At 41.9% G+C, this 224725-nt stretch overlaps 1 protein-coding gene across 4 annotated transcripts; it reads left to right on the forward strand.

The window, feature by feature from the left end:
• The first annotated feature begins 40906 nt into the window (after positions 1 to 40906).
• On the forward strand, positions 40907 to 202379 carry tlk2 (tousled-like kinase 2). Of its 4 annotated transcripts, none has more exons than XM_048560672.2 (21): positions 40907 to 41209; positions 84592 to 84677; positions 113018 to 113086; positions 114066 to 114138; positions 115954 to 115997; positions 117415 to 117513; positions 118556 to 118651; positions 125105 to 125197; positions 134420 to 134530; positions 136531 to 136667; positions 139629 to 139781; positions 141624 to 141690; positions 142738 to 142835; positions 150359 to 150440; positions 152397 to 152488; positions 158786 to 158875; positions 161052 to 161221; positions 166027 to 166165; positions 180484 to 180595; positions 184641 to 184748; positions 196654 to 202379. In XM_048560672.2, exons 2-21 carry the CDS (start codon positions 84597 to 84599, stop codon positions 196819 to 196821), a joined length of 2082 nt encoding a protein of 693 aa, XP_048416629.1. In that variant the 5' UTR covers positions 40907 to 41209; positions 84592 to 84596; the 3' UTR covers positions 196822 to 202379. The 4 variants fall into 4 exon arrangements, with proteins under 4 accessions (XP_048416629.1, XP_048416630.1, XP_048416631.1 ...); XM_048560673.2 differs by having other exon boundaries at positions 84595 to 84677; XM_048560671.2 differs by lacking the exon at positions 40907 to 41209 and adding an exon at positions 41814 to 41877 and having other exon boundaries at positions 84595 to 84677.
• Positions 202380 to 224725: the final 22346 nt, after the last annotated feature.

Raw genomic sequence — 224725 nt, forward strand, 5'->3', positions numbered from 1 at the left:
ACTTAACAACCAAACCCCAACAACTGTCTGCGGCAAAGAATTACATAGGTTCACTACCCTTTCTGAGGTTTAAAAAAAAATTTCGTATCTCTGTCTTAAATGGTTGACCCTTTCTTCTGAGATTGCACCCTCTGGTCCTAGACACTCCCACAGGGAAGAACAACCTCTCATTATTTACTTTGTCACAGCTACTGAGAAGCTGATGGAATTTACTTTAATAAATCTGAAAGAATTAATGTAGACTGTGTTTATTGACACCTCGGAAGGTGTAACAGTGGCAAAATCTCTGAAATGAATTGAAATAACAATACAAACCCTTAAAAATAAAAATGATATAAATGGAGAAAAAAACCTCAATAAATTGAAGTACTTTTAAATTCTTAAAAATTGGCTTCATATTGTGCATGTGCATTTTTTTTTAAATTTAGAGTTAGAGTTCACCCTTGGATAGTTAATGTCAGCAGAATGTGATGTTGACCAACATCATTGTAAAAACTTATTGGGTTCATTAATGCCACTTAGGGAAGAAGTATCTGCCATTCTTACCATCGACATATGACTCCAAACCCAGGTCAATGTGGTTGACTGTAAACTGCCTTTTGACACTGTCTCGTAAGCCATTCAGTTTAGGGACAATCAGGATGAATAACATAAACTGCCCTCCCAGTAACACCCACACCCCATTTGAAAAGTTTATTAAATAGCATTTTGTGGGCACATGAAATGTTCAAATTAAAAAGGGTAAGCTAATTGATCCCTCAAGCCTGCTCCAGCTTTCAGTGGTGCTTCAATTAGAAATATGCTAAATTGACCACTCTTTAACATGATGTTGATTGAGGAGTAATAAATGTTAGAACACAGCAAAGAACTACCCTGGTCTTTTTCAAATCGTTCTGTGGGATCTGTCGCATTCACCTCAGATGGCAGACTGATTGAGCACTTTACCTGGAGGCTGCTCCTGCTACTTGGTCTTCTGCACCATGAAAAATTAGCAGTAATGGGACTGAAGGTGGGAATCCTGAAATTTGATTCTGCCCACCATCATTTTTTTTGCCAACTCACCCCACTTCCAATTTGACATATGAAAATCAGATGTATTATGTCTGCCAAATATGCTGATTATATAAACATAGATAGGAAAAAAGTTGTAAAGAGTACATAAGGCAGCACAGGGATATACAGACATTAAATGATGGTACAAAGATCTGAGAAATGGAACATAATATAACAAAATGTAAAACTGAAATGGAACAAAATATAGCAAAATGTAAAACAGGAATGAAGAAAAAAACGAAGGCATATTTTCTAAATAAAGTGAGATTGAGAGCTCTGAGATGTGGACAGTGGGCTCATGCATGAATAACAAAAGATTACTATGCAGGTAGAACAAAATAGGAATGTTACGGAATGTTATCATCTATCAGAAGGGGGATTGAATGCAAAATATTGAGATTATGCTTTGGTCATACAAAACACTGGTCAGACCACAATTGTAATACATTGCAAATTATGGATTCCTTTCTTAAGTTAGCGTATTAATTGCATTGGAAACAGTTTAGAGACGATTTACCAGACTGATAGTTGGAATGAGTGATCAGACATAATGGGAACTGCAGATGCTGCAGAATCCAAGATAACAAAGTGTGGGGCTGGATGAACACAGCAGGCCAAGCAGCATCTTAAGAGCACAAAAGCTGACATTTTGGGCCTAGACCCGTCATCAGAAAAGGGGGATGGGGAGAGGATTCTGAAATAAATAGGGAGAGACAGGGAGGCATACTGGAGATGGATAGAGGAGAAGGTAGGTGGCGAGGAGAGTATCGGTGGGGAGGTAGGGAGGGGATAGGTCAGTCTGGGGAGGACGGACAGGTCTAGGGTGCAGGATGAGGTTAGTAGGCAGGAAATGGAGGTGTGGCTTGAGGTGGGAGGAGGGGATAGATGAGAGGAAGAACAGGTTAGGGAGGCGGGGACGAGCTAGGCTGGTTTTGGGATGCAGTGGGGGGAGGGGAGACTTTGAAGCTGGTGAAATGCACATTGATACCATTGGGCTGCAGGGTTCCCAAGCAGGATATGAGGTGCTGTTCCTGCAACCTACGGGTGGCATCATTATGGCACTGCAGGAGGCCCAGGATGGACATGTTGTCGGAGGAATGGGAGGGGAAGTTGAAATGGTTCACGACTGGGAGGTGCAGTTGTTCACTGCGAACTGAGCATAGGTGTTCTGCAAAGAGGTCCCCAAGCCTCCGCTTGGTTTCCCCAATGTAGAGGGAGCCACACCGTGTACAGCGGATGCAGTAGACCACATTGGCGGATGTGCAGGTGAACATCTGCTTGATGTGGAAAGTCATCTTGGGGCCTTGGATGGGGTGAGGGAGGAGGTGTGGGGGCAGGTGTAGCAGTGGTTGAGAACGCCCTCGACCGTGTCTCCTGCATTTCCCGCACCTCACCCCTCACACCCCGGCCTCACAATAACCGCCAAAAGAGAATCCCCCTAGTCCTCACACACCACCCCACCAACCTCCGGATACAACGCATCATCGTCCGACACTTGCGCTATCTACAATCCGACACCACCACTAAAGACATTTTTTCAATCCCACCCTTGTCTGCCTTCCAGAGAGACCACTCTCTCCGCGACTCCCTTGTCTGCTCCACACTCCCCTCCAACCCCACCACACCCAGCACTTACCCCTGCAACTGCAGGAAGTGCTACACCTGCCCCTACACCACCTCCCTCATCCCCATCCCAGGCCCCAAGATGACTTTCTATATCAAGCAGATGTTCACCCGCACATCAGCTAATGTGGTATACTGCATCCGCTTTACACGGTGTGGCTTCCTCTACATTGGGGAAACCAAGCGAGGGCTTGGGGACCGCTTTGCAGAACACCTCTGCTCGGTTCACAGTAAACAACTGCACCTCCTAGTCGTGAACCATTTCAACTCCCCCTCCTATTCCTCAGACAACATGTCCATCCTGGGCCTCCTGCAGTGCCATAATGATGCCATGCCTCTTTCTCCCCAGAGGAGCTCGAGCAGTTCATCCACTTCACCAACACCTTCCACCCAAACCTTCAGTTCACCTGGGCTATCTCCAGCACATCCCTCACCTTCCTGGGCCTCTCAGTCTCCATCTCAGGCAACCAGCCTGTCCATTTCAAGCCTACCAACTCCCACAGCTACCTAGAATACACCTCCTCCCACCCATCCTCCTGCAAAAATTCCATCCCCTATTCCCAATTCCTCTGCCTCCGCCGCATCTGCTCCCATGAAGAAGCAATTCCACTCCCGCATATCCCAGATGTCCAAGTTCTTCAAGGACCGCAACTTTCCCCCCACAGTGATCGAGAACGCCTTTGACCGTGTCTCCCGCATTTCCCGCTACACATCCCTCACACCCCGCCCCCACCAGAACCGCCCAAAGAGGATCCCCCTCGTTCTCACACACCACCCCAACAACCTCCGGATACAACGCATCATCCTCCGACACTTCCGCCATCTACAATCCGACCCCACTACCCAAGACATTTTTCCATCCCCACCCTTGTCTGCTTTCCGGAGAGACCACTCTCTCCATGACTCCCTTGTTCGCTCCACACTGCCCTCCAACCCCAACAGACCCAGCACCTTCCCCTGCAACCGCAGGAAGTGCTACACCTGCCCCCACACCTCCTCCCTCACCCCTATCCCAGGCCCCAAGATGACTTTCCATATTAAGCAGAGGTTCACCTGCACATCTGCCAATGTGGTATACTGTATCCATTGTACCCGGTGTGGCTTCCTCTACGTTGGGGAAACCAAGCGGAGGCTTGGGGACTGCTTTGCAGAACACCTCCGCTCGGTTCGCAATAAACAACTGCACCTCCCAGTCGCAAACCATTTCCACTCCCCCTCCCATTCTTTAGATGACATGTCCATCATGGGCCTCCTGCAGTGCCACAATGATGCTACCTGAAGGTTGCAGGAACAGCAACTCATATTCCGCTTGGGAACCCTGCAGCCCAATGGTATCAATGTGGACTTCACCAGGTTCAAAATCTCCCCTTCCCCCACCGCATCCCAAAACCAGCCGAGTTCGCCCCCTCCCCCAACTGCACCACACAACCAGCCCAGCTCTTCCACTCCCCCCACTGCATCCCAAAACCAGCCCAGCCTGTCCCCGCCTCCCTAACCTGTTCTTCCTCTCACCCATCGCTTCCTCCCACCTCAAGCCGCACCTCCATTTCCTACCTACTAACCTCATCCCACCTCCTTGACCTGTCCGTCTTCCCTGGACTGACCTATCCCCTCCCTACCTCCCCACCTATACTCTACTCTCCACCTATCTTCTTTTCTCTCCATCTTCGGTCCGCCTCCCCCTCTCTCCCTATTTATTCCAGAACCCTCACCCCATCCCCCTCTCTGATGAAGGGTCTAGGCCTGAAACGTCAGCTTTTGTGCTCCTGAGATGCTGCTTGGCCTGCTGTGTTCATCCAGCTCCACACTTTATCATCTTAGCCTATTTTCCAAAGATCTTTATCCCTCTGCTCCCTGCCCATTCATGTAGCTGTCCAGATACATCTTAAATGATGCAATCGTGCCCACCTCTACCAACTCTGCTGGCAACGCGTTCCAGGCAACCACCATTCTCTGCATAAAGAACTTTCCACACATATCTCCCTTAAACTTTTCCCCTCTCGCCTTGAAACTGTGACCCCTCGTAATTGAGTCCCCCACTCTGGGAAAAAGCTTCTTGCTATCCACCCTGTCTATACCCCTCATGATTTTGTAGACCTCAATCAAGTCCCCCCTCAAACTCTGTCTTTCTAATGTAAATAATCCTAATCTACTCAACCTCTCTTCATAGCTAGTGGCCTCCATAACAGGAAACATCCTGGTGAACCTCCGCTGCACCCTCTCCAAAGCATCCACATCGTTTTGGTAATATGGCGACCAGAACTGTACACAGTACTCCAAATGTGGCCGAACCAAAGTCCTATACAATTGCAACATGACCTGCTAACTCTTGTACTCAATACCCCATCCGATGAATGAAAGCATGCCATATGCCTTCTTGACCTCTCTATCGACCTGCGTTGCCACCTTCAGGGTACAATGGACCTGAACACCCAGATCTCTCTGTGCATCAGTTTTCCCCAGTGCACTTCCATTTACCGTATAGGTTGCTCTTGCATTGGATCTTCCAAAATGCATCACCTTGCATTTTCCTGGATTGAACTCCATCTACCATTTCTCTGCCCAACTCTCCAATCAATCTATATTCTGCTGCATTCTCCAACAGTCGCCTTTACTATCTGCTACTCCACCAATCTTAGTGTCACTTGCAAACTTGCTAATCAGGCCAGCTATACCTTCCTCCAGATCATTTATGTGTATCACAAACAACAGTGGTCCCAACATGGATCTGTGTGGAACTCCATTTTTAGAAACTCCCTTGCAATACAATGCTTTGTCTCCTGTTACCCAGCCAGTTTTCTATCCATCTCGCTAGTACACGCTGGACACCATGCAACTTCACTTTCTCCATCAGCCTACCATGGGGAACCTTATCAAATGCCTTACTGAAGTCCATGTATATGACATCTACAGCCCTTCCCTCGTATATCAACTTTGTCACTTCTTCAAAGAATTCTATCAGGTTGGTAAGACATGACCTTCCCTGCACAAAACCATGCTGCCTATCACTAATAAGTCCATTTTCTTCCAAATGCAAACAGATCCTATTGCTCAGTGTCTTCTCCAGCAGCTTCCCCACCACTTAGCATCAGGCTCACAGGTCTATAATTACCTGGATTATCCTTGCTACCCTTCTTAAACAAGAGGACAACATTAGCAATTCTCCAGTCCTCCGGGACCTCATCCGTGCTCAAGGATGCTGCACAGATATCTGTTAAGGCCCCAGCTATTACCTCTCTCGTCATAACCTGGGATGGATCCCATCTGGACCTGGGGACTTGTCCACACTAATGCCTTTTAGAATACCCAACACTCCCCCCCTCCTTAAGCTGACTTGACCTAGAGTAATCAAACATCTATCCCTCTCCTTGGTGAATATTGACACAAAGTACTCACTACGAATCTCACTCATTTTCTCTGACTCCTTGCATAACTTCCCTCTTTTGTCCTTGAGTGGGCCAACCCTTTCTCTAGTTACCCTCTCGCTCCTAATGTACGAATAAAATGCTTTGGGATGTTCCTTAACCCTGTTTGCTAAAGACATTTCATGACCCTTTTTAGCTCTCCTAATTCCTCATTTCTGATTGGCCCTACTTTCCTGATATTCTTCCAAAGTTTTGTCTGTTTTCAGTCACCTAGACATTATGTACGCTCCCTTTTCCTCTTTGCCAATCTCACAATTTCACCTGTCGTCCATTGTTCCCTAATCTTGCCCTTTCTATCCCTCATTTTACAGGGGCCTGTCTGTCCTGTACTCTCATCAGCCTCTCTTTAAATGACTCCCACATACCAAATGTGATTTACCCTCAAACAGCTGCTCCCAATCCACATTCCCCAGCTCCTGCCGAATTTTGCTATAGTTGGCCTTCCTCCAATTTAGCACTCTTCCTTTAGGACTACTCTCGTCTTTGACTATCAGTCTTGTAAAACTTACGGAATTGTGATCACTATTCCCAAAGTAATCCCCTTCTGAAACTTCAGCCACCTGGCCGGGCTCATTCCCCAACACCAAGTCCAGTATGCTCCCTTCCCAAGTTGGACTATTTACATATTGCTCTAGAAAACCCTCATGGATGCTCCTTACAAATTCTGTTCCATCTAATCCCCTAACACTAAGTGAATCCCAGTCAATGTTGAGAAAATTAAAATCTCCCATCACCACCACCCTGTTGCTCCTACATCTTTCCATAGTCTGTCTTCATATTTGTGCCTCTATCTCTCGCTCGCTGTTGGGAGGCCTGTAGTACAGCCCCAACATTGCTACTGCAGCCTTCCTATTTCTGAGCTCTGCCCATATTGCCTCACTGCTCAAGTCCTCCATAATGCCCTCCTTCAGCACTCTTTGACCAGTAATACAACTCCTCCACCCCTTTTACCTTCCTCTCTATCCCGCCTGAAGCATCTATATCCTGGGATATTTAGTTGCCAATCTTGCCCTTCCCTCAACCAAGTCTCAGTAATAGCAATAACATCATATTCCCAGTTACTAATCCAAGCCCTAAGTTCATCTGCCTTACCTACTACACTTCTCACATTAAAACAAATGCACCTCAGACCACATGGCCCTTTATGCTCATCATCTGTTCTCTGCCTACTCTTCCCCTTAGTCACATTGAATTCATTGCCTCATTCCTTACAGGCTTTAGTTACTACCTCCTTACTGCCCACTAACCTCCTCATTTGGTTCCCAACCCCCATGGGGTTGGCATGGACAAGATGGACCAATGGGTCAGTTTCCATGCTGAGAGGTCCAAGTCTCTCTCACTCAATTCCTGCCCTCACCACTCCACTAAGAAACTGCTCTTCACTTCACTCACACTCCTCTCACTGACCACGCCTTTGCTGCCTGCCTTGCTGCTTCACTCAGAGGGTGAGTCAACAAGGCTTCAAGGGTTGTGAGTGGAGCCCTGTGACAGTCAATAAGAGGGGCATCAAATGAGACGGGGGGGGGGGGGCAGTTGGGAGTGGTGCAGCACCACTGGAACAGACCAGCATTCAAAACATTTAACTGGGGCATCACTGGTATTGATGTCACAGGCACTACAACTGCATGGAGACAGGTGGTGATGTTATAGTCATGTCACTGGATGACTAATCCAGAACCCCACCTTAATATTCTGTGGTGTGGGTTCAAATCCAACCATGATAAATGGTGAAATTTGAATTCAATAAAAATCTGGTGCAATTGCTGGGTAATTACTGTTAATTGTCGTAAAAACCCATCTGGTTCACTAACGTTCTTTAAGGAAGAAAACTGCCATCCTCACCTGGTAACTCCAGACCCACAGCAATGCGGTTGACTCTTAACTGCCCTCTGGGCAACTACAAATGGGCATTAAATGGGCACCCATTCTGGGTAATCTTGTCATCCATGTTACTGTCTTTCACCACAATGTCACCATCTCAAAACCCTGCACACCGAAATTGGCAGGCTTTTGTTGGTGAATGTATTTTTAATTTCAAAAATATATTTTATTCATTAAAAAATCTTTATATAAATACATAGTTACTAAAGCAGGTTTGTTCTGTACAATTATTACATATGGAGAAACAAACAAACTTGGAGTTTAGCAGGTCCAGCAGCATCTGTAGAGAGAAATCAGAGTTGGCATTTCAGGTTGAGTGACCCTTCCACAGAACTGATGGTTGCTAAGAAAATGTCAGATTATATGCAGGATTTAGGGCAGGGTAGGGGGTAAGGAGTAAACAATAGGTGGGTTTAGAGCCCTAAGAGAGAGAAGAACAGTTGGGCAAAGGAGTAGGGCACAAGTCTCCTCAATACTGGGGAAATGAAACGTAGACTGGGTGACCACTTCACAGGACACTTGTGCTCTGTCCGTAAAAAGGACCCTGAGCTTCCAGTTACCTGCCATTTCAGCACACCATCCTATTCCCTGTCCATCATCTCTGACTCAGGCTTGCTGCAGTTCTCCAGTGCAGCTCAACGCAAGCTGGAAGAACAACGCCTCTTTTTCCAATTGGGGACCCTACAGCCTTCTCGACTCAATATTGTGTTCAATAAATTTAGTGCTTGAGCTCTCCCATGTCCATATCCCTACCCTGACACAACAGGCCTTGCTATCACATTCAACAACAACAATAAAAACAGAAGTTGTTGGAAAATCTCAGCAGGTCTGGCAACAATTGTGAAGAGAAATCAGAGTTAACATTTTGGTTCCGGTGACCCTTCCTCGGGCCCTGAAATGTTAACTCTAATTTCTCTTCACAGATACTGCCAGACCTGCTGAGCTTTTCCAGAAACTTCTATTTGTGTTTCTGATTTACAGCATCTGCAGTTCTTTTGCTTGTTATCACATAGTCTGCCATTACACACAGCCCATTGTTAGTCACTAACAATCCCCATTAATAGCTATTCACCTGCCTATCCAGGTCATTATTCACAGCTTTGACTGTCTATCTGTTCTTATCTCTCTATGGACTCTATCCCCACCTATCGTTTAGTCCTTACCCCCTCCCCACATCCTAACTTCTGCACATAAGCTGACATTTTCCTAGTTGCCATCAGTTCTGAGGAAGGTCACTCGACCCAAAACGTAAACTCTGCTTTCTGTTCACAGATGCTGCCAGACCTGCTAAGTTTTTCTGGCAATTTCTGGTATTTTTTTCTGATTTACAGCATCCACAGTTCTTTCGGTTTTTAAACATTGGAGTTTGACTTTCCCAATAGTTCCAGCAAACAAATTCAAGGCATTTCATGATGAATGGACACACACTTGGATCTAGACCACTAAATGGGCTTGGACTAAGCCTCAAACTTTACCTGAATTGTGACCCAAGTTCACACGATTCACTCAGCCTGTCTGTCGTGCTGGACTGCCTATTGTGATTGTTAATTCTACCGCTGGTTAGATTTCAGTGAATAATTAGGGGGGTTAGACACAATGTCTTCACGTTTAGAGACAGAAGAACGATAAGATGTAAAAAGGTTATTCAATGAATTTGAAGCAGCTCGTGAGAACGAGGATTTATACAGATAATCGCAGGGCCCTCAAAACTTTGCCAAACAAACAGACCCACGAGTGCACATGCATAGTTCCTCGAAAATGAAGTAGACAGGATAGTGAAGGCAGCATTTGGTGTGTTTGCCTTTATTGTTAAGTGCATTGGGTACAGGAGTTGGGATGTCATGTTGCGGCTGTACAGGACACTGGTGTGGCCACTTTTCGAATACCACATTCTAGCCTGGTTACCCTGCTATCGGAAAGATGTCGTTAAACTTGAAAGGGTTCAGGAAACATTTACAAAGATGTTGCCAGGGTTAGAGGGTTTGAGCTATAGGGAGAGGCTGAATAGGTTGGGGCTACTTTCCCTGAAGCCTCAGAGGATGAAGGATGACCTTATATGGATTTATTAAAATTGTGAGGGGCATGGATAAAGTGAATAGCCACTTTTTCTTTCCCAGGGTAGGGGAATCCAAAACTAGAGGGCATAGGTTTAAGGTGAGAGGAGAAAGATTTAAAGATTTAAAAGGGACCTGAGGTGCACCTTTCTTACACAAAGGGTGGTGCGTGTATGGAACAAGCTGCCGGAGGAGGTGGTGGAGGCTGGTACAATTACAATATTTCAAAAGCAGCTGGATGAGTACATGAATAGGGAAGGTTTGAAAGGATATGTGGCACATGCTGGCAAATGGCAAAATCAGTTTAAGATATCTGGCTGGCACAGATGAGTTGGACTGAAGGGTCTGTTACTATGCTGTGTAACTCTATGACTGTAATTTGTTGTCAAGGACTTGGAGAAGACCATCCCTCAGCGTGGCCACGCTGCAGGAATTAGTCCATCTCGAACTATATTCATGTAAATGAGTAACAAAGGAGTCGGCTGATTCTTTTGGATTCTGGGATTGCTGGTTGAACTGTACATGCTCAACAACAAGATTCTTCTAGGGGCTAAAATAAGCAGCAAGCCTGCTAGGACTGACTGAAATCTGCTGAGGAATTATATAGGAATATGGAAAATAAGAGCAGGAGTTGGCCAGAGATAATGGGAACTGCAGATGCTGGAGAATTCCAAGATAATAAAATGTGAGGCTGGATGAACACAGCAGGCCAAGCAGCATCTCAGGAGCACAGGAGTTGGCCATTCAGCCCTTCAAGCCTGCTCTGCTTCTGTTCATCTGACTGAGCAACATGTTGCTGCTTTCTCCCCATTCCCTCCAATCCGTTTAGCAGTAAGAACTATTTATCTAACTCCTTCATGAAAATACTCAATGCTTTGCCCTCAATTGCTTTCTGTGGCAGAGAATTTCACAGGCTGACCATTCTCTGAGTGAAGACACTTTTCCTCATCTCAGTCCTAATTGGCACACCCACATCCTTAGACTGTGAACCCCAGTGTTGGATTCATTGTTGACTCATCCAATATAGATGTTTGCTTAGAGAAACTCATTACATATAAGAAAATACAGGTCTCAAGCTCTTGCTGGCTTCAATGAGAACCCAAGACTTCTGTAACTGTGGAAATCTGATCTGTTTTAGTGTGCAACTGTGTGTTCAGGTCACCTCAGGCCAGACCTGAAGGTATTTTCTTTAAATAGCATTTATTAATGCCATATCCTTGATAATTACAAAGTAGAGCTTTCAGCTCTAAGCTGTTCCAGTTCCACCCCTCAAGCACAGTCTCTTTTAATGATTACTCAGGTCACAATTAGAACACTGCATACCTCAGAGGCTTGCCTTAAACCCTATCTCTACACTGAACCCCTCATATCTGATGTTGTGAGGGAGAAGTGGAGGATCATTTTTCCTCTGAGTATTTGTTTTATAACGAATGCAGATTTCCAGAAAGGATTCAAGGAAAAAAAGTTATTGACACAGACAATCCAAACGAAGCTGCGTCCTGGCAAATGAATGACATACAATTTGGTAATCTACTTGCAAAATCTGCATCCACTACGTCCACATCTCCAGTTACATATAATTGAACCCAAATGTTAAACAAATGTAGATTCTGTTTCTGGCAGGGTGTGAAATACATATGGATTGTATTAAAGACACTAACAGTCTACATCAAATGCCATGTTCTGGGGGGGGGGGGACTCTTTCCAGAGTCTACCGTTTCTGCCAGTTGGCAAACTCCTAGTAAAACTAGTTGTCTGGGTGATCACATTTGACTACAATACATTGTCCATTAATTTTATCCATATTATGGACTCTGCACTTGGGATATGCAAAGGTTTGTTAATATACGCTTTTTGTTTACAGCAAAGAGGACGATTGCAATATGATCGGGGTCTCCCCATTCCATTTATCCAATGGTACCTTCACTACAAAGTGTGTTCTTGATTCATTCAGACCAGGGAAGAGAGAAACCCACAGCTGGCGCATGGTATGATAGCATCTTCTTTGGATGCTACCATTAATCCTTCTTTTAATACTAGTCTACAGCATTTAATAGCAATAAATGGTGAAGGATTAACTGCCAATAAATCTTCAACAGAAGAAACACGGATTTAAGTAATAACAGTAACTTATTACATAACAGTAAAGTTACATTATTTTAAGATTAGGCAGAGACGTTGTTGTATCCTTACAGATAGTAACTTGGGTTTACAGTGTATGTTGTATGGGTGTAGATTGTAGAACTGACTAATAACTAAATAACAACTGACCAGCTCTCAATTGACCAGCTTCTCTCAGAAACAGTTATTATATATCAATGGGTGGGGTTGTTGGAAAGCTTCTGTGTTAACACTTTCAAGCCAAATTCCTCATAACGACATGTTCAATCCCAGCTCTGTGTCAAGCTGGCAGAGCTCAGACCAGGCAACTGAATTGAAGGGTAAAGTTATTAAAGGCCATTGCCCCTCATGGTAAGTGCAATCCATCATTCAGTGCAATGATCAAACTAGTGTTTCAGTAGCATGACACAATTCAAAGAAAGGCAGTGATGTTCTCCAAAGGTCCCAAGGAATATTTATTACCAAACACTTCATCTATCTATTGATTTAATTGTACTTGTGGGAGCTTCAGAGCACAAATTGGCTACTTCTTGTTCAAACATTTTCAGCAATATCTTAAAAGTAGATAATTCATGATAAATTATTTTGGAATGTGCTGAGGTTATAAAAGGAACTATATTAATGCAAGTTGTTGATTCTATCTATACAGTTGTATTGCACAATAAAGCAATCCTCAGTTAGGTTTCTAGCCTGGCAACCTTCCAGCATCCAAAAAGAAAGAATCAATAATAATTACTATAAGGAAGTGCTGTCTCTCCCACCACAAACATGCACCATTGTTTACTAATTAGATAAATACAGGCTATATCAGCATGGGCATCTTTTACAGCAGTGTCTTCTTTATACCTTGTCACTACATGCACTTCCCTTCTATTTCAGTGTCCATGTTGATACTCCTTGAATTCTGTGCCTGCCTGAAGCTGTTAGCTCTCAATTGCAGAGAGAATCCTAAAGCAAGACAGGCAGCAAATCAGTTACTTGTCAGCAGTGAGTAAAAGGTGTTATTTTACCTGATGTTCCATTGGCATCTTTGTTTAAATTCTGTCTAATTCATTCACAGATATGAATGTACAAGTTGTTGGCAGCATTTATTGCCTAACCTGAGAAGGAAGTGGTGAGCCGTCTATTTCACATTGAATGGCTAGGCTATTTCAGGAGGTAGGCATAGCTTTTCCCAGTGCTGGATATTACGCTAACTACACTATAATTTCCTGTTTGCCCTTCTCTCTCCCTCCTTTCTAACATAAGATTGTTACATTTGGAGTTTACTATATCTGCTGGCCCCCTTCCAGAATCAATGGAATGTTAGAAGATTACAACCAATACATTTATCATCTGTGCAGCCACTTCCTTTAAGATGCTAAGATGTAGGCTATTGAGACATGTCAACCTTTAGTTATTACATTCTTTCGTGGGATCAGGGCTTCATCAGCAAGGCCAGATTTAGTTGCCCAGCACTAATTGCTTCTAAACTGAGTGACTTTCTAGCGAGAAACCTTTATCTCTCCCATCCTCGATCCTTAGGCAGCTTGTAGTCATCATGGTTATCTGTGAGCTCTGCTTCAGTAGATAGCTCTCTCAACTTTGACTTAGAAGGTTGGGGTCTGAGTTGTACTCGTGAGACTCGAGCATAAAATTCAGCCTAATGGTCACCTACAGAAAAGGTGCAGACCTGCTGAAGGTGCTGTCTTTTTATTTATTCATACATGGACAGACACAGTGGCCCAGTGGTTAGCATTGCTGCTTCACAGTGCCAGAGATCCAGATTTGATTCCAGCCCTGGATGACTGTCTGTGTGGAGTTTGCACATTCTCCCTGTGTCTGCGTGGGTTTCCTCTGGGTGCTATGGTTTCATCCCACAATCCAAAAATGTGCAGGCTGGGTGATTGGCCATGCTAAATTGCCCGTAGTGTCCGTGGATGCGCAGGCTAGGTGAATTAGCCATAGGAAATGCATGGTTATAGAGTAAGGGGGGTGGGTCTGGCTGGGATGCTCTTCTGTGTAGGTGTGATGGGCCGAATGGCCTGCTTCCACATTGTAGAGATTCTATAATGGACTTATGGGGGCCAGTGGTTTGAACAGAAGCATGCAGGTGAGTGATGTTCCCATGGATCCACTGACCTATCTTTCCGGATATCAAAAGTTACAAGTTTGGAAGGCGTGGTCAAAGCAGCTTTTGTGAGTTGCTGCAGGTTATCTTATAGATAGTACACTTAGCTGCAGCTGTGCCTTAGTAGTGAAGGGACTGAATGTTGAAGGTAGTGCACAGGGTGACAAATCAAGTGGGCTGCTTTGTCCTGAATAGTGTCAAGCTTCTTGAATATTGTTGGAGCTGCACTCACCCAGGCAAGTGGGGAGTGTTCTATCACACTCCTGCCTTGTGTTTTGAAGGTACAGGTAGTTCTTCTATAATGCGTGTTTTGTTAACAAGAATTGCTGATGAATAGTGACTGATGAATAGTGGACACTTCTGCTGTAAGGGTACAGTGATTTTCTATAGTGACTTCCCTACAACGCAATTTTCTATAGCATGATTTTCAAAACTGTGAGATCTGACAAGAATGCAACTATTATGTTACAGGAAAATTACCTGTAGAAAGCACGTACTGGAGAGTCAGGAGGTAAATTACTCACTGTAGAATTCTTAACATCTGGCTTGACCTTGTAGCTCCAGTATTTATTTGGCTGGTCCACTTCAGTTTCTGGTCAATGGTAACCCCAGGATTCTGGTAGTGGGGAATCCAGCAAAAATAATGCTCATTGAATGTCAAGGAACATGGTTCGTTTCTGTCCTGCTGGAGACGGTTATTGCTGAGCGCTTGGGTGACATAAATGATACTTTATTGAATAAGATGTTAGTTCAAGAAGTTCTACCCTTTCAGGACTGCAGGACTTCAGGGACACAGCTCATTACCACCTTCTCAAGAGCTACAAGAGTGAGCAATAAATGCTGGCCCACAACTACATCCTATAAATTAACTTTTAAAAAACGGTGAATATAAAACATCATGTGGTGTTGTTAAAAAAATGATGAGGAGGTTCACCAAATATCTTGGCCTAAAATAATCCCTCAACCAACATCAGAAACTAATTATCACACTGTGTTTGTTGGAATTGCTGCATTTCTTTTGTATTTCTGACATTGCACCAGGGACTACACTTTGAAAGAATATTGATCTGTCTGTACATTGATTTGGGATATCCTGAAGTTATTTCTTTGCATAAATGCAAGTTTTTCTTTCAGTCTTTCAATGTCAGCCAGTTGCCATTTCTGCATAATATCAAAGACAAAGGCACGACTAAGACCACCAACTAGGAACTCTGGCTATTTCAGGGACAGTCAGCCGTTCAGCCAACTGTTTGTACTTCGTTAAGATGGAATTGCCTTGCTTTGAGGGAACAGTGTATCACCACACCTGGCATGGTCATCCAATATACCATGGACTGAGAGGAAAGGCAGGCAGGTACAGTCACATTTTGAGAGGTTTGGGGGGAACCTGGGAAAGTGGGAAGACAATGGGGCCCATGGGAAGGGGAATTGGATGTTTGGAGCTCACTGACTCATTAAGGCAGAAACAGCAAGTCGCTTGCCTTCCATCAAGCTTTAAACCAAAAGTACACAATAGGTAGGGTCAGCAATTCACCCTCTGGGGGAGGGAGCTCCAAGATCCACTGATGTTACGGCTTTTAACAGGAAACAAAATATCCACAGACCAAGGGCCTCTATTCCCTGGCCATCCTAATGCATTGTCCCCTGTTTGCTCTACACCTCCCTGCCCCAGATATTGCTGATTAACTCAAACACACCAACACTTTAGGACACTGCATCTGGGAAAAAAATAGGAAAGTTGTAGAAGTACCAAGGTGCCATGTGCACTCATTGCCCAGATGCTCTTGCTTCCAAGTGATGTAGCCAACTCTTACAACAGCCATCAATCCAGGGTACATCTTGGCCTTGAAGCTATGCCTCATGCTGGAACAGGGACACTCATGGCTACACACAGAGATACAAACAACCAGATGTAAAGTGAAAGGAGTGCCATTCATGAAAAATAAAGTGCCAAATAACATACAGTGGATTTACCCCTGAATACCCACCCTCTGACCCGCTCTTGTAGTATCTTTGTGGCTTAACCTTGAGGATGTTTTCAGTAGGGGGTCACAAATGTTCAAACCATGAATGTCAAGGAGAGATAGTGAGATTCTGTCTTGTTGGCGATGGATGGAAGAGAGTGCTGAACCAGTTGAAGAAAGTTGTGACTTAGACACTGTCCTGAAGTACTAAAGGGCTCTTATGGCACAGTAGCAGTATCCCTACATCTGAGCCAAGAAACCCAGGTTCAAGTTTCACCTGCTTCAGAGGTGTGGCATATCATCCCTGCACAGGTTGACTCAAAACTACCTACTCTGAGGAATCCTTCAGTGATGTCCTGGAGCTGAAACAGTTGGCCTCCAAAAATGGCAACCATCTTTCTTTGTCTTAGGTCTGACTTCAATAGTGGAGAACTTTTCTTTGACTGTCATTGACATCAGCTTTACTGGGGCTACTTGGGCCCCACTCAGTCAAATGTTGCCTTAATGCCACATATTCCACAGTAAAATCCTCCTCACTGAATGAGTCCATGGAGCAGAATTATTTCTAATGTTGTCATTAATGTTGAAAGGCTAAAGCCGGGATCGGAAATCAATTAACATCAGGTGAAGAATGGGGTCTTCTGAAAATGCGAGGAGAGTGATTACTGTATCATCAAAGTGTTTCTTCCCATGAATAAAAGTGAATAAAACTTTAAGAATGAAACCTAAAGCTTAATAGAAACTGAAGTAATAGAATACATTCATCCTGATTAACTTGGTAAAGTCTCCAGCAATGAAATGAAGTTCATATTTTAGTTTTGCAAAGCTTTTCAAAACCGATTGGATTTCATTTCACATGACTTTGAACTTTATTCGATTTGGTTCGATTTTTTATTGTCTTGTGTACCAAGATACAGTGAAAAGTATTGTTTTGAGAGCTATTCAGACAAATCATATCTTATATAAGTACATCCGAATAATAGAACAGAATGCAGAATAAAATGTTACAGCTACAGAGTTCGCGCAGGGTAAGATCAACTCTATTATATGAGAGGTCCATTCAAAAGTCTGATAACAGTAGGGAAGGAGCTGTTCTTGAGCCTGCTGGTACGCGTTTTCAAACTTGTGTATTTTCTGCCCGATGAAAGAGGGTAGAAGAGAGTATAACTGGAGTGGGAGGGATCTTTGATTATGCTGGCTGCTTTCCCAAGGCAGCAGGAAGTGAAGAAAGAATCAATGGATGAAAGGCTGGTTTGCATGATAGACTGCACTGCATTCACAATTCTCTGTAATTTTGCGCAGTCTTAGGCAGAGCAGTTGCCATACCACACTGTGATGCATCTACATAGGATGTGCTCTACGGTGCACGTGTAAAAATTGGTAAGAATCATTATGGACATGCCAAATTTCTTTAGCCTTCTGAAGAAATAGAGGCACTGTTGTGCTTTCTTGATCATAGTGTCAACCAGGACAGATTGTTGGTGATATTTACCCCTAGGAATTTGAAGCTCTCAACCATCTCCATCTGAGCACCACTGATACAGACAGGTGGATGTCCTTCACTCTGCTTCCTAAAATCGATATCAGCTCCTTCACTTTGCTGACATTGAGGGAGAGATTGTTGTCTTTACACCATGACACTAAGCTGTCTACCTCTTTCCCATACTCCGTCTCATCATTTTTGAGATCCGACCCACTGTGGTCATGTCATCAGTAAATGAAGTTGGGGCTGACTTTGGCCACACAGTTGTGTGAGTGTATAAGGAGTATGGTATGGAGTGAGTACACAGCCTTGCAGGGCAGCACCAGTGTTGAGGATTATCATAGTGGGGCGGGCAGATGCTGTTGCCCATCCTTACTGATCACGGTCTTTGGGTCAGGAAGTAAGGAGACAGTTGCTGAAGAGGGAACAGAGTCCTAGGGGCTCAAAGTTTGCAGATGAGTGTCATTGGAATTATGGTTTTGAAGGCAGAGCTAAAGTCAATAAATGGGAGTCTGACATAGGTGACCTTGTAATCTAGATGTTCCAGGAATGAATGTAGAGCCAGGGAAATGGCATCTGCCTTGGACCTATTATGACATTAGGCAAATTGCAGTGGATCAAGGCAATCTAACAGGCTGGAGTTGATTTGTGACATTACTAATCTCTCAAAGCACTTCAAAACGATGGATGTCAGAGCCACTGGGCGGTAGTCATTAAAGCATGTTGCCTGTTTTTTCTTTGGCACCGGATGACAGTGGTCTTCCATAAGCAGGTGAGAACCTCATATCAGAGTAAGGAGAGGTTAAAGATATCTGTAAATACTCCCGCCAGCTGGTCCGTGCAGGATCTGACTGCACAGCTGGGGATTCCATCCAGGCCAGTCGCTTTCCGTGGGTTCACTCTCAAAAAGGCCAATTTGACATCCTCGGCAGTGACTGTGGGTACAAAGGCACGCAAGCCTGTTCGGAGCAGGTGATATCATTTCACTTCCGTTCAAAACAGAGAATGCTCAATTCTGAGCCTGCACGGTTAGGAGCTGACAGATTAAATTCTTAGCCTTACAATATGAAAGCATTGATGGATCAATGTGCTAACATTAAAACAAAAACTGCAGATGCTGAAGTTCTGAAACAAAACAGAAATTGCTGGAAAAACTCAGTGGTTTTGGCAGCATCTTGGTAGAGAAAGCAGAAATATTGTTTGAGTCCAGCCACCCTTCTTCTTAAGAAGTTAACTTGTTTAAATTTCACATTAGTTCCTCTAAGCTAATACTCCTGCAAAGCTGTTTGAGACACATGGCTTTTTGGGGAGTGGTTGAATCAAGGCTTTACCTCCCACACGGGTGGACACAACAACCCCCAACGTTAACAAAGTGACTATCTGGTTATGTTTGTGGGATCTTGCTGCCACATTTCCAGCATTGCAGCAACAACTAAATTTTGAAAAGTGCTCTATTGGCTTAAAATGCTTAAAGATGTCCTGATGTAATGAAAGGAGTTCTATATCTGCAAATCTCTCTTACAGTCTATGAGCCATATTTACTTTATTTTCAGACCATCAAATATCTGAGTCTCTACAAATTCAATGGGCCAAATGGTCTCCTTCTATACTGTGATATTCTATTACTCCACTAACTACAGCCTCAGCCAGTGAAGATGCTGCTTGGGGACAGTGTGCTTACACATCTCCTTGGGGTCAATTCGACACTCAACCATTCAGATGGCTATGATGCTTTGAGCTTGTTTTACATTTACTTTTTCACGTATTCCTTAATATGTAGATGTACTTGAATGTTCCTTTCTTTCTTAAACATGAGGTCTAGCTTTTTACATTTAAGCACTACAGCAACAGATTCTTTGAGTACAGTTCCTGGGAGCAGGAAGCCAGGAAGATGTTAGAAATTAGTTGCACAAGAGGCCAAAAACCAGGAACCATCAATTAAGTTTGCAATTTAGTTCTCGAAAATTTAAACCAGATTATGCCTTGTAGTGACAGATTTGGGAATTCCTTTCACATGTATTTGCATGTCATGTCATGTTACTGAAAGGCCAGCTTGGCAAAATTAAGTTCCCCTTCCTGCTCAGCCTACATGTGATCAATATGAGCCTTCTGATTCCCAACTGTGCCACACGTGAGATCACGTCCTTGTTGGACTTGGAAGCGAGTAGCAGCTGCTATGTCCTTTTTTTGGGTGGAGGTGGGTGTGTGTGTCAACGCCAGGCCATGACTGAGATTGGCAACTGTAGCCCAGGTTGCACAGATCACAGAGGATGATTGAGGGAGAGAGGCTGGTGCATAATGGCCACAGAGTCTGCTCAAATGTGTCAATTTGTCCAGGGAAGGAGGGCAGACCGGCCAGGGCAGGATGCAAGTGCGGGAATGTTTAGCTGCAGTCCATCACCCTGACAGTCTGTCAGATGCTACAGACCCAAAGGCAATAAATGTCTGTCCAATTTCCCTGCCACCAGGACTTCTGGCCCTTAGGGAATAAAGTTTGTGCCCAAACCCCATCACAAATTTTGCCATGGTCCTTGACCTTAAATTTTTAAAAAAAGCTTGAGAACTGCATCATCTCACAAGGAAAGCCAAGCCACCTTTGAGGTTAGACTGTAAAACGGAAGACTTTGCTCTCTGAGGTGGAAACAGTTTGCTTTCATCATGCTTTGAATAACTAGATATTGGAGTTAATTGGGTCATATAATTTGTAAATCTAATTTCTCGGGTAATCTGAAGGGGTAGATTTGCAAACTCTGGGGGATTAGTCTTATGGGCTAGCTGTTTTTTTAATGTTACCTTGTCATCTTCTCTCTGGTGGTTTAATATCTCATGCTTATGCTAATTTCTTTCCATCTCTTGCATCACTGCCATTCTGTCACCCAGAGGACAAGCTCATTGTGAAACTCTGTGAAAAATACCCTGTTTGTGCTCTTCCGTGCTGCTGGCCATAATTTGTTTTTAGATTTGTCTTCATTTTGTTTTTGAAAATGATCACTTTAAATAAACTGAAAAAAGGATTAAATATTTTTCAAACATTTTGCCCATGTTCTGTACAGCACAACAACACAAATCTAAGTCAAACATTTCCACTAGCTTCCAGATGGTTCAGGGAGCAAGACCCTGGTGTCACACAGAGATCAGCATGTCTCAGGGTCAATCCATTTTGGGTTTAGTCAGTTTGGAGGCACCCTAGAATTGGCTTCACAGGCCTAGGGAGGAGACAACTATCAATCAGAGCCCCACTTTAGTCCTTAACACCAGGGTTTTCATTCCCCTGCTGGGTAAGGTTGGAGCGAGAGAACAGGAGCAGCTATGATGGCCTCCGTACTTGAATTGTCCACTGATACCAAGTCTTGACTGGGGATATGGCAGAGTTTTGCCAGACGTCTTGATTCTCATCCCAGTCCTGCATCTTTAACTTATACATGGAGATTGATGATGATAGAATTGCACTCCAGATATCTTTTACATGTTGTAACTGTACCAGTCTCCACCACTTCCTCTGGCAGCATGTTCTGTACACGCATCACCCTCTGAGTAAAAACATTCTCACTTAGATCTCTTTTAATTTTTTTCCCTCTCACCTTAAAACTATGCTGTCTAGTTTTGGACTCGCCTACCCTGGGAAAAAGATCTTGAGTGTTCACTCTATTCATGCCCCTCATGATTTTATAAATCTTTTGAAGTCATCCCTCAACCTCCAACATTCCAGGGAACACAGCCCTAGGCTATTCAGCCTCTCCCTATAGCTCAAACCCTCCAACCCTGACAACATCCTTGTAAATCTTTGCTGAACCCTTTCAAGTTTCACAACATCCTTCTTAATGACATCATCAGAGTGGGTGGTGCTTGTGGCACTCTGCAGGATTACCCTTTCGGACCTATATACAACAGCAAGCATTAATCAAATTGCAGCTTAGACTGTTTCATCTCAGCCTGTGAAAGTCTAAAGTGAGTAACTATTTTTAAAATTGATGCATTATGCAATACAAAGAGTATCAAATAGGTGCCAGTGGGTTTATTGGGGGAAAAACATTTTTTGCTGCTGAGATGTTCAGATTGCCTTGATGTCCTTACTGTAGGAGATATATATCTTATGTAAATGAGATAAGATGTCAGAGCTTGTACAATGAACATTAATCTGTTGTTTGAACTGATAATTCTGTGTCCACTTTATTTGTTTCTGTTATCAATACATGATAAAATTGACAAGAAGATGTGACCCTAATGAATCATATTACTAAGAAGACAGGCACGGGACTGAAGATTCCATCTTGCATTTTCCATCGTGTCTTTGTGAAGATATATGTAAGAATGCTAAATTTCAAATAATGACATCAACTTATTTTATAGGAGAAAAGGTACCGATTGGTTGGAATGCCAATTGGCCAAGGCATTGCCATAGAGAAAGAAATGGGGATCTACAGGCTTCAAAGCTCCTGGGTTATTCAAAAGTGAAGAGCCCACTGTCTGCAACACCCTGCTTTATCACCATCTGAACATTCACATACATGCACAATAACATTAGCTTGGACATTATTGCTTTCTCTCTTATCCTGAACCTATCAAGTTATTTACTTTTTCCTATCTAAGTAATGCCTATCACTCATAATACTCTTTACACTGTGTACCTCTCCCGAGTGTCATATCCTTATTCCCACATTGTTGCTAAGTAAGTTCCAACCCGCCGCAACAAGCACTGACAACTCACAACAAGGAAAATGGTCCTGGCCCTGTTTCAGTACAATTTGACCTGTACGTCAGCTTTATTCTCCTATTTCTGGAGAAGTTTGTACATGGTACTGAGGACAAATCAGAGATTACTACCTTTGAGGTCCTGCTTGTGGAGTAGTGTCATTTCTGATTTTGTTCTGTATGGGTTATATGGAGTTGGACATAAACTTCATTCTACCTTTGTTCCTCTGACAATGAGCCTCCCATCGTTATTGTTCTTCCAGTAATCTTCAAGATCACTGCCCTACCCACCCCATACACCTGTTCAAACCACAGGCCAGGGACTTGGCTCTGACTGCACTCCCCAGACGGACCATTATTCTGAATTCATAACCGCAAGTAGCTATTCCAGGATCAAAGTCCCTAAAACAGGCAATGCTAGTATCTAGGATGCAGTCTTGGGCTCTACCTCTCTCACAGCATGACTGTAATATGAAATAACGCAGTCTGAAAAAGAACACTGTCTCTAGTGCACTGTCACATTCGTTGTACATGGGTTCAAATCTAGGCAAAATCTTTATAATACACTCATGGTGGACAAAATTTTCCAATCACAGCAACTGACATGTCCCTGGAACTTTCTTGCTGTTGTAAAGAAGCTGTGAATGGACTTTTAATGGTAGGATGGAATTTGACCAGGTCACAGACAAAGAACTGAAATGGTTCCGCAGCAGTCACAATTGTCATTTAGACAGGGTTGCATTATGTTGAGTCAGACAGCAATGGGACCCAATTCTATGACTGATAGGATCATGGCAGAACTCCACTATAAACACACAGGAACAGTCGGTATGCCATCCATAGCAGAGACTTTGAGTATTGGTCTGCTGTAGACAATGACCTTGAATCACTGGTGAGCAAATATAAAACTGTAGAATAGAAATATACAAATTGTGGGAAAAAAAACACCAAAAAAAACTGTCTGACAACTCCGCTATTTTAATAAAAGCAAATTACTGTGGACACTGCAAATCTGAAATTAAAAACCAAGAGTCCCGGAGAAACTCAGCAGGTCTTAATAAGCAGAATTAACGTTTCTTTAGATTCTGTGGAAGAGTCATTTTGGACTCTAAATGTTAACTCTGTTTGTCTCTGCATAGATGCTGCCAGACCTATTGAGTTTCTTCAGCATTTTTAACTCAGCTTTTTTCTGCAGTTCTTACGAACCTCTTTGAAGAAGGCTATAACAATTACTGGTGCTCACCAATAGTTTCTTGAAGTGGATCAGACTAAATCATATGGGTCAAAACCCCAACACTGAATGAAAAATTACAATCTATTTTACACACTCACAGTCAGGTTTTAGCAAAGATTTGTAGTTTAGGTTGTGGGTGAGATTGTTGACTGGCTTGCCGAGCTAGCTTGTTTTCACACAGACGTTTCGTTACCATGCTAGGTAACATCATGAGTGAGGCCTCCGATAAAGCGATGTTGTCCTACTCTGCTTGGAATTTATACTGTCCAGTCCATTATGGTGAGTAGTGTCATTTCCGGTTTTGTTCTGCATGGATTTGCATATGGGGTCCAATTCTATATGTTTGTTGTTTGCATTGTGGGTTGAGAACCATGCATCTAGAGTGGCAATGAGACTCCTACAACCATTAGGAATCATGGTAGCACACAAGCCACAGCCACGCTACAACAAACATTCACAAGGATTAAAGACCCCAGTCCCACAACATGCAGAGCCAATGTGGTTTACAAAATACCATGCAATGACTGCTACAAACATTACATCGGACAGACAAGAAGGAAACTACCCATTAGAATACATAAATATCAGCTACCAGCAAAATGACACGATGAACTTTCCTTAATATCAGTACACTCGGACAATGAAGGCCATCAGTTTAACTGGGGCAATGCAACCATAGTGGCCCATGCCAAACATAGACACGCATGGGAATTCCTACAGGCATGGTTCTCAACCAATAATACAATCAGCAAACGTACAGAATTGGGCCCCATATAACCCATACAGAACAAAACTGGACATGACGGTACTCACTATAATGGACCATAACAATTGTTTGTTTTCATATTCCATATCCCAGAGTCAAAACAATATTGTTTTTTGAGAGCTGTCCCTGAGATTTGCTCAAGGGCTATTAATTGATTTTTGGGGGCTACTTACTGGGTTTCAGGGGCTTTATTTTCATTTTCACTAGTTCATTCATTAGATGATGCAGTCATGTGGTGACAAAACTTTCTCCCTTTGAGTTCACACTTCAGGTATTTGGACTCACACAGAAGCAGATTTTGGAATAATTCATCATGGTGCACAATCATCATCAACCCTCCATTAAATTAATTCCCACTACACGAGAAACGCATTAATTTTCTGGGCACCACAGTCCATACACTGATACAATACTTCAGATGTATATCAACAACAGGTTTTTTTTTCAGGGAAACTGATGCACATTTCTACACACTCAAAGCCATCACCTTAAACAGACCTTCTACCAACTGGGAAGTCACAGCTAATGCATTTCCACTGAATAAACGCAAAGCTGGAGCATCGTAACCAGGGAAGTGGTACCCTTTTACTGCACCTCAGATCGCAATCTCAGATTTATTTTTAATAACTGACACATTATATTGACTACAATGGCATTTACTATACTCTTTAGTAGATCCTGAACTTTCACAACTAGGAATTAATTCCCTCAGCAATTTCTAGTTTCCTAGCTCCCAGTTAACTGAGTATTTATTTACTGACAGGTTTAAAACCATTCTCTCTTTTTTGCAGCTGAGGTCTCCTTACGCACCACCTCCAACCTCCTTGGAGTCTCTGTTTGCCCCAAACCCCTTGCAGTCTTCTCTTTTTCCCAGTAGCTATCCCTACCCCTCCCAGCAATGCTCACTAATAAATTTACCAACAGCTCATATTGGGAGGGAAACAGCCTGTAATTGGAGAAGTAGCTCCTCATTGATGCACTGCATTGAGAAAACAGGGGTGACTTTTCTCTGATTGGCTGTCCCCGTGGTTGAATTTTTCCAGGGGTTTTGAGAGATTCTGCGAGAGAATTCATCAGTTGCCCCTGCATATTTTTGTGCTCTTTTACACATCTGCTAATTTTTTGATGACGAGGCTGTTATGAATATTGTTCCTAGTCACTCATCTGTAAAAGTTGGATGCAACAGTTCAGCCAAAATGTCAGAATTACGCATGAAACAGTGAACATAACTTCAGTCAAATTGAGTACATTCATGTTCCGTGCCTTCCCTTGTTAACCACGGTGATACATGGGAAATGCAGTGGAACTACTTTGTTGGGATTGATGTTTAAATAAGCATACAATTGGAGTTTAAATATGGCACCGGAAATCCCCAGAAAGGGATTACCAAACAAAGGCATGACCCACTTGGTCACAGGCTCAGGCCATGATTTGAACTCTTTCAGAAGAACCAACTTCTGACAGAGAAGCAGGAACTTCTTTGAATACAGAAGCAATACCAAAGCATCAGTCAACACCAAAATTGCGAGGAAGATCAGAAGGCTTTGTAAAACAAGTTACTGATGGTGATTTGTGGATGTTCAAAATAAAAGGGCAGATTAATTATGGCAAGTAGTCCATAAAATTATGTTTATTTTTCATGTCACTGTTGAAGTTGTATAATTATTGCAAAGGAATTACTTAGAGAAAATGTATATTTAGATGTGTTTTGGCATGTACTGATGTTGATCTATTTGTTTTATTTTAATACATTAATGGAAAGTTGGGCATCTCTAACTGGGCCAGCATTTATTGCCTGTCTTTAGCTGCCCTTTAGAAGGTGGTGGTGAGCTGCCTTCTTGAACTGCTGCAGTCCATCATTGTGAAGTTCATATAGACATATACACTATTCCCAATTGTAAGAAATATCGCAATATGACTGGTAGAAATAAGAATTCAAAATCTCTGAATAATTAGAACTTTAATTCATGTTTTCATGAAATTTATTGGGAATAAAGATCGAAAAACATTCGGGAGGTGTCTTCCCATATTTTGACTACTTCAGAGAGTTTCAGGCAGGATTTGTGAGCCTGAACAACTTTTCTCATGCAATTCACTACTGCTCACCTCATTTACTACACATTCAGCCTCCACAGTTATGCTTTTGTGCAGACTTGAACTCAATAAAAGATGGAAGTGCTCATCAGTTTGCAGTGCCATTTTTAAACCCTCACTATATACTAATTTAAACTCTGTATGCCAGCAACTGCTCTCAGTGTTTTGCTCTACATCTGCAGTCAATGCGACTGAGAGGAACATGTTGCTTCACCAACAGGGACGTGGAGGACGGAGTGATGGAGACAAAGGCCATCTTCAGTCCTCAGGACCATCAGGGGAGACCACAGCTGTTGAAGCTGCCAGCCTGATCTAAAGTAGCTACCGAGTTGGTGCAGTGTCCATTGTCCACAGGAATATGCAACAACTCTGCAAATTGGTTTATGACCTTCTACACTCAGCAAGAGCAAATGCCACCATCGAGGAGCAGGACTAGGCAGTTCAGCCCATTGAGCCTGGCCCACTATTCAATGCAATCATAGTGATGGAATACTTCAATGCCTTTTACTTGCCCCAACCCCATAACTTTGTGCACCATTGGTATTCAGAAAGCTAACAATCTTTACCTTAATAATACACAAAGACTGAGACTCTACAGCCCAGAGCCAGATCTTCTACTACCTGACACTCAATATAACTGTACCCACCTGTCACCAAGGTTCATGGTCCACCACTCTCACTATTGCAGCAAACAGTTTCCTTCCATACCTCTCAATGCGCCACCATCCCCTATTCCTGCAGCTACTAACCTTCCTGCCACTATGCTTCCTGCTTATTAACTCAGGGCACCTTTCCTACACTTGCACCAGCTCTAACTGCGCCAATCACTTGCAGCTCGCTCAATCCCTTTCTTTATTCATGGCAGAAAGTCTCAGACAGGGCTGAAAAGGCCAAAATGGGTGATAGGATGGCCAATATTCATCTCCTCACCTCACAGGAGGAGACAATCCTTAATCTTACAGGAGATGGCTGTGACCATTCATGTGGGGTTTCCATGACATCCCTGCTCCAAAGATTCATTTTGCTGTGCTGAACTGTACTCCCACTGTGAGCATATTCTGAATGTGCTTTTGACTTCCCTCCCTTTGCTCAACTCATTCCCTCTCTTGTTTACTGCTTGAGCTAGCTCCTCTGGGCAGCAACTCCTGCTTGAGGAAAAAAATCTACAGATCCATCAGGCAAAGCACTGGGCAGATTGCATCCTGCACCATCCACCAGCTCAGATACTAACACCTTGGTGAGACACTTCAGCCAGATTCGAATCAAGAGCACAATCTGGTGACTTGGAGACAGTGAGAACTGCAGATGCTGGAAACTAGAGTCAATAAATGTGGAGCTAGAAAAGCACAGCAGGTCAGACAGCATCTGAGGATCAGGGAAGTCAATGTTTCAGGCCAAAACCCTTCATCAGGACTTGGGGGTGGGGAAGGGGATCCCCGAAATAAATCGATCGGGATGAGGCTGCAAGCAGGGTAGACGAGATGGAAATAGGTGGTTGCAGGTATGGGGTTATTGAGGTTGGTCAGTGAGAAGGGTGGAGTGGATAGGTGAGTCAGAAGAGGATAGGTTGGGAGCGGAGAGACTTTGAAGCTGGTGAAGTCATTATTCAGGCCAATGGACTGTAAACTCGCAAGGCGAGAGATCAGGTGTGGTTCTTCAAGTTTACATTTGGCCTCAGTCTGACAGTGCAGGAGGCCAAGGATGGACATGTCACCAGGGGAGTGGGAGGGGGAGTTAAACTGGATGGCAATCAGAAGGTTAGGTTGGTTGATGCATGCAGAGCACAGGTGCTCTGCGAACCAGTCCCCACATCTGATTTGGTTTGCCTGATATACAGGAGACCACATTGGGAGCAACTGGTACAGTAGATGAAGTCAGATCAAGTGCAGGTGAATCTCTGCTGAATTTGGAAGCATTGTTTGGGGCCTTGGGTGGAGGTATGAGGGGAGTTATAGGGGCAGGTGTAGCACCTCCTGCGTGTGGTAGAGAAGTTGATGGGGAGTGTGGAGCTGATGAGGGTGTCATGGTGTGAACGGTCCCTGCAGAAAGCAGACAGGGTGGAGAGGAAAATATCTTTTTGATATTGGGATCTGTTTGTAGATAGCAGCAATATCAGAGGATGATGTGTTGGACTTGAAGGTTGGTGGGGTGGTTTGTGAGGACTAAGGAGATTCTATCCTTAATGTTGTTGTGGGGAGAGGGTTTGAGGGCAGAAAGTGGGGGAGATGTGATTGAGGGCATCCTTATTAACAGAGGCAGGGAAACTATGGTCCCTAAAGCAGGAAGTTATCTGGGAAATCCCAGAGTAGAATACCTCATCCTGGGAACAAATGCAGCAGAGGCAGAAGAATCATGAGTATTGGATAAAATTTTTGCACGAGGATGGTGAGATGAGGTGGGAGTCTGTGGGTTTTAAGTGGATGTCAGTGGTGAGTCGGTTACTAGAGATTAAGATGGAGAGGTCAAGGAAGGGGAGGGAGGAGTCAGAAATGGTCCAGGTGATTTTGAGGGCACAGTGGAAGGTGTTGGCAAAGTTGATGAACTGTTCAAGCTTCTGGTGGGAACAGCAGGCAGCATTGATACTGTCATCAATGTGGCGGAGGAAGTGTTGAGGGATGGTACCAGTGTAGTTGTTGAAGAGAGACTGTTCCATGAATCCTACAAAGAGACAGGCAGAGCTCAGGCTCATCCAGGTGCCCATGGCCACCCCTTTGGCTTGTAGGAAGTGTGAGGAATCAAAGGAAAAATTGTTAAGGGTTAGCACCAGATCCGCCAAGCAAATGAGGGTGTCGATGGAAGGGGACGAGTTGTTGTGCCTATGAGAGAAAAGAAGTGGGGGGCTTTTAAGCTATCCTCATGGAAAATAGAGATGTACAAGGACTGAATATCCATGGTGAAGGTGAAGTGTTGGGGAACGGTGAATTGAAAGTTTTGGAAAAGGTGGAGGGCGTGGGTTGTGTCCCGAATGTAAGTGAGGAGTTCCTGGACCAAAGGGGGAAACATGGTGTTCAGGTAGGAGGAAATGAGCTCCATGGGGCAGGAACAGTCAGAGGCAATGGATCGACCGGGGCAGTAGGCTTTATGAATTTTGGGTAGGAGATGGAAACAGGCGGTGCAGAGTTGGGGAACTATCAGGTTGGAAGCTGTGGACAGGAGATCTCCTGAGGTGATGAGGTTGTTGATGGTCTGGGAGACAATGGCATGGTGATCAGAGGTGGGGTCGTGATCAAAGGGACAGTAGGAGAACGTGTCAGAGTTGGTCTCTGGCCTCAACAATGTCAGTTCACCATACTACCAGTTTATCACCCCCTGTCAGCAGGTTTAATGGTAAGGTTGAAGTTGGAGCAAATGGAGCAGAGGGCTGTGCGCTCTGATGGGGAGAGGCTGAAGTGAGTGAGATGGGTGGAGATTGATGTGGCGGCAGTTGGAGATGAAGGAGTTGAGGGAGGGTAGGAGGCTGGGATGGGGTGTCCAGGAGGATGGAGTTTGCTGGCCATGGGAGAAGGGGTCGTCGAATGGTGGGTTGGATTCCCGTTCAAAGAAATAGGTGTGGAGGAGGAGGCAGTGGAAAAAGAGCTTGACTTCGAGGCATGCATAAAATTCATTCACATGTGGGCGCTGGGGAATGAAGGTGAGTCCTTCGCTGAGTACTGATCATTCAGCCTCAGTGAGGCTGAGGTCTGGGGGAATGGGGCTGAGTGGGCTTGGAGCTGCGGCTTACTGTTGACCTGGAGCAAGGAGTGAGGGTGGAGACTGCAGCTGGGGTGAGTGTGTATGTGTGCAGGAGTGGTGACATGGGCGGTGGCATCAGTGGTTTTTTTTAGATTAGATTCCCTACAGTGTGGTAACAGGCCCTTTGGCCCCAACAAGTCCACACCGCCCCTTGGAGCATCCCACCCAGACCCATCCCCCATAATCCACACACCCCTGAACACTACAGGCAATTTAGCATGGCCGATCCAACTAGCCTGCACATCTTTGGACAGTGGGAGGAAACCAGAGCACGCAGAGGAAACCCACGCAGACACAGGGAGAATGTGCAAACTCCGCACAGACAGTCGCCCAAGGCTGGAATCGAATCTGGGTCCCTGGCACTGTGAGGCTGGAGTACTAACCACTGAGCCACCGTTCCGCCCCTTGTCGCGTGGTTGGCAGCATACTAGCGAGTACATCACAGCCACATTTCTACAGTACTGCCCTAAGTTAGCAGTAGTCAGAGGACTGCTGGAGACCAGGAACCTGCTCAGCTCCACACAGGAAGATCATGATGGTGGCTATTAACCACACGGTGAAAACGCACCAACACAGGAGCAGCAGGCAGGCTTATCCAAGACACTTGGTGAACTGGATCAAATGTTGGAGGTGTCCACCCACATTATCAGTACTAAACTTTTGAAGAACGGTCATTGGACTCAAAACATTAACGAGAGTTTTCTTCCCACAGATGCCACTATACCTGCTGAGCTTCTCCAGAAATTTCTGTTTTTCTTTGTAATTCAGTACAAGAGCATAACTGTAAAGGTTCAATCCATAGTTAATGAAATGACCAGCAGAGAATTCAGTACATACTGCCTCCTGCATACATGAGGCTAGCAGCCTCCATGACAGGCTTGGCAGCACCGAATCCAGCAAAGTGCTCATTGGGTGATGGAGACGCACCCAGACCTATGCTCCATCACAATAACCACTGGTGCTCAGCATCAACAGGAAATGAGGGATGAGGGACGTTGACCTCATTCCAAGTGCCCCTTCTTCATGTTATCCATATTCAACGATAGAGAAAGGGAAGAAAGAACAAATTAAAAGAGCTGCATTTGCTTTCGGAACCAAGCAGGGACAGCTGGCCTTTCAAGCAACAACAAATTTACAATCGACAAATGATGTTTTCATCCAGATCAGATCTACTGGAAATGGGTATTATTGAACTCCTGTCTGAATTGTTGCACACAGCACTACATTGCTCTGTCATAGTGATGTTTACATTCCACCTATTCAATGCCCTCATCTTGCTCCTTGGAAGATTGTTACCATTCTTCCAGTTCTTTAGCATCTATTACATTGTTTTTTTTTGCCTGCCCTTGCTGTGCAGATAACAATGTGGAAGGATTGTTTGGCGCATTCCGTCTAAGGTATACTGCAAGACTTCCCAAATGGATCCAAGGACCGCAACTTCATCTTCAGGATATCTATCATCTGTTCCACAATGGCCCATTTGAAGAATGGCTACATTGTGTCTATGCTCAGCCTCAGTCGTAACAGAGTCATCAGCCTTGGTTATGATGGTGGCCTTTGCCTTTTGTAAAGCATGCAGTTCTTGAAATTGGGCAGAGTCTGAGAGTTCTCAAAAATAAACACATCATGGCCCTTCCCAGGTACCTAACCCAGACTGGAAACAAAAAAGTGCTGGAGGTTATAGTGGGTCAGACAGCACCCATGGAGAAAAAGCCACCGAATCACACTGAAAACTGGAAGAGCAAATCTCATCTTCAAACTATGCACTTTACAACCTGCTGGGCCTCAATATTGAGTTCATCACCTTCAAATTATGGTTCCATTCCTTTCCTTTCTTTTAGCTTTGCTTGTGACATTCTCCGTCGCCATATCCTCTCTCAGCTCCCCACTCCAGTGGAACTGTCTGTCTTTCCAGTCTGGTGGTTAGGCTCATCATTGTCCTGCCATTCTCACATTCTAATCACTTAATCTGCACTATCAACATCCTTTCTCTCGCAGCATTCCAAACGCCCATCCCCAACTAGAGCATAAATGCTGCTCCCCCCACACTTCACTTCAGCTCTGATGAAGAATCATTTAGACTCAAAGTGTTAACTTGCTTTCTCTTCATGGATGCTACCTGACCCGCTGTGATCTCCAGCATTTGCTGTTTTCAGTGTAGATTCCAGTATCTGCAGTAATTTGCACCTACTTAATCCAGACTTTTAAAGTGCGATTCCAATGGCTTTAACATTGACTAAGTGGAATCTTTTGCTATTAATGATGCCAGCTGTAACATGGTATGGCACTCTTAACACAATCTCTGCACAGTCTATAACACCCTGTACTGAGGCAAGCCAGCTATTTTGGCAAAGCCTACAGCTCAGGCTGCACTGATTTTGCCAGAAGGAAAGAAGATGAAACAGTGTGATCTGGCACAAATTGCATCGGTAACAGCCTTGAGTTGAGGATTAAGAAATCCCACATAAATCTAGAATCGGGTGTGGATTCTTAAAAACAGCCAGTTGCATTAAACTTAAATGCAGCTGTCACCTTGATGGCCTCTGGGATAGGATGGCCGTACACCCTTCAGATCATAAGTCCTCCGCCAATAGGTGTCTCAGTTTTGACACAGTGTCCCAGAACATTCTCATTGAACAACACTACTGAGTGTCTGGAGGGACTAGCAGTGAGGTTTGTAAACCTGTCCCCTGGAACTTCCTCCAAAGACTGAGAGGAATCCCTGCTGCAAATCCTTCATGTGGAGGCTGGAGAAATACGTAGTGCATGCGTGACATTAATGTAACATGGTGCGATACAGCAACACGTCTATCCCTTGACAATTCAGGGCATGCAAACTGAACCTGGGTCTAGATGAAGAGTCAGCAGATTTGAAACATTAGCTCTGCTTTCTCCCCATGGGTGCCATCAGACTTGCTGAGTTTTGCAAGCAATTTCTGTTTTTGTTTCAGATCTCCAGCATCTGCAGTTCTTTAGAGACAAAAGGCTGCAGTTGCTGGAATTCAAGGTAGACAAATAGGAAGCTGGAAGAACACAGCAGGCCAGGCAGCATCCGGAGGAAAGGAGCAGTCAACTACCCTTCTTCAGGACTTGGGTAAAACCCAAAACATTGACTGCTCCTTTTATCCAGATGCTGCCTGGGCTGCTGTGTTCTTCCAGCCTACTATTTGTCCATCCACAGTTCTTTGTTTTATAACCATGACAAGCCATCTGGCTTCATATTTGCACTAAAAGGCAAGGCAATATAGAATTACTCTGAGTTTCTAAGTTTTGAAAGAAGTGGCATTGCGTAAAAGGCAAGGCAGCGACACTGTGAGTGAGAGCAAGCTGAGAGCCCTGAGATGCACTCTGTTCTGATACATGGCATGGGGGCCTGTCTCTGTGCAAAAAACAGCCTGGCAGCAACATTACAATATAAGATGTCAGCAAGTTCCAAAGTTTTCCAAAGAGTGAAGTGCTGAACTTTAATATAAATTAGCCTGAGGTGTGCCACAATGATTTGGTGAAACTGGTGACTTGCCAATGCCAACGTCAATGGATGAAAGGTAGAGGCAGTTGCTATCCATCAAATGTTGGCAAAATGGCCGTTAACATAAAGACCCGAAGAAGACACCAGTGAGCAGCAGCCATCAGGTTACCGCTCTGACTTTCACATTGAGAAGTGGTAACAGTCTAGTTTTTCAACTGTAACTGGGAGAATAGCAAGCTGCATAGAAATGAGGCGAGATTAGGTGATAATTGAGACATTAATGCATGCAAATTGGTCTCACTGCTCACTAGTGAGATCTAGCTGTTGAAACCTGACGGAGAGAATTAGACTTTTTTTTCTCAACATCAAGAATTGCAATTTTCTCATCATCACCCATGTTGTTCAGTCCCGAGGAAAATTAAAATCTACATGTGTGAGGTGCAAATGTTCTAAGAAGGAATCTGTTTTGAACACAGCTCACAGCCTTTGGGATATGAATCAAAGAAAACTATTGCATGATATGTTATCCCAGCACTAATCACATAGGGAGACATTCAGAATTCAATTAACCCCTAGAGAATACAATGGGTGCTCCCAAAGATGTAAGAATAGAAAGATTCTGCAAAAACAGAAGACTTGAAAGACACCACCAGGAATTTAAACATAATCAAATTATTTGCCTGGTGGAACAGTATGGCTCAGGTGAAATTAGCATTGCAGTCATTTTGCTTTGGCTCTCATACTTCAGGGTGTAAGCTATCATTTTGACTAGAACTCAGAAATCGCAGAGAAACCATCAGAAAGAGATGGTTTTCAAGAGAGAGGAGGGAAAGAAAACCATATAAAGGAGTTCTTACTGTACTTGCAACTTATAGTGCCATTGAAGTGAAAAAAGATGCCTTCAATCTGTTCCAGAACTTGTTCTGTTGGGTCCATCTGCGGAAGCAACCTCCAATTACCCAACTACATCACAGCCACTGACTTCTGACCCTACATTTTCAATACAGAGATATCTTTATTCAAGTCAGTCCTGTAATGATAGCAGCTGCTGACTTTACAACCATTTTTCGATAGTGTGTTTAATCTGTACTTACGTTTAATCTTTTAAACTTTGTATCTGCAGTTTTGCTTTTCTGACGAAAGATCTAGCCTGAAATGTCAGCTTTTGTGCTCCTAAGATGCTGCTTGGCCTGCTGTGTTCATCCAGCTCCACACTTCGTTATCTTAGCTAATAGCTTTATATTGATTACTCAGTAAGTTTTGGCACAAGCTGCATAATAAACTAATGTTAATTTGTTTAAAACATGAAGCTGTCCTGTTTATTTATTAAAATTGAAACACTAAAAAAGTAACAAGTGTCTTAATGAGCTATACGAGTTTAGAGTTCGCAAATTATGCTGAGGACATGACGGTGTGGTATTGGTGCTATTTAACTTCAAATGGCAATTTTTATATGTTTAGAAATGGTTTTACAGAATATTGACAGCTGTTTTTTGAATCATAGAGAGGAACAAAAAAGTATACATTATTGTGAAATAGAACGATTGTTTGCGTTAACAACAAAGCCAGATGCCTGTAATTTATTTTCTGAAAAAGGGTCTCGACCCAAAACTTCAGCTTTCCTGTTCCTCTGATGCTGCTTGGCCTGCTGTGTTCATCCAGCTCTTCACCTTGTCATCTCAGGATGCCTGTAATTGTTTGTTTTCTCTTTAAAATGAAAGAAGCAGAAGAGGCAAGACCTTTGGAGGTTTAAGGAACAAGGAACTACCCTGCTGGTGAACATCAAATATGGATAACTTGGGCTGAGCGAAATGATTTTTGAAGGACATTGGAACTTTAAATCTAGTGTGGCAGGGGCAAGTAAGCTTAATGGAAAACTGGGATCATTGAAGGACTATTCCTGTAATGCAATATATCTGCCAGAAGTGCAATGTGCAGTGAAAGATATCATAATAAAGTTCTTGATTACATTAATTAGCTAATTCCTTAGTTTGGTATAGCTTCCTGTTAAGTAATGTTTATTATAGATTGATTTTCATTTATTTATTATAGTAAACATCTTAAAAAGTGTGATCTTGTCCTTTCTGCGTTTCATTGAGAAATCCCTTTTTTATAGCTATTGGCCTCTGCAATAGCGCATTTTTCTTTCACTGAACAGTAATCACATACAATGTAACATCAAGTCAAAAAGGAAAGTATTAATATAGTTGATCAAATGCTTGGTTAAAGAGCTAAGCAATGTCTTCAAGTAGAAGAATATGATGTTGAGGTAGAAAGATTTAGATAGGGGGATTCCAGGGTTAGAATTACAATCAACATTGATGTGCAAAGAGGTCAGGAATATAGAACAGTCCAGATTCAGAGGAACACCGAAATTCTAAGTTCTGTACAACTGGGGTAGGCTTCAGAAATGGCGAGAATGAGTTTACAATGCGATCCAAATTGTAAAATTACACAATTGATGGAGGAAGGGAGTGCCATATTCAAAGACAGTGTAAGTTTCCCAACGATTGTTCAGTGTTGCAACTCTCATCCTACCCAAGCATGTTTCCTCACTGGCAGCAAGGGAACTTATCATTAATACTTTATAATTTAGCAGTTTCAGAGTTTAATTGGCATTTACAAACTGCACACAATTCACATTGTGGCTTATTCTCTCATAACTGTAATACCCAGATTCCTTTGTATCCCCTGTATCATGACTGAGTGCTATTTTAACAGGCGCTTACATAACCTAGAGACAAAAGTGCTTTTGCCACTCCAAGACTAACACGTTATAAAAATTGTTGCCAGAACTACATTTCTGCTTCTATTGTAGTGGTACTAGTCTTTATGATTCAAAGCTACTTACAAAATCGCTTCATTCTCATGTACGAACTTCATGTTTTTATAAAAAGAATTTGTATTTATACAATGCCTTTCATGAATCTCAAAGCTCTAATGATGTATTGGTGAATGTAAAACAGGTAAATACAGTAGTTAAATTTGTTCACACCAAACTCCAAAAACAACAAAATAGATTTAGTTGAGGGATAAATGTTTGCCTGCACGCTAAGATGTGCCTTGCTCTTTTTTCAAACATGCTGTTGAACCTTTTCCATCCACTGAAGGGACTCAATGTTCATAATCGATTCAAATATCTGGAATAGGACTTGGACATTCATGATGGCCACTGGACAATGCCATGGGGGCCAGATAGCTCAGTTGGCTAAATGGCTTGGCATTTGGTACCAAATAATACTGATAAATGGGATTTCAAGTTCTGATTTAGCTAAAAAGGATTTGACACCTTCCCCTAAGAGTAGAAGGTAAACTATCACTTTTTAAAAGAAAGTCAAGAAAACAGCTCAGGATAAAGCAGCAACAGATTAGAAGTTAGGGACCTGTCTTTGATTGAGTATTCATGAATAATGATGTATTAGTAACAGAAATGGTACAAAGGCAACATGGAGAGATTATGAAGCAAAGTCAAAAACAAAATTTTCCCCACTGGAATAGAGTGTCATTGTAATCCTTTGGGTGAAATCTACTCTTTCTAACCTGCTAATGCTATCTTCTCAACAAATGAACATAATAGTTCCATGTTCTGATCCCAGCATGAGTGCTATGTTCAATTCTGGGCACCACAAGCCCGAAAGAATACGTTGACCTTGGATACAGTATGATACAACTTCACCAGAATGGTGCTGGTGTTTTATAACTTAAATCAGAGCCGTAACTTGTATTCTTTGGAGGAGAAATCAAACAATTGCATGATTCAGGTGCTTTAAAGAATTTAATAGGGTAGATAAGGAGAAACCAGTAGAAAGGGTGGGATGAATAAATGTGGGAGCCTGAGGACATAATCTTAAATTTAGAATTGCTGATTCAGGGATGAAATCAGAAGGCACTTTTATCCCCCACAAAGGATAGCAGAGGTCCATAATTCTCTCCAACAAAGGGAGATAGGTCAACTGGGTTTTTTTTTGCTGTTCAAGGGTTTCAAGGGAAAGGGAGCTAAGGTACTAAAATGGAATTGAAGTACGTGAACCCATGTTCAAATTGAATTGTTGAGCAGGCTAGGTAGGCTGAATAGCCTTTTTCTTTGTTCACTGGTTGTGACACAACATTTGTTGTCCATGCCTAAGTGGCCTTGAACTAAGAGGCTGGCTGTGCCAATACGGAGAACAGTTAAGAGCCAACCATAAAGTTATTGTTCTAGATTCATGTGTAGACCAGGCCAGGTAAGGATGTCAGAATTCCTTCCACAAAGACCACTTACTTTCCAGAGGGTAGCCTAGTTTATGTAGAATAGAACAGGGCATGTGGACAAAATTCATCTGAAAACGTGTATTGACTATCCTCCCAGATATAAGTAGGTACTCCACCAAATTGTTGACCAGATGCAACGTGTGAATTTAAGCCCTATATACTTCATATACAGCTTCTGGTTTTCTTTGTTTATTGAATGCTTTAAACATGTTGGTCACAAGTACAGTCAGTTCATTTGATTTGTGATAGATTCTCAAGCTTCAAAGTATCTAAATGTTACATATTAAGGTGGAACCAGCCCAAAGCTACAAGAATTTGTTTGACTGCTGAATCTCTAATTGCTAAATGTAGTGTTTAAAATCAGCAGGGTTCCAGGTTTGGAGGATAATTGGATTCAGGAAGGTAGGAGAAAAGAGAATGGGGTAAGTAATTGTATATCTAAGACAGATCCAAAATTTGTAAATCAGTCATTACATCTTCCATGACTATTGTGGTGTACTATCCATTTTTACCTGACATCTCCATGTGCCTCAGGACAGTTGACTTCCATCAGCTCTCAGCAGATAGGACTCTGGATTAACATCACATCTGAAAGACAACACTTCTGTTGTTGCAGTTTTCGGTGCTGCACTGAAGTGTCAGCCCGGACCAAGAGTTCAAGCCTGAAATGGGGAAACATGAGAAGCCATTGCTGAGATAAGTTGGCACACAAAATATGTGATGCTAAACGAAATCAGCACTTTAATTTTCAGGGTGAATTAAACAACCAATTGTCACCTTAGTTAGTCCAGAATTAATTGCTCAGTAACACGTGAGTTCATCTTGCAGTTTAGATGTTAAATGGATTGACGTTTTTCTCAGTTGACTGATTCATGGAAGTGCAGAAGTTCTCCAGATGTCCTGGCCAATAATTACCCCAAACCAACACTGATATAACAAACTATTATCATGTTCATTTATCTCATTGCTGCGAGTGGGACTTTACTTCAATAGCTATGAAGTGCTTTTGAGCCATGAGATCATTATAATAATTATTATAAATGCAAATTATTTATTTCCTTCTGGAGTATGAGGTCATTCTTGGCAACAAATGCTCATTTTGTTACCTTTTACAACTGGGTAATCTTAATATGTCCATTCATGTCATTATTGTACAGAAAGTTCCATAATCAATTATATAGTAATCATTCTATACAAAACATTAATAAATGCAACAATAGACTGCTCCCCTGAATGCAGGATAAATGTCTAATTTCCCCAACCATTAGCCAAGTCCAAAATCAAAGTGCTGATGCGACAGCATGTGGGATTAGAATATGGGTGCAACCAAGGTAGAGCTGTATTTCCTAAATTAATGACAAAAAAATCATTAAAAATTATACTACCCAGTGCCTCCACATCATCAGACACAAAACAAATCAAAGAAACAAGAATCCGTTTGGTGTATATTTTAGGAAGTTCCACTGGAAAACCAGTCTATACAATTAAAAAGTGGACAGGTGCCAGATCAAGTGTTGCACTTTATGGACTGCAGCAGCTCAAAGTGGCTCACCACTATCCTCTCAAAGGTAATTAGCAATGAGCAACAAATGTTGTCTGAGCCAACAATACCTACATGCTGTGAAATAAAAAAAATCATTCAAGGACAATGATTGATTTTGTTGTGAAGTCTCTTTTTTGGTGAAATATCCATTACGTTCGCAGTGTTATGTGCCACTGGGAACAGCTAGAATCACAAACATAATCAAGGAACAGATTAATCGTAAATGTTCTGATTCTGGTTCAGGGTTTTGTCAGTAACAGAGCAGCTACCTTGCAGGATCTACTGAAAGTCATCCCTTGAGCCAAGCTTCGGTTTTTAATAGGTGGCATGGTGGCTCAGTAATTAACACTGCTGCCTCACAATGCGAGGGACCCAGTTCACTTCCAGCCTTGGATGACTGTCTGTGCAGAGTTTTCACATTCTCCATGTCTGTGTGGGCTTACTCTGAGTGCTCTGGTATCCTCCCACAGTTCAAAGAAGTGCAGGTGAGGCGGATTGGCTATGCTACATTGCCCATAGTGTTTAGTTTAGATGGATTAACCTTGGAAAATGCAGCGTCTGGGTAGGATGCTTTTGGAGAGTCAGCGTGGACTTATTGGGCCAAATGGCCTGTTCCACACTGTAGGGAATTCTATAGATAACGAAGCTTGAAAACATATGTTTGCTCATGATAAATATGCATTGAAAATCACCACAACCGACATCCATACACACTAACAGATAGTTAGTGGAGTCTGAGATAACAAGGTATAGAGCTGGACGAACACAGCAGGCCAGGCAGCATCAGAGGAGCAGAAAAGCTGACGTTTCAGGTCTGGTCCCTTCTGAAGGCTCTACACCTTGTTCTCCATAGACACTAAGTTGGGACATTAAATCGAAGACCCATAAAGTGTCTCAACTGGACATAAAAATTACATAGCATTCTTTGAAAGATCATCAGAGTTGTGGCTAGTATCCATGAACCAACATTGGCCAACCGATTGGTTTTTCCCACATTGTTGTTTGTTGTCCTTTACATGCGGATGGTCTGCTTGCTTATCCCACATTCCAATAACTTTACTTCCAAAAAACTAAATCGGCTGTGCATCTGAAGGTACCATTTAAATTCAAGATCTCTCTTTTTCAGACAAAAGAAACAGATGCAGGTCTTGTTTCAGAACGAGCCCAATGGCACTGCAGGGACAACCCTAAGACCGGAAGCTTGGGATTCCCTTCTATTGTGCAGTTGATGGTCATGAACCTCAAACCCTTCAGTGCTAGCAACACAACTGGAGAAGCTCACTTCCCTGGCGGCGATGGAAGTAAATTGCAAGAAGTTTGAATTTGTGCAGACACTGCACCCAGAGGATTAGGGTTTGGGTGTCGAGTCTGGAGGGGTGGGAGGGGTTCTTGTAATCTCGCGAGAGGACACACTCCGCTTTATTGTTGATTAACTTTTAATCGCTCGGCGGGTCCTCTCCCCCCTAAAAGGGACATCCTCGCTTTAAGAGCCATTTACTCCCCGGCCTCTGGGACCGATGTCGTGCTGCTCAGGCCGCCGCCAGGCCCTGTGATACTCTCTGGCTGTCCGCCTGTCTCCGGATTGCAGCCTCAGGGGTTGGGGAGGTACATCACTGACTGACCGCAGGCTCGGCCCCAGTCACAGGCCAAACCGCCCCGCTGTGTGAGGGATCTGCTACCGGGGGGTAAAGACCCGACCGGACAACAGCAGCAGGTAAGGCGAGCCGCTTGGTGCTGTGGAGGGGTGTGTGTTACTGGGGTGGGGGAGGTAGGAGGAGGGACAGGGCCTCGGGACCTCCTCCTCCATCAACCCGGCTTTCCCGCACGGCTCCTGCAGGTGGCTGCCCCTTGGAGGGAGGTGGGGAATGGGGGGGGGGTGCAGGGAACCCCGGCCTGTTTCTGACGGCCGCCGCCTCGTCCGGTGCTCCGGAGGTAAACTTCTAGCCCGAGGCCTGAGGCCTGGCGGCGTTGGGGGTTCAGTGGTGCGGTGGGGGTGGGGGGGAATGAAACACTTCCCCCGTGGTTGGGGGGGGGGGGGTGGGTGTGGGGAAAGGGCTTGTCTCCGAAGGGGTTTTATTCGGGGTACCCAACCCCTCCTGGAGACACGGGCCTGGTTAATTCTCCCCTTCCCTTCTGTGCCCTCTTCTTTGCTCTTTCCCTCCCTCTTCTTCTACCCCCCACCTCAAAAAAGGTGTTGCCAAAAAGTGTCCCTAGCCCGGGCGTCTGCGCATGCGTTGCCGTTGAACGGCGGCGGTTTCCCTCGCAGTGCGCTTGCGCGCACACGGCTTGTCCGTCCGGTCACCGGAGAACGCATGTGCGTTTGGCAGGTAGCGGGCAGTGCGGCTGCGCAGGAGGTCCTAGCGGCAGAGCCCTTGCAAAATAGTGAGTTGAGTGATTTTTAATTTTGGGGGTGGTGTGTGTGGGAAGGGGGATAAACATCCGGAAAATAAAATCATTTTAGGTTATTCGTTATGGTAGCACTCAGAACGGGGATAGGCCCTCTTTTCCCCCTCAAACCATCCTTTTTTTAATAAAAAAAAACTTATCAGTCCATTTCTTCCCCTCTTGGTGGGTAGGCATCTTCTCATCCCTTAGCCCCTTCTCCTAACCCCACCCACTTTGCTCTTGTTCCTCCTTTGTTGCCCACTCAACCAAGGTGAAAAGATTATTTTTCTTTTCTCATCATGTCCTGTCTCTTAAGTGCAGGACCCCCGGCTCTTATAAAAGTTAGAAAATTTTTTTCTGCTTTGCCCAGTATTGATTGGGGATACTTACATACTCCCATCCTTTTTTAAAAAGTACCATATTGAAAGGCCATATGGACTGTATGAGCCGCTTATACCAGATAACTAAATATCAGAAGTTGAATTTTAAACAAAAATGTTTTTAGTTTGAGACATGTTTGGCTGTCCTAATATTTTGCAAGTGTTTTGGATGTCTTCTAGTACTCCTAGAATGTGTTGTAAATTTATTTGTGGAAGATTATCTAATTTTGAATTATTAAATGTAGATGGTGGGCATGTTTTCTTTTTATTTCTATTATGAAATTGAATTTGAAAGTTGGTGTGATTTTTATTTTGATAAATATTGTGCATTTGTGGTTCCTACATTTTTCTGGGGAAAAAAGCTTTTGCTTTGTTTATCATGTTATAGTTTTCCAATGTTGTGCTTTGTGGATTGTGATTGTGTGCCTATTGTTATAGAAAGGGTCTCATTGCCTGGTTATTGGGCTTCCACAATTGAATAATTGGAGAAGAAAACGTTTTTCCCCCTGAAGACCATTTTATATTCATTTGTTGGAAAACCTGATATGTGTGTTTTTTTGGATTAAAGCTGGATGCTGGCTGTATGTAATATGGGAGTAACCTTAGCACTCGTTTGACCAAGCTTTGTGTGTAAGTTGAGGCTGTAAGTTTCATCCCATCACCACGAAAGATGGCATGCCTGTCTTTCTGGACATTGGAGATGACAGCATGTAAGACCTATCAAAATTGAGTTATTATTATACATTATTCTGTTTAGTGTATCGGTATATTTAAGAAACATTAGTTCTGATGGTCTCACTGCTTGTGACAGAGGTACCCCTCTTGCTGTTTGGCAGAACTGTTTCTGATAGCTGGCTGTAGCTGCATGGCTTTATTCAGCATTGACTTAATTTTGTAAGGAGTGAAATGGAAATGCAGAATGTCTTTGTAAACCTGCAAGGTAGTGCCTGATACATGCCCTGGCCTTATAATGTTGGAGTATACTGAGACATGTTTTCATTTGTCTATTAACTTGTGTTCAATCTTGTATCTACGTGAGACACTGCTTTTGTGATGCCTGTCTTTTGCACTGCAGACTGACTTAGGCTAGAATCATTAGTTAGATTTAATTTCAGATGGCGTATGATACACCAGACATCTTCCTTTGTAATTGAAGAATTGTGGCCTTCTTTGCTTTTTTTTTGGTGTTTGTGCATAACTACTTTGCCAGTTTCTAAATTGTTGTTCTTGTCTGTGTTGTTTGCTTTTTAACAAATGAATTAAAATGGCCTTCAGGTGAGTTACTTGAACAGTTAAGGTACCCAAGGAAACAAAGAGAATTAAATGGTCTTGTGATCATGTTTGTTTTTTAGCTGTCAGTAAACTGAAAAATACCTGGAGAACAGAGGTGTTCCCAGGATGTGACTTTATGGAGAAAAATAAACTTGCTAGCTATAATCTCCATTGGCATTGTCAGCTCATGCAAAGACTGATGCACTGCCATTTGATATGTCTGTCAGCTTGATTTGAGGGAAGTGGGTGGCAATGCAATGGAGAAGTGAACTTTCATTTGAGAGGCTTTATTTCACAGTTGATTCCACAGGCTGGTTCGTGAAGAATTGTAGTTATACTGCACTCATTCCAAAGTCGTCATAGCCATTTTGCCCATTCAACCATGTGTATGGGCTGCCCTAGCCTTTAGTGCCCTTTCCCCCATTAGCATGGATTTTATGGTGATGCAGAGTTGTATATGTCAGTTTTGTGCCCCTCAGCAGGGGCAGAGGGTGCCAAATATTTCAAGCTTCCTGACCTTGTTTGCATTCTGAGATTTTGAATATGGAACTGTTGTACCAGGGCTTGTTAATGAGCCTTAATGTTCAAGATCCACAGAGACACATGGTGGAAACAATGCTGTGAGCTGTCAGTTCAGATTGTTCTCATGTATAGAGAAATAAAAAAAGTTTTTTTTTGGATCATTGAGTCATATAGATTCAGAATTCCTTTAGTTTATAATTTCAAATATTTGTGACCGATGGTTGTGTAAAATCACGTCACTGCTGTGATGGCGTGATGCTGCATTTTATTTGCAGTAAAGCTGGCAGTATTAATAGCTGTGTGTTCCTAGTGAACTTACTATTAGACTAAAAGATTATGTAGATATTGGAATAGATGTTAGTGCAGACGTGTAAACATTTTGACAATAAATCATGTGACCTGGCAGGAAGTTCCAGCAACACTCTAATCTAGGGCATCAATTAAAGGCGTGCAGATGAATTACTTTTCATCTTTCCTGCAAAGCTGTAAATGGCATTTTTAGTATATGTCTTAGAACATTGAACAGGTAATGACAATGCACTATGTTCTTTTTCTGGTTGAGGTTTGCTTTTAATAAAAGTTTGGCTAGTGCTGCTGCTGTATCAAGTGGCAAATGCTGTTTTTACAAAAAACTCAAGACTGGAATTTGCTGACAGTGAAGATTAAGTGAAGGGCCAAGGCCCACTGTTCAGAGCACCATCAAGGCTGAAGAGATAGGATACACTAAGTTCCTTTCCCTCAAGTAGGGAAGCAGTGAGAGTGATGCCCATGACTGAATAATTGTGCATAAATTCTGGATGGTGTAGGTTTGATAGCCTGTAGGACTTTTCCTCAATTTAGATTTGTTTTTGTAAGTTAAGGAAACAGAAAGAAACCATAGTTTTCTGATCCTTGCAAATAAAAAGCAAGGTGACTGAACAAAATGAAATCAATTCCAATTTGTACTGTTTTTATTGAGAGTTTACTGTTCTGTTTGAACTACCAGCTGATATTTGGAATTTATATTAAAGAACTGCTAACTTGTTCAAAACAAGAAAAAAAAAACCAAGTAATCATCGACCAGTCTCTTTACACAATTAGACAGCATGATGCAGTGTAAAATTGATTAATTCTCTTTTTTTATTTTTAAACTAAGAACAAAACAACTTGTGCACTTTTTTAGACGTTGTCAAGTAAGCCCTTCTGGGTATATGGAAGTTGTTGGTTCTTACCATTCTGAGTTGTCCTTGGAAGGGTGATAGTGAACTGCTGCAGTCTGTTTTTATTATAGGTAGATCCACGTGAGGAAGAGATTTTGACGGAATACTATTATTTCCAATTCAGGATGGTGAGTGGCTTGGCAGGGAACTTGCAAGTGGTAGTATTTCCATTTATCTGCTGTCTTCGTCCTTCTACAATGAAGTAAGCTTGGAAGGTTTTAAGGAGGCTTGGTGAATTTCTGCAATGCATGCAGTATGTTGTTGCCACGCAAATCTGTGGAATGAGAGTAATGCAGTGTATGTTTTATGATCAAACAAATTCACAAATCCTTTATTGTGCCAGTAGAAGGATTAGTGATAACATTTAAGGAATATCAAAAGCAATCATGGCTTGGAGTTGACAATACTATGGAAACTAGTAGTCAATGAATGCACTTCATCCAAGAGGGGCCAGCACTGGGTATCGCTGTTAGGAGGGTTGCCTACCTCAAATGTCTGAATTATCTACACCTGGGAATAATGGTACAACATCAATTTGCTGATTCCACAAAAAGAACTTGTTAGTTGAAGAGGACTCGCAAGGACTTGTTTGGTAAATTGGGAACCTGTATATCTGGTGGAATTTGGAAATAAGCTTAACATTTTGGAAGGGCTGAGAGGTGACAGTTTAGAATGAGTGAGTGTTGATGTGAGCTAAAGAATTTTAGATAAATGGAAATATCAAGTACAAAAGCCAGGTGATAGCTTTGTGTGCAAATTCTTTATTTGGATAACTGTTGTAATTTGGTGCAAAACAAATTGCTGGAGAAACTCCAGTCTGGCAACACCTGTGGAGAGAAAACAGCATTAACATTGAGTCCAGTGACTTTTCTTCAGAGTTTGTTTTCGTTGGATTTCATCTTCCACAGTTTGTGGGTTTTTTAATTTTAGTTAGTTCAGTTTCTTGTATCATCCCTGATGAGGCACCTGAATACAACACTCCTGAAAGCAATACAGAAGATAATTACTAAAATGACACCAGAAATAAGATATTAAGAACTGCCGATTGTTGGAGTCTCCGATAACTGTATGGAGCTGGAGGAACACAGCAGGCCAGGTGGCATCAGCGGAGCAGGAAAACTGATGTTTTGGGTCGGGATCTTTCTTCATGAGATGCTTTAGTTATGAGAAGTCAAAAGAAACTTTGGTGTTGGTCGAAGTGCACCAAATTGAAGCATTTTCATGTAGTTACTACTTTTTTTAAAAGAAATGGTGTTTTATTCATCGGTACAGAAAGGTTATCAATACCTCTTTTAGAGGTGGACCTTGAGCCCATGGCTTCTGGCCTGGAGGTAGGGATACTGCCATTGCACCACATGAAACCAAAAAGACCTTTTGTCAGTGTTTGCTGGATTGATAATTAGAAGTGACAAATTTAGCATAATTTGAAAGAGCAAGTACGGCTGTGGATATGTTTACACAGGGTTGTGGAAACTGAAGTGCCTGCCTAGAAACTGGTTGATGTTGGATCCACAAATTTTCTGTTTGAAAGAAAGTGGATGAATATTTAATAAAGAAACATTTCATGGTGGAGAAGATCTGAGAAACAGGATTCACTAGACAGTTCTTCGCCAGTGGTCTGCCTGGCTTCATTCTGTGCTGAGGGGTTTAACAATGCAGAATAAGTGGAGTAGGGTGTTCAGATAATGTGATCTCCTTTTTTTAAAAAGTTATTCTTCTTTTTCAAACCACCTCATCAGCCAAGTCAGAGTGACATCAGATGGGCATTTTTGTTTTTTTAATATATATGTGTGTGCACGCACACCTCTTGTGTCCCTGCACGCTCAGAATTTGTAGAGAAGACACCGATTCCAATTTTGTATACCTGCTAGAAGACTTGTATTAGTGACATTAACAATTTGACAGCCCTTCATTGCCCCTCCAGCAAACTCAAAAGCCACCTGCTCTTAAGAATCTCAGTTTGAACAGGATAATGACTCTTGCATGTAAGTGAGTGGATGTAATTGTGCTGTTTAAAAGCAGATGTGCAGCCTCATTTTTTAAAAAAAAAAAATTGCTTTGCGATAGGGAGGCTGAAGGGCCTGCTCCTACCTGCTTAAGGTACCTGGTCTGGGCTGATTGGCTCTTGAAGCTTTGTTTGTCACATCTAAAACCTTCATTTCATTTAAAAATTTATTTATTAGCATCCTGTAGGGGATATGGACAGGACTAGTCACCTGTCAGCAAGCAAACAGAATTCTAATGTTATCATATGTTGAGTGATGAGTGGAATGCATTTCTTGGTCATTGGAAGCTTGTACCTCCTTTTTATTTCCCCAGTTCTGGTTGATAACTGCAGAACCAGGCCATTATTTCCACACTGAGCACAGCATTTATTATTGGTATTGTTTCAAATGACTTTGGTTCAAGTTAAGACTGCTTTTACTGCTGATTGGCTTTGTGAAAATAGTTTGCAACTATTTTCCCGTAGATTGATGTTCGAAGGCAATACTGACCAGGTATAAGCTAGTAAGTACTTAACATCTTGGATTAAATATTTAATAATTAAGACAATATCAAATGTTTGAGATATTTCCTCACTGTAGCCTGTATGAAACTTTAAGGTGTCACAGCACGTCATCCTACCTGTGTTCAATGTAGCTGGCAGTAATCCTGCTAATTGGGCAGTTGTGGATCTGTGGGTGCAGTTTGTATTGTTCTCCTAGGATAGCACGGTTTTTTTTTGAAATGGAAGTCATGGCATTCTGCTACCTTCAACTTTTAACTCCCATCTACAACCCAGTTTTACAAAAAAAACCACGATGCAAGCAATCCTCTTGTTGCTTTCCTTAATCCCTGTTTTTTTAAAAACTGTGTCTCAGGTGCCACGCTTAGACTAGTGCAAATGACCTTAGTCTGTTCCCCTTGATGTAAAAATCCCTGGTGTTACCATTGCACTGAAATTTGTGGTGTTGCTGTTTGTGATCTCCTGAATTTCTTAATTATACCTTTTCAAACTTAACTTTAGAACTGACTTTAGAATTAGAGCTGCATGAGCCCACCCATCTTTAATTTTTAAGTAGAGTTCTGTCCAAAGGTATTTTCCCATTCATAATGAATGTTATTGCAATTTTTTAAAATGTGAAACTGTGCACACAGCTAAACCGCTTTACACTTTTTCTCTTCCTAGAGTTGTTTTGATTTATTTTCATTTCCTTCCCAATTAGTATAATCTGGAAGTCGTATAAACTTCATTTGTGGGTGGGAGCACTGATTACAAACTGCAGTGTGTTAGGGATGGAAGTGTGTGGGCAGAGGTCCCCTGCAGACCCCAGTTTCCAGGTGTGAAGAGTGTTGAACTGACTTCATTGGTTGGATGGTCCAATATTGCATCCTGGAGTAAAATTATTGTTAACGGAAAGGAATGTACTGTCAGAAGATGATATGGTAGCAGTGTCACTAGACTAGTAATCCAGAGGCCCACGTAATGCTCTCAATGTGGAATTAAATTATATTAATAAATCTGGAATTGAAAGCTGATTAACACAAAGACATGAGGGAAGAGTGAGCTAGAGTTGATTGGAAGGGGAGCGTAGTAGGGAAGATCATGGAACGGCAATGGCAGGAGTTTTTGCAGTTAATTTGGGAGGCACAGCAGAAATTCACCCCGAGGAGGAAGAAGAAACTTACTAAAAGGAGGATGAAGTGACCATGGCTGTTGAGGGAATTCAGGAACAGTATAAAAGAAAGTACATGATCTGAAAATTAGTGGGAAGACAGGATTGGGGAAACCTTATTTAAAAACCAGCAGAGGTTAATATTTTTAAAGAAAAAACACCAGTCAGGCTGGGAGAAGATGAAATGAGAGTAAGTTGGATAGTAACAAAAGATTAAGAATTTGTTTAAGTAGCTAAAAAGTAAGAGAGGCAAGAGTGGACTTTGGACTGCTGGAAAATGAAGCTGTAAAAATAACAATGGGGAGCAAAGAAATGACAGGAACTGAACCGTACTTTGAATCAATTTTCATGGTAGAAGACGCCAACAGCATATCAGAACTTCAAGTTATGGGACGGAGGTGAGTGTAGTAGCCATCACTAAGAAGAATCAGCCGTGGAAGTTGTTGAAGGGGGTTCGTAGGAGGTTTCCAGGAATGATGTGAAGGTGAATAAATTCTCCCTGATTAGATTAACTATACCCCAGCGTTCCTTCATGAATCACTAGAGTTGAGGTTTAAGAAGAGAAGGTGGCAGAAGATGGGAAACAATATGTTGATCAGCCTGACCCCTCTTCTTGGTAAGATTTTTAGCATTTAAGGATCAAATTGTGGAGTATTTGGAAATGCATGGTAAAATATTGCTAAGTCAGTACAGCCTCTTCAAGGGACATCATGCCTGACAAATCGTGTTAGAATTCTTTCAGGAAGTAGAGTAGGTTAGACAAAGGACAGCCAGTGGACATGATTTGTTTGGATATCCAGAAGGCTTTTGACAAGCTACTGCCAAATAAGATGAGAATACATGGTGTTAAGGGCAAGGTACTGGTATGCCTAGAGGATTGGTTCACTCTCTCTCAGAAGAAACTGAGGGTAAAGGGGTCTTTTTCAGGCTAGCAGCTAGTGACCAGTTGAACCCCACAGTGGTCCATGTTGGGCCAACTGTTCATTATACATTAATGATCTGGACAAAGGACTGACGATATTGTTGCTAAGTTTGCAGATAGACAAAGATAGGTGAAGTGGGTAATGTTGAGGTAGCAGGAAAGCTGCAGAAGGGCTTGGACAGGCTCAGTGGGCAGATGGAACATTATGTGGAAAAGTGATAGGTTATACACAGTAGGAAGAATAGAGGTGTAGATTATCTCCTAAATGGGGCAAGGCTTCAGACAGGGACACTAGTTCAGGATTCTGTTAATGTTAACATGCATGCCCAGTTAGCTGTCAAGAAGGCAAATGCAATGTTATGTACATTTCCAGAGGGCTAGAAACAAGAGCAGGATGTACTACTTGGGCCGTATAATACTCTGAAGTGAGTGCATTGAAATATTGAGAGCAGTTTTGGCCTTTGTATCTAAGAAAAAAGTCTGTTGAAGGGGATTCACAGGAGGTTTGCAAGAATGAACTTGGGACCAAAGTGCATGTTGTATGAGGAGCAGTTGAGACGTCTGGGTTGTATTTCATGGGGGTAGGGTATCCCATTGAAACCCACACAATACTGAGGAGCTTGAATAGATTGAACGTGGAGAAGATAATACCACTAGTAAGAGAGACTAGGAGCTGAGGATAAAGCCTCGGAGTGAAGGGATAATTCTTGGATCTGTGAGGAGGGTGGTTCATCTGTGGAACTGTGTCTTTGGCTTCACAGCCCTCTGCCACATTGAATCTATTTAAGACAGATCCTTGATTAGTAAGGGGATCAATGTTTGAGGAGAAGGTAGGAGAATGGGTTTGGGAAATGAATCGGCCTTGATCGAATGATGGAATAGCCTTGATAGCCCAATTCTGCTCTTGTATCTTGTGGTCTTGATAATGGTGACTGTGGAAATGTTTTAAATTACAATTGAAGACCCAAGTGATTCAGTAATGTCCTTCAGAGAAGAAATCTGCTATCCTTGCACTGCCTGGCCTAAATGTAACTACGAACCCACAGCAATGTGGCTGACTGTTTACAGCCCTCTGGAGTGGTTTGTTTGACCAATTCAATCAAGAGGCAGCTGAAGATGGGTAACAGATGTTATCCTTTTCCAGCAATGCCCACCCCTCAGCATCAAATTCCTTTTTTTAAAAAGAAGGCCGATTCACCTGTGTTTGCTCTTCAATCCATGGAGGAAGCTTTTTACTATTTGGGGGAGTATCTTTAATATTATTGGTGCTGCTTAAATGCAGGTAATTGATTTGCATTTTCCCTCTAATTGATTCCAAGGTTCAAACAAATGGAATCTTGCCATGTCTCATCTGCCCTGAAAATACCTTTTTTCTTTCCCTATTTAAGCTTTCACTTATTGACTACTCTGGACATGTCCAAAGTTTTTTACTCAGCAGATGTGAGGAAGGCTGCTCTGTTGGGCTGCATTAGGTCACCTGAAACCCATTTGAATTTCTAAGAGTTCACTGTTCTGACATAAATATAATGTACAATTGAAAGGGCTTGGAGTAAAAACAGAGCCCAACTTGAGCAGCCTTGTTTTTTGCAGATTGGGGGAGGGATTTAGTTTTAAGGTGTGTGAAGAGCCCAGAATAAAAAGCCTAATTGCAGAATGAATGTGTATAAAGTGTTTTATAGCATATTTGAGTCCAAATGTTAATGAGTGAAGTTCTATTCCATTTAGCATGCAGTACTCAAATGTTATATTAAATCTGTAATCCAGTAAACTTGTCCATGCCAAACATTGAAGTGCAGTTTGAGTTCAATTTGCTGCCATTTGAATTAATACAGTAATACCTTACCCCAAATGTAACCACATTTTGAGTCTATTTTGATTTGAGCCTATAATACTTGTCTGCTCAAAGAGCAGATTCCCACCTAGAACATTGGACACGACAGTGAATCACTGACACTGTATTTGCTGACCATGATGCCATTCCAAACAAATTCCACCTGCCTGCATGTGGTCTATATCCGTCTATTCCTTCACTGTTCTTGTGTCTGTCTAAATGCCTCTTTGGTTTTATCACCTCCCCGGGAGATTGTTCCAGGTTACTCACCATCCTCTACGTAAGAAGCTTGCCGTAACACCTGCTTTAAACTCTTCCCCCTCTCCCCTTAAGCCTATGCCCCCTAATATTTGACACTTGTGACCTGGGGGGGGAGAGTCTGACTATCTGTGCCTCAAATAATTTTATATTCTACTACCAGGTTGCCCTCCGCCTCCAAAGCTCTTAAGGAAAACAACCCAAGTTTGTCCAACCCCTCCTTATGACAAATGCACACGAATCCAGGCAACATCCTGTTAAAGCTCGTCACACTCTCTAAAGCCTCCACCTCCTTGTTTCCATCTTCTCCCTCCACTGTCTCTTCAAGTGGTAGCAGGCACGGTTCTGAGGGATGTGAGCCAAACCATTTTTACCATGTAACCAGGTGTCGAGCTGGATGAACACAGCAGGCCCAGCAGCATCAGAGGAGCAGGAAAGCTGATGTTTCAGGCCTAGACCCCCCCCCCCCCCCCCCCCCCCAAGCCCCCAGCAATCGATGAAGGGCCTGGGCCCGAAACGTCAGCTTTCTTGCTGTATTCATCAAGCTCGACACCTTTTGTTATCTTGGACTCTCCAGCATCTGCAGTTCCTATTATCTCTGATACCATTGTACAATGTTCTTATTTTACATTTTAAATAGACCTGATTCAGTATCTGGACTATTTACTCCTGACCTTCATGAAATCACACACTCGTATCTAAACTGGCATTCTAATGCAGCGGTGAATCATAGACTGAAGCTCTCTCCCTATCCCCTCACCTGAAAATCTGTTCACTGAAGTGGCGACCTTACAGCCCACATAAAATAAGGTGGTCAGGTAATCTCATTTTCTGACCAGTGTGGTTGGTTCCACATGTGTTGACCATTTCTTACCATTTAGTTAAGCTGGCCATAAAAAGGAACAAATTTTAATGATGGATATAAATGGGTGGGGGGAAAAGAGAGGTGATGGTGGATGAAGGAGCAGATAGGTAGAGAGAAGACAGACAGATCAAGGAGGCAGGGATGGAGCCCTCCCTCAACTGACCAACCCCTATCCCAACTCCCTACCTACACTCTCTCTCTCTCTTTTTACTGGCTCCATCCCCACTTCCTTGACCTGTCTTCTCTCTACCTATGTGCTCCTTTTTTTAAATCACTTTCCATCACTGCCTTCCCCCACCCCTTAACTTCAGAGTCTTCATAATCCATTGCTTAAATAATGGGCTGTCAAATCTGACCAACCACTGAGGTCAGGCTAACAAGCCTATAGTTTCCTATCCTTTTCATCGTTCTGAGAGTTACTCGGTTTGTCATTGTTCAGACACAATCTCACCAATGCCATTGCAGCGGTTCCTCAGTTCTCATCACCCTTGGTTTGTGCCCAAGTTCTTGTTCTTCAAGTTCACTCCAGGGACAAGTACTGCCACTGTGCCACAGATGGCAATGATGTTAGCTTGAGAAGTGAAGTCACAGGGTGTACCCATGGATGGATGTGTAAGGTTCCTTCACATTTCCTTTAGAAGAGAAGGATTTCTCTTGTCGGTATTTTATGGCTGTTAGAGAGCTTGCAGTTTTGTAGTCGTTCAAAAAGAATTCTACATCTTGTGTGGTGCGCTTTAGATGTTTTGCAGGTCATGAATGACACTTATTTTAAAAAAAATTAAAGCACAGCAACAGCCTGTTCAGCCCACTGTGACTGTGGGGAGAGCCATAATTAGAAAGATTTGCACAAAGACACTGTATGTGAACACCAAGGCATTAATTCATCACCTGGTGCTATTGTGGCTGGACTGTTGATCCAGAGATTCGAGTAATATTCTGAGGACCTGGGTTCAAATCCCACCGTGGCAGATGATAGAATTTGAATTCAGTAATTTAAAAAAAAATCTGGTATGTAAAGTCTAAGGATGGCCATGCATCTGTTGTACATGGTTGGCTCGCTCATGTCCTTTTTGGGGAAGGAAACTGCTATCCTTACCTAATCTGGACTACGTGATTCCAGACCCACAGCAATGTGGCTGACTCTTAACTGCCCTCTGGGCAATTGTGGATGGGCAACAAATGCTGGCTCAGACAGTGGCACTCCATAAATTATTTTGTTTAGAAAAGCAATGGAATGTTAATCTTTTTGAAATGACGACTTGTTTTGAAGTTTAGGATTCAAGTACTGTATTACTCTGTAGTATGAGTCTGATCCACTGTTGGCATGATTAATGTTATAAGTGACACCCCTTATAATGGTTGAAATAGTCGGTCCCATTTTCCCAGTGTAGACCACTGTCATGTTCACGGAGTTGTGGAGACTGCAGTCATGTAACTCCTTGATCTGCTATTTTGAAGTGAATGTTAACTCATTAATTGAAATGGAATCCTGCAGGAATGTATTGATCGCTACAGACTGAGCTTAATTTAACAACTTAAAAGATCCTTGTAAGATGAAAGAGACACTGTTTTGAGGGGTAATTGCTAGTTTAAGATGTTGAAACTAATGGTTTTGAATTGTTTTTGAATGAAGTTCTTAGATTGCAATGCAGAGGTAAACAGTTGCTAGTGAAGCCTTGTTGATCTCCCTGTGTCCTAATTAATGACTCATTAAAATTCTCAAATATTTCTTGCATTCTCGATTTCTATAATTTAAAAGAAACCATGCTGCTGATTACAACAAGTAGAGTGCTGTCATATCCAGTGCAAAACACTGACATTAGTTCTGAAACCTACCTATCCTGTTAGTTTTGAGCTGTAATAATCAACACCATTTAAGTGGTGGTTGCTTAATCCCTTAATTCAGAGGCCGACTCCACTTAATTACCTCACTAGGCTGTAATTTTTAAAAAGGATTGTGGCCTAGTTGACTGTTCAATTCATGAAAGGATGTATGTAACTTATTTTGCCTTTGTCTCCAGCATCATGTACATGTACAGCTGCAACAGTCAGGGGGCAGGTTGGATGCCCAGTTTCAGATGTTGAATCAACTGTCCACTTGCATCACGGGTTTTAACCAGTGCTCCTTTTTTGGGCACAAAACACTAGTGTGCAATCCATCTCTCATCCCTTTCAGCTCCTTTTTAAAATGTACTATGAGGGCAAGACCTGATTTTATTGAAGGCTTAATGGGATGCCACACTGACCTAATTCATGAAGATGAATGATTTTCCTGGTGATCATCAAATTCTGTTACAATTTCAAAGCACGTAGATGGAATTGGAAATTGTGGCTACTAAGTCCCTGCAACAACTTTTCAAGAAACATATTTTGCAGAAAAGGCACAACCATTGCAGGTAAAGCATTCCTTTTGAATATTGCAAGATGATGCACTCCTGTGACAATGCATCACTTGTTTCAAAGTCTTCACATCATTTCAAATTGCTGCCATCAGCCATAGTTTGTACTGAAGTAACGTAGCTTAAAATGATGTCTTCAGTCACAGTTTCCAGGGTCCTCCATTTAATAGATTGATCTTTCTCTTGCTTGAAGCTGTTCTTTGCCTCATTTTCACTAAAACCTGCTGTGTTGACCTGTTTGCTTGCATGTTCTTAGTTTTCTTGATGCAGAAGACTGACTCTGAGTCTGTCTCCCTTTTATGAAGCCAGTAGGAGCACCAGCTTTTCTGTGTGGCTGCGCTCCTACCTCCTGATTCTTGGAGCCAAGGCAGCAAACTGATTGTAAAACTGTAGGGTAAGGCTGCTGGCCAGGAAGACATGCAAACAATATATTTACCCAATGGTATTTGCAGGTAGCTGCTGAAGACTTGCTCATGGGACCAAGTTGCTTAAACATGTATTTTGTATGACATGAAAGCCATTTTGTGTTCAGAGGGGTTAGATTGCCATGTTTATATTATCAAGCTTCTTTTGGTTCAGGTGGAAAGACCTGCAAGTTTCACCTGTCCATTTAATGGATGTGAGAAACTTGCAGGTCTTTCCACACGAAATCTGAGCATCAGTGCTGGTTTGAGTCCAATTTGTACTGTTGTACGACAAATCTAACTAATGGTAACTGAGTTTGTTACCTGGACTGCATTACCAGAAGGGATTATGGTGACAAACTCAGTAGTATAGCTCTTTGTTATTACAGATGCTTCATCAATGTGAAATTGGCTGTAATGTGACTTGAATAAGTGAACACCCCTGTTTGTGAAATGCAAACTTTTGCATATATGTTGGCAGTTAAGCAATTCCATCCCCAACACCCTTATTTTAGAGAGGCGTGGTGTGCGGAAGAATACAATGTTTGTGCCAACAGAGTCTCTGCGTCAATGTCACAAGGTCAGTTGACTTGTGTGCTTTGTTGTGAAGTACTTTTTGAGAGGTACTCCATAATTTTAGTTTTTTTTGCAAAGTTTGCTGTGTTTCCATAAATATGGGAGAACAAAGTAACAATGTTTACAAGAAGCATCCTAATGATGAAATTGCAGATGGTGAGCGTAAAAGGCTAAACACTTGGAGAAGCTTGATGTTAAAGGTGTTTCAAATGTAATGAAAGAACATGTGATATTATCCATGCAACAGGAATAAAGGAGTTTTTTAATGCACCATTTGAGACAACGCAACAAAAATTAAGCAAGCTCCATTTCTGGAACAAGGCTGAGTGCAAACAAATCTGAGATCACAGCCAAAGGAACTGGAGGAGAATGAGTGGCACCTATATGTATGAATAGAAGATTGAATGAAAAAGTGATCTGGGGCCAGCTTTCAAACTATAAATTGATACAGCTTTCTCCCTTTATGAAGACCTTTTTTAAAAAAAAGCACAAAATCCTGCAGATGTTGCCTGCCTTTAGTGTTAGTAGTGGCTGGTTTGTTGGTTTTAAGAACTGCTGTGCTTTCCATAATATAAAGTTATGTGAAGGTGCCAGTGCAGCCATCTCCTCCTGTAGTTTTAAAAAAAAATTGAGACAGAAGGCTAAACTTAGACCAAATTTTCAATTTGGAAGTGACTGGTTTATACTGAAAGTGAATATCACCAAGAACCTACGTTTCTAAGATTTGAAGCACATGCTCCAGGCTTTAAGGTTGTAAAAAAAAATCAAATGACTGTGCTTTTGGGTGCCAGTGCTAGTGGAGACTTGAAGCTTAAGATTGTGCCAACCTGTGAGCCTTGAAAGGTTACCTTACATCAGTTCTGTCTACTTTTAGGTCAAGCAAAAGAGGTTGGATGACAAAACAATTTTTTCTGACTTTTTTAATTGATGTTTTAAGGTGTTTTTAGAAATTTATTGCAAGGAAAAATTGGATTTCAAGATTTGCCACATTCTGGGTAGTGCGCCAAGCATTCCTTTTCTGAGCTGAACAATCTGAAAACATCAAGGTGCTATTTCTACCTCTAAACACATCTCTCCTTCAACCCATGGACCAGGGTGTAACATCAGCTTTTAACGTTTGCTATTTAAAGCCCACATTTTAAGAGGCTGATTGCAGCCACTGAGGGGGATAAATAAGGATGGAGTTCTTCAATTTTAGAGCTTTAACATCAAGAATGCTAATGATATTATGGAGGCCTGGTGTGGTGTCAGTAAGAATTGCTTGCATGCAGTATGGCAGAAGCTTCTCCCAGATTTTTGATTTTAAAAGGTTTTGAACCATCAGAGGAGCTTCCAAGAATCTAAGAACATTGTGTTGCTCTTGCAAAGCAAGTTGGATTGAAAGAAGTGGAAGGTGCAGATATTGAAGAGTTGCTTGTGTCCCACTGAAGACCTCTCTACAGCAACTTGTCGCTGAGGGGGAAATGAAAGCTGGAGATGATGTCCAGGATGCAGCACCATGAGAGTTTTCCACTTCTTTTTTTTTGTCTTCTATCCTGAGGGAAGTTGAGAAGCAGTTGTAGCTCCTAGAAGACAATGAACATAATGCAGAATGCAGTTGGATAGCAGCTCATGGAATAAGGTCCTATTTGGCACCCTGTGAACAGCTGCTTTTGAGAGAAGAAAAATGGCAAAGCAGCAAAAACCAATTCCTAGAAACATGGCATTCCAACTGGAACTCCAATCTACCATCCTCTGAGGAAAAAGAACAGGAAATGACATCACCAATGCAGGAATGACATCACCAACCCAATGAAACCTAAACAGATAAATAGAAAGCGGGACATAACACCAGCGCTTCGGAGGCTCACTGTTACCTAGAATGGTGACAAAACGTCAAACTAACCTTCCAGCTCAGCAAGCAAACTCTCACATCCAGAGCAAAAACAAATGTCTGTCTCTATTTCAGCCAATCCCCAAGGAAACAGTCAGTCAGAGAATGAACCTCGGCCATCCACTTCTGGATTAACTTTTTTTGTCCTAACCCTGTAACCACAATTGCACTGGAATATGGTGGTGCTGACCCTCTGCCCCGGTCTTAATGATTCAACAGCCATAAAACCACCTTACACCCCACCAAGTTCAAAATTTTTTTTCAAGGTAAAGTGTTAAATTTTACTGTTTCATTAGTAGATGTGAATTTAACATTTATTCAAACTGTGCTACCCTCTGTGTTAGGCTAATTAATATATTAGTTCCTCTTTTGTTTGGGTAGTATCTTTCCCTCTCATGCTGTCTCTCTATAAGTCTAGTTATTTTTATTGCATGATTTTTCAATCAAAGTATAGAATATCTGCTATGCAATTGGTGTTCTCTGCTTTTGTGCACACTCATTCTCTTTCAGTTTTATATCATATCATTAGCGTCCTTTCTGCTATAATTTTTAACAGAAAATTGGATTTCTACTTGCAGGAAGTGATAAGGAAATTGTCAGTGTGACTAACCAGCAGTTCCACTGAAATGTAATGCAAATATGTATTGTCCAAATGTCCTCTTGTGTTCTGATTTTTAACTGCTTGAGGACTCTTGCCCAGTATTCTGACAAATCTTCCTACTTGTGTTGTTCAACAGTAAATGTCTTAGCACAGTTGTCCCCCAAGGAAGATTTCTGGTGAAGGACAGCCACTTCACTCTTTCAACCATTCACCATCCCAATAAAGCAAGACAGTCACATTTTAAAACAAATGTTGGACTTTTCCAAGGTATATGTATTTTAATGAGGTGCTTTCACTTTAAAGCTGGGGTAACCTAGTCTGAATTGCACCTTTATTACTCAGTAACAATAGCTGCAAGGAAAGAAGGACTAGAGCTGAATACTGACCAGATCGCAATTTTACTGCTCCTATGGGCAGATGGAGACTTGTGTTGCAGAATGCCAGCTGAGGGGCTTTTGTCCTGACAGCAGAAAGTGTCTCTGACCTGGTATGAGTGCCAATGTTGAAGACTCATTTATTTACATAGACGCTCATTCAATTCCGAAGATGTTTGGCGCTAGTTCTGTAATGCTGGTTTATCTGTTGTAGCTGAAGCATGGCAGATGCAGTGCCAGTGGAGGTTTATTAATTATGCCAAACCACCTCTCATTTTGTCTAGCTAGCTGGCTGTTACTTCAGTCCTTGAAATACCAAATTATACACTCCAACTTTTGCTGGATGGTTCTTTGTGGCCAGTGCCTCTGTGCATGCATGTTTGATAACTACTCCTTGGCTATGATCTTTATCTTAATGTTGTAAATCACCCCTGTAGTTCCTGTAGTGTGTTTTCAATGTTTCAACAGTTTGTGCAAGGACTTTGCTGGGATTCCTAAGCTCCATTCTAATGCTGAAAAAGAATGAGTACGCACAAAAGCAAAGAACGCCAATCATATCAGTGAGTATTTTAGAGGAAAAATGTTTTTACTACTTGTGTTCATTTGCAGGACCTAGGTGTCGCTGGCAGGGCCATGCCTGTTGCCCTTCAGAAGGTGGTGGTGAGCTGCCACCTTGAACTGCTGCAGTCCATGTACTGGTGGGTCGATGAACAATGTTGTTATGGAAGGAGTTCCAGGATTTTGATCTAACAACATTGAAGGAACAGCAATGTATGTCCAAGTCAGAATAGGAGTAGCTTGAAGGGAAATTTTTTGAAAGTGGTAGTGATGGTATTTCCCAATATCTGCTTTCCCTGTCCATCTAGATGATTAAGTTTGGAAGGTGCTGCCTAAGGATCTTTGAATTTCTGCAGTGCATCTTGTTGATAGTGGTGGCAGTAGCAGTGGTGGTGTGCTAAGCATTGGTGGTACACAAACTGAATGAATGTTTTTGTTTTTGTGGTTACCGTGCTGGTTGAGTTCGTCGTCCATCCGTGTCTCTTCCCCCCCACCCCACCCCCGCCGACAAGCAGGGATATTCCATCAAGCTTGTGACTGCCACCTTTGTAGATGGTGAACAGGTTTTGCTTTTTGAGTACTGTGTGGTGTAGGAACTGAATGTTGTGGATATGGCTAATCAAGCAGGGATATCTATCTCACTCCTGCATTGTGCCTTTGTGGATGGTGGACAGGGTTTGGGGAGTCAGGTGATTTTAACTTGCAGTATTCTTAGCCTGTGACCTGCTGTTTTAGTCTCTGCATTTATGTGAGGCCAGTTCAGTTTCTGGTCAATGGTGAAACCATGCACCACGTGCCCCCACCCCAAATTATGCCACATAATACAGGCAATGACCAATAAGATACAATGTTACATCTCAGTTTTAAACCAAACCTGGAAACTGTTTGTTCAGGTCTTTTGGTATCTAAATCTCTAGACTGTTCTGGCATATAATTTTAGTATTCTGAATGATACTGAATTTTGTGCAATCAGCAAACATCCTCACTTCTGATCTTTTTTTATGGAGGGGAAAGTCGTTTTAAAGCAGCTGAAGATATTGGATCCTCGGATACAACCCTGAGGAACTCTGAGCTGAGGTGACTGACCTCCAACAGCCACAACAGTCTTTCTTAGTGCTTGGTATGACTCCAACCAGAATAGAATTTCCCCTGACTCCCATTGATTCCAGTTTTGCTCGGGCTGCCTGATGCAACTCTCTTGGTCAAAGGCAGCCTTGACATCAAAGGCTTTCACTCTTCCCTCACCTTTTTGGAATTCAGCTTTTTTGGTTCACCTTTTGAACCAAGGCTGAAATGAGGTCACTAGCTGAGTGGATTTATGCTAGAGTCACTGAGCAGGTGCTGCCTGATGGCACTGGTGATGACATTTTCAAATGTTCAAGGGCAATGTTTTCTGGTCCCTGAGAAAGGGTCACTGGACCTGAAATATTACCACTTTTTTTCCTCTCCACAGATGCTGCCAGACCTGCTGAGTTTCTCCAGTAATTTCTATCTTTTTTGGTTTCTTATTGGTTCAATTGCTTTCGATTCCAGTAGATAAACAGTAGCTGGTTTGCCTTTCCTTCACACTGACAAAGTTTTTAATGACTTTGAATCTGTGTTAATGGGCAGAAAATAGGAGTTCGTGCAATGTTATGAAAGTAACTATGTATGCATAGTGATAGTGGCATGTCTGCACTGGGAGTATACACTGTGTAGCTGAATTGTAATAATCTATATCTCTATAATCAGCAACAAATATACATTCCTAAAGGGCATGCAGAGACCACAAAAACAAGTGGCCCATGCATGATTAACTAAAGCTCTTTGGTAAGTAATACTTAATACAGAAGACAATGAGTTTGCAGAGATGTACGTAAGGGAATGAATCATATGTTAATCACTGCTTGTGATTATGTAAGTGTCTGATTTGCATAATTAACCCATTATGCCACATCTCTCCACAAACCTCTGACCAGCATAGAATCATAAAACCATAGAAAAGTGGCCTCTTTCTGTGCTGCAAATGAGCTTTTTTTTGATGCTGTAGCTTCTGAATAAACCAGGCACCCATTTTAATCCCACTTACCAGCATCTGGTCCATAACAATCTGGGCTCCTTTTTAAATAGTTGAATTTCTGCTTTAACCACCAAACTGGGCAGTGAATTCCACACACACTACTCTCTGCGTGACCACTCCCAATCGTTCCAAGACTCAAATCAAATCTGGTCCCCTGGTAATCTATCTCTCTGATAGGGGAAACAGATCTAACTTGTCTACAGTATCCAAGCCAATCATTAATTTGTTCACCACAATCAAGATACCTACCCCCCCCCCCCCCCCCCACCGCCGCCGCCACCTTAAAGACGGCCTCACCTAAGAGTTTTCTGGACAGTTCTAGTCAAAACATTACAAGAAGGACATTATTGCTGTAGAAAGAGAACAAAGAAGAATTGAAAGAATGTGGCATAGGACTTGAAAATTGCAGCAATTAGGAAAGATTGGATTGTGTTGTTTTCTTTAGAACAGAACTGTTCTGAAGAAGGGTTATTGCAGCTGAAATACTAACTCTGCTGTCTCTCCACAGACACTGCCAGGCCTCTAGTTTCTCCAGCAATTTCCTTTTGTTCCAAATTAGTAGGGGGCTTTGATGGGCTGAGAGAAGTATAGCAGAAATGAGACCTTTGAAATGCATGTCCATAGGTCCTTGAAGGTAGCAGGACAGCTAGAGATTTACAGTATTCAGCTAGAGTATTCAGTACCTCCACAATGAAGGAAATCATCCCATATATCTGCTTTTCTTGCCCTTCCCTAGCTGCCCTTGAAGATGGGTGGTGAGCTCCCACCTTGAACCGCTGTAGTCCACGTGCTGTAGGTGGTCACAATCTATTAGGGAGGGAATTCCAGAATTTGACCCAGTGATGGTGAAGGAACAGTGATATTTTAAAGTCAGGATGGTGAGTGGCTTGGAGAGAAACTTCCAGGTGGTGATGTTTCCATATATCTGCTGCCTTGGTCCTTTTTGTAGATGGAAGTAGTCCTGGGTCTGGAAGGTGTTTTTGAAGAATGTTTGGTGAATTTCTACAATGCATGTTGTAGATGGTGCACACTGCTGTTACTGAGCTTCAGTGGAGGGAATGAATGTTTGCAGCTGTGGTGTCAATCAAACGTGCTGCTTTGTCCTAGATGCTTCACTACCTTATCTCGCTTTTGTTTATTCTCTTCCAACAATAAATATTTGGCTAACTGGGCTATAGTTAACCTTTTGGTTTTGCCTCCCTTCCCTTTGAATAATTTCACCAGTCTTCTAACTTTAAAAGATACTATTGGCTATTACTAAGTTTTGAGGAAATGTAAAATAGTTTTCACAGCCTGTTTACATGCTCATCATTTATTTTGGGCACATCAGCTTTGCTGGCTGGGCCAGCTTTTTTTTTGCCCATTCATGTTTCCCTTGAAGATAGTGGTGAGCTGTTGGCTTGAATTGAGGAGGGAGTTTTGACTTTGATCCAGTGACAGTGAATTGGTCAATATGGTGAGTAACTTGGGAATCTTGCATGGGCTACCGTCTGCATCTGTTAATCCTTTTGCTCTTCTAAATGGTAGTGGACAAGTGTTTGGAAGGTGCCGTCCAAGGTGTCTTGGTGAATTTCTGCTGTACATGCTGTTACTGTGCTGCTGATGATGGAGGGAACGAGTGTTTGATATTGTCGTGCCCATCAAGCAGACTACTTTGCTTTGTCCTGGATGATATCCAGCCCCTTGAGCTTTATTGGAGCTGTACTCATCCAAGCAAGTGGATAGTTTTCCATCACACTGTCCTGACTTGTGCCTTTTATAGAGGGTAGACAGGCTGTGGGTATTCAAGAAGTGAATTGTCCACATCAGGATTCCCACCCTCTGACCGGCTGTCTATAGCCACAAAATTTATATGGTTCGTGCAGTTTAGTTTCTGGGTAGAGGTAAGGTCCCAGGATATTGAATTAGAATCTAACCATCATTTGAATTTCTACTGTCTCTTGTTGGAAGTGGTTGTTCCTGGTACATGTGGTGTAAATATTATTCCCCACTTGTCAGTCCCAAATCTGGATAATGTCTAGGTTTTGCTAATTTCAAAAAGAACTTCTTCAGTATCTGGAGAGTGGCAGTTGATACTGAACACTATGCAATCATCAGGGAACGTCCATACTTTTCTCCTTGATGGAGAGAAGGCCATTGCTGTAGGAGCTCTTTGGGTTGCTTCAATGACCTGGACCTAGAATAACTGACCTCTAACAGCCATAATGATCTTTGTGCTCAGAATGGCTCCAACCAGTGGAGAGTTTTCTGCCTGATTCCCATTGACTAACTTTGCTAGGACTCCTTGATGCCACACTTAGTCACATCCAGCCTTGAATTCAAAGGCAGTTGTTCTGCCAACCCCCTAGAGATCATTAGATTTGAAAATCAACTCTTTTTTTCTCTTTTTGGATGTTGCCAGACTTATTGAGTTTGTCCAGCAATTTGTTTTTGTTTGACTGTTTTCTGTAATGTCAGCTGAAGGAGCATTGTTGGCTGAGTCATTACGACAGTGCAATGTCTTTCAAGTACCTCTGATCATATTTTGATACTGGGCTGCAGATGCTGTATTGTCTCTTTTACAAATACAGCATACTTCCACTTTCTAACATTGCTCAGCCCCGTGCTTGTCTTTTGAAGGAATTTAAGCATGTAATGCATTCACACTATCTCATATGTTTTCTGACTAATCTTCCCTCGTCACCTTTTTCACCATTTGCAGGTGTACCTTCAGCTGGTTAGGTTTTTTTTTAAAATCTAGAATGTCTCCTTTTTTAAAAACTTCTCTTAATTCAACGTTCCCCTTCAAACTCCTTCAAACTCCCTCCTTTGGGGACTCGGATTATTTCTGTTTTTAAGCTTGGCTCTTTTTGTATCCCTGTGTCAAGGTCATTTTCTTAATCAAAGACTTTAACGTGCAAAGTTCTTGGGATCCTCTTAATACAATATTTGCCTTGATCAGAAGATCAAAGTGAAGATTTGGTTCATGTCATCTGAATGTGGCACTTCTGAGGTGGTGCATTCTTTGAAAGTAGAATGTTGACAGTAGTTGTGTTCAATCCACAGGATTGGACACGCGAACCCCACAACGCCACTTTGAAGTAGTGTAGTTTACACTTGACTATGGTAGAGTACTACAAACCAAGTCCTGGTAGTCTAAGTTACCAGAAGTTAAAGATTTCATAAAAGTGCACAAAATTCCCCAACTTGTCTGTCTTTTAGACCCAATTTGATTGTACAAACCTAGATTCTATATGAGAAAGGAACAAGAGTAGGCCACTAGACTCTTTGTTTGTTTGGGCCTGCTCTGCTATTCAGTAAACTCTGTAGATGATTTGACGTTTTAACATCAACTTTTTATTCTTGCGACCCTGATGTTTAATCTTTCATCCCCTTGGTAATTAAGAACCTCTTGAAAGTATGTAAGGATTCTGCATCCACTGCCTTTCCTTTTGAGGAAGGGAACTCCAATTCAATTAACTCATATCTGACTCTTCTAAACTGCAGAGTTACAAGCCAAACCTGTGTAACCTTTCCTCATAAAGCAATCTGCCTGTTCCGGGTACCAGCCAAGTAACCTTCTCTGAACTATATCCAATGCTGTGAATACAATACTATACAATGTACTCCACATGCAGTCTCACCAATGCCCTGTACAATTGAAACTTAATTTCCTACCATTGCATTCACTTCCCCTCACACACAATCTAACATTCTGACTACTTGCTGTATGTGCACACTAACCTTCTGCGAATCACTTGTCCTTTGGATGTTCATATTTCTCTATATTCACAGTTCTGTAACTTAAAGGATGAAATGTTATCAGAAGGCAACTGATAATATATTTTTAAGTACAATGCATCCATTAGTTTCCCCTTTTATCCTCAGTATAAGTTTCTTCTTTGAAAACTCCAGTAAATTGGTTGAACATGATTTTCCTTTAACAAATTGTTAGCTCAGACTGATTATTGAAGTGCAATGACTTTTATTAATAGCTTTTAACTTTTTTGTTGTCTTTCTGGCAGACGTTAAAATAACTAGCCTTGCTTTCTTGCATTCTGTCCTCCTCCCCATTTTTTAAAATCTAAGTTATATTAGCAATTTTCTAATATAAAAGAATTTGCCCAAATCTAATGAGCTTTGGAAAATTAAAAGTCATGAACAATCTCACTAGCTACTATTAAGACGCTACGAAGAAATTCATCAAGACCCAGGAACTTGACAACCCGCAATTCCAACAGTTTACTGTTTCTCTGGGGATTATAATTTTCTTCTTTTCCTGGCTCCCCGTTCAGTTCTTGATTTACAGCTATTTCTGGTACATGTATCCTCTCTTCAAACAATTTCTGTCCAATTTATCTAGCATCTCTTTATCCTGCAATATGAATGCCCCAGACTCCCTTTCTACACAACCAACGCTTACTTTGTTTGCTTAGCTTGCTTTTGAAAGAGGTTCTGAAGTGACTTTTCTTGGCTAGTTTCTCATTTCCTAATTTGCCCCCCCCTTATTAATCTATTAGTAACAACCAAATTTATTTGCAATAAATAGTTCTTATGTACAGAAACAATTATGAACCATTGATCTATGACTCTGCTTGTTAGTACTCATTATTAAAACTCACCCAAATACATGCACCCAGGTGCACACATTTAATGGGTTGGTGGAAAGACTGGGAAAGCAGTTCAATAGTTCCTGTCCACATGCATCACTGAGGTGATCCTTCTATCTGTCAGCATTTTCTACTCTATCTATTTTCCTTTTTCCAGGTATTTCTGCTTTCAGGTGACACAGGGTGACTGGTTCACACTTTTAAACTGTAGAGAAGGGCAACTCTTTCCTTAGATGGTCTGATGGCTTTTGACCAAACCTTCTCTCACAGACTGTTCCGCTACCTGGGAGTCATTCAAGAAATTTTTGCAGGCAGAAGCTCTTTGTCATCAACAACTGATTACCAATCAGTTACTTGTTGCCAGCTGATTCCCAACAGCATGAGCATCACTTATAATGATTCCCAGGTAACTTGGTTTTTTTAAAGCAAATACTGTAATCCTTCAGTCTTTTCAGTCCACAATCAAAAATGCAGGAAAATAATGAGTTAGCCTTTCTAGCTATTAGTGAAGACGTAATGTAATATGGTCTGTTTCACTGATCATTCAACAGTTTTTCAATTTTTTTTTTCATTTTGAAGATATTTGCGCCCATCTGGTATAGCAGCCATTTGTCCACCCTTTATGTAAGCTTGGGGAGTCACCGGCAAATTGGTTGCAGTGTAAAGTGCAGCACATATGTTTGTTTCTGCGCCCTATACCCTGATACTTTTTTTAAACAGAAGTCATTAGATGGTAATCTAGAGTGGGAGCCATAATTTTTCAGCAGTCCCTTTTTTTTCCTCCTGGCTGTGAACAAGATTGATTTGGTGTATTTCAGCTCAAGGTAGATAACACTTGAGATTCTCAGAAGGTGCAGTTGCATTTTTATGGAAAGAAAAAGTCTATGGCATCTCAAGTCGTTGGCCCAGACTTTGAGATCAGTGATGCAATGCTTCTCTCAACTAATGTTGAAGCACTGCCCAGAAAGTGTCATGTGACACAGAATTCCTCCATTTCTGCCATTAAAGTTCTTAGTATCAAATTGGGGAATCTTTCAGCAACAGTGATGGCTATGTAGTGCTTGCTGACAATCATGTTGAAGCTTTCCTTCCTACAATGAGCCATGAAATAACATGCACTCATGATCCTTCACTTTTGGATGTGGAAGCTTTAGAGTCATAGGTAGTTTCTTTACTCAGTAGTAAGGGAATGGAACGCTTTGTCTGCAATGGTAGTAGATTTGCCAACTTTAGGTACATTTAAGCTGTCATTGGACAAGTATATGGGCGTACATGGAATAGTGTAGGTTAGTTGGGCTTCAGATTGGTATGACAGGTCGGCACAACATCGAGGGGCCTGTACTGTGCTGTTATGTTCTAAACTTTTAAATATCTGTTTTGAGGAAACGGAGCAAAGACTGGTTTAAACATAACTGAAATTTTAGCTTTTACTGTAATCAAAATGGGGAGGGGGAAAAAACCATATTGAGTCATTCTAGTTTTGCGAGAAAGATTGTTTTCAGTATTGAGTTTGGTGTGTTGTTACATTGAATGACAGTTAGACCCCTTGGAAAAAGTTGCAGTAAGACTAATGCATGAAGTGTTGTTTCTTATCAGCACTGAATTTTAATTACAAAGATTTTAGCAATGCAACCGATAGAGAAATGATACATCATTAAAATTGACATTGACTTGCAGATTACTATGTTTGTCTGCACATGTGCTGTTTCTGGAAATTTTCGTCACCTTCAGAGGAGGTTATGATGATGACTGCTGACAATTTTCCTACCTTTTACTGTTGCAAAATAGAGTATTGACCTGAAACCTTTTACTGTTCTTCCTCCTCCAGATGCACTAGTGACTGCGTGTGTGTGTATCTAACATTTATCTCTTTTCACACCTGATCTATCATTTCTATAATATGGTGTTGTCATTGTTAGCGCTGCACTGAAACCAACAATTCTGCTAACTTTAGTGTTTTGAGTGACTGACTTTTGACAATATCAAACTGACAATTAAGGACCATGCCTATAAAGCTTTGGTCCAATAGTAGGTGGTGAAAACTTGTGCTGCCCTCAGTAGTGAGCTGTTAATTTCAGTGTCATCAGGAACTTTTGGCAAGTTTTGAGGTGCCTACCTGTGTTCATGGAGAGATTTCAAATTGGAGAAATTAAGGAAAGCCCACTTCAAAGGATAGTGTTGAGATAAAGCACTTGAAAACGGAGCAATTTTGTCACAGGATAAAACTGTTTAAAGGCTTGTAACTTAAATGTGCAAAATCTCACTTCCCACGTTTTTAAAACTCTCAATCCTGTTTGTTTGTATCAGCTCCAAAGCTGTGTTGGTGTGGTACACACCCACTCATTATCATGGTTTTTGGAAATTACTGTTTCAGTTTGTGTCCAGTAGCTGCTGAGCTGACAGCAAGCCAGGGACTGCATTGTTTTGATTTCAGAATGAAATTCCATAATAAAATCAGTTGTTTCTTTGCGTTGATGCAGTTTTTTAAAACTTGAACTATTTGCAGTGTTTTTAATTGTTGTTTTTACAAGCATAATGTACTGTTTCTGCTTGCTTCCAATCACCACAAAGTGTGAATGAGTTTGATTTCTATGACCTTGCCCTGACCACCTTGTGTTTCACGAAGTCCTCTTTTTTTTGTAACTGCAAGGAAACAATGGATTTCCCTTGTGGCCCACTGGAAGTAACCTGATTTATGAAAGTAATATGTGAATAATCCTCCCATCAATTGACCCAGGCATTGAAGAAAAATTCTTGCCTGTATGCCTAAAGGAGAAACCTAGTGCTTGTATTGGAAGTGATGAAGACTCCGAAATAGCTTGGCTGCGTTGCTCCTAAATCTTTTGGACAAGACTAAGTGTGACCAGAACCTGTGATAACTTCTACCACTGAATGCTTTGTCCCACTGAATGAACACATCTTGCATTTGTTCCATTTTTAAGAAGTTAGCAGCAATGGTGTTTGCAAGGCTTTGATTCATTCCCAGTGGCATACAGTTACTTTGTTCCTGGACAGTGGTGATCAGAAAAGGTTTGATCTGCAGCTAGACTTCTAGGAAAAAATTTGGCATAGTTTCATTTTAAAGTAATGAGAGGTCAATGTCCCAGGTTAAGTGTTTTCAAAAGAGCTCCACTCCTTCATTGTTGGAGGTGGGGAGAAAAAAATTTCCATCTTGTAATCACAGTAAGTAGGTTGAGTTGCCTAGTTTCAAATTTAGACTTTCCTCGTTACAACTCGAGGTTGTGAGTTAAAGACTAAACAGAACTGCACTTGCTGGAAATTGGAAATGAAAAACAGAAATTGCTGGAAAAACTGAGCAGGTCTGGCCGCATCTGTGGAGACAAAGCGGAATTAATATTTTGGGTCCAATGACCCTTCAGAACTGACTAGAATCTTTTTTAATTCTGATTTTTCTCTTCACAGATGCTGCCAAATCTGCTCAGTTTGTTTTTTTTCCCAGCAATTTTTCTTTTCATTGTAAGTAAAGGTGGTTCTGGCCTGTTACTGGACAGTGTCGCTCATCGCTTAAATCCAGTGCCATTCTTATGAAGCACTGCCACACCTGTTGATCATGCTGATTTACTCGGCTGAATGAACAGTGCTGTTATGTATCTTTTTTTTGACCAAACTAAGCATCATGTTTCACTCCATGTTGGTGATACCACTGAGAATAGTTTTTTTTCTGTATTGTTCAGTTCTGAACACAGGCATTAATTGAATTAACTGACGTGTTTGAACTGTCTTGGGTCTAGATGTTTTATCAGTTCGACAAAGGGTTTTGTCATTCATTTAGATCATGGCTGATATGTAGTCTGCCTGTGTCTGTCTCCACCCTCCCCGTTTGTCTGATAACACCTTTTCTTGAACAAAAGTCTACTGACCCCCAGAATCAAAGTATTTAATTCCACCCACACCGAATTCCAGTTTTATTGTGATTTTTTTTAATCCACTTTTTAATGCACAACAGATGTGAAAAGATGGACTTTGGTGTCGCACGGTAGTGGAATAAATAGGTAAATTGGTCAAGAAGGCACATGGGATACATGCCTTTATTTACAAAGAGTTTTTAAGACAAGGGGGGGTGGTTATATTGGACCTAAAACAGAATTACTGGAAAATCTCTCGCCCAGCAGCCTCTGTGGAGAGAAAGCAGAGTCTTCATACAGAAGAAAAGTTACTGGATGTTGGATTTCCTGAGTTAACTTTCTGAATCCTCACTGAAATGTTAACTCTAATCTTCTCTCCTCAGATACTGCTAGACCTGATGAGATTTCATACGTACATTTGTGATGCCTTACCAGTGGACCAAGTTTTGGAAAATAGGCTTAGAAAACTAGGCTGTTTTTTGCCTAGTTCACACTAGAAGGGTGCTTTTAACTGCACCGTAGATCTGTATGACTTTAACTCGTTCAGGAGTGAGCCTATTAATCCTTAATCATAAATACATCAACTAAATTGCCCTTTCAACGTGTATGCTCAAGGGAATATAAACCTAATGTAAGCAACCCAAACTTCACTTATTTCTCTAAATAAAACAAAGTTGCAAATGCTGGATGTATCTATTAAAAATAGAAAATGATTAATCTCGGGTGGGCAGAGAAAGCAGGGTTGATGTTTTGGGTTCTGAAGGGTCACTGGACCTTAAACACTAAAACTACTTTTTTCATCCACACATACTTCCAGACTTCCTGAGTTAGTCATCAAGTAATAGCGATACACAGCATTATTTCTCCTTGTTTTCTCTTTTTGGAGTCTATTTGTGGTGCAAAAGCTGTTTTTCTTTTTAGCTTAAAAACAAGAGACAATTCAAATTCAACATTACTGCAAAGTGAGGTTTGGTTGCCTCGTCTGCAGTTCCTCATTCAGCTCACTCAATATTTAACACTTTTTTTTTAAGAACATTTATGGTTGTAACTTTTTTTAATCAAGTGCCACAATTGCTGCCATAAACAAATCTTGGATAGGGAAATGTCCCTTGGTAGTGCATTCAGAAACCATACAATATAAGTGTTGAGAAACCAAGCTTGTCCCTGCACAGAACATTTTGATGTGGCCTGTCATTGAGCATGACTAGCAAATTTATTACTGACTTTGAGTTCTCCTCAATTTGTACTATTTCCCAAATTCTTCGTCTTTTTATTCCAAGTTAGAAATGGCCAGCCCTGTTCTCCCGCTTCTCTGCTGCCTGACCTCCTGTGTTCCTCCAGCTCCCCACCGTTTTGACTTTGACTCGGCATCTGCCGTTCTTGCTCTCTCCCTAGAGATGGTCACTGTAGTCTCCAGATAAATGAAGCAGTGATACAATACTAAAAATATCAAACGTTCTTGTGCTGCGAATGTCATTCAAAATCTGAAGGGCTTTAAGATGTTTTCATAGCTTGCTGTTGAAATCCATGGATATAGTCTACTAAGATATCTAAATAGATTCCACAAACCGGAATTAAAGAAATGTGCTGAACACATAAAAATAATTTATAGACAAATCAAAATGCCTTTATGCACTGTAAATGCTTTGATTAGAAACTACCTCCTGTAGTAAATATCTGGAGATGCCTGTTTGTCAGTGAATTTAGGGGAAAGAAAAGAGTTGTACTCCCAGCAGTGAACATTTCATTCTGCCTTTCTCCTGTAGAATGGTTAGAGCAGTGCTTGCAAATGTCTATTTGCACAGCTGTAGTAACCTGTAATGGTCGAATATTTTTGAAAAATGTAATCCCTAAATGACACTCTGTAATTGAAGTATAAATTGACTAAAAAATTGCAGTGAAGTGAGGAAGTGCTACCTCATAACAAGTGCAAATTATGCAGCAATTATGATATTGTTCAAAATAATATCGGGTATACCTTTAGAACTCTGGAAGCTATAGAAATGATTGCTGGCCCCCTTTGCTGAGATATTTATATCATCGATAGCCACAGGCAAGGTTCAGAATACTGGCAGTTGGCTAATGTGCCACTATTTTAAAGGTGGTAAGGGAACTGTAGACTAGTGAGTCTGACATTGGTGGGCAAGTTGATGGAGAGAATGCTGAGAGAGAGGATTAACATGTATTTGGAAAGGTAAGGAATAATTAGGGATAGTCAACATGGCTTTGCATGTGGGAAATCATGTCTCTCGAACTTGATTGTTACTTCTCCAAAAAAAAGCAGTGTTGAGGACCGAGTGGACGTGATCTATATGGGCTTTAGTAAGGCATTTGACAAAGTTCCCCATGGCAGACTGTTTAGCAAGGTTAGGTCACAACAGAGGGAGAACTAGCTACTTGGATACAGAACTGCCTTGGAAGAAGGAGCCAGTGGGTGGTGTTGGAGGGTTGCTTTTTAGACTGAAGGCCTGTGACCAGCAGTTTGCTACAAGGATCAGTGCTGGGTCCACTGTTTTTTTTTCATCATTTATGTAAATTATTTGGATGTGAACATAAGGATGGTTAGTAAGTTTACAGATGACACCAAAGCTGGTGTAATGGATAGTGAATAAGATTACTTCAGAGTATAACGGGACCTTGATCAGATGGGCCAGTGGGCTGATGATTGACAGGTGGAGTTTAATTTAGATAAATGTTAGATGCTACATTTTGAAAGGCAAATAAGGGCAGGACTGCACTTAATGGTAAGGTCCTGGGAAGTGAACAAAAACCTTGGAGCACGTGTTCACAGTTCCTTGAAAGTGGAGTTGCAGGTTGATAGGATAGTGAAGAAAGTGTTTTGTGTGCTTGCCGTTACTGGCCAGTGCATTGAGTATAGGAGTTGGGATGTCATGTAGCTGTACAGGACGTTGGTTAGGCCAGTATTGGAATACTGCATGTGATTCAGGCCTCCCTCCTACAGGAAGGATGATAAACTTGAAAGGGTTCAGAAAAGATTTGCAAGGATGTTAGGTAGAATGAATGTTGGCTGAATAGATTATGGCTATTCTGGACTGATGAGGCTGAGGGGCTAACATTTACAGAGGCTTATAATCATGAGGGGTGTGGATAGCATTAATAGGCAGAATCTTTTTCTCAGGGCGAGGGACTCCAAAACTAGAGGGCGTAGGTTTGAAGCGAGGGAGGAAAGAATCAAAAGGGACCTCAGCGGCAGCCTTTTTTCATGCAGAGGGTGGCACTTGTATGTAATGAGCTGCCAGGGTAAGTGATGGCTGGTACAATTATAACACTTTAAAAGGCATCAAAATGGGTACATGAATAGGAAGGGCTCAGCGGGATATGGGCCAAATTTTGGCAAATGGGATTGGATTAATTTAGGATATCTGGTTGGCATGGATAGGTTGGACTGAAGGGTTGGATTCCATGCTGTATATCTCGGACTCTAAGTGTTTTGCCCATCATCCCTCCGTGATCTTGAAGTTGTTGCATCGGCATATGAATTCCCCATTTTAACTCAGTACAGAAAGTTAATCCAGTAATTAACAATGAATATCATTTTTAAAAACTGTTTGCTAATTCCACCCTTTTGGCCCTGAATATGTACTTCAGGTTGAGAATTGTTGCAGTTTTAATTTTTGCTTTTTATTTACTACTTCTCTAGTTATCAAATTTATTCTTTTCTTCTATTCCCACTTTCTCTTTTCTTTTCTCTTTTATTAGACAGAGTTCACTCTGTCCCCCCTCTTGTTTTAGTTCTTAAATTTTTCCTTAGTGAATTAAGGAGCTGCTTGTTTGTTTATTTCTGTTGCCTTCACATTTCAGCAAGCTCATGAACAAAGCTTTTAAAATGTGCACCAACATCTAACGGGATAAGTCAGAAGATTTGCTGCTCAAGCATAATCCAAGCCACTGTAGAAGATATGGGGCAATTTTGAGTTCATAAGAACTAGAAGCAGTAGTCGGCAGTTCAGTGCCTCCCAAGCCTGCTCCATTATTTAATCTGATCATGGCTGACTTTATCTCAGCCTCCACTCCCCTTTAACTCATTGCTAATTAAAAATCTATCTCATTGGATGTATTCAGTGCCCTAGGTGTCCACTGCTCTCTGGGTTAGTGAATTTCACAGATTCAGGACCTTACCTGATTTTAAATAGTGTGCTCTACCCTATAAACTGATCTGTCACGCAAAGGGATTCATCCATAATGTCTATTTTGCCATTTTTTAAAAATCATCTTTATGTATCTCAATTAGATCTCCTCATCCTTCTAAACTTGTGATTTATAGGCCTAAACTGTTCAACCTTTCTTCATAAAACATGCCATTCATCTCTGGGATTAATCTAGTGAACCTTATCTGAACTGCCAACTCAAAAGAAATGATGAATTCCTGTAAAGTGCACTGATGTTTGGCATCCAAGTGGGTTATGATGTATAAAGTCCACTTAAATTAATGCTAGATGAATTATTGTTTTATGGTCATGGTTTAGTTATCAGAATAAGTCAGCAGGTTATCTTCTCCCCCTGGTGAGAGGGAAAAGATTTTTAACAGGGACCTAAGGGGGCAGTTTTTTTTCATGCAGAGGATGGTGCCTGTATGGAATGAGCTGCCAGAGAACGTGATGGAAGCAGGTACAATTACAATATTTTAAAAGGCATCTGGATGAACATAAGAATAGGAAGGACTTGGAGGGATATGGGCCAAATGCTGGCAAATGGGACAAGGTTAATTTAGGATATCTGGTTGGCATGGACATGTTGGACTGAGAAGGTCTGCTTCTGTGCTGTACAGCTGACTGTTGTGGAACCTACGTACAAGAGTTCTGTTTTTTTCTTTTTATTAGCTGTGGTGGTTCACTTTTTCAAGGCTAATTAACAATTGGTAATAAATGGTCACCTTGCCATCAAATTTCCTCCAAGAACAAATTTAAGGAAAAGCAATTCATAAAACCGTCCCAATGGTCTTTGTTACATCCTTAATTATTTTTAACATATTAAAAAAAATTGCAAACTATCTAGTTTTGGTAGGTTTTTTAAAATAAACTATTATAAATTTAATTTCAGATTGTAAACATATCAGAGGTTGAGGTAATACATTCAATGGTAATCTATAATTGCTTTATCTTGTAGGGGCAAAGCCAATTGCAGTAATTTCAGTTTGTGATCAGTCTTGCTTGGTGGATACGTTGCAAGACTTTTGGCTTTTGTTGTCACTTGGCTTCAGTGTTTGTTTACAGTACAAATGTGATTTTTTTTTTGAAACTTGGTCTCAGAAGCAGGAGGTATATTTTTATGGGGAATTGCTGCATATTTAGCTGTTGTTTCACAGCTCTGAGGGCAGCAGGTGCATTCATGTTCCCATTCCAGATTTCGAGACCGCATTCTTCAGAAAGTCTGGATTCTGGTGAGGCGCAGGGTAATGGTGAACCTGGTGTCTAGAATTGTTGCATCACAGCTCGGAGAATGATTTCGTTCAAATAAAAGATTTAAGGCATTGGAAATTTTTGAAGCATTAACTCTTCTTTGAGATGTCAATTGGAGTAGAGAAAATGTACAAATGAGTACTTTGTCCCTCTACCAGAGAATAAACCAATAATAAAACATTAAGCATTTAGATTCTGGGCTTGATTGTAGTCATGGCAACACAGAGAAATAACAGCATGTTCCACTATTGTATTGATAGGGCAGAAAAATAAGTGGATAATACAATAAATAAAACAGGAGGCATCTGTTTTTGGTGGCTTACCAAATTAGTAAGGAGAGCAAAAAGTCTAGAAGCAAGTCAGTTATGCAGAGTTATTATGAATCATTTGTAATCCCTGCACTTTTACTATTGGTTTGCAGTTGCTGAAGATGATTTTGGTTGCACTAGTGGATATCCTACGGCATTGCTCATGTGTTGCCTGGAGCATGAACGTGCTGAATAAATGTTTAACTTGACCTATTATTTTTTTTAAAAAAAGTTGCTCAGCTGATTCCTATGAGAAACATGGTCTAATTAGACAAACCTAAGTAATTGTAGTTGCTTCTAAAATCTTTAAATTAGACAGACGGGAATTGTAATAACTTGCAAATTTCAGATTCCAGGTTAATGACTAGCTTTTTCTTTGTTTTGCATCTGTAACTGCATAAAGGACATGCACCAGAGACCAGATTGAATAGGAAACCTTTTTGTCTCTAATATCACTCTCTTGCTCAATCATGTTTTAAACTCGCACATTTACAAAAGAATTTGTTTCAGCCCTAGTGTCAAATTTAGTTGTGCATTCTAATGTGAAGTTTGTACATCTTCACCATTTTTAAAGAAATCCCTTCTAAATTTTGAATGGGTTTAGTTGTGTCATCTCAAGAAAATTAACAGTGGAGATTAGAACAAGGCTTCAGAAATATTAGGGAACCGCAATCTTTGTTACACTAGCTTAAAATGTGGTACACTCTTCTGTAGTGTGATTGATGCAGAAAGCATTGATGTATTTAGTCAGTGGGTTAATGCATAGCTGATAGATGTGAGAGCAGAGAAGTACAAGGTAATAAGAATGGCAGGTAGCTTGTCTGGTGTGGACTAAATGTTGACAAACCAACTGGCTAGCTGTCTGTACTTTGTGCTGTGCTGTCTGTTCTATGTGCAATAGCACCTTTCTTTAACTATCTTCTACTGTGCCTATTAATTGGTGTCTGAATCTCCACTATTAGCTCAATGTCCTCTTTCGTTATATCAGGCACACAGTCGGTTTGGTAATCCATCTTCAAGCTCTCATGGATCTCCCCCTCACCTTCCATAGCCAATCTGCTACTAGGATCTTACTGAAGAATGAAGATAGCATTCTTTTCGCTTGTTTTATGAATCCCTGAACCCCCAAAAAATGTTCTGTCTTGTCCATTAAACACAATATTTTCCACAGGTTCCTCGCCCAAGTCTTGGACCATCACCCCTTTGCCCAACTCTCCTCCACCCCATGAGTTGATCTTGGTCACGAGCCACCTGTTTGCTCCCATTTGCACAACATTGCAGATCAGGCAGTTTCCTGGTCTGCATGCTAACTGCTATTGTAAATGCCTATCTGAAATGCACTTCCAAACGAATGTCAATTCCCCTCAGTTTTTAAGAGGGGGAGGGGGGGAGAAAACCTTTCCTCCCAACTATCATCCATGTCCAACCTCTGTTTTCTTGACTTTAAATATTTTATAGCAGAATTCTGTTTGAATCATTTCAGACTGTCCTTTAGCCATCGCTTCTAATCAAAGTGGCTGTAATCAAAATTCCAAAAAGTTATTGTGATGCTGACCATGGGGCATTAATGCTTGTCACCTCCTAGGCTACTTTTAAAATGGTGTGACATGTCTTTCGTCCCCTGAAACTGCGATGTTGCTTATCTCTGGAAACTTCCTTGGTTTTTTTGTGTTTTTATTTTCCCCATCTGCTTTTAGATCAAGAGCTCGTTTAATGGTGACTTCTCCTCCTTCGTGTCCCTGAAAAAAATCATCCTAGGGTATGAGAGATAATGGGAACTGCAGATGCTGGAGAATCCAAGATAAAATGTGGGGCTGGATGAACACAGCAGGCCAAGCAGCATCTTGGGAGCACAAAAACTGACGCTTTAGACCTACACCCTTCATCAGGAAAAAACGGACCCTAACGAAGGGTCTAGGCCCGAAAAGTCAGCTCTTGTGCTCCTAAGATGCTGCTTGGCCTGCTGTGTTCGTCCAGCTCCACACTTTGTCATCCTAGGGTATGCACTGTTTTACATCCCTGCCCGCCACCCTGTCTCCTTCTCTGCGTGGTGGCCTGGTTGTTTATGCTACTGGACTTAACTCAGAAAATGAGTTCTAATACACCATGAAAACAAATTTAAATTAAAATCTGGAATTTAACAAAAAAACAGTTTGGTAGTGGTAAACAAGATTCCTGTCAGAATATGCTTTAAAAACCTACTGAAAACCAAAAAATGCTGGCAGTCACAGTGGGTCAGACAGCATCCAGAGAAAGCAAGCTATTGAGCCCAAATGACTTTGCTAACTAGGAGATAGCAAGAACTGCAGATGCTGGAGTCAGTCAACACACCAGGTCTGGCAGCATCAGAGGAGCAGGAGAGTCGACATTTTGGGTTGTGACCCTTCATCAGAAATTGGGGTAGGGGTGCACGAAAGGAACTCATAAATAGAGAAGAATGTTCGGGCTGGGGAAGGTAGTTGGGATGGTGATAGGTGAGTGCAGGTAGTGAGTGGTGGGGATTAGTCAGTGAGGTGTAAGAGAAGATGGACAAGTTGTGTCAGATCAAGGAAATGGGGGATGAGAGAAGGTTGATCATGGAATTGAGGCTGGGGGTCAGGAGACTTTAAAACTGGTGAATTTCATGTTTAGGCTGCAGGCTCCTGAGACAATGTGAGATGTTGCTCCTCCTGGTCACACCTTCCATTTGCTAAGCATTTTTAACTCCCCTCCTACTCCCTTGAAGACACATCTATCCTGGGCTGCCTCCAGTGCCACAATGATGCCACAAGCAAACTGGAGGAGCAACATCTCATTCCACCATGAGAGCCTACAGCCCGATGGCTTGAACATTAGAAATCCACCACCAGTTTTGAAATCTCCCTCCCCTTGGCCTCATCCCCACTCCTTGACTGACACAACCTATCTGTCTTCTCTCCCACCTATCCATCCACCCCACCCACCTCACTGAACAGTCCCAACCTGCATCCACCTATTGCCATTCCACCCACCTTTTCCACCCCAGCCCACCCATCCTTCCTCTTTATTTCCCAGCTCCCTTCCCCCTCCCCGGTTCTGAAAAAGGGTCCCAACCTGAAACATCGACTGACTTAACTGGTGCATTTAATAGAAATTGCTGGAAAAGGTCTCTCAGCATCGATGTTGAGAAATCAGTTAATACTTTAGTCAGCAATTTACTTGTAGCAGAACCCCATAGAGAGAAGGGTGATCATAACCAGATAATCAGGTTTGATGTTCCTTGGGAGGTGAACATCAGCCAGCTGCTGAATGGATTTTTTTAAAAATCCATTTAGGTTTTAGACGAATATGGGCCATATGCTGGCATGGGGACTAGATTAATTTAGAATATTTAGTCAGCACGGACGAGTTAGACCAAAGGGTATGTTTCTGTGTTCCACAACTCTGATTCTAGAACTCACTCACAGGACGAGGTGTCTCCGGCTAAGCCAGCATTTGTTGCTCACCCCTAATTGCCCACAGGTCACCCTGGAGTCAACCACGTTGCAGTGGGTCTGGAATCGTGTGTCAGCTAGATCAAGTAAGAATGGCTGCTTCCCTCCCTAAAGGACATTGGTGAAGCAGACGGCTTTTTCCACCAATTGACAATGGATTCACTGTCATCATGAGACTCTTGAACCCTCCAAATTATTTGTATTGAATTCAAATTCCACCATCTGCCGTGGATTTCAACCCAGGTTCCTGGGACCTTTTACTTGTAGTTCTGAGGAAGCGTTACTGGACCCAAGATGTGAACAGATTTCTTTCAGGCCAGACCTGCTGCGCTTTTCCAGTTAATTTTATTTTTGTCTCTGATTTACAGCATCTGCGGTTCTTTCAGGTTTTTTTAATTTGACTCATTAATATCCTCTTTTGAGAGCAGAAAACCTGTCATCTTTGTTCAGTCTGTCAACAACTGAGTCCGGTTCTCCAAGTAATTTGATTTCTGAAGTTGGCAAGTAAGCAACCTAATGACACCAAAGCACTGCAGAAGTTCACCAGGAAGGCCCACGACAAGAATCTCTGGGAGGCCCCATTGGTGTGGGTAGTGAGTATTGGTTATGTCAGTGAGGTCCACATCTAGTAAATTACGTAAGTATTAGATCAGTATCAAACTGACAATACGTATGGCAACCTTGTCTGTTACCTCAGTCATCAGTCTGCTTGTCCAAAGTTGCACCTTGGATAAACCTCAGTTTATCCTGTCAACGTCTTGATCTGAACCACTGTTTGCAATCTTGGTGCTTTGACTATTTTTGTGATGAAAACAACAAATATTAGCCTAAGCCTAAACCTGAACTTGCCACCGTATAAGAAGATGAAGAACAGGAACAAGCTTTCCAGCTGCCTGATCCTACCCTGCCAGTCTAGAAGGTTATAACTTCTGTCTCAGGCCTTAACTTCCCTTTCATACCAGTCCTCATTGCATTTCAACAAGCACCTAAAGGGCTACCTTCGTTATGGTCACCATAAAACAAATCGTTAGATTAAGAGTTGGGTGGGAAGGTGCTACCAGAATTCCTTAAGGGGCGCACCTTTTCTCAAATCTGTACTCGTGTTCTACTTGCTATTTCTCAGTAGCACTAAATCATCACTTTGCATCTCCTGGGTTGCTGCACAGTCTCTCTTGTTGTATCCGGGTTGCTTACATCAATGAATACACACTTGATTAACTTTCTCTTGGGTTTTCCTTTCCTTCCTCCTTGTTCAAACCTCAGAACTAATCGGGGTGATTGAAGGAGGGTGGAAGTGTGGGGGAAGATATGGATTAAACCTAAAACCAGTGACGTTTTTCAGTAACAAGCAACACAACATAAAAATGGATGATTTGAGTTCAGCCGCATTAGAAACTGCATAGTAACAGAAACACATGAAGGAACAGAATAATGTGATCTTGTAAAATTAGCAGTATGTGATAATCTTAACTCAAGGCCTGTATTACTGAAATTAAATACACACTGTATTGACAAATCTCTACCTTTTTTTCAGGCTATTTTCATATAAACAAACTTCATGATTAAAAATAATTTCAAACATGTACCCAACCTACTAGGTAAATGTGATAATGGGAACTGCAGATGCTGGAGAATCCAAGATAATAAAATGTGAGGCTGGTTGAACACAGCAGGCCCAGCAGCATCTCGGGAGCACAAGCTGACGTTTCGGGCCTAGACCCTTCATCAGAGAGGGGGATGGGGAGAGGGAGCTGGAATAAATAGGGAGAGAGGGGGAGGCAGACCAAATATGGAGAGAATAGAAGATAGGTGGGGAGGGGATAGGTCAGTCCAGGGAAGACGGACAAGTCAAGGAGGTGGGATGGGGTTAGTAGGTAGAGATGGAGGTGCGACTTGGGGTGGGAGGAAGGGATGGGTGAGAGGAAGAACAAGTTAGGGAGGCAGAGACAGGTTGGACTGGTTTTGGGATGCAGTGGGTGGAGGGGAAGAGCTGGGCTGGTTGTGTGGTGCAGTAGGGGGAGGGGATGAACTGGGCTGGTTTAGGGATGCGGTGGGGGAAGGGGAGATTTTGAAGCTGGTGAAGTCCACATTGATACCATTAGGCTGCAGGGTTCCCAAGCGGAATATGAGTTGCTGTTCCTGCAACCTTCGGGTGGCATTGTTGTGGCACTGCAGGAGGCCCATGATGGACATGCCGTCTAAAGAATGGGAGGGGGAGTGGAAATGGTTTGCGACTGGGAGGTGCAGTTGTTTGTTGCGAACCAAGTGGAGGTGTTCTGCAAAGCGGTCCCCAAGCCTCCGCTTGGTTTCCCCAATGTAGAGGAAGCCACGCCAGGTACAGTGGATGCAGTATACCACATTAGCAGATGTGCAGGTGAACCTCTGCTTAATGTGGAATGTCATCTTGGGGCCTGGGATAGGGGTGAGGGAGGAGGTGCGGGGGCAAGTGTAGCATTTCCTGCGGTTGCAGGGGAAGGTGCCAGGTGTGGTGGGGTTGGAGGGCAGTGTGGAGCGAACAAGGGAGTCACGGAGAGTGTGGTTCCACGCCCCCTCCCATTCTTTAGATGACATGTCCATCATGGGCCTCCTGCAGTGCCACAGTGATGCCACCCGAAGGTTGCAGGAACAGCAACTCATATTCCGCTTGGGAACCCTGCAGCCTAATGGTATCAATGTGGACTTCACCACCTTCAAAATCTCTCCTTCCCCCACCGCATCCCTAAACCAGCCCAGTTCGTCCCCCCCCCCCCCCCCCCCCCCCCCACTGCACCACACAACCAGCCCAGCTCTTCCATTCCACCCACTGCATCCCAAAACCAGTCCAACCTGTCTCTGCCTCCCTAACCGGTTCTTCCTGTCACCCATCCCTTCCTCCCACCCCAAGCCGCACCTCCATCTCCTACCTACTAACCTCATCCCACCTCCCTTGACCTGTCCGTCTTCCCTAGACTGACCTATCCCCTCCCTACCTCCCCACCTATACTCTCTCCACCTATCTTCTTTTCTCTCCATCTTTGGTCCGCCTTCCCCTCTCTCCCTATTTATTCCAGAACCCTCACCCCATCCCCCTCTCTGAATGGTCTGGGCCCGAAACGTCAGCTTTTGTGCTCCTGAGATGCTGCTGGGCCTACTAGGTAAATGGATGTAATTTGCATTGTTTGCAGTCATTTTTGCGGCAGATGTATCCTTGTGTATCTTCAAAGTTGTGTCAGATGAAACGTGGGCCTGGATCTACTTCCAGAAGAACTGAGATAAAATAGAGGCAGTAATCTACCAGAGTGCTTCATGTAAAATAGTGTGTAGACCATTTTGTACACAGCCATGAGATGAATGATGAAATCTGTTCTTAGCAATAATTGATATAAGGAATAAATATTCTGAGTCACTGCATACAAATATAAAAAAACTGTATATTGTTCAAGTACTGTATTGCTGTCAAATCATTTTTTAGCCCAATTGCTCTTTTTCAAATAGGCACATCAATTTAGCAACTAGTTCAAGACCTTTTCAGAAACTCAGCAGTACAATGCAATATCTTTGCAGTGGGGGTCAGCTAGCTCCTTAGGCTGGATAGTTGGCTTATGATGCAGATTGGTGCCAACAGCATGGGCAACAGCCTTTACTGGCTGATGGCACTGTGAAGAACATGGTTTTTTTCCTCAACTTCTACACTCGTGAAGCTTGGTAACCCTTTGGGTTTAAATCACCACCAGCTGTTCCCCTGTAATAAGGGAGCCCTATGGTGGTGCAACAGTAACTTTACCTTTTTACATCTTTGTAAAATTACACCAAGGTGTAAATCACTTATTCCTTGGCTATTGTGTTTTTTAAATATATTTTGGGAATGTTGCTATCACTGGCAAGGCCAGAATTGATTGCTCCCTCCTAAATGCCCTTGCTGGTACTGAGCAGCCACCTGCGTACTCCTGTCCATGTGATGAAAGTGAGAGGAGCTGCAAGGACTTGGATATAAGTCAAAAATGATAATATCCAAGGATTTTTGACCCAGTGGTGAAGGAACAAATATGTTTAGGGTTAGGCTTGTTTCCTGATTTAAAATGTTGGCCTTATTCAACTCAAATAATGAGGTATTCATGCTGTAGCCAAAACTTGATTCGAGTAGATGACACTACTTTTTAAAGCATTGTTAGCCTTTTGTAATTTAATCCAACTTGGAACAGGACTTTCCATCCTTTTTAATACAGATCTTGATTGTAGTAGTGAGATGCAATCAGTACCCTTTTCATTTATTAACTTTGTATGTGTAAAAATAATTGAGGTGCTTGCAAAAGAATCGTAAGTGGAAAACAATTTTATGCACCAAGTGGTTTGAATTTGGAATGTGTGGCCTGATAGTGTAATTGAACCAGATTCATTATTCCCCCTTCAGTGGAATAAATATTTGAAGGGGAGAAAATGCTGGGAAATGGAAGCAACTGGACTCCTCTTTTTTTCCTCTTTTGTACTTGAAGGAGCTAGCATATACTCAATGAATGAATGGTCTCCTCCCTGTCTATACAACTTTCTTTCTTCCTTCCAAGTAGTCTGTGCTATTGCCCTTGTGTAGTCAGATCTACTGGCTTCCGGCTCAGTGACTGATGCAGAGGGCAATATCAGGTCTATGGTAATTTTATACTTCTGTTGGCGAATGCCAGCTAATTATTGCTTAAACATCCTGTCTATGCATGAGCTGCTTGATTTCCTGGAATAAAGAACCAAAGCAAAAACAACACCAAATATCTATTGCTAAATCTGTTTTGGACTATAGGCGTTGCTGCCGTGCTGTAGTTCTGGCATTTGGATAATGTGGGAGCCCATTGTTGGCGGTAGGCTGCTACTGTTGGTTGAGTGCTGGGCCAATTTGTCAATTTAGTATGACAGCGTCACTGCTCTTCACCCAGGATATTCAAGACCATGAGTTGTTTCATTCCACTTGCTTTTTTTTGCAGAATGAAACTGTAAAACCTGTGAAGTTGCACTCGGGTAGTCAGTGATGTGCAACTATTTGATGAAGGGACATTAATTGAAGAAATGACTTCAGACATTGTTGTCCAATTTAGTTGTGAGGTTTTTGTTTTTAATCCTATTTTCTGAAATACTGTTCAAAGCTAATGAATAAAGCTTAACTTTTGGAAGTAAGGAAGTGATTAGTTAGAAAAATGGAGTTTCTGAAGAACTGAGGACATGTAAATGTGAGATATTTTGTCTCCGTGCTGAAGAGAAGAGTGCTCCAGTGTGACAACTTTACATAGGTAATTTACAATTACTTGGGGGGGATGGGGGGAGAATACTGGAATATATAATGTGTGTGAATCTTTGTTTTTCAGTAGAAATGATGGAAGAATTGCACAGTCTGGATCCACGGCGACAGGAGCTACTGGAAGCAAGGTTCACTGGGATGGGTGTCGCCAAGGTGAGAGATTTTGAAGGAATGAAGTGGTGGTAAAATATTTTATTTTTTTTGGCTTCCAAGACATACCCAAAGTCTATTAGAAAAATCATAGAATCCGTACAGTCTGGAAAGGGGCCATTTGGCACATTTAAGTCTGAGTCTGCATGGACCTTTTTTTATTTTTGGAAGAGCATTCCTTTCAGACCCTGCCCCCTACCCCATCTCCACACTTTCCCATGGCCAGCCCATCTAGTCTACACGCCCCTGGACACTCTGGTCATGCTAAATTGTCCCAATCTAGCTAATTTACACCTTTTTGGGCTGTGGAAGGAAACCACAAGGCAAAAGTGTAAACTCAGCACAGATGCTCACCTGAGGCTGGAATTGAATCTGTGGGGCAGCAGTGCTAACTACCAGCAAATAGAATGAAAATATAGTAGGCACGCAATTCTTAAACTACTGCCTTTTGCTGTTAGGTTACACAATATTCACTTAGCATTCTTCTGTGAGAGGTTGGAGGGTTTGAGCGATAGGGAGAGGCTGAATAGGCTGGGGCTATCTTTGCTGGAGCGTTGGAGACTGAGGGTCATAGATAAGGTGAATAGCCAAGGTCCCTTTTGCTAGGGTAGGGAAGCCCAAAACTAGATGGCATAGGTTTAAGGTGTGGGGGTGGGAGGGGGTGCAAAACCTAGAAGGGAACCTGAGGTAATTTCTCAAAGAAGGTGTTACCCATATCGAATATCCTGCCAGAGGAAGTGTTGGAGGCTGGTACAATAACAGCACTAAAAGGCATCTGGATGGGTATATGAATAGGAAGGGTTTACAGGGAGAGGGGCAAATGCTGGCAAGTGGAACCAGATTAATTTAGGATAACTGGTCAACATGGACAACCTTGGACCGAAGAGTCTGCTTCCATGCTGTACAACTGTCTGACCCTAAAATATAGACAGTTTATGATTTCTGCAAATCAGATGGTATGCTATGCCACAGTAAGCAATAGTTCTTTGCAAAAATTCTAGAATGCTGGCTTGTCTTATGAGTCAGCATTGGGTATTTTATCCATTTGGTCTGGGCAGCTTCCAGATTTGTTCTTTGAACTCTAAGTTAACTGAGCTCAGTTGACCTGCTCCATTTGGCCTTGGCAACTCTGAATTAGCATTGAGAAGATCAGCCAGATTTATGTTTGCGCTTGCTTTCTAGTAATCCCTGCTACAGGATGGGAGAAGAGATCATTGAAATTAACAGCAGTTAGTTAATTTTTAAAAAACACGAAGGGAATAATTTAGATTTTTATAGTGCATTTCACAACTTCAAGGCATCCGAAAGAAAAATAATACCGTTTTGCTCTGGCATATATACTCACTGTTGTAATATAAGGAAACATGTCACTAATTTGGTAACGAAACAAAAGCAGGAGACATGATTAAAGTATTACCTGGTCATGTTGACTAAGATATTTTCAAGGATATTGTGAGAACTTTGCTCTTTGAAGTAGAGCCAAGTGTTCTCTTGTGCTCACCTTGAGGGCTGATGGGACCTCTGTTTTTTAGTGCTACTAAAATATATAGGCACCTTTTTTAATGTAATGATGCGTCCCAAAATATTTCACAAATGTAATAAAATATAGCAATGAACTACATGAGGTAGAGATCGGATGGATGGTTAAAGAAGTAGGTTGATGATGCATAGGCAGGAGCATCTTGAAGGAGGAAGGTGAGGTGTGGAGGTACTGGTGTAAAGCCTATAATTTGGCCCTGGGCAGCTGAAGATACAGTCTCCAAATGACAGAACAATTATAATTGAGATTTATGCGAGAATCCAGAATTAGACTAGTGCGGCTGAGTCAGGTGGTGACCATGGAGCTGGGGAGGTAAAACCATGGAGGGAATTGAAAAGGAGGATGAAAAATTATTAAAATCGAGGTTTTGCTTGTTTGTTAGCCAATGTAAATCAATGATCACGGTAATAGAGCAATGAAGTCTCACTTGTCTTGAGGCCTGGTCAGCAGAATTTTTGGGTGGCATGCATTGCAGTAGCCAAGTCTAGAAGTTAGAAAAGCATGAATGAGGGTTTCAAGGCAGATGAGCTAAGATGGTTTTGAGTTGGTTGTGACATTGAGATCGAATGACCTGAAGAATACCAGCATATTGGTGTAATATCATTTGAATATTGCCAGGTGGATGGAGTCATTAGTTAGAGCATGGAGCTTGCAGTGGTGATTCGAAACAAAACAAGAAGGCTGCAACCTTTTCCAATAGTTGCAGGAAATTTCAGGTCATCCCATACTGGGTGTTGGATTAGCAATCTGATCATGTTGCCTCCATTGTTGCTACAAGAGTTGAGGGATAGCTAGGTGGTGCCAACATGCACAGACTAGTGTACTTCTTGAATCCTCACTGAGGGGTAGCATTTGGGTGATAAATAAGGTGCCCTTGGATGACACCAGAGAACATGATGCATGAACAGAAAGAGAAGCCAATCAAATAATAATCTAGAGATAATGGGAACTGCAGATGCTGGAGAATTCCAAGATAATAAAATGTGAGGCTAGATGAACACAGCAGGCCAAGCAGCATCTCGGGAGCACAAAAGCTGACGTTTCGGGCCTAGACCCTTCATCAGAGAGGGGGATGGGGAGAGGGAACTGGAATAGATAGGGAGAGAGGGGGAGGCGGACCGAAGATGGAGAGAGTATAGGTAGGGAGGGGATAGGTCAGTCCAGGGAAGACGGACAGGTCAAGGAGGTGGGATGAGGTTAGTAGGTAGATGGGGGTGCGGCTTGGGGTGGGAGGAAGGGATGGGTGAGAGGAAGAACCGGTTAGGGAGGTAGAGACAGGTTGGACTGGTTTTGGGATGCAGTGGGTGGGGTGGGGGAAAAGAGCTGGGCTGGTTGTGTGGTGCAGTGGGGGGAGGGGACCAACTGGGCTGGTTTAGGGATGCAGTAGGGGAAGGGGAGATTTTGAAACTGGTGAAGTCCACATTGATACCATTAGGCTGCAGGGTTCCCAGGCGGAATATGAGTTGCTGTTCCTGCAACGTTCAGGTGGCATCATTGTGGCAGTGCAGGAGGCCCATGACGGACATGTCATCTAAAGAATGGGAGGGGGAGAGGAAATGGTTTGCGACTGGGAGGTGCAGTTGTTTGTTGCGAACTGAGCGGAGGTGTTCTGCAAAGCGGTCTCCTAGCCTCCGCTTGGTTTCCCCAATGTAGAGGAAGCCACACCGGGTACAGTGGATGCAGTATACCACATTAGCAGATGTGCAGGTGAACCTCTGCTTAATGTGGAATGTCATCTTGGGGCCTGGGATTGGGGTGAGGGAGGAGGTGTGGGGACAAGTGTAGCATTTCCTGCGGTTGCAGGGGAAGGTGCCGGGTGTGGTGGGGTTGGAGGGCAGTGTGGAGCGAACAAGGGAGTCACGGAGAGAGTGGTCTCTCCGGAAAGCAGACAGGGGTGGGGATGGAAAAATGTCTTGGGTGGTGGGGTCGGATTGTAAATGGCCGAAGTGGCGGTCAGTCCTTAGGAAGGGGCTCACCTTTTGTCCCCCTACAACCACACATCAACGAATACCAGTCACGGTTGGACATAGAGCAGTTTTTCCGCCGTCTTCGCCTCCATGCCTACTTCTTCAACCGGGAACCTAACCCTCCCTCCACTGACCCCTTCACCTGCTTCCAACACAAGTGCTCCTGGACACCACCCCCAGGCCTCCTACCCTCCCTTGACCTCTTTATCTCCAACTGCCATCGAGACATTAACCGCCTCAACCTCTCCACCCCTCTCACCCACTCCAACCTCTCCCCCGCAGAACGGGCAGCCCTCCGCTCCAACCCCCACCTCACCATCAAACCCGCAGACAAGGGTGGCGCAGTGGTAGTATGGCACACTGACCTCTACATTGCCGAGGCCAGACGCCAACTCTCCGACACCACCTCCTACCGTCCCCTCAATCATGACCCCACACCCGAGCACCAAACCATCATCTCCAACACCATTCACGACCTCATCACCTCAGGGGACCTCCCACCCACAGCCTCCAACCTCATTGTTCCCCAACCCCGCACGGCCCGTTTCTATCTCCTTCCCAAAATCCACAAACCTGCCTGCCCTGGTCGACCCATCGTCTCAGCCTGCTCCTGCCCCACCGAACTCCTCTCCACCTATCTGAACTCCATTTTCTCCCCTTTGGTCCAGGAACTCCCCAGCTACGTCCGTGACACCACCCACGTCCTCCACCTCCTCCAGGACTTCCAATTCCCTGGCCCCCAACACCTCATCTTCACCGTGGACGTCCAGTCCCTATACACCTGCATTCCGCATGCAGATGGCCTCAAGGCCCTCCGCTTCTTCCTGTCCCGCGGGCCCGACCAGTCCCCCTCCACCGACACCCTCATCCGCCTAGCTGAACTCGTCCTCACCCTCAACTTCTGTTTTGACTCCTCCCACTTCCTACAGACTAAGGGGGTGGCCATGGGCACCCGCATGGGCCCCAGCTATGCCTGCCTCTTTGTAGGTTACGTGGAACAGTCCCTCTTCCGCACCTACACAGGCCCCAAACCCCACCTCTTCCTCCGGTACATTGATGACTGTATCGGCGCCGCCTCTTGCTCCCCAGAGGAGCTTGAACAGTTCATCCACTTGACCAACACCTTCCACCCAAACCTTCAGTTCACCTGGGCCATCTCCAGCACATCCCTCACCTTCCTGGACCTCTCAGGCAACCAGCTTGTAACTGATGTCTATTTCAAGCCCACCGACTCCCACAGCTACCTAGAATACACCTCCTCCCACCCAACATCCTGCAAAAATTCCATCCCCTTATTCCCAATTCTTCCGCCTCCACCGCATCTGCTCCCACGATAAGACGTTCCACTCCCGCACATCCCAGATGTCCAAGTTCTTCAAGGACCGCAACCCCCCCCCCCCCCCCATATTCCGCCTGGGAACCCTGCAGCCTAATGGTATCAATGTGGACTTCACCAGTTTCAAAAATCTCCCCTTCCCCTACTGCATCCCTAAACCAGCCCAGTTCGTCCCCCTCCCCCCACTGCACCACAACCAGCCCAGGTCTTCTCCCCCCCCCCCCCCCCCACATCCCAAAATCAGTCCAACCTGTCTCTGCCTCCCTAACCGGTTCTTCCTCTCACCCATCCCTTCCTCCCTCCCCAAGCCGCACCCCTATCTACCTATTAACCTCATCCCACCTCCTTGACCTGTCCGTCTTCCCTGGACTGACCTATCCCCTCCCTACCTCCCCACCTATACTCTCTCCACCTATCTTCTTTTCTCTCCATCTTCGGTCCGCCTCCCCCTCTCTCCCTATTTATTCCAGTTCCCTCACCCCATCCCCCTCTCTGATGAAGGGTCTAGGCCCGAAACGTCAGCTTTTGTGCTCCTGAGATGCTGCTTGGCCTGCTGTGTTCATCCAGCCTCACATTTTATTATCATCAAATAATACTCTAGCTGTGATTAAATGGGTTAAAAAAAATGGAACCAGTGTTGCTAATCAACTGAAAGATAGTTGCAAGACTGTAGAAGGGTCAAGGAAAGTTTTTAAGCTGTCATTTTTGACTTTCGTGTTTAGATTAGCTATTAATCTAAAAGGATGGTGTCATTTTGTGCAGCATGAAAAGGTGTACTGCACTGTCTGTGACAGCGTGCACTTTGTGCTCCAGTTCCTGGGGTGAGCTTAAATCTGTACTGATTCAGCAGTAAGTGGGCTACAACTGAGCCAAGGTATACCAAATTGTCACAGGATCTTTATAAATTTGAGAGTTACCTGGCACTAAACATAACTTCCACTCTAAGCGGAGATTTGCAAACGAGTTAGATATGATCTACTCATGGAAAAGAGACCAACCTATGTACTCTCTGTGCCCTTCATCTTTTTATATGCCTCTATCAAGTCCCCTCTTCACCTTTTGCTCCACCAAGGAAAACAATCCCTGCCTACCTCATCCACCCATCTTAGCTCGGCCCTTGCAGCCCAGGCAGCATCCTCGTGAATCACTACACTTCCTCTCCAATTATATCCTGTAATGTGGTAATCAGAACTGCACACAATACTCTACTTTGTGGCTAAACCAGTTTTGTACAGTTCCAGTATAACCTTGCTCTTGGCTAAGCTGTCTGAACTTCTGTACTTTCTGGGGTCCTATCATTTATAGGCAGGGCTACCTAGGTAAAAGAATTGCACTAAGTGTATTACCTCAATTTTTCAGTGAATTTCATGTGCAACTGCTGAATTCACCTTACCAGTCCATTGATGTGATCCTGAAATTTGTCCTCTGTTTACATACTACCAATTTTCATGCTGTCCACAAACTTCTTGGCCATACCCCTACATTTCAAATCCAAATCATTTGACATACACCACAAACAGGGATGGCCCAGCATAGAGACCTGTGGAACACAGTGGAAACAGACCACCAATCTCTTCTGTCACTCCCCTACTATAGCACTTGCTTTCTTGACTAGCCTGCACTGAGGGAACTATATATCAAAAACCTTGCTAAACCTAATGCAAATCAAATCCAATCAAATTGATTCTCTGCATTAACACTCTAGGTTACAATCTCAAAATTTGATCAAATTTGTCAAGTAACTTGCTGTTAACAACTCCATGCTGACCATCTCTGATTAATCCGTGCCCTTCCAAGAGCACAGGTATTCTGTCACTCGGAATTCTTTCTAATAACTACCCCAACCACTGAGATTTGACCGACCGACCGACCTACCTATAATTTCCTGCTGTATCCCTACGTCAGTATTTTACTAATGAGTCAGTGTCAGCAGTGCTCCAGCACCACCTTATGAAAGAATAAAGAAAAGACAGGTGGACCATAAGGAGAAAGAAGGATTTAGAGAGGGGTGGCATGATGGTTGAGCCAATCACCAGTGGCCAGATTTCACTGCAGGTTTAGCCATTAATGGTCATTCTCTTTTGCATAGTATCTATAATTTAGTATATCAGAACTACAGTTTGTCATGGTGAAAAATTAAAATGTTTTTGTTGAGCCCTTAATTGGATGTACTCCCTTCAAAATTCATGGAAAGAGTTTACAAGATGTCATGCCTTTTATTTTTGAAATTGTCTGAAAGCATTGTGAATTCAAGATTATGAATAACAATTTTTTTTTCATTAGGGTTGCTGTTTGATTCTGACCCACCTGGCTGTTTCAGGCTTCTCACTACATTGCTCAAGTCTAAAAATAAGCCAGGCCATAGTCCATGTTCTCCCCTGCTGTTTACTTTCAAGGTTCAAGGGCAGAGATATAGATCGAGGAGAGCATCTTGTTTGTAAAATGGTTATGAATATGCCATGTAATGGGATCTTTTATAGCTGCAGTAAGTTTAAAAACAGTAGGCCATTCAAGCCCTCCTGTCTGTCCCAGACAGATCATGGCTGATCTAGCTCCATATCCCTTTTTAGTTAATTTTGTTGTTAAGCAAAATTATCTATCAAATTTAAAACTAGCAACTAATCCAGCATTTACTGCCATTGATAGAAGTTTATTCCAAATCTCTACCACTGTTTTTGTATAAAAGTGCTTCCTAACATTCTCCTGAATGGCCTGCCCCCCCCTGCCATTCCAAAATCCCCAACCAGTTGAAACTTTATCTGCTCCTAAAAATTATCCTGTTAATATGTTGAAGACTTTGATAAGATCATCCCTTAACCTTCTAACTTGAGAAAACAGGCCTAATTTATATAGTCTCCTCATAATTTAACCCCCAAAGTTTAGGTATTATTGTAAAGCTACATTGTACTCCCTGCAAGGTTGAAGGCTATTGCTCGTCAAATAATGAAACTGTTGAGTTTCATTGGCTTAACTTTTTTATTTCCTCTCCAGAAGTACCTTTTTTTAATTAAATGTACTTTCATTCTTCTAAGCTCTAAAGAATGAGTGACAATCTGTTTTTATTTAAAAATTCCTAATAGTTGAAGAGCCTAAAAACTATTGTGTACTGTCCAAGGATAAATGAGTCACCTATTTAGGATTGGAATCAAAAAAATTCTCTTGAAGGAGTCACTTCTGAATAATTGAAATTCTCTACTCCACAATGTTGGTTGCTGAGCCATTTGAGTATATTTATGACTGAGATTGGAATATGTTTTATAGATCTTGTGAATTGAGGGTGATGAGTATCAGGTGGGCAAGTTTTTAATATCACAGTTGAAATTTTTAGGCTTATTAATCTGTGGCATGTGGGCATTGCTGTCTAGGATATTTCCTACCTATCCCTAAATCTCCTTGCCAGTTGCAGAGGAGGTCTACCTTGTAGACAGTGTTGTAATGGCAGCATGCTGACTGCATAAGAAAGCTCCAAGATTTGACCAGCAAAAGTTACAACAGCAATACAATTCCAAGTTAAGTTAGTGTAACTTCATGAGGCCGGGACGTTGGATGCCTTCAAGGCAGAGATCGACAAATTCTTGATCTCCAAAGGAATCAAGGGCTATAGGAAGAGTGCAGGGACATGGAGTTGAAATGCCCATCAGCCATGATTTAAATGGCGGAGTGGACTTGATGGGCCAAATGGCCTTACTTCCACTCCTATGTCTTATACATAGACGAGAACATCATAAGACCATAAGAACATTATGATTGGGACCATTGGTTTGCCCTTGCCTTGGGTGTTTGCACATCTATTTTGCCTATGTTCCAGACTCAAATGTTAGCACATTAATAAAATTGTTAAATTGCCTAAAATAATTTAGTCTTTTAATCCACATCCACTGATTTTTGTGGATGAGCACCAGGTGGGTCACTGAGTGGAATAAGACGTTCTAACCAAAAGTGTGCAGCAACTAGTTTAGAAGTGGACTATCTGAAATGGATATAATCTTATGAAATATCATTCCTCCACCTCCTCCTCCTGGAAGTGCTTCAGAAAACAAATTCTCATCTTCAAAGCATCAACAATATTGACAGCTTTTGTACAAGGATTTCAAGCCCAAACACAAACTGTCTTGTGAAGGTACTTCCTTATCCATTGTAAATAAGGAATTGCTGCTCTCAAAGGATAAATCCTAAAGAACTGACTTCTGTGAGCACCCCAGTGATACAGCAGATGTTACAGTTGTTGGACTTGAGCCATCGAGTGTGTTTGCAAATTTTCTGTCATCCTGGAAACTTGCATCCAAATCGATCTCCAGCTTCTGCCAGTGGATAGGTAGAATGATAAATCTGACACTGGAACCGGCCTGAAAGGTATCTGTCATAGGCTGCCATTCACGAGGTGAAATGGCTGTTTGTTTTAATGACAGAAACCTGACACCTTTTTTACAAGGTGGGCACAAACTGCAGATTTAAAAACTTATTTAGGGAAATGCCTAAAATGAAGGATCAAACTTGGGCAGGATTGGGTTTAATTTTTGAAAAACTGAGTGATATTCATATTCCAACTTCAAGGATCTTCTATAATTGCAATCATTTTTTGAATATAATGAAATTTCAGATTAAACAGATGGGAAGACACTAAATATAAATAACTCCTCATAGTTTCCTCCTGCATCGGGTTAGTACACTTGTTAGAACATATCTAAAGATATAACACATTCCTGGTTATCAACTGATGTAATGTTGCCTAGACTATACGTATTACATAGAACATAGAACATAGAACAGTACAGCACAGAACAGGCCCTTCAGCCCACAATGTTGTGCCGACCATTGATCCTCATGGATGCACCCTCAAATTTCTGTGACCATATGCATGTCCAGCAGTCTCTTAAATGACCCCAATGACCTTGCTTCCACAACTGCTGCTGGCAACGCATTCCATGCTCTCACAACTCTCTGCGTAAAGAACCTGCCTCTGACATCCCCTCTATACTTTCCACCAACCAGCTTAAAACTATGACCCCTCGTGCTAGCCATTTCTGCCCTGGGAAATAGTCTCTGGCTATCGACTCTATCTATGCCTCTCATTATCTTGTATACCTCAATTAGGTCCCCTCTCCTCCTCCTTTTCTCCAATGAAAAGAGACCGAGCTCAGTCAACCTCTCTTCATAAGAGAAGCCCTCCAGTCCAGGCAGCATCCTGGTAAACCTCCTCTGAACCCTCTCCAAAGCATCCACATCTTTCCTATAATAGGGCGCCCAGAACTGGACGCAGTATTCCAAGTGCGGTCTAACCAAAGTTTTATAGAGCTGCAACAAGATCTCACGACTCTTAAACTCAATCCCCCTGTTAATGAAAGCCAAAACACCATATGCTTTCTTAACAACCCTGTCCACTTGGGTGGCCATTTTAAGGGATCTATGTATCTGCACACCAAGATCCCTCTGTTCCTCCACACTGCCAAGAATCCTATCCTTAATCCTGTACTCAGCTTTCAAATTCGACCTTCCAAAATGCATGTATTGTAATGCACTTGGCAAAACTGCAACATTCACTTCTTCATTGCACCTCACTTTCCAAGTCAGATCTATTGAAGTCACTTTAATTTGCATTTTACCCTGTTAGGAGTTGACTGAAGAGTATCTCTCAATCTTTATGCAGTGCTTTCCAGCTTAGATTAGTATGCTTAGATAAACTAGCAGGCACACTTACTTTTCAGGTGATTTAAAACCTTTATCGTTTTATGGGCATTCAGATGTTCCACCAAGAACAACATGCGCATGATACTTTTAGTAATAGCAACATCAGTTTTGCCTGCCAGCAAACCTCTCTGGAAGTCCTGCATTAGGTAGTGGAAGGCATGGAGTTAGTTTCTAAACTATCAGGAATTTCAAGTGCAGTGACAAGGCACAAATCCGGGCAAAATAGCCAGCTGCGGTAAAGACACACTTGACTTGGTAATAAAGAGAACTCTTACCTGGTGCATTGAGGGATAGTGAATACCACAATTATACAAAGAATATGCTGCTTGTCAATAGCATCAATTCTCATCAGTGCTAATGTCTTTTCTAACTACTTGTCCTACAAAAATCTAATTTAAATGTTAATTCTCTTCAAGTTTCAGCTGATTATTGTTTTCTCTTCGGTGCATAATTTGTGCTAAAGAAGGAGAGAGATGTTAGTTTTATGTGTCAGGCATGCGATAGTTTTGATACCAGAACCAGCTAAGGCATAGGCCGTGTGCATTTTACACCAGTTCAGTGTCCTATGCATTCTCTATGCTTGGATGAAGATGCTTGGACAAGAATCCTCTGTCGTAATGGAGAGATGCTTTCATTACATGCCGGCAAGCCTGATGAAATGAGTATCAACTTTAATAGGAAATGGGACATAGTTGTCCAGGATTTAGCCCTGTAAAAAAATAAAGATTACCTCAAGCTTGTGTCATAAGGCTCATTAGAGAGTTGACTAACATGGAAATTTGTAGTAATAGAGATGGTATTGAAACCTGACAAGCCACTTTTGCACTTTTGAGTTATAAAATGGCTTGCAGTAGAAGCAATGCTTCAGTAAACTGTGTACGACAAACTGGTGTCCATGGATCTGATGACACAGGAGAAAAAACAGTGCACAAGCAACTCAGTCGTGGTTACACATCACCGTTCTATTCGTACTGGAAGTCTTCTGTGCTGGCTGGGGAGGAGTTGCACCATCTTCAATTAACTTCACTGTAATTCAGCTGTACTCTTTGAGATGAAGTCATATGTTTATTGGAAGAAATAAAGATGTTTCTGCCTCAGACAAACATTGGTAGCATTGAGCTCCACAGTGTGCCCATGTTTCAAGTCAATGAGCGTACAAGTGCTGAATGCTAACACCAGCTACGATAGTGTCATAACAATCAAAAACAACAAGGTTGTAAATTTCATAAATTTGAGTCACTGAATACACACAGCCAATTCAGTAAATTCTGCTCTTTCAACACTCTTTCTAATCTGATTATTGAAATTATCTTTCAACAAAGCATGGTTCAGGGAAATCTGTACTTCCTATCGTAGCCTTATTTAAAATGTGCATAAGATTTACACAATTTGTTGCACAGGAAGCAAACTTTGAAAATGGATTTTTAATAAAATCACTAATTAGTGTCAACGTCAAAAATAAGAAAATTCAAGAACTCATTCAATAGACACACTTAGTTTTATACAAACTGGGTATATTACCTTCCCTCAAATGTCCTTTTATATTGTCTAATCAACTCATTCAGAGATAGCACCTTGGCACAAGTGGGGCCTGAACCCATGTCTCCTGGCTCAAGGTAGGGACACTGCCTCACAAGAAGTCAAAGCGTTTTGACTTTTTTAACTATCTAATTAAGATGACATTGTGGAGGTAGGCTACTTCTACGTGCATGGTCTGTAGCCAGATGTTACAAGTAGTAGAGATCAGGCTTGAGGGGAGATCTAATAGAAATGTACAAGATAATGACTGGCTTAGAAAGGGTGGATGCTAGAAAGTTGTTTCCGTTAGGCAGGGAGACTAGGACCCATGGGCGTAGAATTAGAGAGGATAAATTTAAAACAGAAATGAGGAGACATTTCTTCAGCCAGAGAGTGGTGGGCCTGTGGAATTCATTGCCACGGAGTGCAGTGCAGTGGAGGCCGGGACATTAAATGTCTTCAAGGCAGCGATTGATAAATTCTTGATCTCTCAAGGAATCAAGGGAAATGGGGAAGTGGAGTTGAAATACCCATCAGCCATGATTAAATGGCAGAGTGGACTCGATGGACCGAATGGCCTGACTTCCACTCCTATGTCTTATGGCTTAGCATTTCGATCTTTATGCTAATCTTCTGTCAATGCCATGTAACCGTGAGCAAACACTCCACAGCTTCCTCCATCATAATGTTAGCCGGGGGGAAAAAAAAGGAAAATGAAGGAAATGCCCAAAGGATGAAAATAGAACAAGGCATGTAGAAACTGAGTGAGTCGGAGTGGAAGGAGAGACTGTCTAACGTGCGTGCCCACGCATCCATCCATCCATAAAACTTGCCACTCAATAGCAAGCAGGATTAGGAGATTCCAAAACCAACATAGCACATCTAAACTCTGATGTGGAGGTGCTAGTGTTGGACTGGAGTGGACAAGGTCAGAAGTTGTTTGGTGTCATGTGATTTCTGACCACATCTAAGATCAGCAGTCCTGCCATGCCTAGTCATGGATCATGGTGGACATTTAAACCTCAAACCAGAGAGTGAGACTCTGCAAATAATCCCTTCTTCAGAAATGACAGAATCCAGCCCATCAGTGAAAAGATAAGGCCAAAGCATTTACTGATGATCCTGTGCTTCCAGAGGCACCATTTTTTAAATGTGATATCAGCAGTAATATACAGCAATGTCTTTCTCACATCATTTTCACCAGCTCTGGAAGTAAATGGGAGTTATTTTTCTGTGGTCTCTCAAACTAGGTGCATGCTGATACAGTCAGAACTGTACATAGTTCAACTGCATAGTTGAGCCAAAATTGGGACAGAGGTGGGGCTGCTGATTTAGGCCATGAATAGCAGGGGTGTTCCCTTTTCAGATGTTGATTGAAATAACTCCACAGGTGCTGGTATCCCATCGGCAAGTCACCCTTTGTGGAAAGTCCTTTACACTGTTGCAGCTCTGAGTGCCAGAACAGCTGATGCTCTCTCTCTGTTTATTTGTGCCAGGGCTCCCTAATTGGACCGGTCTAACCTCATCAATCAGGGAACTCATTCTATGAGGTCCACCTGGCTGACCTCATTCCAGTCACTACACTGATGAACCTGCTGAGTATTTCTGATTGGCAGTTTCTTTCTTTTTATCGCATAATAAAATGGTTCCCTGATGTGACCATGTACTTCAACAGAGTATCATGACTCATTGGGGTAGTGCGCTGGAATTCAAGCCCCATGTTTCCAGGCATTATAGAGCCATTAGAACTGTACAGCGTAGAAGCAGACCCTTCAGTCCCGCTCCTCCATACTGACCAAATATCCTAAATTAATCTAGTCCCACTTGCCAGCATTTCGCCCATATCCCTCTTAAACCCTTCATAACATACACTCATCCAAATGTCTTTTAAATGTTGTAATTGTGCTAGCCTCCTCCACTTCCTCTGGCAGGTCATTCCATACACAAGCCATCCTCCGCGTGAAAAAGTTGCCCCTTAGGTCTCATTTAAATCTTTGTCTTCTCACATTTAAACGTTCATCCTCTAGTTTTGGACTTCCCCACCCTGGGGAAAAGACCTTGGCTATTCTCCCTATCCATGCCCCTCATGATTTTATACATCTTTGTAAGATCAGACCTTAGTCTCCGACACTGCAGGGGAAAATAGGCAAAGTCTATTCAGTCTCTTCCGATAGCTCAAATCTGACAACACCCTTGTACATCTTTTCTGAACCCCTTCGAGTTTCACAGCATTCTTCCTACAGCCAGGGAGACCAGAATTGAATGCAGTATTCCCAAAGTGGCCTGATCAATGTCCTGTACAGGTGCAACAAGGACCTCCCAACTCCCATATCCAAGGCACTGACCAATAAAGGCAAGCGTACCAAAAGCCTTCAATATCTTGTCTACCTGGGACTCCAGTTTCAAGGAACTATTAACCTGCACACCAAGATCTCTTTGTTCAGCAGTGCTCCCCAAGAACTTAGCATTAAGTACATAAGTCCTGCCTTCATTTGTCTTTTGAAAATGCAGCACCTCGCATTTATCTAAAATAAACTCCATCTGCCACTGCTTAAATCATTGGCCCATCTGATCAAGGTCTCCTTGTATTCTGAGGTAACCTCCTTCACTATCTACTACGCCTCCAATTTTGGTGTCACCTGCAGACTTACTAACCATACCTCCTATGCTCACATCCAAATTATGTGTACAAGTGACAAAAAGCAGTGAACCCACCACTGATCCTCGTGGCACACTGCTGGTTGCAGTATTCCAGTCTGAAAAGCAATCGCCTACCACAACCCTCTGTCTTCTACCTTTGAGCCAGTTCTGTATCCAAATGGCTGGTTCTCCCTGCATTCAATGTGATGCAACTTTGCTAACCAGTCTACCATGCGGAACCTTATCGAATGCATTATTGAAGTCCATATAGATTGTGTTCACTGCTCTGCTTTCTTCAATCGTCTTCATTACTTCTTCAAAAAAACTCAATCAAGTTAGTGTGACACGATTTCCCAACACACACAACCGTGTTGATTATCCCTAATCAGTCCTTGCCTTTCCAAATACAAAGAAATCCTGTCCTTCAAGATTCCTTCCAACAACTTGCCCAGTACTGTCAGGCCTACCACTCTATAGTTCCCTGGCTTTTCCTTGCCACCTTTCCTAACCTTCACAGTTGTAACAAATGTGAAAAGATTTAGTCAACCTATTCAAAATTACCGGTTTATCAGACTTGACTAGTTAGATTAGATTAGATTCTCTACAGTGTGGAAATAGGCCCTTCGGCCCAACAAGTTCACACCGCCCCTTGCAGCATCGGACCCAGACCCATCACCCTCACACACCCCTGAACACTACGGGCAATGTAATATGGCCAATCCACCTAGCCCACACATCTTTGGACTGTGGGAGGAAACTGGAGTACCCGGAGGAAACACACGCAGACACGGGTAGAATGTGCAAACTCCACACAGACAGTTACCCGAGGCTGGAATCGAACCCGGGCCCCTGGCACTGTGAGGCTGCAGTGCTAACCACTGAGCCATTGTGCCACCAAAGTTAACTTCACTTAAGAGAGCGCTGACCAGGTTTCTGTGCTTAACAAGAAGACAAGTTTATTACAAGCAAGCTATCTTTAACCAATGGCACTTGGGAAATTTGAATTGCCAACTGGACTCTCTATAACTTGAACTCTGCCCATTTTAAATTACCCCTCCCTCACATGGACAGATACAGAAAGACAGGCAAAAATGCAAGTTAGGGGAACACAGGGCTCAATGGCTAGCACTGCTGCTTAACAAGGACATTCCTCCCCTTAACATTCCACCTGCAGATGACTGTCAGTGTGGAGTTTGCACAATCTCAACGTGTCCGTGTGGGTTTCCTGGAGGTGCTCCAGTTTCCTCCCACAGAACCAAGATGTACAGGTGTGGTAGATTGGTCAGGCTAGGTGGATTAGCCATGGGAAATGCAGGAATACAGGGATGGGGTGGATCTGGGTGGGATGCTGCTCAGAGGGTTGGTGTGGACTTGATGGGCTGAATGGCATGCTTTGACACTGTAGGAATTCTATTCTAGTCTATGATTAACGTTTCAAAAGCACTAGTTTCGACCATAGGATTCAATTAGTTGTTTTCTTTCTCCTCCATTTCAGTTTTTTTTAGTTATTTTAATATATTTGTTTACACACCGATGCTCTCTTTTATTCACTGGTTGAGAATTCCTTGTTTCATTGTCTTCCCGATTGTCTACTTCCTTCAGTAGGGGATTTTCAGAGAAAATTGGAAGAAAGCTAGCTGTTGCTAGAGGCTTTGTGGGAGAAAGCAACACTTTTTTTTACATGCTTTCCCTTTGGGGTTATTCTCTCCTGCACTGGTCCCACACATGTCAAAGTCACCTGCTCAGGAACCAATCAAAATGTTGTGTAATTATCTCTTATTTCAGAACTCATCAGTTGCATGGTGTCTGCTTTTGATCTCACTGTTCCAGGAAATATGTCACATTGTATACAGCTTGTAATGTCCTCCCGTAAACATTATTTTCAAGTCTGCAGCCATTTCTTTGCACAGTCTCCTCAGTTTCAAGTAGTATCTTCCTTTTGATATTTGATTTGATTTAATTTGTTTATTGTCACGTATTTTGTTACAAAATACAGTGAAAGGCGTTGCATAATGTAACCACTGTCTGGCGCCATCTTAAAACACAGAAACACAACCTGAAACACAGAACATAAAGGCAGAAGTATAAAGAAATAAAGTTCAACTTTACAGTCCATGTTAAATGCTCAGCTGTGGGCATGGAGCAGCCAGCAAGCATCAAGATTTATCAGCAAACAGGGGCCTGATATCAAAACTATTTAAACTTGTGCAGAAGCAAAATTGTACCTAGCTCCATTTGCAATCATTTCTTCAAAAAACATTTTCTTAAAACAAAGCAATTTCCTAAAGCTAGTGTTAGCAATATAGGCCACAGGTCCAAAACTAAAGGAAATGAGAAGATGTCTTTACAAGTAATCAGCTGAGATGCACTGGTGACCTGGTTTCTTGTGCACCTGATAAAGAAGGAAGACTATTTGTATAAAACCAACAGCTTCCATTTTGATTCTGAACCTTTGATTCAAAGAGCAGATTTCCTGGAAACTTCTTTGACATCTTTTCAGTTAGCTTAGGTTCTTGGAACTGTTCTTGCAGAAGAGAGAGGGAATCAGCAGATTTGGGCTCAGTCCAGAAGCTACCAAATGTTTGATGAAAAAGTGATAATTCTGCCTGTCAGTGTTTAATCCTGTAAGCTGTAGCTGAGGTTTATTAGATAATGCCCCAAAGGTTTATGAGCAGTTCTAACGTGTACTGTCAAATGTCTGCTTTTGTTCTAACAAAATGTCTGGCTGTTCAGCGGAATTCCAAAATTAAAAGAGAAAACAATTTCTTATAGTGAGGTCCTGCTGAAAGATTGCATACGGCAGTCCCAGTACAAGGAGGAATCCTGTCATTTGAGATCTGAAATAGTGGTAGATAACCAAGATCTAAAATGGAATTGTACAATCAAAACAAATGACCTATACTTAAAAATAACAGATGAGATATTCCATGAAGGGAAGTGACTGTAGGAACAATACTCCAATTTATGGTGTTGTTTATAATTTTTGAATTTTTTTTCCACTGCTGTATAAATATTTTTAACAGTAATCAGACTTGAACTATTCTTTAATGAAAAATGTAGTACAGGAAGCTGGAAACATTTCTTCTGTGAGCATAAGCATTTTAGAAATTTTCTTTGTTTCCACACTCAGAAAACCCCACCTTCTCAGGTACTTCTGTGTTTAGGGTGTCAGTAGTTGAAATCATGATTGCCAATGATGACATTATTAAAATAGGCAATGCTTATTAGACCGGTGGCAGTCCCATTTCCATAAGTCACTTCACCATGTTTCTTCCTTTGCAACAGATGGCCATACCATTTCAACCTCTTGACAGCTGTTTCCTTCAATGGTCCTGCAATCCTCACCGATGTCCTGGTTCCGGGTGTTGTCCTTTCTCATTATTCCAAGGTGACATCAGCAGTCATGTGTTATTTGCATTCATCATTGTTCTCTCCTTGAATGCTGCCCAGGTCTTTGCACAATACAATGCCAGTCTTCTAGATTCTTCCTTTCAGTTTCAGTGATACTTTTGTATCAAACACACTCCGCTGGACTACTTCTCAATTACCTAATATTCTGCAGCACTCCCTTGGGATGAGGTCAACTTACTTCTCTTCTGTTTGTTGGTCCTGAGGTATATGGGATGGTTGAGCTTTCGTACTCTCCTTCCACTGTTCGTGCTTTTTTCTACATCTGAAATTGTTGGCTCCTTAATGGGAGCTGTCTTTCTTAACAGAGCAATCTTGGGCCAGAGATACCCATGAGTTAGTAGTGATATTGAATATTTTCTCAAGTTGTATTTCAGGACGCCCATGTGGCGCTTCCTCGGCCTTCCTAGTTACAGCATGTTATGACAAAGCTCAGAGTAGAGAGCTTCACTTTGGAAGTCTTGTGAGGCATGCAGATGATGTGACCTGCCCACCATAACTTTGATTGTAACCCATGCCACAAAACTGGCCTGAGAGACGGCATTAATATTGGAACACCTCTCTTGCCAGTGTATTTGCATGATTTTGCAGATGTATTGATGGTGAGGGATTTGAGGTGGCTGTTGTACAATGCCCATGTTTTCCATGTGTGCACAAGGGCAGTTAATACTATTCCCCTGTAGACCATGAGCTTGGTAGCCGGTTTGGAATCTTTGTCATCAAACATTCTGTATCTCTGAGATAGTAGGAACTGCCGATGCTGAAGAATCTGAGATAATGAGGTGTAGAGCTTGATAAACGCTGCAGGCCAAGCAGCGTCAGAGGAGCAGGAAAGCTGACATTTCAGGTCGAGACCCTTCAGAAATGGGGGAGGGGAAAGGGATTCTGAAATAAATAGGGAGAGGGGGGGCGGCGGATAGAAGAAGGATAAAGGAGAAGATACATCGAGAGGAGACGGACAGATCAAAGAAATGAGGCTGGAGCCAGTAAAGGCAAATGTAGGTGGGAAGTTAGGAAGGGGATAGGTCAGTCCAGGGAGGATGGACAGGTCAAGGAGGCGGGATGAGGTTGGTGCATAGGAGGTGGGAGTGGGGCTTGAGGTGGGAGGAGTGGTAAGGGAGGCAGGTGATGGCCAGCCGTGATGCTGGCCGTTGGAGTTGATGTTCACCCCCTGTATCCTCACTGAGAGGATACCCTGAAGGTACGGGAATTGATCTACCTTTTCCAGTGACTTTCTGTGAATCTTGACATTTTGAGGGACAGTATTGTGGAGCAGGCTGACAATGGACCTATTGTCGTCTGGATTGTTTAGCATAATGTTGATGTTTGCACTCTCTGTTAATGCATCAACAATAGGTTGGCTTCTTGAGTGTGCACACGTCCAAGTATCACTTGCACACTGCACCTCAGTGACAGAGGTTAGGATGACCTTGGTTCTGGATCGGAAATGACACATTTGAACAATTTTCTCTCTATTATGTAGAATAACCCAACACTAGTAGAAAGTATCATGTGTATGGGGTTTGTGTATACATTTGGTCTCTGGATCCATCAGTGAGGATCACTGCTTCCACAACATCACGCAGCAGGGAGAAAATTTGTACAGGCCACCCAATGTGAGGTGAATGCTCTATAATTCCATCCATTTGACAGTTTTGAAGGCTTTTGAGGTCAGAAAAGTTACTGCTGATGATCTCTGCATTTGTTTGTTGTGTAAATCCTGTCCACTATGCCTCATGATGAATAGAATCTGTATTACTCTGGGAAGGTCTCTTCAGCTACTAGAATGAGGCAATTAAGGATTCTTACAACTGCTTTCTTTGTAACAGGCAACCAGGATAATTCTATATAGTTACAATAGTCATGACTCCTTTCTTGAAGATGGTCATAATTACAGCATTTTCGAGATATCCGAGCATGTTGCTCTCCTTCCAAGTGATGGTATTGAAGTGTGTTTATGAGACAAAAGTACTTATCTGCCATAGGTTTTCGGATGAAGGTTTTGTCTTTACCAGTAACTTTGTTGGTCCATAAGTGTCAGATAACCTTCACAATCTCCTATTAGGCTGAGATTGTGCTGCGATTCAGTTAGGTAGCTGGCTGTGGGATGCGGTCAAGGGCACTTTCATCATAGATTGAGCCTTGATTGAGGAGATCCTCAAAATACTCTAATGAACACTCACTACCCCTGTGTCCTTGATCAGTTTCAATCCATTTCTAATTCTCTTTGGAGTATCTGCTTGAGCGCCTAGACCATAGGTAGTCTTGATTGGGCTAAATGCTGTGTTTCTTGCACTATTTCTGCCCTTTAAGTCACGGGTTTTGTCTTAGACCTTAGTCTTTATTTTGTACACCTGCATTATTTCTCTTGACTATTGTCGGTAATTTCTGTTCAGGAATACCTTGTATTGTGATTTCGTAGCCCTTAGATCTGCTGGTTGTTTTTCATCAAATCAATTTTCCCTGATATGGAAACCCAATTACAGATATTACTTATGATGGATTTTCAGGCAGACCAGGTGCAACGGACATTTGTGGTTCCTGTGCGCTGAGCATTGCTCTGTTGGCTGGAAGGCAGCGACTGAGGGCTTTCCTGTGGCAGTGCTTCTGCTGCTGTTGCTAATGTTTTAGGGCCAGGCTGATGTAGGTAGCGGACTGAATTTGGCAATGGTTGGTCAGCAATCACCAGCTCCTGGCACGGTGCATGTAGTGCGGATATCCTGTCAGTTCCTTATACAGATGATGGTGCAGTCAATCATGTATCAAAGTCTGGAACAATGGTGTTGCCATAAGTTCTTGTATTCGTATCTGACAAAATGGGGATTTCATGGCCAAACCATCTTTACAACATGTTGTCAGGAAGAGGACATGAATGCTGTTTGTTTTTTCATGTGCCTATCCAGAGGCCTGCCAATTCTGGTATTGAAATCATCAAGAAGAATCTACTTGCCCCTACCTTTGGAACATGGGTGAATAATTGATTATGGCTGGTGCAGAATTCCTCTCTTCGGTTCTGTTGTTTCTAGGTTTGAGTGTACACACTGGCTGTGGTATACTGCTTTTTGGTTAGTATGAACTCAAGGGTCATGAGGCATGCGTTTATCCCACGAGGCACTCACTGAGCAAATCAAAAAGTTTGTTTTTTAAAGCTAACGCAATGGTGTACCTGTTCTTCTGGCTTACCAGAAGAAGGTGCATCTGCCAACTTGATCTCTGAGCTGGCCTTCTCCTGCCCATTGTATCTGTCTCAAGGCAGTGATGTCAGTTCCATAGGCTTGAAGTTCCCAAGCAATGATGGCAGTGTAACAGTTTAGGTCAATGTTGCAGTGTTTGGCCATTAGGCCCCTTATGTTTCAGTTGCTGAGTTTCATTTTGAAGAGGTAGAAGATGCACGTGGTGGATTGTTTTTAACTTTGACTAGCTGCTCCAAGCAGGCTACCCCACAGTTCTGGCAGAGCCCATTGGCAGAGGTAACAGACCGAAGTTCCCCCTAAGCCATGCAGCCACTGAGAAATTCCATGCGTATCATTTGTAATTGTAATGAATGGCTTCGCAGCAGCAAAAAAAAACAGGCAGTATTAGCTGAGACTTGGAGACCAGGGCCTACTGCCTCGCATAGGAATAACATACACCTGATGCTCCTAACAACCCATCTATGAGCCAGCAGTCCTGTTCGCTTGAGGATCAGTGTTTGACTGGAAATGGTGCTGTATATCATTCAGCCCCGTTTAAGATCAATCAGGACATGTTGGCATAGCAACACTATGGCTTGCTCTTTTCTGGTAATTGTCGCTGTATCCTGTGCTCTGATCCAGTGCCGCTGCTTTTTCAAAAAAAATTTCTTTTCCTCACTGGCCTTGCCATTTTTCACACTCTGATCCCACCTAATAGCTCTGTCATCTGCAAACATAACTGAGCATTCCACTTCCTTTCTCTCTTAATCAGTTGGAGCATGAATTGCAGTTTTTAAGAGAAAGGTGCTTGATATCATTCCTTGGTGCAAACCAACCATTGCTTCAAAACTCTAATGTCTTCTTCCCACCCCGTTCCCAAATCCCAGTGATGCTTGAATCCCAAAAATCTTTCCTAGGTTTCCACTATTTTTCTCTTCATGAGAATGGAAAGAAAACCCACTGCAGATTGTTTTGTGTGTTTTTTTGGTTGAGATTATATAAATAAAAATGGGACCAGGCAAGTACGGATTCAGGCAGCAGGCAATAACACAAGCAGTTGTGGAGGATACTGTGTTCAACCGTATCATAAGTTCCAGACAAAATGTGAAGGACCAGAAACAAAAGTTTAGTGACTGTTACGTGAGCTGTCATTTGTAACTTTGAGAAAGAACCATTTTCAACAGAGGCAGAAGCAGAAACCTGTGTGGATCAAGAAAGCAGGACACTAGAGGAAAGCAGAATGGACATGATGCAATATTTTGCAAGGACAGAGGGGTCAAGAATTGACAATAGCTAATTTGAAAGAGCAAGGTGCCTAAGAGAAGAGAACGTTTTAGTATCAGCTAATGTAGAAGACATGAACAATGGTAGGGTGGTTAGCAGTTCAGGTGGGATTGGGGTCAAGGGAGCAGGTGGTGAATCTCATTGACAAGATGAACTTGAAGAAGGCTTGAGGAGACATAGATAAGTAGATAGTGCTGAGAGATCAGGATTAGGGCAGGGAGGAATCATGAGGTTTGGCTGGTGGAGAAGGGAGGCAAGCAGCCAAGACATTTAAGTGGATAATGACAAAGCGATCCATGCGCTCCTCACATCAGTTGAAGGAACAGATGCAACGAGACCTGGATAGCATCCAGATTTGGGCTGATAAGTGTCAAGTAACATTTACCTTTACATCAGTATCAGGCAGTGATCATCTTCAATAAGAGACTGTCTAACCACTGCGCCTCAACATTCAGTTGTATTATCATCAACAAATCCCCCTCTATCAACATCCTGGGTGTTTCCATTGACCAGAAACTCAACTAGATTTTCCATATAAATAGAGTGCTACAAGAACAGGTCAGTGGCGAGGAATATTGCAGTGCATATCTCACCACCTGACTCCCCAAAACCTGTCCTCCATCTATAAGGGGCAATTCAGAAGCGTGATGGAATACTCCCACTTGATTGTGTGAGTGCAACTCTAGCAACACGTGAAGCTTCCAGGGTAAAGCAACCTGTTTGATTGGCACCTTGTCCAGTCACTCCCTCCACCAGTGATGCTCAGCATCAGCAGAGTTTATCATCTACAAGATGCACTGCTGAAATTCAATAAAGGTCCTTAGGAGCATCTTCCAAACCTACAGCCATTTCCATCTAGAAGGACAAAACCAGCAGATACATTGGAACACCACCACCTACAAATCCCCCTTTAAGCTACTCACCATCTTGACTTTGAAATATATCACTGTTCCTTCAGTGTCACTGGGTCAAAATCCTGGAATTCCCTCCTGCAGGGCATTGTGTGTCTATCTACAAATATACTATAGGATTCAAGAGCAGCTTACCTATGGACAGGCAATAATTCCCAGTCCATATCCCACAAAAAGGGAGAAGGGTGTAAGAAGGTGTATTTTAGAGAAGAGATGTTAGAGCATAGCTTGGCACTTCAGGAGAATTTTGGAATAGTGAACAAAAGCAGATAGTGCATCTAAATCTCATGGTGAGCAGCTAGTGGTGGATCACTGGAGCTTAAGGGAGCTGTAATGAGACTGTAGCAGGGAAACAAGCAAAGTAAGCGAGAGAGGAATCATGGATTCCCTACAGTGTGGAGGCAGGCCACTGTCAAGTCCATTACCACTCCTCTGAAGAGTATCCCACCCAGATCCACCTTATCCCTATAACTCTGCATTTTCCATTGCTAATCCAGCAAGCCTGAACAGTATAGGCAACTTAGCATGACCAAACCACCTAACCTGCACATCTTTGGACTGTGGGAGGAAACCCACGCAAACATTGTGAGAATGTGCAGACTTCACACACAGTAGTCTGTGGGTGGAATTGAACCTAGGCCCCTGGCTCTGTGAGTCAGCAGTGCTAACCACTCTGCCAATGTGATACCCAGACAACTCGGACTGAAAGGTGGAGGTGGTGTTAGGATTGAGCAGGTCAGGAGTTACATCATTGACAGATATAGAGGGCCAAAGGCTAGAGATGGGATTTTGGAAATGTAGTAAATGATTTAGGATAGAGTTTTTCCAGGGCCAGACACAATGAAGTGAGGTTGGGCAGGAAGTAGGTGAAGAGTGATTGATTCTAAAGGAGTAGCGAATCCGTTTGAGATGATATAGTTGTGGAAATGGCTATGAGTATGGGTTGGGGAGTCTATATAGTAGAAGAAACTAAGAGATAACAGAAATACGATAAAGTCAGGGGAAAGAGCATGGTGAATTGAGATGATGGTTGCAGCCACTAAAGGTGAGAGGCTTCTCAGTGCACAGTCTAAAGGAGGAGTGCATAAAGATGGCCCAGTTTAAAAATGTGCATGTGTGGTTGGATGTGAAATGGAATAATCGACTTTCAAAATGAAAAGCTACAAATTACAGAACAGAAATAGACCAAACCTAACTGCGGAGGCTGTGAACCACAATTCGTTAGATTCTAACACAAGAACAACTGTGGCATGTTTCCAGCTACAGGACGTAACAATAATGCCACAGAAAAGTGATGGAGCGTAACATTGAATATGGCCAAAGGCTGTTGTTACATTCAGCTTTTGCACTGCTCAGCGCCCTCCCAAGGCACCCAGATTTAGGAGGTGTCCAATTTTGTTTGGTGGTATGTCTGCTGTCCACATCTTCTGAACCCCTTTCTCTCACTTTATCCCAGGGCTGGCATTTGTGGCTATTTTAACTAGCCCCATTTCTGGTTCACAACCTTCTCTTGTTAAATCATAATATCTCTACAGTTTTGAATCAGGCCATTTAACACATTGAATCCACACCGACTCTCTGCACTGCATTCCACCCCCCACTCCACACCATATCCTTGTAACCCTGCATTTCCCATGGTTAGTCCACCTGGCCTAAACATCTTTGAACTGTGGGCAGAAACCAGAGTACCCGGAAGAAACACTGGGAGAACCTGCAAACTCTATGCACAGAGTTGTCCGAGGCCGGAGTTGAACCTGTGCTCCTGCCACTTTGAGGCAGCAGTACTAACCACTGCGCCACCATTGAGCCCATTGTTAGAATGTATTAACATGAAACTAATCTTTAAAATAAAAGTTGTCAAGAAAAATATAAGATTTTATTGTGACTATAAAAGTCTAATGCTGCGCTTTATAATTTCAGATTATTTTAATAAATATTACTTTGATGTAAATAAATCCCTTAAGTATGATAGCTACCCATGATTTAAATAATGCTTTTGATTCAAAGAACAGGTTTTATGGTTGTGACCTTTATTGTTTCCAAATAGTTTCATTTTAGATGGTTTCATTTTGAATGTATTGCTAGAAGCTCTTTTAAAAATTAGAAGATCATAGCTGAAAAATTATCTTAATTTTATGCATTTTTAGTTTTGGTGACTGTATTGAAAAATTATTGTAAAATTAATGTTGTAATTCAGAGTTGATTATATTTTAATTTCTTTCTATTGATGCATCTAGTATGTGTACTTTGTGTAGTACTTGTGCAAAGTATGTATGCTCCCAGGGGCATTTGGCAAATTTCCAAGTGCACTGCTTGGAATTCCGAAGTTTTTGCCTTGTGTCCACGCCTATAATAAAACCTGAAAATCTGTTTTTAGAAACGTTTTTCAGATAGTGAATGTCGTAAACTCCTCCGTTTTCCATTCCTGCTCGCTCCTTGAAAATGGCCATTTCTTTGCCTGTGGCAGTTCTTCTCTTCCTTAAGAGTTCTCTGCCCAAAGGCCAGTCTAACCCAGAGTGTCCTGATGTCCACCACTGGTAGGGCAAGTAGGAACGTCTCCAGTCCAACCCAGCTGGCACAGGAATCAAACCCCATGCTGTTGTTACCAATCTGATTCTCACTAGCATTTTAGCCAACTGCCAAGCAGCCCATGCACACTTAGGTGTACATTTTGTCGTCAGAGTTATGAATAGTGATTACTGCAGGCTCCAACTGTTTCCACCATGTGGATGACCAGGATACAGTCTCCTGTTCTTGCTACCTGCCGTTGGTATAAAATTGGAAGGACTTACATATTGATGTTTGAGGTGTTTGGCCACACTGTGAATGTGCCTTTCTTGTTTGCATTTTTAAAATTTCATTTGATACAAGGTAACAAAAATTGGTGATGAGCCAAAGGATGGGCATGTTTTAAAAACTTTGACAAAGTACATGTGGAATGGTTGTCTCCCCAGCAGAAGTGTCTAGGACTAGTGTGCTAAATGTCAGAATAAGAGGTCACCCAGTTAGAACAGAGGTGAGGAAGAGTTTTTTTTCTCTCTGAGGTTAGTGAACCATGGTTATGGTGAAGCATTAGGAAAGTGAAGTTGCGGGCGCTCAGATCCGCTATAACATCATTGAATGGCAGAGCAGACTGGATGATCTGAAAAACCTGTAATTATGCACTTCAACAGGAAAAATAGAAGAGCTGAATATTATTTAAGTGGAGAAAGACTACAGAACAAAGGAATTTGGGAGTGTTTGTCCATGAATTACAAAAAGCCAGCATCCAAGTTCAGCAGGTAGTAAGAAAGTCAAATGGAATGTTGCCCTTTAATCCAAAGGGAATGGAGTGTAAAAATAGATAGTATCTTGCTCAACCTGTATAAGGTACTAGTCAACCACAGTTGAAATACTGTGAACCGTTTTCGGCTCCTTATCTGAGGAAAGATGTACTAGCATTGAAGGCAGACCAGAAGAGGTCCACTCACCTGATACCAAGTATGAAGAGACTGCCTTATGACTGGTTGGTTGAATAGATTTGAGTCTGCACTCATTGAAATCTAGATGAATGAGAGGTGTCCTTATTGAAACATGCAAGACATTTTTAGGGGATTTGTAAGTGGATGTGGAAAGACTGTTTTTCCCTTGTAAGTGAGTCTAGGATGAGAAGGAATAATCCCACAATAAAGAATCACACATTAAGACAGAGGGAGAGGGATTTATTCTCTCAGCATGTAATGAATCTGTAGAATTATTTATTGTAGAGAACAATCGAAGCTAGGTCACTGTCTACTTCAGCCTTGAATATATGCAAACAGATTTTTAATCAGTAAGAGCATCCAGAGTTGTGGGGAAATGGCAGGAGAGTGAAATTGTGGATTACTAGATCAGCCATGATCTCATTGATTGGCAGAGCAGACTTGATGGGTTTGCATCTTATACTCCTACATCTTAGGATCTTATGACCATCAAGTCCTGGAGTAGCCAGAGCTTCTGGTTCACGGGTAGAATTGCTCCCCACTGCACTGCAATATATCCTGTCTATATCTAGACTAGAATACAGTTGAGATTTGCGCGACTGGTGATGGTTGTGTAGTGTACCATTGGGACACGTGCAATAACGTAACTTGTAGCCATGGTTCAGTGACACTGTGGGTAACGTGACTTAATGTTGCAATAACTTCTCAATCCGCTATCTGAACATCCCATTGGATTTATGTAAAAGTCATGTTGTGAAAACCTACTGAGAATAGAGGAAAGCAGAATTAGAGTTCATGTACTTTAATCTTCTCACTCTCACATTCATGATTTTAATTATTTATGATTGAGAAATTTGAATGCTTATATGTATGGACTGCCAGCAAGTTATTTTACCCGAAGGATATCACTTCATCTGCCCTCACCGAGAGTCTGCAAAAGATGTATTTCCAGCAGGGATCATTGTTGGTGGACAGCAAAAGGATTTCTGGACTCTTTTTACAAAGCGCTACTTGACATTCAGCATTTCCTGCTCTAACCCTGGCCACGTGTATCAAAAGTGTATTGACTGCTGTGTGTAGTATCCAGCCTGTACTCCCGACTGTTTTCCAACAAATACTAGTGGTTAGGTTTTAAATTGATTTAGTAAAATGCGAAAAGTGACAGGAATCAAAAGCAGGCCTGCTCTTTCACCTTTCTATCTGTAGTGTTCGTTAATCCATTATTGTGAAAATTTCACCGCAATAGATCAATATTTAATTTCCCTGCTGTGAATTATTCTACTCTAGGGCATTTGGGACAACATCTGTCATGAGTATAAGAATTTTACAGTGGCCAATTCTGTTCCACTTGATGACTGAACTAGGTAGCAGAGATGGATTAAATAAAATCTAACTTATTTTTGTTCTTTTGTTGTAGATGCCAGTAAATGAATCGTCCAATCAGAGCTTGTGTAGCTTGGGATCTCTGAGTGATAAGGAATCTGAGGTTAGTAATTGTTGGGGATAATGGGAACTGCAGATGCTGGAGATTCCAAGATAATAAAATGTGAGGCTGGATGAACACAGCAGGCCAAGCAGCATCTCAGGAGCACAAAAGCTGACGTTTCGGGCCTAGACCCTTCATCAGAGAGCTCTCTGATGAAGGGTCTAGGCCCGAAACGTCAGCTTTTGTGCTCCTGAGATGCTGCTTGGCCTGCTGTGTTCATCCAGCCTCACATTTTATTATCTTAGTAATTGTTGGGTTGTGACGTCTGAAGCCTTTGTTATTCATGTGTATTGAACAAGCAAATAGCATTTGGCCTTTAGAGTTGTATTTTCTCTGTGAATCCTGTACTCTAAATTGACACAAGACTTGAAAGCAGAACAAGTATGCAACTCAACTTTGTACTTTTTTAATAATTCAACATAATGTTGAAATAACCTATTCCTCAAGTAAGTTAAGGAGCTTCAAACACAATCTGCATGATCACTGGTTTCTTTCTCTTTCTTCAATGTGGTGTGAAATGTTTTGAAATTTCTGTGCTCAGCTGCATCTACAGATGGACCATTCTTTGGAAAGACAACATATCAAAAATTGAGAGATCTGGTTTAAGTTAGGGACTGGGGATCAGACCATCATCTGTGTCTGATAACACAGAGCATTCTGGTATTACTGTAAGACCGAGTGTGGCACCAGTGATGGTTCTGTTCTTGACCAGTTGACTCCCTATCACAGTTGGCTCACTGCTTTCATTGGGAGGACCCACTTCGCTATATATTGGAAGAAAGCAAAGGGTCTGTTGTCCCTGTTATAATTCATGTGCCATCACCCCTTCCCTTCACTTTGTTATTTTTCCTTTCCCTTGGGTGTGCTGAATGGAGCAAGATAAGTGTGATCAGCTTCTAAAAATTTGGTCAAGCATGTTGAAACTTTACAGAGCAACGAAGTGTCAGCTTCAGGCCAAATCTTTTATTCTTTCTCTTAGACACCTGAAAAGAAACAAAGTGAGCAGCGAGGGAGGAAACGAAAAGCGGATGCGTACAACGAGGCCAATCAAGGTAAGCCTGAGTGCAGTCATTTTATTTCCAGCACTATGCTCAATTTTATAACGCCCTACCCTGTTGGCGAACAGTAGATTTAGAACGTTGTTTTGTCTTTATTTTAAAGAAAAATTTTTTGAAGAAATGATTACATATGGAATAAGGTGCAATTTTGCTTCTGCATTAAATTATTACATTAAATAGTTTTAATGTCTGGACCCTGTTTGCTGATAAATCTTGTTTCTCAGATGGACATGGAAAGGCAAACCCATTTCTTACTGGCCCCGTCTGCAAATACCTGCATTTATGTAGGGCCTTTAACATGTTAAGAAAGCCCTAAGGTGCTTCACAGGATTACCAGAAGTTTAACCAGCTTCTGCATTCAAAATGGAGGAAAAGTTACTTTATACATAATTGTTTAGTTCTTCGTTTATCTTCATATGATCTGCACATGCTGTAAGAAAAGTGAGAAGTAAGCTGTCCCTGGGGATTGACCTATTAATTTCAATGTGGGTCAGAGAATTGTGGAATTTAACTCAACACAGAAGGTGGTCAGTCAGCCTGCTGAGGATGTGCTGACTCTTCTAGCAACACCATCCAATCATTCCCAGTTCCTTGATCTTTCTTTACAGCCCTATTAAGTTTTTTTTTCAATTTTCAGCAGCTTCACAATTCTCTTTATCTGTTACTATTTAATCTACTTCTGCCATCCTTTCAGGCAAATCAGAATTAAGATGGGAGAATTGAACTCTCTTTCCCTTATGAAGATAGTGACTTGTGTTAGGGTGCAGTTCCATGGGGTGTTAATGGCCTGGATGGTGAGAGTTGACAGCTGCTGCATGAGAAGTGAGGACCGGCATCATACAAATTGATGGTCTACATAAGTGCACTTCACACGTGGTTAAAATAGGGAGCAGAAGCCTTACTGTAGGAGTTGTTCATATATTTTGCAGCTTTTCACTGCTGCCAAAAACAACAGTGATCAAGACCTGAATCTGGAGCCCTACAAGGTTTTGCATTTGCATGCTGGACAAGAGACATATAAAGTGCCTTTACAGAAAATATAGACAAAAGCTTTTTATAAAATAGGGCAAATGATTTTAATATTGTTTCAATTATAATAAGGCAACCTTTTCTGAGCCACTGGAGGTACGATTATGGGAGCTTTTGTATATTTTGCAATATTCTGAAACAATTTTGGATGCATTTATGTAACATAACATACATACTGTGATGGCACCTAGACTGGTAGCAGCTTTAATTTACCTTTCTAATGTAAATCCAATTGAAAGAAGTTTCTCTTTGCCCATAATTCTGAGAAGGTATGCAGCATAGTTGTATGTGGGTCAAAGGGAATGTTTTGAGGCAGTTTGATCACTTTAAATTTTTGAATGCAAATGTGGGAATGATACTCCACCTAGTGGTGGTGTGGACCACAAACAAAGCCCTGTTTAAAATTGACATCTGTAAGTGATTCCCAAGGGTTGAGAGACCTGGCATTAAAAAGGAATGTGAAGCTCGAAGCTTCACAGATGGCTTTTATAGGTAAAATGAAGTAGGAGTGCTGAAGGAAACCATCAGTCTGCCTAGCCTTGGATGCCACTTAAGTTCAGCAGCAGTTACATGTTCCTGTCTTTGCCATAATCATCTGCTCTTTTTGGCCTTGGAACCGTTAACTAAAGTGGTTGTCTTGAACAATCCAGTTACAACCTATTTTGTTCAAATTTGTTATTGTTACTTGGAACCAGTGAGCAAAAGGAATGTCAAATTCACCTTTGAACTTGAGGAAGTACTTTCTTCATGATTGCTAATTCTTAATTGTTTGTTTTGTAGGCAAAGGCACTCCAAGGGGTCATAAAATTAGTGACTACTTTGAAGTAAGTTGCAAGGTTTTCAATAGCTATATACCGCTAAATTGAGCACTTATTAATTGTGTGGATTGCCTTGTCAGCAGCATGACAAATAAAAGGCACATTTATTATCTATTGTTGTTATTGTCAGGTGACTGTGTTCATGGAGAGTTAAGACTGGCTTCGAAGAATTCACCTATTTTAGTGAAAAATTAGTAAATGAGGCCAAGTGTAATTTTATATTTATATTTTTTAAATTTCAACTAGTGAAACATTTAATGTAAACTGTTCTCGTTCCCCAGCCCCACCCTTCCTCTATTTATTTAAGGGCTCCGATCCAAAACATCAGCCTTCCTGCTCCTGTGATGCCACCTGGCCTGCTGTAATCCTCCAGCTCCACACTGTTATCTCTTAAATCCCTACCTAACGCACTGGGAGTGTATTCACCACATGGACTCACAAAGAAAACTCGCTTTTACCACTGCAACTAGGGATCAATGATGACTGACAGCTTTACCAGTGATACCGCCACCACAGTAGTTAATTTTAAATAAGTGGTCACACTAGTGCGTTCTGTATTAAACAGCTATTTTCGATTATTCCCTTGAGTTTCTTAGATCCTCAGCATAGAGTGACTATCCTTTAACAGAGTGGAGACTTCTTAAAAAAAACAAAAGCAGAAGTTACTAGGGAAACTCAGCAGATCTGGCCATCTGTGGAGAGAAAACAGAGCTAACATATCGAGTCCAGTGACCATCCTCCAGAAGAATGGAATTGTTAACAGCTACTGCCAGACTTCCTGAACTTCTCCAGCATGTTCTATTCTTGTTTGTTTTTAATCTTCTTCATCTTTGCCTTATTATCATAGAATTCCTAAAGTGTGGAAGTAGGCCCTTTGGACCATCAAGTCCATATTGATCCTCTGAGGAGCATTCCATCCAGACCTGGTCCCCTACCCTGTCCCTGTAACCCTGCATTTCCCATGGCTAACCCAACAAGCCTACGCATCCCTGAACACTATGAGCAAGTTAGCATGGCCAGTCCACCTAACCTGCACATCTTTGAATTTTGGAGGAAACCCGCATGATGGGAGAGAATATGCGAATACCACACAGTAGTCTGAGGATGGAATTGAACTTGGTTCCCTAGTGCTGTGAGACAGCAGGGCTAATCACTGAGCCACTGTGCTGCCCTAAATGTTAACAGTGTTATATGGAAGCTTTTTAAACCTAACATTTTAGTATAGTGTACTTTACCATTTTACCTTGTTTAAAAAGTAGATTTGAGGTCAGACAGATTTTTTTATTGTGAAGTGAAGTTGGCAGGAAAGTTTTTTTGCTCTGCTTTATAGTCAGTGCTATTTCTGTTTTCCCATCTTGTATAAATGGGAAACAATGGATATGAATCAGAACTGTATCATAACTAAATGGTGTTTATGTTTCAGTTTGCTGGCGGCAGTGTCACAGGCACTAGTCCAGGGCGGAGTGTACCTCCTGTAGCTCGTTCGTCCCCGCAGCATTCCTTGTCATATTCATCACCTTCTGTGAGTACTAAATACTTAATAGGAAATGTATGTAAATTAGTACGTGTCAAGCTGCATAATAATTTAATGCATCATTGCAACACTGATTCCCTAAGTCAACTCCACCCTGGTTAGAGCTTTCCATGGGGCACCTTAGCGTGATAAAGTGATACTAAACCACACAGATTGGGAAGATTGCAGTTCAAAATTAGACATTTAGTTGCAGATATTACTTAATACTAGGCCTCCAGATCTCCAGTGCCTGTAATTTGTACTCATTGAGGAAGAAAAGTAGATGGCCGAACAGAATAGGAAACTGACAAGAAATGAAGCACCCAAGTAGTAAAATTCTTTTTCAGGAATTTAGTGGCCTATCTGCGTGGCCCCAGTTGGATGGAGAAGGGGCAAAGACAGACAACTGATTTATAGGCTTTTACTGTGTTTTGTTGGTTTGGGAAGTGTTTGTTTTCTAGATCAGTATTCCGCGTTCTTTTTTAAATTTAGATCTATTGTAGCCCATTGAGTTGTTTTACAGTTTAGCATGGAAGAGGAAGCAAAAAAAAAGCAAATGGATGTCTGGATGCCTTATTCAACAAGATGGGGAGTGAAAAACAGAAATTGCATGGGTTGGATAAAGAAAGTAGAACCGTTCTAGGAAAGGCAAAGTTGTGGGAGGAGAAAGATAGAACTGAAGGGATAAGTACCTTTTGATGGAGGGTGAAGATCATGAAAATGCCATTGTGGTCAGTTTGTAAAGGGCTGCACACAACAAATAATAGAATAAAAACTTAAGGTTATGACCTGATAAGAAATCTTAGCCCCTGGTCAAAACTGTGTAAGAAGTTGGTAAAGCTGTGCAATGCAGTGATGCCTTGGTACTGAATGGCAAGAGTTCACTAGCCATTTGGGAGAAGTTGCCTCAACCTCTTTACTCTTTAGTATATTCAATAGAAATTCAACAGATGGTTCATTGAAGCGGGTAGACCAGAGTGGTAGTGATTAAACCGAGTTGGAGCAGTTCAAGATTTGAAGATTTACATGGTCCTTCTGTTTTAAATCTGAGGTTCAGCATGGCAGTCCTTCGTCAGTGGGATCGGCCAACACAGAACATTCCTGTAGTTCACAAAAGATCATTAATGTACAACACAAACAATTACAGGTATGTAATGCACGGATTGCACAAATGCTGCCCTCCTCATTTTCTGATTTAGCTTCAGCTTCATAGAACTTTTCATTCCCCCAGTTAAATGTCATTTGTAGCAAAAGTTAAATGGAAATTATTAAAATACATAGTGGAACCCCAAAGGAGATGGTAAATGAAGTTGGCTTGAATACTCTTCCAGTTTGCCCAAAGGAACAAGTTTTAGGTCGTGTGTTAATAGGGGGAGAGAGAGAAAAATGAGGTTTGCTGAGATCAAGAAGGACAAACTGCTCGAGTCATCAGAAAAGCATAAGGAAATTGGGGAAGCCCTAAAAAAAATTTTGGAGTGCTACTAAATATGAAGTTGTGCAGGAGGACTGGGAAATAAGCATTGTCAAAACTGCAGAGTAATAAGTAGGGGAGAAAGTAATTACAAGCAACCAACTCAGTTCAGAAAGAGAGATCATGTCTGGCAAACATGTTCTGTTTGGAGATGAAGGAGAGAAGTGGTAGGAGAAACGCAGTGACTGGACCTCAGAAAAACTCTGAAAGGTTACCAAACAGCGGATGTGGGAAATTGAATTAAACAGTTTTATTGCAGTTTCTAAAAAAAAGTTGAAGGGTGATTGTGGTTTTCTAAAACCTTTGAAAGACGGTAATGTTAATGCTACCCCATTCTGGTTCTGTTCACTGTATGTCAATAATTTAGGATACAGGACTAGATTTAGTGATGCCTGCATTTGTTCTAAAAAGGAGATGAAGCAAATAGTGGAGGACCAAAATAAATTGCAAGGGGGTACTGAAAAAATGCAGGCATGGGCAAAGATTTTAAGAGGAGGTAGCTGCATGGACACTAGACATGTTGGTTGCAATCTTACAAAATTCGCGACGTACTAGGAAGGTGCCAGATGAAATTTTCTGGAGCAAGTAGAACTGGCTGAAAGATAAGGATGGTACCAGTGCACTGTAAGAGTCCCTCAGTCTCTTTCAGGAATTTATGGTTGATGTTTTTAAATACGAATAATTGTTGTTCCTTTTTTGTACGCTTATTTTTATTCTTTTTCAAAATATCTTGTGATCAGCCTGTTAAGGGATGTTATGGCACACCTCACCAGCATAGAGTCATAGAGCTGTACAGCACAGAAACACCCTTCGGTCCAACCCATCCACGTCAATCAGATATCCTAACTTAATCTAGTCCCATTTGCCAGCATTTGGCCCACATTCTTATTCATAGACCCATCCCGATGTCTTTTAAATGTTGCAATTATACCAGCCTCCACACTTCCTCTGGCAGCGCATTCCATACATGCACCATCCTCTGAGTAAAAGCATTGTCCCTTAGGCCCCTTTTAAATCTTTCCCTCTCACCTTAAAACTATACCCTCTAGTTTTGGACACCCCTACCCCAGGTAAAAGATCTTGACTGTTCGCCCCATCCATGCCCCTGATCATTTTACAAACCTCTGTAAGGTCATCCCTCAGCCTCCGACGCTCCAGGGAAAATAGCCCCAGCTTATTCACCCTCTCTCTGTAACTCAAGCCCGCCAATCCTGGCAGATGGGACTTGAACTAGACCTCCTGGCTCAGAGGTAGGAGAACTACCAATGCACCCTAAGAGCCCTTGGTGTTTCTTTTTCTAGTCAGTCCATTCACTAATGTTATTACGCATCTCTAGAGTAGGTTGGATTTGGACTTAGGGCTCCTGGCTGAATGGTAGGGACAATACCACTGTGCAACAAGAGTCCCTTAAAGTTCTGTTCAGAATAAAATTTGGTATCTATACAGAACGCAATTTTAACCTGTTCAGCCAGTGTAACAGGGACAAAACAAAAGGGAACTTCTGCGGAGATAATGGGAACTGCAGAGGCTGGAGAATCCGAGATAATAAAGTGTGAGGCTGGATGAACACAGCAGGCCCAAGCAGCATCTCAGGAGCACAAAAGCTGACGTTTTGGGCCTAGACCTCTCTGATGAAGGGTCTAGGCCCGAAACGTCAGCTTTTGTGCTCCTGAGATGCTGCTTGGCCTGCTGTGTTCATCCAGCTTCACATTTTATTATCAGGGAACTTCTGCAAGTATTTTTTCCCCTTTAAGCATGCTCAAAGGTGTCATTACACAACTTTGAAGCCGGTGGGACTTGAATCCAGGCCTTCTGGCTCAAAGTCAGGGACACTACCAGTGCACCACAAGAGTCTAGTTAAGGAATTGGTTGGTTCAGTTGGCTCGGTAGCTGGTTTGCCATGCAAAGTGATGCCAAAAGTGCAGTTTCAATCCTTGTACTGGTTGAGATCAGTCCCTTGCTTGTCCCTTGCCTGAGGCACGGTGACCCTAAGGTTAAACCCTCCACCAGTCATCTCTCTATAATGAGAGCAGCCCTGTAGTACTCTGGGACTATGCCACATCTACCTTCTGAAGGCTCTTGCAGTGCTAGTGTCCCTATTCTTGGTCAGGAGACCCAGGTTCCAAGTCCTACCTGCTCCAGTTGTGTGTAATAATTTTTCTGAGCAGGCTAATTTAAAATATAAAAAATAAGAAGCAGCCAGTTGTTCTGTCATTGGGGAAATTATAGAATTTCTTTTAAGTGATCAGGTCAATCTGATGGGTTCCTACCGCCCACTAGATCATTCACCTCTTCACGGACTATATTAGTCAGATGTGATTTCTGTTTCTTAACTTGGTATTGGCTTCTTCTAATTATATTCTGTCCTATCTCCAGCACTACTAAGTAGTAGTAAGGCATTTAGAAAGCTTTGATTTGATCAGGTGATGTCAACGTTGTTTTCTAAAAGAGAAATGTTTTGTTAATTTGAGTTATTTGAGGATGTAACAGCCAAATTCATTAAAAGGGGAACCAATAAGTCTTGTATATCTGAATTTCCAGAAGGCAGTCGATGCCTCATCTACGCAGGATAAGAGTTTAATGATTTGGGATTAATATAGGTAAGCATAAGTTGCAAATTGCCTAAGTAACAGGAAACAATTGAGATAAATAGGTCGTTTTCAGGATGGCAAATTGTGCCAACCAGGTGGAGTGTCACAGGGATTAGTGGGGTCTCCCAAGTTATTATATTTCCTTCATCCAGTGACTTAATAAATGCAGAGCACCCAGATTGACTGCTTGGTGCAAATATCAGTCTAAAATCAGTTGTAAGGAAGATACAGGAGTCTGCAAAGGATTATAGGTAAAGTGAGTATGCAAAAATTGGCAAATAGAGTATAATGTGGGGCAAGTATGACATTGTCCAATTTCATAGGAAGAATATAAAAGCAAAATATTATTCAAATTATGTGAGGCTATAAAATGCCACAGTGCAAAGAGATCTGGGAGTCCTCATACATGAATAGCATATGGTAGTATTGAGGTATAGCAAGTAATTAAGAATGCAAAGGGAATGTTTGCCTTGGAGAATAAAAGTAGACAAGTCTTATGACAACTTCTGTTACTGAGAGACCACATATTATACTGTGTATAGTTTTTGTCCCCTTATTTGATGAGATGTGTACTTGCATTAGAGGCAGTTCATAGATGATTGACTATTCCAGGAGCAAACTTAAACGGGTTCTCTTACGATCAGCAAAATACCAGAAGAGCTTCAGATGCTGGAAATCAGAAACAAAGACAGAAATTCCTGGAAAAATTCAGAAGTCTGGCAGCATCAGTGGAGCGAAATCAGATAATGTTTCAGGCCTGGTAACTGGACATGAGTGGACTGAATCCAGGGACCTCAGGTTCTGAAGAAGCGTCACTCAAGCTGAAATGCTAATTCTGATTTTGCTGCACAGGTGCTAATAGACCTGCTGAGCTTCTCCAGCAAATTCTGTTTCAGTTCTTTTATGGTGAGGAGCTTCTACATTAGGACCTTTTACTTAATAGAGTTTAGAAGAATTACTGATCTTATTGAAACATACAGTATTGAGGGAAGCTCGACAGGATAGATACCAAGGGGATGTTTACTCTAAAGAAGAGGCATAGTTTAAAAATAAGGTTCCTTCCTTTAAGATGGAGATGAGGAAGAATTTCTTCTGGGGAACATTAACCGTTGGGAGACGGTTGATGAGAGCATTGGAGACTGGCCATTGAATATATTCAAAGCTGAGTTGGGGCCAGTTCTGATCGAGAGGGAGTGAGCTCCATAGCTGCTACATTCATGATCTCCACCAATGTAGAACCCACCATATTTCTTTGACCGCACTTTCATTGGATGTGAGCCACTGTTTGTTGCCCATCCCTAATTGCCCTTGATGCTTGCCTTAATGGCATGCTGGATCATTTGTTATGATCCCAGCTGATGGGAATACTGGTCAAGTCAGATCCCAGAAGGAAACCTGAATTGAAAGATCATATGTTTAATTGTTGCAATTGGTTACCAGTCACGGAAGCGTACTCACACGAGACTGCAGATGTTCTTTAACAACAGTACATACTGTTTTGTTCTTGTGTGCAATAAACTTAGTAATCAAATAGAAAAGCTTGACATGAACAGCAAAACAAAAGTTCAGCCTTTTTCCTAATACAACCCTTTTAAAAATACTCAATTCCAGAGAGATTTTGAAGGTATCTGAACTATTTGGTTTTTTTTACTTAACTGATGTCTGAGCTTCTTTTCTGTAGATTGTGGAGACAGTTTTACAATTCCTTTCTAAGACCACTAGCATGAACCTTTAACAGTCCGCATAGTCTAAACTTTTTAAACTTCTGATAACTATTAGACTTCTATCCAAGTTCTCCTGGCTTAGAGGCCGCACAAATTTAGGCATGTCAGCTAGGGTGACTGGTTCTTTGAAGCTAAAACCCTGATTCTCCTGCAAGGAGAAATTGAACTCACATTTGTTCAAAGTTGAAACTTTGAACCATCAGTCTGAAGCCAAAACTAATGGCTTTCTGCTCTGTTGTAAACTCAGTAATATAAACCTTCTGAGATAATGGGAAGTGCAAATGCTGGAGAAACCAAGATAACAAAGAGACTCTGATGAAGGGTCTGGGCCCGAAACATCAGCTTTTGTGCTCCTGAGATGCTGCTTGGCCTGCTGTGTTCATCCAGCTACACACTTGGTTATCTAATATAAACCTTCCATTTGTCAACAGTCACGAGGTTTTGTCCATCTCAGGCACTTGACTACAGTTGCAAACTTTTTTTTGAATTGATGCACTTGGATCACTGTCCCAAATGACTTTTTGACTTTTCTTTTAAATTAGCCCTAGAACTGACATGCCCATCTGCATTTTTGAATTTGAGATCCTGGTGTATAATTCACTCTTCCTGACACATTGCAGAGAGCATTTGGGAGTCAGCCACATTGCTGAGGGCCTTTAGAATTTAGGTAGGTCAGGCCTGATAAGAATGATAGTTTTCCTGTTCTAAAGGGCATTAGTGAACCAGTTGGGTTAGTTATGACTGTTGATTGTTCTCGAGTTATGATTGCTTAGCTTTCAGTACCACGTTGATTAATTGATTTCAAATTCTGCACTGCTGGAATTGAACCCATGTCCCCGGAACGTAAGCTCTGGTTTCATAGTGAATTGACACTATGAGAAAGCTACCATCTTCCTGCAATCTGTGGAGTGCTTTTGCCTCATAATAATTAACCTCATCTTACCACCCATTACTAATGCAGATCCATTTCAAAAGGAATTAGCTTTACACTGAACAACTTTGAGTGTATCATTCCATATGCTTGGTACAACCGCCCCACCTAACATTCAGATCTCATTTCAATCTTGTTAGCTTTTTAATTTAATCTAATCCAGTGTCTAATCCAGAACAGTTAAATAAGTGTTTAGATCCACATGCAACTGCAATTCAGAATCCCTCCCTTGAATTGTTTTTGTTCCTGTTTTAATTGGGGGGTTGGAAGAGGTGGGTCTGGGAATTTGGAGAAACTGTTTTGTTGAGGTAAGGGGACTGCTGGTTATATCATGTGTGTTTAGGTCATTTCTCCTAATTTACATCATGTACAAACATTTGTATCAAAGCTTGTGAAACTCAATGCCCATGAAAGAACATTTTTACCTAATGTTCACCCACAGAGTTAAGACATGTTGCATTGATGCACTGAATTTCTACAATAAGGCATGTGTTAAGAGTTGCAAGCGCATAACATAGGACTGTTGGCTAGATATTGTGTCCAGAGAAAGTGATTTAAGAGAAATATTCACTTTACATACAAATGTGATGCTCTATTCACTTTTTATTTCAGCCAAAATTTTAGATCAGCAGTTAATATTTGAAATTTGAAAGTGTGGAAAATAATAATCAACGATGTGCAAGTACTTGACTATTTTGCCCAGATGCCGGAAACTTATTAATACGTGTATACATCATTCATAGACGTTGGTCATGCTTAGAAAATTGGAATGCTAGAATTGAAGTAAAATAAATCATGTTCTACCTGTATGTTACTTTCTAGTTCTTCTTTGAAAGTTGCATTTTAAAAATAGTACTAAAGAAACCATTTTGTGTGTTTGCAGACAGACTTCACGCTGGAAAAACTAACTGCCCTGGAAAGCAGTAAAAATTCTGACCTGGAGAAAAAGGAGGGAAGAATTGACGACTTACTAAGGGTAAAAATCTGTTTTTGACGAAGCCTGTGGTTTTTTTCTTAATTTAGTAAACTGCAGAGGTATATTTTATAATCACTTTACACCCATGACAAGGTGACTGTGGTATAACAGAGAGGAAATTAGTTGACAAGTGATCATAATATGATTGAATCTCATGTTTAGTTTGAAGGTAAGAAGCCTCAGTTTGAAATTAGCCTTTAAACTTAAACAAATACAATGAGAAGACAGAATGGTGAAAGTAGACTCTGTCTCCAAAAGTAGGCAGCATTAATGATCAGTGCTGCTGTATAATGGAACACCAGTTGCAAATATGCAAAATCAGAGTATTGCCTTTATAAATGTATCATCAACAAATGCAAGAAAAATACTACCACCAAGAGTTTGATGAAAGAGCAAGATCACCTGTGTCTGATGATCCAGTTTGATTGACTAATTTTTTTTACATTGGCATCTCCTGAGCCATCAAATAACTGAGCAGAACTTATCTTTTAATAGCATTGATATTGTAATAAATTGCACAGTTATTCCTGAGTCCATAACACAAGAAAAGAATGCTAGAAAATCTTGGCGGGTCTGGCAGCATCGGTGGAAAGACAAATAGCATTTTGAGTCAGATCTGACTTGTTCAGCACTGTTTGAGTCAGATATGACTCTTCTAAGTCATACAGATTCAAAATGTGAACTTTCTTTCCCTCTCCACAGACGCTGAGCTTCATCTACATTTGTTGTGTTTCAGATGTCCAGCATCTATAGTATTTTATATTGTAGTCCTGAGTCTGTGTTGGAATTGAAATCTGAAAAAATTTAGTCCAATTGAGAGACATAACTGTAAAATGTTAAAGGCGTTTTTTTTTTAGTGGATCGGAGTATGTGCCATTAACAGTAAAATAGTACAGTGCCATTACATGTGACTGAAATAATCCATCTGTCTATGCACATGCACTCACCATGCAGTTGTAATGAACAATAGTGTCACACACACATGCAAGCAATTGCATGATGTCAGTTGAATCAATCTTTAATTAATAGGTGCCCCTTTGCCCACATTCATAAATTGACAGTTTCCAAAAGGGGACTTTTGCCACTAAACTATTCAGTCAAGGCAGTCAGGTTCTTCTTGTTGAAGATTTGTTCAACAGACATGTTCATAGAGAAGAACTTGACTGCCTTGACTGAATAGCTTAGTGGCAAAAGTCCCCTTTTGGAAACTGTCAGTTTATGAATGTGGGCAAAGGGGCACCTATTAATTAAAGATTGATTCAACTGACATCATGTCTATCACTTGCAAGCATGTGTGCCTCTATCATTCATTACAACTGCATGATGAGCGCATGCGCATAGACAAATGGATTATTTCAGTGCACTGTCATTACACATGACTGTGTTACCGTTAATGGCATGTACTCTGTTCCACTGAGAAAGAAGCCTTTAACATTTTGCCTGCCCTATGAGGTTCTTCCTCTCAGTTGGACTGAATTTTTTCACACGGAGGAAGTTTTATTGAACCCTGTTGAAATTCTATTCAAACAGTGAAGCTAAGTAATGCCAGTGATGGGAGGCCTCTTTGTGGTCCTGTTATGCAACTGCAAGTTTCATCTTGGCCTCTGATGAAGGGTCTAGGCCCGAAACGTCAGCTTTTGTGCTCCTGAGATGCTGCTTGGCCTGCTGTGTTCATCCAGCCTCACATTTTATTATCTTGGAATTCTCCAGCATCTGCAGTTCCCATTATCTCTCATCTTGGCCTTTGGCTGCCAAAGTGAAACTCCAATCTAATTGAATACGACTGTGTTCCCTGTATTAACAGACTTCCTTTAGGTTTGGTGGTTCAGTAACGCCCTAAACTACTACTGCACTCTGAGCCAATCCATATCTGTGGACTCATGCATCAACAGCATGACAGAAAATTACAAGTGATTCACAATTTAATCAGAGGCTGCCAGTCCTTATAAAATGATAATGGAAAGTGCAGACAGGCCACTGGTCAGAAGAAGCACATATGTTTTTGTCCAGGTCTTGGAGATACGCTCCTCCCTTAACCTGAACATGTTGAAGATGAAATGCTCAATCAGAAACTCCAGTCTCCTTGAGGTTCCTTTCTGCAGTTAACCCTTCTCTACTTAATTCTACCCTTGAATAATTGGAAGGTTACTCAAACTGATTTGTCCTTATGTTTAGTCATCATACATTTGGTTGTTGCTCAAATTGAAATGCACTAATGTCATTCCCAGCTCAGAGTGAAATGTTTGCGTGATAAACTGCTGTCTTAATGTGGGTGGATCATTGATCTCAATATCAGTGTATATGGTTGGCTCCAACTTAATTGTTTTGCATTTTGGCTTGCTATAATCTGAATCCAATGTACAATACAAGTCCAAGACAAAAACCAATGAAAAATTGTCGAGTGGTTTTTTTCCTTGCTTTTCTAGTGCTACACTTCTTGTTTTGAATCACAAAATCCTCCCAGCTCTAATTTGGTGAACAACAATGGCATGTGGACTGATAGTATTGCTCTGCAATTGGCTGCCAAAGAGCATTTCCTATTGGAATTTTGCTTAATGTATTTTGCCAAAGCATGTTGTTCTAGCACCCAACCAACATGTTGCTTCACAGTGTTTTGATTTAATTTGCAGTGCCAGTTTAGCTAATGTGACTGGCATTATATACCCCACAGGCAAACACTATGTGTGTGCGTGCACGCGAAAGGCTGTGGCTACAATAGATTTCCGATCCATACATTTCACTCGTGGAGTAGGATTGAGCCAATTCTTCACAAATTGAGACCTGAGCCTTTTTTCAAAAGTGCGACTGAGTAATTTCCCTGGTTACTTGGTGACGGAGGGTTTTGAGTTTGGTACTGTAGAGAATTATCAGCTACAGTTTTTGGCTGTCTAAGGCATTGACATAGTGCGACGGAGCAGACTGCCCAGTAAAACTCTGAGATAGTGTCTTGACCCGAAATGTTAACTTTCCAGCTCCTCTGATGCTGCCTGGCCTGCTGTGCTCCCCCTGCTCCATACTGTATTACCCCCGTAGGTGGAGCTGTTTGATGGCAATATTGACGAAAAACTGACTTTAGATTTGTTCAGTGAGTGAGATAGAAAAAGGGGCAATTTCATTTCACTTTTTTTATGAGAAGCATTTGGGGCAGAGCCAGGCTATCAAAATGGGAATGATTTAAATAGTTTACTTTTATAAAGCTTGTTCAGTGTAGTATAGTTTTAAACTACTTTAAAAGAAATACATTAATGAAAGCTTAACTTGATATTTTTGTGGTAACGGCAGAGAAGCAGAGTATGGCATATATTTTAAAAACTCTAGTTGAACGAAGTAGTGATTTTATTGACATTTGTGAAGGACAGGTTTGGATTTATTTTTGGGTAAGAGGTGGTCTGCTTTGCGTAGACTGGATTTTCCAAAGACTTCATGTTCGTCGATTCCACCAGATGGCACCAGACTCAGGATTATCCACTATTAGTCTCTAAAATCAAGCTAATATTATCATTCATGTGGTAGCCTTTATCGAGCAGCTTTTTGCATTCTGTTTGTTGAAATGATGCTGCTGTAATTTTTAGTTTATTTGCAATAATTTTCAACATTTGTGGCCGGTTTGCATTTTTGAAAGCCCTAACAATTAAACCGTGAATCCTTGTGCTCACATTTACACAATAATGAGCTTAAGGGGTAACCATCAACTGTGTCTATCATTCAGAGTTAGGAAGGGTCACTGACCCGAAACGTTAACTCTGTTTTTTCCTTCACAGATGCTGCCAGACCTACTGGGCCTCTTCAGCAGTTTTGTTTTGTTCCTGATTTACAGCATCCACAGTTCTTTCGGTTTTTATTCAATCACAGTGCTGAGAATGAGGTTTTTCTTTTTGTAAGGACACAGTCTTTGGATAAAACATTCCCTGATTCATTTTCTGAAGCACCAAAAAGATGTTGCATTTCACATTGTCCATACAGGTTCCAATTTGTCTGTCAGTTCCATGACTGAAATGCTTTTTACGGAATTAGATGGAAAGACAAAACAATTGTGGTTTCACGCCATGGGGCCTCTTTCATGTTCCAAGTATTATTTCTAACTGTCATTAACTTGGGAGGTGCGTCTAAAGGCTGGAAGTTGCATTGCCTCTGCCGTGAAATTGGGAGAGAAAATCACCCAAGAGTTTCTCTGCTGACAAATATCTAGGAACCTCAAGCTGAAAGGTGTATGTGTGCGTTAACTGGGATGCCCGTCTTGGTCAAATACTTATCGACACTTCCTGACTTAACTACCCTGAACAGTGGTCAGATGGATGAGGCCATGGAAATCTGTGGCTCCCTCTGAGTAATGCATCTCCAGACGAGTGAGAGAGAGAGGTTTTTCTTCCAGATTCTGAAATAGATTACCACAGTTAGAGGATTGGTTAAAGGACAAGAAGCAGAGAATGAGTATAAACATGGCATTTTCAAATTGGCAGGCAGTGGAGAGTGCCACAAAGATCGGCCTTGGGATTTCAGCTGTTTACAATTTGTATTAGTGACTTGCACAAAGGCAACAGGTGGTAATGTATCTAATGGTGTGAAGCTAAATAGAAAGATAAGGAGTGGCAAGGACAGGTGAGCGAGCATCAAGACAGAGATATGAAAGTTGTAAATGTTATTTAAAGAGATTTGAGTGTGTTGGTACAAAGAATGAGGAAAGTAAGCATGCAGATACAACAAAGTGGATGGCATGTTGGCATTTAATGTAAGAGACTGGAGTACAGGAATAAAGCCATGTTATTGCACAGGCCTTTGGTAAAATCACATCTGGAATATTATATACCATTTTGGTTTCCCTATTTAAGGAAGGATATACTTGAATTGAAGACAGTACAACAGCTGATCATTAAATGGGCTCCTGGGATTTTATTTTCTTTATTCATTCATGGGATGAGGGCATCGCTGCATAAACAACTTTTATTGCCCATCCCCAATTGCCCAGAAGGCAGTTAAGAGTCAGCCACATTGCTGTGTGTCTGGAGTTGTGTGGAGGCCAGGCCAGGTAAGGATGGCAGTTTCCTTCCCTGTTGTACCCTAGGGATGAAAGGATTGTATGCTGAGAGATTGTTTTCATTGGTTGGAGTATTTGAAATTCTGAACGGTGCAGTCTTAGCGTTAGAAATGAATAATTTAAAATTAAGATGTGCTGAAATGCCTCCACAGATTTGAATCTTTGGAATTTTGTGCTGCTGCAGATTTTGGATACCACATGATTTGAGCATATTTAAGGTTGGAGTACAAAGATATTTGGTGTCAGCGAATTTGAGGAGAGTGTGGGAAAGTGGAGTTGAAGACATAGAACCACCATGATCATGTTGATTGTTGGGCAGGGATTGGTTTATGTGAACTAATCCTCCTATTTGTTATATTCTTATGTTATTTCACAATTATGTTATTTTCGAGCTATATATTTTTAATTACATAATCTGTGTTCAAAATTTGTGCACTTGTATCAGTCTCTGTTAAGATGAACTGGAGTCATCTTCCCACCCCCAACATCTCTCCCAAGAAGTGCGGCACCAAATGGTACCCAAAGTCACTAAACGTTTTAAATCAGGTCTCTTTCAATGTGTGTCATACCCATCACAGGCATAGCCATTGAGACTCTATCCAGATGATGATCGTCTTTGCTCAGTTTGCATCTGTTGCTGTTGATAATGACTGTTCTGCCTGTGACTGTTTGTTCTAGGGAGTGTCTTTTAATTCAGTTGTAAACTTGCTGCATTGTTTGCCAAATGGTGTGTTAATTGTTTCATTACCATTCTGGGAGATCTGCTTCTGTTGTGGAAAGTTACTTGCTGCACCTTCATGATGCCGTAGTCTGTAGTGAAACAAATAACCATAGAAATAGCACTTCATACTGGAGGTGAACTGCAGTGGTCTTCGCTCTAATACACTCCTATGTTAATTTTTCTCTCTAATCCTGATCTGGTCATAAATTTGCAACTTAATTATGGGTGACATTGTGTTTGAGGTAAGTAAAAAGGAGATGTAAGCTGTTTAGCATGATATTTAGTCAAATAACGGATTTAATGGTAGAAATTTTCTATAATTTGTGCTGTAAAGTATGTTGTTTTATTCCAGATTTTAGTCCAGATTCTCATAATTTTAGAATGTCATTTACACTAAGTTCCTGTTTTGTGTCATATGAGTTGCAAATTATTGAATCATTTAAATCCACTCAAAGAATTACTTTAAACTCTCAGAAGGAGACTGGACTTAAAAATCAGATTGAAAGCAAATCAGTAATATTGCAGGTTCTAATTTAGATTTTTGTAAAGCTAATAATTCAGGACAAACATGGTCTTCCATGATATTTTAGTCTGACAGTTGTGCCCCTAAAATAAGTGTCCTGAAATATAAAATTGGTGAAAAGGAAGAAGAAACCCACAAAATGGCATTTTGTTTTGATTTTGTGTGTGTATGTGTCCGTGTGTATGTGTTTGTGTTTCACAGAGCAATCAACTGCTATATCCATATCTTGGAAATTAACAACTCCCCAGTCATAGTTGTGTTCTTTTTTTAAAATGGCCTTAAAACTGGAAGTGTGTGCCTACCAGGCAGTAGAGGGAAAATGGGCCATTTCCCAACTTCTTGTACAGCCACGTGAGCTTGAAGACAGAAAGAAGCCTGCTGTTGTGCAGCCCAGTCCTGATGCGTCCTGTTTGTGAAATGAGCTGCCCTTTCAAACAGGGAAACGAAGCTGACTTCAGTCCAAAGGATGATTTATTTGTGGATTCTTTTATCCTCTGAAAGAAAGTACACTGGAATGCATGTCCCCAGTGACGAAATCGAAATGGAAGGAGTCTGCTGCTTTCCATCATCTTGTTTCAGCAATGCATACTCTCGCCAACGACATCAGTGTATATAGTAACTTATGGAAATGGACTAATCTGAAGTTTGGGAAGATGCAAGACCAGTAACAGCTGGAGAGAGATAGTAGGAACTGCTGATGCTGGAGAATCTGAGATAACAAGGTTTAGCACTGGATGAACACAGCAGGCTAAGCAACATCAGAGGAGCAGGAAGGCTGATGTTTCGGGCCTAGACCTGTGTTCATCCAGCTCTACACAGCTGGAGAATTGAATTTGCACATGAATCGTGAATAGCCCAACTGTTCTGAGTAACGTGCACTCTGCCCGTGAACTCTCTGCATTTGAGCTAATATGTGTTACATTCCAAAAGAGATTGAGCAAGTTGGCTGTTGAAGTTAGCCCCATCAACTCTGGATTGGGATAAAGTGTCAACATTTACATAGCAGGTGAAAATTCATCCTGTTAGAATCTAAACACTAATACAGTGAAGCCATAAATACCGTGTAAAACCGCTAGAGTTGGGAGTTTACCTCAAGTAAAATGTTAACTGAGATAATTTGGTAAGCTGAGATATGTCTTTTTGTGAACATAGTTCTTATGGACTTGCCTTACTGCCCAAGCTGCTCATAATGTTATATATGATCTGCAATGGGGGAATAATCATATGTTTGTCAGTACCATTTCAGTGAATGATTCCACGAGGGAAGGTTTGCCTCTTCCTGTTTTCTGTCAAAGTCACTATTCATCAAAAACATGCACACCTTCTGCAAAACATGATTAGGAATTTATTTATGCACTGTTCATCAGGAAATCTTCCATTTATAGGAAGTTGTGAAGTTTTTAGGGAACTTGTCATTTATTTTGGATGTTGACAAGTATTTAATTTTAATTTTGATGTATCTTCAGTTGTTTTTACTTCACTGGTGAATTTTGTATTCCTCAAAGTGACATTTGGCGGTGTTTGAAATTGATTATCTTCACTACTGTCTGAAACAGAAAGCATTTTACAGTCTTAGATCATTGCATATTTTTTTTAAGAAAAATGAGCAGGAGAAGAATGACTGGTTGTTTAGAGAATGATATTTTGTGAGTCACAATGTGCACATTCCTGGGTAATATGGGGAAGTACCAAATTATTTCCCAGTGAAAGCATCCTCCAAGTAAATCTCCCCATACACTAGTATCTTCCTTTTCAAAACTACGTGCGCGAAATGCAAATTCTAATGACACTTATCCAGTTCACAAGTCATCCACAATGACATAAGAGCATAAGAAATAGGAGCAGGAATAGGCCATCCAGCCCATTGAGCCTGCTGCACCATTCAGTAAGATCATGGCTGAGCTTTTTGTGGACTCAGCTCCACTTGACCTCCCGCTCACCATAACCCTTAGTTCCTTTACTGTTCAAAAATCTGCCTATCTTTGCCTTAAAAACATTCAACAAGGTAATCTCAACTGCATCACACGGCAGGGAATTTCACAGATTCACAACCCCTTGAGTGAAGAGGTTCCTCCTCAACTCACTCCTAAATCTGCTGTCCCTTGTTTTGAAGCTATGTCCCCTAGCTCTAGTTTCACTCACCATGGAAACAATCTCCCTGCTTCTATCTTATCTATTTCCTTAATAATTTCTGTAAGATCCCCCCACCCCAACCTCCTTGGTGAGATTCCCAACTTTCCCTCTGCCAGCATTTGGCTTTTTGCTGAGGACCAAGTTTTAAATATTTTAAACATTTGCAGAATGCTTTTAGCCAGCTTAAGCAAGGGGTTCATTATTCCAGTTTGTACTGGATAAGGCCAGCATCTTATTCACTGCATCATCCCTTTTGTTAGTAAAGAAATTGCAGTGGCTTCTGAAACGTCCTGAGTGGATTTAAATCCCATGAACTGCTAATGAGTTTAACAGTGTGGAAAATTTTGAAATTTTTTCGCATGTTCATGTGAAAACTATTTCTGTTACCTTAGTGATTCAGAACTCGTCGATGCATAGCATGGGACAGTTTCTGATTTTATTTTCTTTCTTTAGTTGACCTCCTTAAAAGAATGGACTGTTGAAAGTATTGCAGTAACAGCCCAAACACCATATTTTAACTGCAGTACACTCTGTTTTTTAACTCTGCAGTACCAGAGCATTCCCAATAGGGCATCTGTAAGCTAGGAAGCTGTAATTGAAAGGGCAGCAATGTTTTATTCCCCCCCATGGCCCTTTCATCGACTACAGTCAGGAATAATATAACACTTGTTACTGCAGTAAGATATGTCAGCCACACTTTTTATTTGTCATTACTGTTAAAAGCAGTGCTGATATTGTCAATAACAATAGAAGCTGTTGTGCTAAGTTGTAAGCGTGATAGCTTGTTGAATTTCTTTCTTTCCATTTCAGACAAATTGTGATTTAAGAAGACAAATAGATGAACAACAGAAAATGCTTGAAAGATACAAAGAACGGTTAAATAAATGCGTGACGATGAGTAAAAAGCTACTAATAGAAAAGGTATTGTGGGCATTAATTTAAGATGCTAACCTTCACAGGACTGATTCACTGGAAATTCTAGGTAGAGTTCGTTGGAGAGAACTTCCATGATTGAAAGAACATAACTTGGTTTCAGGAAAATATTTGAATTGATTTAATTTGGTTTAGCAGCTTCTGTTTTCCCAGAAGTGTAGCATTGAACAAGGTCTCACTCGCTGCTAGTCTCTTTTTCAATATCAACAAACGTGACAATGATGCCCTGTCTGCTGTCTAGTGCAGATACAAAAGATCCTGTGGCAGTATTTCCAAGTGGGGCGGAGAGTTTGCCGATGTACCCTGGCCAGTAATTATTTCTTAGCCACCATCCATAAGAAAGAGTTTTTCAAATCATTATCACATTGATATTTGTGACTTCCTGCTCCTCAAAAATTGGTTGCCAAGCATGTCCTGAAAGTACTTTATTGGCTTTACGACAAGTCTTTCAATTCTTGGTTTCTTACAACAGTTTCACTGCATATACTGAGGACAAGAAAGAATGTAGATACAAAAGCTGGCATGAAGCTAGGAATCTTGTAAGGGTAACTCCTCTTCTGATGCACCAAAGCCTATTCACTATCTACAAGGTACAAGTCAAGAGTGTGGTGGAACATTCTGCACTTGCCTGATTGAACACAGCTCCAGTGACATTCAAGGACTTTGATATCATCCAGGTCAGATTAGCCTACTTGATTTGGTTATGGATGTGGAGCCATTCACTCCCACCACTGACCCCAGTAGCAGTAGTCCACGCGATGCACTATAGAAATTCAGCAATGCTCTTTCGGCAGCACCTTCCAAACCCATGACCACTGCCCTCTAGGACAGGGGCAGTAAAAACATGGCAACACCAACATCTATACGCCACCATTGCAATCCACTTGCCATTCTGAAATGGAAAGGTATTGCTGTGCTGTAAGCGTTGCTGGGTCATAATCCTATAACTCCCTGACTGCATTGTGGGCCAACCTACAGCAAATAGAATGAAGAGGTTCAAGAAAGCAGCTCGCTGATATTTTCCAGGACAACTAGGGATGATCAATAAATGCTGACCCATTTCCTATAAACAAATTTTTTAAAAAAGTATTTTGTTGCATTTTTTCATCCAATTTAAATAATACTTGCAGATTTTGAGGGTTTTTGAGCAATCCTGTAGCCCATATAGAAGCAGTCAATTGCTTTCCCCCTTTAAGTTGCATTGGTTGCCATCACAAGGCCAGTAATTAGGATGAAATAATAAATTGCATACTGTAGTATTCCTCTTTTAATTGTTTAGAGAGTTGATGTGAAACATGCAAGTTACTAGTTTATTATGTCATGATAACAATGAATACATGTACTTTTTGGTTTGGAATGTCTCAGTTTTATTCAATATTTTGATCAGCAGTCAGTATGATTGTGAATGGTGTCAGTCTGGAGAGCCATTTTTAATGCTGTCTTGTTCATGTAGTTGAAACACAATATAAGAGTCAATCGGTTTGAATGTTCAATTCACATCATGGCATTGAGGCAGAACTTGGCAAATGCTTTTCTGTATTCTTAAATCAGTTATTTTGTCAGGTTCAGTGTGCTGGCATTTGAAGGCATGCCAAAGTAATGGGATGTTGAGTATTATATTTTCCAGGCTACTTGCTTGTAGACTGTTGATGGTGGGTATATTGTCACTCGAACAAAAAGGGGGCAGGTCTTGGGCGCTGAGTGCTGGTTGGGTATTCTTTGCATCTCCCAGTATTCAGTTGTTGAAGCACTTGACCAGTCAATAATGTCAGTCATAGGATGCCACTAACTTGGGGAAACTTTGGAAGACAAAGGAAAGACAGAATATTTAGAGAATTAGATGTCCAATGGTCTTGCTTGTTTTTTAAAGCCTTTCTAGTTTACTGATCCTAGGATGTCATTCTTTGTGAGCACGGCAATTCAAGGGATGAGGAGCTAACTGTTTAATGTGTAGGTTTTTTAATCCATTGCATTTTTCTAATATTCAGTCAAAACAGGAGAAGCTTGCCTGTCGAGACAAAAGTATGCAGGACCGTCTGCGACTTGGGCACTTCACTACGGTGCGGCACGGGGCCTCCTTCACTGAGCAATGGACAGATGGCTACGCATTTCAGAATCTTATTAAGTAAGTATTGATAAGTGCAAGTTATGACCAACGATGTATGGAAATGTAGGAATAGGGTGAATGGCGTGGTCTTTTTCCTGGGGTGGGGGAGTCCAAAACTGTACGGCGTAGGTTTATGGTGAGAGGAATAAAGATTTACAAAAGGACCTGTGGGGTAACCTCCTCATTGCAGAGGGTGGTGCGTGTATGGAATGAGCTGCCAGAGGAAGAGGTGGAGGCTGGTACAGTTGCAACATTTAGAAGGCACCTGGATGGGTATGTGAATAGAAAGCATTTGGAGGAATATGGGCCAAAAGCTGGCAAATGGGACAAGGCTGGATTGGGATTTCTGATTGGTGCAGACAGTTTGGACCAAAAGGTCTGTTTCCCACTTGTATGACTCTAAAAGGATATGTAGTGTTCACCTTAATGTTCCTACTTCATACACCTCATGCAATTCATCCCAACATGGTAGTGATTTGCACCATCCCTGCCTCAGTGATGTGTCAGCTGCCCTTTCTTGGACCCACTTGATTTTCTTCATTAGAATAGACTGAAAGTCAGGTGTGCACCACGGAATATCTGGAATCTGTTATGCAGTGATTTCCTACACTGAAAGCTGAAGAATTATATTTTGTTCAGCATTTATTCCAAAATTCAATGTCTGTAGCCAGTGATGTTCCACTAGACTGATAAGACTGTAGTGAGGAAAGAAATTGCATCATATTTGTCTCTACTTTGATGAATTGGCATGTTGCAACAAGAGCTCAGTGGTTTCCAAATAAAGGTATGCAGTAAAGCGGTACTGTAAATAAGTCAATGAAGGTATGTAATCTTTCCACAAATAGTCACCAAGTGAACAGAAGACTAGCAGGAAAGGTGGCACGATGCAGAAATGCAGATATAAGAAGGAGATTTGTAGAGGTATTGAAGCCAGAAAATTGCAACACAGTAGAGGAAATGGTTTCGCAAACTGATACAATAAAGTTGCTAACTGGGTGAGAAGAGAAGAGAACTGAAATAAATAAGACCTTCTCAAGTAAAGAATCTGAAGGCGAAATATAGTAGCATCAACTGCAGATATAAATTGGACTCCTACTGCCAAAGCATCCCATATTTTCTGGATCAACAGCTGAAAAATTGATCAGAGTTATCCGGTTTTTCCTATTTTCAATATACTGGATGCAATCATTGGTCTGGAACAGCTGCATAAATGTTGTGGTGAGAAGAACAGGTCAGAGGCTGCATATTCTATGTCAAAAAACTCTCAAGCTACTCTCCAAAACCTGTTGATCCAAGTCAAGTCAGTATGATGGAACACTCCCTACTTGGCTGGATGAGTGCAGCTCCAGTAACACTCAAGCTCAATCCCATCCAAGTAAAAACTGCTTGTTTGATAGGTCCTCCCCCGTCTAAGTATTCATTGTCTCTACCACTGGTACATAGCAGCCACAATGGTACTATGTACACTATGCACTACAGCAGCTCAGTAAGTCTCCTTCAGTTATGTTGCAGCCGTACAGGACATTGGTTTAGGCCACTTGTGGAATACTGCATAAGTTCTGGTCTTCCTGCTACAGTAAAGATGTTGATAAACTTGAAAGGCTGCAGAAACTGTTTAAAAGGGTATTGTCAGGGTTGGGGGCTTAGGGCTATAGGGAGAGGCTAAATAGGCCAGGGCTACTTTTCCTGCAGTGTCAGAGGCTGAAGGGTAACCTTCTAGAGGTTTATAAAATCATGGGGGGTGTATGGATAGGGTGAATAAATAAGGTCTTTTCCACAGGGTAGGGTAGTCCAAAACCAGAGGGCATAAGTTTAAAGTGAGAGGGGAAAGATTCAAAAGGGACCTAAGGGGCAGCGTTTTCATGCAGAGGGTGGTGCATGTATGGAATGAGCTGCCAGAGGAATTGGTGGAAGCTGGTACAATTACAATATTTAAAAGGCTAGTGAGTTTTGAGAAGATTTGTAGCTCAGGTTGAGTTTCTGGATGTGAGTTTGCTCGGTGAGCTGGAAGGTTAGTTTTCAGACGTTTCGTCACCAACTCAAGGAAACCTAAACAGATAAATAGAAAGCGGGACATAACACCAGCGCTTCATCGGAGGCTCACTGAGATGTTACCTAGAATGGTGACGAAACGTCTGAAAACTAACCTTCCAGCTCACCGAACAAACTCACATCCATTTAAAAGGCATCTGGACGCGTATATGAATAGGAAGGGTTTAGAGGGATATGGACCAAATGTTGGCAAATAGGACTAGATTAATTTAGGATATCTGGTTGGCATGGACCGAAGGGCCTGGTTCCGTGCATACAACTCTATGATTCTGTAACAGCAACACTCAACCCTGTAACCTCCACCACTGAGAAGAGCAAGGGCAGCAGATTGATGGCAACGCCATCTATCGTCTCGGCTTGAAACTGTGACACCATTCCTTCATTGTTAGGTCAACATCCTGGATATTTCTTCCAAAAAAAATACTGTGGATGTTGTACACAGAATGGACTGCAATAATTCAAAGGTAGTTCATCACCATCTCCTTTTCAAGGGAAATTGGGTTTGGACAAAAATTCTAGTCTTGCTAATAGTGATATGTCCCAAAACCAAATAAAAAATCTTTGTGTTGCACTTTAAAAATATTAATATTATTTTGTTCTGCTGTTCCATTTCATTTTAATCAGTGAATGAAAATCCCAAAACAAAGCAACTGCTGAGTTTAAGATGACTATTTTTCGACTTAGCCTGTAGAGAGGACACTCCTTGATGATGTCTAACATGTTTGTGTGTGTTGTCACAAATGCATGGAGGCATGAAGTACTGAGGCCTCAGCAGTTCTGGTTGGTCACAGACGTACCCTCATCAGTCCATTAAAACCTGTTAACATAATGGAACCATTTAAGCAAATGTCACCCAAAGTTTCCTTTGCCCATGGAATTCTCTCCAAGTTGCTTCTGCACCATTTTAATTCTTTATTTGTTGTACAGACAACAGGAACGAATAAACACCCAGCGAGAGGAGATTGAGCGACAGAGGAAGCTCTTAGCAAAACGGAAACCAGCAGCAATGTGTCAGATGCCACCTACAAACAATGAGCAAAAACAGAGGAAGAACAAAGCAAATGGAGCAGAAAACGAGACGTGAGTCAGGTTGCAAGCAAATTGAATTTAAAGTGACTATTCAGCTATGCAGTTAATTGATTGGCACTTTTGGTCATTTTTAAAAGATCTTTCACTGTTGCTAAATTTGTCCTACATCCCTGATGGTTTTCAGAGTGTGCACTTTGTCCTGAAATCGTTCTCTTATAAATATATCTGATATTATAAAAGACAATGAGGAATGGATGTCAGTGACCGCTGCTCCTTAGTAGTGCATAAATAGTCATAACTGCGCTTAAAACAGGCCCAGTTCCTCATCTCTGTAACTCCATTGAAATTAATATGCAAGGAAGAAATGGCAGTCGTTTTATGAGCAACTTGCATTGGGCTTCCAGATATACCATGATGCTTCACAACCACTGAACAGTGCAACAGTTTGACAACAATTAATAACAAGTTTGATCGTAGCTATCTTTACCTGTATTCCTGGAAAATTAGCATGGAAAATTTTCAAGTTCTGTTGAGCCACTTTGGATGCTTCCCAGTGTCTGTTGGCAGAATTCAGGTTTTGAAGTGATTTCTCTGGATATTTGAGTTGTATCTGCAACATTATAATCTGCTCAGCAAAGTTCCCATTGGCAGATGCCACCTTATGAAGAATACTCACTGGAGATCATGCTTCCTGTGTTAATGGTGCAGGTGCCTTGGGACATTGTAAATGTAGTTTTTTTTTACAAATTTACTTTGAAGCACTTTGTCCAGATGGCATGAACCCCTCAAAACTGCATCTAAAATTGCTGATAAAGAAGAATCCTGGAAAGAATGCATAACAATGTAGATAGAAAATGTTGCTCATATCTTAAATTTTCTGGTGCACCTTCTGTGCCTTGAAAGACATGATAGCCTTGCCATGTTGCTGTCAAATCAGCTGCCTATTTTTGAAGGGGTGCCGCCTCTCTCTTCTTTTCCTACCCATTCCAGTAGCACCTGGTGGCTTCCACTCAATTGTACTTTATGCCTATCCTATAAATTCTTATCATATGTGATATGTATTTACATCGAATCATTTGAAGCTACTAGCGACAATTGAGCATTTTTTAGTTTTGAAATTTGTTCAGAAGCCCCTGGATCCCACACTGTCAATTATTGTTGGGAGAAAAATGTCATTGTTTGTATTTTAGGTGATCATATTTTTTTCAAGGTTGATATAATTAAGCTTGCAAGGTGATTTAATCTTTCTATATGTGTGTATACAATTCATGGTAATTTTAAAGGGGGATGACCTAGCAAGCAAGTGATGGTCAAAAAATGTAATTTACATAACAGGCCTGATCTAATTCAATAAAGTTGTATTTCCGTTAGGTTTACTTTTAAACATGGCTCATATCTTTTTGAGTATGACAAGGAACAAGAAATATAAATGTGCTTTTGTAACCACTGTGGGGAATCATGATATTTCTTAAAGTAGTTAAGAGGAATTGTGTGGAGTTATTGAGTTTTTCAGAAAAAGTAACCACTCAATATAGTTTTGTTAGTTGAGATCAAGCCACTTTTCATTGTCTGCAATCACAGCTGCTCGAGGAACTACCTTTGGGTTTTCTATCTACTAAGAGAGTGCAGCATTGTCAAGAAGTGCTGACTTTCAGCTGAAATGCAAACTGGAAACTTGTATGCATAAAGAGCCATCTACCAGTTTATTTTGAATTAGGCCGAATCTTGAGGAATCTTTTCACCAAACCTGAAGTTTGCTAAGTAAATAGTCCTGAATGGTTTTTAAATCCCGAGTGAAACATTTCAGTGCAGTATTCTCAAGGATGTGCTAAAATCAGTGATGCCAGAATTAATTTCGGCAGAAATCTAATAACCTGTTTTTCATTTTTGCAGCTTGACTTTAGCGGAATACCACGAACAGGAAGAAATCTTCAAACTAAGATTAGGACATTTAAAGAAGGTTTGTTAAGCCTTCATTCTGTGCCAAAAGATCATGTTCTGTTCCAAAGTAGGTCCAAAAGGGGGTCACTGCTTCCAAGATAGATTGAGCCTATTTCTTTACTCTTTCTAATTCCCAAGAAGAAAATTTAAATCCAGATTAAGCAACAATGGAAAGTTCTGATTTTTTATATTTGCGTATGGAAAATCCTGTTGCTTTTGTTTTGTTATTTTTGGAGTCAGCACAGAGATCTCTGGGAAAGTATGGGTATCTTCTGAGTTCAAGGGTTCTGTGGAATAGAAAAACTTGATAATCTGTGTAGTTCAAATGCTTTGTCCTGATCCCACCAAGACACCTTAAAGTGCTACATAGTTATTATACGTTACTGGAGCACCATTTGCCTTCTATTGGCAGCTTCTCAATCAAGTGGCTACTCTCCATTGCTGAGTCTGAATGGTGAATGGCACCACAGTTAACCTTGCTCCCCTTCTTGCTGCCACATATGCAAACCTTTCCAGCACGGCTGGAACAGAGCTATCACACCTGCTATCTGCTCAAGTTCACTTGGTACGAAAAGCATGGGACTTTCTGCTCCACATTGCTTAGGGCTATGCTGCATCTTGAGCATAACCAATCTTGGTCAGCCATTATCATGTGGGGCAGACTGGATAGACCAGCAGCTTTTTTTTTCCTCCCCCTTGCCATTTATTTTGTTTTCAAATGTGCTGTTTGCCAAGCTACAGCAAGAACAGTTCTTCTTGCCACTGGTACTCTAAAGGAAGTGCCTTCTGTTCATGTCTTTTGTGGGTATTTTTAATTCGATTGATTCTCCTTAACTGACTTTGGGTGAGTGTTTTGCAGCAAATAGTTGGTGAAATCAACGTTATTCAATTGGCATAACCACTTTCAAATTGCTAGACAATTTCAAAGTGCAGTTATTTTTAAGCCTATTTATTGTATCATTTGAGTTTTATTGCTGTGTTCGGTGCTGCTTCTATTATTCTGTCTGTATCGGGCCATTATTTATTTAAATTGTGATCTTTCTTCACTAAACTCTTCCATGTGTAGGAGGAGGCAGAGATACAAGCAGAACTAGAGCGGTTGGAACGAGTACGCAATTTGCACATAAGGGAACTGAAGAGGATACACAATGAAGATAATTCACAGTAAGTTATCATTGCCCTCAATTATATACTTTATGATGTGGTGATGCTGGTGTTGGGCTGAAATGGACGAAGTCAGAAGCCACCTGATGAACAGCACTGTAAAAGCTTGTGATTTTAAATCTGTTGGACTGTAACCTCATTTCATGTTACTTCTGACTATCTCTTCTCTGGAGAGAGGGAGGTACCTTTCTCACATTTTCACTCAACTTGCTCTCACTGCATATTGAGGCCATAGTATATAGGGTACAACTGAGATAAGTTTATTTATTTGAGTTTATCCACTTCAATTTCCCTCTAAAAGCAAAGTTTTCCTTTAATTTAGAAACAATTAAAACACTAATTAAAATCTGATCTGAATACCCATTTGTTTAATTTGATTTATTCTCGGGGTATGAGCACTCCAAGCAAAGCCAGCATTTATTGCTATGTCTAGTTGTCCATAATTGAAGTCGGTGATGAACCTCTAGAGTCATTGTAGTGAAGAAACTCCCAGTGTTATTAGTTGCAACATAACCAAGGAGTGGATTTAGAATGCTTGGACATTGGGACCAGTTTTCAGGAAGGTGTGTTGCATTAAACAGAGGTTAGAACCAATGAAAGTGCACTTAGAGACATTTAACAAGTTAGTCAAGGCTTTGAGAACCAGGCTCAACTACCGGAAAGGGGAAATTAGGGAACAGAGAGGATTTATAGAGACATGGACACCCCGGAATTTGCAGCAAGTGTACAACAGGACGCCATTCAACTCTTCAGTGCTGGCTGGTGAGCTATTTGGCTTAATTGCAGCAGCCTGCAGTACTTTCCTAGCTCTGGACATCACAGCTTTTCAAATAGACATCCAAGTTCTTTCTTATATGTGGATCTTTCTGCCTAATTCACCCTTTCAAACAGTGAGTTACAGGTTCCTATCACCTTCAGGATGAAAGTATTTCCCATATAAATTGATTTTTCTACCATTTGTTTTAAAGTCTGTATTTTGACTTTCTGCTGTTGTCATCATGTTCTCCCTATTTGTTCTGTATAGACCCCCCCAGCAATTTTATGCACCTCAATTAAGTCACCTCTTAGTCACTTCTGTTCGAAGGAAAACACCACAGCCGATCGAACCCTTGTTCATAGCTAAAATTTGAGCTCTGGTAACAATTCTAAAAATTTTCCCTGAACTTGATGCAGTCCAGTCATATCTTTCCCACAACATGGTGACTGGAATGTAAGCGATAACCTAGCAGCCAGCTAACTAGGGATTTTTACAATTCTAGAATTACCTCCCTGCACCTCAGTCAATAAAGAATTGCATGCTATTTGCTTCTTAGCTCCCTTAACAATCTGTTACCTAGCAAGGGTTTATGGACATATACCCCAAGATCCACCTGTTCCTTCACAAGGTTTCATACCCATTTATTGTGTAATCCTGTGCCTTGTTACACCTCCCACAACATAAATCCTCTGGATTGAATTCCATTTTCTACTCTTCTGCTGTATTGACCAGACCATCTCCATCCTCCTACAGTCTAAAGCTTTCCTCTTCACTGCCACCCACACAACTGATTTTTACATCATGTTTTCATTATGCTCTTTATAGTCATCTGTCACGTGAAAAGCCTGGCTTAAAGTCTGTGTGAACACTACCAGGGCATAAACTATTAAAACATTAAGTGGGGTAAAATAAAACAAACAACTTTGGATGCTGGATATCTGAAACAAAAATAGAAATTGCTGAGGCATGATTCCCAGAGATTCCGGGGACATGAGTGTAAATCCCGCTGTGACTTATGTTGATACTTGCATTCAATAAGAGCTGTCCTAAAGGTAACCATGTAACTATTGTCAATTGTTGTTTTTTTTAAAAATCCCTATCTGATGTCCTTTAGGGAAGGAAAACTATCATCCATACCTAGCCTGGCCTACGTGTGCTTCCAGACATGTGATCGATTCTTAACTACCCTGTGGGCAATTTGCAATAGGCAATTAAATGCTGGCCTAACCAACGGCACCCATATACTGTGAATAAAAAGAAATTCTCTCACTCCAGCAATGTAACATGATGCTTAATCAATATTGCTCTCCCTCCTCTTTGCTGAACACTTTTACATCCCAGAATATTTAGTGCGCAATCCTGCCCTCCTTTGAGCTAAGTATCTGTTAATGCCTCATAACCATACCCCATATAGCAATCTGCACCTGCTGCTCACCAACCTTATTTGCCATAATTTGTGTGTTCTTACGTGGCATGTCATTCTTTAGAAGCTCAGCAGCATAGAGGCAAGGAAGTAGAGTTAATGTTTTCGGTCTAGTAACTCTTTAGCTGAACTAATTGTAGGTAGGAAAAAGTTGGTATATATGCTGAAGATGGGATGGTGGGTGCAGGGGTGGGATTGGGGGGCTGGAGGCGGAGGTAGAGAAGTAACTGAAAGGTGCAGATGGAGTCCAGAGAAAGAGACCAGTTGGGTATACAAAGAAATAGGTAATGGTCAGCCTGGGAGAATCAGTTGCTGCTAATGGGAATTGTTAGTGGCTGACAATGGGCTGTTTGTGGCAGCAGCCCATGTTCTGACAAGGCCTGCTGTGAAGAATGTTGGGGAAAGGACATGAGAGAGGGTGCACAGGCCCTAAAATTATTTAACTTGATATTTGGTCCTGAGGGCTGCAGGGTCCCAAGTGGAAAATGAGACCCTGTTCTTCCAACTTGTGCTGATCTTTTCTGAACATTGCAATAAACCTGAAACAGAGATGTTGGCCAGAGGACACGGTGGTGTGTTAAAGTGGCATGTATCCAGAAGCTCGGGGCCATTTTTGCCAAATGTAATGCAGCAATTTACCTGCACTTCATTCAGTCTAGTCTAATGTATTTGCTGCTCACAATGTGGTTTCCTATGCACTGGGTAGAGGAAATACAGACTGGGTGATTGCTTGCAGAACACTTATATTCTTTCTGCAAAAATGACCCTGAGCTTCCAGTGAACTTCAGACTCGTCCCCGGCATCATGGCCTAGATTCTGGGATTATTAGTCCAGTGGCCTCACCATATGTCACCACCTCCCAGTGTTCAGAGTGGTTCATGGACGGAATCAATTTAATTAGACCTAAGAAACCAAAAGAGGTACCGTTGCGCTGCTAGGTATATTATGTAGGCCATTAACTGGCAGAAAAGATAGAGGAATAAATTTGTGATGAACTTAAAAGTGTAATAATCTTATTACAGACTGAGCTAGTAGTGACATAAAAGGTAAATAGGGGAGAGCGTTTCTCAAATAAAAACAGAAATTGTTGGATAAACTCAATAGGTATGGCAGCATCTGTGGTGAGAAAATGGTTAATGTTTCTAGTCAATTGACCACCAGACTTGAAGCATTAAACCTGCTTTCCCTCGACAGATACATGCCTAACCTGCAGAGTTCCTCCAGCAATTTCTGTTTTGTTTCAGATTTGCAGCATGTGCAGTTCTTTGTTTTATGAAAGAGTTTCTCAAATGTGTTCTGGTGAATTTTCTGTATTAGTGTCTGTTTGACCTAATGAGGCTTTAATGGTTCTAATTCTTGGGAATGAGGTGGATCAAGTGACGCACAACAGGATTTGTATGTGTACACAAGTCTGTGTATACATGCAAACCATTTAATGTGGCGGGGCAGGTCAAGAACACATACAGGATTGTAGTCTTTGTAAATAGAGGTATAGAGCACAAGAGCAACAAGGTATGAGGAATCTTTTCTTAAAAACAAGAAATTATTCAACCTGAACTAGAGTATTGTGTCCAATTCTGGGTACTGCTGTTCAGAAAGGGTGTGAACATTACCCGGGGTGGGATTAGACAGCCATGGCTGACAAAGGAAGTCAGGAAATGTAAAGAGACAGCCTATAAAGTGGCCAAGAGCACTGGGAAATCAGAAGATTGGGAAGGCTACAAAAACAAACAGAGGATAACAATGAGAGAAATAAGGAAGGAGAAGATCAAATATGAAGGTAGGCTAGCTAGTAATATTAGAATTGATAGTAAAAGCTTCTTTCAATACATGAGAAACAAACAAGAGGCAAAAGTAGACATTGGGCTGCTCCGAATAGATGCTGGAAGGCTAGTGATGGGAGATAAGGAAATAGCTGAAGAACTTAATAAGTACTTTGCGTCAGTCTTCACAGTGGAAGACATGAGTAGTATGCCAACAATTAAGGAGAGTCCGGGGACAGAGTTGCGTATGGTAGGCATTACAAGAGAGAAAGTGCTAGAAAAGCTAAAAGGTCTAAAAATTGATAAATCTCCTGGCCCCGATGGGCTACATCCTAGAGTTCTGAGGGAGGTGGCTGAGGAAATAGCAGAGGCTTTGGTCGTGATCTTTCAAAAGTCACTGGAGTCTGGGAAAGTCCCAGATGATTGGAAAATGGCTGTTGTAACACCCTTGTTTGAGAAAGGATCAAGACAAAAAACGGAAAATTATAGGCCGATTAGCCTAACCTCGGTTTATGGTAAAATTCTCAAATTCATTATTAAGGATGAGATTTCTAAATTCTTGTAAGTGCAGTGTCGGTTTAGAACAAATCAACATGGATTTAATAAGGGGAGGTTGTGCCTGACAAACCTGTTAGAATTCTTTGAGGAGGTAACAAGTAGGATAGACCAGGGAAACCCAGTAGATGTTATCTATCTAGACTTTCAAAAGGCCTTTGATAAGGTGCCTCACGGGAGGCTGCTGAGTAAGGTGAGGGCTCATGGTGTTCGAGGTGAGCTACTGGCTTGGATTGAGGATTGGCTGTCTGACAGAAGGCAGAGAGTTGGGATAAAAGGCTCTTTTTCGGAATGGCAACCACTGGCAAGTGGTGTCCCGCAGGGTTCAGTGTTGGGGCCAAAGCTGTTCACTTTATATATTAATGATCTGGATGAAGGGACTAGGGGAATTCTGGCGAAGTTTGTCGATGATACGAAGATAGGTGGACAGGCAGGTAGTATTGAGGAGGTGGGGATGCTGCAGAAAGATTTAGACAGTTTAGGAGATGGCCCAGGAAATGGCTGATGAAATTCAATGTGAGCAAATGCGAGGTTTTGCACTTTGGAAAAAAGAATACAGGCATGGACTATTTTCTAAACGGTGAGAAAATTCATAAAGCAGAAGTACAAAGTGATCTGGGAGTGTTGGCCCAGGATTCTCTCAAGGTGAACTGCAGGTAGAGTCCGTGATTAAGAAAGCGAATGTAATGCTATCATTTATCTCAAGAGGGTAGGAATATAAAAGCAGCGATGTGCTTCTGAGGCTTTATAAAGCACTAGTTAGGCCCCATTTAGAATACTGTGTCCAATGTTGGGCTCCACACCTCAGGAAGGACATACTGGCGCTGGAGTGTGTCCAGCGGAGATTCACACGGATGATCCCTGGAATGGTAGGTTTAACGTACGATGAATGGCTAAGGATCCTGGGATTGTATTCATTAGAGTTTAGAAGGTTGAGGGGCGATCTAATAGAAACGTACAAGATAAAGTATGGCTTAGAAAGGGTGGATGCTAGGATGTTGTTTCCGTTAGGCGAGGAGACTAGGACACGTGGACACAGCCTTAGAAATAGAGGGTGTAAATTTAAGACAGAAATGAGGAGACATTTCTTCAGCCAGAGAGTGGTTGGCTTGTGGAATTGATTGCCACGGAGCACCGCGGAGGCCGGGATGTTAAATGTCTTCAAAGCAGAGAACGATAAATTCTTGATCTCACAAGGAATGGGAGAGTGCAGGGAAGTGGAGTTGAAATGCCCATCAGCCATGATTAAATGGCGGAGTGGACTCGATGGATCGAATGGCCTTACTTCCACTCCTATGTCTTATGGTCTCATGGAACATGTTGGAGAGGGCCCATAAAAGATGTTAGAAAACAGTTATATGGGTATAGGAGAGAGAGCGATGTGGTTTGAAGATTGATTGGGTTTTCTCAATCCTCTCTTTAAAGAGAAGATTTAATAATGGCATTCGATGCCATGTGATACCTGAATACAGCAGATAGAGGCAAACTTTAACAAAATGATTGAGAAACAGAGGACACCTATTTAAGATGAATGGCAGAAGTATCCATAGCGAGATGAGGCATATTGTTATGAGCTGGAATCTAAAGCTTGTGGTGGAGAAAGATTCCGTCATAACTATCAGAAAAGAATTGCATAGTTACCTGAAGGGGGATGATTGGAAGAGTCTATGAGGAAAAGTCGAGGGAGTAACTCTAGCTGATTTGTTGCTGCAGAAAGCCAATGTGGACATAACAGGCCAAATAACAGTGGCCTGTATTGCAACCAATCAAAGATTGCTTATGAGCATGTGGGAAACAGTGTATGATTTGGAAAAGAGTTTGAAGGTAATGCATTATTACTTTGTTTCTAGGCGATAATGTTACAAGTAAGGTTATGTAATGTGGTCAGCTATAACATAGTGACAGTTCAAATCTGTGGAACCAGAGCTCAACAGGAACATGAGGCGGCAGTTTAGCCCAATGAGCCTGTTCAGTCATGAGCTGAGATGACTGATTTACAGCCCAATTCCAGATACACGCCTTATGTCCCATATCCATTTGATAGATTTTATGTTTTGTCAACCAGAATATTAACAACTTGAAAATGAACAATGAACAAAAATGAACAATTCGATGTCATCTGCAGTTTGTTGAAGAGAGTTCTTAACTTCTACTGTCCTGTGTCTGTGTAGAGGTTCCTAATTTCACTCCTAGATAGTCTGGCTGTAACTTTCAAGATAACCTCCATTGTCAGTGATTTCTGTATCTGCCCTATCTCTTGGGATTTTCAGTTGAATAACCCTTTAATCTTCTACATTCTAGAGCACATTTCTATTTTGTGTAATCCCCTCCCCTCCCACCCCAACAGGTTTTAACCTTTGCAGTTATTCTATCAAATTTCTGCTACATTCTTCTCAAAACCAGTATACCCTTCCTGTAGAGTGATGCCCAGACTACTTTCAGAACTCCAGGTATAATCTAACCCAGGACTTTTTGCAGCTGAAGTGTGATTTCTATCCCCTTGTAATTCTAATTCTTTAGATATACAGCCAGTGCTCATGCAATCCTGTAGGTGGCGTACTTGCATTGCTTAAATGTGCTTGCCAGGTCGTAATATGTATTGGTTGGTTTACAGATATTGTTTTTAATGTGAGTAAGCCATCTTGTTGTGTTAATTTTTTGGGCCTTGTGTCCCACACCTTTCTGAGATGTCAGGCAAGCCATTGGGTTTTCAGTTTTGTGCAGTTTTATCATGTAAAAGTGTCATCCAGGGTCACTGACAGATTTTTGTTTTTCCTCTAGAGAATTATTTAGCCTTCATTCAGTACCCTTTGCAGTATTTGCTGGGATAGGGAATTAAATGTTTGAAGGCTCATGGAGTGTAATACTCTACTAACCTTTCCTCATTGCTGCATACTGAGAGTGTAGCTGTGTATTAGAACACTAATGTAATGTAAACTTCTTTTGAAACAGTTATACAAACTTTGTGGTACAGATGGTGGTTATTTCTGTTGATTCACCTGGCTCTATAAACATCTTGTTGCAGATTTAAAGACCATCCTACATTAAATGACAGGTATTTGCTACTACACCTGTTGGGACGAGGAGGCTTCAGTGAAGTGTACAAGGTATGTTCTTCCAACAAACAACATAAGGGAATGAAATAATGTGCAATCTCCCCTGGTACGTTTCTTCCAGATTTTCTAAACTTCTCCCCATCAGTCCTGGGCTGTCAGTAGAGAATGAAACCCTTTCTAATAGAGGCACTACATGATGTATGCAGTATTGTTCTTAAGTGAGTGTGTCACGGGAGAGACAGTTTCTGGTTAGGTTCATCTCCAGTGCAGAATACATTGAGATTAGAAACTGTACAACCCTTCCAAACCACAGAGGTGATTTCCATATCTTCATCTGACCTGGATTGGAATCCTGATAAATTATCTATAACGTTGCATTTCCTGGTTTTACCATTTCACCATAATTGTATTTGGGCAAAGCATGCCCTGCTTGGCGGCATGCTAGTAATTATTGCAACCCGATAATTCAGTCTTTACATGGTATCTTTTGGGAAGGATTTATGAGAAGAACAGGAGCAAGAATTACAACATAAATGGGCTGAATTGCCCATTCTTCTAATCGTGATGTTTGCTTCAAGTGCAAAGAGCTTTTCTTTAAATTAGTTCATGGGATGTGGACATCGCTGGCTGGCCAGCGACTAAATGCTAATTACATTCAAAGGGCTGTTCAGAGGCAGACATGAGAGTGGAGCCACATGAAGTCCAGACCAGGTAACAAAGGCAGATTTCCTTCCCTGAAGGACATTAGTGAACTAGATGTGTTTTTACAAAGTATGACAGCAGATACATGGTCACCATTAGTCCAACTTTTTAAATTCCAGAATTTCATCAATTCGAATTTCACCATCTTCTATGATGGTATGCAAACTCATGATCCCAGAACATCAGCCTGGGTCTCTGGATTGCTGGTGACAATTGCTATTTGATTTCCCCTCCTTAATAAACTAAATTATAAAAAGCAAATTGAGGTGAATATTTTTACCAATCACGTGTTGAGTCTGAGAGCTTATCATAGTGTGGTCATAGACTGTGGGAAGAAATGATATCATGGGTTAATGCTAAGAAATGTTATTGAACCATATTCCCGATGGTGAATTGAGAACGTACATGTGAACCAGTCTGTTAGTGATGTATCGGGGAACCTGAAAAATGTACCAATGTGTGGTCACCAAAAGGCTAAATGGTAGCCGATGGCATAAAAATGTACATTATCATGCTTATAGTTGTTATATTTTTGAAATGTTATTTTAGTAATCAGTCAATGGCAGAAACAAAGTTAATCTTTGCTATAGTTTCACATCATTTTATTTTCATGATTTTTATAAAGCAGCAGCAAACAATGAGAATGAGAAATCAGTTGCATACTTTGTCCATATGGAATGTATCCAGTTACTTGTGGCAAACGTTTGTGCTACATCAGAGCTCCCTATAGAATATGTCAAGACACCTCCACTCCCACAAGTGCATCTGCATACACTTTATTTCCTGAAATGTATTGTCTGTATGTTTGAGGTCATGCCAAGGACTGGGCTGTTTGCAAGGGGCCCTTGCAGAAATTTCTGAGGTATAGGGAAGTTGAAGACACTACCAGATGTACTGGAACAATGGAAAGGAAGAAACATAAAGTCAGGTTTGTGTTTAAGATGGGTGCCAGGATATATATCTTTACACAGTGATAACAGATTGAACAGATTCCCAGGAAGGACATTTGAAGCCAAGACACTGACATGCATAAAGAACTATTGAATGCAGTAAAGGGAATTTGTTGGAATTTGTATTCTCAGAGTTTGTAATGATTCAACTGACTCAAATTTCTGTTCCACGTTCACTGAGAAGTTTGTATAAAGCAGTCACTACACAGGAACATGTTTTGGTCATAGCAAAAATTTGGAATTGGATCTTCTGTAGCGTAATAATACTTGCAGCTGGTTGTTAGTGATAACATTTATTCACAAGATTGACCTAATTTTAAAAACAAATTACTCTATGTTTGAATCTTTTGAATAGGCATTTGATCTACAAGAGCAGAGATACGTAGCAGTAAAAATTCACCAGTTAAATAAAACCTGGCGGGAGGAAAAGAAAGAAAATTACCACAAGTAAGTAGTAAAGAGTTTTGCCCAATTGTGCATCTGAGTTCTTGCCTCTGTACTTGAGCAAATATTTGCAGCAGTGTTTTTTCCCCTAACATTTTGCCAAGGGTCACGATATCAGAGCTTCTTGGACAACCTTACTTGATAATGCTGTCAGGGATTTTAAACAAGAATAGAAATTGTTGGAAAAGCTCAGCTGGTCTGGCAGCATCTATGGCTAGAACCCAGAGTTAACATTTCGGGTCGAGTGACCCTTCTCTCAGGGATTTTGGTCTGCTTTGATGTTGAAAATGCCTTGCTGGGCAACTTTATTAGCACTGTTCACAACGTCTGGATGTGTCAAAGCATTTTACAGCCATTGAAGTACTTTTTCGAAGTGAGGTACTTTTCTAAACACAACAATAAATTTGCACTCGTAAGAGCCCCATACACAGAAATATTGTACTGTAGTAATCATACTTGTGATAAAAGCAAGCTGCTGCATTTGTTGGATATTTGAAACAAGGACAGAAAGTGGTAGAGAAACTCAGCAGATTTGGTAGCATCTGTGGAGTGAGAAACAGAGATGATATTTTGAGTTCAGTGTGACTCTCTCTCAGAACTGTATATGTGACTTCTTTTGAAGATCATGGCTCTTTTGCATCTACTTGACTATGCAGCTTGGACCTCAGTTTAGTGACACATTTGAAAGAACAGAACAACAGTCCGTCATTATTGTCTTGGAATATCATCTTGATTAATATGCTCAAGTTTCTGGAGTGAGACCTGAGCCTACATGATTTGATCTCTGAATTGACAGCGCCATCTGTAAACCACAGACAAATAGGGAAAAGAATTACAGAACTCAATGTCCCACTAAAAATTAGAGCTCCGACAGTTTTGACAGGAGTCCTCTCACCTTGCTACCCAATTAACACAGTAGACTCGCTGTACAATCAACTCTTACTTGACTCCAGATGACAATTAAATTGATTTTTTTTTAAATAAAGCATTTGAGTTAATTGTGTGACTACTTCGAAAAAGAAGTTTGTTTTATTACTATTGCAGAATTTCCCTAAGTGTATTGCCACCAGGTACAGCACTGAGTCATCTATAGCTAAAATTGCTTTTTGATATAATCACTTTTCCTCTGTTCTGAAAAGTATTTCGTTTTGTTCCTTGCACATACCAAAGTGGTATTTACCTATAAACAATTGTTAGGTTATATTGTACCGACGAGAAAGAAATTTAGCCTGTCAATTCTATGTGTGTTTATATATACATAATGCAATATATGTGAATATATAAGATGAGACAGAAGCTGAATTAGTAATCAACTGGTAGCTTGTAACTATACTGCAGCATATGGTATACATCATAAGAAATTCAATCATAGTCTTAGCCTTCGTCTGTTCAACTGTGATTGATGTGTTGCACCCTTTCATTTTTCTGCACTACAGCTATATTCCCCTGGGCTCAGACTATTAAATTCAAAACTGCTTTATTTTATGAGCTGGAAAGTTCTAAAGGATGGAATAATTCAAGTGTGTTTCCTTTGTTGCTTAAGCAATATGTTCTGCATCATGGGTTTTCTAAGGCGTTTTTATTTTTATTTATGTAGATTTGTTATCTTCTTCTGCTTTCACAATAATTTACAACTATAAAAATCTCTGACTTGGAGCTGAAGTCGGAGGCACTTTAAACACTGCAAGAATACACTAGAGCTCTGCCTGGAAGGGAAGAAAAGACATCATATGCTGTTTTTGCAACTTAAATTTGTACAAATGTTTATCTTTGCATTGAGGAAAAGTGACAGTAAGTCCTAGTGTTTGGCAGTCAGTTCTTTATAAACCAGACTTACCCAAATTGAGCAATTTGCTGTATGGATATTGGAACTAGATAGATTTTCATTTTATTCAGTCTTGTCGGCCCATCAGCCCATCAAGTCTGTGCCAGTCAGCACCTAATTATTCTAATCCCATTTTCCAGGACTTGGCCATGGCTTTGAATATCTTGACATCACAAGTGTTTGTCTAAATACTTCCAAAATATTACTACTTACTACTGAAAATTTTTGAAAACATATTCAAAACTAAAAACAGAAAGCCAGACAGTTAGCTACTGAAAGAAAAATATGCATTAATGAATCAATTAGGTCCCCATTTCGACAAAGGAACCTCATTCTCTAATGATGAGTAGTCTGATGTGCAGCTACAAAATCTTTTAATGCTCAAATCTGAGGTTTATCATGTTGATACTTGTTTGCCCAAATTGCAGTGCATGCCTGTTTGTCTTGGTGGATGTAAATAATTGACCGTTTGCTAATTCTGATAATCGTACAGTGTTAACGCAAACTATATTACATGCTGTGTGTGACTGCAATTAGGAAATGCCCATGTTAGGATCTAAAGCCTAGGTGTGCAGCCAAGACCATGTGAAGGTACTACATTATTTTAAGTCTTGGTCTTCATACTGCTGTTGAAGTTTGTTACAAGTGGATGCTTTAATGACCTCATAATCAAGCAAGCTGAGCATGAAAATTCCTAGTAAGAATTTTTACTTCAGTAAGGCCGAGTTGACTTGAGAATGATCTAACAACCTGGTTTAAATTTCTAGATTAAACCAAAATGCACAGTCTGTTTCCCAAAGCGTTTTAGCTGTTTCATTTTTCTTGGATGCTCAATAGTGATCCAAAATTAGTTAATTGATGGTAAGTTGATGTGGGAGGGCCTCACAATCTTATTTTCCTTATTGTGTACTTTAGTCTAGTGCCTTTTCAAGTAGACAATAGGGGTGTGCAAAGCTTGACCAAAAACTGGTGTAATCAGAATCTGTGCTGGCTTTTAAAGGGAGATGGATAATTATTTGAAACATAAGATATTGAAAGATCATGGGAAAGAGCAAGAAAATAGGACTAAAGAGCTGATGTAGAAGTGATGGTTGAATGGTCTCCTACCTTTGTAACAGTGACTACATTTCAAAAGTAATTCATTGCCTGTAAAGCATTTTGGGATATCAAGAGATTATGGAAGATACTATATAATTCATTGTAAAATTTCAAAATCCCATAAATATTGGAATTGTGCAGCATGCGCTATTTGTTTTCCATTTTGCCCCGGACAGCTCACTTCAGCACATCGAGCACTAACCATTAAAGCTTGATGTGGAGATGCTGGTATTAGGTTGGGGTGGACAAAATTAGAATTCACACAACACCAGCTTAAAGTCCAACAGGTTTATTTTAAAATCTCAATCTTTCGGAGCACTGTTTCTTCATCAGGTAAAGTCACCTGTCAAAGGAGCAGTGCTCCGAAAGTTTGAGATTTTAAATAAACCTGCTGGACTATAATCTGGCGTCACATGACTTATAACTTTAATAAATCTTGAACAAAGGTTGTTGAGGAACAATGGCAAGTGTTTAAGAAAATAATTCAGAGCACAGAACAAAAATTTATTCCAGCGAGAAAAGAGGATTCTAGGAATGAAATAAACCAGCCACAGTTAACTGGGAAAATCAAAGATAATATCAAACTGAAAGAACAAAATATACAGTGTGGTAAAGACTAGTGATTAAACCCAAGGAATGGGAAAGTTTTAAAAACTGACATAAGATGACCAAATCAATAATGAAACAAGTAAATAAGCTTTGAGGATAAATTTGCAAGCAATATGAAATGAGACAGCAAGAGGTTCTTTAAGTGTATAAAAAGGAACTGAAAAGCCAAAATCAAAATAAGCCCCTTAGAGAATGAAGCTAGAGAAATAATGATGGTGAACCAGGAAGTGAGCTAAATAAACACTTTGCATCAGTTGTCACCGTAAAGGACACTAGTATTCCAAAATTACAAAATAATGGGCAAAAGGAGGAGAGGAAATAAGTACAAAACTATTACTAGAGAAAAAAGTGATTGGTAAAGTGAGATGCTTAAGAAAGCTACAGAACAGAGGGATTTGGGTGTCTTTGTTCATAAATGCAACTGTTTATGATTCAAGTTTATCAGATAATAGGGAAGGCGAGTGGAGTGATGGTTTTTATTTCAAAGTGTAAAAATAGAGAGATTTTGCTAAATGTGAAGAAGCTATTAGTCAGACTTCAGTCAGAATACTCTGGACAGTTTTGGGCCCCATTATCTAAGATAAGACATACTGACATTAGAGGCAGTCTGGAGATGTTTCACTCAGCTGATACCAAGAATAGAGTGACTGTCTTATGAGGAGAAGTTGAGTGAGTTACGCCTGTACTCATTGGCATTTAGAAGAATAGACGCAACTTTATTGGTACATAAAAGATTCTTCTGTGGAAAAAGTCTTCTTTTGTTTCTCCTTCTTCTGTTTATGCAATGGTCCTGGGCACAGATACTTGCATTTAGGTTTTTGCTGCTGTCATACTTTTTATTGATTCACCATTTGTATAGTAATGTTTTATGCAGACGGATGATAACAGAAATGGCCTTTGAAAATGTTGCACCCTCCTACTTCCTTTCAGTCAATCCCACATCTGTGTGGCTGGAAAAATAATGAAACCAGAAGATTGAAAGCTAGCAAGTGTGAAGGCCACCTTTACACAATGATGTGAGATTGAACACTATATTTTCAGATGCTATTGATGCTCTGTCAAGAGCTTGAAAAAAATGAACTGGAGTGCTTGAGGATATTACTATTAGTTACAAAATAGTGAATGTAATTTCTTCAGTAGTAGAAACCAATAAATGCCCTAGATGCAGGTCCACACACTACAGTTTTAAGAGATGGATGCTGAAATGATTGATTTCAAAATTCCTTAGATTCCAGAACAGTCCTTATGGATTTGAAAGTAGCAAATGTTGACCTTGCTCTTCAATAAAATCAGGGGCACAAACCAGAAGTACGGGCCAGATATTGTAGCATCCATCTTTTAATACTTTCATGTGGCACATGAGGCAGACTGATTCTCGCTATGATTTAAGTAGAAGGTCAGCATGATCATCTGTACAATCCATAAAACATTAACATGCGCGTACACAAGTGAGTAAGAAAGCAAATTGTATGTTGTACTTCAGTCCTCAGGGATTGATACCTGTACAAGTCTTTTTCTGTTAAAGAGGTTCTTGGTAAGACTGCACCTCCAATGCGATCTACAGTTTGGGTCTCCTTTTCTAGAAGGACATGCCAAGTGTTCACCAGACCAAACTCCCATTATGCTCACCAAAATCACAAGTTGCTGGAAAAGCTCAGCGGGTCCAGCAGCCTCAGTGAAGAGAAATCAGAGTTAATGTTTCAGGTTCAGTGACCCTTCCCTTTGATGAGTAAATTGCCTTATGAGGAGACTGAATGCATTAGAACATGCATATAATCAATGGAGTTCAGAAGAAGAGAGATGATTTCAGTGAAATATGTAACATTCTTGAGGGAAATACAGGAGAATCTAATACTAGAGGTCACAGACTCAGAATATAGGATAGTCCATTTAGGACTGAGATGAAATATTTCTGTATTCAAAAGCGTTGTGAAGCTTTAGAATTCTCTGTGGCAAAGAAATATGTATATTCAGTTTTGAGTACATTCAGTTCCAAGAGTAACAAACGTTTGGGTACTTAGACACTTGACGAATATGCATGTGGTGAGGGTAGTTCTGGATTGCTAATGGTGAAGATTAGCTAGGATCTCATTTACTTCTGGAGCAAATGGACCTCTATTCCTATTTATCGAGTTCTAATGGTGATATTAGTGCAGCAGGATATCAGGGATGAGATACTTACCCAATATATGTTCATCCATTCTTCACTTGATTTATCTCATTAATGAGGCAATGTTCACCAACCCTACTGGACATTTGTGCAGTAAGGATGCCATCCTCTGATGCTACTTGGCCCGCTGTGTTCGTCCAGCTTCACACCGTGTTATCTCAGATTCTCCAGCATTGGCAGTTCCTACTATCTCTGATATTTGTGCACTTTTTTGCATGATAAGAAATAGTATATTGTGTGTTTTCTTTTAGAAAGGCATATACCATTAGTGTTCTAAACATGTCAGGATCATGTCATCATACTAAATGAACACCAGGAGCGTTAAGCCGTACAATTTGATTTATCGTTCCTCCATTACTGAATCTAGATTGCTTTGTGTCTATTTAATTGCTGCATTTTGAATTTGTACAATCAAATCTAATGTTTTAAAGTCTGAATGAACTTATGAACTTTTTCTCCCTGGTTTCCAATGCAAGATTTGTTATGATGTCTGTACCTGTAAGGGTTAATTCACCATGTACTTTTTTTGGGTGACAATTTTTGTAAACAATGATGTAGACTTTATGTATATTGTCTGATGTTGATGGTTTGTTTACAGGCACGCCTGCAGAGAGTATAGGATTCACAAGGAGTTGGATCATCCCAGGATAGTCAGATTGTATGACTATTTCTCATTAGATACGGACTCGTAAGTCTTTTTTTTCCTTCTAAGCAATAGTGCGTTTTTGCCATACTAGCATAACCTTCCAAAGATTGCTTGTTGAATTTCAGTCTTGTCATCAGTTAGTGTTATTTTATGCACCCTTGGGTTTAATTACTTATGTGAACAATGTTTCATGCTAGTTGTGCATTTAAAGAGTTGCAGTTGCGATTTTTTTTGTTCAGTCATTCACTAAGAAATTCCCTGTGTATTGAAGTAATAGCCTTGCCTTAAATTTCTGCAATTTTGTTTTCTTTTACATAATTGCCATGACCTTTAACTAGACTCTACGGGGTTGACATGATACTATTTGCAAGGAGCGTTTAGGAGTGACTTCATTGTAAACATTAAAAAGGAATGACTTCACTAAAGCCTAGAAATTGCTCAGTCATCTGACCCCAGTGAGCTGCTAGAGGGGGCGATACCCCTGCAGTGTGCCATTAGAAAAACAGACATCATCAAAGAAGTGTAAAGTGGGCATACTGCTGTCCGATTTATGAAGATTTTGGACAAAACTGCACCTTCTCAGACACACCCTTTTGGGTCTTGGTATTGATATTCAATCATGCGCTGTTTTAATCAATCATGCGCTGTGATAGTAACTGGAGTTCTAGCTGTCATCTGGATGAAGTAAGTTTTTCTTGTTGCACACTTGGGTAAAGTCCTCTTAACCAAGCCTAAACTTGATGTAATCATTCTACCAATCAACTTCTTGGCTTTCTAAACCTGCCAATAAAGGAACGTTCCTCTTAGGAAATCTAAGTAAAATAAGCTGATTTCTTACAGAGCACAAAAGCTGACGTTTCGGGCCTAGACCCTTCATCAGAGAGGGGGATGGGGTGAGGGTTCTGGAATAAATAGGGAGAGAGGGGGAGGCGGACCGAAGATGGAGAGAAAAGAAGATAGGTGGAGAGGAGAGTATAGGTGGGGAGGTAGGGAGGGGATATCCCTCCCTACCTCCCCACCTATACTCTCTCCACCTATCTTCTTTGCTCTCCATCTTCGGTCCGCCTCCCCCTCTCTCCCTATTTATTCCAGAACCCTCACCCCATCCCCCTCTCTGATGAAGGGTCTAGGCCCGAAACGTCAGCTTTTGTGCTCCTGAGATGCTGCTTGGCCTGCTGTGTTCATCCAGCCTCACGTTTTATTATCTTGGATTCTCCAGCATCTGCAGTTCCCATTATCTCTTATTTCTTACAGATCTTGTTTAGTAGTGTAAAGGAATTCATACATCAATAGTATGGATTGCACTCAATTTTGTCATTTGTTATAATTGGGTGCTGCTATTGAATACTCCATTAAATACATTATTTTTCAGTGTTACATAATGTCAAATATTGTAAGTCTAGATATGGCGCATGGAAAATATTGTGCTGATATGATGATTTAAACAGCCATTAAATCTGTATCATCCAGATTGGTTGTCAGTTGTTGAAGCACAAAATGCCATATTTCTATCTGCAGTAATCTGAGCTATCCATGGCTGAAAGTCCCTTGGTTGAAGGGATTGGCAAAAAGTGCACATTCAGTTACATTTTAGAAACAATGATTTTATTATCAAATACTGTACCCTCAGCATGAGAGTTTTGAAACCAACAGATTATTTGCAAGCTGAGTGCAAAACTATATTTTTTTTAATTGAACTTTTTTCTGTTTGATAGCACAAATTATCTGTGAAGCAGAGTTTATTCTAAACAACTTGCCCAAAGCAATATCAGCAGAATTTCCAGCCTTCCGTGTCGCTGTTTCTTAATCCTGATTTGGTTTTAAAATCTATCCACCTTTGGAAGAGATACTGAAGTTCACCAAGTAGCAAGGAGAGGAAAAGTTGCTTAGCATTATTTTGTTTTGCATCAATATTTGAGTTGCACATTATCCAGAATCTTGATGGAATTTACTGGTTGTACAATGGACCAATGCCTATGGATTTGTTATGTAACAAATCTTAACAGAGCAAGGAGTGAAATGTGTTTGTATATATATGAAAACTGAAAAATACAAGAACATAGGAAATTCCATAGTTACAACCAATGCCCGTCAGTGTATTCTGTCATCGCTCTTAACTGAAACTGAATTGATTTCAATTGCAAATTATGTTGCTTATGGAAAGATACTCTTGGTTGTGGATGGAGGCTAAAAAATAAGTACTGATCTTGTTTCTCAGGTTTTGTACTGTTTTAGAATATTGTGAAGGCAATGATCTGGATTTCTACTTGAAGCAGCACAAGCTGATGTCAGAAAAGGAAGGGCGCTCCATCATCATGCAAGTGGTCAATGCTCTGAAATATCTGAATGAGATCAAGCCCCCTATCATTCACTATGACCTTAAGCCAGGTAGGTATCTCTGCTAAAAGTCTATCCTTCTGACAATCATCAAAGGAAACTGGGAATATTTGCTCTTTTCTGAAGAAGGGTTTCAACCCAAAATGTCAGCTTTCCTGCTCCGCTGATACTGCTTGGCCTGCGGTGTTCATCCAGCTCTACACCACGTTATCTGGGAATATTTAGTCGTGTTGGGTCAAAATACCTTTTAAAGTATAAAAAGCATTCAGTAGGGTACCGTGTCTAAGGCTACTGAATAAGATCCCATAGTGTTGAGGGTAGTATATCAGCATGGATAGAGGCTTGGCTAAATAATACAAGACAGAGTAAAATAAGGCAGCCATTTTCAAGATGGCAACCTATAACCAGTGGTGTGGGTCAGTGCTGAGACCACAGTTATTTACAATATATATCAATAGTGAATGTACTGTTTTGCAGATGACACACAAATAGATTGGAAGGCAAGTGCTGGGGATGACAGAAAAGATCTTCATTGGGAGAGGGTGGGTTAGTTGAATGGGTAAAATTTGACTGTTGTAATTTACTGTGGAAATTGAGGTTTTGCACTTCGGCAAAAAAAATAGAGGAGCTGAATGTTTTTTGAATGAGAGAAAGACTGCAGAAAACTATAACTCAGAGGGATTTGGAAGCCCTCATGAATAAATCAGAAAAGGCTAGCATACGTTAGTTTGGAAGGGGACTGAAATACTGGTGGGGAAGTTTTCTAGAGCTGCTCAGGAGGATTTAAACTAGTGCGGGAGTGAACGTGGGACGCAGGGAGATAGTGAGAAAAGAGATCAGCCTGAGGTAGATGCAGTTAGGAAAAGGAACAAGTCAAACAGTTAGGGCAGGCAGGGACAAAGCAGAGAACGAGGCAGGACTAATGAATTGAAATGTATTTCTTTCAATGCAGGAGGCCCGACAGGCAAGGGAGATGAACTGAGGGCATGGCTGGGAACATGGGCCTGGGATATCATAGCGATTACAGAAATGTGGCTCAGGAATGGACAGGACTGGCAACTTAATGTTCCAGCATGTAGATGCTTTAGGAAGGATAGAAAGGGGCGCGAGAGAGGAGGGTGAATGATGTTATTGATTAGGAATAACATTACAGTTGTACTTAGGGAGGATATTCCTGGCGGTAAATCCAGTGAAGTAACTTGGGTAGAACTGAGAAATAAGAAAGGGATGATCACCTTATTGGGATTGTGCTATAGATTCCCCCAGTAGTCAGTGGGAAATTGAGAAATACATTTGTAAGGAGACCTCACTTATCTGTAAGAATAATAGGCTGGTAATGGTAGGGGATTTTAATTTTCCACACATAGACCTGAGACTGCCATGGCGTTAAGGGCTTGAATGGATAGGGATTTGTTAAATGTGTACAAGGAAATTTTCTGACTCACTATGTGGATGTACCTACTAGAGAGGAGGAGTAAAATGTGACCTGCCCTTGGGATTTAAGGCAGGCAGGTGACTGAGCTGTCATTGAGGGAGCTGTTTGGGGCTAGTGATCATAATTCTATTAGTTTCAAAATAGCGCTGGAAAAGGATCTAAGAGTTAAAGATCTAAATTGGAGGAAGATCAATTTTAATGGTAGTAGGCAAGACCTTTCAAAAGTTGATTGGGTCAGATAGTTGCAGATAAAGGAATGGCTGGGAAGTGGGAAGCCTTGAAAAATGAGATAATGAGAGTCCAGAGACAGTATGTTACTGTTAGGATGAAGGGCAAGGCTGATAGATGTAGGGAATGCTGGATGACTATAGAAATTAAGGTTTTGGTCAAGGGAAAAAAAGGGAGCATATGTCAGGTATAATGAACAGGGATTGACTGAATCCCGAGAAGAGTATAAAGGCAGTAGCAGTATACTTAAGTGGGAAATCAGGAGGGCAAAAAGGGGATATGTGATTGCCTTGGAAATAGGGCTGTTGAGAATCCAAAGAGATTCTACAAATGCATTAAGGACAAAAGGGTAACTGTGGAGAAAATAGGGCCCTTTGAAGATCAGCAAGGCCGCATATATGTGGAACCACAGGAAAGTGGGGAAGATACTAAATGAGTCTTTGGTATCAGCGTTCACTGTGGAAGTATATGGAGTATATAGAAAATGGAGAAATAAATAGCAACATTTTGAAAAATGCCCATATTACAGAGGAGGAGGTGCTGGATATCTTAAAACGCATAAAGTTACAATCAGTTGTACCCTAGAACTTAATGGAAAGCTAGGGAAGTAATTTCTGGCACCGTGTTGCAATATTGTATCATCAAAAAACACTGGTGAGGTGTCGGAAGACTGGAGGTTGGCAAATGTGGTGCCATTATTTAAGAAAGGTGGTAAAGTCAGGAAACTATAGATGGTAAGCCTGATATTGGTGGTGGGCATGTTGTTGGTGGGGATCCTGAGGGACAGGATTTACATGGATTTGGAAGGGCAAGGACTGATTAGGTAAATTGTGTCTCACTAACTTAATTAATTCAGTTTTTTGAGGAAGTAACAAAGTGGATGGACAAAATTAGAATGGTGGAGATGATCTATATGAACTTCACTAAGGTATTCAACAAGGTTCTGCATGGTAGACAGGTTGGCAAGATCGCATGGATTACATGGATACAGAACTGGCTAAAAGATAGGAGCTAGAGGGTGTTGGGAGTTGGTTGCTTTCCTGACCGGAGGCCTGTGACCAGTAGTGTGCCACAAGGATCGGTGCTGGGTCCACTTTTATCTAAATGATTTGGATGTGAACATGGGAGGTATGGTTGGTAAGTTTGCCAATGACACCAAAATTGGAGATGTAATGGACAGCGAAGAAGATTACCTCAGAGTACAACGAGACTTTAATCAGATGGGCAGCTGGCCCAAGCAGTGGCAGATGGCATTTAATTTAGATAAATGTGAGGTGCTGCATTTTGGAAAGGCAAATCAGGGCAGCACTTATACACTTAATAGTAAGGTCCTGGGGAGTGTTGTTGAACAAAGAGACCTTGGAGTGCAGGTTCATAGTTTCTTGAAAGTAGAATCACAGATAGACAGGATACTGAAGAAGGTATTTGGTACGCTTGCCTCTGTTGGTCAGTGCATTAAGTAAAGGAGTTGGGAGGTCATGTTGAGGCTGTACAGGACATTGGTTAGGCTGCTTTTGGAATATGGCATTCAGTTCCATGCTTCAGGAAGGATGTTGTGAAACTTGAAAGGGTTCAGAAAAGATTTACAAGAATGTTGCCAGGTTTGGAGGGTTTGAGCTATAGGGAGAGGATGAATAGGCTGGAGCTATTTCCCCTGGAGTGTTGGAGGGTGTGGGATGACTTATAAATTCGTGAGGAGCATAGGTAGGATGAATAACCATGGTCCTTTCCCCAGCGTAGGGAAATCCAAAACTAAAGGCCATAGGTTTAAAGTGAGAGGGGAAAGAATTAAAAGGGATTTAAAGAGACAAGTTTTTCGTGCAGAGGGGAGTGCTTGTATGGAATGAGCTGCCAAAGGAAGTGGTGCAGACTCATATAATTGCAACATTTAGAAGGCATCTGGATGTGTATATAAATAGGAAGGGTTTAGAGGAATACAGGCCAAATGCTGACAGATGGGACTAGATTTATTTAGGATATCTGTTCAGAATGGGCAAGTGGACTGAAAGGTCTGTTTCTGTGCTGTACATCTTTATGACTGTAAGTTCAGCACTACAGCTCTTATTTCAAAGAAAATGGAATATAAAAATAGGGACATATTACTAATGCTGTACAGACCACGAGTGAGATCACAGCTAAAATGCTGTGAACAGTTTTAGACCCCTAATCAATGGAAAGATGTACTTGGCATTGGAGGCAGTCTGAAGAAGGTTTGCTGGGCTAATACCAGGTATGGAGGAATTGGTTTAAGAGGAGAGATTGAGTAGGTTGAGCCTGTGTTCATTGCGGTGACTTTGTTGAGACTTAATGTTCTTAAGTGGCTTGACAGAGTAAATGCAAAGCAGTAGGTTTCCCCTGTGGGAGAGGAGAGAACTCTCAATTACATATCTCAATGGGTGGAAGAGCTGACTGAATGTGCCAAATCTGCTTCTAAATCTAATTCAAGTTATAGAGAACTACAGCACAGAGAAAGACACTTCAGCCCATCTTGCCCACACCAGTCAAACAGCTACATAACCAATCTAAACCCATTTTCCAGCCTTGGTCTTCTGCTGATAAGAAATAGGAATAGAAATAGAGTAGGCCATTTGGCCCCTTGAGCCTCCCTCACCATCCAAAAGGATGATGGCTCATCTGACACTCCTTCGGTCCACTTTCCTGCCCTTTCCTCCTAACCTTTGATTCTCATACCGATCACGAATCTGTCTGTCTCAGCATTACAAGTGCATGCCGAAGTACCTCTTAAATGTTATGAGGGTTTTTGCCTCTACCCCTCTTACAGGCATTGGGTTCCAGATTCCCACCGCCCTCTAGTGAAAATATTTTCCCACACATCTCCTCTAAACCTCCTGCCCCTTAACCATAAATTTATGCCCTCGGTTATTGATCCCTTCGTCAAGAAGGAAGCTTCCTTTCTGTCCCCTACCAATGCCTCTCATAATTTTATCCACCTCAGTTGTGTTCCTTTCTCAATCTCCTGCTATCATCACAGTTTTTTACAAGCAAGTTATATAATATCCACAAAACGTTCCTGAGGCAGATTATTCACTGCGTGGAACAATTCATTATTGAAGTCAATGCTGAAAATTGCATGATTTAATTTATGACAAGAACACAGTTTTCTATAATTGGTTTTATGAGCTGCCATGAAGCAATTCTTAATTTAAATTGCATGGGTTTTATACTTACACAGGTAACATTCTACTGGTGAACGGAACAGCGTGTGGAGAGATAAAAATCACAGACTTCGGGTTATCTAAAATCATGGACGATGACAGCTACAATTCAGTAGATGGGATGGAACTCACATCACAGGGAGCAGGGACATACTGGTGAGATCACCTTTATAAAGCTGTTCACTGACTTGACACATCTGCTCAGGTGTTTTCAGATGATTCTGCCTTTTAATCTACAGTCCAGGCTAAATTGAATGTAAATTTTAGTTGCAGTACTTGCATTACAGAGTCACTTGCTGTATGGTTGCTCAGAAGTTAGCACTGCTGCCTCACAGTGCCAGGGACCTGTGTTCAATTCCACCCTCAGACAACTGTCTGGGTGAAGTTTGCACATTCTCCCCGTGTTGGCATAGGTTTCCTTCTGGCGCCCTGGTTTCCTCCCACCGTCTGAAGACGTGCAGGTTAGGTGCTAAATTGCCTCGTGATGTCCAGGGATGTGCAAACTAGGTAGTTTAATCATGGGAAATGCAGGGTTATAGGGTGAAGGGGTGGCATGCTCTTTGGAGGGTCAGTGTGGACTCAATGAGCTGAATGGCGTGCTTCCACACTATAAGAATTCTATGAACTTCTATGTTGCCACTACCTTTGCATCGTACTGGCTGGAATTTTCCTATACCAGCCAGAACAATGACACCCAGACACGAAATAATACCATTGGTACCAAAGCAAGAAACAGTAATAGAAGTTTTCAAAATTTGTACAAATGCCTTTACTGAAATAAAATGTCCAAAGGCAGTCCATAGATCACTCTAAAATAAAGTATACACTGCGGCACGTGAGATGATATTGTTCAAAAGTTTAGACCAAGAGGTAGGTTTTAAAGTGCCTCTAAAAGGAGGAAAGATGGAGAGATTTATGGAGTTCTTCAGGCTCAATCAGCTGATGATGCAACTAGTAATGGAATACTGTGGGACTGGAGACATCACAGAGTTAAGGGAGACAAAGGTCATGGAGAGAATGAAAGTATTTAGGAGAATTTTCAAATCAAGACACTGGAAGGCAGTGTATTTCAGTGAGGCCGGGGAGAGAGGTGAACAGGACTTGGTGTGAATTAAGACAAAGTCCTGAATTCCCTCACTTTTGCACTCATTAGATTGTTGAATCTAGCAGGCATTAAGTCTGAGATAACAAAGTGTGGAGCTGGATGAACACAGCAGGCGAAGCAGCATCTCAGGAGCACAAAAGCTGACGTTTCGGGCCTAGACCCTTCATTAGAGAGGGGGATGGGGAGAGGATTCTGGAATAAATGGGGAGAGAGGGGGAGGTGGACCGAAGATGGAGAGAAAAGAAGATAGGTGGAGAGGAGAGTATAGTTGGGGAGGTAGGGAGGGGATAGGTCAGTCCAGGGAGGACGGACAGGTCACAGAGGTGGGATGAGGTTAGTAGGTAGGAAATGGAGGTGCGGCTTGAGGTGGGAGGAAGGGATGGGTGAGAGGAAGAACAGGTTAGGGAGGCAGAGACAGGCTGGACTGGTTTAGGGATGCAGTCGGGGGAGGGAATGAGCTGGGCTGGTTGCATGATGCAGTGAGGGAGGGGATGAACTGGGCTGGTTTTGGGATGCTGTTGGGGAAGGGGAGATTTTGAAGCTGGTGAAGTCCACATTGATACCATTGGGCTGCAGGGTTCCCAAGCGGAATATGAGTTGCTCTTCCTGCAACCTTCGGGTGGCATCCTTGTGGCACTGCAGGAGGCCCATGATGGACATGTCATCTAAAGAATGGGAGGGGGAGTTAAAATGGTTCACGACTGGGAGGTGCAGTTGCTTATTGCGAACTGAGCGGAGGTGTTCTGCAAAGTGGTCCCCAAGCCTCCACTTGGTTTCCCCAATGTAGAGGAAGCCACACCGGGTACAATGGATACAGTATACCACATTGGCAGATGTGCAGATGAACCTCTGCTTAATGTGGAAAGTCATCTTGGGGCCTGGGATGGGGGTGAGGGAGGAGGTGTGGGGGCAAGTGTAGCACTTCCCTGCGGTTGCAGGGGAAGGTGCCGGGTGTGGGGGTTGGAGGGCAGTGTGGAGCAAACAAGGGATTCACGGAGACAATGGTCTCTCTGGAAGGCAGACAAGGGTGGGGATGGAAAAATGTCTTGGGTGGTGGGGTCGGATTGTTGCCGGAAATGCGGGAGACGCGGTCAAGGGCGTTCTCGATCACTGTGGGGGGAAAGTTGCGGTCCTTGAAGAACTTGGACATGTGGGATGTGCGGGAGTGGAATGCCTCATCGTGGGAGCAGATGCGGCGGAGGCAGAGGAATTGGGAATAAGGGATGGAATTTTTGCAGGAGGGTGGGTGGGAGGAGGTGTATTCTAACGCCCTTGACCGCGTCTCCCGCATTTCCCGCAACACATCCCTCACACCCTGCCTTCGCCACAACCACCCAAAGAGGATCCCCCTCGTTCTCACATACCACCCTACCAACCTCCGGATACAACGCATCATCCTCCGACACTTCCACCATCTACAATCTGACCCCACCACCCAAGACATTTTTCCATCCCCACCCTTGTCTGCCTTCCGGAGAGACCACTCTCTCCGTGAATCCCTTGTTCGCTCCACACTGCCCTCCAACCCCACCACACCCGGCACCTTCCCCTGCAACCGCGGGAAGTGCTACACTTGCCCCCACACCTCCTCCTTCAACCCCATCCCAGGCCCCAAGATGACTTTACATATTAAGCAGAGGTTCACCTGCACATCTGCCAATGTGGTATACTGTATCCATTGTACCCGGTGTGGCTTCCTCTACATTGGGGAAACCAAGCGGAGGCTTGGGAACCGCTTTGCAGAACACCTCCGCTCGGTTCGCAATAAACAACTGCACGAGTCGTGAACCATTTTAACTCCCCCTCCCATTCTTTAGATGACATGTCCATCATGGGCCTCCTGCAGTGCCACAGGGATGCCACCTGAAGGTTGCAGGAACAGCAACTCATATTCCGCTTGGGAACCCTGCAGCCCAATGTTATCAATGTGGACTTCACCAGCTTCAAAATCTCCCCTTCCCCCACCGCATCCCAAAACCAGACCAGTTCGTCCCCTCCCCCCACTGCATCATGCAACCAGCCCAGCTCATTCCCTCCCCCCACTGCATCCCAAAACCGGCCCAGCTTGTCTCTGCCTCCCTAACTTGTTCTTCCTCTCACCCATCCCTTCCTCCCTCCTCAAGCCGCACCTCCATTTCCTACCTACTAACCTCATCCAACCTCCTTGACCTGTCCGTCTTCCCTGGACTGACCTACCCCCTCCCTACCTCCCCACCTATACTGTCCTCTTCACCTATCTTCTTTTCTCTTTCCAGAACCCTTTCCCCATCCCCCTCTCTGATGAAGGGTCTAGGCCTGAAACGTCAACTTTTGTGCTCCTGAGATGCTGCTTTGCCTGCTGCGTTCATCTAGCTCCACACTTTGTTATCTTGGATTCTCCAGCATCTGCAGTTCCCATTATCTCTGAGGCATTAAGTCTGTCTGACTGTCTTCTTTTTTGTTCTCATTTCTGAAGTTGATTTTGTTAGAATCTTCAAAACTCGACAGTGCGGAAGCAGGCCGTTCAGTTCATCGAGTCCACACCAAGGAGACTGAAGAGCAACCCACCCGGACCCACCCAACTGCCCTATCTCTGTAACCCTGCATTTCCCTTAACTAACCCACATAGCCTGCACATTTCTGGACATTATGAACAATTTGGCATGGCTAATCCACCTAACCTGCGCATCTTTATGTGAGCGCACACACTTGTCTGCACATTGGTATGAGGAAACTGGAGCACCCGGAGGAAACCCACGCCGACACAGGAAGAATTTGCAAACTCCACACAAACTGTTAGAATCAACCCCAAGTCCCTGGTGCAGTGAGGCAGCAGCGCTAACCACTGAGCCCAGTTGACATCCGTTGTGTAGCCCATGGTTATCGCTGAAATACTGCTAAGGTTTGCCTCTGTTTTCTTCAGAATAACTGACCATGAGTCTCTCCCACTCTTAGCTTTTGACATCCGGCACATTGGGACGATTGTAGGCTGATAATCTGTCTGGCCACATTACAAACATGCCTTCCATGGGCAACAACTTGCACATGCATCTCAAGCTCAGAGGTAGAGGCATTAACCAATGTGCTACAAATCCACACTCATAAAATCTTGAGGTAACAATGCATGAGTCATAAAGTCATACAGCATGGAAACAGACCCTTAGGTTCAGCCAGCCCATGCTGAACATAATCCCAAACTAGACTAGTTCCACCTGCCTGCTCCTGGCCCATATCCTTCCAAACCTTTCCTATTCATATATCCATCCAAATGCCATTTAGACATTGTAATTGTACTTGCATCTGCGACTTCATCAGGAAGTTCATTCCACACATGAACCACTCTGTATGTAAAAAAAACACTTCTTGTCTTTTTTAAATCTATCTCCTTTCACCTTAAGAAAGTGTCCCCAGTCTTGAAATTCCCCATCTTAGAGTAGTTGTCTATTCCCTATCTATACCTTTCATTATTTTATGAACTTCTGTCAGGGCTCCTCTCGGCCTTCTATTCTCCAGTTTAAAAAAAAGTCCCAGCCTGTTCAGCGTTTCCTTATAACTCAAACATTACATACCATGAAACATTCTGGTAAATCTCTTCTGAACCCTCTCCAGCTTGATAATATTCTTGCTAAACTGGGTGACCAGAACTTCCCACAATATTGCAGAAGAGGTCTCACCAATGTCCTTTACAACCTCAACATAACATCCCAAATCCCATATTCAAAGGACTGAGCAATGAAGGCAAGCGTGCCAAAGCCTTTTAAACCATTCTGTCTATATATGACACAAACTTTAAAGATTCATGTACCTGTACCCCTTGGTCCTTCTATTCTACAACACTGCCCAAGGCCCTACCATTAATTGTACCTTTTGTACCAAAATGCAATGCCTAGATTGAACTCCATCTTCCATTTTTCAGCCCATTAACCTTCATGAGAGCTTCAACCGGCGGTGAACTGAGCAGAGCAATAATGCAAAGATAGCTATTAGTTCAAATCTGTGGTTGGAATCTAATATAAGACCAAAGCTACAAACAACTTAGTTTAGCCTCAAAGCTATTGCCGGGGGAGTGATTGAATCAATGGGTGGGGAGTGGAGATTGAAGTAGCCTGAATTTCCCAATATTTAATTGGAGTAAGTTGCTGCTCAGTCAGAACTGGATTTCTGACCATCATCCAGACAATTTGGCGATATCATGGAGTCGATCAGGGGATAATAAGGTAAAGCCAGATGTCTTCGGTGTGTGAAAACTAATACCAAATAGAATAGGATAGTAATTTATTGTCACTTGAATTTATGAAATACAGTGAGATGTGTATAAGTCACCACAATTTGACAACATTTTAATTCTAGATTTTATAAAAAGAAATAATTGAAGCAAAATTAGGACGAAGTTCATCCTTTGTTCCCTCTATGGCTCCTGGGATGCCACCACCGAAGCTGCCCCTGAAGCTGCCAAAACAAGGTTTTCTGGTCCCAGCATTTTGCCACCACCGAAGCCAACACTGAGCCCACCACATCACCACCATAGGAAGGAGGGACAGACCAGACACACTAAGTTTCCATCACAAGCTGTCACCACATTGCCACCAGAGCCATGATGAATGACCCAGAACCACTATGCCACCATCACTATAGCTGCTGTTGAAACCACCGCATGCTGCCAGGAGGAATGGACTAGACCCACCAACTATGAAGCCTTAGATAAAGGCACAATGGACATGAGGAATGGATATCCGATCCACCACGCTGCCGCCGCCACTGCAGGCTCTCGCAATCACCTTCCTTCACTGCAGCCTCAGAAAAAAAACAAGTGAACTTTGATACAAAAGAGACCTGAAGACTATGTATCCTGGTTATTGACTCCTGTACAAATGGAAAAAGTGCTTTCCTATTCGCGTTATCTATGCCCTTCATTATCTGATACACGTCTATCAAGTCACCTCTCAACCTCCACTTTCTCCAAGGAAAATCCAGCCTATCCACCCTATGCTCTCAACTCAAACCTGATTGGAAGGATGCAGGCGAAAATTTCTGGGAATTATTGCTATTGATATGCAACATGTACAAGGACTGTAGAGGGAAAAGTTAAATGGGAATATGGTTTGCAAAAACAATGAGATCAAGAATTGTTTTTTCCCCAGGAAGGGGTAATGACAGGCAGATGTAAAGAAGAAAAGAACAAAACCTGCAGAGAGAGAAATGTTAGTAGTATGTACTAACAATGGAATCAGGAGGGAATGTTGAATTGTCAGCTATTCACTTATAAAAAGGCCCCAGTGTACAATAAGTGATCCTTCTGGGCAAAGTGAAGGGGCCAAGCTCAACTGTGCTGAAGCACACTGGACATTTACCTCCATACTGACCTCTAGAATTGCCTGGCTAATCTATTGATCTAATAAATATTTAATTTGGCTGTGAGTTATGTGTTACAATGATGAATTTAACTTTTTTGCAATAGTCCACTGGTCACATTAAATCAGCACAAAATCGCTCTCCCAGCCAATAGCTTCTCCTGCTATCTGCAACCCACATTCTTGAATCGTGCAAGTCGTCTGTGATAGAATTCATGATCACATCGTCTCTTCACCAATGTTGCAACCAAAATGAAGAGAATGCTTTCAGATAACATGCACATTGTAGCCTGCAGATGGATTCCAGGTTACGTGGTAGCTAATGTAATGCACCTTTTCCTGCATTATCCAAGACTGCTGCCATTAAAAAAAATCTCGAGAAAGTAGGGAAACCCTCTCGAGCTGTGGCCCATGATGCATACCATGAAAGAAAAATATAATGAGGCATTCTGTCCACTGGAGCATATAGCATATTGTTGATAATTGTAAAAGCAGAGTTTCTGCTGCTTAGAATTAGGAACATTCTATTGCACAGTTCTGGTAAAATGACAGTGTAGTACTACGTGCTGTGTAATATTGCCAACAGAAAAGTCACTATGCAGTCTGTTGTAGGGGGAGGTCATTCTGACCTAAGGTTTGAACTGTGCGCTGCGCTGGAGATGTAGCTGTATTTGTATTACATTAAGAAAACTGTTCCATTTAAATTCAAGATCTCCTCAGGAGAAGCATTGATTATTATGTTGTTTCTACCTTAAAGAACTAATCAGTTGCTGCTTTGATGTGTCTGATGCAGTTTTTTAAACTAGTGTTTGCTTTGAAACTAATTACTATTTATGCGTCCGCTGCATGCATCCCTCTGTGATAGAGAAGGAAGTGAGCTGGCTGGTTGACTATATCCCAGAATGGTTTCTGGGCTAGTTACTTGTCCACCTCCTGCCTGGCTGTAGAATGACTTTCCATCTGTCAGTGCCATGTCTGCCAGTGTGCAACCTGTTTTTAGGCTCATCATGAGTGATTTCGGTGGAGCTGTTAAGTGACATGGATGTTCAATGACCCATAGAGAGCTCTTTTTTATGAGCGCTTCCTCCAATTGCATCCCGAAAGACATGGGAAGTGAACTAGGCCATTGCCCTATCGACTCTGCTTCACTACTGAATGAGAACTTGGCTGATCTGATCATCATCAACTCAACTTGCCTGCCTTTTCTCCATAACGCTTCATTTCTCAGCAGATTAAAAACTTGTCTGTCTCAGCCTTGAATGTACTTAGCATACCAGCTTCGACAGTTCTCTGCATTAAATAATTCTACAGATTCACTTCCCTTTGGAGAAATTATTCTTCATCTCTATTTTGAATGAGTGACCTCTTTAATCTTAGATATACCCTCTGGTTCTAGGCTCTCCCACAAGGAGAAGCAACCTTTTAACATCTATACTAATCCAGCCCTTTCAGAATTTTGTATGTTTTAAAAAGGTTACCTGTCATTCTTCTAAACTCCACTGCATACAGGCCCAACTCTTCCTCCTGAGAAAATCCCTCCATACCTGGGAAGGGCCTAGTGAATCTTCTCCAGCCTGCCTCCAGTGGCAGTAAATCTTTCTTTCAATAGGGGGACCACAAATGTTCAGTATTCTAGGCGTAATCAAACTAATGCCTTGTATGATTGTAGCAACACTTCCCTTTTATTTAATCCATTCCCTTTGGTAGAGGCCAGCAAATCATTTGACATCCCGCTTACCTTTTCTGCTTGTTGCTGCTTCCTGTGTGATAAGCTGGAGAAACCCCAAATCCCTCTGTGCTAGTGGGTTCTGTAGTACATCGCCATTAAAATAATATTCGCTCCTCTATTCTTGTTCCAAAATGCATAATCTCAAGTTGTATTCCATTGACCAGGTTTTGCTCACTCAATTCAACAATATTCCTTGGCAGACTCTGTCGCCCTCACTGCTTCCTTCCTATATATTTTAGTGTCTTGCACCAATTTGGCAACAGTACATTTGCTTCCTTCCTATATATTTCACTGTCTTGTACCAATTTGGCAACAGTATATTCACTTCCTTCATCCAAGTCATTTAAACACATTGTAAATAACTGTGACCCCAGTGCTGACTCCTGGCAGTCACAAGCTACCTTGTATTAGATGGCCAATCCCCTGTTCATGCTAATATTCTATTCCCAACACCGTGAGCTGTTATCTTATTGAGAAGTGCCGTGCTTTTCCTTGTATGTCTTTTGGAAATCCAATTATATTGTATTCTACTGGTCCTCCTGATCTATCCTGTTCGTTACCACCTCAAAGAATTCTAATTTTTTTTTGGTATGATTTATCCTTCGTGAAGCCATATTGACTCTGCTTGATTAACTTATGTATTTCTAAATGCTCTGTCACTATACCCTTTTGATTAGACTATTAACACATTTCAAATGATAGATGTTAAATGAATTGCTTATAGTTACCTGTTTTGTGACTCTCTCTCCCTTTCTGAATGAGGATACTACATTAGAAGTTTTACAATCCTCTGCGTCTTCTCCAGAATTTAAGGGGTCTTGAAAGATTACTACCAGTGTTCTCTGTAGGGCTTCCTTTAAAATTGAAGAATGCAAGCCATAATGCCTAGGGGACTTATCAGCCTTTAGTTTCCCTAATACACTTTCTCTAGTGACAGTTATTGTGAATATTTCCTCTCCACCCTTTTTCCCTTGCTGTTTTTGGAATGCTATTGTGTCCTCTACTCCAAAACAAAGTATTTATTCTACTCTTTTGCCAATTTATGACCCCATTGTTATTGCTCTAACCTCATTCTCTAAGAAGCATATGTTGACTTTGATCTCCCTCTTCGTTTTCATATATTAAAGACACTGTTTGCATCTGTTTTGGCATTACTTGAAAGTTACCCTCAAAGTTTATTTTCTCCATCTTGCTTTTTTTTGTCATCATTTGTTGGTTTATAAATCTTTCCCAGTCCTCTGGTTTACCACCAGTCTATGCCCTATTTAATGCTTTTGCTTCTTCCAATTTCGTGCTGTTCAATTTTTTTTTAACCAAGTATGATTTATCCCTTAATAAAAACCAAAAGAAGTGCAAATGCTGTAAATCAGGAACAAAAACAGAAATTGCAGGAAAAGCTCAACCGGTCTGGCAGCATCTGTGAGGAAATATCAGAGTTAACAGTTAACATTTCGGGTCCAATGACGCTTTGCTGCACATTAACTCTGATTTTTCTTCACAGCTGCTGCCAGACTGGCTGAGCTTTTCCAGCAACTTCTGTTTTTGTTTGTGTTTTATCCCCTCCCTTGAATCTTTGTCCTTCAGTCGAATATAACATTGTTGTGTAAGTCATGAACTGTTTTCTTCAATGTCTACCATTGTTCCTCAACCATTTTTTCTGCTAATCTCCTTTCCCACTCCACTTCAGGCAACTCTGGCTTAATTCCTTTGTGATTACCATTATTTCAGTTTAACACAGGTTGCTCTCACTCAAACTGAATACTAAATTATACTATGCTTTGGCCGGTCTTTTCTCGAGGATCTTTTGCTCTGAGATGTGTTTGCCACATTATACATTGTGGGTTTGCATACCCCAGACGGACTGCAGTGGTTCAAAATGGCAGCTCACCCGGACATTCTCAAGGGTAACTAAGGATGAGCAATAAATGCTGTCTAGCTAGCGATGCCTGCCTCCTCCTCTGACTTAATAATAAGAATTACAAGATCTAAACTAGCCTGATATCTGACTGGATCCACAATATGTTGTTCTAGGAAACTGTCCTAACTACACTCTATGAATTTCTGTCTGAGTCTCCCTCTGCTAATTTGATATTTTTCCAACAGAAAGTTTGTTACAGGTATATCAGATTTAATCACATGCAGTTAAATGCAAAATGTACTTCCTCTGGCATACCTCAGAATAAAACTTTTCATGTTTGATTGTTTAGTTGGCTGCCTATTTGTCCAAATTGGGCAACAATCTACTGTTAACTTCTGGCTGTCTGTGTCATGTACAATCTTCTGTGGAAGGTGACCTTTAAATCCAAAGATGATAACATTTCATTTGCATTTCCTTCCCAATCCCCCATTGCAAATGAATAAGTTAGGCCTGTACCCCCTGCCATGTCTTCTCCAAATATGGTACAAATAATTAAACCAGTTTTTCATTGTCCATTCCCTTTAAGGCTCCAGAGCTATTGCTTATTCTGCTGCAGTCAACATAGGATCATAAAGACAGGATTAACCCATTTACCCTTGAACCTATTCCACCTTTCAATGAAAGCATCACAGATCTGTGACTGAACTGCATTTACTGGACTTCATCTTCTATTCCTTAACACTTATTGTGCCCTTGCTGTTTGGATTTATACAAATGATTTAAACCCGAACGTAGGAGGGTTGATCAGTAAGTTTACAGATGATACAGAACTTGGTGGAATGTTAAGTAGTGAGGAGGACATAGATGGGCTGAGCAGAGGCAAATGGAGTTCAATCTGGATAAATGTGTGGTGATGCACTTCTGCAGAAAAACAAGGCAAGGGACTACATGATGAGCAGTAAGCACCCTGAGAAGCATCAGGAGCACCTTGATGTGCAAGTGCACAGGTCCCTTAAGCTATCAGGAGAGGTGGATAATGTAGTTAAGAAGGCAAAGTGTATACTTGCCTTTATTCAAAGAAGCACAGAGCAGGGACATTATGCTGGAACTATATATAAAATGCTGGTTAGGCCACAGCTAGATTATTCTGTGCAGTTTGAAACCCACACAGGAGGGATATGATGGCACTGGAGAAGAGATTTATCAGGATGTTGCCTGGACTGGAGAGTTTTAACTCTGAAGAGAGATTGAATAGACAGCTTGTTTTCCATTGAGCAGATAGAGAGGGGTCATGATTAAGTTGTATAAAATCATGAGGGACAGGGATAGGGTAGATAGGAAGAAACTTTTGCCCTTGATGGAGGATCAGTGACAAGTTGGCATAGATTTAAGGGAAATAATTATAGAATCATACAATGCAAAAAAGGCCCTTCACTTCCAAAAAATTCCAACAGCTTTTTTTCCCCCCACCCAGAGAGTAGTGGAAATCTGGAACTCACTCTGTAAGTATTTAGATATGCACTTGTTGTGCCAGTGCATACAAAGCTCTGGAGTAGGTGCTGGAAAGTGGAATGAGAATAATTAGTTGGTTGTTTTTGACTGGCACAGACTAAAAGCATTGAAGGGTCTTTTACCATGCTGTAGATCTCCAGGATTCTAATGTGGTTTGAGTAACCTCTGCAGTAGATGCTGTGTTCATCTACATTACACTCCCTCCAAGGCAATGTACCCTTCCTAAGGTGTGCTATTCAAAATACCCCGGATCTACCAAACCCTGAGCCTTATTTCTACTTATTTTCTAGATTTAATGCCAGTAATCTGTTCGCTTTTCTAATTTGTTTTACTTGTTCAGGAAATTGTAATAATATTTGTGTCTGGATGTCCACTGTTTCTAGCCTCTTCACCATTTAGAAAGTACCCTGTTCTATAGATTTTAAGTCCAAAAATGCATGACCATTATTTGGTTACATTGAAACCCACTGGCACAGTTCTTCTCATTAACCTTTCAATATCTCAATTTTTGGCTTTCTTCCACGTTTTTGGGAACTAGACCATTAGCTGAGAAGGATAAATCTGCAGCTTAGAGGTAAGAAATGGGGAAAATAGTGAATCGCTCATTTGGAGAGCCGTGCAGGTGCAATGGGCTGTTTAGTTTCCTCCTGTGTTGTAATTCTGTGATTTTTACAATGCTACCTACCTTTGTCTGATTGACAGATTTAGAGATATAACTTTCTATCTTTGTCATTAATAAGTAACAAATACTGAAATCATTGGGATGTCCAGCGTGCTGACCTCTTCCTCAATTTTACATACCAGATGAGAGTAGTTATTCAACATGTTGTTTCCTTTTCCTTCTTTTCCACGTCCTTCCTTTATTTTCACAACATTATCGCTGTTATCAGAAGGGGGCTTACCTGGATTCAGGCATCTCTCTTATACATCATATAGTAGTCTTTTCAAAAAAGGCACCAGTACTGATTTTTGCAGGAATCTATGGCTTCTGTACTGCATTCAGTCTGCAAGAGGCTTGCAACATGAAATCTTAGTTTCCACCCCACCATCTACCTCCTGCTACAGCTACATAGATTTATCTACTGATGACAACAGAACAGGAAGATCTAACCTCATGTACCTTTTATCCATTCCATCAACCACTTCATTTTCCTTCTCTGGGCTAAATGATCTTAACATCAAGCAACAACTGCAAGAAGCTCAAAAAGATTTTTTTCTTCATTTTATTCAGAACATTTTGCAACTGCAACAAAACATAGTGATTAGTTTGACGTCAAGGTTTGTTTTGGCAATTTAATTAAAATCAACCAAGTGAAATCGGGGAACTTGAAAGATAGAACCATGCAAGCTTTTGTAGACTTAGAAAGTGCAAGAGTCCACGTTGTGCGTGAAGTTCGCTTCTTGTTCATACATCTGAGATTTCTTTTATTCATTCATGTGATGAATGTCACTGGCTAAGCCTGCATTTATTGCCCATCACTAATTGTCCGGGGGCAGTTAAGAGCCAACCACATTGCTGAGCAGCATGCTCACTGTGTTTTTGGCTTAAAATTATCCAGTTGCCTTGGTCATCTTCACAACAGACAATGGTCAAAAGAGCACCAATAAATACATTTGCATTTTTACCAGATTCCTGTGCAGCTGACCACGAGGAGTCATTGCCCTGTTTGTTGCTGACCACTTGTCTCTATACTTTGCTTAAAGAACTTGTTTGAGACAAGTTATTATGAAGTAATCAGTCTCCAGAAAACTGCAGTTGTTACTTCTGAAAGTCCAGTTGACACATGCATTGAATTGTTGGGCTGCTTAGGTGGCCTTTCCATCGTTCCAGCACCTGATGCAAGGCAAGCAGATATGTTTTAGATGAATATTGTAAATAGAGGGAATGATCCCATTGTGATGACTCTGTTTAGATTGGTGTCAGAATCATTAAGCATTTAACCGAACTGTCTGCTTTTTTTTAGACCTTAACATTTCCTCTTCCTAGGAAGTGCAGTTTTTATGACTGTCTCATTCTAAGCTAGTTCTCAGGCTTTCAGAGTTCCTGCAAACTCACACAAAAGGATTCCATTGAGAGGACTGCTTACAAATAAGTAAATGTGTGTGTATTTGAGTGTGGTGAATGGAGTGCAAGTCACGCATACAATATGTGCAAATCCTATGTTTTGATGCACTGAACAGGGTTTGGGTGCAGGTTCTGTAGTTGTCAATAGTATGTTTGTTGGGGACTGCCTTAGTTGGCTAGTTTACAATGCTGAGTGCCAACAATGTGCGTTCATTTCCCATACTGGCTGAGATTACCATGAAGGACTCACCTTTGCAAACTCTCCCCTTTCCTGAGTTGCGGTGACCCTCCGGTTAAACCACAACCAGTCATCTCTCTAAAGAATGAACAGCCCTGCGGTTGGTAAGATTTCACTGTGTTGTTACAGTATGCGGAATGCAGATTGTTTGTTTTGGATGCAGTGGATAAGTAGAGATAGGGTTACAGAGCATGTATAGTTTGTGCATGTAGCAACGCAGGTGTTAGTTACTATATTTCAATGGGTACAATGGGAAGGTGCAGATAGTTTGACTATCTAGGGTTGCTCACGGGAAATTGTGCCCTCTTACATACCACCAAGTAATTAATGATTTTTATTTTGTAATTCTTTTGAGGAATTCAAATTTTAACTTATTTGAAAATTAAGATGCCATGAATTTTACTTTCCTTGTAACTTTTTGCCCATTGTCCAAAATCATCTTTTATCCTACTTGCCTGATAGGTGTAGGACCATTTTCTATTCGCAAAATATATTGATGAACTAATATAATGCTCATTTACTGTGTTATTTCATGCTAGCTGTGTAGCAGAATGAGACCTGTTAGCATGTCTGATGGTTATTTCATTAATGAAGAATTTATCACTCCACATTCTAACACCATTCTCTCCCTTATTAGGTATTTGCCTCCTGAATGTTTTGTGGTTGGGAAAGAGCCCCCTAAGATTTCCAATAAAGTCGATGTATGGTCGGTGGGAGTTATCTTCTATCAATGTCTGTATGGACGCAAGGTAACTTGTAGTTCCTGTTATTCTTTAAAAATGGTTGGATTTTATGCAGAATTGTTTTAATTTTCGCAGTAGTGTTACAGCGTTGGCATGGAGAGCATCTTTTGCTGTACCCAGTTCTGAGGTTGTGAGAGACATTATATAAATGCAAAGCATTTCACTGCCTTCTGTCTCCCCTCTCTTGATGTGGAGGTACTGGTGTTGGACCAGGATGGTCAGTCAGAAGTCACATGACACCAGGTTTTGGTCAAACAGGTTTAGTTGAAATCACAAACCATGCTCCAAAAGCTTGTGATTCCAAATAAATCTATTGGACTATAACCTGGTGTTGTGTGACTTCTGACTTTGTAGCCTGTCTTGGCATGGGAGAGATGAAATGGGAAGGATATGGCATGGCATGGGATGGGGGTGGATGAAATGATGGAATTTAAGAGTGGTAAATTATGGGAGGTAATTATTTGATACTTATTATTCAAAAACAATTAGCGATAACAAGGCATAGAGCTGGATGAACACAGCAGGCCAAGCAACGACAGAGGAGCAGGAAGGCTGATGTTTCGGGCCTTGACCCTTCTTCAGAAATGAGGGAGGGGAAGGGGGTTCTGAAATAAATAGGGAGAGAGAGGGAGGTGGATAGAAGATTGATAGAGGAGAAGATAGGTGGAGAGGAGACAGACAGGTCTAAGAGGCAGGGATGGACCCAGTAAAGGTGAGTGTAGGTGGGGAGGTAGGGACAACACACACATCCCTAACAACCCCTCCTCGCAATAACAACCAAAACAGAATCCCTCTCGTCCTCACGTACCACCTCACCAACCTCCGGATCCAATGCATCATCCTCCAATGCTTCCGCCATCTGCAATCCAACCCCACTACCAAAGACATGTTTCCCTCCCCACCCTTATCTGCTTTCCGGAGAGGCCACTCTGTCCGTGACTCTCTTGTCTGCTCCACACTCCCTTCCAGCCCCACCACACTCAGCGTTTCTCCGTGCAACCACAGGAAGTGCTACACCTGCCCCATACCTCCCCCCTTGTCCCCATCCAGTGCCCCAAGAAGACTTTCCACATCAAGCAGGTGTTCACCTGCACATCTGCTAATGTGGTATACTGCATCCACTGTTCCCGTTGTAGCCTCCTGTACATCGGGGAAACCAAGCGGAGACTTGGGAACCGCTTGGCAGAACACATCCGCTCAGTTCACACTAAACAACTGCACCTCCCAGTCGTGAACCATTTCCACTCCCCCTCCCATTCCACAGATGACATGTCCATCCTGGGCCTCCTGCAGTGCCACAACGATGCTCCCCGAAGGTTGCAGGAACAGCATCTCACATTCCGCTTGGGAACCCTGCAGCCCAATGGTATCAATGTGGACTTCACAAGCTTCAAAATACCCCCTCCCCCTACCGCATCCCAAAACCAGCCCAGCTCGTCCCCACCTTTCTAACCTGCCCTCCCTCCTGCATATCTGCTCCTCCCACTTCAAACCCCACCCCATCTCCTACCTACTAACCTCATCCTGCCCCCTTGAGCTGTCCGTCTTCCCTGGACTGACCTATCTCCTCCCTACCTTCCCATCTACACTCATCTTTACTGGCTCCATCCCTGCCTCTTTGACCGGTCTATCTCCTCTCCACCTATCTTCTCTTCTACCCATCCACTTTCCGCCTCCCCCTCTCTCCCAATTTATTTCAGAACCCCCTTCCCCTCCCCCATTTCCGAAGAAGGGTCCCCTGATGCTGCTGGGCCTGCTGTGTTCATCCAGCTCCACACCTTGTTATCTCAGAATCTCCACCATCTGCAATTCCTACTATCTCTGATTCAAAAATAATTACTTTGTGCTTAAAATTAAGAGTCTTACTAGATTTGAATGCAGACGTTTACGAAAGTTGTTGGATGAATTAAAAATATATTAGCATTGATTCTGTAGATAAACAAGATTTTTATACTCTGCACCCTCTAGAATTTCAGCACTATCTAACTTTGATGGGTATACCATCATTCAGTCCAAGACTCCAGGAAGGAGCAGTTCAAATGTTGCTGTGAAACCTCAATTGTAAATAAGAACTCTGTCTTGAAACAAGCTTTCTTTGATAGGTACTGATATTATAGTGAGCAGATTTCAAGGAAATCTAAAATGTTTATTCATTGAATAATATTGAGTCATTGGATTGGACTTGGGAGTGAAACTGATTCCCAACTTTTAATGTCAGAATGTCATATTCTTACTTGTATTTATATATCGCATAAATGAGTTTGTGCATTAAAATTGTTGGTGATCCTGGCCCTGCTTTGCACATGGACGAATTTACATGGCTTTTTCCAAGTTAGAAGTTATGATTCTGATGGTCTTTGGCCAAAGAATAACTAGAAGTACTTCTGTTTTAAAGAAGTACTTGTGCAATAAAGATTGCACTTGCCTTGCCTACACTTGCAGCTCAGTTGTCCATTCAGAGATCAAAGCAGTTGACACACAAGCCTCTGAAACATCACCACTTTATTGGTTATTTGGTTCGTCCAGCTTTACTGACACATTCGGTGCGGTGAATCACATGATGAATTTCCTCACAAGCAAAGTGACAATAGAAAATGTAGGCACTGTTAATATTTGAAATGTGATGAAACTCCCTGTAGTTACAGTAGGATCATACAGGTATCTGCACAGTGTGCTGGTCTCTGGTGGGCAACAGTATTGGTTGTGCTGGGAGGAGTGAATAATTTTTAGATTCAAATTTAGGAGAATTGATCAGTAAGTTTGAAGATAATTCAAAAGTTAGTGAGATGGCACGTAGTGATGAGGATAGCCTTGGACTACTGGAGGTTGTAGACAGTTGGTCAGTTGAACTGGGCTGCAATCTGGCTAATTGTGAGGTGATGCAGTTGTGCAGCAGAAACAAGGCAAGGGACTATATGTTGAATGGTAGGACCCTCCAAAGCAGTGAGTATCAAAGGCACCTTGGTATGCATGTGCACCAGTCTCTTAGTGTAGCAGGACAGGTGATAAGGTGATTTAGAAGGCTTGTGGTATACTTGTTTTTATTGGCTGAGAAATAGAGTTTAAGAGCAGGAAGGTTGTAAAACATTGGTTGGGATACAGTGAGAGCAGCTCTGCAATCCACATTGTATGAAAGAATATGACAGCACTGGAGAGGGGCAGAAGAGATTTACCAGGATGTTGCCTGGGCTGGAGAGTTTCAGTTATATGGGAGATTGGACAGACTGGGGTTGTGTTTTCCCGAGAACAGAGAAGACTGAGAGGTGATGTGAATAAGATGTAAAAAATTAAGGGGTGCAGATAGGGTAGACAGGAAGAAACTTCTATCCTTGCTGGAGGGATCAAGATTTAAGGTGTAGAATCATGGAATCATACAGTAGAGAAGAGGCACTGTCAGCCCATTGAGCTTGCACCTCCTGAAAATTCCCACCAATCTCTTGGTGAAAAGAATTTTCTTTACATCACCTCTAAATTTCTAGGATCGTTTTGAAGGGGTATTATCTGACCCTTGAAGGAATCGTTTTGTGTTGATCCCTTTCTCTTGTGAAGCTTTATCTTCATTTGAAACCAGTGGTGTGGGAACCACTCCATTGTGTCAGATTAGGTGAGAAATCAGCCCCACAAGATCTTCAGGGAAGGTGCCAGTACTTTACAAAATTTAAAAAGGTTTGAAAAGTGAATGCTTTCAGCACCCTATTAGCCTCTTCCTGGCAACTATGAATGGTTATCTGTAAAGAAAAAGTGATAGAAATGTATTCATCTTAATTATTGGGAATAGATTCTGGTTGAAACCAGGGACCATCTAGAACTGCTTGAATCTGGTCCACCTCAATAGTAATATCTGAATTTTAGCAAGCTTAGACAGCTTTTGACAGCTACTGATATATATGTTGATTCTTGAAGTTTCTTTTTCAAAATATATCAAAGAAAAGTTCAGGCAGGGAGTACTTTGAAAATTATTTTTCTTTGAACCTTCTGGTTCACTAATGACTGCTTGCTACTTTGTTTTCTAAACTCTGATATGTTTGAACCTTCACTTTCTATTCCTTAGCCATTTGGTCATAACCAGTCTCAACAGGACATCCTTCAGGAAAACACAATTCTGAAAGCTACAGAGGTGCAATTCCCTCAGAAGCCAGTGAACAGTGCAGAAGCAAAGGTAAGTTTGTCACTTGAAACGCATGATAGCTGCAAGAAAAGTAGAATCTTGTTAGTATGCAGGTGCCTAACCTTGCTATTTATTGTGGTCACCAAATCCATTTGGACCTCATGATAGCACAGAGCTTTTGAGGTACTTTGACCAACAGCGCAAAGGCAAAATTAGACCATCTCGGTGCTCCACAATTGTTAAAGCATGCATTAAAGAATCTGTTTCATTCTACCATAGTGTTATTCAGTATGGTTTTTTATATTGTATCCACTGCATAAGGTTTTGCACTGCGGCACAGTTTAAGCTTTCCTGACAAGATTAACGTATGCACTAAAAAGTCTAACTTCTATTTTTTTTATAACTTTATTTAATTTCAATCTAAGTTGCACAGATAGAACAACAGTGTGTACACACTCAGTTCTCAAGAATTTAATTTCCAACACAGAAGTTTGCATGAAAACAGTCAGAAATTCTTATACACTTGTGTTTGAGGGTCAATGAATAAAAGTTTATTTTGGAAAGAATACTTAATCATAAGGAATGTAAACTAAAGTAAGATACTTTCTTTCATAATATATACAGAACAAATGTTAGATATCTGTTTGGATCTATGCTTAGATTATTATCTAGCAAACCCAAATTGGGGAGGGAGTGGGTAAGTGGGCTAAAATGTAGATAAAAATCCACCAAGCTTATAGTTTTCTATTTTAAATTGTCAAAACATGAATACATCTCCATTTATTTTTGCCATACTTAAATAGTTGAGTTGATCACAAGTTTTGTTTCCAATAATTTGGGATAAATTATTTTTCACCATTGTTATAGCTTTAAACCAATCTAATTTCTAAAGATTGGAGCATAGGAACTCAAGTGCAGAATGTAACTGAAACTGACCAGTTTCCTTGTATTAGTTCATTTCTCTGTAATTAAGCAAGAAGCATCTTTTCGTAGACCTTCTAAAAGGACTTTTGTCATCACATAGTCCTACCTATAATGCAGTCTCAATATGCTCCCAGTTATGGCTAGATCACAGTGTAATAATCTGTTTAGGCTCTTCTAACAGGCAGTTTTGCTTCAGTTACTCAAAGTATTTCAGCCCTGATCATGATGCCTAGTGGTGGGAAACAGGTGTTTTCTTCATTATTTATTTGAATTCCTAAGATATTCCTGGGGAGAAAATCATTGGTGTGTACCTATTATGCACCACTTATTGGTTCGTTATAAAGTAGCATTGATTGAGAATCGAAGCATTTCCTCTGGGTAGGTGAAGGCCTAATGGTATTATCACTGTATTGTTAATCCAGAGACCTAGGTAACATTCTAGGTACCTGGATTGAATCCTGCCATGCTAGATTCAATTTTAAAAAAATGAAATCTGGAATTAAGAGCCTAATGATGATCATGAATATATTGCTGATAGTCAGGAAAACCCATCTGGTTCACTAATGTCCTTTAGGGAAGGAAACTGCCATCCTTATCTGGTCTGGCCTGCATGTGACTCCAGATTCACAGCAGTAGACTCTTAATTGCCCTCTGCACAGTTCGGGAAGGGTAATAAATGCCCGCCCAGCTAGTGGTGCCCTCATCCTGTGAATTAATTAAAAGAAAGTGAAGAAGGAACAAAGAAAAGGGAAAGTATCTGGTGGGAGGATAAAGGATTCTTCACGGAACTAAATAATTTCAACATGGTAACTTTTTGCTTTTATGTTCTAACACAACTCTTATTGTCATGCTGTTTAGAACAGTAAAACTAAATCTAGTAGTTGTTTGCTACCAAGGGCTCTTCATTTGGGAGAAAATTGAAACTGTAGATAATGTATTTACCTTAACTGATGCAGTTTCTTCATTGAAAAACAAAATACTGTAATTGCTGAAAGCAGAAACAAGTACAAGAAACAGATCAGGCAGCACTTGTAATGAGACTGCAAACTAATCTTTTTCAGGCCAAAGATCTCTCATCAAAAACGGCATTTTCAGAATTTGTTTGAATTACAGTTTTTTTTTAATAGCCACTTTTCAATATCCTGGAAACTTTGACTAACAGCATTGTGGGAGTATCTTCATCACACTGGTTGCAGACATTCATGATGGCCCACATAATGGCCCACTTAATTTCTTTAATAGCAACTTGGTCAGTAGTGTTATAACCCAGAAGGAATGGAAAGCATCTTGTCGTGGGATTTTTCTGACTCAACTGTGAATTTTGGGTGCATCAGATGTTTGTTTCCTTACCTGTCATCCAGGCATGATCAGTTCCAGCATTCCAGGGAATGCTGAATAACAATGCGTGTGGTCTGTAAGAGATGTTGGTCAGTTTTCTCACAGTCAAAGAGACAGCCTTGGTCTTTGTGGCTTTCAGTTGGTTATCTGGATCCTCCTAGTCAGTATGACTCAGCTATTCTTTTGGATATATTTTCTGACCTATAAAAACTATCTGTGTTGCTGGAGATAGTGAAATAGCCTACAATGAAATTGTGTCTTCTCTAGCCACATGATGTCAGCACACAAACCACATATTTCTGTTGTAGCACTTTCTTATGTACGTGTTAATTTCCACTCTTCTTCAGTGATTCACAGGTTCCTTGTGAATTGAGCGAAAAGTATTCCTATACCAGTCCTGTGTGCATGACTGGTTCAGACTGCCCTGGGTGAATGGAAGCAGACTAATTGTAGATCAGCCAAGAGGACATTCAATGTCTGTCTTACTCATCTGTGTCTTGCTTCACACTGAAATGTTATTATTTGTGGATTAAATGCAAGACACTCTGGACCTACTGTAACTGAATTCTGTCAAGTACCTGGACCCAAGTTGTTCCTGAATTTTGATCAGTAGGGAACTTCTGATGAAATGGTGAAATTAAACTAGAAAATTTTGACAACACTTCTCACATCAGACAGTGTCTGTGGAAAAAGAAACAGTGAATGGTTTAGCTTATAACCTTCCAGTTGCATTTTATTTTCAATGTTATGACCGATAGCTGCTTCACTCAGTGGAGTATAGACCCAATAGAATGTCATACAACAAAATGTGGAATATACGATGGTAATGTCACTAGACTTGTAATCGAGAATCCCACGCCACTGCTCTGGCAACATGGATTTGAATCCCATCGTGGCACATGGTGAAACGTGAACTCAATACAAATGGTGATAATGTAACCGCTGCTGATTTTGTTGTAAAAACCAATCTAATTTCCTAATGTCTTTTAGGGAAGAAGATCTGCCAATCTTGCATGGTCTGGTCCATATATAACTGCAGATCCACAGCAGTGTGGTTCACTCTTGACTGCACTCAACAGCTCTGGCAACTGTGGATGAACACTTGAAATGTCATAACATTCGATGTTATAGGCCAAGTGGTGATAAGTGGGACTACTGTAAATTTAGTATAACTTTGGCACAGACTCCAGTTGGCTGAAGAGCCTGTTCTATACCGTCCTATTCTATTCTATTCTATTCTATGATGCAGTCAGGATATTTGCGTTTTTGATGTTTAGAGGGGAGTATTATCGATGGTGCTTCATCCAGAATATAATTATCTGAATTTAGCAGTTGTACAGCTTTTTATTCAAGGAATCAAAATGGCCAAGCTGTAATATTAAACAGGCTGCTTCACTTGTGTGGAAGGATTTCTCCAAGTTGCTCTCATTTCAGCCTGGTGTGCTGCAGAAGTAGCATTTGAGGAAAATGTTCTCCTATTTATTGAAGCTGTGTGAAGGGGATCCATTGGATAAATGGTTGGATTTATTAAAGGCAGTCTCAGTCAATCTAATGATTCTCTTCCCTCAACAGTGGAGGAACTTATATCCATGGAATCATCCAGACTGAAATCTTACTGCAGTGGAAATGCTGTTTGCGAGGATAATGCAATCCTTGGGTGGTAATGTTCCACCCATCCTTATAACACTCACATTCTTCATTCACCCCATAATAATCAGTTCCCATGGCAGACCTATCACCCTTTCCAGTATTGTTCTGATATGGCTTTTTAAAATTTGTTCTTGGGATATGGGTGTCACTAGCTAAGCCAGCATTATTGCCTGTGCCTGATTGATGCAATCCCTGTGATGTAATTACGCCTAAGGTGCTGTTGTAAAGGAAAGGGAGTATAACTCTGACTTGGCGGGGACCTTTCCATGTAACTGCTGCCCCGACCACCTAGGTGATGGGTGGAAGGAGCTTTGATGAGCTTCTGCAGTGCATACTATCAGTGGTACTACCACTGAGTACTGATCGTGGAGGGGGTAAATATTTTCGGTGGTATGAGAAGTGCAGATCAATGGGCCCATTTATTTTGTGTTGCTGGAGCTGCCCCTGTTTAAATGGAGAATATTACGACTAAGGTGGGAGGAGAGTACTGTCACTCTCTATTCCATTATTCCCAGGTGACAGATAAATGTAATTGTTTTAACCAGTTTTCAATAAGGCTAGTCAGATATTCACTCTATGCAAGGCTTCACATACAAAGACCCATCATCCAGGTTTCTGTAATAAGTGAAGCAGCTGGTGGACTAAGGCAGATTTTGCTGAACACACACTGTTGTCTACAGAGATCTACGGTGAAGCAGTCATTCAAGAAACATTGACAAATTCTTTCAGAGACCTCTAGTAAGAAAGCTGCTGGTTCAGGGCTCCAGCTACCCACTGGACCCACAACAAGAGGTAGTTTCCAGAATCAAGAGAACTGAATTAGGAAGCTTTTTTTCAACAGGCCTCTGGCCAGTTACCCCAAATTACAACCAAAGCAGAAGAGATAATGGGAACTGCAGATGCTGGACAATCCAAGATAATAAAGTGTGAAGCTGGATGAACACAGCAGGCAAAGCAGCATCTCAGGAGCACAAAAGCTGACGTTTCGGGCCGAGACCCTTCATCAGAGAGGGTTCTGGAATAAATAGGGAGAGAGGGGGAGGCGGACCGAAGATGGAGAGAAAAGAAGATAGGTGGAGAGGAGAGTATGGGTGGGAAGGTAGGGAGGGGATAGGTCAGTCCAGGGAAGACAGACAGGTCAAGGAGTTGGGATGAGGTTAGTAGGTAGGAAATGGAGGTACGGCTTGGGGTGGGAGGAAGGGATGGGCAAGAGGAAGAACAGGTTAGGGAGGCAGAGACAGGCTGGGCTCGTTTTGGAATGCAGTGGGGGGAGGGGAAGAGCTGGGCTGGTTGTGTGATGCAGTGGGGAGAGGGGACGCACTGGGCTGGTTTTGGGATGCGGTGGGGGAAGGAGAGATTTTGAAGCTGGTGAAGTCCACATTGATACCATTGGGCTGCAGGGTTCCCAAGCGGAATATGAGTTGCTGTTCCTGCAACCTTCGGGTGGCATCCTTGTGGCACTGCAGGAGGCCCAGGATGGACATGTCGTCTAACCAATGTGAAGGGGAGTTGAAATGGTTCGCGAGTGGGAGGTGCAGTTGTTTATTGCGAACCGAGCGGAGGTGTTCTGCAAAGCAGTCCCCAAGCCTCCGCTTGACCCAGATTGTCCATAAACCCAGACAGACAGTATTCAGTAAACCAGCAATTGCCCCAAGAAATGAGACTTTTTGTTAAAAAGAAGTTCCAGTGCTCTTTTGTTGACTTTTTTTTAAATTTCACGAACTCAGTAACATTCAAGCTCGAGTCCGCAAAAAAATTGAATAAGAAGCCTTCGTAACACAATCCTAATTACTGTAATAACGATAGTATTTTATTCAAGAAACAATATCACAGCCCAAAGGCTGAATTGTACTCTGATTTGAATCAAAAATTCATTTACAGACTAAATAATCAAGAAACTTATTACAAATTATTTACTCGATCAAGGGATCTGGGAATAAATATCCATTTGTTTGTGTCTGGGCAAACTGGCAACTTGGCTGTCCTGTTTTGTTGCCTTGGTTGTAAACTCCAATGTTTCGAGGCATTCACCTCAACTAGGGTGTAATTACCAAACTTATGTCATGGGGCACGTGTTTTATCTACTAAAGTCTCCTTGTATGATGTAAATTTATTAGCATTCAGCTGCACATTGTCTTCGTTCCACCATTCATTGAGATCATTGATAGTTTTCTGAGCCTTGACTCCAAATGTCACATCATCGACACGTTTTGAATACTTGAGACCAGAAGAAAAGAGAGTGCTATTAGTGGGGATTAGGAAAAGAACTGAACCTCATAGTCCCCTGAGACACATCTATTAATTGAGCCCCTTTGTAAAGACACCCAAAGTATCTAACACATGCAGTTAAGTCAGAAGTTTATTGGACAATTTCCTAACCACAACTATATGATCATCTGTCAAATATATTTTGAAACATCATCTAACTTAGGAGAATAAGGGCCTAGACAGTTTGATCTTTTTACTTAGGACAACCCCTCCATCCCAGAAATTAGTTTGGTGCACCTTCATTGTCTTCTCATTTCTCTCTCACACTCTGTATGTATAACTTTCTATAGAAAGGAATTCAAAACTCTGCACTGTATTCTAGATTTTGTTACACCAATGCTCTGTATGCTCAAATCTTAATGTGCCATTTGCCACCTTAAATGTTTGCTGCATCTGTGTGTTAACTTTCATGAATAAGGTCTCCAATGTTCCTTCAAAGTTCAGCCTTTCCCACTATTTCACCATATAAGAAATACTTTGTATTTCTGTTTATTTAACTAAAGCAGATAATGTTTCAATCTCTGCATTCTATTCAATCTGCTAATTTTTTCCCCACTTACTTAGTCTCTCCAAATCTTCTTGACGATTGTCTTTGCGTCTTGCTCATAACTCACTTTCACCTAGTCTTGAGTCATCTACAAACTTAAATTTATAACAATTAATCCCCAAATCAGAATCGTGATACAGATTGCATAGATCTGAGGTTCAGGCACTAATCCTCATGGTACCCTACTAGTCACAGTCTGCCATCCTGACAAAGGCCCAATTATACCTACTGTTTTCTATCCATTAACCACTTCTCAATCCGTAGCAACCCTGCAACGGCAGGAAGAGCTACACCTGCCCCCATACCTCCTGCCTCACCCCCATCCCAGGCCCCAAGAAGACTTTCCACATCAAGCAGAGATTCACCTGCACATCTGCTAATGTGGTATACTGCATCCGCTGTTCCATTGTGGTCTCCTCTACATCGGGGAAACCAAGCGGAGGCTTGGGACTGCTTTGCAAGTCACCTACACTGGGTTGTAAACAACTGCACCTCCCAGTCGCGAACCATTTCAACTCCCACTCCCATTCTGTGGACGACATGTCCACCTTGAGTCTCCTGCAGTGCCACAACGATGCTACCCGAAGGCTGCAGAAACAATAACTCAGATTCCGCTTGGGATCCCTGCAGCCCAATGGTATCAATGTGGACTTCACAAGCTTCAAAATCTCCCCTCCCTGTACAGCATCTCAAAACCAGTCCAGCTCGTCCCCACTTCCCTATCCTGCCCTTCTTCACACCTATCCCCTCCTCCCACCTAAAGCCCCACCACCATCTCCTACCTACTAACCTCATCCCACACCCCCTGACCTGCCCGCTGCCCTAGACTGACCTATCTCTGCCCTACTTCGCCACCTACACTCATCTTTACTAGCTCCATCCCTGCCTCTTTGACCGGTTTGTCTCCTCTCCATCTATCTTCTCTATCCATCTTTTCTCTGCCTCACCCTCTCGCCCTATTTTTTTCAGAGCCCCGTCTTGCCCTCCCCCATTTCTGAAGAAGGATCTAGGCCGGAAACATCAGCTCTCCTGCTCCTCTGCTGCTGCTTGGCTGCTGTGTTCATCCAGCTCTGCACCGTGTTGTCTCAGATTCTCCAGCATCTGCAGTTCCTACTATCTCTAATTTCCCATATAGTCTTGTTTTGTGAATGACCTTTTGAAAAGCTTTCAGAAAATCTAAATATGCCACATCCACTAGTTTTCCCTCAGTTATTCTGCTAGTTATATTCTCAAAAACCATAAAAGGTTTTTCAAACAGGATTTCTCTTTAATAAATCCATGTTGACTTTGCACATTAAGTCATTACTTTGAGTATTCTGTTAACGCATCCTACATTATAGCTTCAACGATTTTCCTTATGCCTGATACTAGGGTAACAAATCTATAGTGCTCTTTTTTTCTCTCTTCTTTCTTTCTTAAGTAGTAGGAGCTTACATTTATCATTTTCAAACTGCAGGAACCACTCCAGAGTGTTTTACTTTTGAAAGATGATTGCCAGTGCATCGACTACCTTTATAGCCACCTCTTTCAATACAAGGAGTGCAGATCATCCAGTCCAAGAGATTTATCCATTTTAAATCCCATTAATTTTTCAAGTGATTTAAACTAATTTTTAAAGGAATATTCAAACCTCCTAGTACTTTATTTGCGCCACTCTCTAAATGCCCCATTATTTCTGGCAGTATTTTCCTCCATTTTCCTAACTCAGCATAAACCTGAATGTTCAGGTTTTGTTATGTATGGTTGCAGTCTCCATCAGTTCCCAAAGAGTTATGAATGGTACTGAATTATTGTGCAGTTGTCTGCAAGCATTTCAGTCTGATTTTATGTGCGAAGGAAATTCATTGATGAAGCACCTAAAGATGGTCGGGCGATAGACACTACCTTGAGAAAATTGTGCATGATTTCCTGGGACTGAGATGATTGAAACTCCAGCAACTACTGTTCTACCAAATTCCTTTTTTGTTTGGTATGACTACAAACATTAGAGAACTTTCCCACCAGTTTGTTTGTTAGATGTTGCCTTTAGTCTTGCCCTGCTTGTTACATTCAACTCTTGTCTGCACCAAGACTGTTAAAAGTCCAAAATAAGCTAAATGGCTGTTGCAGACCCAAACTGTGAAATGTGAGCAGGGTCTTGCTGAGTGACTGCTGCTCGATAACAATCAACATCATCACTTTCTTGATGATTAAGAGTAGACTGCTGGAGCGATAATTGGCTGGATTGGATTTGTCCTGTTCTTTGTCTTCAGCACCATTGTCAAGGCCCAAAGTCTTTGGAATATCCACTTCCTCTGTCTTTTCTTGGTACAAATGGGGTGAATCAAATTGTTTAAAGATTGACGTTTGTGATACTGTAACCTTCACGAGATGACAGATGGATTATCTACTCTGCACCTCCATCAGAAGATTGATGCAGCTGCCAGCCTTTCTCATTAACCTGTGTTTACATCACAGCAGGAGGCCATTCAGCCCATTGTATGCATGCCAGTCAGCAAAGATCTGACTTCACTAATTCCAATTTTTGAACCTTGCCTCATAAGCCTTCGAAAGCTGCAGAAACACAAGTGAACCAAGTGCTACGTAAATGTTAGACTGTTTCTGCCACAACCACTCTTTCAGGCAGTGAGGTCCACACTCTCATCACCTTCTGGGTGAAAGAATTCTCAACTTTCCTTTTCGTTGTCTGCCACTTTCCTTGAATCCATGTCCCCTTGTTATTGACCCACTTACTAGTGGAGAAAATGCATTCATATCCAAGCTACCTGTAACCCTTCTGATCTTGCATGCCTGCATCAGGTCACCTTTCAACCCGAGGGAAGACAACCCTAGTCTATCCATCGTTCCTCATAGCCCGCACAGCATCCTGGTGAACCTTCTCTGCGTGAGAGTGGCTGCAATCACATCCTTGCTTTAATGTGATGATTATAAATGCAGAGTAATGTGTCTTCAGTGATGTGTTGTGCTTCCTTTCATTGAGGATGTACACACTGGCAAATTTATCTTCACATTCACGCTTGTGTGGTTATGGTGTCTATTGGAAAGTTAAATAATCTTCAGAAATTTACACTTCAACTCAGTTTCAGTGATTGCTTTCACAGCGATTACTCTGGCTCTGTTTTGGCGCAAGCTTGCTGAGATTTGTATAGTACAAGTAAATTGATCTTGTATGATCTAATGTACTTGCCAAGCAATCCTAATGCCACATCTAATATTTAAAAATTTTGGCAGTGTAGTTTGTTTCCCCTATTTATCATTTGTTCGCGAGTTTGATTTTGTTGATGTTAATAACCTCAGCATTCTGGGTCAATGGAACCAAGGATGTCAGTCAATTCAGGCCATTAGGTGTTTGGCAGTAAAATTTTTGGTAAACCCTTTACAAAATGTATATGTAATGCTGTCTTTAGCTTGCTGGGATTAACCAGGAAAAGAACAAGTTTATAGGTAAATTTGCATAATGCAGACTTAAAGCATTTTTTTTTGCTTATCAGCTAGGCGGGACAGTTGACTCCTATTAATCTGTAGTACCCTGAGAGAGACATATTTTGTGCTGGTCTGAGCATGACTAGGGATTTATAAATATTTTCAAGATTAGTCCAGATAGAAATGACCAGGCACAGCAGATGTCACAGCAGTCATAAAGGTAAGTTGTAGAAGTCATTGTTCAGGATTCTGTAGCCATTCAAGTGACTCGTGAGTGAACACTGTCCCAGAAGGGAGCAGTTTCTATGGACAGTTTGGCCATCCATAAGCAGATAAAAGATGATTTAAGTAGATCATTGATGAAGTTTTTAAGATTTGTCACTTGGGTTGTGGATGAGGTGAGCAAAGTTTACAGCCTCATATCATGGATGGATGCTTGTTTTGCAGAATGTGGATCTATTTACCATTGGTGTTTCCTGCAGCTTGTGGTGCTTAATTTTTGTGAAGCAAGACATTTTAGAGATCTGTAGATACCAGAAGTAAATGTCGAGGCGAACGCCACAAAGAGAGAAGTAATATCAATTCTCCAGAAGATATATTTGTGTTGAGGAAATTGCTCCAAGTAAGCTGGAAGGACATGAAATCATTTTATAGTCCTGTACAAACTGAGTCACTTTGTACAGTGTTGCCACGTTTGTCTGCTTTTTTTTCTGTTGTGAAATATAACATTCTAAGAAACTGAACTGAATGACATCTCATCAACTGTTAACTTGCCTTCAGAGCTAATAATGGCATATTTATGAGCAGCCTTCAGTTTTGTAAGGCTGTGGTGATCAGCTATTTGTTAGGTACCCATTTGTGTGGTTAAGGAACCCCACCCTGACACTGAAGCATCTGTCACATTTGCTGCACGGCACGTCATTGGGCTGAGAAGGTACACGATTCACTTGCCTCTGTTTTCTCTGGTCCTTCTTTCAGTCAGCTGAGTCCCCTTCACAGAATCTTTGTAGTTCAGATGTGTTCTTTGTAGTACAGTGACTTGTAACACTCCTAATAGGGAGTTCTGCTTCTCGTGCTCTGCCATGTCCACTCTAACTTCCTGTAACCTTTGAACTCTTCTTCAGTCACCTCTAAACTATGCTGAATGATGCATTACGATATTTCGAATAAATTTCTTCTCTATTGCTGAACAGAATTGCTATTTAGCATCTCCTGGGACTAATTCTCCATAAATGTTACCTGTCATAGATTGTTGGCTTGCTCTGTACAAAGAAAGGGATACATCTAAAGGATTTTATCATGATGGTCAAAATGGCTGGGTTTTTATTAATCAGGGAAAATGATTTTCACTGATGGTCATGATAAGTAAAGCCCAGCAATTGTCAGGGCAGGGAATGCTGAGCAGAAATTTTGAAATTCACTGTTTTAATTGATGCATGGATTTTTTTCAAGAAAAGACTATTAATGATGACAGAGAGGAGCTATTAAATGTGTAGATGACAAGAAAATCCAAAATGAATGATTTTGCTCTGCACTGTAACATCCTGGGTACATTTTCCTCTTCGTTTGGAACAGTTCCAAATGGTTTCCAGATAAACTATCACATGACTGTTCATGTAATGTCTAAGCAAAACCTACCTTCCAGTTCCCTACTTGATTGTAATAATTAACTCACCCAGATTAAAACATTTACGTCCTAAGTTATTCTAACTTGCTTCCTTATCAACATCAAAATAGTCTGATACTTGTCAGGTTTTGGGAATTCCAACTTTAATGAGAATTTTTCTTTCTCTCGTCCTGCTGCAGGCCTTTATTCGTCGCTGTCTGGCATATCGTAAAGAGGACCGAATAGATGTTCAGCAACTTGCCAGTGACCCATACTTGATGCCTCATATTAGAAAATCAGTATCCAGCACCAGCCCAGGTGTGGTTGCATCAACCTCTGGATCATCTAATAACAACAGTTCAAACTGAGCATGTGGACGATCCACTAAGAGGGTGCATACACAAAAGGAGTACAGAATCTGTACTGGTAATATCCTGATTTGTACCAGGTGTTTTCTCTGTGTCTGTCCAGTGTGGGGAAGAACGTCCTCACAGATTCTCTAAAGCGAGATGGGCAGAGACTGCGATGCTCCAGGCTGGAAGTAAGGAGGCGATGGCAGAGGCTATGAATCACGGACCATGACTGATGGCTGCTAATGAAAAGGACAATGATCAGAATCTGCATCTTTCTCCCATATCCCTTGGCTGTAGCTCAGACACGGCTATGAACTGAAGGTGGCTGTGTGCTGGAAGAGAGTAAACAAGATGGGTGTTTGTTTTTAAATGCTTCTGAGATATCTTCTATCTGTACCCCTCCCCACCCCCCATCCCGAACGCACACACGGACACACACACACACACACACACACACACACACACACACACAAACACGGACAGTTCCCTGCTAACGTGCAAGGTGAATTGGTGACAACTGTTCCATGTTGAGCACAAATAAGGGGACTTGATTGTTCCAAAGTTTGGAGTTGCCGGTTGGTGCTGGTGGCTGTTTTTGAGTCAGATACACACACCGTCCTGCTTTCTTATATTAGAAAAACACTTTTTCCTCTTCCTCATCCTTCACATGCCACCACCCCATGCTCCATTTACTTTCTGACTCTGTTGCTTTTTCTTGCACTGCTCCTGCAGTACCTTAATATGTTGCTCACTTTCTGCTCGAGTGGATGTAGATTGAGAAACAGACAACACTAAGGCTTTGAGGAGCCTGCAACAGGAAAAGTACCTTGAATTGACACTGAAACACCTTCTGTTTTAGCCTCTTTTTGTCTGTTTTTGTTTGCTTTCTTGTCATTGATTTTTTTTTTCGGTTTATTCCTCTTGCTTATGTTCCACAAACCTGGCAATTCACTTCTGCTTTGGCAGGCTGCTGCTTTCTGAAGGTGTATTCTCAATTCAGTTGGCATTTCTATGAGTGTAATAATATTTGTGATCCATTGTGGGTTTCCATCTAATTTTTTTAAATTTTGAGTTAAATAACTAAAGATATTCATCTATCAAATTGCCGTGTCTGATTTCCACGTAACTTGTTTTATTTTCACTTTTCAGGAGTAAATCTTTAAGGATGGGATGTTGTCTTCATACACTAATAGTTCAAGTTCAGAGAAATGAATTATGATGGTTTATGGTCTAGCTCAGATGAGTAAAATTTGGTGATCTCACGTCCATGCATTGTTGTGCACCAAACAACAAGTTAACACCTTAAATACTGATCATAGACAAACCTACCTTGGGACAGGGTTTGGACACAGTGGGTCAGATGTATGAAAAGCACCCCACCCTTAGGAGATACTTAAATTTCTGGAGAAGCAGAATATAGTTCTTGAACACTTTCTCAAATATAATACCAAACATTCCTTTTTACCTTGAGTTTGAGGGAAAAGTAGCAACAAAAAGTGCAGAGTTATTTTTAAAGGGTAAATTTCTTATTGTTTTGGAGTAAAATTTAGTTAAATGAGACAACTTCAACTCCGACTAATATCAGAGTCTTGCAGAACAGAATGAGACCACTTAACCCATCAAGCCTGTACTGCCCCAGTTTTATTTTGTTTGGTTGGTTAATCCATTTGAGCAGCCTTGAATGAAATTATCACGTTTGCTTTCACCAAAGTAGAACAAGGACTCCATATTTGCAAAATACACTATATGCGTATTGTTTTTCCTTTGAATTGAGAGCCACTATTGATTTATCAGTCAAGGTTAACTTAATCTGCACATTAATAATGCTTACCCTTTTCTGGGGAGAATAGTCTTGTTCCTAAATTCTGACTAGGTGCAGTACCACAGAAATCTTGGAAAACAGTAACAAATAGTGCACTGGCATCCAAAGTGGATTGGCTTAGATTTGAGAGCGAGGGTGCTGTGCTCTCAATTGCAGCAGTTTTCTCCCTTGCTTTCCCTTCCCATATGATTCCTTTATCTTTCATTTTTCCCTCTGTAACATTATCCTATTCCTACCTGGTATGAGTATGACCTTTCTCAGTGGGTCTCAGTGCATCACTGTTGCTTATCCACCTCCAGAATTTTCATCAGCAAGTTTCTTGAGGTCACAGACTGGCCCCTAATAGATATGTAAGTTTCAGCCAATGTCCTTGCACACAGAACATCTTTGTTACCTGGAATCAATCTATTAACCCTCATACCAAAGCAGAGAATGTTTAAGGATCTTCCTTTTATTAATAGGGAGCAAATAGGTCTTTATTTTCACATTGTGAAAAGTTAAGATCAAAGTACTCATTGGTAAGATAATGTGTGACGAATTAACTTTCCCTCTGGTATAGCTTAGAATTCAAATCCAAGCCTGTTCAGACAAGGATATTGCTACATTACAAAACTAGAGTGCAGCTTTGTGTGGTGAATTCTGATAGAGCATTGAGAATATTAGATGGTGAAATTGCTTAATGTGGAATGTACTACTTGGGTTGGATACAAGGGAATTGTAATTTCACAAAACTTAGTGCAAATTTACCCAGTAACTTGTTTGAAGGGATTTTGCTACAAATCCTGCTAGTCACTGTTAGTCAGAATCTCAAGGTTACAAATTATTTAGCTTTGGAATTGTTGCTAAATGTTGCAGTGGCCTGGCTTGATGGCATTTGGTTCCAAAAAGTGAAGGTCCGCATAATTGATGTATTCAAGCTTTCTATTGCAGTCTTAAGCTCCTATGTCTGACTTGGATTCTCTGAAGATTAAGGCATTGCCTGGAGTGGCATCTACAGAAGCTTCCTTGTTGAAATATGGAAAAAGTGACTACTTAAGATAATAAGTCATTAATTTGCTTAAATAAATTAGATTTGTTCCTCCCTCAGATTAAACTGAAGTTTGAGTTTGTAGGCAGCTACAGAATCGTTATGCCATTATTATTGAAAATAAGGGAACTTTGAGGATATATGGTTATTGCCATCTGGTTTTGCCCAGAAGTTACATTGATGCTGCATGCAAAGTAAATATTCATGTCTACGTTTAGAGGGTGCAGGAATAAAGTAATACAGCAAACCAGTCCGGTTGATCATCAATGCTAATGCTGATCTAGATTTAGTGGCACTGTGTGTGCAGAACATTTTAATAAGTCTCTAACTGAGGTAGAATCATCCACACTGCTACTAATATACAATAACCAGCCTGCATTCTCCAGCTGTCTCTAAAACATCATTAAGGTCTAACAACACTGGACTGGTCAAATGTCTTTTCTGTTTTATTTTTAAATTAAGTTCAACTTTTGTATTGATTTTATTAAAGGACCAAGGCAAAATATTGCACAGTTCAACTCCGGTAAAATGCAGTTTGGCAGTCTGTGGTAATCACATTTGGTTGGCTTGTGAAATAAGTCGTGTTTCGTTTTCTTAGAAAATCATTATCTGAAATTATAGGTCCTATGCAGACATTCTTGGCGGAACGGCTCAGATAGAGGTACATAGTCTAGCTCCTGGGGACTTGCAACTAGAGGGTACAACTTTCAAAGGCACTTCTGCCTAGCTGTTTAGGATTGGTGCTTGTATTCTTGGTAACAAAGCCCTTCTAAGAAGAAGTAATTTTGACTGTAACTCTTAGTATTGCTCCCAAATTTCTGGGACCGTACTTTTGTTTCTCTTGAGTCTGAAATGATGGTGGATTGTGGGAGGAAGGAAGATCGTAGTAAAATGGAGGTAGACTGACTATGTCCAAAGCCGAACACAAACTGGAAACTTTGCATTCTCTGGTCGTAATCTACTTGGAGAACTTGTTCACACAATCATTAATCTAGTTGTCAGTGCGAACAGCAGGCATTATCATTCTGAAGCAAACATTCTCCCAGAAATGGAAATCTACAATCAAAACAAGAACATTGTCTCAGAATAAATCTTAATATCAGCAGAGCAAGATTAAATTATGTTTTTGGCCAAGAGAATGTTAATCAGATAGATGGTGTGAACAGCAGAAATGGATCCCTGGAAAATGTCTAAAAATTAGGTTTGTGCACATCCCTTTTCAGTGGGTCAATACAACTTTTTTGCACAGTTGGTCATTCTAAGTGTGAGAGATCATATTTTATTATTTCTCCAGCAGAGTGAGAATACAGTCATCTTGATACTATTCTTCTCAACCTGTTTGCTTAGAGTCACCCTGTTTTCACTTAAAGCTCTGGATTGTTTTGTTTTCCCCATCACCAACTCACCTATCTATTTAACATTCATTTCACCTCTCAATATTTAGGCATGTGTAGCTAATGGAAGGTGATGTTTTGCACATTATTGATCAGCCGTTAAAAGATGTGGCGCAAAGTGACTATGACTTGAGTTGCCAACTAATTCCTCAGAAAAGTTACTCTTGTACCTTTTTTGAATAATTTTAAATATTTTAAATACTGGAGCTGCTTTTCTTCAGGGAGGAGACCTTGGTGCTTACAGACAAATCATTCTGTTTGCTCCTGTTCCAATAAATATCCAACAGAGTTAAAGATGTTCTTAGAGTTCGTAGGTTATTATGGTGGATTTTATGAGAACTTGATAAGTCTTTTTAGAAGATTGGAAAGTTAATCCATTTAACACTGATTGTAATACCCTGCAGAATTTCCATCACACAAGATCAAAAAAGTACAAGATTTTCTTAGTGGGTTTAGTCAGTCTCCACTATATTGGGTTGGATCATATATAATCATTTTATTTTCTGGAAACCGTTTTTCAAATGAGGATTAAAGTAACTCTGACTTTATTAAAACAAATTGGTGTCGAATTTTTGGATCCCAGTTTTTAAATGCATACTGCTTTATGGAAAACACCCACGTTTTGTTTGTTCCATCAATCACTTCTGTTTGAAATTTTATGTTCCCCAGTTCATTCACGCCTGGCAAATAATCTTTGAGTTCCTCCTCCTTCTCCTTCTCCTTCTTCATCCTCATGTTATTTTCTCTTTGCTACCCCAATTTACCCACAGATCCCCAAAGGTGCAACCCACAGCTAAATCCTTCCGCAGTCCCCTTATGGCTGAATGTCATTCAGCACTTACATACGTGCAGAAACTTTGGTTTTTGAGTGTTCCTTTCAGTTTATTTCATTGCAGCTAGTTTAAACACTGTGAATAATTCCTGGTTTGATAAGCTTTTAGACCAGTTTATTTCTCCCTGTGGTTCCTCTTTCCAACTATTCTGTTTTTTTTAAAATGAAATTTGTACAAAAGCCTCTATTTAACTGTCTACTGTAGTGGTATGATGACGATTCTGATTTCAACTACATGAGCCTCTCCTAGACTACAGCTTTACTTTTAATGTACAAAAGATAAACAAAATGAAGGGGTGAGTTTAAACCGGTACGGATATTTTCTTTTGAATCAAAAGGAAGGTACCATGGAGCCCCTGTGAGTATGTGTCACTGTGAAATACATGCTTGGTTAATGACCCAGTCTATGGATGAGGGTTGCTGTGTATATTTCAATAAATTGTATTGCTTTGACTGTGCGGAATCCAAACCGTTAGATGTACATTGATAGCTGCTGCAGTGTAGAAATTGTTTCTTTTATTCATCTGCTAATAAATTGAAACTTATAACATTGTTTTTAATATTCCAGAATTATTTTCTCTTGTCTGATGTTCACGTTGTCTGCTCTGCATAACCTCTAGTCCTGTTGCTGTGACTGGGAACTGGGTGTAATAGCTGATGAAATGATACTGTTTTACATCATAGATTTGGATTTAACTGTAGTCTTAGTAATGGATGGTCGTTCTCTTAACAGATTGGTTCCTGCAGAAGAAAGGAAGCAGTATCTGACTTGCTGTTTAAAAAGAATACTATTGTAAAAAAAAATTTGTTTTGAAGATTGATCCAGGGAGAAGCAGACATAAAGACGTCTACGAATTATGTGGATGAGTATGCTACTCAACATCCTCAAGATGCTTCAGTACTCAGTAGATCATACTGATTGTTTACTTCACTGGGAATGCACTGGAAATCAAGCTGGATACTCTTGGAGTTGTCGCAAAAGTTAGTGGTTCCAGAAATTTTCTAAGCAACCTGTCAGGGACGTTTTTACACACCTCCTGTAGCCGATGGGACTTCAACTCAGAGTACAGTGATAGTATCTCCACGTCAAAGAGCTCAAGTTAATGATTGCATAAAAATATGCAGAATTCCTCCCAATGAACCTGCTTTTTAGACCCAGGTTGACAGAAAGAACTAATCAAGTTTCTTTACTTAACTAGAATTGCTATTTATTTAGAGTAATTAGATTGCAGATGCAGATAAACAGTTTTAAACCATTAACCTATCTACCAACTAAAACTCTTAACCCAAGCAACATTACCAATTTCGCACACATGCAGACAGAAAGAAACGCCAATTTTCTGGTGGAGAAAAGGGCTGGGAAAGTTCAGTGATCCTTGTTCAACGTTAGCTGTAATTGTCCTTTGTAGCTTATCAGAACATGTTGCTCCTTGATTCTCCTTTGGATAGTTTATTTTGCTTGTAGAAGGTAGAGGGTGGCTGGTTCACCTTTATAAAATCTTGGCTGAGCTTGTTGACACCAGAACATGCATGCTAGGTGCCACCTTAAATCGTGCTATGCAGACTTTGGAGTTTTGGGGTTTGGGGTGAGGGAGCAAGAGATCAGGATTGCCGAGGGGACACTCAGAGATGCGGAGGAGGACTGTGCCAGAGTTTTGCAGCAAAGAAATAGATCCTTCAGACCAACTTGTCCGTGCCAACCAGATACCCCAAACTGACCTGAGATAACAAGATGTAGAGCTGGATGAACACAGCAGGCCAAGCAGCATCAGAGGAGCAGCAAAGCTGACATTTTGGATCTGAACCCTTCAGAATTGGTGGAGGGCAAAGGGATTCTGAAATAAATAGGAGGAGGAGGAGGATAAAAGGAGAAAATAGGTGGAGAGAAGATGCACAGGTCAAGGAGGCGGGGATGGACCCAGTAAAGGTGAGTGTAGATGGTGAGTTAGGATGGGGGTTGGTCAGTCAAGGGAAGACCAACAGGTCAAGGATGTGGGGATGAGGCTGGTAGGTCAGAGGTGGGGGTGGGTATTGGTCAATGGCGTGAGAAGACTGGATAGGTGGGAGAAGAGACAGACAGGTTAAGGAGGTGGGAACAAGCTGGGCTGGTTTTGGGATGCGGTAGGGGAAGGGGAGATTTTGAAGCTTGTGAAGCCCACATTGATACCATTAGTCTGCAGGGTTCCCAAGTGGAATTTGAGTTGCTGCTCCTGCAGCCTTTGGGTGGCATCGTTGTGGCACTACACAAGGCCCAGGATGGACATGTCATCTGAGGAGTGGGAGGGGGAGTTGAAGTGGTTCGTGGCTGGGAGTTGCAGTCGTTTGTCATGAACCGAGTGTAGGTGTTCCACAAAGTGATCTCTAAACCTCCTCTTGGTTTCCCCAATGTAGAGGAGGCTGCATCGGGAACAGCGGATACAATATACCACATTAAACAGATGTTCACCTGCACATCTGCTAGTGTGGAATGTCTTCTTGGGGCCTGGGATGGGGGTGAGGGGGGGAGATGTAGGGACAGGTGTAGCACTTCCTGCAGTTGCAGGGAAAAGTGCTGGGTGTGGTGGGGAGTGTGGAGTGGACAACGGAGTCACAGAGAGAGCAGTCTGCCCGGAAGGCACATAATGGTGGGGAGGGAAAAAATGTCCTTGATAGTGGGGTCAGATTGCAGGTGGCGCATGTGTTGAGGGATAATGCATTGAATCTGGAGGTTGGTGGGTGGTATGTGAGGACGAGGGGGATTCTGTTTTTGGTGTTATTTCAGAGAGTTGGGGTGTGAGAGTTAGCTGCAGGAAACGCAAGAGATGTGGTCGAAGGCGTTTTCAACTGCTGTGGAGGGGAATTTGCGATCCATGAGAAAAGAGGACATCTGGGATGTCTGGGAGTGGAATGCCTCATCTCAGGAGCAAATGCGGTGGAGGCAAAGGAATTGTGATGGGGGATGGCATTCTTGCAAGAAGGTGGGTGAGAAGTGTATTCTAGGTAGCTGTGGGAGTCAGTAAGCTCCCAAACTGATCTAGTCCAATTTGCCAGCATTTGGCCCACATCCCTCTAAACCCTTCCTAATCATATACCATGCAGATGCCTTTTAAATGTTGCAATTGTACCAGGCTCCACCATCTCCTCTGGCAGTTTGTTCCATACACTCACCTGCCTGTGTGTGAAAAAGCTGACCCTCGGGCCCCTTTTTAAATTCTACCCCACTCACCTTAAACCTATGTCCTCTAGTTTTGGACTCCCCTACCCTTGGAAAAAGACCTTGGCTATTCACCCTGTCCGTGCCCCCCCCCCCCCCCCCCCACAATGATTTTATAAACCTCTATCAGGTCACCGCTCAGCATCTGATGCTCCAAACAAAGAAGCCCCAGCCAGTCAACCTCTCCCTATAGTTCAAACCCCAACCTGCCCACCCCCCAACCCCAGTGCTGGCAACATCCTTGTAAATCTTTTCTGAACCCTTTCAAGTTTAACAGCCAATCTTTTTCTTTTGTTTCAAAAGAGAAACAAAGATAATCCAGGTAATTACAATAGTATACCTCACTCAGTCACTTCTGCTGGCAACTCATTCCATATACATACCATTCTCTGTGTTTAAAAAAAAAGTTGCCTCCCAGGTTCCCATATATTTCACCTCATACCTTAAACTGATGCCCTCTAGTCCTCAATTCCCCGACCCTGGGAGAAAGACTGAGTGCATTCACCCTATCCATACCTGTCATGATCTTATACATTTCTATAAGATTTCCCCCTCAGTTTCCTACCCTGTAAAGAAAAAAGTCCTAGCTTGTCCAGCCTCTCCCTATACCCCAGTCTCTTGAGTCCTGGCAACTTCCTTGTAATTTCTTATGCACTCTTTCCAGTTTAATAGAATCCTTCCTATGGCCAGTTGACCAAAACTGAATACAATACGTCAAGGGTGGCCTCACCAACACCCTGTACACTGCAACATAACTTGCCAACTTCTATAGTCAATGCCCTGATTGAAGAAGGCCAGTGCTCCAACAGCCGCCTTTGCTGCCCTGTCTACCTGTGGCTCCACTTTCAGAGAACCGTGCAACTGAACCCCACGGACCCCCTCTTCTGCTACACTCCTTAAGGCCCTACCGTTCACCATGAAACTCCTACCTTGGTTTGACTTTCCAAAATGCAACACCTCACACTTATCTACATTAAACTCCGTTTACTATTTCTTGGCCCACTTCCCCAGCTGATCAAGATCCTGCTGCAATTTCTTCCTCACCATCCATGATACCACCTATTTTAGTGTCATCCGCAAACTTACTAATCACACCCTGTACACTCTCATCCAAATCATCGCAATAGATAACAAACCACAATGGTTCCAGTGTCAACCCCTGAGGCACACCATTAGTCACTGGTGTCTGACATGCATCCTTCCACTATTACTCTCTGCTTCTTGTTGGAGGCTTGATGGGTCGATGGCAGTGGTGTTCCACAGGGATCAGTACTGGGACCTTTGTTGTTTGCAACGTATAGAAATGATCTGGAAGAAAATGTCGATGGTCTGGTTAGTAAGTTTGTGGAAGACACCAAGGGTTTGCAGAGTTGCAGAGAGTGAGAAGAATTGTCAAAGGATACGAGGGATATGGATAGATTGCAGATTTAGGCAGAGAAATGGCAAATGGATTGTAATCCAGATAAATGCATGGTGATACATTTTGGAAGATCAAATTCAAGTCTGGATTATACAATAAATGGTAGGACCCTTAAAAGTGGCAACACAGGTGGATAACTCTTTTCTGTAGAAGGGTCTAGGCCCAAAACATCAGCCTTTTTGCTCCTCTGATGCTGCTTGGCCTGCTGTGTTCATCCAGCTCTACACTTTGTTATTTCAGATTCTCCAGCAACTGCAGTTCCCGCTCTCCCTTGTCATGTTTGTATCTTGTATACTTTGCTCTCAGGGTGTCTATGTCATCTGTTGTTCCTCCTCCAAATCTGTCAAAAATGTGAAACCACCATTTTCCTGCACCTGTCAGTTCTGAAAGAGAGTCATACCAGCCTTTAAATGTTCACTCTGTTTCTCTCTCCATAGTTGCCAAAAGACCTGCTTTATTTCTCCAGCATTCTGTGTTTGTTTCAAAATTCCAGCATCTGCAGTACTTTGCTTTCATTTAAAGTTTTTGAGAAGATTTGTAGCTCGGGTTGTGGATGAGGTTGTAAACTCGCTCGCTGAGCCAGGGGGTTTGATTACAGATGTTACTTCATCCTGCTAGGTAACATCATCAGTGTGCCTCCGGTGAAGCGTTGGTGTTCAGTCCCACTTGTTATTTATATGTCTCAGTTTGCTGGGGTGGTTGGTATTACTTATGGTTCTGTTTTTCAGTGGTTTGTATATTGGGTCCAGTTCAACATGTTTGTTGATGGAGTTCCAGTTGGAATGCCAGGCCTCCAGGAATTCCCTGGCATGTCATTGTTTGGCTCGGATATTATGGATGTATTATCTATGGACCAGATACGTAATTACTCCAGCTACCAAGCCAACACCCATGAACAGAGCTGCATCAACACACTGCAGTAACCCAGAATTGCGCAAAGCAGAATAGAAGCACTTATATGGAGTTTTTAAAAGGAATGAATACCCAGAAAACACAATTGTTTCTTCCACAACAGAGCACAATAACAGGATAAATAATGGCCAGGCACACTATTCACCCTACTGTACATCAGAGACTACAAGTCTACTCAGACGTCTAGGTATCAGGGTAGTCCACAAAGCAACAACCACCCTGCGGCACCTACTGACGAATGTAAAGGATCCCCTACCCACAAACAATAGAACTAATGTAATATAACAAACTGTGGGGCTGGATGAACACAGCAGGCCAAGCAGCATCTCAGGAGCACAAAAGCTGACGTTTCGGGCCTAGACCCTTCATCAGAGAGGGGGATGGGGAGAGGGAACTGGAATAAATAGGGAGAGGGGGGGAGGCGGACCGAAGATGGAGAGTAAAGAAGATAGGTGGAGAGAGTATAGGTGGGGAGGTAGGGAGGGGATAGGTCAGTCCAGGGAAGACGGACAGGTCAAGGAGGTGGGATGAGGTTAGTAGGTAGATGGGGGTGCGGCTTGGGGTGGGAGGAAGGGATGGGTGAGAGGAAGAACAGGTTAGGGAGGCAGAGACAGGTTGGACTGGTTTTGGGATGCAGTGGGTGGGGGGGAAGAGCTGGGCTGGTTGTGTGGTGCAGTGGGGGGAGGGGATGAACTGGGCTGGTTTAGGGATGCAGTAGGGGAAGGGGAGATTTTGAAACTGGTGAAGTCCACATTGATACCATTTGGCTGCAGGGTTCCCAGGCGGAATATGAGTTGCTGTTCCTGCAACCTTCGGGTGGCATCATTGTGGCACTGCAGGAGGCCCATGATGGACATGTCATCTAGAGAATGGGAGGGGGAGTGGAAATGGTTTGCGACTGGGAGGTGCAGTTGTTTGTTGCGAACTGAGTGGAGGTGTTCTGCAAAGCGGTCTCCAAGCCTCCGCTTGGTTTCCCCAATGTAGAGGAAGCCGCACCGGGTACAGTGGATGCAGTATACCACATTAGCAGATGTGCAGGTGAACCTCTGCTTAATGTGGAATGTCATCTTGGGGCCTGCAATAGGGGTGAGGGAGGAGGTGTGGGGGCAAGTGTAGCATTTCCTGCGGTTGCAGGGGAAGGTGCCGGGTGTGGTGGGGTTGAAGGGCAGTGTGGAGCGAACAAGGGAGTCACGGAGAGAGTGGTCTCTCCGGAAAGCAGACAGGGGAGGGGATGGAAAAATGTCTTGGGTGGTGGGGTCGGATTGTAAATGGCGGAAGTGTTGGAGGATGATGCGTTGTATCCGGAGGTTGGTAGGGTGGTGTGTGAGAACGAGGGGGATCCTCTTAGGGCGGTTGTGGCGGGGGCGGGGTGTGAGGGATGTGTTGCGGGAAATACGGGAGACACGGTCAAGGGCGTTCTCGATCACTGTGGGGGGAATGTTGCGGTCCTTAAAGAACTTGGACATCTGGGATGTGCGGGAGTGGAATGTCTTATCGTGGGAGCAGATGCGGCGGAGGCGGAGGAATTGGGAATAGGGGATGGAATTTTTGCAGGAGGGTGGGTGGGAGGAGGTGTATTCTAGGTAGCTGTGGGAGTCGGTGGGCTTGAAATGGACATCAGTTACAAGCTGGTTGCCTGAGATGGAGACTGAGAGGTCCAGGAAGGTGAGGGATGTGCTGGAGATGGCCCAGGTGAACTGAAGGTTGGGGTGGAAGGTGTTGGTGAAGTGGATGAACTGTTCGAGCTCCTCTGGGGAGCAAGAGGCGGCGCCGATACAGTCATCAATGTACCGGAGGAAGAGGTGGGGTTTGGGGCCTGTGTAGGTGCGGAAGAGGGACTGTTTCACGTAACCTACAAAGAGGCAGGCATAGCTGGGGCCCATGCGGGTGCCCATGGCCACCCCCTTAGTCTGTAGGAAGTGGGAGGAGTCAAAAGAGAAATTGTTGAGTGTGAGGACGAGTTCAGCTAGGCGGATGAGAGTGTCGGTGGAGGGGGACTGGTCGGGCCTGCAGGACAGGAAGAAGCGGAGGGCCTTGAGGCCATCTCCATGCGGAATGCAGGTGTACAGGGACTGGACGTCCATGGTGAATATGGGGTGTCGGGGGCCAGGGAATTGGAAGTCCTGGAGGAGGTGGAGGGAGTGGGTGGTGTCACGGACGTAGCTGGGGAGTTCCTGGACCAAAGGGGAGAAAATGGAGTCCAGATAGGTGGAGAGGAGTTCGGTGGGGCAGGAGCAGGCTGCGACGATGGGTCGACCAGGGCAGGCAGGTTTGTGGATTTTGGGAAGGAGATAGAAACGGGCCGTACTGGGTTGGGGAACAATGAGGTTGGAGGCTGTGGGTGGGAGGTCCCCTGAGGTGATGAGGTCGTGAATGATGTTGGAGATGATGGTTTGGTGCTCGGGTGTGGGGTCATGATCGAGGAGGCGGTAGGAGGTAGTGTCGGAGAGTTGGCGTCTGGCCTCGGCGATGTAGAGGTCAGTGCGCCATACTACCACTGCGCCACCCTGTGGGTGGCACCACATCCCTTCCTCCCACACCAAGCCGCACCCCCAGCTACTTACTAACCTCATCCCACCTCCTTGACCTGTCCGTCTTCCCTGGACTGACCTATCCCCTCCCTACCTCCCCACCTACACTCTCTCCACCTATCTTCTTTACTCTCCATCTTCGGTCCACCTCCCCCTCTCTCCCTAATTATTCCAGCTCCCTCTCCCCATCCCCCTCTCTGATGAAGGGTCTAGGCCCGAGACGTCAGCTTTTGTGCTCCTGAGATGCTGCTTGGCCTGCTGTGTTCATCCAGCCTCACATTTTATTATCTTGGAATTCTCCAGCATCTGCAGTTCCCATTATCTCTGGAACTAATGTAATATACAAGATACCATGCGAGGACTGTGAAAAACATTACATAGGCCAAACCGGAAGAAAACTGGCGATCAGGATACCACAAACACCAACTCGCCACCGAGAGACACATCCAACTCTAACTGGTCTCAATACACCTGGACAAAGAAGGGCACAAATCAACTGGGACAATATTCTGAAATCAATGTTTAGGAACGAATATTGTTGATTAGCACTGTTGCCTCACAGCACCAGGGACCTGGGTTCAATTCTACCCTCGAGTGAGTGTGTGTGGAGTTTGCATGTTCTCCGCATGTCTGTGTGAATTTCCTCTGGATGCTCCAGTTCTCTCCCACAGTCCAAAAATGCACAGGTTAGGTGGATTGGCCATTCTAAATTGCCCACAATGTCCAGGGGTGTGCAGGTTTGGTAGATTAGCAATGGGAAATGCAGGGTTACCATGGGTGATGTGGGTGTGGATGGGATGCTCTTCAGAGGTCAGTTTGGACTCAATGGGCCAAATGGCTTGCTTACACACAGTAGGGATTCTATGATCCCGTTATGATGTTTGAGCAGGGCCACTATGCAATGAACACCTGCCCATTCTTCATCTGCCAGTGTGGGGATGCCTCCAACTTCTCATCAGCGCACATTTGTTTAAATTAGTAACACTCTGGAAGCCCTTTAGCCTCAGGCTCAGTGTGAGCTGTCTTTTCTAACTAACTTAACTCTAGATTTGCTTCCTGAACCATAATTAAGAAAAATATGTAAACCGTTTCCTTTGAACTACCCTCATTCTCAAATAGAGTTTTGACTCTACTCTAAAAATCTGCTTACATTATCTCTCTTGATGTCCAATGATGGACTTTGTTTAGCCATTGCTCTGGTCACCACACAGTGGAAAAATGACTGAAATTTGATCTTACAGCTGTTCTGTCTCTTTAGCCTCAACTGGACTTTCTGTGATTGCAGGCAAAACTGTTACTTTGATCTACACTTCGTACCCCTTCTGCACTCACAGCAGCAGGTATCCCTGGGCTCTTAGTTGTAGTTAAAACAACAATCTGATCCATTTCCTTCTGAGATTCTGCTTCAGACTAATTCTTTTAATAAGTTCCACTGGTTTCCCTTTCAACTTGCAGCATTCTGAACGAATGTGTCCCAACTTGTTACATGGAGACACCTTGCCTCCTAATCTTCACTGCCGTCCTCAGTGCTTGACTTTCTCATTTGACAGGTGATCTTGGGACATTGCCAGCTGTCCATTCCTGACCTTGGCAAGTTGTTGTCCTTTCACTCTCCCATTTTCCACACCTTTTCAATTTACAATAGTGATGATTTTTTAATTTTATGGGTTAGCTCATAATTGTCAGCTATGATTACAGCCTTGTCTAGCAGTTGAAACCCATTTGTCCTCAACATGAATTCTCCTTATAGATCATAGTAACTTTTTAAAATTCTTTTAGGAGAATAATTTAAGAGATTCTTGCATGCTTTCAGTTTCTAATGCCCTGACCTGCCTTGAAAAATTACTTTGTTTCATTCTCTGGAATTTGTGTAGGTTTGCCCCAAAGCTTCCCTAAATTCTGGAACTGTTCCCTATATACCTCAAGCACTAACTCCTATGATACCAATGTAATATTCTTGATAGGGTCATCAAATTTGGATTCAAGACCAACTGATCAGGATTAATGCCAAGTCAAGGACTGTCTTCGGTTCCTATGCTATATATGTAAATAATATATATAATGTTACAACAGTTTAAAATCTAAACTCTAGGCCATCCTTTGCCTCCAGGTCCTGAAAGTTTTGGTCCTTGAGGTTCAGCAGATAGAAATATTCCTCCATCACTCGTTATTGGAAGAAGTTTCAAGGCCAAGAGGTTTGGAAAGGATGGAAACATCAAAATGTGTTGATATTAATGTTTTAACATGTTTGTAAATGGATTTACATTGTTTATGTGTTTCTATGGGTGTTCCAACAAACAGGTTTGACATCAAATTCTAAAATGTAATTAGATATTAGCAACTTCTTATTGATTTGAGTTTTGGACAGTTCTATTAGCTTTTAGTCAAGTTGGATCTGGAAGTTCAGTCGCGTGTTTGGACTTGGGACATATAATAGCTTAATAGCAATAATATTTGTACCACATAACATTCAGACAATGTCCATCTCCAACAACAGCCATTCTAATCATCACTCTTTGATAATCAATGGTGTTACCATCATTGAACCACCTACTATTATCATTAACCTCAAACTGAACTGGATTTGCCTAATAAATACAGTTGCTACAGAAGTAGGTCAGAGGCTACGAATCCTGCAGTGGCCTACCTGCCTTCTAACATCCCAAAGTTTGCCCATTTATCGATAAGGCACAAGCCAGGAGTGTGATGGAATACCCTCCACTTGCTTGGATGGGTACAGTTCCAACACTCGAGAAGCTTAACACCATCCAGAACTACGCCGCCTGCTTGATTGACACCACATCCACAAACATTTACTCCCTCCACCCAACATTCAGGACCATCAGTGTGTACTACCTAGAGGATGCACTGCAGTAATTCACCAAAGATCCTTCAGCTGCACCTTTAAACCCACGACCACTTCCATCCAGAAGGGCAAGGGCAGCAGATACATTTGAACACCATTGCCCGTAAGTTTCCCTCCAAGCCATTCACCATCTTGGCATGGAAATATAATTGCTGTGCCTTCACTGTCATTGAGGCATAGGGAAAAGAAAGTTAGGGAAGTAAACACGTGGCTAAGGGATTGGTGTGGGAAAGAGGGATTCCATTTCATGGGGCATTGGCATCAGTTTTGGAACCGGGGGGGATCTGTACCGTTGGGAGGGGGTCCACCTGAACCGATCTGGAACCAGTGTTCTAGCGAAAAGGATAAATAGGGTGGTCAGTAGGACTTTAAACTTCTGAGTCGGGGGGGAAGGGAAAATGCAAGAGACAGGGAGTATGGAGTTAAATGGAAAGATAAGCAACAGGATAGCATGTGTACAGGTGGGTTTAAGCTCGAGGCAGACTAGGAATGCAGCAAAAAGGAAGGATAGCTTAGGATAGCTTAAGATACCTTAGGATTTTCAATCTCTGTAATAATGATAAAGTTAGCATTAAGGCACTTTACCTAAATGCTCGTAGTATTCATAACAAAGTAGATGAATTAACAGCACAAATCCTCTTGAATGATTATGATGTGGCAGGCATCACAGAGACATGGTTGCAGGGAATTCAGGACTGGCAGTTAAACATCCAAGGGTTCACAACATATCGAAAAGACAGGGAGGTGGGCAGAGGGGATGGGTTGCCTTGTTAGTTAAGAATGAAATTAAATCTATGGCACTGAATGACATAGGGCCAGAGGATATGGGATCTGTGTGGGTGGAGTTGAGGAACCACAAAGGCAAAAAAAACTATAATGGGAGTTATGTACGGACCTCCTAACAGTGATCAGGACCAGGGGCGCAAGATGCACCGAGAAATAGATATGGCATGTCAGAAAGGCAAGGTCACGGTGATCATGGGGGACTTCAACATGCAGGTGGATTGGGTGAATAATGTTGCCGGTGGATCCAAAGAAAGGGAATTCATGGAATGTTTGCAGGATGGCTTTTTGGAACAGCTTGTGATGGAGCCCACAAGGGAGCAGGCTATTCTGGACATAGTGCTATGTAATGAGCCAGACTTTATAAAAGATCTTAAAGTAAGGGAACACTTAGGAGGCAGCGACCATAATATGGTAGAGTTCAGTCTGCAGTTTGAAAGAGAGAAGGTAAAATTAGATGTAATGGTGTTACAGTTAATTAAAGGTAATTACAGGGGCATGAGAGAGGAATTGACGAAAATCGACTGGAAGCAGAGCCTAACGGGGAAGACAGCAGAGCAACAATGGCAGGAGTTTCTGGGTGTAATTGAGGACACAGTGCAGAGGTTCATCCCAAAGAAAAGAAAAATTATCCGGGTGGGATTAGACAGCCATGGCTGACAAAGGAAGTCAGGAAATATATCAAAGAAAAAGAGATAGCCTATGAAGTGGCCAAGAGCACTGGGAAATCAGAAGATTGGGAAGGCTACAAAAACAAACAGAGGATAACAAAGAGAGCAATAAGGAAGGAGAGGATCAAATATGAAGGTAGGCTAGCTAGTAATATTAGAAATGATAGTAAAAGTGTCTTTCCATACATAAGAAACAAACGAGAGGCAAAAGTAGACTCCAGATTGATGCTGGAAGGCTAGTGATGGGAGATAAGGAAATAGCTGAAGAACTTAAGTACTTTGCGTCAGTCTTCACAGTGGAAGACATGACTAGTATCCCAACAGTTAAGGAGAGTCGGGGGGCAGAGTTGAGTATGGTAGTCATGACAATAGAGAAAGTGCTAGAAAAGCTAAAAGATCTAAAAATTGATAAATCTCCTGGCCCCGATGGGCTACATCCTAGATTTCTGAGGGAGGTGGCTGAGGAAATAGCAGAGGCTTTGGTTGTGATCTTTCAAAAGTCACTGGAGTCAGGGAAAGTCCCACATGATTAGAAAATTGCTGTTGTAGCCCCCTTGTTTAAGAAAGGATCAAGGCAAAAGATGGAAAATTATAGGCCGATTGGCCTAACCTCGGTAGTTGGTAAAATTCTAGAATCCATTGTTAAGGATGAGATTTCTAAATTCCTGGAAGTGCAGGGTCAGATTAGAACGAGTCAGCATGGATTTAATAAGGGGAGGTCGTGCCTGACAAACCTGTTAGAATTCTTTGAAGAGGTAACAAGTATGTTAGACCAGGGAAACCAAGTAGATGTTATCTATCCAGACTTCCAAAAGGCCTTTGATACGGTGCCTCACGGGAGGCTGCTGAGTAAGGTGAGGGCCCTTGGATTGAGGATTGGCTGTCTGACAGAAGGCAGAGAGTTGGGATAAAAGGCTCTTTTTCAGAATGGCAACCAGTGATGAGTGGTATCCCGCAGGGTTCAGTCTTGGGGCCACAGCTGTTCACCTTATATATTAATGATCTGAATGAAGGGACTGGGGGCATTCTGGCGAAGTTTGCCGATGATACGAAGATAGGTGGACAGGCATGTAGTAATGTTGTCATTTATCTCAAGAGGGTTGGAGTATAAAAGCAGCGATGTGCTTCTGAGGCTTTATAAAGCTCTAGTTAGGCCCCATTTAGAATACTGTCCAATTTTGGGCCCCACACCTCAGGAAGGACATACTAGCTCTGGAGCGTGTCCAGCGGAGATTCACACGGATGATCCCTGGAATGGTAGGTTTAACGTATGATGAACGGCTAAGGATCCTGGGATTGTACTCATTAAAGTTTGGAAGGTTGAGGGGACATCTAATAGAAACTTACAAGATAATGTATGGCTTAGAAGGGGTGGACGCTGGGAAGTTGCTTCCGTGAGGCGGGGAGACTAGGACCTGTGAGCACAGCCTTAAAATTAGAGGGGGTAAATTTGAAACGGAAATGAGGAGACAGTTCTTCAGCCAGAGAGTGGTGGGTTTGTGGAATTCATTGCCACGGAGTGCAGTGGAGGCCGGGACATTAGATGCCTTAAAGGCAGAGATCGACAAATTCTTGATCGCACAAGGAATCAAGTCTACAGGGAGAGTGCAGGGAAGTGGAGTTGAAATGCCCATCAGCCATGATTAAATGGCGGAGTGGATTTGATGGGCCGAATGGCCTTACTTCCACTCCTATGTCTTATGGTCTTATAAAATCATGGAACAAGCTTCCTATTGGCATTGTGGGTCACCCTACAGCAGATGGACTGCAGCGGTTTAAGGCAGCAGCTCACCACCACCTTCTCAAGGGCAATTAGAGATGGGCAAGAAATGCTGTTCCAGCCAGTGACACCCACATTCCATCAACTAATTTTTAAAACTTCCAGCTATTGGCAAAAGAAGTTGAATCCTGAGGACAAAGTAAGCTACTAGTAGAGGTGGTTACTTTAAAAGCATGACATACATGTGTGGGCTAAACCCTGACATTATTTAACAGCTTTTAAACAGCTCCTCCATTTGGTTTGAATTTCCATCTAAAAGTCACATCCTGCTTTACAGACCGCAGTGTCTGGAATCAGCATTCTCATTGTGATTGAACAAACAGTTGTGTATGGGTAATAATATCCAAGGTATGTTCCTGCGATATCTATTTGTTGTCTTTTGCATTAACTGTCTTGCAGTGCTTTCTGGACTAACAGGGTACCAAGTTACCCTGAACAATGTACACAGAATCCAGAGTAGTTCAACTCATCCCTGACTGACTTCTACCTCTGCCAACTCTCTTCCACTCTCTGCACTTTTCATTTCCTGTCTCACTTACCACACATTACCCTGTGTGTTGCTGAGACCTGGTAAGGACTCTGCATTCATATGTTGGTCACAGCTGGGATAGGAACTCTCGGCTCCAGCCAGACAATCCATCACCAATATTAGTCACAATTGGCCTTTTGCCTCCACCTCCGTTTCCTTTTTTTTTGCTAATTGGCCCATTCTGTGTTTTGCAGAAACTGACTGAATTACTTCTGGCATTAGCCATCGGAACTGATTAGAGAAGAAGACAGAAAAAGAAGTTAATGAAGAGAATTTTATTGCGTGATTTGAGTGTAAGAATGATGAAGGGCAGAGTGAACAAGACCTGGGGATGCTCACACACAAACCTTTGAAGCTGGCGAGACAAATTGATTAAGACTTTTATTTAAATAAAGGGCACGTGGGACCCTGCATCTTTAAAGAACGAGTACAAAGTATGTGCCTCGGAAAATAGGACAATGAACAAAGATCTACAGAAAAGAAAAGTTGTTAGAAGGGATAGATTAAAAGACATTAGAGTGCTAGCTTCTACAGCATAGATTAGATGGGTTCTGAGAATATCTGTCTCAAAGCTGAGGACTGATCAGAAATGTGGATGCCAGGATGAATGCAATCATTTCCCCAGAGCAGAGAAAGGTTAATGGGAGATCCGAATGAGATGCACTACATGCTTGTTTAAATTATTAAAACCCAAACAACCTCTTACCTAAAAATGGGAGGGTCAGTAACCAAAAGACAAGAACCAGAGTGGTGACGAGATATTTAATACTTATTATTTAATGGTTTAATGGAACAAGTCTGCACCCTGGACGGCAATGGAAACAGAGTGATAGTAACTTTTCAAGAGGAGTTGGATATATACAACAAAAGTCATTGCAGTCACCCAGACCAACATCCACATTTCACTCACCAATCTCGAATCAAGAGCACAATTTAACAAACAGCAGAACTGATTTAAGCCACAATGTATATTCACAGCTAGCATGTTTAGTCGCCACTGACAGACTGAAATGGCACTCAGGCAGACAATAACCAAAATAACAAACAGAAATTCACCAGGTACAGTGAGTTTTGGGATGTATCTATTCCTCAGCCCTACTTGGAGCTACGTCAGAACGATACCATCTCAGATCAAGTGTGCATTATGGACTGATGGTTAGTGAAGTAAAAAACTGTGATAGTGAAACTGTGTTTATTGAAACAGTGTTAATCAAGGATTACCTGTACATGTAAAGAATAAATTTACATGGGGAAAGAGCAAGGCAGGTTGAACAGCTTTTATAAAGAGTTTGCACAGACATGAAGGCTGTAAAATTCTAAGATGGTTGTTGGAGAAAAAGGTAGATTGGAGCTTAGTGAAAGCAAAGCAGAAGTAAGGCAATAACAAACAGTCCGACAATAACAAGTGGACCTTCCCTCCATCAGGAGGTGAGAGTCGGGATGTTTAACCGATGATTGATGCTGAATCATTTAAACACAATCACAAGTCCTCAGATATTGAAGCAGTCCGCGTTCAAATGCAAGAAGGAATAACATCCAGGTTGGGGATGAACAAGTGGGCAATAACAATCACACAACACTAGTGCCAGGCGATAACCGTCCCCGACGATTGCTCTCTAACCCATTGCTCCTTGTCGTGTAGTAGCGTTACCTTCACTGAATCATCCAATTTCAACACCCTGGAGGCTACCATCGCCCAGAATCTGAAATGGACTAGCCATATAAATATCAGAGATAATGGGAACTGCAGATGCTGGAGATTCCAAGATAACAAAGTGTAGAGCTGGATGAACACAGCAGGCCAAGCAGCATCTCAGGAGCACAAAAGCTGATGCTGCTTGGCCTGCTGTGTTCATCCAGCCTCACATTTTATTAGCCATATAAATATTGTGGCTCCTCAAGCAGGCCAGAGGCTAGTGTGCTTTTGTATTGCGCATATTCCTTACATTAGAGCAGTGATGACAATTCAAAAATGTTTTGTGACATTCTGAAGTTACAAAAGATGCAATTTTAATATATAATTTTTGCTTCTCAAAGCACCATTTTATTTCCCAGGTCTTTGAGCTAAGCAGCTGAGCAGCTTGAGGTTATGCATTTATTTCACCGGACAATACAGCACTCTAGAATCTCATCTTGCTTTTCCTTTTAATGGCTGGAGCCTCTGTGTGTTTGCACAATCAGCTGTCATGCAAGAAGCTCCAAGAAACCTCTTGCAACCTGACAAACAAAGCAATCAGATACCAAACTACAAATGCAGCAAAGTGCAGGCTCTACGTTCCTTTAGATGTTAAATCAGAAGAAGTTAAACATTTATTCGCAGCACTCCTGAATGTAAGCACGACGCTCACTCCTTTATGCCCAGACAGACACAAGCACAGATGGATTCTCGACAGCAAGGCATACAGGCAAATTGTTTTGAGAATGCAAGGAGCAAATGATATTTGCATCAAGTCCTGCTTTGTGGTTCTTTAGGAAACAATGGAAAGTGGAAGTGTCCGAGATGGAAGTCTCTGCTTTGTTTAGGTGGAGGAGGAAATCTTAACAGATGAGAGACAACAAAGAAATGGAAGCAATGCAAAGAAGAGAGGGAAAGCTGCCCATTAGTGTCAGGGGTTTGTGTTATGAGGAAAGGCTGCAGAAACTTGAGCCCTGAGCCAAAAAGGGAGATGTTTGCTAAATGGACCTGCATAAGATGGTTTAAAAAAGAAAGTGGAGAATTAACTTAGATCATTACTTTTGCTCTGAAATGTGTGAGTACAGCTAAAGAGCACAGATAATCTGAAAAATAAGCATTAAGGTAGAGCAGTGAAGCCACTGCCTTGGAACTATGAGAGACAGGTGAGTGAGGAAATAAAAGGAGGTAAGTGCTTGAATAAACCTCAAAGCATGACCAAGTGTGCCACAGCCAATGGAATCCTCTTACATTTAGTCACTATCATTGGAAACGTGGTGGCCCATCTATGTACAGCAAGATCCCACAAACAGCAACATGGTAGCAACCAACTTTCATATTCAGGAATAAATTTTGTGAAATCACTGGTGAAATCTTGGTTTCAGTGCACAGTTCACTGCAGGAAGTTCAACTATTACGAGGCCCAAGATTAAAAATGGGGGAATGGGAAATATTAAGGACAGTTGGGAGAATATTTTGGAGTCATAGAGTTATACAGCACAGAAACCAATCCTTCAGACCAACACATCCATGCTGACCAGATATCTGAAGTTAACCTAATCCTATTTGCCAGCATTTAGCCCATATCCATCTAAACCCTTGCTGTTCCTATACCCATCCAAATGCCTTTAAAATGTTGTAATTGTACCAGCCTCCACCACTTCCTCTGGCAGCTCATTCCATACATGCATCACCCTCTGCATGCAAAAGCTGCCCCTTATGCACCTTTTATATTTTTCCCCTCTCACATTAAACCTATGCCCTCTAGTTTTGGACTCCTCTACCCAAGAAAAAGACCTCAGCTAGCAGCCTAGATAACAAAGTGTGAAGCTGGATGAACACAGCAGGCCAAGCAGCATCTCAGGAGCACAAAAGCTGACATTTCAGGCCTGGACCCTTCATCAGAGAGGGGGATGGGGAGAGGGGGAGGCGGACCGAAGATGGAGTGCAGTGGGAGAGAGATTCCCTGAGGTTGGTCTGGAGGGAGGAGGGTAACTTCTTCAGGTTAGGCATCCCTGAAAGAGGCTTCACAGTGAGGTTAAAATTGTATCAGAAATAATGGGAACATCAGCCTATCCATGCCCCTAGGATTTTATAAACGTCTATAAGGTCATCCCTCAGCTTTTACATAAGAGAATGTTTTTGGAATGTAATTGTCATCAAAGGACTTGCTAAGAAAATTAGTCAGTGTTTGTGGAGAGAGAAGGGATGAAATAGTGAGTTGATAGGTTTGTGAATGATCAAGCAAGGAAAGATATGACCATTCTCTTTTCATCAACATTCTTGTGTTTCTGCAGAAAAGTTATGAAGTGTTAGCAGTCCCTTTTCTTTCTATACATAAAAGAACTCTTTAAACTTTAATAGGTATTAGGCTCTGACTCTTGAATATCTTAAATGAAACAAAACAATTAAATTATTGAGAGATAGTATGAACTGCCGATGCTGGAGTCATAAATAACACAGTGTGAAGCTGGAGGAACACAGCAGGCCAGGCGGCATCAGAGGAACAGGAAAGATATTGTTTTGGGTCGGGACCCTTCTTCAGAAATTATTAATGTACCTCTGCATTTTCACAGCATTAAGATCGCATGAGAATTAGAAAACATGAATGCAACTTTGCTTCAGCTCTGCAGAGCAATACGCCTTTAGCTATAAACGTAAGGGTTCTGAGGAAGGGACATCGTCCTGAAATGTTAACTCTGTTTCTTTCTCCACAGATACTGCCAGACCTGCTGAGTTTCTCCAGCCTTTTCAGTGTTCTCCAACTATAGCTCTTTGAACTTATGTGTCTACCAGTGTTACCAATCATTTCACACAACACTGCCATTACAGCAGGTCCTCATTTTGTGTAGTTGAGTTTCTGAAAAGTGCAAAATGAAGTGAAGTCGATTTTCCCAGTATAACAAAGAGTTGCAGTTACATTCTGCAGGACACTAGCTGTCAGCGAAAGGACTCCAAAACATTGGACCTTCTTAAGTTGAAACACCGTAAATTCCTAAATTCATAAATTCATAAAATGTAGGAAATTTAAAACTAGTTTTGAAATGCTAACTCTGACTGCTTGCCTCTCGCTGACTCCCTCTCTTGCATTTAGGCTAACTTTCTCCTGCTGTTCAACTCTTTGACAGGACATCTCTCTCTCTCTTGCATACCAATTTCATCACAATCTTCCTGCTTGCCACTTCCTCTCCTCAGCCCTTGCTCACAGGTGGGGTTGGGAGGGGAGTGTGCAAGTGGAGCTGCGAGTGGGAGGGTGGAGCAGAAAAGCAGTGAGTGAAAAAGAGGCTGGAGGGGGTGCAGATGAGGCATCAGCTCAGAAAGTGTGCCTATTGAGTCATGCTCAGTTAGGTACAGCCACATAACAACATACAAATCAGTAGCAGGAGCAGGCCATTCGGTCCCTCAAACCTACTCCACCATTTAAGATCATGGCTGATCCATCTGTGTTTTGAATTCCACATCCTCGATCACTTTGGATTTTTGATGAGCATGCAAATCAACCTATCTCTAGCTTAAAAATGTTCAGTGACCTCATGTTCGCTGCCTTCCTTGACAGAAATACAAAGTCACACACCCCTCTGAATGAAATGATTTCTCCTCATCTCTTAAAGGGACATCTCTAATTTTTGAACAGTGACCCCCTGGTGCTGAACTGACTTACAAAGTAAACATCCTTTCCACGTCTACATTGTTGAGACTGTTCAGGATCTTCTACATTTCAATCGTCACCTCTCACTCTTCGAAGCTCCAGTGGAAACAAATCCAGTCTGTCCAACTGTGCGTCACGTGACAACCCATTCATTCCAAGTATCAAACAGTAAACTGCCTCTGGGCTGCTTCAAATGTATTTACATCCTTCTTTAAATACGGAGACCAAAACTACAAGCTGTATTCGGGATGGAATCTCAGCAACGCCACATATAAACTGAACCCAAGAAGAATTTTATCAGACGGAAAACATTAATTCTGTTATTTCATCCCCCGCATCCCTGTCCATTCTCTCTTCCCCTGCTTTGCACTCTTTCTCCCTTGGTCCCCTTTCTTTCCCCCCGCTTTCCCCCTTTTTCTCACCCCCCACTTCCCGCAGTACTGATGCAAGTGCCCTGTGTACCAGAACCTACTGTTTCCACAACAGCCCTTGAACCATTATTCATTTCATTAATCTTATGTGCCCTCTGCCAATTGGCATGTGGCTGAGATTATCATCCAAGTATATGACCCTTATGGTTTGGCTCTTCATCTGGCGCCTGTTTCCTCAAACAGTGCCGCTTGAACTTCTTTTCTACTCCTACCTGTGTTGTCGGTACCTACTTAAACCACAACAGCTGAATCCTGTACCTTCCATTTCAAGTTCCTGTCCGGCCCTGGTCAGATGTCATGAATTCTGGCACCAGCTTGGTAACATAATCCACACTTTGGAAAATCAGACCACAACAGTGTGACCCTCCTCCTGGTTCACCAGCAGAAATTGAAAGGTGAGGACCCAGTACAGAAAGTATCGCAGTGCTGGTCTGTGGTGATGGAAGAGCTTCTACAGTGCTGCTTAGAATCCTTGGACTGGTCCATAATTGAGAACTCAGAGGCCAACCTAGGTGAATATGCCATTATTGTTAGGCTTCTAGTGTGTAGGAGACTGTGTGCCAAAGAAGTCAATCCAAATGTTCCCCAACAGGAAAGCATGGATGAACGGGGAGATCCAGCACCCACTGAAGTCCAGGCATGTGGTGTTCAAGACAGATGACCCTGACCTTGACAGGAAATCCAGATACAACCTCCATAAGGCCTTTACAGATGCCGAGAGGCAATACTGGACTAAGCTAGAAACACAAACTAAATGGACACAGACACCCACAGCTTGTGGCAAAGCCTTACATGATATAGCACGCAACAAAGTGAAGCAGAACAGAATAGCAAACAAAAATACATCTCTCCCTGCTGCGCTCAATGCATTTTATGCTTCAAGAAGACCACCATCATCCCAGTACCAAAGAAAATTCATTTCAAACAGACAGCCAGTAAAACAGTGTCATCTGTCCTGATAGCCTCGGATGGACCTGTTCCCTCAGTCAATGCTGCAGACATCAGATTGGCCTTTTTGACAGTGAGCCCACAGAAAGTGACCTGCCCAGGTGGAGTGCCTGACTGTGTACTCAGATCCTATGCAGACCAGCTTGTGCGAGTATTCGCTGACATCTTCAATCTCTCCTTACTACAATCTGAAATCCCCACCTGCTTCAAGAAGACCACCATTATCCCAGTACCAAAGAAAACTCATGCAGTGTGTCTCAATGACTATTCAGCCTGCCTTGATGCCTTGTAATTTGCCAATGATCATCTCCCTGGTCCTACACTCATCCCAGGAACATCAGGCTCCTACTAGCGACTGCAACTCCACCTTTAACTCTATAATTCCAACCAAACTAATCTCCAAACTCTGAGACCTAGGCCTCTGCTCTACCCTCTGCAACTGGACTCCCTTGCAATCAGTGAAGATAGGCAATAGTACCTCCTACACTACAATCCTAAACACCAGTACTTCTCAAGGCTGTGCACTCAGCCCCTTACTATTATCACTGTACACCCATGATGTGTGGGCAAATTTCATCTTAACTCCATCTACACATTCACTATAAGACCAGGTCTCAAACAATGATGAGACAGAATACGAGAAAGAGACAGAGCGCTTGGTGGTGCAGTGTAAATATAACAAACTCTCCTCAACATCAGCAAAATGAAAGAGCTGGTCATTGACCTCAGGAAGCAAGGAAGAGGGCACATCCCTGTCTGCATCAATGGAGAGCGTCAAGTTCCTAAGAGTGAAATTCACCATCAATCTGTCCTGGTCCACTCACGTTGATGCAATGGTCAAGAAAGCATAACAACACCACTACTTCCTCAGGAGGATAAGGAAATGTCCATGAAGATTATGCCTTGGGATGGCAACTGCTCTGCCCAGGACCAAAAGAAACTACAGAGGGTTGTGACACAGCTCAGTTCCTCATGCAAGCCAAACCTCCATCCATTTACTCCATCCATACTTCCAGATGCTTCAGCAAGGCAGCCAACATAATCAAAGATGTCTCCTATGTTGGTTATCACCTGTTCCAACCTCAGAAGAAGATACAAAGCTTAAACACTCAACAGATTCAAGAACAGTTTCTTCCTCACTGTTATTGAACTTCTGAATGGATTTCTCAAATTTCAAATGTAAAAGTTGGTCTTGTTCTTTGTGCACCTTCCCTGCAGCTATAACATTGTATTCCTTGCTCTGTTCTATTACCTTCATGAACTATGTATGGTATGATCTGTCTGTACTGCATGCAAGGCCAAACTTTTCACTGTACCTAGGTACACATGACAATGATAAATCAAATCAAAACAAATCAAATTAATAGTGTTCTTGATTCATCCCCTTCGCTGCTAAGAACAGTGTCTGTCCCCTTCACTATAATATGCCTTACTGCCACTTCATTCCTTGTTCGTCTTG

The sequence above is a fragment of the Stegostoma tigrinum genome, chromosome 31, assembly GCF_030684315.1.
Source record: "Stegostoma tigrinum isolate sSteTig4 chromosome 31, sSteTig4.hap1, whole genome shotgun sequence".
Lineage (NCBI taxonomy): Eukaryota > Metazoa > Chordata > Chondrichthyes > Orectolobiformes > Stegostomatidae > Stegostoma > Stegostoma tigrinum.

Excerpts from the sequence above, each read along its gene's own strand:
- tlk2 (XM_048560672.2), top strand. The coding sequence starts at position 84,597 with ATGATGGAAGAATTGCACAGTCTGGATCCACGGCGACAGGAGCTACTG. Across the intron at positions 118,652-125,104 it reads TACAACACAAACAATTACAG|ACAGACTTCACGCTGGAAAA; the intron begins GTATGTAATGCA and ends GTGTGTTTGCAG. Across the intron at positions 161,222-166,026 it reads TCACTATGACCTTAAGCCAG|GTAACATTCTACTGGTGAAC; the intron begins GTAGGTATCTCT and ends ATACTTACACAG.